The sequence below is a fragment of the Rhamphochromis longiceps genome, linkage group LG19 (genome assembly GCF_057381845.1).
Source record: "Rhamphochromis longiceps isolate RC_006_pf linkage group LG19, R_longiceps_female_GT1.1, whole genome shotgun sequence".
In the NCBI taxonomy this organism is placed as follows: domain Eukaryota; kingdom Metazoa; phylum Chordata; class Actinopteri; order Cichliformes; family Cichlidae; genus Rhamphochromis; species Rhamphochromis longiceps.
The window spans coordinates 31,221,972-31,495,746 of record NC_140575.1 but is presented as its reverse complement, the minus strand read 5'-3'; the positions used below and the strand labels follow the sequence as shown (position 1 = coordinate 31,495,746).

The 273,775-nt window shown below is 41.9% G+C and overlaps 14 protein-coding genes and 1 pseudogene across 32 annotated transcripts; 6 read left to right on the top strand and 9 right to left on the bottom strand.

The window, feature by feature from the left end:
* Positions 1 to 30,289: 30,289 nt before the first annotated feature.
* LOC146647141 (G patch domain-containing protein 2-like) lies at positions 30,290 to 55,957 on the bottom strand. Its single transcript, XM_085391268.1, has 10 exons — positions 55,893 to 55,957; positions 53,270 to 53,917; positions 47,936 to 47,997; positions 47,202 to 47,360; positions 46,806 to 46,885; positions 46,646 to 46,710; positions 46,515 to 46,554; positions 46,326 to 46,417; positions 41,098 to 41,183; positions 30,290 to 33,745 (listed from the first exon to the last, which is right to left on the bottom strand). Exons 2-10 carry the CDS (start codon positions 53,911 to 53,913, stop codon positions 33,600 to 33,602), a joined length of 1,374 nt encoding a protein of 457 aa, XP_085247394.1. The 5' UTR covers positions 53,914 to 53,917; positions 55,893 to 55,957; the 3' UTR covers positions 30,290 to 33,599.
* A 21,725-nt stretch (positions 55,958 to 77,682) lies between these two features.
* Positions 77,683 to 92,305, bottom strand: ift43 (intraflagellar transport 43 homolog (Chlamydomonas)). Of its 3 annotated transcripts, none has more exons than XM_085391189.1 (9): positions 92,173 to 92,305; positions 88,840 to 88,941; positions 86,135 to 86,205; positions 83,822 to 83,857; positions 82,983 to 83,029; positions 79,301 to 79,373; positions 78,403 to 78,478; positions 78,212 to 78,274; positions 77,683 to 77,975 (listed from the first exon to the last, which is right to left on the bottom strand). In XM_085391189.1, the coding sequence occupies exons 1-9, from the start codon at positions 92,215 to 92,217 to the stop codon at positions 77,877 to 77,879; spliced, it is 612 nt and encodes a 203-aa protein (XP_085247315.1). In that variant the 5' UTR covers positions 92,218 to 92,305; the 3' UTR covers positions 77,683 to 77,876. The 3 variants fall into 3 exon arrangements, with proteins under 3 accessions (XP_085247315.1, XP_085247317.1, XP_085247316.1); XM_085391191.1 differs by having other exon boundaries at positions 78,114 to 78,274; positions 92,173 to 92,236; XM_085391190.1 differs by lacking the exon at positions 92,173 to 92,305 and adding an exon at positions 89,383 to 89,429 and having other exon boundaries at positions 78,114 to 78,274.
* A 1,082-nt stretch (positions 92,306 to 93,387) lies between these two features.
* tgfb3 (transforming growth factor, beta 3) lies at positions 93,388 to 105,942 on the top strand. The gene is made up of 7 exons (XM_085391188.1): positions 93,388 to 94,181; positions 98,498 to 98,661; positions 99,882 to 100,011; positions 100,166 to 100,273; positions 103,447 to 103,603; positions 104,176 to 104,329; positions 104,419 to 105,942. The coding sequence occupies exons 1-7, from the start codon at positions 93,836 to 93,838 to the stop codon at positions 104,575 to 104,577; spliced, it is 1,218 nt and encodes a 405-aa protein (XP_085247314.1). The 5' UTR covers positions 93,388 to 93,835; the 3' UTR covers positions 104,578 to 105,942.
* A 1,210-nt stretch (positions 105,943 to 107,152) lies between these two features.
* ttll5 (tubulin tyrosine ligase-like family, member 5) lies at positions 107,153 to 163,996 on the bottom strand. Of its 8 annotated transcripts, none has more exons than XM_085391182.1 (32): positions 162,698 to 162,816; positions 161,965 to 162,104; positions 158,657 to 158,763; positions 158,468 to 158,550; positions 157,580 to 157,686; positions 157,236 to 157,366; positions 157,020 to 157,102; positions 154,468 to 154,537; positions 154,293 to 154,377; positions 152,310 to 152,411; positions 152,105 to 152,196; positions 151,875 to 151,982; positions 144,958 to 145,039; positions 144,555 to 144,616; positions 140,326 to 140,381; positions 139,732 to 139,773; positions 138,773 to 138,880; positions 138,556 to 138,647; positions 137,954 to 138,016; positions 137,296 to 137,444; positions 136,758 to 137,004; positions 135,720 to 135,837; positions 135,156 to 135,302; positions 134,929 to 135,020; positions 134,694 to 134,842; positions 133,853 to 134,416; positions 133,579 to 133,766; positions 131,567 to 131,694; positions 123,651 to 123,840; positions 119,963 to 120,165; positions 113,469 to 113,551; positions 107,153 to 107,487 (listed from the first exon to the last, which is right to left on the bottom strand). In XM_085391182.1, the coding sequence occupies exons 2-32, from the start codon at positions 162,021 to 162,023 to the stop codon at positions 107,435 to 107,437; spliced, it is 3,843 nt and encodes a 1,280-aa protein (XP_085247308.1). In that variant the 5' UTR covers positions 162,024 to 162,104; positions 162,698 to 162,816; the 3' UTR covers positions 107,153 to 107,434. The 8 variants fall into 8 exon arrangements, 6 of the variants coding, with proteins under 6 accessions (XP_085247308.1, XP_085247306.1, XP_085247304.1 ...); XM_085391180.1 differs by lacking the exons at positions 107,153 to 107,487; positions 162,698 to 162,816 and adding exons at positions 107,495 to 111,894; positions 163,873 to 163,996; XM_085391178.1 differs by lacking the exon at positions 107,153 to 107,487 and adding an exon at positions 107,495 to 111,894.
* Positions 163,568 to 167,062, top strand: erg28 (ergosterol biosynthesis 28 homolog). 2 transcript variants are annotated; one of them, XM_085391193.1, is made up of 5 exons: positions 163,568 to 163,672; positions 163,945 to 164,082; positions 165,642 to 165,732; positions 165,822 to 165,940; positions 166,057 to 167,062. In XM_085391193.1, exons 2-5 carry the CDS (start codon positions 163,950 to 163,952, stop codon positions 166,143 to 166,145), a joined length of 432 nt encoding a protein of 143 aa, XP_085247319.1. In that variant the 5' UTR covers positions 163,568 to 163,672; positions 163,945 to 163,949; the 3' UTR covers positions 166,146 to 167,062. The 2 variants fall into 2 exon arrangements, with proteins under 2 accessions (XP_085247319.1, XP_085247318.1); XM_085391192.1 differs by having other exon boundaries at positions 163,928 to 164,082.
* Positions 167,063 to 167,198: 136 nt separating this feature from the next.
* Positions 167,199 to 196,063, bottom strand: flvcr2a (FLVCR choline and putative heme transporter 2a). Of its 4 annotated transcripts, none has more exons than XM_085391184.1 (10): positions 194,985 to 196,063; positions 177,648 to 177,789; positions 175,703 to 175,843; positions 174,317 to 174,384; positions 173,941 to 174,044; positions 172,588 to 172,698; positions 171,432 to 171,537; positions 171,217 to 171,328; positions 170,232 to 170,296; positions 167,199 to 169,412 (listed from the first exon to the last, which is right to left on the bottom strand). In XM_085391184.1, exons 1-10 carry the CDS (start codon positions 195,546 to 195,548, stop codon positions 169,338 to 169,340), a joined length of 1,488 nt encoding a protein of 495 aa, XP_085247310.1. In that variant the 5' UTR covers positions 195,549 to 196,063; the 3' UTR covers positions 167,199 to 169,337. The 4 variants fall into 4 exon arrangements, with proteins under 4 accessions (XP_085247310.1, XP_085247311.1, XP_085247312.1 ...); XM_085391185.1 differs by having other exon boundaries at positions 167,199 to 168,983; XM_085391186.1 differs by lacking the exon at positions 194,985 to 196,063 and adding an exon at positions 186,535 to 193,185.
* Positions 196,064 to 196,320: 257 nt separating this feature from the next.
* Positions 196,321 to 201,171, bottom strand: LOC146647135 (jun dimerization protein 2-like). The gene is made up of 4 exons (XM_085390513.1): positions 200,941 to 201,171; positions 198,881 to 199,098; positions 197,928 to 198,032; positions 196,321 to 197,815 (listed from the first exon to the last, which is right to left on the bottom strand). Exons 1-4 carry the CDS (start codon positions 201,026 to 201,028, stop codon positions 197,630 to 197,632), a joined length of 597 nt encoding a protein of 198 aa, XP_085246639.1. The 5' UTR covers positions 201,029 to 201,171; the 3' UTR covers positions 196,321 to 197,629.
* A 253-nt stretch (positions 201,172 to 201,424) lies between these two features.
* fosaa (Fos proto-oncogene, AP-1 transcription factor subunit a) lies at positions 201,425 to 206,569 on the bottom strand. Of its 2 annotated transcripts, XM_085390512.1 has the most exons (5): positions 206,495 to 206,569; positions 204,228 to 204,328; positions 203,320 to 203,547; positions 202,884 to 202,991; positions 201,425 to 202,763 (listed from the first exon to the last, which is right to left on the bottom strand). In XM_085390512.1, the coding sequence occupies exons 1-5, from the start codon at positions 206,508 to 206,510 to the stop codon at positions 202,095 to 202,097; spliced, it is 1,122 nt and encodes a 373-aa protein (XP_085246638.1). In that variant the 5' UTR covers positions 206,511 to 206,569; the 3' UTR covers positions 201,425 to 202,094. The 2 variants fall into 2 exon arrangements, with proteins under 2 accessions (XP_085246638.1, XP_085246637.1); XM_085390511.1 differs by lacking the exon at positions 206,495 to 206,569 and having other exon boundaries at positions 204,228 to 204,588.
* On the bottom strand, positions 204,632 to 212,225 carry mlh3 (mutL homolog 3 (E. coli)). 2 transcript variants are annotated; one of them, XM_085390507.1, is made up of 12 exons: positions 209,226 to 212,225; positions 209,038 to 209,139; positions 208,854 to 208,933; positions 208,617 to 208,721; positions 208,437 to 208,521; positions 208,279 to 208,347; positions 208,055 to 208,163; positions 207,236 to 207,395; positions 207,123 to 207,146; positions 206,927 to 207,005; positions 206,672 to 206,823; positions 204,632 to 206,568 (listed from the first exon to the last, which is right to left on the bottom strand). In XM_085390507.1, exons 1-12 carry the CDS (start codon positions 211,717 to 211,719, stop codon positions 206,497 to 206,499), a joined length of 3,531 nt encoding a protein of 1,176 aa, XP_085246633.1. In that variant the 5' UTR covers positions 211,720 to 212,225; the 3' UTR covers positions 204,632 to 206,496. The 2 variants fall into 2 exon arrangements, with proteins under 2 accessions (XP_085246633.1, XP_085246634.1); XM_085390508.1 differs by lacking the exon at positions 209,038 to 209,139 and having other exon boundaries at positions 204,636 to 206,568.
* An 817-nt stretch (positions 212,226 to 213,042) lies between these two features.
* On the bottom strand, positions 213,043 to 213,901 carry acyp1 (acylphosphatase 1, erythrocyte (common) type). Of its 2 annotated transcripts, XM_085391375.1 has the most exons (3): positions 213,802 to 213,901; positions 213,558 to 213,645; positions 213,043 to 213,431 (listed from the first exon to the last, which is right to left on the bottom strand). In XM_085391375.1, exons 2-3 carry the CDS (start codon positions 213,636 to 213,638, stop codon positions 213,216 to 213,218), a joined length of 297 nt encoding a protein of 98 aa, XP_085247501.1. In that variant the 5' UTR covers positions 213,639 to 213,645; positions 213,802 to 213,901; the 3' UTR covers positions 213,043 to 213,215. The 2 variants fall into 2 exon arrangements, with proteins under 2 accessions (XP_085247501.1, XP_085247502.1); XM_085391376.1 differs by lacking the exon at positions 213,802 to 213,901 and having other exon boundaries at positions 213,558 to 213,795.
* Positions 213,902 to 213,933: 32 nt separating this feature from the next.
* Positions 213,934 to 218,626, top strand: LOC146647131 (uncharacterized; annotated as a pseudogene). The gene is made up of 3 exons (XR_014908702.1): positions 213,934 to 214,067; positions 215,395 to 216,645; positions 217,859 to 218,626. The product of XR_014908702.1 is annotated as an uncharacterized LOC146647131 (transcript).
* On the bottom strand, positions 218,464 to 226,658 carry nek9 (NIMA related kinase 9). The gene is made up of 23 exons (XM_085390509.1): positions 225,854 to 226,658; positions 225,336 to 225,513; positions 225,184 to 225,239; positions 225,023 to 225,093; positions 224,826 to 224,931; positions 224,247 to 224,378; positions 224,047 to 224,157; positions 223,862 to 223,926; positions 223,733 to 223,783; positions 223,442 to 223,634; positions 223,216 to 223,360; positions 222,225 to 222,425; positions 222,009 to 222,055; positions 221,745 to 221,906; positions 221,520 to 221,628; positions 221,271 to 221,432; positions 220,981 to 221,148; positions 220,836 to 220,895; positions 220,555 to 220,745; positions 220,303 to 220,461; positions 220,103 to 220,207; positions 219,957 to 220,010; positions 218,464 to 219,857 (listed from the first exon to the last, which is right to left on the bottom strand). Exons 1-23 carry the CDS (start codon positions 226,037 to 226,039, stop codon positions 219,678 to 219,680), a joined length of 2,892 nt encoding a protein of 963 aa, XP_085246635.1. The 5' UTR covers positions 226,040 to 226,658; the 3' UTR covers positions 218,464 to 219,677.
* A 6,554-nt stretch (positions 226,659 to 233,212) lies between these two features.
* On the top strand, positions 233,213 to 236,011 carry LOC146647129 (C-type lectin domain family 4 member G-like). The gene is made up of 6 exons (XM_085391995.1): positions 233,213 to 233,294; positions 233,755 to 233,844; positions 234,042 to 234,308; positions 234,389 to 234,555; positions 235,522 to 235,658; positions 235,735 to 236,011. The coding sequence occupies exons 1-6, from the start codon at positions 233,213 to 233,215 to the stop codon at positions 235,877 to 235,879; spliced, it is 888 nt and encodes a 295-aa protein (XP_085248121.1). The 3' UTR covers positions 235,880 to 236,011.
* Positions 236,012 to 241,613: 5,602 nt separating this feature from the next.
* Positions 241,614 to 244,414, top strand: LOC146647128 (uncharacterized). Its single transcript, XM_085391649.1, has 6 exons — positions 241,614 to 241,746; positions 242,533 to 242,640; positions 242,890 to 243,150; positions 243,238 to 243,398; positions 243,471 to 243,601; positions 243,753 to 244,414. Exons 1-6 carry the CDS (start codon positions 241,626 to 241,628, stop codon positions 243,901 to 243,903), a joined length of 933 nt encoding a protein of 310 aa, XP_085247775.1. The 5' UTR covers positions 241,614 to 241,625; the 3' UTR covers positions 243,904 to 244,414.
* Positions 244,415 to 247,888: 3,474 nt separating this feature from the next.
* LOC146647127 (hepatic lectin-like) lies at positions 247,889 to 256,019 on the top strand. Of its 2 annotated transcripts, XM_085391569.1 has the most exons (9): positions 247,889 to 248,099; positions 248,373 to 248,557; positions 248,948 to 249,037; positions 249,308 to 249,574; positions 251,662 to 251,751; positions 252,019 to 252,285; positions 252,364 to 252,530; positions 253,649 to 253,785; positions 255,279 to 256,017. In XM_085391569.1, the coding sequence occupies exons 2-9, from the start codon at positions 248,419 to 248,421 to the stop codon at positions 255,421 to 255,423; spliced, it is 1,302 nt and encodes a 433-aa protein (XP_085247695.1). In that variant the 5' UTR covers positions 247,889 to 248,099; positions 248,373 to 248,418; the 3' UTR covers positions 255,424 to 256,017. The 2 variants fall into 2 exon arrangements, with proteins under 2 accessions (XP_085247695.1, XP_085247696.1); XM_085391570.1 differs by lacking the exons at positions 247,889 to 248,099; positions 248,373 to 248,557; positions 248,948 to 249,037; positions 249,308 to 249,574 and adding an exon at positions 251,170 to 251,240 and having other exon boundaries at positions 255,279 to 256,019.
* The last annotated feature ends 17,756 nt before the right edge of the window (positions 256,020 to 273,775 follow it).

Below are 273,775 nucleotides of genomic sequence, written 5' to 3'. Positions count from 1 at the left end.
CTAGCAGAAAAAACTCCAGGTGAAAAGGCTGCACGCCGTGGCAGTCGGTTGGTTTCCACTGGTAATGAATAAATAACGGGACAAAAGCAGCGTCGCGTCTGTCGCACATATCACAGCTGCTGTATCAGGTAACCCAGGCGTCCACAAATTACACAAACTTGATTTGGCTTTTCAGCAGAATTACACACTTATTAGTGTGAACGCACTTATTGTAATTTGTTATGGAGCTTTGTGCAGGTGAATCAGCTGCACACCACAGCACTGAATGAACCCACGTGGACATATTTGGCCTTATTTTGACATTCACTGTAAGCCTTCTTCAAAAATTCGTTTTCCCTGGCGTTACACCTGACTTTTCACCCCTTCTGTCCTGACACGTGTGCTACATGTAATACAGAGATTTCCATTTCCCTTCTATATTTTCTGTCAATTGTTTTCCTCCTCTCATTTTGCATTCTCCATCGCTGACTGACTGCCTCAGCAGCAGACGAGAGGAGAAAGCTATCTGACAGCAGCAACCAACTCTATCATCTCCACTAGAGGGAGGGCTATCTCACAACAAGGCCACCAAGGAGCTGCATCTGAGGTACCCTTATTTATTTATTTATTTCTCCCAGGTTGATAGTGTAATTCATAAACTGAATGAATGACAGTCAGGACAGTGCCAGCAACTGGGAGCACAATGGAGACTCGAGTGCATTTGCCTCTGAGTACAAAAACCTATCCATTACAAACGTGTAATTATTGTCCCTAATAGATTAATTCATGCTGAAAGATAGAAATGGGTTCCAGGCTATTGATGTAATCATTTCACTGAGGAAATTAAGTGACATTAAAAGAATGATATTGTCACCGTGAAAGTATCATTGATTCTTTTCGAATGCAATTAACTGTATTTGAAAATGAGACCTGCACATTGAGCTGTGCAAGGAGCACTGAGGATCACTTCATTTGTGAGAGATATAAAGACCAAATTATCCCATCAAAGAGAAAATCTATAAATGTAATGGCACTGCGCTTCAGCACTAAGGAATGACAACAGCGGTCCTGTTCAGTTCCCAGTGTGTTAACTAGAGGTGAACGGCTCACAGATAGATTATCCACACTGTGCAGTAAAGGGAAATATCAGGCAACGGGTCACATGCAAATTAATATTATTATTTTTGTCCGACTAACATAAACAGTCGCTGGCTAACAGTTGGAGCTTCATCTTGTATCACAGGACGGTGGTTTTGTTAGATGAAACAACCATGAAAAATATAGTGAAAATTGCTATTTTAAATATCATGCGGGGAAAATAATTGGAGGATTAATCAGGAATGAAAAGCTGCAGCCAGAGTTCAAACGGACCCTGAAACCAGCGCTGGTGGTCTGTGCAGTGCTTTCTCTTGTATCCTCGCTCGCCTGTTTCTTTGATGGCTAAATGACCAGAGCACTGGAGTTGATCCACGGCACGGCTCGAGCTCAAACACTTTTTATATTTGAAAGAATGAAAGCTCACACGCATCTTTCCTCATTCCCGTTTTTGATGCCACAGGTTTGGAATCAATGTCACCACTTATGACCTCATTCCCAGAAAAGTTTGAACTGTGAATAAAATGCAGAACAGAATAATATACAGACCTTACAGTTGATTGTAAGGTCTGTATACTACACTTGTAGTTTTTTAAAATAAAATATGGTTTTTTTTTTATCAGCAATCCATTTTAAAATAAATAAAAAATTGAGAGAGGGGCACGTCTGGCCCTGTGTTCCCCTGTTGTAACACCTATTTTGAATGTACACTGTAAGCACTGACATGTACCAAATGCTTTCAATGGCTGACACGTCTCCACTGAATGCCACTGAATGCAGAAGAGAACCGTGCTGCTGTAATACATAACATTGAGATTATGGTTAGACATTATTTTGCTGAAATCAGCAAGAAAAAGATGCCGTCGGGATGGCAGCTGATAGCTCAGATTTAATGGTGCCCTCTCATATGTGCAACTTAGTCATGCAGTGTACACTTTGTTTGTTTTTTTTGGCTTTCATCAGACCACAAAGCTCTCCGCTACACCTCAGGCCCATCTGAAATGAGCCTGGTAGCATTTTAACTTGCATTTGTGTATGCAGTGATGGATTGGTTTTTGGAAGTGTTCCATTCAGTGATTTCCACTAAAGAGAGCACAGCCGCTGTGTATTCGTTTTGATTTCTTCTTCGGATTTCTTTAGATTCTGCGAATCTTTTATGATATTATGTGCAGAAGATAATGTAATCCTCAGAAATGTTAATCTTAAATTGTTGAACTATTTGACCACACAGTATTTCACAGTATTGTCCTATCTTTACTTCTGAAAGACTCAGAATTGCAAATCCGTGGGTTTTGTTTTTATTTATGTTTTACACAGTTGATCAGCTTTTCTTTTTCTTTTTTCCTTTTTTTTGAGGGGGGGGGGCAGTTATGCATACAGTTGGCTTTCAGTGTATGATTTTTGTGACACCAGTTTTGCGTGTGTTGTTTTCGTTGTGGAGGGAGTTTTGATGAATTCCAACAAAAGCATGTTTGTGCAGCGGTTGCTGGTCCACACAGCTCGCTAACTCAATTACACTGTTGGTAATCCAGTGAGAAGACAGAGAGGCAGACAGCAGAGAGAGAGAAAAACATGAACCGTATCAGACACAAGCACTGATATGATGTCCAAGCATCAGAGGAATCACGCATCAATCTCCAGTCCCGGTCAAAAATGCTGCATAATTCAAGTCCAAACATTTTTCTTTGCGAGATTCAAACCAAATCAGGGGGGTCCTGAGCCGCTCTCCCTCCACCTGCTGTCAGCCACCCTCCATCCTACCCTTCCCTAAATTTCATTTAGAAGACATCTTTCTCCCTTTCCCCCCTCGCTCTCATGCTCTACACATTGCTGCCTCTCCTCTCTCTTTGAATTCAGTGTGCTGTAGCCCTTAGACTTACTTGCTTAACAAATATGGACAGGGGACCTAAGTGGTTTTAGAAATCTTCGAATGGACTTTGGAGTGCCTGTGCTGTGTTGGGTGGCAACAGTTTCTCTCTCTCTCTGCCTCATCCATATGTGTGTGAGTGTGTGCAATTGTTTATCTGTCTGTGTGTTTATGTTTTTTCTGCGTGTGTGTGTGTGTGTGTGTATGCATGTATATAGCTTCCCCAAGCTCTCACTGACTCCCAGGCTGGGAGATGGTAGCGCTGGGTGGAGCGGCAGTCTGGAAATGAGATAAGGATGTCTGATTCATAGGATCTGACAGGAAATCTATATTCTGCAATGTTTATAATCCAGCCATTACTACACAGCCGAATGAAAGAACAATAATCCAATCATTTACTCCATATTTACCTGAGGCAGATTCTCGGCTTTAAAGGCAAAGTGCATCACGCGGTGGCGGAGGCTGTAAAACGACTGATATGGGTGATGTTGCGAGGAGAGCGTTTCTAGCTCGCAGAGAAGGACACCGAGGTAGGCGAGGATGGACCGTCCCCCGGGGAGATGTATGTCTACAGGAGACACGATGGCTCACCTGTGTGCACTCTGCAGGGTTAAAGGTCACCCATTACTCATCATTAAGACTCCATTGATTTATGAGTAAGTTACAGAAATGGGAGTAAGTACAGTTTATGAAACATGAGGTGAAGGGTTATAGAAATTTCCATAAATAAGACTGTGGAAAAACACAAGTGCTCGCTGGAAAACATCCTTCCACTATTCCAAAAGTTTGAAAGGGGAAGTATAATTTGGCTCCCTGACGGTGATCCTGTGGCAGGAAGGAGCCGGTATGGGTGAGAGAGGAATTTTCTGGTGGGGGTTTACTTATCATAGAGTCTTTCATGGACAGTATGAGCTGCTCTTCATTGTGTACAAGGGGGGAGGTTTATCTTATTTGGAAAAGTGAAGGGGGCCTGCCCTTATCTGTCAATAAACAGTAATTAGATTTTGTGGCCGATAGCGTCGATTGGTTTCTAATCTAGCTGTCGCCCTAGACGTGTGTAATTAAAATCCTGATTGATAAAGGGGCAGAAGCCCGCCCACGCCACCACTTTACCAGGCCCTACCCCCGACCCCTTCAAAACACAAACAAGAGAGATTTGAAAAAAAGGCCTGCGGAGAAAACTGCACTTCATATTGATCAGCTCTATCTGCCTTCCTATCAATGCCCTTTTCACACAATGGAGGAGCTAGTACAAAGGTTTCCCCCACGTAAAACTTAACAGCTAAGCTTCCTTCAGCAGACGTTATCGTCATACAATAATAAAAACAAAAACAACCGTCGAATTTGCTTAAAATTTGGCCACTTGTGATCATGCGTTTGTGCACAGATGCACACAAAAAAATGAGAAATTAATCAGGGAAATCAGGGAAAAGCTTCCTGTGACTGTAATGCAATCAAGGAAAAACACCCCTTAGGCAGTAGAGACATGAAAAGGGAGCGGTGCATTTTATCTATTTAGCAAATGGGACTGTGAACAGAATAAGAACCAGACAAACAGACAGGCGTGCACACAGGTGAATGTCAAATGTACGTCGTGCATTAGACAAATAAGGTAGTACCTTTAAGCCAGAGGACTCCCACAGAGCGGCTGGGGTAAAAGATGTTCAAAAACACTGCCTCCAGATTTCACTGTCATCGGGGTCCACGCAGACGAACGAGCTAGGAAGAAAGGCTACGTGCTGTTGAAATTCTAGAAAAAAGGGGGACAGCGAGGGAAGTGAAACAGTGAGAGAGAGACAGCAGGACAAGACAGAGAAAACGCATCAGCCAAAGAGGCATCCGGCCATAAAAGCTGGCATGTTTACCTGCACCAGCTAGTAAATATCTCATCCTGACCCAAACCTTAGAATGGTACCATGACAGCATGAGAGGAAGCTAATCTGTCTCACAGAGTCAGATTTTAACCTGCTTGTCTGCAGGATTTTTTTAAGCTCTATAAACTGCGAGAGACCGCACATTGCAGGCCTGTGACCTTCCCTGTCTTGACACTGGTCATCTGCTGATACGTGTGAGGGCTGACCCACAGCAGTGAATGATAGCTGCATACTCTGCTTCACCCCCCTCTGTGATTCAGGGACACACTGGCAAATCCACATGCATCCAAACATACATACTACAGTGGAAAGACTAAACCACTTCCTCTCACTCAACAACACACCAGTGCTTCTTCCATATTAAGTACACGTAAATTAGGAGTATGCGAGTCGGTGTGTTTTGAGGCGGTGGGCACTGGTCCGGTGCTTAATTTGATTCTTAATGGAAGGTAAAATTTCCAAAGGAAAACTTTCATTGGGCACAAAATGACCTTCCTCAGTTTTCACTTTCTTACGCTGGGAGAGAGATTGAGATGTGCAGTGCAGTGCCAGCCCATGCATGGTGTAGCTCATTTAACTGATTTGTGCAATTTCCTCACTAAACAGTGATTAATAATTGGCTACCTTAACAAAAGAAAAATAGACCACAGAATAAATATTGCTGAGCACGTTTTGATGAAATTCTTAACAGCATTTCAGAAAAATCGCTCGTCTTATAAACACGCCCTTGAAATCGGCACTGAATAGACTCATACTCTAACAGTGAGTGCATCAGACAAGAAAAAAAAAACTTTGGCCATGACTCGTTAGACATTTGTAAGATGCAGTATAATTATCTCATATACATTTCTGCAGTTTAACATGTGACATCATCATCTGCAGAGGCTGATCTGATTTGTGTGTTATTCACTCCATCACATTACAACCTAATAAGGGGTATGGTTCAGTTTAAAGGCATTCATTTGCCCTGGTCCAGGTGTCCCCTGAACGGTGAGATATAGGCTATGCACCTACCAAGCAAATGTTTTGTTGCTTGGTATCAGTCAGAGGTGTCACGTGTATAAATCACGCCACAATAGAAAAGCATTACAAAGTTAGCATAATGTAACAGGGTCCTTAGCCCACCACAGTTTCTATATCAAGGGCACATTTGTTACATTTATTTGGGGCTTAAAATAAACATATTTTTTTATGAATGAGTTTTTATTTAAACTGAACGTAAGCCTAAAGTGAGGCTGCTTTAATGGATTATGAGCTGTTATTTTCCTGCTATTGAATTCAAGCATAAACATAGGTATAGATTTATAAAACGCACATGGATCCGTGGTGATATCTTTATCACAGTGCCTTTAGTAATTTAACTAAACTCTTACCCTTGACAAAGTTAGAAGTAAAGCTCCTGGATATAGAAAACCTTGTGGTCTAATGTGGATAATATGTGATTGGAGATCAGATTCTCCTTTTGATTCTTCTTAAGATTGTCCTCTCTCCTGATAATAAGTCCAACTCTCCCTGTGGTGCCACAACAGTAGAGTGACCTTGTTACCAGGGTGCAGTGTGTCACAGTAGGGGAGCCCCAGAGGGAGAGGACGAGGTGAACAGATCATCTCCCTGCACGCTTGGTACCGGTGCCCTACCCTTAGTGCTCTCACCACAGGCCCAGCACCAGAGAGGCCAGTGTGGAGAAAGGAGCAGCTCCAAGCTCTAGAGAACATGACTCCAATTAAGCTGTAGAAGCCTCGCTCATGCTCCACTGCCTCTGCAGCCCAATTGTCCTAGGTGTGGAGACATAGTCAACCCAAGGAAATGAACTCTGTCAGCACAGTTGAGATAGGCACATTATGCTTTTCAAATAAATTTCATTGAATAAGCACTCGTGAGATTCATCTACTAAGTGTAGAATGAAACAGAGTATAAATGCATGATTGTTGCACAGCTCATAAATGCTCCGAGCATGTTTTCTTTTTCTGAGCAGCCCGGAGGAAAAAAAATGCTGCGAGTTAAGCACACAGTAATAGATGAGAGCGATTGAGAGGCCTCGTTTTCCCCTATGATTAAAAATGTATGTTGCCACATGCAGCCTTTGGTGTGGAACTCTCCTGGAAAAGGAGCTGGTTAATATTCAGGCCCATGTCTGGCTAATGTCTTAAAGTGATAAATAGGAGGGGGTTGCTGCCGTTTGATTGTTCTTCACAGGCAGTCTGGGAGCAGCAGCACAGGGGGATTTAAGGTGGAGGAATCCTCTCAAAGCTCCTCATTCATTCACTCTCAGACGCCCCATCATTAATTGGGCCTGTCGACATGACTCCTCTGTACCGAGGGCCACTGGCAGCTACTATGGTGGATGAGCTTTTTAAGACAGTTCAAAAGAGTCCTTGCCTCATGAAAGGCATTCAAATTACATGAAATTGCATTCATGTCAAGCCTTGCAGGCATATTCATACAGTACACTGGCATAATGTCTTGTTTCATGCACTTCATATCAGTGTGACTATATAATCGTTCTCTTGGGAAAAAATTGCACAATGAAGACTGTGGTTTACTAACTATAATGTATACATTTTCAAATGACGACATGCATATGTATAGTAAAAGCAGCAATGTAGTATCAATGGAAGGACAACTCACTTGCCTGTAATGTAAATATGGCAATTGTTTCAATTTATATTAGTTGCGTATTGAGCATAAAAGCAACTGATATTACTGAAGGAAAAAACATTTCCATTATAAATACGTTCAAAAATACAATGTCCTTCATTAAAACATAAACATGGACAGGGTGTGATTCGCATTATCAGTGCAAAGAAAGATTTCTGTTGTGTCTTGATCCATATATGTATTTATCCCAAGATAAGTAACTCTGTCACAATTTTGAGCTTAAATACATATTAGACGAAATAATAATGGGTAGCTGGACTGGTATGTAACAGCTATCCCTTTGGCACAGTTTCCACTTTCACTGCTATGTCCCTGCTCTGTGTAAGTATAGCTATGCAGGACAAGGTGAGTCCAGCCTTCAAAACTTTATGATTTCTACTGATATGGAGTTGGAAGGTGATAGCAGAAGGTGGCCAGATTTGGTTCACAATGTCAACCATGTGATACTTCAGTATTTATAACCATTAGAGGCGGTATATGTGTCATAAAGTAACCGTGGGTTCTTTTTCTGGGTGGCCATTGGCCTACTTCGCTTCCATCCTTGACATCCTTGATAAACCCTACTTCATGGGGACAGGTTAGATTGGCTGGCTTTAAGAAAAGCTGAGCTACTTCAAATTGGATTTGACATATATTTGGGGTTTAAAGGTAGTTTACGCGTGCACAATTAAGCCCTAGATGTAACACTTAAAGTGTGAAATGTAACTCAGTGGTTTGGTCACTGGTTTTGTGGCTCTCAAAGTAAACCTGTTAAAAGTTGAGCACATACTGGGCTAGGATTGAACGCCCCATACTGTATTTGCCTCCAAAGAGACCTCACACAGAGCTCTAAACTGAGGCCACTGGTGATTCCCGCTGCTTCTTTGTAGCCTACGTGCTAATGGTCCACGTCTTCCGTTGTCATTTTTAGGCGTTTCTTTACACTGGAGCTATTTGCAATCTTTCTCACTCACTGGCTTTTTTTTTTTTTTTTTTTTACATATTTCACTATCTTTTCCTGTTGTGCATATTTGGTATCTTCCCACTCCTTTCTCCCCTCCTCCTCTTCCCTGTCGTGGAAGTGGTTTCTGTTATGGCAGTGGGAAGGCTACCCGCAGCGGGAGAGATCCTAATTAACAGGCTATCCATTTGTGTGGAGCGGAGGGCTCCTGCTTTCTGAGCACTTGTTTTATGGTGGCGCTAGGGAGCCGTGTCCAGGGATTTGGAGGGGGATAATTGCCTTTGCCGCAGGCTGCAGTAATCTGGTCGGCTAATTCATTATTTTAATAAGTTAGCTTCTCCTCGGGGGTGTGCTAGCTGCGCTGCGCCTCAAACCTTGGTGGTGCACCTCGTTATTGTGGCGCTCTTTTACACCGCCGCCCGCACGGGGTTAATAACTGTTATTAGCCTCTCTCCTCAGCCTGCAATTTCTCGTTTAACTGGGGCGATTCAAACGAAACCTTTGCAAGCGTCTAATAATCAACCTCGCTGGAACCAGGGGTAATCCCTATGAAGGGGTCCATATAGTGGAGAGGGGTAATGGATGCAATCGCCTGAGTGCCTTTGCCTCCGCTCCTTTCATTATGGGTCCTGATGTTGTTTTTGTTGTTGATGCTGCTGTTGTTTTTACTCAGTTCCCCCAAAATCATTTGAGGGAAGAAATATTTGCCTTGAGCAAGGGAAATGGATCAGATTTATACATACAAATAAGATGATCATTAGGTTTGCGTAACTAATGGCTTCATTTAGCCCATAATCTTCCATCTCCCTAATAGGCTGTGCAGTCAGTAGGATGTATCTGCGTGGAGGCAGGCAGGTTTAATGGCTGCAGAGAATTCAGACATTTTGTGCATCGGCTGATTAAAAACCAGTCATTTCAACAGGAAGGAAATAAGGAGAGGGTTTCATAAAAGTATTTGAAAAATCCAATATTGTAGATGGTGACGGCTAGATTTTTGAAGGAGCCTGCTGTTAAAATCCCGTTATGAACGCAGAGCAAAGTGGTTAAGGGGTTTCGAATGTACCTATTATATACATTATTTCACTTTGTGATGAAAAGAGATATCCTAATTCACTTTTGAAAGAAAATACAATGTAGACAAGGCAATCCTATTATGTGTCCCTAGACATCCCTGCTTTGCATCTTCCAATGACAAATTCTATCACTGCAGCTGAAGAAGGCAAAACACAACCAGCAAACTGTCCTTATCAAAGGAGCGTGAAAGCTTTTGCTTGGATAAGGACACTTACACTTGAGACTTAAATGTCATTGCGATTAGCAGTCTTATGCGTATTTATTTTGACAGGCATACCAGAACACAACACAAACGCGTGCCTTCTCAGCTAATTGTATCTTTGTAACAATCCATCATGTAGTTGTTATCTTCTGTGCACTGCAGGACAGCGCAGGCCTCAGTCCGCATGCTCGGTGTGGCTTATCCTCTAGATTGGCTTGTTTAGCTGTCATCATGCTGTGACCTGCCAGCTACTGTGAAATGAGCTCCTGGATATTAAAGAGTCTATCTCTTCATCTATACTTAACCACAGGAGACTGACACATTCAATGACCCCGGGCCTTGTAAAGGAGAAGGACAATAACATCTTGGATGGAAAATGTTGAAATATTCCGCGGTCAGTCATATGACTGCAAGAAAAGCCTTTTCCACTAATATGCTTTCCCATCAAGCGAACAACAAGCTATTAAATCACCTGAAGAATTGCACAATGTTTATCCAAGAGTGTGACAGTCTCTAAATGGCTCATGTGATCATTTAGCACTTTTATCTCCATCTAAAAGTTAAACCTGTTCTTAGACCTGGCCCCTTCTGCACACGGGAGTGGCGGTTGTGGTCCATAAAGTATGCACATGATAGTAAATGGCCTGGTTCACTATTAACTATTATCCACTTAATGTCCTTCCTAGCTTGCCACGTGTGGAGCTTTGGCTGAGCACTGGCCTCTGGGGCTGCCTGCGGCTCGTTCAGGGCCATGGCTTTTCAAAGCCCGCACTACCATCTGCTAGTCCAGTGTCCCTGCTCTCCTTCTCGGGCTGACGTGGCTACAGCTGGGACAGCAAAGCCCTGTGACTGTCCCACACCCAGGTGTTACCACAGCTTCATGCATATGGATACAGAGTTTGTTGTAGATCTCTGTTAGCATATGTAGGGGGCTAACACACAAACAGTAAATCTATTTCTATATGGATACGGTTGCTACATGATTAGAGTTTGCTCTTAGGGGGGAGTTTGTGTATTGATGTTTTTTCCTCTCGTACATTTTTCTCATGTGACTCTGTACTGTGTGAGGCAGTATTGATCCATGATATTAGCTGATGTTTATTGAAGAACTGCTGGAGTGGCATAGCTCAGCCCAGCAGTGCTGCCCACCTTAAAGCCGCTCAGCTTAGCATGACTGGCTCCTAATGAGTGGTCCCTCCTCTCATCACCCAATCCCGAGTCCCTCCGTCCCGCATTCATCAATTCTCATTAGGGAAAATCATCATGTGGAATACCAACTTTTGGCCAATATTCATCACTGTCAGCCCTCATCCATAGCGGCGCAATGACAGAGGAGTGCCTAAGTAGCACTGACTTGGCTGTTTTATTCCCTAATCTCAGCCTCTGCGCTTGTGGAGCCCAAGTGACTCTGCAGTGCTCACTGCCTGACAGCAATTACTTTATGCAAAAAGAGTGGAGAAGTTCAGTGAATGGCGTGAGCAAGAAAAAGCCTCTTCTGAACTCTGCTGGCCTGATGCAGCATTCCAATAGGATCCATCTCGCTTCCCTTGGACACTAGAGGATTGCGAGAAGGGACGGAGGACAGCATTACTGCACTCTGTGGCAGGGACCTTGTTGTAGTATTGCCATCTAGATGTTGCACATACAATTCTGCCATATTTGGTTCCATGATTACATTAATTCTTGTGCATTACCCTCATACTGAATTGTTAGCCCTTGAAAAGTAAGTAATAAGTAATAAGCATTGCTTGCAAATGGTTCCATGTAAAGGAAAGGCTGAATATTTTATCCTGTTTTGGTTCCCTGCCTAGGCTCAGATGAGATTTATACCACTCGGATAGGTGTGTGTAAGAAATGACACTATCGCCAGCAGCCAGATAGCTTAGCCTAACACAAAAACTGAGTACAGATAGCTAGCTTGGCTCTGTCCAAAAGTATTGAAGTTTATTTAACCACACCCCTCAAGCTCATTAATTAGAAACGATGTAAAAGGTTGCAACAAACTAATTCAATCTTTATTTCTAAAAAAAACCCACCCCTGCCTATTCCTTTAAATCGCACCTGAATTATTTCCCCACCCACTGGGTCCATCTAGTCTTTAGGAGCTTATCTACGTCACAGACAGATTACCTTCGCCAGCAGAGTGTTCTCCCTCCTGTAAAAATAGCTTGTGTATGTCATTCTCATAACAGCAGCAGGATCAATACATTCATTCCCATTTTAGCGGCTCTGCCCCTTTGCTCACCCATGCCTGCGAATAGGACAGCTTGCAAAAATCCAGCCGCCATGTCAGCTAATCACATCCCTATTGCTTCAGTCATTCGTGCCCCATCGTTGGCCAACCCCGACTGCCTGCCTGCCCAGCACAGCTAGAGACTCTACCCAGAGGTCAGTGGGCTGGCCAGCTTGTCTCAGTCCAAACTTCCCTCCTGCCAGGTGGATCAGAGGGAGGCTAGCAGTTTGCCTCTCTGCCGAGAAAATGAGATCACACCATCGCAACAGGGGAGCTGCCTTTGGAAGACCTTCATAGCAGGCTACAAGATTTGCATCAGCCAAGGGAATATTATAATAAATCAATCACTGTGATAAATTCTTTAAATGCCTGGCACTCAGGTATCAGCTGGCACACAATCATTGTCATTTAACAGTAGGCACAGAGATAAATAAGTCTTCTCTGTTTTATAAATGTAAGCTAGCTGTATTTGCAACTGAAAACTTATAACATACAATATAATGAAATGAAATTATATGAGCTTGGCAGATGTGTGGAATTATTAAAATCACCAAAATTAAAAATTACTGTGTTCAGGTTGCAGTCTCATCTGGAGGCGTGGGTTCGAATCCCACTTCTGGCAGTGCTTATGTATGTATAAACAGTGTTTGGGGTTCATTCTCAAACATTATTTCTTATGACCAATGCATCAATAGCTACAAGGGCACTCAGAGTCCATCCTGCCTGTCCAACACCCTTACATGGATTGTTAGGGGGGGAAAAGTGACACACAGATGCAGATTGTACTGAGGAACCTTGGAGGGTAGCATATGATGGCCAGAGGCAGTGTCTCTGTGGTTGAGACATCAGTCACTTCCCTCAGGGCTGCCGGTGAAAACATAAATAAACAGCGTTCCTACCGTGCAGGTGGACATTCAAGAATTATTTTTTTTGTATAAAATGTTTGCAATAGTAATCAGCCTATACAGTGGGTGAGGAGAATTACCCTTACAACTGACAGGAAAGTTAAAATGATGCAAGTAATGAGAGAACAACAAACAAGAGTCCTCGTAGCATTGGTCTGATGCCATAGAAGCATTTAAACACAAGATTTAATATAATTTTAACAAAAAATGAACACATTTCATGTTCTTTAGTCATTTCTGCTTTTAATTTGTTTCCTCTTTACTTCCTGTTTGTCTCAGTCTTCCCATGATTGTCCTGATTGGCTTCACCTGTGTCTTGTTATCGGCCCTCTGTGTATAAATAGTCCTGTCGTCCCCTTTGTGTTTTTCACGTTGTGCTTCCTTTGTCTGTTATCTAGCTGCAGCCGGCTAATCTTTTGTTGTTTCAGTCTGCCTCCTACCTGCTGCATTGGGATCTTAGCCCCAAGACTCTGGATTTGTTGACAGTGACTAATGCAAAAGGACAGCAGTTTCATTAGAATATGTTACTGTGAAAAGCAAATGACGCTGGAAATTAAAGGAACAGTTCACCATACTAGGAAGTTCGTTGCCTTTGTTCCACAGTCATCACACAACTGATGATACTTATGCAGTGCATTTCTGCACGTACTAGTTCACTTTTTCTTTCCACACAGACTAAACAGAATTGATCCACAGAGTTTGGACTGCAAGCAGGCTAAATCAGATAGCTTTGGTAACAAAATTCTTGTCTCTTGCTCATAGATTAGACATGTTCATATACATATTGAGAAGCTGGCGTTTCCATCGGGAGATGCTCTGTTCAGTGAATCAGCCCACAAAGAAGACCTGGTTGGACCCCTTTTACCGCCAGAATTGCCTCATGTGTAGATATTTGTGTTAACAAGCAGTTGAACAGGGGTATCTAATGAAGTGCTCAGTGTGCACAGTATGTAGAATATATATGTAAAGATTATACATAGTTTTTTTATAATCTCATGCTATTCAGAGAAACTAGTGCACATGTGTAGGGGTACCTGCTGTATATACAGACACATATACACACCTGACTCAAGTCCTCCATCTGTCAGCGATATATAGAGCACCTGAACTTTTTCAGGGCGTGATAGATGGATGGCAGAGTATTCCTAAGGGACTGGTGATTAAACAGGAAGTATGGAGAGTCACTGAGCAGATCAGGAGCTGGCTGACCCTTCCTTCTCAGCCACTGACTGATCTGCTGCTACAGAGGCAAGAAGAGAGGAGGGGAAAGCATGAAAGGGAGCCATAGATTATCAATAAAGTCAATACGGCATTGTGTTACATCTGCCCTCTGACCTAAGCAGGGTTCCTAGCTCTGATATCCTTATCGTGATATCGGCATTCAAGGATCTAACCGGACTATCGGAAGCTTTTGTGCATTCGTCGTGGCATGCGTTTTGTGTTATAAATTGAAATATACACACAGATTAGTTTTTATAACGCATTTCGCGCCTCGTCTCATTTGGATGAAATTCTCGTATTAGCGTGCAGATTGTTCACAAAATGATCTTGCATTCACTTTATCAAAGCATTATCTCGTCATACCTAATTCAAATTCTAATCACAGTCACTGAAAGCCTTGTTTCAACATATACCATATCACCACTGCTTCTATACAGTAATGCTGCAGAGCTGAAATCTTTCTTCTTAGACCTGCTACTTTAATTCATTGGTAGCATTCCATGTTTAATTTTTAGTCTTGACTGCCCACAGGGACTTTAACCCTTTCTGCTATCTCATTTTAATCGGATGCTTTTTTGTTAAATGTTTAACTTAAATTGGGAGCCTCATAAATATTCCAAATCACTCGTCCTGTGTTTGATGAGGAAATGAGCCCCGTACCCGCCGTGATTCCCCAGGCAGGCAGGGAGGGAGGTGAAAACCACCCCCACCCTCCACCCTCCTACAACTTAACTCTCGGAACTAGACCTGTGCGGTGCTCTGACAGCCTACATTAGCAAGCAGCAAATTGTTTTAACAATGTGAGGGCCGCCTTTGTGTCGAGATAATGATGATATCTCTTTTCTGTGGCGCTACATGCTACTGAGGTAATCATAAAGGTCTCTACTGGCATCGCTGCCTGAGAGCACCTTTTATGGTCTAAAGGGACAACAGCTTGTGCTGCATACGAATCTCACCGCTTTATTATAGACTTCACATGGAGTGCGACGATCCCAGGTGTGGTTTTCATATCAGTTGAAGTGGATTACACAAAGAAATTACAATAATATTTATATTATTTTCAAAGACCAACGCTGGTGACAGAGCTCAGACAGTATAGTTAACATTGTAACTCCCCAGCAAAGGTCAAGTAGCTCTGACCTTTGAGTTAGTCAGATAGGCCAGCGTCTGTTTCAGAGTTACTCTTTTTCTGTCTGTCTTTCCTTCCCATGGCTCTGTGGTCATTAATCTTCCACACAGGTGCTAAGGACTCCTGACCCTCTGCTCCACTTCCTCTATTAGCACCATGACAGCTCCACTGTAAGGTTCATATACCCAACCATATTTCCATCCCTCTTCTCCCACACTGCTTCAACTGGTCTGGGAACTAAAACCCACTGTGTGCCCTTCCCTCCTCGAAAGTTCAATTACACTTGTTTAAGTGGATCTTTATCATCCAGTAACAGCAGCAGTGATTCTGAAATTCATATTCAGAAGAGTGTTTTTAGACATCGCAGGCTCACACTGCAGTCTCAGGTTTTAGAATCTAGCAGTCGGATTGATACGAGGAACTGAACGTGGCACATGGAGAAAAAACAGAAAACAATGCAAACATACTGTGTCTGCCTAAATGTAAGTTATAAAGTTCTGTGTACTCAGACCTCACACAAAGTTTATTGATTCAACAACAGGCATTCAGAACTCATAGTAAGTGCCTACATCCTTACTAAAAACAACCTGTAAGTCTACAGGATCAAATAGTGGAGAAAATACTGGTGGAGGCCAAACATATGTAGGAGTTACCAGTGCAATAGTGTAAAACCTTGTTACACGTTTATGTGTTGACAGTACACATTTGTAAGAATCATAGTTTCCAAGTTATGAAGCCTTTTGTTCATTTTTACCTAATAAACCGTTAAGTTGACCTTGAAGACCTTGGTGGATGTCAAGCAAATTTTAATGGATTGTTGACATGACTCCATTCTACACTCCTACAAAGTTTTATCAGAATTCATTCAAAAAAATTTGAGCTATCATGTTTGCCAGTAGACACACTCACATGCACACAAACACTATTAGTATTTGAATTTGCTCTGCACTGGTGAGCACAGAGATTGACTGTTAATGTTTAAGCTCAGATCTTCAATGTAGCATTGTTGTGATTTTTCTTTCAGTTATATTTGAGGGTTTTCTGTAAGGTTTTAGCTAACAATAGGTCATCGAGACTGAGATATTTGAAACAATTCACCACTCCCAGCCACTGTTCATTGATTTAAACTGTGTTCCTGTTGCTGTCCATGATGATGATGGTCACATTTACCTAGTGTCTGTAAATCCATCTTCTTAACAATTTATCCAGCTTGTGTCAATGAAGTGGGCGGAGCCTATCTCAGCTGAGTAGCAACAGGTGTGGTGCACTCTGGACATGTTGCAAGTCCATCGGGGAAATAACACAGAGAGATAAACACTCACATCAACACCTATGGCTAATTTAGAACCTCTAATTAACCTAACCTGTAAACGCCACACAGACAGGCCCCAGCCAACCAGGAGATTCAAACCCAGAACCTTCACCACCACTGATAACCATTTTGACGCCACCCTTCACTGATTCACATTTTAAGCCAATTTTAAGTGGGTAACTTTTATTAAAACAAATAATTTTGGCATCATGGTTTTGACAATGTGTTTGCATACTTTTTGAAGTAAAGCAATAGTGTAAAATGCAACACTGTAAAATGCAGAGTAATTGCACTTTCCATCACTGAGTGCATCCCTCCCAATCAAACAGCTTTGTCAGCGTCAAGGGCAATCAAATACAAACCCAAGTAACATTTTACTTATAGCTCTGATGCACAGCATGCTGCACTACAGTGGTGCAATGAGAATGTAATAAGACAGTAACAATATTTGTTAATTTGAGAATAATAAGTTAACTTTTTTAAGTTCTTTTTCCCCCCCAGAAGTGTTTAGATACCTCCTGCCCTGCACAGAGGCATCTACAGCATATACATATATATAAAACAGCTGGACTGGCACACATTCTCACATCACACGCAGACATCACCCTGCATCAACACATGCAGGAAGTCGTTTAACATATGCAGCATCTCTGTGCATCCTCTCTCAAGCTGCCATACGCCCAGGCCCAAGGCTAAGGAAAACACAAATGTCAGTCAGGATGGGGAAAGGTTACAAGAAAGGCAAGAGCTCAGTGCTGTTAATTTGCTCCCTGGGGTTCAAGGAGTGGGTCGGGTAACTCAGGAGATATATCCAAAATACCAACTCCTCCGGCAGTCTGCAGTCATCTATCATAAAGAACTTTGACCAAGAGCTTCATGACACAGTGAGGCAGCGGAGGAAAATCAAATTACTTAAAACTTTTTTTTGTGATTGAAAAAATGATATAGTTTTGATTTCAGTGGATTTATTTGATTGATTTATTTATTTTTCTTTTTGCAAGAGTCTCACACACACACAAACACACACTAATGCTTGAGACATTTTGGTGTAAATATATAAGAATCTTTTTTTTAAAATTGTATATCCTCAATGCTCCTCACTCCAGCCCATCCTCATGTTTACCATAGTTTACTATTCTTAACTTATTTCACTGCATCCTTTCATTATTCTTCAGTCTAATGCCATAAACTGCTTAAATATCCAGGCAACATGCCACAAAGTCATATGAATACTTCTCAAGCCAATGGCGAGTGCCCTTTTGGGGTTGGATATGGTACGAACATGGCGCGCAAGGTGTGTGGATATTCCTGGTGGTCCCATCCAGACGGTGTGTCTGACTTTCAACACGCCTCTCCTCCCCATCTCACCGAGGTCACCCCGGTGGTATCGCAAGCACAGCAGTCACATTGTGCTTCGGTGCAGACAGATTGCTTATAATAACCATTAGAGACCTTTCATTTTTCCCTGTCAGCAATTTGCAGGATAATTTTGGCACCCTTTAAGGATTCAGCTCCCCTAATAAGAGGATAAAAATAAACAAGCTAGTTGTTGAAGTACTATATTGGGATGGCGTAATCCCATTTACAAGTCTGTACGCACTCTGGCCAATAAAATCAAACTCCAGCAACATGGTTATATGTGGCAATTTTCACCATTTCTAAAACAAGAAATGACTGAGAGCCAGGCTTTTAGACTGCCAGGATTTACTAAATGGATGAAACGTCACTTTTCAAATTTCATTACTAAAGACCTACAGCGAAAAAATGCCTAGTCAATTCATGTACCATAAGAAAAATTAGGTACGTTTATTTTTGGTGCGGTTATTGGCCACTTTTTGCAGCAGATTACATTATGAGTCTATTTTAATTTACTATATAGCTGTTTAAAAACAAGTTTCAAATTCTGCAGAAGTGCAGCATATTGATTCCTGCAGTGAGCTGGAGGAGGGCGGGAGCTTTACTGTCAGCTGTATCCATCCATTGCGCCTTAGCTGATTTTGACCCAGCCTGACAACCATATCATATTTCTGTAGTGTCTGCTGGTACAATTCATCTGTTCTGTTCTTCTGATATTCATTTAAAGGTTTTTGCTGCAAAAAAAAGTAGACACTCAAAGACATTACACAGAGCGGAGAGATTAGGTAAATTAATCAAGTCATGAAAGTTTGAGAAGAGAATGGTACAGAAGAGGTGATGTATGAAAACAGAATGCAGAGTATTGCGGGGTGAGATAGGAAAGAGTCGAGTGAATTAATCAACAGAGGCTGAAGGACAGAGGTTGAAGGAGTAAACTAATGTCAGTTCTGCCTTGAGTGAGATGGACATTTAAAAAACATAGCCAGAGATCAATACACGCAAGGCTATCTCTGCTGATAAGATCTATCCATTACAGTCTTCTAAGTTGAACACGTTTAATTCTGCTTGCTTTGTGATTAGAATAACTCATCGCACAGCCAAGCATATCCTTAAAAATGCTGCAGAAAGGGAAAAAGCTGCCTTCTTTACCAGTGTGAATTACACAGTGTTACCAACACAATGTATGACCCACTGTAAGTGTTAATATATGCGAAGAGAGTACGTACAACGGTGACTGAAAAGCGGGTTCATCCCGGGGCACGGAGACTGGCGAAAGCGTGGCATTAATTCCAGACCTCTTTTTATCCTGTTTTTCTATACTCACTTTATGTATCTAATATTTCTAATTTACCACCGTCCAGGAAAAGTGACACAAGAAGCCATAAATTCCCTTCTAATTCCAAATAATTCCGATTACATGGACGAGTAGTTTTCAATCAGAAAGATAATCTGGATGATAGATGGCGGGATAATTGGCTGTCTCTGCCACGTAAATATTGTGTCGTTCTATTAATCTTGCCGAATGAAGTGTCAAGCTGTCACTCATTCGTCAAACTGAATTAGGAAATATAACGAATAAATAAATGCACGCGGGTGGCAGTGGAAATGTGCGCTTCTGTGTGCGTGTGAGTGAGGGAACGAGGGATGAGATGAGAGCAGGCAGCTGCAGAGGTCCCGAGTCACAGGAGGAGGTATGGATGGAAGAGCGTGGTGGGAGATGAGTGTGGTGATATTCATGTGCTTTTAGCGTGTGTACTTTTAAAAAGTCAGTGAAAGGCAGAGAGCGAGAGGAGGCGGTAAAACACAGAAATATTATATGTGTGCTGAGAGAGTCGAGGAAGGACAGTACTCTTCTAGTCCTGCCTCCCTTCAGCAAGTATAAAAATCATCTGGAGGATTACACATCTTAAAGCCTTGCTGTGTAACAATACTCTGTGCTTAATCTTGCCAAAGGCATTTTTATCAGGACGTATACCCTCAGAATTACATTGTCTTTTCCGTCCGAGAGTCTGTATCTGTCACTTGTCAAAAAACAGATCCAGTAGCTGAATGTTTTTGGTGAAAAGCTGTAGAGGATAGCTGCAAATAAACTGGTGAGGATACGACAGATATTTATTTGATATTTAAAAGCTAATGTATGAGAGAGCAAGTCAACTGGGAGTTTGGTGTACAGTGTATAATTAATGTGTAAAAGAGCATATTTTCCCCATCATCCGAGAGGTGATAAATATCTTATCTACTCTTTAACCTGTAGGACAGGAAGATAAAAAAAAAATCAAGCAGTGACATCCTCTTAATTAAATTTATAAAGATCATAATTAATGACCTGCAGGCTGCAGGAGACCCCATTTCAGACTGGAGTCAGAAAGGACCTCAGCTGTAAGAATAAAAATGAAGTTTTCATTGAATTCGGAATTAAATCTCAAATATCAGTAATTTCACAGAAAAGGTCAGCTCTAATGGAGTTCCTCCCTGCTTTTTAATATCGCACATCTCTCGTCTACCTGGCGTGACGTGGGCCGGCTAATTGTGGCCAGTTAATTAATGAAACCATCAGGTGTTTGCAAAGGCAAACAAAGAGCCGAGCTCCCCTAAATCATCGGTGCCCTTCGACACGGTTATTATCTGGCGGCGGGTGAACCCCAGCCTTGACGCATGACAGATTAGATCTTCTCGGAGGATGGGCTGTCCATTTATCTGCCTGATAAACTCAGAGCCTCTCTCCATTTTCAATCATCAGAAAGGAAATGAGATTAACAATCTAATGATGCCGGCGCTCCACACACTCGCTCACACATGCACGCACACACAGGTAAAACAGCGCTCATAAGAGAATGTCCATTGATTGTAGTTTGATGACGAGTACTGGACGAGGCTTTTTCGTTAATTTGTGATCAAATTATTTAGGATAAATCACAAAGCAGAGAGGGTTTTTTTTAAAAATTATTATTAAATTAAATTATTAAATGATTTATTTTATTGGATGCAGGAATCCCATTCTGTCCGCTCTGCTGTGTCCCTGTTAAATCACACAGTGCGGCGTGGGTCTGTTTCACGGAGGTCCTGGCCAGTCATTTCACAGCTTCCATTCCTCAGACCTAAATTTAGAGCGGAGGTCTTGTGTATCCCACTATACTCCCCCTTGTGGGTCAGCCCCTCCCCTGCCGTCCCTGACATGCATAGCAGGCAACCTGGCCCTCGTAAAGCTGACATCTTCACTAAACTATGCTAACAAGGCCGTGGTGATTTGTATATGCACAGCTTGGTGGTATGTGGAATTGGGGGCTGGGGTGGCTCGGAAGATCGTAGGGGAGGGAGAATCTACTCATGTGGCAGGGGCAGCGAACTGCAGGACCCTCGCAGTAAAGGTTCTAGCTTCCACAGCCGACATATATGCATAAACAAAAACACATATCTGAGGGTTCACGTGGTGTAAGGTGACAGAAAAGGCAACCCTGGAGTCCAGTGAGCATTTCAGCGCCCTCATTCCTCCCTGCACTGGGATTTATAGACTTCAGGCTGAATGGCTGGTGCAGGTGCAGAGCAGAGACAACTGCTCTGCTCTGCTGATGCAATATATTACTGAGCAACAAACATCAGCCGGGGTGTCAACACAAACAACTCGTATTATTTAGGGCTGTGTCTTTTAAAGGCGATGAGCTCGAATGGCTAGAGTGGTGCAGAGAGGTTGGGGGGATATGAATGTTGTTCACATTAATTTACGGGAACCGAGCAGTTGATGAACTGAATGGATTTGTTTCATCCTCCTCATATTGAGTAAGATTAACATTGTTACACTATATCCATAAACATACTGTAAAAAAGGGAAGTTTATAGCTCTGGAAAGTGAATTGCATACAGGTGCCTGCATTAGGTGTTTTTTCATGCTTTGTGTCTATTAATACCTGTAGTTGTGGGCTGGGGGACAGCGACCTGTCCACTGGTCGCCTGCTGGTGATTGAAGGCTCTCTGTACTCTTTTACAGCCTGACAGGTGAGGCTTATTTGAGGGCAGCAGCAGTCCAGTCGTGACCCGTCCACTGCTAATTTGAGAGACCCACAGTTAAAATTCTATTACACTTCATTAAAGCACACTGCTTTTTTATCTGTGTAGGAATGACATTCAGGAAGTGCTTGGGTAATAAGATCACTCTGATCCTCATCTTTGAAGTGGATGCTTAATTTGTGGCAAATCTCTGTGGAGCAAAGAGTTTGAGGGAATTGATGAATACAACAAGAATTTTCCTGATATATTTGCATCAGAGTCAGTGAGTTGCATTTTGGTTCATTTTCAAAATTTTAATTAATATTGAGAAAATCAAAAAACTGCTACTTCTCTGTACGCATCTCCATGATAGTTGTAGATTGGCCGATAAATGCTCTGTCAGACACTGGCCCTGAACACTGTCTTCTAAGACACTTTGTCACGAACCACATCACATCCAGACGGCCAAAACATGTGGCAGCAGCTCAATGCATTCAGGCGTGGAGACATGGTCAAGACGACCCGCTGAAGCTCAAACTGAGTATCAGAATGGGGAAAAGAGGTGGTTTGAGCAACGCTGCACATAGCGTGGCAGACTGGCTTGTCTGAATATTTAATCTACTAATATCGTCCCACCAGACCATCTCTACAAAGAATGGGTGAAAATGTTTTGTTGAACCCACAGACTACTTTAAGCTGATAGGAACGCAACAGCAGCTCAAACCACTGGTTATAACCGAGATAAGCAGAAGAGCATCTCTGAATACACAACAATGATAAAACATTGCAGAAATTGCTAATCTACTGGAACTATCCCACGTGACCATCTTTAGGGTTTACAGAGAATGACCTGAAAACAAGAAATTATCTAGTTCTTTGACTTAAAATGCTTTGTTGATAACAAATCGGAGGAGAATGGCCAGACTGCTTTAAGCTAATAGGAAGGCAACAGTAACTCAAATAACCACTTGTTAGGACCAAGGCATGCAGAAGAGCATCTCTGGATGACACTCCGCCTCAACTACTAGAAGAGCATAATGCTACTTACTACAGGGAGTGCAGAATTATTAGGCAAAGGAGTATTTTGTCCACATCATCCTCTTCATGCATGTTGTCTTACTCCAAGCTGTATAGGCTTGAAAGCCTACTACCAATTAAGCATATTAGGTGATGTGCATCTCTGTAATGAGAAGGGGTGTGGTCTAATGACAAAATAACTGCCCATGAACTGAGAAAAGTCAAGCGTGCAGCTTGTCTGCATCCTTCAAGAAAAACATGATTTCCATGCAGGACAATGCTCCATCACACGCGTCCAAGTACTCCACAGCGTGGCTGCAAGAAAGGGTATAAAAGAAGAAAAACTAATGACATGGCCTCCTTGTTCACCTGATCTGAACCCCATTGAGAACCTGTGGTCCATCATCAAATGTGAGATTTACAAGGAGGGAAAACAGTACACCTCTCTGAACAGTGTCTGGGAGGCTGTGGTTGCTGCTGCACGCAATGTTGATGGTGAACAGATCAAAACACTGACAGAATCCATGGATGGCAGGCTTTTGAGTGTCCTTGCAAAGAAAGGTGGCTATATTGGTCGCTGATTTGTTTTTGAATGTCAGAAATGTATATTTGTGAATGTGGAGATGTTATATTGGTTTCACTGGTAAAAATAAATCATTGAAATGGGTATATATTTGTTTTTTGTTAAGTTGCCTAATAATTATGCACAGTAATAGTCACCTGCACACACAGATATCCCCCTAAAATAGCTAAAACTAAAAACAAACTAAAAACTACTTCCAAAAACATTCAGCTTTGATATTAATGAGTTTTTTGGGTTCACTGAGAACATGGTTGTTGTTCAATAATAACATTATTCCTCAGAAATACGACTTGCCTAATAATTCTGCACTCCCTGTATTGTTGATGCTACTTATTATATTGTTAGTGCTATTGGTGGTTTTTAAACCATAAAAATAGTGACAATATTATTAAAAATCAACTGCAGATTTTGGTGAAGAAGCTACATTAAAATATAAGTGGAGTGCGCTTGACTGTCAGTTAAAAGGAAAACCATACATGACTTAAAATAATCTGTGTAACCGTGTTCTTCACAGCGCAGCCTCTCTCTCTCCCCAGGGTCAGCATGTGGTGAGTCAGTAGAAGAGAGCCAGCGAGCGCCTGATCTCCTCCGAGCGAGGCTTGTCAGCGTGGTCCTGAGTGGGCTGTGTGGAGCTTCTGTCAGAGAGTGTCACATTTCCACGGCCCACACTGTGGCTCCTCTGTCCTACTCATGGCTGCAGCTCAATGGGTCCTTTGATGGGCCAACCTGAGGCCTTTCATCGTGCATCTCGCACGGGGGGGGTTGTGCCTCACAACACCTGGCAGGTATGCAAAACCACGTGCCCGAGACAAAACAAAAGCCACTCTGTCAAACGTTTATTGGAAATTAATTTCCTCTCCCTGATTCTTTTTTTTGTGCCTGTAAATTGAAGAACGGAAAAGAACACGATGATGTGGGGCAGCGCTCAGACATGGGGCAGTCACAAGACTGTGTAAGTACTTCATCAAGTTGATTATAAGAAACTGTGAATGTTATATTAAAGTATGATGCAACCTTCAGATCCCAATCCTGAAAAAATATACTAGTTTTTTTTCTTGTTTGTTTGATAAATGTTTTAAAAGGTTGAGTAAATTGCATTGTGCACAGGAGAACATGCAAACTTGATCTCCTGACTGAGGTGGCTCAAAAACATTCCCATCTGAGCCAAATAATACTAAAAGTGCAGTGTAAATTGGGCTGTCGCATCTGTCTTGGGTCTTATCGTACTTGGCCCTCTCCAGTTCCCATACACCTGCCCCACGCTTCCCTTTGGCTGCACCCTTCTTCTCTTTTTGCCCCTGCCCCATATACAGCAGGTCTGTCCCTGGGATCATCCTCTTCCTCCCCTTATCTGCAGTTCAAAGTCTGTTGACTGAATTATCTCCGGACGGTAAGAGAGAAAGGAAACAACTGTCGTCAGCTCTCAGTCAGCCGGGGAGAAACTCGTCCCTGACAGCCGGTTGGTTAACCGGTCTTTACTGCCTAATCCTGTGGTGGAGGCATGGGAGCAGGGAGAGACAGCACAGCGTGAGGACACATCAGCGTCTGCGCACAGACAAATGGCCTCAGTGTTTGCTTTCAGGGAGAGCGGTGTCACGAGATAGTGGATCTTCGTAGCGAGAGCGGAAGCTGAAGTCTCAGGTTTGAGTGGCCGCAGAGAGCACGCGACTGAGGTGTTGAGAGGAAAGGTGTGGTGGCCGGGCCCTGCGGGAAGACAGAGGGGAAGAAAGAACAAGTGCTGCACAGCGGGATGAGTGGAGGCTATTGAACTCAGAACACCTGTGTTCACTGATCAAAGGGATTATTGGTGTCTTGGGGCTTTGTTGCACCAGCCATATTGTTTCCATAATCACAGTTGCGCTCAGAGTGTCGAAGTTGAGCAAAGCAAATCAGTTTTTAAATCGACATCACCGGTCAGCATGAACGTTTTTCTACCATGTGATCTGGGCCTAAATACGGTACGGCCTGATAGATAAAGGTGGTTTAAAGGCGCCCAAGTCCTCCACATTCACATAGATGTCCCCTCTGGCCTCGTCGTCTGTCTTGGCTCTCTGGCACACAAGGTCATCCCCTAGCCAGTCACGACACTCCAATTAAGGCAACTGATGGACGCAGCTAATTGCTAGGATTTATAACCTCCTTTTATTATGCTTTATGAGGAAGGCAAGTGGAGAGCATTACCATTTATTGGCCCCAGGCTCTGTGCTGGATCACTGTCATCCGCTAGTGTCCAGCCTGACAACAGAACATCGAACAAGCGTGGGAAGCTGGAGCTGAGATGTGTAGGTGTCTATTCAGCACTTTCAGTTTGGGCTTTTAATGTGATGTTTTGGTAGAAACAAAAAGTACGTGAAAAGGCAGAAAGATTAAAATGTAGTTTGAAAAGGGGAGTTAAAGACTGGGTGAAACAGAGAGAGGCTCCATGGAGCAGGCAGGAGGAGAAGGCAGGCAAGGCTCCCATAATGAGTGTGTGGTTATTGATTGTATTGTAAGGGTGGCTGACCAGGGTCCCGTGTGCTATGGGGCCCAGTCCATCTGTGGACAATGCAGTCAGTTACACCTCACTGCTTCGTCTAATAAAGAACAGGCAGATTGATGTCACCAGTATGGTTGAACTCTACCTAACACTCACCAGCACCACACACACACACACACACACATGCGAAGCAGTACTGCAGCATGGTCATGAAATAGGAAAATAATTTTTATTTAATTTTCTGGCACAGAAATTATATAAACTGTGATTTGAGTTGATACATATCCACATACATAACAGAGAGCTGCAACTAATGATTGTGGTCATTATGAGTTAATATGTCAGCTATCTGACAATTTCCTTATTCATTGTTTAGTCCAGGAGTGTCAAACATAAGGTCAGGGGCCAGAATTGGCCTGGCAAAGACTCCAGTCTGGTCCAGTGGACAGCTGATTGAGGTTATGAATGGATTTAGACTTGTAGCTGTAGCTTTGTAAGTTTTATAGATTTTTTTCTAATTGCAATTATTAATTTGCAGAAAGTTTATATTTCATAATTACAGGACATTTTGGGCAAGGGGGTGCTATAAGTTTAACACATTTATCCTGTAGTTTCACTGGCCTGGCACACTTAAGAACAAAGTGGGCTGTGTGGGGCCCATAATGTAAAATGAGTTTGACATCCCTGGCTTAGTCTTTAAAATCTCATAAAACATTGAAATGGTCTGACCGTGGTTGAAAATGACATCCAAAAATAATTTAAAGTTTTCAAACAGGTTACTTCACTTCCGCTTTTATGAAACAGGAGCTATGGAAAATCATACGATCAGTGTTTTTCATGTGAATTTCAACAAATATTCCCAGTAATTATTATACAGTATTTTTCTTAGTAAAAAGCAAAAAAAGAAGTATGCTCACCCAGTGTGGAAAAACTTAGCACACAGAATTCACTGCTTCCAGCATTTCCGTGCTGCTGGCATTCCCAGCTAATGGACTGGCAGCATATCAGGTCAGGACCCTTCTATAAATGCTAGAACAATTGCAGCCCTAATGAAGTCTGTGTTCTGCTGGTTAAAGTTGCCTCTTTTAGAGGAAGTCAGCGCTTCCACCTGAACATCTGGCTGCGCTCGAGCCCGCGTAGCCTCGGTGGCAGAAGCACGAGCGATTACCCCTGCGCAGCCAGCCAAAACACAAAAATCAATAAACAATCTCAACGTTTCTGAGGGCCTTTCGTCTGACTTAATAAATGTCTCAATCCACTCTTATGACTTCATTTTGCTTTAACGTCTTCTTCATGTGCATCTTTTGCTGATCAATTAGAGAATGGAGTGCCCCTTCTGTCTTGACACCTGCCACCTGCCCTCCATTCAATGCCACACACACACACACACACACACACACACACACACACACACACACACACACACACACACGTGTCACATGGCCACAAGGCACAAGGTGAACTGCTATTTTAATCCTTGAAATAAGATACCTTTTGAAAGCACTCTGTTAAATGGCTCATTAGAGGATAGGTCACGCACTTCTTCCAGGTTTTTCTATATACAGTATCATGTGTTCAGTAATTTTATCTTAACCTAAGAGTTTTTTCATCTATACATGCAGACTTTAGAAGCTCCAGCACATTTACTTCCCTTAAAGCATTGTGTTGCTTGAATCCGGCCCTTAATGAGACATATATGTAGTCCTAAGCGTGCGGGAGAGGCACCATTTCCAGGCTGTCAGGGACGATGATGACCGCAGCATCTTTCTCTCAGGATGCCTGTGCTGTCACAGGCCCTAATCCCGGAGCTGCAGGGATGACAGGTGACTGGTGCCAGAGCCCCCTGGTCTGTGACTAGAAACTCCTGGAGAATTTGACTCACACCCCCTTCTCTTGTCTCCCATTGATTCTGCCACTTCCCATTATTGTCAATCAGGGCAGCATCATCTCCATCGGGGGAGAGGTGCAAGTAGGCGATTGCCAGGGCAGTGGGGTGCGAAGAGGAGCGTGCAGCACGCCTGCAAGCTACTACGCCAGTGCAAGAGGGGTGGGGGATGCTTCTCAAGGGGCTGCCCGGGCAGTATGCCACGACTAAAACGGAGACCTTTTGCTCTACAGCACACAGTGCACACAATCGAGAAGCACAGAAGGGTGAAACCTCTGGAGCAGTTTAGCGTCGAGAAAAGGAGCAGCTGAGGCTCTGGCTGAAACGTTTCACAGGGCTGTCAGTGGGGAAAGCAATGCTTCTCTCTCAGATGTGACTGCCTTGTTAGAAAAATGACATAAAAACAATGACAGGAGTAATGGAAGAGAGGTGAAGCATTGTTTCCAGAGGGGTTCAAACGGGTTTTGGAAGGTAGCTGCTTTGTCAGTAAGCTTCCGGTGTGCCACCCCCACCCCCTCGTGGCTCCTGACCCTTAATAGGCCTCTATTGCCACGATGTGGAGGTGTTCTGGTCAGGTAAGGCAACCACGCCACCGCTATAACCCCTGAAGATTGATGGGAGTGGCGCCCTCCCTCCCTGCACTGTAAAAGATTATCCGCTCACCCGCTGGAAACAAAGCTGTGATGGAAATTCGTCTCGCATCATCAGCAACAAAATATCTACACGGCCAAGCGGGAGTCTCTCATTTTTCATGGGCTATATATTAAATAAAAAAGAGCATTAAAGAAAAAGGGAGGGAGGCGGTCTGAGTGATAGCACTAGTTAGTATTTTTTTTTTTTCGGTGGGCCACTTGAATCAAGGAGATTATAAGGTTTTTATTGGCTGTCAGGAAACACAACTTTCTGCGTACTTCACCCGCTGAAGCTCATAACGCTCTGATTAGAATGCCAGCCGAAATGAAAAGGGATGGTGCCGGTGTGAAAAACGTCCGGGGAGCAGCAGGACAAGCGCAGATGCCTTGGAATCTGCTCTCCCTCAAATACACGAGGGAATACAAGAGGACCAACACATGCACCAATAAAGCAGCGAGCGAACAGGCAGCACACGAGCTTCAGACAGAATTTATACTCCCAGTCTCACGGTCAGATCTGGTGTCAGAGACTGAGCCGTGCCCATTCTGAAGCGGATACATGAGACACATCAGGCAGAGTGTTATCTCTCGCTAAGTGAATATTGCATTCAGCTGATATGTGATATTTGAATTTCCCATTAGAGGAAGGGGGATAAGTGTCGAAGTGAAAAAGCTCAGTGATGTTTGCTCATTTCACTGAATGCAGTGAATGAAACCTTGCTTCACAGTTGCAGTGTGTCACAGTGATAAGGATGAAGTGATGGAGGTGGTCGGCGGGGGGGACTAGCAGGAAAACTGACTGCTGTTACTCAAAGGGTCACCTACACAGAAGCCTTCGGTTGGAAGACTAACAATCATTTACTTAAAAACTCAACCAGCTCAACCTGATCACTGTAATCTTCTCTAGTGGTTCAGAAGTGTTTTTAAAAGGCGTAACCGATACTTCACGAGTAAGGCGGCAGATTGAAATCATTCATTATATCAACTTGAGAGACTCCAGGTGTGTCAGTTCGCTCAAACTGAGCTTTCAATTTCCTGTAGTCGGAAGAAAGTAAGAGAGGGTAACATCAAACTCCAAAACATGACAGAGCTGGCTCCTTCTGACGGGAGGGAAGCCATTGATTTTTCCTCCATTTCACCATCAATCTGCTGGAGAAGAGGTGGGTATGGGTGTTCAGACACTTGATGATGTGATTTGTAACTATGGACCACCAGTGAGCAGAGAGAGAATTGCTTCGACTCTCAACACGTGGCAAAGTGACTACCCCGGTCTTCAGCATTCAGCTGGAAGATTAACAGTGGGGGATCTACCGATAATCTCCAGCGGCTGAGGGAGTATTTTCTCTGTCAGCCACACTGAAGCTACACTAACATTTGTATTCAACAAAGCCATTGACAAATCTTGGAGGGACTGTCAATCTGCAATGACAAGTATTCCAGAGCAGCCATTGAATGTTACTTTCATAACCAACTAAGCAGTTCATTATTTGACTGTATCACTTTATAGAGTATAAACTGTGAGGTCCTAAATCTCACAGCAAAAATATGTCAAATTTTGAATCATACAGCAAAAGGAAAGGCTTCTTATCTCTTCAGAGGCTAGCGCTAGCCACGCTAGTCACATGATTCTGCACGCTGTTTATTTTAAAACCTCATATCAAACTATTTAGCTTCAATTCTATTTTACTTATACAGCACCAAATCACAACAACAACAGTCGCCTTATATTGTAAGGTGGACCCTACAATAATACACACAGAGGCCTTTTGCTGGTTGTTTCCATCTTGCAGATTTTCTACATCAGTCGGTAAATATTTGCATATCAAGCAACCTTCATCTCAAATCTCAGGCCACAATTTTCACAAAAAAATCCCACAAAAAATGTTGATCACCAAGACGTATTTATTGCACACAAATTCAGTATTCAAAATGGATTTGATACTGACATGGAAGAATAAATATATCACATATATCACTTATGGCATAAAGGCAAGATGTCCTTAAAAATCCCACTATCACTTGAAAAATACACAAATTACATTAGTGGAATTACACCTTCCTAAAACATCCATCATCCTGATTAGTCTATGATGTTGTTACGCAAAGTTTCCTCCATTGCAGAGTGTTCCCAGCTGTTCCCAGAATGTACTTTAACACAAACACAGAGCTGCACTTCAGATTTGATTGAACTTTACTATTGTAATGTCTCTCTAAGATCTAGCGACATGGTGCAGGCTTTCTAAGGGTGGAGTAATCCTCTTCAGATCATTTGCAAAGCAATTAGGCATGCCCCCACTGCTATTAAACATAAAGATAACAGCCTATGAGATAAGATGCTATTTTCACTACGTATCAAATGTGGATAGCTGCCTTGGGCCCCTGATATCAGCTAGATATATTTAAATCCCTGTAAATGAAATTAAAAATGTGATAGTAAAAAAAAATAAAAAAATTAGAGAGACATATCTAGTGTACTATCTATCGAGAAATTGCATTTATGAATTAAATGTTCTTGCACCTAAATCCTTAATTAATGGAGCTATAATTATCACATCATAAGTACTACACATTTTATGCAGAGCAAATTTAAACGCATGGCTTCATGGATAATATCAACTCTGACATTCTACAAAACAAGGTAAATATCTTAATACTTTTTAGCTGCCAAGGGAACATACTGTAATGGTCAAATACGTCGATCGTTGCCACTGTGATCATCGCAGGACCACGCAAGGCCAGATTACGTCGCTAAAAGGGCGACCGGATCCAAAAGGATCGCTTTTGAAATCCAGAGTGAGCTGAACTACGTTGATTCGCAACATGCATTTGTCAGCAGGAACCAGAGGGCCTCTTTTGCATGTCTTTCTATCATCGGTGCACACAGCAAGAAGTAATGCTACCGACAAGCAAGGTGCGGAGGGGGGGGGAGAGAAAAAAAAGCAAATTCCCTGTTGACCTGTGACCCTCGACTCAAAGGGGCTGCCATGCATGCATACAGAGGAGGTTCAAACAGAGTTTATGACTGCATTATCTCTCCTCTTCCTCATCACCTCTCCACCCATCAGTGGACACTAGAAGCCACCACGCCGAAGCAGACAGACCAGGCATCACTCATTCATTCGCCTCCTAGGTGCCTTTGTCAGGTGATTGCTGGCGGAAAAAGGAAAACAGATCAATACATCTCCCATGGGTCTGACAGGTAATCTTTACCTGGGATGAAATATGAGTGGTACTAGCCTGCTGGATTCCTTAACTGTAACAGGACAATTGACTGGCTGCACGGATGCCATTCCACCATTTCCTAGCCATTGGAAATTCATTTCGTGGCATAAGGTCTGGCTGAGATGTCATTATAGTGACTGTTAATTGCCGTGGTGGCATGTAAGGTGTTCCTCCCTCCTACTAATGGAACTGTATCGGACCTGATGCATCTTCCTCCCCTGTCAGAGCCCTGGCACCAAAACACATACTGTTGGATAAAACAACAGCGCAAAGCTCTCCTTAAAACACTGCACGGTCAATACCTGTCAACAAGCTGAGGGGAAGAACACATCACGTTATTGTTTTTTTGGTCTAATTATTCTTATTCCTATTAATCAGACGTATACCGTAAGCACTCCCACCTGGCCTGGTTACAACTGGCAGACTGAAGCTGCAGAAGGAAAAGCAGCAGCAGTAGACGGGGAAAGGGGTGGGCTGGTCTCTGCACTTTGACTGATTTCTGTGGCAGGATGTCTTGTGTGAGGCATCCATTTAGACTAGTGTGCACACACAGCATTTATAAATGTCATCCCCCTCCAACATGATCACATAAAGCCTTCTCAGATGGATTATTGCAGACATATAACTCATGTTAATTGGCAAATCTCATTCTATTAAATGCGATTCTTCCCTTAAATAAGGCTTTAAAGTGCCGGAAAAAGACGCGTTATGAAGCTGATGATTATGCACTTCACTTTACTAAGAAGATATCTTGTAATCAGTAGAGAAAGTGCATACCTGGTAACTTCTTTAGATTCATTAAACTTTCCTTTAAAAAAACATTCAAAATAATATTTCAATTCAAGTGAGAATTTCCGTGTAAAATGCATTTTTAACACTATTAAATGGAGTCAGGCTGTATCTTTATGGTTTGTCATGTATCTCACAACATGCACAGTATTTTCTTTTTCTGAAAAATAAACTGGTTGTTTACCATCTTGGCTAGTATGAATATTTTTGATCTCTCTGTATGCTGCGATTGATCTTTTAATGCATCTGATGCTGCGGGAGGTGGGGGAATCCATATCCTAAGGGGAGGTGAAAATACAGCGCGCACGGATGTCCACTCCCGTCTCCTAGAGCTTCTCCACTTCTCTCCGTTCGCCTCTGCGCTCCTTCTAAACAGCTCCAAAAGCAGCCCATCCAGCACAGCTGAAAAACAGGCTGTTCAAACAGATCTGCAGCTGGCCTTGAACTTTAAATACATTTGGGCAAAATTTGAATATAGAAGGTAACCTGGAGAGAACAGAGGCGGCCCTCCGAGGACCGCTACTACACTCCCTCTGTGTTGTGCTAATGAGCACCTTTGTACCAACTGTAGCTTTTCAAATCCATGCTAATAGGAGGCCTGTACTTTGTGCGGCTCGCTACCGGTGGTCGCCTCTGTGAACCCTGTAGCAGCATGTGGTAGCTAAACATTGTGATGCTCGTCTGTCTCGGACAGCCACACTAGAATAGAGCAGACTGCCCCCCTCCCTTAGCCCACCCATCCTCACCTGACCATCCTTCCCAGGGTTCCTGCTGACAAATGCCGTGCAACTAGAGTGGACATAATTGTTGGATTGTGCGGTAGCAGGTGGCCTGGAAACTCTGTTTGGAAACAGGAGGAGCTGCCGAGTCTAGAGTGAAACGAGGAGCCTCTTGAAGCTGCCTTCTTCCTTGAAGAGATGGCAGAGGGCTTAACAAGGCTTGATTGCATTAACATTTGTCATGCTTAATATACTACCTGGAAGGACTGGATCTAGCAGTAACATGCTGATTTGAAGACTAATGATTTGCTTTGTATTTTTTTACTTCTTTGTTATAAAGTTTGTGCAGCAATAGGAGTTCAAGCCTTTTTCATTCCTTGGCACAATAGCTTCTTTTTGTCACTTTCCTCCAGACTTCAGATGGTACTTCTCGAGTCCCATTCAGTCCTACTGGAGCAAAGATAAACTCTCAGGCTGAGCACAAGTGGAGGATTGTGAAGCAGGTACGCTTGGTCCCACAGCTTCGAGGGCTGAGGTGTTACCGGGCCCTTGTGCCTCTTCTCTCTGGTGATCCAGGTAAAAAGGGTTGTAAGCTGCAGAGGAGGAGAGAGAAAAAAAAAGAAAAGCACATATCATATTCTGGACATGTAACCAAACACTGAGAGCAAACAAAAAGATAAATAAATCACATTGCCCTTCACTGTTTCAAGCCTCTCAAAAATGATTAAATTTAGTACATGACTCACAGATCGCTCCCTGGTTTAGGTAGATGGAAATAAAACTTTGAAGCAATCCTCTTCTAATAGGTTAAATATTAATTTTGGGTCACGTGAGGCAAACCCGCTTCACCCCCATATGACTGTAGACGTTATTAAAAAACGAAACCTATCTGTGCTTCTCTTATGGTGGTTTGATTGTGTTTCTGAACTCTTAATTCATCGCACTTCACATCTCACTGATGACCTTCCTTTTTAAAGGATCCCATTTTCTCTTGATCTCGTGCACCTTAAAAGCTTTTTTCTCGCCGCGAGTGAAGAGAAATATCAGAAAGAGAGCCGGGACCAATTTTCGTGGAAAACAGAGGAACTCTAAAACAATTGCACTCGCTAACATGCCTTCCTGCTTTTCCTACTTCACTTTGATAAATAAATCTCTCCTGATCTCCGCCCACCCTCCCCACCAAAAAAAAAAAAGTTAGCGGCGGTCACACAAGACATTTGCCAGGCAGTCCCATAACATAGGACAAGGGAACTAGAAGTGACATTGTGGCTCGGGGCTGTCTCAAAGGATTAGGCATTACAGCATTCACTGGTATGTGCTTTTGCTCGTTCTCCTTATATCTGCTTGTGGCTCTTTCCAGATGACTTCTTCTCCAAACTGATCCAGCAGCCAAGATAATTGATTAATATTTCTTGAGGGAATGATGACTAACTGTTGCTGAGGTTCAACACAAACATTCGGGTTAAACATAGTCAGAGGACTTGATCAAAATTCAGGGGATTTCTTACTGGACAAATAGGAAAAAACAGCAGGAAACACTTAAGTCTGAGTATGTTAAAATGCATAAGACACACCAGATACTAACTCAAAGTCAAGGTCATGTTTAGGTTAAGGTAAATGATTAATATTTCCTGAGGGAATGATGACTGATTGCTGCTGAGGAGTATGCACATTTGTATTTCCAATCAAATCAGCAAACATTTAAATAAATAAATATTTTTAAAACTACCATTTCATACGTTAATACTACTATTTTAAAATGCTTTAAAGTTGGAACATTCCTGCTGGTGGAATAATCAGTCTTCATGTTTCTCATATTCAGCCAATTACATTGAATGCAGTGGTGGAGGAAGTGCTCCGATCTTTAATATATGTGTGTTTTTATGTGGAAATCCTGAAATGTAAGTCCTGAATTCAAAGTTTTACTTCAGATTAAATGAGCTAGTCCATTAGATGGCATAAAAACTACAATATTTTTCTTCATATCAACTGATAAATTATCTTGCTTCCTTTTATAAATCACTGCTTTGGTAGGTTATAGATATAGTTTTAGATATAGAACAAAAATAAATACTGGGTAAAATTTAAAAACAAAATAGAATAAAGTGTTTTGCCAATTATTTAGTCTTTAACTGAAAATGCTACAAAAACAACATAATAAATGCTTACGCTGAAAAACTTTAGGTTCGTCTTCAGTTCAAACTCACAGTATGATTGTGTATAAATATTGATATGACAGCGTCACACAGCTGCTGCAGATTTGTCGACTGCACATCCATGATGCAAATCTCCCACTCCATCACATCCCAGAGGTGCACTCGATTGAGATCTGGTGACTGTTGAGGCCATTTGAGGACATGTTCAAGAAACCAGTTTGAGTTGATTTGAGGTTTTGTGACATTGTGCGTTACCCTGCAGGAAGCAAACATCAGACAATGGGTACACTGGGGTCAAGAAGGGATAGGCATGGTGAGCAGCAATACTCAGGTGGCCTGTGGCATTTAAACAATGCTCAACTGTTAATACAGGGCAGGATTGCGCCATGCTTTCATGTTGTTGTTTACACTAAATTCTGACCCTATCAGCTGAATGCTGCAGCAGAAATGGAGACTCATCAGATCAGGAAATGTTTTTCCAATCTCCTATTGTCCACTTTTGGTGAGCCTGTGCAAACTATTGCCTCAGTTTCCTGTTTTTAGCTGACAGGAGTAGCGCCCAGTGTAGCTTCAAGGTCCAGCGTTGTGCATTCAGAGATGCTTTTCTGCTACCTTGGTTGAACCAAGTGATTATTTGAGTTACTGGCACCTTCCTATTAGCTCAAAACAGTCTGCCATCGAGGAGGCATTTTCCCCCACTGACCTGGATATTTTCTCGTTTTTAACAATTCTCTGTGAACCATAGAGATGGATATGTGGGAACAAATATTTCTGAAATAGTCAAGCCAGCCTGACTCATGTCAAAAACCATACCACATTCAAAATCACTGAAATCACCTTTTTTCCCTATTCTGATGCTCGGTTTAAAGTTAACCAGGTCATCTCGATCACATTTTAATACCTAAATGCATTGAGTTGCAGCCATGTGATTGGCTGATTTGCATTTAAAATCATATTAACAACTATACCTATTAAAGTACTCAGTGAGAATACACAGGTTTAACACTATCTAAATCAACATGTTTACTAAGCCCTGCTTATTTCTACCAAAAAAATGCCAAATCCCATTTTGAATGTATTAACTCAACAGTAAAGAGCGCATGGTAAACTTTGCAACCCAGAGCTGTCACCACTGACAACATTTAGTGCATTTAGTGCACGATGGAGGTCCAAAACATGCTGACAACATGTCGTCTTTGTAGCAACTATACTTTTCATATAATAATATAAAAATAGCATCCAAAGTGTACCATGTGAAGAGATACAGGTTTAGCATCTTAGTGTATTAATGTGATTACAAGGTAATCTAAAAATGATGAATAAAAGATTACCACCTGCACTCAACTGGTTTTACGTCAAGGTCAATAAAGACATTACAATGCAAAGGTTTTCAGTCAATGGGAGAATTACAGTACATACATTTATTGTGGACGATAATGGGAAGTTGAATGGAACCATCTTACCATCTTAATAAGCTCTCATGTGATGCTCTCTAAAAACAATCATTGCAGGCCTTCCTGGAGCACTCCCCTTCCCCCCTTTATTAATCAGCTAATTACACATTGACAGTAATGGGCCTGCTGATTCCCACACTTAAATGAACAGGGCTGAATAGCTCTTTAATGATTAGCCTTTGTGTTTCTCTCTCTCTTCCGTGTACTAACACACACACACACACACACACACACTCTGCTCTTTTTGCAAAAGAAAATAAAAAATAAAAGGGACGTTCAAATCAGACCTCCTGGTGAGAAGGGTTGCACACAAACAAGAAGCACCTGACAGTCTAGCCGGGTAAATCTACCTCCAGAAGAATGAAAGAATACAAAAAAAGAAAAACAATCAGAGAGGTTTGTGGTTATAGCACATCAACTCATGTGGGTTTCAGTGTTAAGCTGGGCCTCCAGCAACAGTTGAAAAAAAGAAAAAAGCACGCCATGAAAGTTTGGTAGAGCCGTGCAGGCAGGTGCAGGTGGAGACGGAGGGGGGGTTGAAGGACAAGAGCAGGGTGTGGAGTGGAGCCGGAGAGGGCGAAATAGTGCGGTGGGCTGCATTTCTGTCAGCAGAAGTGATGGCTGAGTGGTAGCGTTATTTGTCTTGTGCTGCCATACGGCCCTCGCACCAGCCTGGGCATTAATGAGAGGGGGCCGGACCGGGCAGGAACACGGCGGGCCTCCAATGCAGGTGATCTGTCACGCAGCCGTCTCGCTCAGGCAAGGAGACACATGAAGACAGAGGGGGAGAGGAGAGGCAGCAAAGCTGACCGTGGGGCAGGCCTCCACATGGACACCCACATGTGGTACTTACCAACATATAAAGATAACAAGCGGTCTGACAAGGTTAAGCGCAAACTGACTTCAACCGCACTTATTTAGACAAAATCTTCCTGACGTCTAACACACTACAGAAATTAAGGCTTTTTTTTAAACTAGCATCGACTTTATAGAGATAAAGATGAAGGGCATTGTGCGAGACAGCAGGGGAGGAGTAAAATTGCAATAATTAATTAGTCTGTGTGTCAGGCCAGCCAAGGATATTAAATTCCATCAAGATCTTTACACTTCTTGATTCATCTCTTGACTCACAAATAATCCCCCAATTGTGTAGCGTGTACATGCTCTTCATACTAATTCACCATCAATGAGCGCCATGTGCTAAAATGCACAATTCGCTAATAAAAGCCAATGCAATTATTAATACATTTATAATTGCAAACTTTGATTTTGCATTTTTGTAATCACTTTTTTAAAAATACTTTTCAAATCCTATAGAGCAGAAATAAGGTTTTCTTTATTCCAAATCTAGTAGGGGCTCGGTTGGATTTCTGGGTGGATGGAGGTGGTGAGAAAAGTAGAAAATGGTCAATTTAAGGCTGAGAAATCGAGTGGTCATCTAATCCAAACAGATACCTGGCTTGATAAGTTGTTGTCTTTTTTTTTTTCCACAACAGGCTTCAAGCACTGCCGTGAAGGTGCTAAAAGGTTAAAGAAAGAAGACAAAGCAACAGCTGGGTACCACCTCAGTGATTCCCTATAGAGTCCTGGAGGATACCTTCAGTCGCAGACTATTTTCACTCCTGATTACAGAGTTTCAAATCAGCCACTAACACATACAGCAATCCACTTCCTCTGGCTAACTCGAAGACTCAGCTGTCGTGTTCACTAAACGCAACACGGCGAGCCGTGCTGCGCTTTTTACTGAATGCAGTAAACAATCTTTCCATGCAAACAAGATGTTTACCAGACAGCGCTTCTGCTCGATAAATCACCGAATCTATACGCGCTCGTGTCACAACGGCAGCAAACCAAAAATTTTTACACAGAGCGTGTGAAAGCTTGTCAGGGTGAATGTGCATCTCCTGGTGGGAGGTGAGATTACTGAGGAGAGACATGGTGCAGCAGGCTGCCAAAGTAAAGATTTATACAGAGCAGTTGCAGCTGCAGAAACTGACATTGGACGACATGGGATGCATGATAAATCATGGTGGACAGGGGGCACTAGACTCAAGAAGCAGGAAAACACTCTGAACAGGGCTGAGGGGGATGTGCATATCAGGGACTCTACTTCTGTCTTTTACATATAAGATGATAAATATATTTATTTAAGATGATAAATATATATATATATATTTTTAAAAAGCTTTATGATCATTTTTACACAAAGATTACATTACAATAACATATGAAGAATGACTACAGTAGACCGTGGGCCTGTTAACCTTTGACAAACAAGGTATGCCCCTCGTTCCGCATGCTGAGTATCAGAGGGCCTTAAGGGCCAGGGGTCCGTCCTTTTTTTTTTTTTAAACTTTTATGTGAAGCAGTTTAGCACTTGGGAGGTGAAGGACGGAGTCGCTGGCCCCTCCATCACTCGTTGCAATAAATGGATGCAATCTGTATCCATGTAAAGCAGTGGCTGTTTTTAAATTCCACCTCTTTTATCCAAATGAATGATGGACCCTGGTACAGTGCACTGTGGAGCAATATTAATATACATCAGAGGCCTGCACCCCTCACTAAATCAGAGAACCACCAGCATTTGTTATTTAAATGACAAACAGCAGCTGCAGGAGTGGAGCACACAGAGGGGACGCGAGAAGAAAAGGTGGACAAACCAATTCAGATTTCAATCCAGCAAAGACAAAAGGCCCCGAGCCATCAGTCTAATGAAAAAAGGCAGCTCCACTGGTCTAAGCACACACGCAACGCTGGCTGCTCGGAGTGTAAGGCAACTGTGACCATGGAAAACACAGCTCATGAGTACATAAGTAAATGCAGTCAAATATAAAAGGGGGTATAGATGTAGAGATGAGGAGAAAATTATTAGCCCCCCGCCACATTGAAATGAAAAGTTTGTCAAATGCTTTTCCTACAAGTGAGGGATTTTGGGGCAATTCTAAACATACTTTCCTTTAGAAACCATAAATAACACACAATAACAGAATTACTTCAGAAATAAAAGAACCAGGCTCAGTATTATTATCCCCCTGAAAATCTGACTCCTATGCAATGATGCACTTTTTAATGCTCTCACCTTGTAAAGTCACGTTAAAGCTGAAGCATTCAGAGGTTCTCTGCAAGCTCTACAAACTAACATGACTTTCAATTTTAAAGGACTGTTTTTAATGCATGGCTGAAAAGCTGCAGCAGACACTAACTGCCTGAAGTGTAGAAACCATAGACAGCACCAAATGCTGTTTCCTCCAATGAGATGTTCTGCTTTGCTTCTTGTTTGTGGGTCTCTCTGCATTCACATCTGTTTTTAAATCTCTGAGTTCTCACCTCTTACATGGAATCTTGTCACCGCACTTTCCTTGTAGTACCAAAAGTAATTTTGGCTGGTGCAACATGTTAGTAAATCTGACCCTTGGAATAAACCTCAGATCTTTTATCTACTTAAGATGTCATAAAAAAACAGAAGGGAACATGCCTCGTTTGGCCATGAAACAACTTGGTAATTGTACAAATAGTCTGAAAGCCTCTGAAAATGAGGGACTATGCATGAAAATAGATACCCATGGCATCAATTTCAAAATCCAGCATCATCTTGTTCTCAAGTGATCATATTCAGAAGATTTTTAGAAAATGTTACTGTGACCTTGAAGATTCAAAATCATCCAGAGTATTTAGTAAATGCACTTGTGGTATCAACTTGAAAATTCCAGAAATCTTGACCTCCAACCTTAAACTTGAGGCCAAGGTCACTGAGATTCAAACTGAGGTCTGACATTTTTAGGAGCTACGTCTATTGTATTTGGAGCTCCTATGTCACCTCATTCTCGAGGTATCGCATTTACAAACTTAGGTGTCCACACCCCCGACTCGCCCGCCCAGCAGCATGATGGCTATACCCCATCAGCCTTTTACAGCTGAGGGGTAAAAATGGCTCTAATTCCTATTAAAACGGACTTCAACCATATATGTTACATACTGACTGTATAAAAGAAAATCTACCATGGTTTTATACAGAGGCAAAACTTACAAACTAAAGGTGTTATAGAAAGGAAAATAGTTAAAAAATCACCTATCACCATTTTGAATGCTACATTTAACTCCTGAATCATTCACTAAATTTAAACAAATCTTTTTGGAACTGGAGGAAAAGTGAGGGCATCAATTAAGTAATTAGAGTTCATTATTGAGGTGCAGTGACATCGAAGTAGCTTTACTCGCAGCATGGCTAAAAAACAAACAAAACGCAAAGGTATAAAGTTTTTGCAATTCAAACATGATACTTTTACCTCATTCTCTGAGCTGCGTCACGTGCTAAACTGGGGTGGAGAGTGTTACCTGATGAAGTGATGGACACAGCTTCGGTTTCCCTCCGCTTCCTCACGTCTCCTGTGAACAGCAGTCCTGGAGTGAAACTAGTCTGTCTGAGTGAGACACAGAGAGGGAAAAAAACAACACATTACTCACAATATTATGATGCAGCTCCGACCTAGAATAAACACATAAACATGAAGAAATTTAATAGTTTCGCAAAAGTCGATAAATGCAACCGCTGCACATTTGCAAACGCTGCAGCTTCGCGTTTCACCTCAATACAACTTTGCCGTGTGTTAATTTTTCTTCATTAATGTATATTTTCACAAGAATAATGTGAGATGCTGGGGTGCGAGCGCCCGAGTCATCGCAGAGTTCACATAAACAAATTACACCTGCTCTGTGCCTCCTGTGTGTCATATGTCAGGGGCCCTGAAATAGGAAAAGCTCCCCCATGAGCTTAATAGCCCTGACTTCTGAGATGTAAAGTTAAGGTCAAGGTCTGTTCCATCACAAGGGGGTTGGCAGCAGCTGATGTGATCAGGGCAGTGCGAGTGTTTGTGTAGAGCAGAGAGAGGATGAGTGAACCCTGATAAGAGACGCTGACAGACTTAAATATTTGAGCTAATTTAGCACCATAAAGAATGATAAGCATCCTTTATGAAAATATGGATAAAAATGTAAAAATGAATTCATGGCAGCTCAACAACAAGGATGCATAAAAGATCTCTCTCTCTTTTTTAGCTGGTACAAACCAAGACTGTGGCTACCTAAAGCTCAACCCTAACAGGCACATGCTACAATGAGGCCCCGTCAGACCAGCCTTTTAACTGCGGCGTGTTCCATGACCTCAGCACCCATAAATCACATGACGGGTGTGCAGGCGCTGGGCGTTGAGAGCTGTGCGGAGCATGCTTTGAGCGAAGTCTCTATGTTGTATAATCAATAGATATAAAAATAAATGGCCTGACCGTTATTCTCTCCCTGCTACCCCTCTCTAATAAAATCCCAGTAATGCATATTTCATTTACTTTTATACTTATTGATTACCTGTACTCCAGTTAGTAAATCACGCGCCTATCGATCCCTCAATCGTACCTCTGTCGGACAGCACATAACCAGCCATTTGCGCCCCTGATAAAGAGCTCAGGCATTGAACTCCTCACAGTAAATCTTTGCAAACTAACTTTTTAATTCTAAAATCGATCCACATTTAAACGTCGCATTATTTCACAAGGCACGCCCGCGGTATTAAAAGTAATACCCTGATGCATTTGGTCTTAATGTGTGGTGGTCCATCCCTCCATCTCTTTTCTCCTCGCGCTGAGGCCGAGACATGTTGGCCCCCTCCTCAAGCGCCCGCCCGCCCACCCCGGCGTTACAGAGAGCTAAGATGCAGAGTCACTTCTAGTCCGCCAGGGGCCCAGTGAGCCACTCAGCACAATGCTAATCAAACATGAGAATACCATCAGCTGCCTCATTAACCAAGGAAAAACACTACCATTCATCTCAGAGCAGAAACCAAAGGCTTTGTATAAGCCTTTTACATGGCTCACTGCAAAACTGAGAGAAATGCTTAAAAAAAGCACAACAGTGTTATTATTTAACATCTGTTTCTTCATCAGCTTTAACAGCTTGACAGATGACGGCCTACATTTACTGAAACTGTAATGAGAAAGCAAAGATTGACTCAGAGGTAATGAGCAAAGAGAAAACAAGTACAAAGTAACAGAGATGGTCGGCAACTACTAAATTCTACCACAAGGACACTGAGGGGGAAAAAGTGTCCAAAATAGATTTTTTTCAGGTCACATGAGACACTTTTAAATGCAGTGCAGTCTCTAAGAGAGCGGGGTAAAACAGCACTGACACAGGGTCAATTGTAATTTTGGCGCCCACATCCAAAAGCAAATATATCAATTAAAAATAATAAATCAAAAGAGGAGTGAAAGGCCGCTGTTACAAAATGGCCATCTATTTTCATTAGGTTACATGGCGCTTCAGGTGTGAGCAGGATCTCAAGATTAATAGAGGCATTCAAATGAATCAGAAAGGATTAGGGTCTCCAGGGAACATAATCAATAGCTCCAAATCAATAATCAATAGGCCACTCACACCAATATACTAACTGCTGACACTGTGATCTCACAATTAAAAAGAAAACTGGGATAGGGATGGCATAAGACTATGATTTATCTCACAGCACAAGTGTCATTTAGGAATAAATAAGTCAATAGATAAAAGCTGCTGCCGCCTGGCTCAGGTGGGAGATGGTTGTGCATTTTAACGCGGCTCAGAGCATTACAGCCAAAATCCCACAAAGCATTGCGCCCATTCACGCGCAGATGCGAGGATAAATGGCATGCAACCTTACGCAGCCTTTATCACTTAATATCAAATGTGTGATTGCTGCTGTCGGCTTGCGTACAACAAAAATCACAATATCATCCCAACAATACAGCACAAGATTAAATGCTCAAACTCTGGCCACGGAGAATTCACTTTCTCTCAAGGGTGTCTAAACAAAGAAAAGTCACGCGTGCGGTATGGGGGCTGAGCGCTGGAAACTTATAACACAGGTGAGAGTTACAAAACAAATTATGCGAATCACAAACTGACGGTTTGTCTAAAGTTTGTCGAGAACGGCCACGAGCGACGGCTCTCGTTGTCATGCCGAACAACATTTCTAACTGTTTGTATGCAAGAGCATTGTGGAGAAAGTCTAAAGTACCCAAATGGGTGCAATGTGTGCAAAGCTGGGTCATCGGGACAAAGCTGCCATCTCGCTGGAGAGCGGAATTGAGCAGCTTGGGGAGATGGATTCAGCTCGTGCCGTCCAATGGGACACATCAGAAGCCCCTCTCGTCAATCCCCCTCTCCCTCATTCATTTGGGAGTATGATTTATACTTTTTGAAGTGAAGGGTCTTGAATCCCACTATAAAGGAATTAAGAGGTCTCCCCTGAGTCTGTCATTCAAATGAGAGCATGGCAGGGATATGAGGGCTTTTTAATAGAGAGAAATTAGTATTCACAATGCCTTAAACTAGAATCTGAAGGAACCTTTCAGGTGGAGAAGAAAGGGCCAGTTTAGAAAGAAAGCCTTAAGAAGTCGGGGGCTTTTCATAGCAGCCGTGTTTCTGCCCCTCATCAAGGAGCCACGGAGCGCTCTGTGAAATAACCCAAGAGAGCGGGAGGAAAGGAGTGCGTGTGAAACAAAATTAAGAATGCGCCATAAATAGGCAGAGTGAAAACAATACAATGAGGAGTCCCACAGTCTCGAAGCCAAGAGGGCTGCTCGGCTTCTCAGTAGTCCCCCATGCAGATCCAACAGTTTCTGGGATGACTGGGAGCGATGTGATGCTTTGACAAACATCTCCTGGATAAACCTTTTTAAATGTTTCCGTGCAGTCCCAGAAATGCCAGCATATTAATCTGCATTACAACTATGTCAACATGTAGCATTTCTCCATTTGCAAACGCTGACCTTGAAAACGATTTAAAGTGACGCAGAGCACCACCTGCATGTTATTGTAAGTTTAGCTCAGACTTTAGGCCAAAACAGGCAATGTTTTGTTTGGGATTAAACTTTAACATTATTTTCTCACCTTAATAGTTCATTACTTTTCCCTAATTTTATGAAAATCTTTTTTTTTTGGGGGGGTTGGGGGGCAGATTCCACATTTCTGAAGTTTACTGCATAGAACTGCACACCCCATCTGTTTGGGGTTTACACAGTACAACTCCTCCAAATACATTTCTCATACTTACGTCGGGTTTTTTATTTATATAAATCATCATCATCAAAATAGTATTAGTTACCAGAATTTCATTTCATTTGCCAAAAAGTTATCTGTTGCAAAGCGTAAAAGGAAAAAAGGCCCAGCTATATAGTAAGCAGGATTTCTCCAGGATTTCTGCTTTTTCACTCATTTTCAGTCCAGTCCTTGTACCCAACCATTTCCAAAGGAATGTTTTTTGCTAGTTAGGCCAAATAATACTGTCCTATGAATCATTCAAGCATAAAAATGCACCTATTTGAAAAGATGAACCAGTTTTTTGTCTACGCATAACAGACAACTTAGCAAAGAAACCATTTTAAATTGCTTCTTTAGGCACTTTGTTACAAGCAGCCTGTTGTAAAAACACAATTTTTCCTATTTCTGTAGCCAATTCTATGGAAATTGCCAAAGATAACACGGTTTGAAAGATATAAATTGTATTTTTGCACAAGATTCTTTCAGCCAAAACAAAACAGCATGATGTGCAGTGGGTCCTCCTTTTTTTGAGCCACCACACAGTGCCATCTGGAAAAGCATTTGATTGGCAACAGCTTAATTTTTCAGCTTGACAATGATTCCAAACACACTTAAATCCAGTTAAAGAATACCTGGATAGAAAAACTATCAGTCATGGATTGGCCTCCCCAGAGCCCAGACCTCAACATTATTGAGGTAGTGTGAGAACAAAAGGCAGCCAACATCCAAAGAAGAGCTTTGAATTTCCTTCAGGAAGCCTGGAGAACTACTCCTGAAGACTACTTAAAGTAGTCTTCAGAAAGCTGCCTAATAGAGTTCAGGCTGTGTTGAACACACACACATCAAAAATTGACTTTGAAGCTTGTTCGAATTGTACAGACTGTTTTTACCTTATATACTGTATTTTCATAATGTTTCAATAAATCTCTACACACATTTCCCATTTTCTAGAAAAATATAACAGAATGAGGAATGGCTCAAATGCATTACGTAGTAATATATTTGAAGAATATATGTAAACACAGTAGTTACAGTATGTGTACCTCTGAGTCCTACACGTCACTGCCAATAGTTTACATGAAGCATCGAATGACGATTAATTTCCTTCTAGAGTAGTTACAATGTGAATATTGCAGCTTTGAAGCATGAAATGAATTCAGTGAATTGTCAGGCACAAGAGGGAAAACAGTTGTTTCCTGACACACACACACACACACACGCACACACGCACACGCACACACACGCACGCACACACACACACGCACACACACACACGTGCACACGCACACACGCACACACACACACACGCACACACACGGTCATTTTAATAAGGAAGGAGAAGGTTAACACACAGAGTCTCATCTGAACAGAAATCACTCCAATTAACGCTCTGTAACTGATTCACTTAAGTGAGCTGGTCATTGACTCCCCCATCAATATATTGAGCTCTGATTAAAAGGACTGAATGGTGCAGGCGTGTGAACAGCATCAACTACCGGTTTCTGAAGACCGAGGAGGAACATCTGAGATTGGGGCTCTCTGGCACCATGTCAATAGGACACACTGGTAATGGGCACAAAGGGTTCATCTGTAAAAATGAAAGAATCAATAATATTTAGAATATGCAGTTTATTTAAAAAAAACAAACATAATAAAGCTAAAAAAAATGTGTTATTCTTGCACACCTGGCTTCGGTCTCGTTTTCCAACAGAAGGCAACCAAAAGCTAGAGGAGATAAAGAAAAAACGATCATGGAAACAAATACAGTTGATGTCTAAGAGTTATGTTTCTAAGATAGTTTTAAAAACTTTCGTACTCTCTTTGGTAAGGATCCTGGGAAAAGTGTCTCAGTCGCTCTACAAACACTGGCATGCTGCTGGCCTATGAAAAACGAATCAAAGATGTACAATAAGAAACAAAACACGAAAACTGTGCAACGGTAATTATTGAAGAGGGAAATTCAAGCTTTCTTTAACCTTGCTGGGAGGCCGCCTCCTATCCCTCCTGACGCAGCATGCAGCAGAGCCAGCCAGTCGTTTAAGACGTGAATGATACCCTGCAATGGCACAAAAAAAACAACACTTTATGGTTTAGCAAAAACATGAATAAAGGAAAAACTGAATTGGTTACACTAACAATATAATCAAAAATTCTGATTTTATAGCATTCTTCTTTTTTTAAACAAGCAAAAGAATTTATAGGACAACTCAAGTGTCTCCTGTAAGCCAAGGTAGTGATTTGCGGACCAACGCTACATACTGACGTGGTACCAGTCAAATATTCAACAGCGCTTTATTGCAGTGATAAAGATGCAGACTCGAGCGTTTCAAAATCTAATACTATATCTAGAAGACAGAATTGCTCTTTGCAACCTCGGTCAGAGAGTCGTGCAGGTTGCAGAAAGGCGGCTGAGGAATGGTTGTCCTCAAGGGGAAGCTGGCTGTCAGAGTCCCAGCTGGGCAGCAGGCCAGCCACACCCGTCCCAACTCCACAATCCCCCTCGAAGAACCAGTCACTCTGTTCGTCATCACCTGCACAGAGGGGAAGGGAAGATCTTCCATCAGTTAGCAAATCACTCTGACAATAATGAAGATTGTCAAGCAATTTGTTGAAAACATTAAGTAAATATTAGACATAAGCTACAATAACTCTCATTTAACGCTGTGTTGATGTCTGAGAGAAGCTAAGTCACTGCACATTTTTAGCATCCTACAAGCTGCGGGGTGAACTACTCCTTTAACTACGCATTACCAGACAGCACCGGGCTTTTCCCCAGACGGCGAGCTCTTCTCAGACCTGTCACTCAGCAAAGCGTACACAGGAACCATGCCTCTCACAGTCAAGGTGTAGTGACAACTGTTAAATCAGAGGCCGCCTGGCCCCACCACGGCTAATGAGATTAGCAAAGGCTTCGGCGCTCATTAACACGACATGACAACGTCTTATTAGAGTCGCCTGGGTGCCCAGCAACCGGCCCATTGTATCTAAACCGCCTTCTCTAGCCCCAGCATTCCCTCATAGCCGAGCAGGGTATTGTCCAAATATGACAGCTCGTCATCGTTCTAGTTTGAATCCATGTTAATAATACATATTTGTCTCTTAATACCTTGTCCTCCTTCATCATTGGTGAACAGACCAGGGTCGCTGCTGCATGTGCTGCTGGTTTCCCTGCAAAGAGAAAAAACATCACATGTGAATGATTCCCATTGAAACTCCTTCTTTAACGTCAATATCAATAAAAATCTGAGGATCGGGAACTGCACTTTGATTTGTCACCTCGTAGATTCTTTAGGTCAGGCAATGCTATAGCATCTGAAAAGTGAACAATGAAAATCCAAAAATGGCTATCTCCTGTAATGTCAGTATCTAACATGCAACATTCAATAATAGAAATAATGAAGAAGTCTGGATCTAGAGGTCGACATAAATGGAAATGACACAAAGAGACAGAGCGTGCTGTGATCTCCCTTGTTGTGATAGCAAACACAAAGGCATCAGGAGAGACTCTGATCGAAGCCACTGAGTGACATGAACAATCTAATTGAATATCCTCCGCTGTCAGCTCCAATCTAATCTGGCCTGCGTTGTGGAGGATGACAGGAGAGCGAAACGCATTCCCCTGTCCGCCCCTCCCTCTGGGTGTGCCCCACACGCGGATCGACCCACAGACGTGCCGCCTCGACAACTGGCCGACATCTGCTGCGTGGGCTGCCTCTGCACAGACCGCTCCGTTGCCGGTCCTCCCCACGTCCTCGGGGCAACCCCCGTTACGCTCCCTCCACACCCTCTGTGCCCCCTGCCCCTCACCCAAATAACTGTGGCTTTTCTTTCTTTTTCACATTTCATCCTCCTCAAACTGGGACCTCCAGACAGTTCAAGGTCAGAGGATAAGGAAGGAGCAGTAAGAGATGAAGAAAGAGGCCATTTTTTCTGCCGTTGTTTTTAAATACATGTAGCACATGGGTTTATTGATTAACTACACGCTGCATGTACTGTTCTGAATACCAGTAAGCCTGGGTGACTGGTTTCTAACACACACACACCAGTTTCCAACAGCCACAGTACTAATTGTTTTAATTAGCTTCTGTCTGACCACTTTTTTTAAAGGAAATATATATTTTGGCATATATTTGATATATCATCATCAGCTTGAGCGCCACACACTGGTTTATCCATTTAATTAGTCAAATTGGTATTCATGCAACTTTTTGAAAGAAACGGCGCTTAATTCTCTTGACCAGCTTGCATTTTGCTTCCTGTTTATCAACGCTGACCTTGCTTGTAGGAGAGAGCTGGAGGGTCGGATATGCGCTGATATGGTGCTTTGCCATATTGCAGAAGCCTGTCAGTGATGACAGGATCAGGAAAATGTCCATCCAGCCTGTCTGCCTCCCTAGCCAGATGGTCCTGCAGCTTCTTCCCTAACATCCACAGGAAGCAGATGTGAGAGGGAACAGGCCTCTCCAGAGAATCTGGAAGATGTCTGCCCTAACCCAGCAGTCCTAAACCGTCCCTCCCCTTCAACCTTCTCTCCTCACCGATTCCCCCGGCCTCTCCTCAGCTGTACCCCACCTCTGGACATATCAGCTGGCATCTGGAGCACACAACATCAGAGGAGGACACTGCCTAAAGCTCTACAACAGCCAACACCTGCATTCCCCCCCCACCCCCCTTTTATGCTCTGGTCTATTACCTTTCACAGGAATTTCTCAGGATGTTCTTTCCCATTTTCAAATAAGAAATCTGTTTTGCTTCATATTGTGGGATTTTGTGCAAAGTTTGAAAAAGAATCACAAGTATAAACAATTAATTAGAGACTCCCATTAAGTATTTATCCGTATTAAAGGTGTAATGTGATGTCGCTTGAAGCAGCATAGGGCCGATGTGAGACCGTTTCCATTAAGTACTCTAATTAATGTTATAAATAATTGAGGTCCCCATTTTTCTTGGGACCAAAAGAAACACCTCTTCTTTCTTCTTTGACCTTTGTTGAGAAAAGTTGACAAACGTTTTGAGCAAACTTGGTTTTGTCTCGCTGCATGCAGCAAGAAAATCCTTCCATGAAACTGCAGCTTATCTGATCAAATGTAACAATACTTTTCTGTAATAAATACCATAATTAGAATAAATATGCCCAGAAAAAACAAAGACAAGGGCAAAACGAAATTAAAAAACTGCATTCCAGCACTTAGAAATGGACTTAGCTTCCCTCACAGCTGTATTGTCTTATTACAATCCAAAGAGTTGAAGCAAAACACAGTATCCAGATGAGCACTAATCATTAGGCTATAATCCTCAGCTCCTGGGAGAGGCAGACCAGTTTGCACAGAGATTACAGGCAAGCCGCCATTTATTGAGCCTGGGCTCATTCTGCAGAGGAATAAAGAAGAGGCAGAGTCGGAGGGGGGCAAAGTGCTGATAACAATGGATCTGTGGGCTCTTCAAACAAGCCGCCCCAACCCAAATCCATGCCCTCTTCCATGGGTGTCTGATTATAAGGTTATCCCACCCTCCCTGAGCTGCAGTAATTGGATTAGTCTCAGAGATTTATGAAAATTAACTTCTGCAGATGCCGTGCTGCCCCCCCCCCCCCCCCCCCCCCCCCCCCCCAAAAAAAAGCCCTCCTCACTGAGTTTTTAAAATGTAAATGATATCAGTAAGAGAGAAGTGCCCACAGTAGATTTTGTTTGCTTTTGATGCCAGGGATGAAATCAACAACACCAGAAGCAGCACACAGCTGGAGACCAAGGCCGAGCCCGGGACAGCAACTACCCACAGGTGAGGCCTGCTTGCTGGGACAGCCTGGGTGCCAGGTGGCCTCACTGCCAGCAGGCTGAGCCACGTCTAATCAAGGATGTGGAGCCCAACTGGAGCTACCAACATCTGCTCTCCTTGCACTTGGGTGGCTGAAGGCAAAGCCCTGCTCGGTGTGCACACAAGCCGAGTGACCTTGAGATGAGGGAGATCTTAGAAGACCAGAGGCTCCAAATGAAAAAGGTTAAAGGAATGAATCAAAACTGAAAGAAGAAAAAAGTCCAAGTGACTCAAAAGACATTACAAGAATGTCATGAGTGTCTGACATCAAATGGACCGTACACTCTCAGAGCATAAATATAGCCGCTGTACCACTGTCAACCCCTCATCACCGCTGCCATTTGTTCATATCCTTTTGCCTCTGCCAGGACTTAACCATTAGATTGTTCAGCCCTCAGTACAGTGTGGCAGTCTACTGAGCAGCAATCAACAGTGGTGGCGTTGTGCAAGTGAGAAATGATTGACAGCGTGCCATGGTGCTCCCATTTATTTCTTCTCCGGAGCTGTTTTCTGTCAGAACGGCTATTGATTTTTCCATAAAGTAAGAAAACAAGTACCGTTTAGGGGCTAGGGAGGTCAGCACAAATTAAACCTGAAGATGTAAAGCCTTCTCTCCGTCCCATTATGGGTTCCCTCAAATGTCTTCTTCACACATGTTTTATGTGATCAACAGACAATGAGATCAGCAAAGGAAATATGTTATGAAAGTCCACTGGATGGCATTAGAAATGGTAAACAGGATGTACGACGCTTCAAAAAACCGACTCTGTTCCTGTGTATCTGACCAGCACTGAGAAGCATTTGTGTATTATAACTGTAACTGTATTGTAGCATTATATCCCTGACAACCCAATGACTATAATGTACAGAAATGGGATAGGGTGTGTGTATATCAGCTACTGCCTCCTGAGTCAAGGTCCGTGTCTGAATCTGCTTCCTGAATACTCTCTACTCTCTGCTATTGTATTCAAATGTTAAAATTCAGAAGTCCGAGCACGACATGGTGTACTCAAAAAACACTTCTATTATGACAAATAAATGCCACCGACATGCACCACTGCCTAGATACTGAAGACGTGCATCTATTAGAGTAAAAATCAGTCATTAAACAAACTAGGCTTTCATAGCCTTGTACCATTTTGTTTAGGGGTACTAAGAGACTATCTCATTTTAGCTATAATCACAAGCAGTTTTTCAGGTGTCACCTTGTTTAGTTTGTGCAACTATGATCTTCAAAGTAAAAAAAAAAAGCAACCTTGGGGCCTGAAAAGTGAAGCCACTTTGTAAGGACCTAAAACTGCAGTCCCCCTAGTGGCCACTAGAGGCTCAGTCCAAAAGCAAATCAATCCTTGCAGACTCGCATGTTAAAACCCAGTAAAAACAAACATGTTACACACTGGGCTTTTATAGCAGGGCATCTGCATGGGGATGCTTTCAGTTCTTAATGACCTACTCAGTTACATCTTATAAAGGCTTAGAGTTTGGATCATAAGTGGCACGACCTCTCTGAAAACGAACATGTTATATATGATATATGGATGTATAGTACCTACTACTGCAAGATAAATAACCATAATGTAATATGGAATTAAGTTGAAGCATATATAAAAATCTAATGCAAAGAAATTTACAGATGCATAGGTGCATTTATAGATACAAAAACTACCTCTGTACATGTTAACGCCTCTTAAATGTACAAAACAAGGAGAAATAATCTAATTGTTTTATTTACTTCTCAACACACAGTACTATTAAATGTGTATATTTAACAGAGAGCGGTGAATGAAACTTAAATTGAGGTCATTGGTAGTTTTTGGGCTTAAGCTAAAGCAACATATGGTAATGTTTTCTTTACTGTAGTAATATAATGTCCCTCTCTGCTGCCAGTTACAGCCACATTTAGTTTTGCTAAATAAAATGCGCACAAGACGGTGCACTCTGGGACTGTGGGACAGGCACAGCTTTAATTACCCAGCCCAAGACAGGAATTCATTTCAAAACAAATCAATACCACGCCAAGTCACTCATTTATTTGTGACAATATTTCTTGAAAGAAAATAATGAGCTGGCAGATGCCCGGAGGCATAACTATCAAAGATCCCTCCCTGATGATCATTTCAGCTATACGAGATGAGGATGAAGAGACTCTATCATTCATTTTTAATGTCAACTCAATACTTTAAAGCGGAGTGGCATGATTGTGATACATTTTTTTCGGTTTAGTTGAGGACATGCTGAATATTGACAACTGGCTAGATGGAGACAGGCATTATAGATCATCCTAAATGTCGCCTTGTTTAATTGCTTCTGTCTGATAGTAGTTATGCCCATGACTTTTATGTTATGGGTTTAACTGCCTTGGTAACTTTCAGTTTAAAGGGTAAAAGGGGCTTTTAGAGTTTTGAGCTTCTTTTTCAGCATGATTTAAATTGAGACTCTTTAAACAAGGGCAGGGTTAACATTTTGCTCGCTGCACAACTGTAAATTAAATGTTGGGTTCGAAAAGCTGAAAATGTTATTTTTCACAATTAATGAGTCCAAAGTGCTTAATACGACTCTTAATGTTGGGTTGAGGAGGCCAAAAGTTGGGTTTACCTCAAAGAAAGAAGAAAATGTAAAAAATTACCCATCAGACATGTTCTCGTCTGCAGCATCTCTGTGCTCTTTCTTTCTCTCCCAGCACTCCTTTCCCATCAGTCTGGCTCTTTCAGTCTTTCTGTCTGCTCCCATCCAACCACCAGACCGCTTCTTTGATCCTGACAGATGCCGCACCTTAGAAGGCCTATTCCTCTGTTTCCTGTCCAAGCCAGAACCTTTTAAAGTGGACTGCAGTCTGACGGTTACATTTGAGGTCATGCGTTTAACTTTCCTCCGCCTCCTGAGTGGACGTCCGGGGTTATTCTCAGTGAAGGAGTCGGACTCTGGCCAGGAGGACTGCCTCGCCCTGACTGAGCCTCTCATGAGGGACGGCCATCGGGTGGATGCGGTCATATCGTCAGAGTCACTGCAATTGGCCACAGAAGTAGTGATGTTCTCCCTGTATTCTTTAGCCTCGTCCAAGCTGGACTCGGATGCCTCGATCCAGCATCGCCTGTGCTCTATCGGGTAGAGGGTGGACTCGCGAAAACGCTTACGGCCTCTGCGACGGCGGATCTGACGGCGTTGCTGCAGAGGACTCAGTACCATTTCCTCCCACAGCTCTCCTAGCTTATTCTGTTCTGAGGTCTGCTCCAGTGCAGATACCAGGTCCTGCACCAGCTCATCCATCATGGTGCTGGAAAAGAATGGAAATGTTAGTGACCAGTTAAACTCTTTGGATGACTTGTCATGTTAAATTGCAGGTTTAAAGCGCAGGCTAGAGGTTTATATGAAACAACAGAAACGTCCGATGTACTTTTCTAATTGATTATCAGCATCTTCACTCGCTGGCCAGCAGGCACACATGCCAAACCTCTTGTTAATGCAAATATCTAATCAGCCAATCACACAGTACATTTAGGCATGTAGATGTATTCCTGTTGAAGTTTTAACTGAGCATCAGAAAGGGTAAGAAATGTGACTTCAGTGACTTTAAATGCAGTCACATCGACTGGTCCCAGTATTTCAGAAAGTGCTGATCTACTGGGATTTTCTCACAACCATCTCTAAGGAATGGGTTATGATGCCAGAGGAGAATGGGTAGACTGACTTTGAGCTGATAAAAAAGCAACAGAAACTTTAAATAACTACTCATTACAACCAAGATGTGTAGAAGAGCATCTCTGAATGAATCTGCAGAAACCACACTGGATGACACTGCTGTTAGCTAAGAACAGGATACTAAGACTACAGTTCATACAAGGTCACCAAAACTGAAAAGTAGAAAACTGGAAAAATGTTGTCTGGTCTCATGATTGCCCATTTTTCCTGCAACATTTGAAATCAAATCAAACACTTAGACCACTGCTGGTGGTGTAAAGGTGTGGAGGATTTTCTTGGCACACTTTGGGCCCCTCAGTAGCTTTTATTGTTTAAACACCACAGCACACCTGGGTGAACCTGTGCCATGAAAAATGAAGGCAGTTTTGAAAACAAAAGGGTGTCCAATCCAGGACTACCAAGATGTTCCTAATAAAGTGCCCGTGAGTGTAAATATTCAAGGTGTAAAGAAAACAACAAGTCAAACCATTCATTGGGAAAGTCTAATGGAAATAGTGTATTTGCAGGTTGTTACTTTGCTGGACTTGCCACTAAACGACACGCCATTGTTCCCTTTTTATTTCATATATTTCTACTCTTATAATTATGTAATCATTAGTGCAGCAGTGGGCATTCTGCTAGGACAGCTGGGGTCCACCTGTCCCTGCAAATCAATACAAAATTGCTTTCTTTCTTTATGGGCGGGTTCTCTTATGGTTTGAGGAAGACATAAATGATGTGCCAAACCCTGCAGTCACGAGAGCACCATTAAATTGCCAAATATGGAAGTATCTATTGAAAGAATGGTTTGTGGCTTCATTTGGAGAATGAGTTGCAAAGTGAAACCGCTCCGGAGGGACTTAATAATGCAGTTATATGTGTTTCTAGTAATTTGTTACCTGTTTGTGTATCAGCAGCATTATGAACTATACCTCCCCAACCATCTCAGGCATGATGACTGAGGTCCATTTCAGTAGACCCAAGTAGCAGTCATAACCACATTTTTAAAGACATGGGACAAAAAACACAAACAAAGACAGAAACCCACCACCTCCTCGCAACAATCACAAAGTAAATCCACAATAGCTTTAGCGCTATAAAACATCACTAGGTTGATTTCCCCCCCTTTAAGTCTAGCAGCATAAATTCGTGGTGGGCTCATCATCACCGGAATTGCTCCGTGTTTGATTGCAGCGGTGTAGAAAGCGCTGCATTTACGAGCATTTGCAGGTCATCATCGGCTTAAAAGAAAAGAAAAACGATTGACATCACGTTTTATTAGCAGTAAAGAAAAGCGACTGTGTAGCTGTGCAACATCAGTGCAGCACAACAACAGCTCAGGCTGGCTGTAGTATCCGCACGCTCGGCTCAGCCTGTGTTACATAACAACAGCTCACACGTGAGCTCAGCGCAAGGACAGCCACACATCTCTGTGTCCACTGCTGACAACAAAACAAGCGGTTTACACGCGCTGAACACAACGGCCGCCTCACGGACACGGTGTCCGCGGATCTATTCGGATGCTATTTAACGCCAGGGAGAAGACACCCCTCTGCGTTTCGAGCACTCACCAGTCGCAGCTTGTCTTGTTTTGTTTTCAGCACAGCTGGGACACCAGACGCACTTCCGCCCTGCAGTCCAGCCAATCGGGTGGCTCCGCCTCGCTGTGACTCCGCCAAACAAAAAAACAGTGCGCCACTGCACAGTGCTGCCGAAATACAGCCTGCAAGGCAGATAACACCAGCGTCTGGTCACTATGGCATCACTTCAGGAAACCGACGGAGTGCTGGTGTGGAAGATAATGTGCAATAATAAAATAATAATAAAATGTGCAAGTTTTCTTCCATCAGCGTTTACAAAAAGTTGTGGGGGTAGGAAAGGAGGTCTGTAGGGGAACTGCATGCTGACGGTCACAAGGGGCAATTAGAACGAGCTTATGCTTATTTAGTTAGTGAAGTACCTGAGAAAGTCCCATTCAGTTTAGATCATGTGTGTTTTTCATAGACTAAATGTAAAACTGCATCTTGTATGTTTTGTATATCTTTAAAGAAATAGCTCCATGTTAACGTCAGACCACCTCTCAGTGTTAGTAGGTTGACTCTACTCCTGTTTTGCTGGGATTTTTTTGCTGGGTAACTTTAGCTGGATACCTTTGCTTCCACTGTGTAGAATTCAGAGGTTTTAGAAACTATGGATTGTTATCTTTGCTAAACACTGCTAATGCACTGTTTTTCTATGTTGGTCAAAAATGAAACTTAAAATTGTGCACCCGTGAGTTGGAGATATAGTGCGAATGTCTTAAGATACCCTTATTTCTTTGTAATTTTCCTTGCAAGTAGCCAGACTTTCTTGCCATTTTTGAAGTGGTCTTAAAGATTTGTTCTTCAAGCTTTCAGAAGTTCTGTCAAAGTTCTTCTTTGGACATTGGCTGATTTTTCACTCGTTTTCAATCCAGTCCTTGTACCTGATAGTCTGATAGTATTTAATATGCACGAAGAAACAGAAAAAAAACCCAGCAGAGACCTGAAACAGGACCTGAAAGATGCATCTGGCCCTCAGGATGAAAGTGTCTGATTGGCAACAGCTTCATTTTGCAGCATGACAGTGATCCCAAACACACTTCCAATGCAGTAAAACCATAAGTAGATAGAAAAACACACAATTACAACACCATCAGTCATGGATTGGCCTCCACAGAGACTGGACCTTAACATTATTGGAAGCAGTGTGGGGTCAAGAACAGAACAAAAGACAGTCAACATCCAAAGAAGAGCTTTGAATGTCTTCAAGAAGCCTGGAGAACTATTCCTGAAGACTACCTAAAGAAATTACAAGAAAGCTGCCTAAGAGAGTTCAGACTATACTGAATAATAAAGGTGGTCATACCACACAGTGACTTTCAAGCTTAATAGAATTGTTCAAACTGTGTTTTTGCCTTATATACTGTATTTCCATTTATGCTTACACATTTTTCAATTAATCTCTTCACCCATTTCCCCAAATAAAGACACAAGGGATGGCTCATGACTTTTGCACAGCACTGTGTAATATTAGCATTAACCAAAGTCAACTTCATAAGTGTGTTACCTAAATCTGAAGTCAGCAATGCAAATACTCCAACAGTGAGGGCTGACTTTGACTGAATGAGGAGAAATATTGGATGCTATAGTAAACCGGGGGAAAAACATTTTTCGTCCTATTTTTTCATCTCGAAAGGTAAAAAATCCTACTAAAAAATGCCTGAAGGAGACTTTTTAAAGCATCCATCCATTTTCTTAACTGCTTGCCCAGCTTAGGTTTGCACTGGTGAGTGGGTAAGTGGGGGTGCTCAAGGCAGAAAGGCCCCAGCTGACGAAGCGGTTCAAACCAGGAATCTCCTTGCTGTTAGGTGACACTGCACCACTGTTCTGCTCTTTTCTCAAGCATATCTAACACTATGTGAAGGCTTGAGGTATTATTAGCAACAGGTTTGCACTGTGTTGTGAGTATGCAATTTACTCACTCTCTTTTTAAGGCACCGTTGTGTTGGATTGCACTGTTAGACCTCACAGTGCATTGCAGAGCAGTGTGTCATATAGCTGTTCAGTGGGAAATTATCTGTCACACAGTTTGAGTAAAAGCAAAATCAAAGAGCTTTCTATTTGCTGCATGGCTGTTGTTGAATTGCACAAGCTTCTATAGCTGCTCCCAGCTGTGTTCATCCATAAAATGACTGCATACATAGAAACATGCACATGCTGTGTACGTATCAATGTTACATTTTGTCCAATTTCTTCAAACCAAAATCCCAAACCATGTTAAATTTGTAATTACTGTAGTTCCAGATGTCAGATTACAGTAATTCTGTTGCAGCCACACTTTTTAAAACAATAGTAGACTAATAAGTGTTTTATGATTGAAGCTCACTGTAATGATGTTTTCTCAATGCTAGTGTTGTTGCTGAATGAAACAAAAAAAAGTAATTTACCATTTCTTTCATCTATCAGATGAAGGCAGCCCAAATAATAAAAAAGAAAAGTCAGTGAAAATGAGTACAAAAGCCATTTAATCGCTCTCATCTTCCTCTTAATAACTGCAAATTTCCCCTTGGGCCCATGGGAGAGGGCCTCTCTGTGCCGCTGCCACCTTATCTGTCGCCTCCATATTTCAGCATGCTGAGCGGCTCCCTCAGTACCCAGCCCCCGGCCTCCTCTCATTGGGCCTGTGGGGAAGCTGGGCTCCTGGGCCCGCCATTGTTCTGGCCTGGGAGGAAAGTCCGGAGAGAGCCCTGAAAGCTGGAGTGTGGGAATATTAAAAAAGAAAGAAAGGGGGAAAAAAACTTTAGCCACTGCTTCATTAAGTGGCAGCCTTTCACAAGCAAACATATCAGAAACAGCCCCCTTTCAGAGGTAGTAATTAGCAATTTGGAAACCGTACCCCCTCAGGATATACTGTTTCAATTTAGTCAGCAGCTTTGGATTCTTAGGCACTTAATATTCATTGTTTCTGCCTTCTTCCCAATTTCTCAACGTACATTGTCTAGTCTTTCACTGGTGATAAAGTGTTTTATCTGTCGTGTAATTCTTCTTTTGAATGAGCTCTCTGCAAGAGAAGTTAATATTTAGAAATAATTTTCTAAGGGATTTGCAGAGAATGTGAGGGATGCGATAGCAAAGTGCTCTTCACAAAGTGCCAAAGTGAATATCATATGGAGTTTGGAAGCTTCATTCAGTAAGTGTTGCAATAAATAATTGGACGAGGAAAGTTCCTGCAATTTCCTCTGATGAAGTTACATCTTTATGCGTCAACGTACGTGTTTGTGAAAACAAAAAAAATAAAGAAGCTCGCTACATCGGAAGCTCAACATGGACTCTGCGAGGAACAATGTGACACTAAAAGTACAGAATTATGAGCTGTTATTATTAATAAACTGCTCTGTGTTTGTATCAACCCTCTGCAAAGATTTAATAGCTAATGTTTTTGCAAACTGCTTATTAAGCCAAACCGCACATCACACCTCAGGGGTAGCAGACTGACACTTATCTTTGTCTCCGTGGAGCCTTTGTTTCAAAATGTTACCACTTCCATTCATTTTCAATCAGCATTGTCTAATAGAAATAATTGATTTTTTTTTTTTTTTGCCTCTTCTTGGCAAATGAAAAACGCTTGTGATTAAACACTTTGTCTCCAAATCTAAATTCCAAGATCGCCATCAACACTTGAGAAAAATAGGCAACTCATTAAAGCAAAAAAAAAAAAAGAAGAAGAAGAAGAAAGAAGTAGCTAAGATGTGAAAAGAGGAGACAGGGAATGAAATAATGAATGGAGTCCGAGCGAGCTATCTTTCCCAGGCAGAGCGTCACTAGGGATGCAAACTCTCAGCCACCAGAAATGAGCTACCTATCTGTGAAAAGAGTGACTGCTCCATCCTATTTGATTTGGCTCTCCTATCATCTCTTAAGAAGATGTCAGCCTTGCTTCTTCTATTGCTCTGAGCCTTTATCAACCCGGAGACGATTTCCCGGGGAGAAAAAAAGAAAGAAAAAAAGAAAGAGGGGAAGAGTAAGTAGGGGGAGAGACACATTTCAGTGCCTTTCAGGGAGCAACACTAAAGAATAAGTGTTATGCGATAAAAAGGGGGTTGTTAAATAGATCTGTCTATTTGTATGGTAATAATGATCGCTTAAAGACTCGAGTCTGCGTGACTTGTAGAACAAGGAAACAAATCTGTATTCAGGTATTGTGTTAACATGACTCTCCCAACGACCTTGTGAAACTTTCATACAGTAAAAAATGAGTTGGATTTGAGTTTTTTCCCCTTCTGTTTGTATCATTCTTTTCTCTGTCCTTTTAGAGAAGGGGAAGGGTTACAGAGCTGAGCGCCAGCTCTTTACATTTTAAATCATCTTTGTCAGAGCCGTTTTAGACCGATCTGGGAACGATTTGAAGAGTTCTCTGACAGATCTGTCTCTCTTTAAAAAACTAATCTTACGAGGGTGTCTGTTAATATGTTTCGATTATTGTTATGTGGCATCTTTTTCATCGCTCAAAAATATTTAACTGCAAGTAAAAGAAGACTTAAGTTACAGATGAGGACAGATGTATTGCTTCCACTATGATTTTTTTTTTGTCAAAAGCAATGAAGCAAAGGATTTTCAACATTTCTATATATACTAATTTTTATTTTTTAAAAAGAATAAATTAATTTAATCTAAACAAAATAACAGAATTATTCCAGAAAAAAAAAATACCATGGTCAAAATTATTAGCCCCCTGAAAAACTGATCTTTTAACTGCTTTAACTTTGTAATCCTCTAATCTTGGAAAATTAAGTTGAAACTCAGGTTACATTCGAATTTACGCACATTATAAAGACTTCAGCAATGGTTTGAGCTATCACTCAAGAAAGCATAGTGCCAAAAACAAAAATGAGTTTAGACTTGAGAAAAAAAATTACTGACGTTCACAAAGCAGGAGATGTTTATACAAAGTTATGACAGCATTTCCAAGGGTCAAGAGCTGAAGCCAGAAGCATTACTAAGAAATTCAAAGAGAGCCACATAGTAAAGAAAAAACCTGGCAAAGGTAAGAAGTCTGGAAAAAATACTATGAGATGTGTCTACAGACCCCAGAAAAACTGTCAAGACACGAGTGAACGACTTTTGAAAGTCGGGAATTGCAGAATTCTTCTGCAGAAGCGACACTTTTAAGCCACACTAAAATATGCTGAGGACAACCTGCAGAAACATTATGGATACTGGAAGCTCGATTTGGAGAAATAAGGGAGAGGCCTACAGCACGAAGGTTAAGCATCCCCACTGTGAAACACAGGGGAGGGAGTATTATACTGTGGGGATGCTTCGGAGTGTTTCTGGAGGGGAATCTCATCAGGGTGGAAGGAATCGTGAATAAATGTGAAGATTTAGTCTGATCTTCCAACATGATGACAACCTAAAAACATACGTCGCTCCAGCTGAAGAACTACTTCCAGAAGTCCTAAGTGAATGTGACTTACCAACCTGCTAACTCTTCATTCTGTCTTTAAGTGCTTTCTGTCATACACACCATAGTGGATGCACTGGGGGCAATTAGGTGTTCAGGCTCCATTTTCACTTTATAAAAGATTCTTGTGGGTGTGGCCACTTTAACTTTCAGGTGGAAGTTAAGGCAGGTGGCTGTAGCCAATAGCTGTCTCCTTGGCTTCACATCCATTAAGTGGAGTCACTGAACTGGACCCATCACCCATTTTTACGACACCGCTGCCTTTTGAGTATTTTTAATGCAATTATCAAGCCAATAATGTTGCAGTTAGATGCGCCAACAGTTTGTGGTACAGTTTTGGTAAGTGAACATCTAGTAACTTGTTTGTTTCACTGATTTATTTAGCACTAATTGGCAGGTATCCATGTCCATGTAATACACTCTAAATGCAGCTTGCTAACAACTCTTTCTAGCATTCGCTTGTAAATTAACAGCCACTCCAAATATGCTACATTCTGGCTCCATAAACAATAAATGGGTGACAGCACCGTTGTAGACCATCTGTAAGTGAATGTAATTTAATTATTAGAGCATAAACATTGTATACACTGTAAAACATTGCACATTTAAATTTTGCCTACCTTCTAGACTGGTTATAAACTCCCTAACATAAGCCTAGTTTAACCACATTGAAAGCACAGTGCAGAGGGCTGAATGTAAACGGTCTCTCATTAAGATTCAATGGCTCCAGTTTTCAATCCTCAAATGACATATGCCGTTAACAACACTATCTAAAAAGCTGGCCCACAAACCTCAGGAGCACAGTTTTGTTGACAAGCAAATCAAACACTCACAGTGTTTGTTGTGCTGCGTATCTGGAGACCCGTTTGTACATTGTCTGAACTGCATCAGTGCCACAGGTAGCCATGTCAGTCTGCTTTACATGTTTGACATTTCAATTTAGCAGGTGAAGCTGAGCCAATAAGTTGATCTTTTTTCACCTCCCGGGAAGGGATGAGGAAAATATTGAGCTCTTCTGATTTGTCTATTACAGACGCATTAGTAAAAATAATTAAAACTGGCAGTTCTGAAGATAAATCTAAACTTTCCTGAAGACTTTAACATTTCACTGATGCCATTTCTGTAAAAACAAAACAAAAAGACAATTCCGCTGATAGCCTTTTTACATGCTTAAGTATGCTTATATATATTATATAAGTGTGTCTGGTCAATTTCATATCAGTAAAACAAAAAAGCTAACACTACTATAAGCTAAATAAGGAGGTAACTGACTTATATTGTGAAAATAAAAAGTGCAATTTCTTTACTCATTTGCTTCTAATAAACCTCTTCATTTTTAATAAAAATTACAAACAAGACAATAAAATGTAACTGGGATGCACGTGCACTATTTAAGGGTTATAGAAAGAAGCCTTGAATTTCACACCAATTTACAAAATCACAACTGTGGGCCTTTTTGTGCTCATCCCTCACAAATGTATTGCTCTCCACGACGCCTGCCGCTGAACAGAGGAGTAAGAGAAGGAGGATTACTCAGACTACATGAAGCTCTCCAGGTCCAGTGCGGAAAGCACTAGCAGTCGATTGATTAGCCCATGCAGTTCGGCTGATTAATCAGGGCCTGTTAAGTGGAAACGAGCACCATTTATGGCTGATTATCTTCCCAGAAGGCAAAACCTTAAGGTGCAAACCACAGTGGAACTTTTTAACCTCCATTTAAGCCTTTAAGAATTTCTCTTTATTTCAGTAATCATAATCCTTGTTACATGCCTGGTTTCATTTAATTTCACATTTTTTGTGTGTGAATATAATACAGCTAGTCAAACTTTTTCCCCCCAGCTCCACAGGATACACAAGAGAAGCAACTTTTTTTCTTCCCTTCGTCACTTTAGTCCAAGAAAACTGAAGCTGTTCTGTATTTAATGTAATGTCACTGAGACGCAAAAGACTGAACAAGACTGCAGCTTAAAAACAACTAAAATGTTTACATATTTAAAGTCCAATTTATTTAGGTGAATGTAGCAAATAAGTAATATGTTTGCACAATATTTTTATTGTATTTCCTCTTTTCTGTTGCATTAAAAGGTAACTGTATTACTGATTTTGCAGCGGCCTTCTACATTGTGTGAAAACACCAAAGTTTCATCGTGTGCTCCAGCACAAACTGAAACACTTTAACTACTGCAGGCTGTGCTTCAGTAACAGTGAATGAACGACTTTATGTAAAGTGTCTATGACCTTTTACATTCAAGTGAGCTTGATATTATAGTAATGCTGACACTTCCAAATTGGAAAGTGAACACCTATCACCCAGAGGACAGTTGCAATCACCCTTTTCATCTTCTACAGTTCATTCTCAATGGAGCTAGACCACAGCATGTGACGCAGAACTTCCTACTCCCTCGCTATTGTAAGGTTTTCTAATGCAAACTGCATTAACGTGGGTGTTTCAGTCAAACATATCTGTGCTGCACCACAAGGAACATTTTCCCAGAGGTTTCTCTTCATAAACGCTGCAAAAGGACAAATGTGGCGGTGGCAGCATGCTCGTCTCAGAAGCCGAACCTTTAACGCTCGCGCCACACATCATGCTTCTGTCCAGGCTTGCAGCCCAGAGTGGCCTTCCCCAGCCTGGTCACCCGTTTCCATTTATCTGCTGGGATAACTATAAAAATCTGTCAGGAGGCAGGGTGGGTTTTTTCGCTCGGCTCAGCTCAGCCCGGCTGGCAGATTGAGAGCCCCCTGTAATGCACAAGTCTGTTTTTATTATTCTTGCTGAGGGAACACTATTTCATCAAGTGCATGATTCCACAGAAGAGAGGAGATAGCCCCGGCCCGGCTATATTTCTTCCAATCAAACATTCCAAGGGGAAAAATGAGTGGGTGCCATCAAATCCCAGAATAATGCTGCCAGATTTTATGTAAAAAGAAGGACTGATAGACAAATACAGGAAGGCAAGACAAGTTTAATGACGTGTGTTCAGGAGCTGAGATTGGAAAACTGACAGAGAAAAGCAGCCTCTTTGCTGGAATATAAATTGTTGTGTGCTGTAAAAAGGCTTTTATCTGGAGTGAATATGGGACGTAATACACAGGTCAGGGTTAAGTCATTTTCTCCGGCAAGTTAAGCGAATAATGAAGGCGAGCCCGCGCGGAGAGGAGCACTGCTACTGCCAGTTTGTCTTCATTTATTATGCCAAATCTCATGATTTTGGCGTTGGCGCGGTGAGTGCTCTGGCGCGCACCGGTGGACGACATATCGCTTAATTTACACAAGGTAATGAAAGCTGGGAATGGGAGGACAAAACAATTTACCTGCTGACACGGGAAGAAGTGATTTGCGAACATGGGGAGGGGGTGGGGGTGAGCGAAAGAGCAGGCAGAGGGCCAGGGCCAAGGGGTGGTAGGGGAGCGCAGATAGGGGACGATGGAAAAGCTGGAGGGGCGGGCGTGAAGAGTAAAAGGAGCGGAGTGTGTGGCGGGGGGGCAGGAAACCGTCAGGCAAGTCGGGGGTCGGCACCTGCTCGTCAGCTGATGATGATGATGCTGGCTTCGACGGGCGACGGTAAACTCTCCCACTTGGTCTCTCCCTCCCCCAGCATAACCGCCACAAAAATAGACGCAATCAGGGAGCGAAATTGACCTCAAATCTGGAGGGTCTGTGCTGACAAGGCCCTTGTTTTACTCCTCCTTTCTCCCCAATTGTAATCACTTATCAGAGAGCCACTTGTGAGGCAGGGACAGGGGGCTTCAGCGTCACTCTGGAGCTGCAACAGGTATCGTCACTCAAAGACCAAATTTCTGATGTCTGTCACTGAATTTGCAGACTAGACTTTGGCTAATTTATGTTTTCTTTTTATAAAGCATGTAAACGCAAAGCTCCTTAATTTAAAAACAAGAAAATTAAGAGAGGCTTACCTGCTCTGTAAAAACATAACCAATCAGCAATATTTACTCTCTATATAAATACTGCATATTATCCTTGGTGAAGTTACCACGGTTACGGTTCCTACACAATTACAGCCAACAGCGGTCTTAAAAGCGGACAACTGGCCACACATCTGATGGCCTTTCACACAAACACAAGAGACTGGACTAGACTCCCTGACAATATGGCTGGAGCAGCACTGTAATTTTCCAATCACTAGCCCTTCAGGCCAGGCCACTCCTTAGGGCAGTAAGATCAGATGAGCTTGAGCATTTTCTTTTGTAAGAGGCCAAACTCTATTTGTCTGCTCACAGGAACAAAAACAATCAGGGGAGCAGAGAGAGAGAGAGACCGGCTTTTTAGTCTCTCTGGAGATGGGCCAAAGACAGAGCAAGAGGAGGAAGAGGAGGGGGGACAGAGGCACATAGGGGGGAGGGACAGTGGGGTGACAGAGTTAACTGAGTCCCCCCCCCCCAACCCTGCCCGCTGTGGGTGGTTGGCTCTGGTGATGATGAACGGGGACGCGGCTCAGCACCAGGTCCCTGCTGTCAAGGCTCTCCGCAGGACGAGACAGAGAGAGGAAGTGTCACTCTCGGCGGGCCTGCTGGGCCAACCTGGACTCTGCTGAGTCCTGCTGCTCGAGTCTTCACAACAAATCAAACACCATAACACCCACCCCCTCCCCACACACACACACACACACACACACACACACACACACACACACACACACACACAAATCAGCTTCCGCCTCTGTCTGTAAAAATGTGTTAGAAACCACAGTCAGACTGTTCAGCGTCTATCTGAACATCCTCCTCTTATCCCCAATATGCATGCTGATATTTAGCAATCTTGAGCTTGAAGGAGAAGCCAGTCTTTGGGGCTGTGGTTGTAAGGGGGCCCCACTCTGTCCTCCACCCTCCCCCCTGGTGGCAGGCTCTCTCTCCACAGGCTTATTTCCCCTCACAATGAGAGGTGACAGTGAACAGTGGAACTCGTCAGTGTGAATAACACACAGTCACGGTTGGTGACACCCTCTGGTGGAGCACAACACACACACACACAGCCGCACAGTGACGCACACACCGAGGCTCAAGGGCCCGGTGGCAGGCGCGCTGTCAACCTCAGTGCGCTGCCTTCCATTACAGCTTAACTGGGGACAAATTGAGCAATCTGATGGGTTAAATTTGACACGTCTGACCTGTGTTTGTTGTACAGTACAGTCACTTTCAATAGTTTCCAGGGGTGAGAACAGCGAGTCACATGACTTATAGAAGATCCTAATGAACGTAATCAGCACATAGCATGCAACTGACGGCACAAATATGCCGTACCGTCGGGTCATTGTTGGTCGCGTGTCCGTCACTGATGCGCTGTACACTTAAGCCTTGCAGTGTCCTTCAGTGGCACCTTATAATAAGAGCAGCCCATAACACAACCAGTGGTCAGGCTTAATTTACCCACTTTCTCTGTCCACTGCCCCATCAGCATATAGTATCACATAACTGCTAATGGGCTAATGGGGGAAGAAGGGAGGGGGCGAGAATGAGGGGAAGACAGTGATAGGGAAATGGAGCTCAGGTTCATCCAAACATTTAATAACTTATCCAATCTGGAGTGTTCACCTCTTAGGTAGGCTAATTACATCATTTAACAAGCCCGGGCGAGTGGGCCAGCGTGGACGTTCCGTCTTACAATGTCATCACATAATTATGACTTATGCCGACGAGGCCTAGCAAGCTGGATGAAGTCAGCTTGCCATAAATTTTAATGATCACTTAGACAATACGAATGTTTGCAGGGCTTCCGCAGATTAGCAGGGAAATATGGACGCCATCAGAAGGTGCAAAAGTTGAAGTGTAGGAAATGTAGGAGGGGGAAAAAAAGAGGAGACGTACACAAAGTAAAAAGTAAAAAGTGTGTGTGTGAGAGAGAGAGAGAGAGAGAGAGACACCTTTGGGAACAGCGAGTTTAGACTGGGCTGACACAGTTGCTTGATTGTGTGAGATCAGGTTCTGTGGTCACTGGGGCTGCTAGGAGGCCGACGTCAGGCCTGTCAGAGGGCTAAACACCCGAGTATAGTCTGTTTCAATGGAAAAACAGCAGCTGACACTCAACGCTCGCGGGCCAACTGCTGACCTCATTCTAAGAATAAAACGTGGACGGAGAGGAAGAAAGCCTGACACATCTAATACGGAAAGTTGATGCTTTATTTCTCCATGCAGCAGAAGTTTCTAATAACTTCCAGAAGCTGAGGGGGGAAAAATAAAAAAGGCCATAATGTTGGAAAAATAGATGGCCCATAATGAAAAGGGCTGAGTTTCTTTTTTTTTTAAAATAGCTGTAAAATGGCTAATTAGCCCTCTATGATTGATCTTTGTGGGCACACGCATTGGGAGGTTTGAGTCTCCTGGGCTTTAATAGCTTTCTGGTAAAATAATTTTACATTTCTGGTGTAATTAAGGAAAGTTCTGTGACCTCAGTGACCTCTGAGTTTGGTAAGCAGGAGTATTTTTAGAAGACAGCTTTGGTTCCATTAATATTATATCAATAAAAATGGTCTCTGTATTAAAAAAAAAAAAAAGACAAAAAAGTAGCTTAGCATGAAAATTATGAGTGTAAACGTACACCGGTGAGTACGGAGTATTGATTTCAAGATGCATGTGACCTAACAATATTCTGCTCTTATGAAAAAAGGAGAAAGAAGAGCAGGTCAAAGAGAAGCTGATCTCCTTGGCACTTAATATTAATGTCTGTTTTGTGGCTATCCTGTTTCTGGAGGACCCAGCTTCTGCAGTGGAGCGATTGAATGACAGAGATTACCTATGTGGAAATCCCCATGAGACAGCTGATTCATAATGCAGGACACCACAAAAAACAAACAAAAAAAACAAACAAACATGTTTTTGTTTACCCACAGGTACAGGTTTGATCAAGGTTTCAGTTTCTTGTTTTTCCCTCCTTCAGAAACCTGGTTCACTAGACTGAAATGGATTGTGGAGAAAGTCATGGGTCAGGAGGTCTCAACCTAGAGTCGATTGTGGCGTCTGGCACCCATAAGGCACCTGTTCCTTCTCGACCGAGGCGGGGGGTCAGCCGCATCATATTCATCCCATTCAGTCTGCGTTGTCCTAGAGGGGATATAACATGAAGACATAATCTCACACCACCATTTCATTCCTTCAGCAGCATTATATTAGATTGAAACTTCCCTGCACACTTTCCTGGGGCTGTCAAATGAGCTGTCAGTCATGTGTCAGACCCAGCCCCTGCTCATCTGCTCTAATACATCACACAGCCTTTTATATGTATCAGTATGAGCGGGACTCTCTACACAAACGCCAGCTGCTCCTCTGAGACGTACAGTGATTGATAACATTTCCCCAGCTCTTCGCACTTCTGCCCATTTGTATAGTTGGTTGGAGTAGGGCCCTTGGTGTCCACTGACATGTACAGTGCCCATCATCGCCCCACGGAGAACATGACATCAGCCTTGGAAACACATCAGCTCGCTCTGATACATGCCAGGAATGAGCGGCTTTCCATTCATAAAGTGCAGCGTGACAGCCACTGACAAATGACTTGTAACAGATTCTGATATTTGTATTTTCAGGACAATAAAAGCAGGATTAAATCAACCATTTAACCCCCCCATTATCATAGCTGATAAATGTTTATCACTATATTAGCACGTAACTAAAGTTTATTGCCTCAGATACTGTCAGCTGCTGACTCTAGCTTGAGATTGCCGAGGGGAATCCTGAGCCTGTTTTTTGTATACACTCATATTGGCATCCTGGCCGAGCTAATGGCCACTTGGCACATAGACAGCTATCCATCCCAACCCCGGCTTCACTAATCCAATTGAGGCAACCTGCCTGGCATGAGCGAGACTCATCTGTCTTTACTGTTCATTAATGGGGACTCCTCCTCGAGCTCAGAGCCCATTCACATTCCTTCGGATCTGCTCGAAACCAAACCCTCTCGCTAAAACAAAAGATATGTGCTGGAGATTCAGCAGGGAGGGGATGGGGGGACAGATCCATAATCACTTATGAGATCCATAATCGCTGCTGTGTGGGGTAAAGTAGCAGGAAACATTAAACCTCCCGAAGGGATGAGTGTCACTTTTTTTCCCCCAGGCATTATAAACCCCCCCCCCCCCAAAAAAAAAAAACCCCACTTTTCTCTACAGGTGTGCAATCAGCTGAATGTTATGACAGCCATGCCACATTTCTATTGTTTTCTAAAGCCGGTCTCACTTAGTCCTGTCCCGAATAAAAAGCCTTCTTGAGACTTTTTTTTTCCTGTGCTTGAGCTTCATGTCTAGCGGTGGACTGATGATAATGTTTCTAATCTTGTTACATTGCACACAGAATTGTCTTCCATGTTAATGATAGGCCAGCGTCCCGTCTCCTGTTCCGCTGCGATGCTTACTTTCAATTTGTGTACTGTCATCTCCCTGCCACGCAGTTGAAATTGATGCACTCTCTTCCTTTTAATTAAATCAAAAACAGTTGGGGGGCCCATGCAGGTGGGAGGACCTGCTCCCATATGCAAGCCATCACAGCGACCGAACTCCAGGACAAATTAGGGTTGCTCCTCTTTACCTGTTTTCACGTGACCAGCAAAAGTATTTCTTACATTATAATCCAACTTAATGAGCTATAATTCTGCATTTTATCAGGAAAACAATTCCATTCTGGATTCCGCTGCAGTCTAACTTTCCTATACTGATTCCAGTGAAAATGGATGTGTTTCTTTTCTTAGAAAATAAATAAATAACAATCCCAGGAATCTTTCTCAGGTAGGTTTTGCCCTAAGGCACAACTCAAGCCAAAGCTTAAGAAATGAGAGCGTAAAATTCCCACACATTAGAAGACAGATAATTGGATTTCCTGTGTCCTGTACGGTGGGCGGTGTGGTTCCTGCAGCTGTGACATTATCAAGGTAACATAACCTGAAGGCTGTGGTGCAGCAGCACCAGGCCCCGCAAGGCCTGTCCTCCAGTTCCACATCACTGCCTGCTTGGCTATTCATCCTGTGGACCCTGCAAATGAAATTACGGGAGGAAGAGCAAAGGACATTCTTTGGGAATTAATCCCATTTATGCCTAAACCCACTTCAGATTTTTATAGTGAGGCCTTCTTTAGATGTAAGGTGCATTTACAATTAGACAAGGCCTTAGGAGGATTGAAAAATACTGTGTGCGTTTGTTTGTTTAGGCAGGTAATTTGTAGATACAGACTGAATACAAGGTGGCTCAGAGAATCATAAATTACACATTAAAACTGGGTGTGTAAGAAAAAAAGAGTTACACATTTTACATATTATAGACTCAGCATCAGGCATCTATGAGTCACTCAGTAAGTGTGTAAGTGCTGCATTAATATAATTATATTTTGGATCATAATAAACAGCAACCAGAGGTATAAATGGAAATTTAAAGATGAATTATAAATGTAAATACTTCTACACAGCAAACGAAGATTTGGCATGCATGTATATAACCTATTATAAAAAATGTAAGATTTCACAAAATAAAAACACACATTATAATCCCCATTTACCACCAACCCAAGTTGTTTTCTGTGTTTACAAAAAAGAAAACTTTGAGATATTTTATAATTTAATACTCTAACTGGATAAGTTTACTGGTAGCTAGTAGTCCGTTTAATAATATAAACGGGGAGGGGGAATTATTCAGAGAAACCTAAATCTGAACTTACAAACCCAATCCTCGTTAACATTAAACTAAAGGTGGGGAAGAAGAAGACACAGGCATAGTGAGGGGAATGTGTGGCGTGTTCTGGAGGTTTAATGACTTAAAAATAATAATAATGGCCTCGGTTTACGTTGAAGGTTTCTGCGCGCCAATCAAGAAAATGTTTCACTGTCAGCTGTGCGACAGGCCGCTTTTTAATTACTTACTTAAATAAAAGCTTTGTTTCCTTCTTACCTCACAGACACAAGCACAAACCGCATTCTTTTCTGGTATATTCTGCTTTCCATCTCTTTCTTAACAACACAACCAGAAGAAGCGCCTGACATCAATTAGTCCTGTCCGTGTGCTCTCGCGACGCACTGCAGATAAACACTGCCCCCTAGTGACAACATGTGAGCACAGCCGCTCAAAACTGAGATTAATGTCAGAGTTTTGGGGGTAGAAACAGGACAACGATCTGCTCGGCAAAGCCTTCCTTTCAATGAAATTATCGGCGAAAAACACTGTATGTAATTAATTCAATAAAATCAAATGACTGACCTACACACTTAAATACACTGGCCTTTTACATGCATTTAGTATATCTAGAAATACAAAGCCGGACACACATGTGCACTCAGAGACACACAAACACTGTATGAGCATTAGTACAAGGGCTGGGCTGATTACATCTCCTTCACTGTCCTCATCAGGACCAGTGCAGATGACAGTCAGAGACGAGAGGCCTCAAACACACACAGCCACACACACATACTGTCAATACAATCTGCCTTATTCACGTCGCACACTCATATACTGTACTCCTAAAGACAAACACAAACAAACATGCAGAAACACACACACACACACAGTGACAGGCTCCTCAGGCTGCCTCAGAGCACCGGCAGGTCCCTGCCATTATCCCGTCCTCTACCCTAAACACGCAGTTTTAATTTCAAAGCTCTGATTAGCTGATGATTGCATGACAGCCGCCGACCAGGTTCCCTTTTCGCCCGGCTCCCAGACTGCAACTCAATCATGCCCAATTAGTGGGTCCCCAAACACTCTCTCTTATTAGAGGACTCATAATCGACTCATTGTGTCCTGATTTGGCAAATAAATCACTCTGGAGGCTGCTGACTACCCCACCACCACTCCTCCCCTTTTTCTCTCTCCCCCACTTCTCCCACTCTGTCTTTCACTGCCCACTCCCCTTCTTTTCCTTGTCCAAGGGTTCAGTGACAATGTTTTCAGGCACGCTTTTCATTGGAGCTAACAGTTTGAACAACGCCGGACTCCTTTTTTTCCCTTTTTTTTTTTTATTCCCCCTGAAGAATGAAGAATAATTTAGCAGCTAAGGCAAGGCAGGCAGCATGCGGGTGTCCTTGTCCTACAAGGTTAAGAATCCATTCCATCTGAGCAAGAAAGGAGTGAATTAAAATAAATGATGGCCAGATATTTACTGCGAGTTTGCAGATGAAGCCAAGATCCTCTGTTGGACCAGCAGGGCCTGGGTTGCCAGTGGCTCAGTGTAGCTCGTGCGACCTCTCTACACTCTCCCTGCTTAACTGGGGAATAACGCTCAATGTCACATTATTCCTAGCCTGCAACTGATATAATTATATATAGGAATATAAATAAATATGCCTATGAAAGTGTATGCTTGGGACATTGGGGCAATTTAGACAGAGGGGCATATATATGAAACTACTGGGTTGTGAAAAATAATTATAATCTAATTGAATGTGGAGAAAACGGAGCTTTGGAGACATGGACAAGGAGATTCTAGGGAGACCGGATAGGAAGTATAGAGATACTAATGTCCTTCAGCCTGGAGAACCAACCATCACAGTATTCCTTGGCTGAATTCTTTGCTCCATGCAGTTCCACGCGATAGAAATCCAACAGGGGAGCTTTACAGACTCAGCGGGTGGACCTGTTGGAGCCCAGAGGCTTGCAGAGCACTGGGAGGCCTGTGATGCTGCGTGTAAGCAGGAAACTGCATGACTGTGATGTAGTGGACTTATAGTCAGCATCTGAGAGAAGCTTTAGCAATGTCCCACTGTGACACGAACCCCCTTGTTCTGCTGCTCTCCTTTAACGAAATCAAACCAAGTCTTTTCACCTACATAGTCTCACCCGCCTCCATTCCACCAAGGGATATTTATTCTATGTGTGTGTGTGTGTTGAGTGGTCATTAGTCTCTGTTTACAGGAGAGAAATCCTGGCCAGCTGGCATGTGACGCGTGATGTGCCGCATTGTGGTCTACCACTGTGAGACCCCCGTGGCAGAGTCGTGGAGGCTCGGCAACCCCCTTCCCCAGGCGGGCCGCGGAGACCGCAGCGAGCCCTCGGCAGATGGAGCCTCCAGCGTTTCTCGTCTCTCATCCACAAGCAGCGAAGAGGTGGAGCAAACGCTGGAGGTGGGACTGGGCCTGGCCCCCATCCCAGATGCCAGGAGAAGGCCGAGACTCTGACGAAGCCCTGCTGGGAGGGTGCTGGGCCGGAACAGGTGCAGCCTCAGCCCCCTCTATCCCCCCTCTGTCAGCACCTCAGTGGTGGAGCCCACACTCGTTTCCTGTCCTCACTCCTTCTCATTCACACACTCGAAAGGTGTTGTAGGACTACATCCAGCCCCTCCCTCCACCCTGCAACAAATCCAGACACCGAAAAAAAAAAATCATAACCAGACAGTTCAGCAATAAGACGACTTAAAATCTTGTCACCTTCTGTCTTCTCTTTCAGAGGAACTAAATTACAAAGTACCAAGTTCACAGGATAGCTGACCCTCAGGGGGCAGACTGCAGAGTCGTGTTGACTCAGGAGTTTTTCCTCTCCTGGCTATGATCAACTCTTCAGCTGACCTCGCCGTTGCCAGGGGGCCAACGCAACCGCTTTCCCATCAGCCACTGCTTTATCCCCAGCAGCTACAAGACAAAGAGGTTCTGCTTTGTACCTTCTGTAGCCGGCATCCTGCATGATAGGAAGAGTTTATGACTGGGGAGGCTGGGAAAGGGAGGGCGGATGGGGAGGCCCAACAGCCCACCTTGACCTGTCCCTGCTCAAAGAACCTCGGTGAACTTACTCCCATCGCCCCTAGCCCCCCTTCCCCACATCCACAATGACCTGGCCACTCCAACCATCCCTGAGTTATTATCATAATTCCCCGGAAAGGCACTGTAAGGCATCTGTGTTTTACAGAATGTTTTGTGTTTTATTGCCTTTAAGTCACTCGTAGGCCAGCAGAGAGGGCCCACAATGATAAGAAAACCAGTCATGTGAAAAATGAAGGACCTTGCCTACAGGTCTGAGAGGTGAGGAAGGGAAATAATAAAATACATGACAAATGTGGAGCCTGACTGTATTTCATGTTCAAACCCTTGTCCTGTCCTGCCTTTTCCAACCCGCAGCGGTTCCAAAACATATGAGGGGTAATAAGAAGGAAATAATAATAATAATAATAATAATAAATGAATTCAGCCGATCTCTTTGTAACGAAGAGAACAGAAGCTCAGTTTCGTTGTTTTTTCTTGGTTTAAAAAAAAAAAGAAAAAGAAAAAAGAAAAGAGACCATCCTAGCCTTCTCACTCCCCCTCCCAGGTCTTTTGACAACACCATGGCAGCAAGATACCCAGGGGCATTCCAAGCTGCCACCATCCCAGCCATTTCATGTCCGAGCCCACCTGGGGTAAACAAAAGAAAAGAAAAGAAAAGAAATTGGTACTTCGAACGATAGAACATTAAGTAAAAAAAGTTCAGCCGTCAAACTTTAGGTCTTAAAAAATACCACTCTCATTGTCTCTTCTGTGAAGTAATTCCCCCTCCCCTCCTTTCCCCCCAAACACACACACACGAACCCCCCCCCCCCCCCCCCCGCGCGGGCTTTTAAAGGTGCAGTATAACTAATGAAAAATAAAACATCTGTTTAATCTGGCCATTTCAAAGGCAAATCCCCCTTTTGATCAAAAAATGATATTGATCTGACTGCCTTAGTGGTGTGTTGAGGATCTCTCCTTTAAACTTGAAATATCATGGAGTCTTTGTTGCGAATCAATACCGAGGTTGCTTTTTGAGGTTTGATTCAAAGGGCACGAGCTCCATTTGAATATGCTTGCATTTGCATGTATTATTTCTGGCTTCAGAATTCAAATTGACCTTGCATATATTTTTTTTCTTTGTTATAAATTAATGAGTAAAACATGGCTTAAAAGCGGGGCATATCTTTCTGTTCTTGCTTTTTTTTCCTTTTAAACTGATAATCGTCCTCTTGTGGCTGGTTCGCGGCACCTGACTGATGCAGAGCTGGGCAGGTCACTGATAGGGAACCTGTTACAGGCACGCGGCCCCTGGTGGAATGAACCGGACCTAATATTGCTCTGAGCTTTAGCGTGTCTGTCCTCACCCCTCACTCTGTGTCTGAGGGGCCCCGGCATCGGGCTGAAGCTATCTCTACATCTCCCCATTTTCTTTAATTACACCTCAGCATATTGGATTTGAACCATATGGAAGGGAGATATTGAGAACAGATAAGATGTATAAACTCCTGTCAGCACCTTAGCATATTAGGTAGAGCTGGAAGGATATTATCTCTAGTCTATCCTTCCAATTAGTGCCCAATATCAAAATACATCAAGACAAGCCAGTCAACAGGGGCGGAGGGAAAAAACATTACATAAATGGACCTTTCTACTTTTTCTTCTTCTTTTAAAATACTGTTAAGCTTTTATTACTTCCTCTCATGTGTTTTCTTTGCCACAAAATGAAAAGTCGGTTCCAATGAGGGACCCAATAAAGACAAAGATAAATAGCCTACTTAAACCCAAAATAATTCACTGTGCTCAGCTGGGCCATGCTTGCCTTAAGGTTTCACAAACATTGCTGCTTTATAAATAAAGTTTAAAGTGAGAAAACTTCTTTTTTTACCCCATAAATTCTGGAAACCCTTTCCTCCAAAGTGTTTCCCATCAAATCAAAAATCATTACTGAGGCATTTCCAGTGAAATATCGGATTACGGAAGCACACGTCGGAGCAGTGTGGATGTTTTTTTGCAGCGGTAATGGCTCCATTATTTTAATAGAAAAATGTCAAGGGAAAAATAAATTGCACCCTAAACCCATGTGAGGCCTGTATCATCTGATCTGATATACACATAATCAACATGGCCTCAGACTCGGCTCACCTCCCGGCGACACCGTTTTCATCCAAAAGCCGCCACAAAGCTCTTAAAGAACACAATTGTCTTCCTCGCTGGAAATGATGCGTGCATTGCGCTTGTTTTGATGTGATTGAATCCACTGCACCCAGACAGTGAGAGGTCATCCTTAGCCTCGCTGCAGCATCAGGATATATACAGTATACACAGAGAGAGACATGGGGAGAATAAAGTAAGAGAGCAGCAGGATGAGGCAGTAGAGAGAGGTCACTTTGAGAAGCTGGATGCAAGCACATGCCAAACAGCAACTCTCTCTCTCCCTCTAATCCCCTCTCTGATCCACCGACGCCTGGGCCAATCATTTGAGGACGACCGCAACCCGTGATCACTGGGCCCTAATCTGAGTCCTCAGCCCGTCCGCGGTCCACCTCAGACAGCACCGGCTGGCTGCCAGCAGAGGAGTGGCAGGCTTAGCCTTCTCCAGAGAGACAGCTAGAGGTTGTCTCTACATGGATGGGCACTTCGCAGCTCGGCAGGGGCGGGAGGAAGGGGCAACGTAGCAGCTGCTCAGGGCATATGGGCAGAATTCATTAAGTCTGGCTAAATAAGCCAATTGTGGAGGCGGTAAAAAAGTGTGCATTTGTATATCTGATAGACAAAAAAGAGAGAGAGAGAAAGCACTCACAGAATTTGAGGGCCCCACTTAAAAATTCTGCCACACACAAATATTCTGAGCACAAATATCCCGCGTGATAGCCTCGTCCTGAGGTATTACTCCTGATGAAGTTGATTCAAGGCCCACCAAACGAAAAAGAATCTGGATCTATTTGTGATGGGCAGTGATTGAGCTGTTGGATGCGTAGATTGTGTGCCCTTGAGGACTTTTCTGTGCATCTCCAAATGTCACGAGACCGCTCTCTGCCTCAGAAATAAACCTAATCACAATCTGTAAATGTTACAGCCGTTTCCCTAATAGACCCGGCCTGACTTTGGAGGTCTGCATTTATATTCGCACACATGAACCAAAGGCAAAACTGAATGCTGATACACATGATCGCCACATGTTGAAGCCACACGTTACGCCAACTGTGATCCCATTAGAACACAATGCCATTTTAAATTCAGACATGGAGACATCTCCTTTCCATTGTCCTGGCCTTCTGGCTTTAAAGAAAACACACCTCACACTAGCAGCTGCCTTGTTCCTATCTCACATCTATTCCTCTTTATCCAGTAAAAAAGTATAATGTATGCTAATCCCCCAGGTGTCAATAGGAACTCTGTTCAATACATTTGAGATAATAGTGAAGAAGGGGTTGCTCCTATCGAAGAGCTGGAAGATAAAGTCAATGGCACAGTCAATAACAATAAGGTTGTAGGCTTTAATGAGGAATGTTAATTTGAACACAATCAAGTGGATTTCAGCTTAGCTGATTATCAACCTTGGACTTGTATGAAGGTGTTGATAATGCTGTTAGTAGAGTGGGGGAATTTTTATCTGTACCTGCTATTTTCACTTTGCCTTTTGGCTGTTTGAGTTAAAACTAACAAACTAAAAAAGTGAGCGAGTGAACTTAAAAAAGCAAAAGACAGGGTAAGGTAACACTGTACTGCTCCATGCACAGACAACTTTATTTATTTATAAAATTTACCAAATGCTGTACACACACTTTATACAAAATAACAGTAATTGAAGTTTGTAAGTTGATAGCCCTTCTCTGTAGTGGGATGTTCACTCCTACTAGAGCAACTTCATGTCTCAGTTCAAGCGTCCTCCTCGAGTTGCAGGCTACACAGCCAGCTCCTCACTCTCTCCTTGATCCCATTCCATCAGCAGCTCCGAGGACACCTCTGTAAACAGATGATCCCATTCCCAGCTCACATCATCCTGCAGAGCAAAAGAGAGACAGAAGAAAAGAAGAATTAGAGAGGCAGAGCGAGACATACCAAGAAAGTGAGTACGGGGAATAGAGAGTGGTGGGGGGGAGCAGAGGGTGTTAATGTACACATCATAAATCTTGATTACCTGAGAGACAGACAGCAACCTCCCCTGGTGCTCAAGAAACAGCTGGACAGGCCTTTCGTTGGGAGCTCACAAGCTATATTTACTAAAAATTCACTCACCTCCCTCACCTCCTGCTCGGGTGCTAAAACCTTGGTGAGTAGCTTCAAGTCGATCTCTCCATCCTGAGGAAACAGTGCAGTAAAATTCACTTAGCTTGCACAAACAGAGGTGATGAGAGTTGCCACCTTGAAGAGAAGGCGCAGGAGAACATTGAAGGTATTTTTAAAAAAATAAGGTGTCCTTGACTCACTAAGGTTTGGAATGCAGAATAATTCTTCAGATCATTGTCCAGATCTCTGTAGGTCATTACTCGGTTCACCTGAACACTAACAGAGTGACAGGAAGTCAGGCTTCTGATGCACTTATACTGTAAACAAACTTGTATTTCGGTGAAAACAGCATGTCACAGAGAAAATCCTGCTTTCAGAATACATGCAAAGCAAGACTGCAAAGTGGCTTAGATGAGCTTGAAGTTTTCACACACTTAAGCTCTAAGATTTCAAGCAAAGGCCAGAGAGAGCAGGAGATGGTTGCCAAGTGTTAAACACTTTAAATTGAAACCCAGCTGCTTATCTGTGGGTTGGAATTAAGTGGGGGGGCTCTCAAAGTGGCCGGGGCCTAGCAGTGCATGCCAGTCCTACTTACTGCACATTACACGCTACATTGCCCTCGCAATGAGTTCAATGTGGATATTATCTCGCACAGAGAGCAAGCCCCAGCCTAATAACCTCCACCGCTGTCATAGCCTTGCAACATATTCGACACATGTCGACGTGTCTCTCACTGCCCTGTAAATCAAAGGGCCCAGTTAGTAAGGACCCTGGCAAGAGAGTTGCATAAATCACACCCAACTGTTATTTCTCCATTTCAGCCTGATATAGCAAAGGCACTCTGCAACAGCATCAATGGAGGACAGTTAACATGAAAGACACTAGAATAGTCTACTGAGCCACTGCTCTGTGCATGGACAGAGGTTTAAGATCATAGAGTTGGGGCTCTGTAAGTCACACTCTGTGTGTGTGTGTGTGTGTGTGTGTGTGTGTGTGTGTGTGTGTGTGTGTGTGTGTGTGTGTGTGTGTGTGTGTGTGTGTGTGTGTCCAAAGTGATTAAGTGGTTTGAAAGTGTTTACAGTTTAAGGAATTAACTACCATGGTGGAGCTGCAATTTGCATGGTGAGATCTTCTTCTTGCACTTCATCCAGATCAGGAATCGTTGGGATGTCTAAATACACACAATAAAAAAAGCAGAGTCCATCTGATACATTTGTAGAAGTGGCACATTTAAGAACATCAAATAATCATCAAACGACCATTTAGTATTCTTACCAATACAAACACATTGTTTAAATTACTGTAAATTCCCTGTGGACGGCTGCTAGAAGGTTACGTGCCTGTAAGCGGCACTTCCTCCCCTCCCTCTTGTGTGCTACATCCACATAAGAGCTGCCCTGTCACAATAGCCATGCGGCCATGAATATTCAGAAGGCAAGGCAGCAGCTCATCCTGCTGTGAGAGGGGTGCTGGTCAGGGGCTCCCCAGAAAGCACCCCCTGCTACCTTAGCATTTGGGCCCTGTCAGTGCCGCCCACCCCCAGGACCTGCGGTGGCCGGTAGGCCGACCTCCATGTCCACTCTGCCACTCCGACTGGAGCGGTATCCAGCCATGTGCACGAGTATTTGCTTGCGGGCCCATCTGTGTGGGGTCGGAAGTCACAGTGCGGCCTGGCAGGGGCTGCGGTGCCAGGAGCCGCCAGCCCGCTGCTCAAACAGTGGGAACCCGCTTTAATTGGCAAAACGCAACAGGACAGAGGATGGCTTCACTCCCAAGAAGGAGAGGGCAAACTTTCACAGCATTTTTCAGATGGACATATCAAGGCAGGGAAATAAGAGAGGGATGGAGAGTAGTCTGGATAGCTGGACATAAGCAGTAAAGAGACAGAAAAGTCTCTCCAACGATTTTATAGTGAGTAAGTTGCCGCTTGTTGACAGAAAAGGTGCCTGTACAGATAACAAACAATATATATTTCAAAAAAAATAAAAAGTACAGTAGAGGCTTTACAGGTGTCCCAGCTTTGGGTGTGATGTGTCTTTCCTGAAAAGTATTTTTCTGGTGTGGCAGCAAAGTGCACATCCTTATTAGCTCTAGAGCAGAGTGTGGACAGTGACAGAGAAAGAAAGTGGGGGAGTGGAAGCGAGGGAAAAGAGACCTGACAGATAGCGAGAGAAAAAGAGAGAGCTGGACTGCATGAAGAGGGTTGTCAGTAATCTCTAACCACAGTACTGCACCCTGAGGGGAAAGTCAATAGAGGAGCTAAATAGAGGTGAGGAGATGGAAGTCTGCATCTGATGTGAGGAAATATCTTGGCATCTATGTCACCATTCCTTCAAAATAGCCCCTAAAAAAAAAGAATTCAAGCAAACATAAATTTAGATGTAAGAAGGAGAAAAATATTTTGATTCTGAACATTCTGAGATGGATAAATCCTAAAAAAAAAAAAAAGAGTAGACCGGTCAAAACCTTACCCCCCAAGTTTTGCTGAAGCCCAAAAGCCTCACACTCTGCCGATAACTTATTTCTTTCTCTTTTTTTAATTAAACCAAATTAAAAATGCCATGCTCGTTTAGCCGCTGACAAGATTCATCTGTGTTTCTGATATCCAAATAAATGCGGGCGCAGGTATTTCATATTCATGAGGCCCCGGTGACACTTTGTCCTCTCATTTACAAAGCACAGCGTTCAGCAGAATCCGTCCCCCCTGGACCCCCAATCAAATTTAATGGTCTTAGTGCAATGACATCAAAAAGCTTTGCCATCCAGCTCTGCAAACAGCTTCCTGTGTTGTCTATCTGTCCACACACACACTCTCTTTCTTTCCATTTCAGCGAGTAACGCACTAATAACACACTCCGTGAGAGTTCGACGTGAAGCACGGAAGCATATTCTGTCTATGTGCAAACTCTATTATTAAGAGAAAAAAAAGCAACAACATTTTTTAAAACGAGCTTCAAATCCAACCTATTACTAGAGGTCAAGTGGCCCATAAAAGCAGCTGCAAACAAGCCAATGTTTTCTTCCAACGCAAAGGGCAACTCCATCAGGACGAGCATATTTCCCTCAGCATGGCACGCATTATCCATGCTGGCTTCCTTCACTCAGCTGGACATGTATCAAGGTGGCTTTTGTCTGGCAGCGAGAGGCCACGCGTATTCTTATTACACGGCCACGTCCGGCTTCCTCGCTGAAGCATGTAAATATCAAAAGGGGATAATTTGCTGTGAATGTAGACATACTCCCGGCAGCACATGCCAGTCAGCGACTCTGGCAAACGGGCCGTGTCCTCGCCTTACTTCGGACCCCTATAATCTACGCAGGGGTCCAGTCGAATGATTACCCAGCCAGAGAATCCATTTGAAAGGCTTACAGGACAGCAACAGTCAACACGTCACAGTTTAAGTGGGAGACGGTGAGACATGAAATAGATGAGTGTCTTTGCGACACTGGTGCTATTTTATGTGACCAGCAGGAGGCTGTGGGGGCAGCTGATAGGGAGAAGGGAGCAGGGGACTGGGGCTAGCCTGGCCTTCTCTCCCTCTGTCTCTCTCTGTGCTTGTAGCCAGTGGACATAAGGGATAAGGGTAGGGGACATAATCAAGATCGGAGGGGCTATCTCACTAACCCTCAGCACTGTAATTTCCAATACCCCTGCCTCCAGCTCTGTATTAAGAGGTCTCCCTTCACAGAGTAATAATCTTTCCAGCGGCATTAACTGCAAGAGAACCAAACCTCTGGACCCTTCAATCAACTGTCCATTTTAGCCAGTGTGCCGACAATATCGAGTACAATCGTGTGTGTACAAACAATATAGAAGTACATTAATTACATGTATATAAAAAACAGTTTCTGAAATTGAAATTCAATAGTTATTATTGCCCTGTAACATCATTTGTATTTTGGAATAGATTTCTACTTTTTAAATTAAGCAAATAAAACACATCAGAAAAATACAACTGAGTGGAATTACCAAGAGTTATTAATAAATAATACAGTTTAAAATCTCTGCATGTCATTGTGACAACATTGGTACTCTTTAAACTCAGCAGATTCATGAACAAAGAATTAAACATGAATTCTCGTCATCTTCTCAAAAGTCACTCTACAGCGTACTAGGTATTTTTTTCATCTTCTTCTTATTAATCGTAGTAGTATTCTTATTTTATTTCCTAATAAAATGACAATATGGCTGTTTTAACAGAAAAGGTTTTCAATTTGTTCATGTGCACGTCTCTCAGCATGCATGCCAACTAATATTAACTTAGCCTATTTAACCCTGTTCCATTACTGCTTTGCACTGCAAAATGTTGCATTTATCTTCAGCAGCACCTTGCTGAAAATTCCTCCCTCAGTCCAAACATTGTTTGTGGTGCACACGAGCCCTCAGGTCACTTAGTCAATGCAGCAGTGTTACCACTGGATCTGTATTCAACAGCACCAGTCTGACACTTTGTGTCCATGTGTGTGCATTTTGTGATTAACTGTGTTGTTCTGGCTGATGGCTGGACAACCTCAACTCTCCATCAAATGAGCATATTCCCTCATCACGTTAATCAAAAGGACCGCGCTCATACTTTCAGTGGTCAAAGTCAGCGTTCTAACACACAAATCCATGCTATATTCAGGGAGAAATATGGTTTGAGCACCAGTGAAAAGCAATGATCTGACCGCCTGCTTATCTGCTCTACTTTCTGAGGATGAATGTGCCGGTGAGGCACTGGAGGGCTCCACTTTGCCCGTAAGGAGGCACAGAGAGTGAGGATTGCAAGGGTGCTCTTACCTCCTTCATCATCTGATCCCTGGGGAGTTTGTGGTCGCAGACGGCGGCTGTAGAAACAGGAAGTATGAGAGCATGAATTATTTAATGCTTTCAAACCCTATCTTAACAGTCATCATAGGGAGTGAGTGAGTTGGCTCCTAGACTTTTCTTTGATGATGGGCCTGTTTTTGTTCTTTCTTATGATAGGTAGGGTGCTTGTTCAGTTTCCTACAGTCTGAGTCAGACTTTAGAATAACAGCCTCTGACAAAGCTGCTATGAGACACACAGTTGTGCTGTCTGGGTTAACACAGCCTGACTGTCCTAGACAAGATCACCTCTAAGAATTAAAAAAAAAAAAACCCAGCTGGAGGCACAGTCTGAATAAGTATTGTTAAGACAAGACAATTGTGACAGAAGCAGAACCTAAGGGATTTTTCGGCAGAGTAACATCATCACTTTCACACAAAGCCTCTGTCTCACTATAGCCATCCAGGCACCAAGCTCCAGCTGCAATGATGAGTCAAACATACAGGACTATGTCCTCTACCTGCCTCTTCTCATGTGGATGCCTATTCTGGTCACACAATTGTGTGAGGGTGGGTGGAAGGGACTAGAATAACAGGGAAACAGCAGTAAAAGTGACGGCAACTCAGTCATGCTGGATTTTAATCATATTAAGTGATTGTTCTTGGAAAGGCGAGGATTAGTTACGACCAAGGACAACTGGGGAAGTAGAGTGCCATTTCCACTTTACTGCGAAAAGAACAAAAATTTAAACTGGCCTATTTTTATACAAAAAGTGCTGACAGTTATGAAAGTCATCTGACAGCTGAAAGAATAAAATATTGTTCCTACTTACTCTTCAAGGTCCTCAGCTGCAGGTCTTCTCGAAGATCTGTACGTCACCAGAGAAAAATAATTTTCACACAAATTTAATAACACACACATATTAAATTGTATTTCTTTCAAACTAACAGTAGGCATATCTTTTTCATCCGTGTTAGTGGAGTAGACAGTAGTTGTCTTCTGTTTTCTCAGCCTATAATACCAGTTTAACAGCCTCAGCAACTATTTACAGACTTCTCTCCATTTATTTTCCCTCAGTATGAAAAGATGCACGCTGGCATACCAAAAATGCAGCATTATTAATATGCAAAGCATATAATCACACAAATGCAGGAATAAAACAAAACATTGTAAGTTATGTGTATTTTTTAAAGCATACCCAAAAATTTTTTTCCAATATCATTTTTAATCTTCCTTCATAGAGCTAAATACATTTGTTGGTTCTCCTGGTTGAGTAGTGACCCCTAGTGGTTTTAAAGGTGATTCAATCAACCTTTTACTTCTTTTTTCTTTTAATTCTTTAGCATGTCCAAAACTCAAGAGCACAAGCAGCTATTATGTGCAGATCGATACAAAGCTCATACTTAAATCCATAAATAAATCCTTTTGTATTTTTATCAAGAACAAGTATTAAGAGGTTCTTATAAAAATAAATCTGTCCCAACATTGGGACAATAACGACAATGGCAACAAATAAGAACATTTATTCATAGCTTGTTTTTCAAAGGTGATATCTTATCACCATGAGGATTTCATTTCCTGTTGATCTGCCTGAGGTTAATTTATTTTTTTGGCAGGAGGGGGTGTTGGTATTAAAGGATGTTTTTCCTGGTTGAAGTTATGGGTCTAAGTTCATAGGATGATGTGGTATGATTTTTTTTAATCACAGATCACAAAACCTGCGAATCCAAAGTGAAGCTTTAACAACGTAATGAAATTGACTGGACTATAAGTTCAGGTAGTTCAGTCAAACTTTCAAGCACACGAAAATAAATCCATATCAAGTCCTATATCTTATATTATATTGTTATGAGTAGCGTTAATAATATTTTTTTCCAGTAAGAAAAATTATCTTAAACACTTCATCTTGCCAGTTCTCTGCTCATTTACTGCTTTGTCCATCTTTTGCACACTACCTGCGGCCAAACCAGCCGATCTGAAGCCAGCAGAGTCCAATCAGGAGAGCGAGAGAGGAGCTGAGGGAGCCTACCTGCCTGCCCTTGGATGGTGTCCTGTCTGTGGGGCGGGGGTGGCGACACTTAAGACACATTACAGGCCCCTTGATTAAGACTCATGTAAGGCAAAGCGATAGACATGGTAAAACTGTCTGGAAAAAGTTGTTAGGGATAAAATATATTGTGACAACCTGGTTTCAAAGGTTCATCAATAAACTGACAGATCATTTAGTGTCAATTAGAAGTGATAGATCGACAAATCCTGGGATTTCTGCGCTGGGATTAGTGGGAGGAGGGCGGTGGTGATTGAGCATGAGGGGTGACATTGAAGGGAAAAGTCCTTGCTGGTTCCAGGGGGAACCATTACTTACTTTGTTTCAGAGAGGATCAATGCACGTGCAAACCCCTTTTACACCTCCTGTATTTCAATCACTTTGAGACCGGGAATCAAGCGGGGGTTACGCAAAAGCGGAGAAGCGACACGCTGACCTTCTGCGAGAAAGGAAAGATCTATTGAGTTTGCCGTTCTCCCTGCTTGCACTAACGGTGCAGCAAACTACGCAAATAAATACAATTGACTCAGCCTGTTCACTTCAATGCATCTCCTGTGCTCCCACTTCCACTGACCGAGCAAAAGAAGCACAATGGCAGTTGGAAGAACAAACTGTTCTACAGTGTATTAAAACATCTCATATTGAGTCAGTGAAGGAGAATATTGCGATTTAGATGTGTTAGTCTGAGACGAAGCCTTTTGGCAAACACCTTCCATCTGTTCAACATATTTCATGAATTCTCCATGTTGTGATCCTTGTGTAAAGAGCAGACTGCAGTGGTAAGGGGTGATTAAGTGGCTTGAACCCCCATGATGAAGTGGCTAGCTGACTAACAGTGCCCTCCTGTGGCTGATGCATTAACCATGTCAATTACCGCCTTGCTCACAGATGAAGACGAATGGAGAGTTGCCTGCTCAGACAGGCTCCCTCTAACCTTGTTGATTCACAGCCCGAGTGCCAAATATGCACTGATAAATAAGCTCATTCAACAGCATGAGAGTTCATTAATAACACATAAAACAAGACCACGGCTTGGAGTCCCAGCTTAGTTTCATTATAGTCGCAAGAGATGGAGGGGGCGAACGTGAAAATACGTACTTGGCAGAACCAGATCCAGAGCTGTCCTCTGCCCAGCCGCCCTGTCGCCGGGCTGGTTTAGGAGGAGGGCCCTGGAAGGAGGAAGAACTTCAATAACAGCTTCACTGAATATCTACTCACCCACACTCACGATAAGTAAATACATATGAAAGCATTCAAACTCCTATGAGGCTTTAGTCTCGGAAAATATAGCACAGAAGCGGCATGTTTTCATTAGATGTTGGGGTAAACTTGATCAGAATCAGTGGCCTCATGTTAAACACACATTTCATAAATAGGTATTCCAAAATTGAAGCATTCATCCACAAATTGTTAAGAAAAAAAAAGAAAAAAGAAACTGTCTTGTTAAGGTATGCTGATCGAACCACCTGTGGAGTAAACAACATTCCTGATCTGCTGAGCAAAGGATCGTCTACTGCAGCGGTCCCCAACCTTTTTTGCGCCACGGACCGGTTTATGTCCAACAATATTTTCATGGACCGGCCATTAAGGTGTCGCGGATAAATACAACAAAATAAATCCAGAACCGGTACCAAAAAAGAAGATTTATACATAACACACGGAAAAAGACCCAGGGAAACTGAGTTAACAATAAAAACAATAAAAAATAAATAAAAAAACGCTAAAAGGCGAAACCATGAATTTCACACCCAAGGCCCGGTACCAAACGACTCACGGACCGATACCGGTTCATGGCCCAGGGTTGGGGACCGCTTGTCTACTGCATGTGCGCTAAATAGTTTAGTTTATTATAGTTTTCAGCAGTAACCATTTGAAGCATTAGAACGTATAGAGCAGAGTGTGGGAATTAAGTCTGACCCTAAAACTGAGCCAGAGGGGAAAAAAATGACCTCCCACTCTGTCTACTTCTTTGATTCTGAAAATAGTAAACGGAGTAAGAATCTTGATCCTGAGACCGGGACCCTGAGGCCAGCGTTTGAATGAATAAATTCCTCAGCGCGCACAAGGGTGGGCACTAGACAAATGAATTAGGGAAAAAGAGGGACAACATTTCTCATTACTAAATTGGGTCTGCAGAGGACAAAGTGTTCGTGAAGAATTTCTTTCATTTATGATGAAAGAGGAAATAATCTTTCATGGCTGGTTCCTTTACTGAAGCCATTTATAAATCTGAATGTCACCATTAAGCAGGGCAGAGGGAGGGGGAGCCCACTCTGCTCCACTGTATATTACCATTAATCGAGAGAGCTGAGGCTGAACGAGCTCCCTCAACTTTGTGCAATTAGTAACTGTCTCTTTAATAGGAACAAAAAAGGGATTACAATTATGGAGGCTTTTTTAGAGCAGCATTTAAACATTTTTTTCACATGATGTGAAATCTCTTTGATGTTTCATATGTGGCATTTCAACAATGGAGAATTTTCATAAGGGATGAGATAATAAGGTCAAGTGCATCCTGTGTGCAATAAATGTATCCTGTGGCAGTTATTTCACTCAACAAAAATGGGGAGGACCAAAATAGTCCTGAGAAACAAAACAAAAACTGCGAGCATCCAATTCCTCATGACCAAATATGAAGCTCACAGCTGTAGTAAAATAGTTATGGCTATTACGCCAATTAGCTTAGGCCTTAAGGTTTCTAATTTGGGATTCTATGACGGTCTCTAGGGCGAGGAACTTGTAGTGACCGAACTCTATGAGCCCATAAAAGCAATGAGTCTTTGTTTAAAAGGATGTCGGGAATGCGACCAATCAGTTGGGTATTTCGGGCAGAAGAGAACGGGTTTGATAAACGAAGACTGCAAAAACGCCACCCAGTCGCACGACACTCTGGAAAAATGTACTGCATGTGCACAGCAGGTCAGAGAGGGCGCGAGAATACCGGTTCATACATTAGGAAAGTTGGCCTAATTTGGGAAGATTAGCCTAAAGCAAGGGCATTGCTGGAATATTTGCTCTGGGAATGCTGGCTGGTTTACAGTTTGCCAATCCAGGAGATGTGACTGATCCTATAAATGCCAACGACAGTGAAGTGATTTGTTGTATTTCAACTGTCACTTATGATCTGATTTCTTATGATTACATGCAACATGATTCAAGGGCAACAAGAAGCAAACTTTACAATGAAAACTGTGCCATGACTTGAAGTGATTTGTGTAAAAAAGGCACTTGTAGAAAGAGAGGATTTATCAGTTGCTGGTGATACTAAATAAGCCAACTGAAGACAACTACAATGTTTTGTGACTCACAAGGTTAAAAGGATTTAGAGTTTATATGAAGTAACACTTCAAACCCTTAATGCAACACATAAGAGCCAACATATACAGGCCAACAAATAAAGAGCAGCTATTCTGAGTGTTTCGGAGCACTTTAAAACCTGCTAAAGTAGAAAAACAGCAACTCAAACATCTCATCACCTGCATTATGCACTCCAATCAAACTTTATACCATGTGTGTCAAGCTGGCTCTTCGAGGTGAGCTGTAATTTGAGTCCTATCAAATCTAATCAGATGAACTGAAGTAAAACACTTCATGATAAAAGAAATGTAAGATAACCGGAAATGGTATAAAGTTGATAAGCTGAGCATTAGGACTAGAAGCCATGCAAAGTCATCGCTTAATTTATGCTACCTACCTCATCATCATCCTGTAATTCATGTATGAGACAAGACCAAAATGCATATTTATGACCTTGTAAATGAATGTTATAACACGCAGAGGTTTATTATCACATGATTGCATACCTCTCCTGCTGAAGCAGAGGTGGAGGACTTCCTTATGTGACGAGTCTCTTCAAACGATGACTGGTGTGCCGCAGGGCGAGCTCTTCGTCCAGACTTGGCAACCTGGGAAATGTGTGTAATTTCAACATGTAAAACCACTGTATGTGACAGACATTAGCACAGTTATTTGGGGTTTATAAAATAATTTGTGGTTTTAATTTGCTTTAACTGTCACATTAAATGTTTTCTGAAAATGGGATGGGAATCAAGAACGGGTTCCAGTTAAAAGGAGGTTCCAAACGGTCTAATTCTCTGGAAACTTCTGCATCCAACCTTATCAATTCCTGGCATGTTTTCTTTTTTCCAACAGCTGCACATTGCTAAACAATGACGTCAAATTCATGGAAGTGGAGCTTTTGCACACCTGAGTCATTTGTTTTCCACTCATGCACACATGTACAGATTTTAAAGATTTGAAATGATGTCAAAAATCTGAAATAGCTGTTTGCTTTTTTTTCTCCACAATAACTTCAGAATATTTTACGAAGCCATGAAAACTTTTACCTCCATACTATGAAAACGTCCGGTGGGTCAGTGGTGTAGTGTTTTCAACATTCCCCTAACATCCTGGGAAAACCCATATGGAAAAGAAATAGTAAAAACTTACATGATTTACTCATGAAAGTGGCCACTTTCTCATTACTTTCATATATTGTTTTAGTAAGTATCCAAAACATACAAGTTTCATTATATAATTCTTCAAGGGATCTTATATCTGTTTTCACTCTTGTATGCTTTTCATACAAGTTTCACACAAGACAGATACAAACTTTATAAGATCTATATATATCTTTTCCATATGGGAAAACACAACCCAGCCTCAGACAGTCATAAGATAAGGATAAATTGGAGGGTTGTGTCAGAAAGGACCGTTTTTGTAAACTCTGTGCCATATCCCATATGTGGATCCATTTGCTGTAGTACCTACTGGGAATAACCGAGCAGCTAGAAGTACTACACCACTGTGAACATTTTACAGGTCCTAGGAGCAAGAAAGCAGCAGAAGGTCAAAATTTGGTGCTTTTTGATTTGGTTTATTCAGCCCTCATCACTTCTTAAGTACAAGAGATGCACAAGAAATTGTCTGGAATAAAAGAAAATAAAGGTACAGTGAGTAATTTTTTGAGGTTACAGAAAAAAGACAATGTAGTACTATAAATATACACTGAATAGTGTTTATCTGTGTCTTCCAACAAATTGATGTGTTTTCATAAACTAAAATAATTAGGTTTTTGGAAGTTCCCACATTGCCCCGCCATCTTGAATAAAGTGGCCGAGACGGACATCGTACTTCTGCCTAATTGCTTTTTATGTATGTTGCAGAAGACTGGCCAAAATGAAAACACCATATAAGACACTTTTAATTTAAAGATCAAAAATAGATGTTTCAAATTATATGTGGCCATTTAACACTTTCACATGTAGATTTTTCATATCTTTCTCATTATGTCCTTCCCTGCCATCAGTGCAGTCTCTTCTCCCTTATTTCCCCTTCTTCCTCCTCACCTCAATCCTGATCCTCTAACACATGAAAACATGCTAATTTATTCCTAATATTGTCGCAATTACTTACTATCAGAAGATTAGACATGGGACCCTCCCATCTCCAGACAAGTGACAGTAGAAAACTGTTTTCTATTGTCATTGCTCCAGACAGCTGACAACAAGCCGGCTAAACAACAACAACAGCTGGATATAAGCTAACATTATGCCAGCTAATGTTAGGCTCAAGTGTCCTTAAACAAATCACACCTTCCTTCTTGACAGCAGATTATGTACCAATTTGCAATCTACTAATATCTCATGGTGAGATTTTAAAACACTGTACCTTTAAGCAGTTTTAAAAACAGCGCCCACTCCAAATATTACAATCTGAAACCAAAATGTTATTTTGGTTCAGCATGACATTTTCTACAACTTTGAGGATCAATATCTTTCCACAGATCATTGTTCAAATAGCAAAACTGTATCAAAGTAATGTCTATGATGTAAAGTAACAGAAACAAAGATACATTTTTACCTACATTCTGATACCAGGCTCATCTTCTAGCCATGATTCTTTCGGTTTCAACATAATCACTTCTTACCACTCCCATTTAATCTGTTCAAGGAATTAAAACCATGACAATACTGAGTGAAAGACAACTATGAATGGGTGTGGTTTGCATAGCCGCAAAACAAAAACAAGATTTTGGTTTTAGATTGTGAAACTTGGAGTGGGTACAAGTGATGTGGCTGCAGTTTTTAAAACTGTTTTTCAGCCATGAAAATCGTAAGTGCCTAGCTTCAGTATATGTAACAGAGTATGATGGCACAAACTGCCAGAAAAAAAATTAGGAAATAAAAAAGCGTCAAATCTCAACCCACCCCTTTTTTACTTCAAGGACCTGTAACTTGGAAAACATTTATAGCATATAGGCAGAATTTTGTATGGCTTCAATATATAAGCTAAATATAATATAAACTAAAGTTATTAAAACAAAACATCTGATTCTGAGGGGTTCAGGTGGGAGGCACCCATTTTCCATGGAGTGACCCGTGAAGCTTACATGTTGGAGGAATAAAAAAAGTAGATTCACAAAGAATATCACCTATATGATTAATTTAAAAAAATTGGATTTACTATCAATAAAAACGTATCAATATTTACATTAGTCCAAAGACACATAGTATAATTCAAATGAAACATTGTCTTTTTGTCAACTAAAAGTGGTTGGTCTTATTTCAGATTTGAAGTCATGTTTTCTGTGTAGTTTATAGAAATGTGAACGTGTGTGAACCACAAGCACCAACAAAAAGAGATGAGTGTATCCCCGAAACATTATCAGGACAGCAGGCATTCTTGCCTTTTATGGAGAAAACCGGTAGCAGTGGGAACACAGTATGCATGCTCCCTGTACGTTTTCTGAGGGAGTAATGCCAGACACAGAACCAGGTCAGAGTTTACACGGAGCTACCAAAACACTGAGCTATGCTTGTGGGGGAAATTTCAGCTAGCATCATCTGTGGCTAACCCCGAAGTTAAAGTTAGCTGAATACGCAGACAAACCTTCCCGCTGCCAGTGCTCAAAAACAGTGAATGATGATGATTCTGAGCAGGTAACTGACAGGTTAAACTGGCATATCATTTACTGACTGGCTATTACTGATGCTCGCATTAGCGAAACAGAAAGCTAATTAGCTAACTAGCATCGCTGCACCGTCATACAGTGCCCACAACTCAGCTCAGAATGAATGCTACTTTCCTCCCATTACCTTGCTATGTGCATTTTAATGATATAAGACCCTACTTACATTTCTTGCCGTTCCACCATCTTCTTGTTGGAAATTATCGTCCATTTTTTTCCTCCTACCAGCTAGTTCACCTTCTTCCTGGATACCACCAGGCGTCACACAGCAACGCTCTCCATGGTAACGCAAATCAGGAGGAAAGTGCCTTTGGACCGCCCCAAATATCGTTAGTAAGTAAACAAACAAACAAACAAACAAACAAACAAACAAATAGATGCGTGTATTGATATTGATAGGGAATCTGCTATAATGCCCCTACTGCTCGTTTGTATGTGAGAACGTATATAAAGTAATGATAACAATGTTTCCTTGTACTACTGGAGCTCCCCAGACATTACTGTTGAATAAATAAGACGCCTACTCCGAATATATGCCCCATTTTTCTCTCTGATTTAATGGTGAGTCAACAGATAATTATGGTGTGTCCAAAAAATAAAAAATAATTTTAAAAAAAATCCTTGGATAATTACGTCCGGAAATACAAACAAACAAGCAAATATATATATATTTAAAACTCATAATATGAATTCATTTTTAAGAGTAAAAATTACATCACTAAAGAAAAACAGGAGGTATTGTTGTCGCTTTTTATTTTTATATTTATTTTGTTTGTTTCTTTGTTTTGTTGTTGTTGTTTTCTAAATGGATAAAGTGATACTCTTGTCCTCAGTGCAAAATATCTCATTTGAGGACGCAGGCAAAAAATAAAGATGAAATCAAATTGTACCTTCAATTCCCCGCGTGGTCCGCGAGATGTCGCTGTCTCCTTTCATTATGATACTGGGGAGGCGCTGAACGGTAGCAGCCTGCAGAGGACCGCAGCTCCCTTGCGCACCCTCAGTTCTGCATGTTAACTCTGAACTTTACTTCATTGGCACTTTATTTTGCCCACGATTAAAAATATTAAGCACGTAAACCTCCTCAGGTTTAGATTTTTGAACTGCTGTGAGCGCGCGTGGGGCACACAACAGAACGTGACTTAATTTCAGCCACATCCATAAAATGCTGCTATTCACTTGACAAATGAATGCAACCCTTCTCTCTTGCGAAATCTCATTGCCCAATATTACGCTGCGTATGATTCAAACACTGTTTGGCAGCATGAAATTCAAAGTCTTATTTATCTTACTACGGAGTGGGACTGAGCACATTGTCCGCACTCGGTCTATAGCTCGCGGCCCCTCCCTCAGAAACGTCACCGATGGTGGGTATAAAGTATGAGTGAGCGTGGAAAGCGTCTTTAGTGTGTTTGAGGTTGGACTGCAAGAAGACAACAAAGACGCACTGACTCCATATATATATTTGCACAAGTGGATGGAAAGACCCCAAATGCAATGGAGCAACTAAACGGCGGTGGAGAGATCGGGTCCCTGTAAACTACAAAGAAAGGAGAGGGGAAGAGGTGCCTGAATGAGACAAGGGGGAATGAAGAGTGTAATTAAGAGTTTTGTTGAAGAGTCGAGACCTTTTTGCACAATTGCGCGGATTCGCTCCCATGGAAATGCGCATTTGGCAAAGATGACATAGCACTCGAGAAAATGGGATTCCTCCAGGAACAGTACTCACTCGCGACTTCAATGAAAAGATAAAAAGGGATATTTTTTTCTTCTCCTTCTTCTAATATTACTTGACAAGGCTTCGGCTGTGAGCGAACGCAGATTAAAATATGAATCTGGGCAAAGCACTTGTGTTTTTCCTCCTCTCAAACTGTGTGACAGTGACTTTCTTGCTATCCACTTGCACCACAGTGGACATCAAACACATAAAGAAAAAGAGAGTGGAGGCCGTCCGGGGACAGATTCTCAGTAAACTCCGAATGACCAGTCCGCCTCAAACAACAGGTCCAAGTCAAGTACCGTTTCAGGTTCTGGCACTTTATAACAGCACCAAGGAGCTCATTGAGGAGCTGGGGAGAGACCGGCAGCAGAGTTGCGGACAGGATAACACGGAGACAGAGTACTACGCCAAAGAGATTTACAAGTTCAACATGATCAATGGGCCACAAGAAAACAGTGAGTGTACTGTTTTGGGGTTATGAATGTTCCAATTTTTCCTTTATAAGCCAATAAAGTAGAAACTCCTCCTGTTCTAGGTGTAGATGCACACGCAATCCCAAATCATTCCAGTTACTTGCGCAAACGCTTTTTATCTTTGTCACGATGTCCAACCTAATTATTACGCGAGGTTACAAGGGGGGGGGGGGGGGGGGGGGGGGGGGTGAAAGACAAATATTTTTTTCCGGTTGGTGTGAAAGTCCATTCTTCTCTGTGCGGCTTTTTACGCGCAGACGCTCCGTGGCGTCGCGCAGAGGAAAGGGCAAAGTAAACAGTCTAATTGGAATGAGCACAATTCCTCATGCATACCTCACACCAAATCCATGGGAACCCCAGCCTTAGTCTGACACATTCCTAAGCGAGGAAAATTCTCAGGCTGTTAAATCTGCTATTTATTGCCAACTCCAATACCTCATTTCCATTTTTCTGGCCGTGAGATCCCCAATATTTTTTCTTCCACTGTCACTCACTTCTATTTCCCCCCCACTATTTCCTTCAAGTAGCTCCGCGTTATGATCTAATTCCCTCGTTCATCCATATTGGTATTTCCTGTATAAACTATGGCCCATTGATTGTTCCAGAAAGCAGAAGCAGAAGCCCGCTGAGCTGCAGATTCTCCAGAGAAAGCCTAAGTGGAGCAATTGGATTGGTGCCCACTCACGGTCAGAGGCCGGTTAGCGCACGGTGTAGTGATTCTGAAATCAACAGGTGTTTGTGCAATGCTGTGACGCTGAGCAGAACCTCTGCCGGTTCCAGCAGAAGCCCTGAATCAAATCCATTTCACAGGTCCCACAAAGTGCTTCTGACATTCAAAATACACAGCTCCGGGTTTATCCACTGGTCAGAGGTAGTCAGAGCTCCCAAAACAAACAGAGGTCTAAGGAGTGGGATCAGTGATGGCCAGGTGCCCAGGACACATCACTGGTCTCACACCGTGGGCCATAATGTAGGTGATAATACAAGACATGAACACACTGGCAGCACTTTCTTCCCAAACAGCTTACTAGAGTCACAGATTGTTTAAATTAACAGAAGGTGCCACATGCATTAATTAGCAGTCTTCTCTTCCTTTCCATTATGTAATTTTAAGGAGAGCTGGGCATGTTGCAGTATGCAGAAACATAATGTCTGTCACCTTGGTATTTCTGCTGTGTAGTTCATTTTCATTCCTGCTGAATCTAATGAGTTTTGCATTCGCTGCTTTTTGGAAGGTGGGAGTGTTTAGGGAAAAAAGTCAAGTTTGGCTTTTTTCGTGCTTAGTTAGGAAGTTAAACAGAAACCTTTCACACACTCTTTAATGCGACGCTTGCACCCAGACTGCTTTGCTAGACACGACTGCGAATGCAATGCGATGCAATTCAAAGCTTTGGCCATTTATGAGCAGATGAAACAAAACTGAGTGAGAACAGGAATTTGGAGCTTCCTTTCCTTTTCTTTTTCCTGGTGCATCACAAAGCCGGTGGGGATAGTGCTGCTGAGGAAATTAGATAAAGACATATTTGAACTGAGGGGCGACCTGCAACACAATAACAGTTTAAGAGTCTGCTGACTGGCCTTGACTAGCTCATTGGAGCCTGCAGCCTCAGTGAAATTTCAAGTCAATCACTGCCTCAGTGTTGGGTCAGTAGAGAAAAAATGAGGACCAACTCTGAGGACAGCAGAGTGTCTGATATATGGGATAGTAGAAAGATGATGTCATCTGTACAAACAGAGACAGAGGTCTTTGGTCTGCTTCCAAAGAAACAGCATGGCTCCATCAAACTCCCACGCCTTTACCATTTTTGCTTCCTCATCTTCAATCCAGTAGGAGGAGAGTGGGGGGGGGGTCGTCACTCATTGCATTGTTTCCTCCACACTGCCATAGCTGATATCTGCAGTCCGATGTAGGAATGGACTTATTTCTGATGAAAAGCAACGTTTGAATTTGGTACATTAAACCCTCGGCTAACTGGGGAGGGGAAATCAAACTTTTCCATTAGAGCATGATGCAAATTCACATCCCAGATGCAGCAATTTCAGGAAAATAATAAGAGAACTCCAGCTAATGCAATTTCTGTTCTGCTTTATGAGATCTAGACACCACAGCAGCTGGCTAGCACCTGCTGACTTGTGCTTTCTGTTTCCTTTGTTTACATCCACAAAGCTGTGGAGAGACTGACATCACAAGTATCCTTTGGGCAAAAGAGCAAAGAGAGGTGATTCCTTTGAGCTTCGTTCCGGGAGATTCCGTGTCATGGAGAGAATCCCAGACACCGGAGGCTGAACGCGTGTCAGGAGCTGAGGTGTGGTCGATAGCGTCTGGGCGAGGCAGCAGCAACTATTCAAATGTCTGTCTTCGGGCATTTTGGACAACTTTACTCCCTAATCCATCCTTTGAAACCCATATGTTCAAATTAATTGGGTGATAATGCGAGAATGGAGTCAGGCGGGCATCATTTTGTTATCCAGGTTTTTTTAAAAGTGTGACTATAAATATACTTTTGCAGATGTGTTAATGACAGCCTCTCCCAATAAAACTCAAAATAAGCATGCTCTGACCTTAGAGCAGTGTGCTATTTTACAGCGTTTTTAGAAATAACATGAGAAGTTGTTTTAATTACTTATACAGTGTTTAAAATATAGAGTGTTGCTTTGTTTGGCATGGAAAACTATACACCTTGATTTTTTTTACTAGTAGAAATTAAACTCTGGAGAAGCTTATTGACATAACCTGTGCCGTGTCAAACAGTTAATACATTAAGCTTGTGTCAGCATCCTGATACTCAGCCTTAAACTCTATCATCTAAAAATGGACGGGGGAGTCGGGAGTGGTGGTCAAATCAATTTGTGACTGTATCTCACTTTAATTATACAAGCAATCCCCTTCCACTCACCAACATGGAACAAATTACCTTTCAGACCCTTGGCAAAAATAAGCCATAATGTGAAATCCACCTAAAACCATTGCAATGGGAAAAATGAGGTCATCCAAAAAGGAAACCAAAGACTTGATTAGAATTTCAAATCTCCCCTCGAAGTGGGGCTTTCCACCTTCTGTGGGGGAGACGGAGCAGTGAGTGAGTGAGGGGAGGAAAAGGGCTACTGAGGTTTCCTCCTTATAGATTGTGTGGAAACGCTGGACAGATATCTGGCTGGGGACAAATGCTGAAAGGTCAAACTATAAATAGGGAAAGCTGAAATAAAATCAAAAAGAAAAAAAAACTTTGTGGAAATATCAGATAATGACTGGGAGGACACTGAAATAGGATTATGGGTCAAATGAAGTACAGATACTCGGAGATGTGCAAGTTCCTTTTGCATGACACAGAAAACGGCCTCACTTCTGAGTTTCCATTTGTCCCAAATCTGCTCGAGGTGCAAATCAGCTAAAGGTGCAGTGCCCCTTTCAACCATCAGCAAATCCGAGGCTTTGGTAATAAAGCTTAAGCTTGAAGTAATAAATTAGCCATGGCTTGGCTGTAAGTGACTGTTTCCACTTGGCTCATAAAAAGTTTGCTATGCGCTTGTTTTGCTCAACAGTGCATGTGCTGGGCCTGTTAAAATAATAAACTGCTCTATGGTATTATGGTATAAAAAGGAGAAAGGCTTCAATGCAGCAGGAAGTTTTTTCAGATGGGATCGCGGTTTGGCCATTCATTAGGCCGATTGTGCTAAAGGTCAGTGTTCAGTCATAAACACACACATGCACCATGTTACAGTGTCCAGTGAGTTATTGCTTCTCCCTGGTGTGGTGGAGTCTCTCTCTCTCCTCGGTGCCTGCTCAGGTGCTGTTCTCCTCCAGCACGTGAGCCCGCATGTTCCCAGCTAAACCTCTGAGTTCCAGGGAATACTTGGCTTCTGGCTGAGCCCTCGGAGCACCTGTTGGGTTCAAGTGCTGGTGGGAGGAGGAGCACGCTGCTGTCCCACTGTAGCCTGCTCCACTAACACATGGGACATTTGGTTTTCATTTCATGACTTCAACTTGTTGCTAACTCGGACCGCACAAAGCATAAGCAGATGGTTTGCAGTAATGGCTCCCTTGATAGACTAGAAATTGTTTTTTTTTCTTTTAAAAAAATAGAACTTTTGCTTTTATCTTTAAACTATTCAAATTTGTAGAAAGGGAATCCTCGGCAAAAGGTTTATCAATTATCGGCTCAATAAACATGTCCACCCCTGTGAGGATGTCACTGTGAAAATATGCTTTTCACAGTGAAGTAGGAGCTTAAGGGAATACAGAAAAAAACCAAAAACAAATCAGATCTTTTATGTCATTCTTTCCATTTTACCTGCAGATGACCTCCCCAACTGCCCCAGGGGCATCACCCCCAAGATATTCCGCTTCAATGTGTCGATCATGGAGAAGAACGCCACCAACTTATTCCGGGCTGAGTTTCGAGCCCTGCGGATCCCCAACCCCAGCGCCAGGAGAAACGAGCAGAGGATTGAGCTCTACCAGGTGTGTGAACTGGCCGTTCATTTCCACTATTAGCAGAGTCCAGAGGTGGGGTGGGGTGAAGAGGGGGAGAGCTGAATTTCTCTCAGAAGGCCTGTGTGGGTCAGTGAGAAAGATGAAAACATTTATATTAGGGTGTCCGGCTCCCTCAACCTCTCTTTTCAAGTGCTGATCATTATTCCGTGTGGTTAAAATCAAATGGATTCTACATCAGGACAGATTTAAGAGCTTGTGCAGCCGTCTTTAAGAAACCCTAGATTACCATTCAGCAGTTTCTTCTTTCACAGCTGTCAATCAAAGCAGCTGTCCATCCATGTAGGATTAAGCACGGAGTATATATATATAAATCTCTGTGATCTTAAGCATTTTAGAAGCGTGTTAATGCATACATCTGGTATAGGCTCGTGTGGGGTGGCAGGAATAGATTTTTTTCTTTTTCTGTTTCCTCATTAATCTCCCATGAGAGACTAGAAGTAATGATCAGGTTCCAACATTTCCTGCCAGGGAGACAAGCGTCTCCGGACTGCATACCGCCTCTGAGGCAAGGCTCTGGCCAGTGCTGAATACAGACTGTCAGGGCTTCAGATTGTTTCCAGGAGCCTAGGAGGAGATAGAGGCAGGGTCGCCCACTGGGGGGAGTAAATGGAGCCACTCACTCGCCCCCACATTTTTTAGACTGGAACTGACTGGCAGAGGGCTGACACTGGCAGCCCTGCCGCCCCTCGTTCCCACAGGAAGACAGATTAGATGCTGACATTGTTCAGAAACCTGGTTATCCATAGCACCGCTCATACCCACCACCCAAACACATTTCTCCCTACAGATAAACACCTTTGTTCAAATACATGCTGGTGCAGATACAAACTATATTTTCCGCTGTCAGTCTTTGCCCAGTGGGAGCGTCGACATTCTAACAGAGCGGCAGCTTTAAATGCCCTCAGAGATACTTTCTGACACTGTGTGTGAAGGATAAGTCAAAGTTTAAACGGCTGACTCGAAGGACGGCCAGGTTCCCACTGGCAAGAGGGTAAGACACAGGCATTAACTTGCAAAATGGGGATATCAACACACGGAGTCACTTTTTCCATGAAGAGTAGACATTTGGCCCAAAGGCATCCTGGAGAGTCTGGCTCAGACAGACAGTCTCGATTCTGTGCGCGCATGTGTGTGTAAAAATAAAAAGAGTTTATGCAGCTGGGTCACATTTTCATCTTTCCTCGCAGATCCTCCAGAAAGATGACCCCAAAGCCAAACAGCGCTACATTGGGGGCAAGAACGTCCTGACCAAGGGAACGCCTGAGTGGGTCTCCTTTGATGTTACGGAGACGGTGAGAGAGTGGCTGATGAATCGACGTGAGTGGGACACCACATTTTCCTCGCATCACACCTTATTACATGTCCTGCCAAATAATAACCGGCTCGTGTGAAACAAATGAGAACGGCCTCAGGGCTGAAAATGTCTGCTCCTTACTTCTCTCTGCTCTTGTTCCTCTCCCCCCACCCTCAGGGACCAATCTCGGCCTGGAGATCAGTGTGCATTGCCCCTGCCACACCTTCAGGCCTAATGGCGATATAATTGAGAATGCCCATGAGGTACTAGAGGTCAAGTTCAAAGGTGAGATTGCATTTGATACCCAACTTGTGATGGATTTCACAGAGTTATGAACGTTGTGCTTTTAACAAGGCTTTAAACTGTGATCAGGTAAATAAATCAAGAAGAGTGTTTTCAGGTAAAATTAGGAAAACAAGTGAAGAACTAAATGAGGAGAACGAGGCTTCTCTCTTCTCTCCACAATGAATATGAAGCAGTGTAACTTAACGTCGCAAGCACTATGACTGGAAGCAAGAAAAATACACAATCGTTCTCCTCGGCTGTCTAACTGAAAACCTTCCACTGCAACACTTTCACTGTTGTTGCTTTCATTCACTGTGAAATCAGAAATCTAACAAATAGCTCCAGGAATTCAGTCTCAGACTCGGCCTCTTTCTATAGGTTTCCGAGACTCGTGTGTTGTCCCAACTCCCTGGCCCAGACTGTGGTCTCTGAGTCTGTGTTTGGTCAGGATTTTTCTCTGCTTTTGATCTTTCAGTCTCTTGAGATGTTGTATTAATGATTACGAGCCAGATAGCGCTTCAGTTTGTTTGGCTTTTGTTTGATTTGTCGAGCGTTGAAGATAGGCATCTATTTTTCTGTTGAAAAATTCCATTTATTCTCATTAGTGCTGCAGAGGCACAGGTGGTTTTTCGGATGATTTACATTAGGGGGTCTCAGGACTAGCTGATTCAGTGGTGGTGCTCTTTTATGTCTTTTTGCTCATTAGTTATCAGCGGATCTTGACACACGCTTGTCTCTACAGGGAGTGCAGAATTATTAGGCAAGTCGTATTTCTGAGGAATAATGTTATTATTGAACAACAACCATGTTCTCAATGAACCCAAAAAACTCATTAATATCAAAGCTGAATGTTTTTGGAAGTAGTTTTTAGTTTGTTTGTAGTTTGAGCTATTTTAGGGGGATATCTGTGTGTGCAGGTGACTATTACTGTGCATAATTATTAGGCAACTTAACAAAAAACAAATATATACCCATTTCAATGATTTATTTTTACCAGTGAAACCAATATAACATCTCCACATTCACAAATATACATTTCTGACATTCAAAAACAAAACAAAAACAAATCAGCGACCAATATAGCCACCTTTCTTTGCAAGGACACTCAAAAGCCTGCCATCCATGGATTCTGTCAGTGTTTTGATCTGTTCACCATCAACATTGCGTGCAGCAGCAACCACAGCCTCCCAGACACTGTTCAGAGAGGTGTACTGTTTTCCCTCCTTGTAAATCTCACATTTGATGATGGACCACAGGTTCTCAATGGGGTTCAGATCAGGTGAACAAGGAGGCCATGTCATTAGTTTTTCTTCTTTTATACCCTTTCTTGCAGCCACGCTGTGGAGTACTTGGACGCGTGTGATGGAGCATTGTCCTGCATGAAAATCATGTTTTTCTTGAAGGATGCAGACTTCTTCCTGGACCACTGCTTGAAGAAGGTGTCTTCCAGAAACTGGCAGTAGGACTGGGAGTTGAGCTTGACTCCATCCTCAACCCGAAAAGGCCCCACAAGCTCATCTTTGATGATACCAGCCCAAACCAGTACTCCACCTCCACCTTGCTGGCGTCTGAGTCGGACTGGAGCTCTCTGCCCTTTACCAATCCAGCCACGGGCCCATCCATCTGGCCCATCAAGACTCACTCTCATTTCATCAGTCCATAAAACCTTAGAAAAACCAGTCTTGAGATGTTTCTTGGCCCAGTCTTGACGTTTCAGCTTGTGTGTCTTGTTCAGTGGTGGTCGTCTTTCAGCCTTTCTTACCTTGGCCATGTCTCTGAGTATTGCACACCTTGTGCTTTTGGGCACTCCAGTGATGTTGCAGCTCTGAAATATGGCCAAACTGGTGGCAAGTGGCATCTTGGCAGCTGCACGCTTGACTTTTCTCAGTTCATGGGCAGTTATTTTGCGCCTTGGTTTTTCCACACGCTTCTTGCGACCCTGTTGACTATTTTGAATGAAACGCTCGATTGTTCGATGATCACGCTTCAGAAGCTTTGCAATTTTGAGACTGCTGCACCCCTCTGCAAGATATCTCACTATTTTTGACTTTTCTGAGCCTGTCAAGTCCTTCTTTTGACCCATTTTGCCAAAGGAAAGGACGTTGCCTAATAATTATGCACACCTGATATAGGGTGTTGATGTCATTAGACCACACCCCTTCTCATTACAGAGATGCACATCACCTAATATGCTTAATTGGTAGTAGGCTTTCGAGCCTATACAGCTTGGAGTAAGACAACATGCATGAAGAGGATGATGTGGACAAAATACTCATTTGCCTAATAATTCTGCACTCCCTGTATTAATGTTGAATAACAGCTATAAATCTTTTGCTCTGTTTGCTGATGCTGTGTCGAGTTGGCAGAGAGATACTTGTACAAAAGGAGGTAGACTGGAAATTTCTGGATTTTTGGCCTACATTTCAAAAAGAAATCTTTTGTTTTAGTGCATTTACTGCCTCAATTAAAGTTGCCTGAAGCACTGATGAGGAGTCCTCGTGTGCTCTACAAAAATGTTTCTCATGGTGAATTAGGATGCATTTGTCGTAAAATATCACTCACAATACTTTTATTATTATGCAACCGGTCTATAAAAGTACTTTCCAGTCCAGTCATCAACATGTTCCTCTAGCAGCAAAACTCACTGAGGTCTTTTTGTTAAGATAATGGGTTTCCTTTCTAAGAGGAAGAGAGAGAGGCACAGAGCATGGGAATACAATCGATCTGGTATCTCACTTAGCGCTGGGGCCCCCAGGCCCTCGGTCCTGGGAACGCTCTTGACTGGCTTGGCCACAAGGAATGTGCTGCCACGGCGCTCAGACGTTTGGCCCCAAATTAAAGAGGGCCGTACATATCCACCAGCAGCATCTCTCCTGAGATATCCACTGCTTTAGCTATCAGGGATAGAGTGGATGAGCAGACACTGGCCCAGGGGGAGAATGGAGGGGAAGAAAGGAAGTTAGAGGGACCAGTGTGAAATCCAGGAAGGGAAGAAAAGTGAGACAGAAGTGAATGAAGTTGGGCCTGGAGAGTATTCATATGTAAGAGTTACAACTGATTATGCTGACTGAAACTAAATCTTACTTTCACTAACATCAGCTGTTGAAGAGTCTTTAAAAAAAATGTGTAGTTTTTTTCCCCTTGATATCTTTAAAAAAACCCTCCTCCTGCAGGGATGGAAGCAGAGTATGACGAGCAGAGCCGTGTGAAAAGCCAAAAGGAGCAGCTGTACCCCCACCTCATCCTCATGATGCTCCCTCCCCACAGGCTGGATGCCCAGGCTTCCTCCCGAAGGCGCAAGCGGGCACTTGACACCAATTACTGCTTCAAGTAAGCCTCATTCGCTCCCCCTGGAAAATGTAATGCACTACTTAGACTATTGCTCATCATCTTAAAATAAATTCTCCCAAAACCGTTTCTCTCTGGCTGCACCTGCGCTGACAATTTAAGACATTTGCCTACTGGGCTAATATTCCAGGGACACTTGAATAAAGCACCCGCATCCAATTAAAATATCAGCTGTCACGTTTCAAAAAACATGACAGGGAAGACGTGTAAATAAGCGCAGAACACACAAAGAATACATGCAATAAACTTGTTAATCACCCAGATGAGCATGGCGGAGGTACTAGATTATACAAGTCAGGATCTGTCTCGGTACTAGCAAACACTACCGCCTCTTACACACCGTCTCCTCAACTCTGGATTTCCTATGACAGGCAGTACCAAAGACACCTGGGCTGACTCCAAGAGGGAAAAAAAAGGGCACACCTAAGACTGGAATTTCTGAACTTGAGTCTCATCTCTGACTGAGGCCACGGGGCGGAAAATGTATACTTAAATTTGCGTGTTATCCTCCAAATCAAGAGGGTAATCATTGTCTCCCCCTTTCATTTCTGCAGCAATTACGAGGAGAACTGCTGCGTGCGACAACTATATATTAATTTCCGTGAGGATCTGGGATGGAGGTGGATACACCAGCCCGAAGGGTACTATGCCAACTTCTGCTCTGGTCCCTGTCCTTACCTACGCAGTGCAGACACCACCCACAGCTCGGTGAGAAAAAGTGCCACTTCTCGAATCCGTTTTGGTGTTTGGAAATGTGCTTGCCAACCCTCATCTCTTTTGTCATCTTCCTTTCACAGCTGCTGAGCCTGTACAACACCTTGAACCCCGAAGCGTCCGCCTCTCCCTGCTGTGTTCCTCAGGACTTGGAGCCCCTAACCATCCTCTACTACGTGGGTCGCTCCCCGAAAGTCGAGCAGCTTTCAAACATGGTCGTCAAGTCCTGCAAGTGCAGCTAAACTTCAAGGTCTTCGAGGGAGGGAAGGGGGGTGGGGGGTGCCCTGTGAGAAGCAAGGCATGGGATTTGATCACTCCCAGCACTGCCCGAAGCGGGTATGAGGAATTAAAGCGGGCAATGTACAGTTTGGCCTCCATGAGTACCTCTTTCCCATGCTTTAGCTTTGCCCAAGCTCTTAAAAAACAAACGAAAAAAGAGATGGAGTCCACTACAGCTATACTTAGAAGACCTGTCATACACCACTTCACCAACAGCGCTCTCAAACCCATCAGACCTCTTGGTAGTTAATTACTTTTTGACATCAGTGTTTCTCATATTTTTTTGTTTTTCCAGCATTTTGTACCTCATGTCCACGACTATTGGTAATCAAAGGCCATTTTCAGTGAAAGAGAAACAGAACAATAAATGACTGATCCATTCTCAAGGATGCATTAAAAAGAGAGAGAGGGAGAGACAGAGAAGGACTCAGAATGCAGACTAAACTCAGCATACGCCAAAAGAGAGCAAACACATCACACGGGACACATTCAAAAAGTCCGAGCTGGAAACTGACGCTGTGCGCGCCGCGGCTCCCTACACTGTTTGTTTAGGATTAAATGCTGTCGATTAAAAATGATCTAAATGAAAAGACAACATGCTGGAAACCGATCGTTATTTCAAAGTAGTATTTCCATGGTTATGTTTACCTCTATAATGCAACAGGACTGGTGATTCCAGGGATTGTTTTGTTTTTAAATGAAGCCTTTTCTGTTGTATGAGATGATGTAATGTCACTAAGTGAACTTTAATAGATCACAAACTGTAAATGTTTTTCTTATTACTCTTGGAAACACTTTTTTTTTTAATTAAAAATGTTGGACAGTTCGTTTTTTTCTCCTTTACTGTTGTGGTATTTATGTTTTAGTTTACACATGTTTTAGGGTGTTTTTATTTCAAAAGGTCAGGGGCTGAATTTCAAGTGTTCGAACAAAATGAACAAAAGTGGTTAGAGTCACAGTCATCGTGTTTTTTAATGCTTTCCAAGTATTCATTTCAATTTTGTTTGCTACAAACAGCCTCACTGGTCCCAAAAATACTACATTTCCATGCATATTGTAAACAGTCAAAGAGATTATAACATGGTACAGCCCATATGGAAAATAAACAAAGAAAAAACACCTGTAGTAAATGTTTATGTTTTCTAAGCATGTCTCAAAAACTCACATCCCATACAGTGATTTACTCATCCTAGTGGCCTCTTTGTATTTTTCTTAATATGGGAATTGAATAGGAGAGACATTAGCTATAAAGGGAAAATCCAAGAGGGGACACCTGTATGAGCAAATTACTGTTAAATGTATTAATAAAACATAAATATTTACTATTAGAGGAAAGGAGTTGTTTTTCGTCTCAGTTTTCTTTTCTTTACATTGTAAACAACGCTGTCACCACATTACATTACACACACTGATTTGGATCTTGCTTTTGGGAGTTCTGGCTTTAATAGGTCGGACTTCACAACATGACGTCAAAGAGCACATGTTACAAAAACATTCACCGTCAAGTTACATGTTAAAACAGTTGACCTGTTGTACTGCATTGAAAACTACAATCTGTGCACACTCACCCAGGTGATAGTCATCAGCTGATGTGAGAAAATCATGCACAAAATTCAAGTATTTCAGCCAAAGTTATTATAAACACATGGTAAAACTGCTGACCACTACCTCACATCTTCTTTTTTTTAAATAAACACACCCCTGAGTGAACTCACTATATGGTCCCAAGCCACAGAATATCTGTGAGGATACTGGTCTCCTGGTGCAGCATCGACCTTCATTATAGATCTTTTCCTTTTTATTTTAGGCTTTGAGCTACAGAAATGGGCCAAAAAGGTTACGCTGGACAATGTACAGTAAATAAATACTGATGTAATGACAATAATTTATTTATTTTTTAATCAAAAATAATGAATTTGGTCCATCCAGAAAAACAATATCAGCATCTCAACAGTTTACAGGAATAATCACAAGCCGACTGCATTCTTTACATGAAACCTGAACATCCCTGTTGGGTCATCTTTGTAGATACAAACAAGGGAACAACAACATTAATACAATCACATTTTATTATCAGGCCCACAAGAAAAAGGGTGCTATGCTTAACATGTCCTCAGGGCGAAAAGGCAGAGGAGTCAGATTTGGCAACTGTGTGGCTTCCAGCGAGGAGTGGGAGTCAGGAGTGTCTAACGCTGGAAAGCCACACATGAAAAGAACTTCTCTGCACACTTATCATTCATGACTGTAAAATGAGAAGTTGCTCATGCGGGCTGAACAATGCTTGTCAAAAACTTAACAGAGGTCTCTCATTACCAAAACCCGCATATCACCTGTGTTTAAAAAAAGAAAAGAAAAAGAGAAAAGAAGAAAAATGTGCACGCATGGTTGTGGTGGACATGCTACTGCCTGAGCACAGAATAAAACAACGAATCCTGTAGTTAAAATACCAACAGGGCTTGAAGAACCATCTGCTGAAGGCTATCTGTCAGTGAAATCTTCCTGTGGCATCAACAGCATGGAGAGAATGAGGGCGGGCACTGTGGGATACGGACTGATTGTAGCCAAGGGCGATGAGGGGAGGGGGTGGAGCTGCGCAACAAAATCCCGACCTGCGTCAAAGCCGGGCATTTTTGGCCTGGCACACTATCCTCTTGCATGTCTGTGGCTGTATCATTGAGAAATTAATAGGACCCTGTTCGATGTGTGGCATACTTTTATCTGTTGTCCCGTCCCAGAATAAACCTCTGTGAGATGCAGTTACATGCAGAGACACCTGTCAGGCCTGCAGAGTGGCAGGACGTGCCTCTGGTCGCCTTCGTGTCATCTGTGAGTGGGCTCCTGATCCTGGAACAGCTTGCGGTATGCAGAAAGACCTTTTTTTTTTTTTTTAAAAGAACAAAAAAAAGAAGAAGAAATAACAAGAGTGAGAAAGGCAGTCAAAGGTCTACCCCTCATGTGTACAGAAACAGAAGCCCAAAAGAGTTTTTCTTCAGAAGAGTTTGCTAAACCGTTGTGGAGTCCACCTCTTCAATTATTCATGGTCAAGGTGGATACCAGCTGATCTCGTCAGTCAGCTCAGTTGTTCGTGTTCAACCCCTTCACCCCCTGATCCTATCGGCTGGCGTGCAGCCAGGTATCCGGTAGAAAAAGACATTCCAAGTACAGTTGGAGCTGCTGTGTTTGTGCTCCCAAACAGTATTCCCTTTCATTCCCTCTCTGCACAGTTTGTTTTGGTGCTTTTTTACACTGCGAGGACTGACTGACTGAGCTGGAAAACGAAAAACATCTCCCTCGCTTCCAACCCGATGACAGGGCTGCTGGAAGTGGCTTCCTCTAGCTCAGCAAAAGAAAGATAAAGGGACAATATTCTCTGCTTTATAGCCCACTGAATGAAACTGAAACGAGAAGGAGAAATCAAGGGATCGTCAAGCAAGCTAAACTTAAAAGGTTGAAACGGTAACTAACAACAACTTCAGTCAAACGCTGCACAGTGGTGTGAAAAAGTGTTTTCCCCCTTCCTGATTTTCTAGTGTTTTGCATATTTGTCACACTTGCATGTTTCAAATCATCAAACTAATTTTAATATTAGACAAAGATAACCTGAGTAAATAGGAAATGCAGTTTTTAAATGATGATTGATTATGATCATTGATTATAGGAGAAAGGTTATACAAGCCTACTTTTTCACACAGGACCAGGTAATTGCCCCTCTTGTTAAATCATGAATTACCTGTGATTAATCACATTTTTTGGAAAGCCGTGCTCAGCTTCACTAAAAACAAAAACAATTACTGGAAGACCTGATAAATCAAGAAATCACTCAAATAGAAGCTGTCTGACAAAGTGAACCTGGCAGTACATCATGTCACAATCTGAAGAAAGACCTGAGAAACAAAGTCAGTCTGGAAAGGGTCTCAAAGAATGGCCTTGGGACCAGTGTTGGACAAGTTACTTGAAAATAGTTATTAATTACTAATTACTGATTACTTCTCCAAGAAGGCAATCCAGTTACTTTACATTAAAGTTACTGATTACTTATTTTCAAAAGTAATTCAAAAGCAATAGACCTTAAAGCCCAATTCTATTTTTCTGCATATTTCATGATATAAAATTGAATCAAATGAAAAAGTCTCCTTTAAATTTTTTTTTTTAGTTTTAATCTGTTAACTTTATGCACATTGCAACCCCTAACCCCTTTCCCTGTGAATTTCACACTCTCGTGGCAGCGTGCTAGGTACTTGCTCAGATTTGAAGTTTAATTTTTCGCTGCAGAAAGAAGTTTTCTTCCCATGTAGATTGTACTGTGGACGCTAATGTTTTTATCACTTTTTACGCAATCAAACTTAAAGTAATGTCAGTACTTCCAAGCTTTAAACACTGCACGGTCGTGCTCTCTCCCGGACTCCATATTATCCATTGTTGATCTACACACATCTGTTGCTGCCATGGACGTCACACACTTGTACGTCATTGTCATGAGACACTCTCACAAACTAAATCACAGTTTAGTAACGCAGTACAGCAGCATGCTTACGGGAAAGTAACAGTAATCTAATTACATTACTTGAAAAAAGTAATCGGATTACAGTAACGCGTTACTGCCCAGCTCTGTTTGAGACTCAAGTGAACCACTGTGAGAGCCGTTGTAGAAGTAGGAGAAAACTTGGAACAATGGTGAAGCCAAAATTACTCCAAGAGCATTTCAACGACTCATCCAGGAGGTTACGGAAGAACCCAAAACAACATTAAAGAACCACAGGCTTCACATCTCTCAGTTAAGGTCAGAGTTCATGATTCAACAGTAAGAAAGATTGACAACACGAAAGCTTGTCTCACATTTGCCAAAAACATCCTGATGATCCCCAAGATTTGGGGAAGAATATTCTGCGGACTGATGAGACAAAAGGTGAACTTTTTTGAAGGTTTCAGTCAAGTTACATCTGGAACAAAACTAACAGAGCATTTCAGAAAAGGAACATCATACCAACAGTAAACTATGGCAGTGGTAGTGTAATATCCTGGGGCTTTTTTTGCTGCCTCAGGACCTGGAAGACTTACTCTGCTACATGGAACTGTGAATTCTGCAATCTACAAAAACATCCTGAAGGAGAATATCCGGCCATCTGTTCATGACCTCAAGTTGAAGTGCACTTGAGTTTTGCAGCAGGACAAAGACCCAAAACACACCAGCAAGTCCACTTCTGAATGCCTTAAGAAAAACACAAAAAAAGACTTTTCGAGTTGTCTAGTCAAAATCCTGACCTGAATCTGATTGAGATGCTGTGGCATGACCTTAAAAAGGTGGTTCATGCTTGAAAACCCTCCAGTGTGGCTGAATTACAACAATTCTGCAACGATGAGTGGGCCAAATTCCTCCACAGCGATGTAAAAGACTCAATGCCACTTATCCCAAATGCTTGAGTGCAGTTGTTGATACTAAGGGTGGCCCAACCACTTATTGGGTTTAGGGGGCAATCACTTTTTCACGCAGGCCCATGCAGGTTTGGATTTTTTCCCCACTTAATAATAAACACCTTCATCAAAAAACTGGATTTTGTGTTTATTTGTGTTATCTTTGTGTAATATTTAAATTTATTTGACAATCTGAACCATTTAAGTGTGACAAACATACAAAAAATAGGAAATCAGGACAGGGGCAAACATTTTTTTCACACCACTGTATTACATACCCTACACTAAATCTTAATCTACCAATAAAATGCCTACTCACATACATAGTTCAGTAGAGTGAGTCAATTACAAATCCATCTGGTAAATTAAATCCAGTAACTTACATAATATATCTGAAAACAGGGATGGCAGCCAAAAACTACCTTCCTATCCTAACAATACACCACACAGTCTTATTTTGATAGAGAGAGGCCTAAGCCATCTGTCCTGACATGATCAGACTTCCATTAAATTGACCCAAGTTCAGCATTCATTTCCTTCTCAAACTCAAGCAATAAATCTCCTCACAGTCACCGACTGTGGAGCACTGAGAGCTTCAAGGAAACTTCAAGGGAAGCACTCTGAAACACATGTGGCCGATACGATCTCGTCTTGTTAGCTCCGGTTGGTCTTCATCAAAATCCCGCCCTCGTGTCATGTCAAAAATCAACACAGAAGAAGTGGGGAAAAGGGCGAGGCGGGGGTTAGTGAGCAGAAAAGGTTTGCAGAGGATAAAGGGAGGGTTTCAGGAGCAAAGAGAGGAAGATATTATGAGAGAGCACAAGAGAGAGATAAAGGGAGAGTGTGATTAATGACGGCTGACAGCTGATCAGAGAGAATGCTCTCCATTTGGACTCGCTCTAACTGCCTGTCAGAGTCGATCAGGGGAGCTCAGTCATCTCATAACAGAGGTACACCGGGCAGGCAGAAAGACCTGATGCACTCTGAAGCTCCACAAAGGCTGTGTCCCTTTCAATAACCCCTCCCTCTGCCAAAACACCACACAGAGTCTCCGTTTTACCCTCAGCCTCATTTAAAAACGCATGGTTAAACCTGCACCACTAAGTGGTTTAACTCTCCACACACACACACACGTATGTATGTATGTATATATATATATATATATTAGTGATATGTTTTAATTCATGAGTGAAGCACCCTTTGCACCCTGAACAGTGGAAAAAAATGCATTCATTAAATGCAGAAGTTGCTCCCAAAGGATCCAGTTACAGTAATTGATGAGTTTGTAAGATGTTTGTTAACCTTAGCCAGGTTTCATAGTTTGGGAAGAGGAGGAAAATGGAGAACTAAAAAAATATTTTGTGTGTGTGTGTGTGTTTTAGTGTGGATAGGAGTTGTAGGGATGACAGGTCGATGCACAGCTACTGCGTTTTTCCAACAAGCTGATCTCGCTTGACTGCGACACTGACATGATGTGAAGAATGGTGTGATTTTCTAATGCTAATGTATAGTAGTGCTGTGGAAAAAGCCCGTGATCAGGCAAACAGATGTGTGCATAAGCGCAAACTGCTTAATATCACTGCAATAAGCTCAACACTTCTCTCAGGATGGAAAGAGCTGTGGAAATAAGGCAAGATGACAGAAGCACACACGTGAGTGCACGAACCCACAAAGTCTGAGTTGCATTTGTCATTCTCTTGAGAGGTGTTATTTATTCGGTACAGCATTTGGCAAATGGACAGTAATTACAACTGCATGGCAATGGCCAACAGATGGAAATGCCCCAAATGTTCCCATCCGTTGATCTCAAAAAAAGATGTCTTCACTGCTGTGCCTTTTAATCCCAGAGTGGTGTCGTTCCTCTGGATCTGAACACATGCAGAACACACAGTACTGTGTAAAAGCTTTGAGCCACCCCTCATTTTCAGACATAAAATAGTATTTTTTTTTTGCTATTAACCAAAACGTGGCATATGTGAGCGCTGCATGTACAGCATCTTTAAAAAAGTTGAGGAGACTGAACAAGAGGAGGCCAAAAGAAGAAGTGGCAGGCTTAAAAAAACTATCCACAGTAGATGAACAGTTTGTGAAAGTCAAGTCCTTAAGAAATAAGAAAAAAGTCAGAGCAAAGACCTGACACAAGACCTGAGAGCTGCATCTGGCAACAAATCGGATGAAGTGACGAATCCAAATTTCAATTTCTTTTGTACAAAGGACAGAGGTACAACAGTGAGTATTCACAGCCATCTGTAAAACATGGCGGAGGCTCTGTCATGGTCATGGTGTCAGCACTAATACAAAAATGCAAACACATGAAAGTACCATGAGATTTTGATTCACTAGTAATACCACAGGGAAAATATCTGTTTGGCAACAGCTTCATTTTTCAGCATGGCAATGATCCTAAACACACTGCCAAAGCAGTAAAAGCATACCTGGATAGAAAAACACATAATGAAACACTATCATGGATTGACCTCCCCAAAGCCTGGACCTCGACATTATAAACACTGTGGGGTCATCTTAACAGAGAACAGAACCAGCCAACATACAAATAGAGTATGTATGTTTGCACAGGTTTCAAAAAACGACATTTTCCTGGAAAAATAGAAAGAAATGAAGGGTGATGCAAGACTTTTGCACAGGACTGTACAACTACAGAGGACCTTTTATGCTTTACCTTATCTTCTGTTATACACTGTCACACAGAAAAAGTTTCAAATAATGACATTATAGTATTTACTAAACACGTAAGAGAAAAGTATTCTGGTTGTGTTTTATGTCTTGACTTGTCCTGTGAATAAATTTGATTTGATTTTGATTCAATTTAAAGGGACAGCGGCCTTTAAGGCGGAGGAGCTAAATCAGCTTGTTTCAGATGGAGCATGAACTCAGGGCCTGCACCAAGACCCAGTATAAGATAAATAAGAACTATTTTGAACAGTTACTGGTGCAAAACTTCTCTAGTAAAGCACAAGAAGCAAAAAACATGGAGCTGGCAAACGGCATGCTAGGTCTTCTTCAAACAGAAAATGACTGCAATGGAAATTTTGCTTTTGCTCTTCCAGCTCTGGCTGCTTTAACTCTTTTTGGCACAAACCCTTAATGGGGCACAAATCACTGTAAGACCTAATTAATAGAGCCTCACTCCTCTAACAGGGTTGTAATTAATTAATCACTTAACAATGCCTTTATGTATGTATGTATCTATTTATTTACTTTCTTACAGTGTGTCGAAAACATTTACGGATCCTGCACACGACTGAACGAGCAGGAGGTGGGTAAAAATATCATGTGGTGTTAGTCAGACCTCCATGGGGAATGTCCACTATGCCTAGCTGTAATCACTAACACTGGCATAGAGTGGGCATAACTTCACTCCTGCCTGAGGACTACAGCAGAGCACTAAGCATAATATGTGGAACTGCAACATTAAACCCACCTGTTTTACTGCAGATGGCCTCGTAGACCACCTGCTTGCTGCTGGCAACGGTTCCACTGGCTGAACTCTCTGAGGACATCTGCCTGTTAATCAGACACAGGACAAAAATCCGTGAAGACCAAAAATTATCATTCCCAGAGGAGTTATGCAAAGATGAACTGCACTGCAAAGGCCAAATTCGTCTCTGCAGCGCTCATCCAAGCTGTGGTACACATCACATGTCTCATGCCAATGTTCTGCTTTTAGCAAAATATCAAACTAAATATATAAAGAAAACTGGTTTTCAGCGTGTGTGATTGTTTCCAGCTGCAATACTGTAGCATGTTTGGTTTTCACCCTGTGTGTGTCCTGGAGACACCCTCTGTATCTACGACTATTACAGAGAAAGTTTTTTTATACATTTTGCCATTGCAAAAGAGTTTTCTTTCCCCCCCCCAACTTTTATTCAAAATATTATCATTTTGCAACTGTTCAAGACAGAGGCCCTGTGCTTCGTACGTCGCTTACTACATCCAAGATCAAATGAAACATCCAAGATCAAATCATCGCGCTAACCGTGAGCGCGCTAATCCGGTTCCCCGAACACACCTGCTGTTGACGATTAGTACAGCTGGATGAAGTAATGTGCGATCACTGGGTGCCGTAAAAGGGGATACGCATCGATAGCAGAAACAGTGATCGGCAACCCGCTGATTGGTTGGCGAAAATGGCGAAGGAGCGCGCTCGGTATTTTTCGGCAGCAGAGCAAGAACTCTTGAGTGAGGGATTTCAGGAGTTTCAGAGTTTAATTAAAACGCAAGGGAACACTGCAAAGGCTGCAAAAGCAAGGCGAGAGGGCTGGCAGAAAGTTGCTGACAAATCAAACTCGTAAGTAATCCAATAATAACAATAATAATGGAGTGGATTTATATAGCGCTTTTCAAGGCACCCAAAGCGCTTTACAATGCCACTATTCATTCACTCTCACATTCACACACTGGTGGAGGCAAGCTACGGTTGTAGCCACAGCTGCCCTGGGGCAGACTGACAGAAGCGAGGCTGCCATATCGCGCCATCGGCCCCTCTGGCCATCACCAGTAGGCGGTAGGGTAGATTTATCATATCACACCATATTATCCAATATTATATTACATTATATTATATTATAATATGTTATATTATATCCCCTTTCACATTAGAGCCACGACAGGACCCACTAGAACATGGGAACAAGTAAAAGTGAAATATAAGAATATTCTACAGAATGGTAATATTTATCACTTATATTGCTTGTCGTCTCTTGGAAAGAGACCCTGGAATAATCTGTTTGTTTATAACAGCAACCAAGAAAAGGGCAGAGCAAACAAAGACAGGTGGTGGTCCTGCACCCCCTCGTCAACAAGTTGGTTAAGTGAATAATACCCTCACGGGAAAATCGATATCTCTCTATGAGCACACTGTCGCGCTGAGCTAAAGGATCCTGTCTGTCCCGCAATATACGCTGAATTCTGAGGACTCTCCTTATCAATCTTGCACCTTCCGCAATGGGTGGCTCGCGTAAACGGACAGGACATGGCTGCGACAGACTTCCCAAATCCACCTTCGCTTTTATAGCCGTGGTCTCTCATCTTGATTACACGAAGTAATTTACAATTACTACTCTGAAATATGAATTACATCTGTAATAATCACATACATGTAATAGAATGTTAATAGTACATTTCCCTTTTTTAGGGAATGACCTGTATGTATCTGTATGACATCAATGAAAGGATCAAGTACTGCATTGTCTTTAGTTACATTGATGTTATTTATTTATGGTGAAACAGTGGTGGAATATCGCTGTTGCTTTCGTATGAATGACGCGGACATACCTGCGTGGCCGCGATCTAATCCTGTTTACATAAAGTAAACCTGCTCCCCAGCAGGTTTACGCTTACGGCTCTGTTGCTATGACAACAAGTCCCGGATGGGCTTCGGGGAACCGAACGATCCAGGATCACGCGAAATCGTCAACAATCTAATCCAGCTAACTCACTTAGCGCGGTACGAAGCACAGGCCCCAGAGTCACAAAGCTATAAAGGTGTGTTAAGCCAGAGCTCAAAAATGTGTGCTGCAAAAGCTGTGAGTACTGAATGAAAGAGTGCTGGAAGCAGGAGTACCAAAGGATCGCTGACAATTCCTTCCCTAAAGCTAAAAGACCTTTTCCCATCGTAGTTCATCTAGAGTTCATCCAAATCAATCTACTTCATGGATCACGCACAGCCCAATCTCATTAACATAGCAGCGTTATTTATTATTTAAACAATTTTTAAAGATCTAGAAATGCCCTTAATGTTGCACAGATTTTCACTGCTGTGTAGTAAACCGTGGATTTCATTGATATTAAAGCCTTCCAGTGGGGCGAATGGGACCCTTTAATGGGCCGGTTATAGCCCACGGGCTGTATGTTTGCCACCACAAATCCAGGTATAATGTGGACTGCAGTGCTATCCACAGGGACAAAATCTGTCCTCTTAAAGAGACGCACATATACATGTACACACATGCCAAAGTACTCCAAACAGCCTTTGTGGTAATTCAAATTGTGCCAAGAAGATAAATGCCAACACTGAAATATTTTGGAGCAGAACCTGGTGGAGTGTGGTATTTTTCTATAGTAGTTTAATAACTGATACCGATATTTGGAGATTCGACATATGAGCTGATATTTTTCTTTCTTTTAAACACATGAAACAAAAAACAGATGCCCTTAAATGTTTTAAGTGTAATTATTTGTGTACTCATTTATGATCTGCCAGGCTCTGCTCAGATCAGCTGGTTGTGTTGTGGCATTCCAAGCAGTGCGTTTCCAACAAGGAAGCTGCAGATTGCAAGCTATGCAATGCCAACATTTATAATATAGTTGAAGGGTGTTTCTCCTGTCTCCTCTTTACTTTTTTAACCATCATTTATTGGTTATTAGAAAAGCAGATACCAATAGATTGCAAATCGTTAATATCGCTTGATACTATACTATAAATGAAAGAAAATGTCATAATAACTACAGTATCACTTGGGTAATTAGTATCTATTGGTCAGAGAGGCTACATGTTCTGATCCTCGCAGCTCATGTCATCCTAACCAAGACACTTTTCTGCTTTTTAAGACTCATTTGTGTATAAAATGCCTGACAAGCCACCTTCTGTCATAAGAAAAGTGAAGTCAGCATCTAACAGTTGCTCTTTGTGTGCAGTCACTGGAGAGTGACTGCACACAGTGTTGGTGAGGCTGTTTACTGTGTTTACTGAGTGCCTCACAGGAGCTATTGTGACACGAAGGGGAGAAATTCCTTCTCCTTGTCCTTGGTGATGTGATTGTCACACTGGCAAGAACACTGTAGTGATTAGGGACTATGTCGACTATGAGCAAAGATTACAGAGAGAAAAGGAACACGGAGGCAGAGCCCAGAATTCTTACAATGCGTCATACATACAGTCTGACGACCGTAAACAAGGAATTGCACTGCCCTTTTCACATAATCCGGCTGCAAACATAACATTTTCAAACAGAAAATCATTATAAGAGCTACTGAAGCATAAAGCAGGAGCAGACGTGTCTGCAACCTTATACATTAAATCTGCTAACCATTTTTTAGAGGGAACAATAAATAAAGCTTAGCTGGCATTAACCTCTCGCCCCAGGACAGCAGCTTGCCAAAAGAGCATTAATAAGGTAATGAGGGTACACACTGCCTCCTTGTAAGGGGCTGCACAGCTGTTCTTTCATACCATTACACAACCACAAATAGAACTGGCCCACTTTAAGCGAGGCATAACTCAACAGGAAGAAACCCCTTTCATATTCAGGGGGGCGAAAAAAAAAAAAACTTGACCTCTGGGTTCTTCACATCACTTTCTTTGTCAACAGTCTCACTCTGTCACTTCAAGAGTCAGACAGCAGCCAGAAACACTGCTGGTGAGAACCGACTCTGAACTTGCAGTGTGCGCACATGACACATGACCCAGTGCCGAAAATTTCGCGCTATTCTCACAGAGCTGAAGTTCTTATGTAAACACAGCAGATGTGCGGCTTTACTTTTCGGTGCGCTCAGGTAGTTAGCGTGACTTAATGTTACTCAAACTGACCAAAGGGGATAAAGTTTAACCATAAACACACGTTTGGCAGCTTCTGTGTGTATACAGTATCCCGTGAAAATAACTACTGTTGTGGCTGATTAATAGGGAGTGAAAGCAGCAGCTAGGCTGACATTAATGGTGCTGCTGTAATTGTCACCCTATTAGTAATGCCACACGACAGCCTGGGTTTCCGTAGTTACAGCTGCGACTAACCAAACCTTGCAAACAAAATACCAAACAGGCTCATTTATTTGTGTTACAAATTGCTCCTTTCAAAGCCTTCACTGAAGTCATACCACTTTGAGCTCTTGCAGCCCCTCGAGTTGGCAGCTGTGGTATGTTGATAGAGCAGACAGAGCCCTGCCCTGTTGAGTGTGATACCAACAAGCTGCACATTTGCTTCAAGTGTGTTAGCTGAGCTTAAAATCAAAGGCACTGTCATTCATGAGAGTGCACCAGTCTCCGTTCAGCTTTACTTAAAAGTGACTTTACACAGTCACCTTGCCCGCTCGGTGGATAACATTTCCAACTTTGGGACCAAAAAAACAACCCCAATAAACTTTTACTTGAAGGAAACTATTTGGTTGGATCAAATTGGATCACAAATGTTCAAAAATGCAAATCTCATTCTGATCAATAGATTTAACTAAAAGCTGTCGATGATCATCAGCGGTGGGGAAACCAGCCAAAGCCAGTGCTGGTGTATTTATATCGAACAACAGTTTTACAGTTGGCTGGAGGAAGGTGTTCAAGGTGGATAACCTTGAACTGCTTGAACACATCCAGCACAGTGATACTATTATAAGCTGGAGGGGCTTAAGCCTATACTGGGATGTGTTTCAGATGTGCCTCAATAACAGGGGTATTAAGTTGCCCCTAAAATGTGGGCTGGAAATAAAGGGAAGCAACTTATTATCCCACCGTTTTCTGCAAACAATCATCTCCGTTCTCCTGGACAGAGTTAACCTTTTTTTTTTCTCTTCTGTCATTCTTTCTTTTCTCCTCTCTTTATTCTTTCTCTTCATTGTTTCCATCAGCGCATTTTTGGTCCTGAAGCTTCCGTTTTTCCCACACTCTCCACTGTCACACTAGTCGACCGCAAAAATGCAGGACAGAGAAGAGTGTGAGGGGGCTCAGGAATTCCACATGCAGAGGGTAAACACAACCACTGCCAGGAAGACACACATGCACACACACGAGCAAACACGGCACCTACATGGCCTCGCTAACCTATTCTATACAACCCCTACACCACGGCACTGCCCTCTTAACTATTTTCTTGCCAGGTACAGTTTGTCCAGTCCAGTCAGATGACTGGATGTAACACGTCAGCAGAGCCAGGGCTCTGCTCGGTTGCGGCATCAGCAGGCCTGCAAACTTGCAATGAATGAATTAAGTCAAACAGAGAAATGCACTGTTGGGACTCTGGGGTAATTCACACACTGTAAGGGCTTACCCGGAATACTACAAAAACAGCCCGTGTTCCAGTCCAGCGGTATCCTTTCCTCTTAAACATTAAATAAGTGTGAAGAGCAGTTCACCGCTGCAACAACCTACTTTAAACAAACAGTCAGCGCCGATCACAAAGGTTTGCTGTTGTTGGGTAATTTTGCCAGATGTTGCAGTAATAAAGTCATAAAATAAGTGAGGAAAATAGCTGGCAGTTCAGCCCGGCTTCACTGCTTTCCTTTTATTTTTCCTTATGCAGTCTTCAGCTTATCTCCAAACCAAACAGGATTTAAACGGCGCTCCGAGTCCAGGCCCTTTCACTGAACCACGTTTTGTTTACGGTTCAGGCAGAAATCAGGCCTGTGATGAGGTTGTTTACTGAACGGGTAGATACACCCTGCGGCCAAAAGACTGGGAGCACTCCACTACACGCATATTCGAACTCTCATTAGCATTAGCCATGTCCTGTTGAGCTCACCAATCCCATGAACGCTGTCTCATTCCACAAGCGGGGGGGTGGTGGAGGGCCTGCCACCACACTGCACTATGTCTGCGATAAATTAAATGAGCAGTTTTCACATATGAACTATGGGAAGTGTAATAGGGCGAAGGAGGCTGGGACGTTGTCCGATCTTGCCCTTTCTCACGTGTAGCAAAAAAATGGAGATAGTCCGCTTCACTCTTCTTCATTGCTGTTAAATACTGCACTTAGTTTCTGTGAAGAAGCTTTCTGAGCAGAGCGGACAGTAGGCAGGACCACTGACACCCACTCGCTCGATCATTTAATGACCAGTCCAGCTGTGACGTACCTTCACATTCAGACATTTACCTCTGTCGGGTGATGTCAGTAGAGGTTCAGATGACCTTGGCTTCATTTAACTTAACAATGCTCTATAACTGTCATATGGTTAATAAACAGAGTGATCCAGAGCCAACATTTGTCTTACTTGACGAGACGCTTTGCAGTCGTTCTCCTGACTTGTCCCTCTCGGGCACCGCTGGGTGGCTTTGGAGCAAGAGCTGGGCTAACACAGGTCTGGACATGGCTTAGGCCATGGCTTTGATTGGGCAGAGTGTGAAAGCTGGAAGGAGGGCAGCTGGATGATTTTGTGAGAGCCTGGCTATGTGGTGTCTGGTCTGGAAATTGAGCCTGTGAAACCAAAAAGAAAACAAAAGTCGGTTACTTATGGGCAATATCAAACTACTACAATAATCAAGCTACTTTGAAACTTAACCAACAAAGCAAAGAGGTTTGAGACCTTTAATTTAAACTTTGGGCAGAGTACAGTACAATAAGAGCAACTACAAAGGATGACTACTCACTGGTAAATCTAGTGATATTATAGTTTGCTTTAAGGAATTCAAAGGATTTTCAATAACTAGCTGAGAGAGGTTAACATGGAGCATACAGTTGTGGCTTCAATGGTTTAAAATGATACTGGACCAGTGATGGTGGCTGTGGAGTGATTACTAACCCTAAAAACGAGCAAGCTTTTGTAAAACTCAGCTTTTGAGAGAACATAAACATGTTACAAAGATCTTAACTGAAATATAAATCCAGTTTCAAAGTTTCAAATTTGATGTGTAATTTGAAACATACTTGGTCAAGACATTAACTGTGTACAACCGCAGGCTGTATACAAAGCTGCAAAAGAAACAAAACATATACAGTATGTTCCCTCATGTACTGAGCCACCTCTCATTTGAAACTGAGAAATGGGTGCAGTGATTTATTGAAACATGTGTAAACTTACATGTTATACACATATATAATATAATGTATAATGTAAAAACAGACTTGGTTCAATTCTAACAAGCTTGAACATCAATATTTGGTAAGACTGCCTTCATTCTTTAACATGTTTAAATGTAGTCCTTGTAGTCAGTTTTGACAAAATCTCCAACACCAATGGGTGTAATGGAGCCACAAAACCAAGACAGAGCCTCTGCTGTGTTTTACAGACGGCTATAGACAATCACTGTAGTACATCTCTCCTGACCTCAAATCCTCATTCCATCATTCATCAGACGTGTTGCCGCTGATGTTCAGTCCACCTCTTGTGTAATTTAAAATATCTCAGCCTTTTCTCCCTGTTTATTTTAACCTTAATAAACGTTTCATTTTAATTGTTTGGCATCATGTAGCGGTAGATCACTGTTGGGCCATTTGCTTCATCACAAAATTCAAAAGGCCAAGTAAAAGAAAAACAACTCTCCCTCGGTTGGTTAAATGTGCCACAGACTGACATGCGGATTGTTCCTCACATGTGTGTAGTGAACTGTTTAGGACAAAATAAAAATCAAACTCCCTCCCAAAAAAGGCCTAAGGAAGTTGGAGCAAATTTGGAATGGGTGAGTCATGGAAAAAAATGTGGCCTTTGGTCATTAAGGTGAAATATCAAAGTGCCTGACATAAATTAGTGCAGATATTAATGAAATGCCATCCGGTATCAAAACAAGCTCGACATTTTTTCGCAGCTGGCTCCAGTGAAAAGCAAATTCTTCACATTATTCATTTGTTTATACAAGATCTCTTCAAAGGCTTGTGAAGAGGGAAAATGCTGTTGTCTTTCTGACATAATATTTTAGAGCCACATTTCATTCTGTCCTTGCAATGCCGGGGAATGCTCGCATACATTCCTTCCACATCTCACGTCCACGCTATTTTCTCTGCAGCTTTATACGGCTATCTAACGAGCTAATGGTTTTCCAGTTTCACAGTGTGGCCGTTCAAAGGGCCGACAGGGAATATCTGATGTAATTTCTGTGTTGATAAATGAGAAGCTAAGTTTCCTGGTTGCAAGGCCTATGGCCACAATTCAGCTTGAGCGGGGCCAGGAAGGGCACCTTTCTTTGGCTGCCAGGTGGCCCCGGGCCAATCCTGTGGAGGAGCCGTGCAGTCTGCACCCAGTAACTGGAACGTGGACTGGAGTGCCGGAACAGACCCCTGTCTCTTTCTCTCACACTGAAGAACGTGTATGCACACGAGCACCCACATTCGACTAAGAACATCCTTTTGTGTATTTATATTATCAAAAAGTATCGGTAACTTTCTCCCAAGGCCAGGAAATCCAAGAATTTGAGATAAAATACATTTGTATCAAAAAGATCAAAACCCCTATCTAATGGCACTAAAGAATGAAATCAAGTCACTGACAAATTCCTTGGCAGATTAAGGTCTATACCATGCAAAACGATTTTGCCTAAGAGCTAAGCAGTGGCACACATTGCCATGACAGCTGGGGAGAAGGGAATGAATGGGGTGGGATAGCCAAGATTTTAGGGAGGGTTGCCTGACTTGATGGTGAGACAACCATATCTAGAGTCAGCCCTCCTATTACCTCAGTTTAAGAGGGTGAACAACAAAAAAGCTCTGTCTTCTGACTCTTTGTACTGCTCTGTACACATAAAGTCCTTAAAGGCACAAGGGATTTGAAATTGTAAGACATATTCATGCCGCTATATGGCTGAATTATGGTGGAGCATGTCACAGATAAGACAAACGTGGTTAAATGTGTTTAAAGTACGAGAAGAGATGAACGGAACAGAGAAGGAATCATAAAGTGCCTTACGTAAGGCTGCCGACCAAGCCAAAAGAAATATCACCTCAATTGCATTAATTAAGTTCCAACCAAGATGAGAAACAATGACGTGAGGCCAACTCCAGTACTCGGAAAAAATTGGGCGCATCCAGTCATTCCAGCCTTTAAGCTGTCCCATGGCACTGTCCTGTCTCCATTTCTCTCAATCCATAGATTCAGTCCACCAAATCCTCTGGAAAATGGAAACATACATCCTCCTTCTTGGTGAGATCTCCTTTCAAAGTCACTGCGCTAAAAGCGAGAGCCACTCTTTTTTAGTCTAAACATTAAAAAAAAACAAACAAAGAAAAACAAAAAACTCCTACGCTAAGGCCTTTCTAACTTTCTAATCTCCCTGTAAAAACAGCCAAATCACATCTGTCACGGCTTGTTAGCCATAACTAAAAGGTTTTTTGCCGCTACATTTCTACTGCTAAGAAAATCATATTCCGAATTTATTTGTCTTAAAATAGATAAACTAATGGAGCTATTTGAAAAGTCAAGATTTGCTGGTACCCTCAAGAGTAGAATTTCTTGTCTACTCACCTTCCCATATGCCTAGTAGAGTCATTCACTCAAATGATGTGATATTGGAGAGAGTTGTTCCATTTTGGTCTTTAGAATTAAGCTACTGTCTCCACCAAACACTGTTTTATTAGACAGTTTGGAAGGCGAACCTCTAAATAGCTCTCCAGAGGCTAACATGGAATCTCTTCTCTTAACGTGGGTGCATTTTGCACTATTTTGCAAAGTGCAGAGCTTAGGTAAGGACATAAATTATACAGACACAAATATTGAGGTTTTTATGGGTTAAAAGTTCTTAAGGTTAAGTTCTACATGGTGCCATTACTGAAAACCAACAAAGAAAAGAATCTGAAAAATAATCTTATTGTGTTAACAGACAAGTGTCTGTGCTATTTTTATTTAAAAAAAAGAAAGAAGAAAAAATAGAAATGCAAATACTACCAATGGAAAAATGAGCAGTGCACTTGTTTAGCATCCAAGATGCTAAATGAAAACAAACATTCTTTACTAAGAAAATGATACATCTTACCTGATGTCCGCAGCGGGTCTGGTCCAGAAATTGATGATGAGCCTTAAGTCTCTGTTGCTGCAACTGCTGAATAGCAAACTGAAGCTGGTAGCTCCCTTGGGTGGGCTGGTAGTGCTGCTTGGGTGTCACCCCTCTCACCAGGCTGTAGTCATTGTGCATCTGCCAGTCCTCTTCCTTTAGCGGCCTGTGGCTTAGAGAGAAGTGACACAGATACACAGGGTGAAAAAGTAATATACTTCAAACCAACAAAAAAACAAAGTCACTCTTTCTTCTGAATTGCATATCAGTGACATTTGCACCCCAAAAAGTGTTCTTTAAAGACATTTTCTGGCAAGAATACAAACAAACAGTTTTAGCTTCGCTCTCTTTAGATCAACTTTCGACTGGCTGGCTACCCCTTGTAAACAGCAGATGGGTGGGGCTGTCGTGCTCACGGCTAGAGCTTTCTGTCTATGACATCCAGTCTCTTTGACAGCGTGCAGATCCAAGACAGGAAACACTCTTTGATACCAAGGATTTAGAGTAGCCTGAATCCTGACATTTTGACTCACAGGGGTTACCTATGCATACACTGACATCATTATTTGAAACTTTGACCATGTCCAGGCCTCAGTTTCACAGGCCTAGAGACCTGTTGGTGACCCCCTAGTAACCGCTGATTGCTAGAGTAAAATATTATTCCCTAACTGGTCACCAGGTGAGATCAGATGCAGTCTAGAAGATCTAGAAGGTTTCTACGGTTGCCTGTAGTTTGCAAGGAAGATGACAACTTGTCTGCAAACACTCACCATTTACTCTCTTTACTAACCATTAACCGTCAAAACTGAAATGTGAAAAGGTGCAATGCCAACAACAAACAGAGAACACTCACCTTCAAAATAAAAGTAATGCCTTCCCAACCAATTATTCATTTGAAGGCAGTCGATCGGTGTTTCTGTTTTATGTCACAATGTTTACATTTTTACAGCTGCTTGGCAAGCAGTTTGAGGGGCCACCATGGCTACCAGCTAGCAACCAAACCAATTACAAGGTATTTTATTAGTGCAGCACTGTATATAACTTTGCAACCAATTTCACCCTAGCAATTGCATGCCATTTGAAGAACACACATTCAAGCCTTGGTGTGATTCAAGCCATCCACTGTTGTTTAATATATATGACAGAAAATAAGGAAATGCTTGCTTGAAACACAGATGTTACTACTCTACTATAACTCATGCTTTGTTACACAACAACAAAGGATGAGTCCACAAATAGCTTAATATATTTACTCACTGCTACCTCGTCAGTTATTTTACCATGCATTCCAGGCAGATGTGACAATAGCTATAAACTCCATGTTGAGATGCAAGACCACCAGTAAAAAGTGAAACAACAAGACATCTCACAACATCCTAACCAGTGGCCGCTGTGCCCACAGAGCCTCAAATCAAAGTGTGCAAATCAGAGTGAAAGCAGAGGGCAAGCCTGTGGCAAACACAGGCTGAACTAAAAACTTTTCCTCCTCGCTTCACGTTCCATCCACATCACAAAACCACAACCTGGAAAGCAAACCTTTTGACGAGCTCCACAAGTTTGTAACTGGATTATCTGTCATTAGGCCTAAGCCTGTTTCAGTTTTTTTTTTTTTCAACCATTTTTGACCACTGTTAAAGCAATGAAGTGACCAGCCTCAGCCTTCAGACATGCTTAAATCGAGTCTGTGGAGTCTGGTGTGCTGTTGTATATATACACCACCTCAGCCAAAAATAATGCCATAAAAGAGCACTATTGGGAGCTGCGAGGAAAAATATAAAAGGGGAAAAAAGAGAAAGAGATACGCGTACTGCTAAAGAAATGGGATCCCTGGAGGTCTTAATGACAAAAAAGCTCTTGGAAATTCCTCCCACATGCAATAACATTTGTCTATTGGTCTACAGTTAAAGAAAACACTGCACACTTAGATTCACAATAGCTACAATATTTTTAGGACCAAACTATGATAAGTGCTAAAATTAGAATTCAATTAATCTTGAACAACAATGCATAGTGTGGGATAATAATCTTGTGTTGCTAAAATGTAAAAGAAAAAAATAAATTCCTTCCCTGTGTGGCCAAGACACAAGGGATCTTAAACTCATGTGAACATGTTATCCGCCCATGCATTTCTCAGTTCACATAATAGCACATATATTGCAAAAACAACTGCTGTGACCAAAGGCCAATACATTTTTATTTTTTTTTTGCTTCTGGAAACAAAGGCTCGTCTGTGAACTTTGCAAAGCCAGAGATTCTACATCACCAGGAGACAAAACAAGAACTTGTTCTTTGTTTACAGCAGCGATTTCCTTTGACTTGGCTGCAGTTTGCAGACTGGACCGCGGGGACCTTCAGTGCTACCATTTTATTACCATATGGTCTAAAATGGACTGTCTCAGGTCAAAAGCACAGGCTTTCCTTGAGTACAATGTCGCTATAAAACCTCACAAGGGAGGGGGGTGACGGGGGGAAACTTGTCAACACAACACCACACAAAAAAACTACTACAGATGACCATGAATTTTAAAAACAGGAGGAAGCACTTTTGTCCAAAACAGCAACCAATAAAATCTGATTTTTATTTTTTCTTAAATGAGTGAGCGGAATAGTTTTACATCTGAGTTTCTCATCACAGCACATGTGCGGAGCTTCAGCTATCTGGGACTTCCCTCACTGCCGGACCTCTGCTCGTGGGTGTCAGCTTACTCCCCGCTGTGCTTGCCATCCTTTAATATGCTGATATAACTTACTGTAGAACAACACAGCCGTGCGAGTTGAGCACATGTGCGGCATCAATCTAACTCAGTGTGAATGTGGGAAAATGTACCGTCTGAGATGACATCATGCCAGATTATCTCAAAGCCCTGCCTGGTCAGTGTAAACATTAGCAGCCTCAAGAGTGTAGGGGTATTTCCAACCATTAATCAGTGTTTGTTTATCGTGTTTTATTGCAAAAACATGACACCAAGTAGGTCTGTTCTTAAAATACAATTTGTTGAGTTCAGCAGTGCCGGGGATGATGAGGCTTACATTAGGGCAGTGGTGAGCAATGTGGGGTACTGAAAACTACAAGTGCTTTCTTCCAAGTAGGATGATAGGTTACTTTTTAAACACTTCTGTTTTAAACTCACACAACTTCACTTGAAAATCCAAAAAAGGAAAGCTATAAAACAGTTCTGGATAAGTAAAATCAATGGATTAAAAAAACAAACAAATGAAAAAACAAAACAAAACAGGGATTATAACCATTTACACTAAAGGCTGAGTCAAATTCAATCAATTTTATAGCGCCAAATCATAACAACGGTTACCTCAAAGTGCTTTATATTATAAGGTCAAGCCCCATGATACTCCAGCCCCCAGCAGCTTATGCCTATTGTAGTGTAACTAAGGGAGGTTAAGGGTCACCTGAATTACTGAAAACAATATAACAGAAATTGATGTAAAAAAAAAAATGAAATCCATCTCGTCTTGTATCAGTGGTTTAAGCTGCTGGTGGTGATGGTGTAATACGGTGGAGGATAGGTTCTGAACCCCTTTGGAGCAATTGAGAATTTTCTAAAACTCCACAGCCCACCTGGGTGTTGTTGCTGACCGTTTCCATCCCTTTATGACCACATTGGACCCATCCTCTAATGGTCCTTTCCACCAGGATAACACGGCATGTCACAAAACTTAAATAATCTCAAAATGAGTTCCTGAACATGACAGTGTTCACTGGTCTTAAAAGTGCTCCACAGTCACCAGATCTCAGTCCAATAGAGCATCTTTGGGATATGGTGAAATGGAAGATTCACATCATGGATGTGCAGCCAACTGCTATCATACACCCAAATCTCTGAGGAATGTTTCCAGCAGCTTGTAAAATCTGTGCCATGAAGAAATCTGAAGACAAAAGGCAAACTGTAACTAAAGTGGTTGATGGCAGCATACATATGATGGCCAAGATACCACAACATATTACCTGATGGAAATAGTATGCTCCTGTTTCATAATAACCAAAAATACTATCATGATGAATTTCCCTGCATATTTTGTAATGAATACATTTATTATTTTTATTTTATAAATAAAAAAACATATGATTTTGTCTTAACAGTAATCCAAAAACTTAAGACCTTCAGATTACTATGATTGATAACAAAGAGAAGCAGCCAATTGATTCTCTTTGTAAAGTCGAGTTCAGAGAGTTGTTTTCTAACGACAAAGGAATTTCTGCTGTAATCAATAATAAAATTACATGCTTTTTACAATGCATCGATGGATATTAACATTTCCTGCACACGCAACAAAGATTTTTCCCTGCATGTCTAATGTAAAACAAACTAACACATACATCTAGAAATTACTACTAGTTTATTTGTTTTTAGTGACTCAGTAGCGTAGTTTACAGATTCCCTTGGCAAGCAAAATGTCACTGGTTGAATTCCAGCCTGAGACACAAATCCCCTCTGGAGTTATGTCAGGAAGGGCCAAATCAAACATGTGGAACCACCTGCTACAGCAAGTCCTTGTGACAAGGGAAGGGACACACACAAACATTCAAACACATATATGTTATTTAGAAATTATATTAAAACTCAGTGCTCTGTATTGCATGTCCTGTTTACATTGTTGACAGTAGTTCTAAGAATATGAAGTATTTACCAGCTTTAAAGGTTAAATTTTGAGCAGTAACTTCATACTTGTTAGTGATCCTAAGACGAATAGTAAGGGCTTTCCACACAAACCTGCAATGGATTTAAAAATAGCTGGTGCAACCCAACCCTAATTCACGGTCACACATTTGTCAGTTCCATAAAGCAGATTATATACAGTACATATAACCATATTGCACACTGTGGGAATGAAAACTGCTTTAAAGGTGCATGTTTCTGCTGAATGACTAAATCTGTTCCCTGGAATTTCACTTGTTCTTACCTTAAGGGTTTGCCTTCCCATTGCCACATCTGGTTTCAATCAACGTGAATAAAAACATCTCTCCTTTTAAATTCAAAGGAAGAGAGACATCAGACCAATTTTGTGGGAATCTGTCCCCCATCAAAGAATTTTTACATTTTCACCAGCGTTTTTCTGATTACTCGAGCTGTTGGTTTAGAAAATGGACCGCCTTAAAACCCTTTGGAATCATTCGCCTCTAGAAAATTCAACCAAGTAAAACACCAATCTAACAAAGTATTGAACAGGACTAAAAATACCTTGTGTAAGCAGGGTTGTGGCATTTCTCAAAACACAAAGCTGGTATGAACGTAGAGGGGAAGAAAACAGAGAGGAACGTTTGCGGCTCTGGTAATAAGACAGCAATAACTATTCACATAACAAACACAAATGGTGAGAACCAACCATGACCAGCTGCTGACTTAATAATAATACATGACCACATGGAGGTCCAGTGCAAACTCAGACCACAAGCGGTATTAGCAAACTTAAGTAACAGAAAATACTTTTAAACAAAGTAAAAGGTGTCAAGTATTTCAAAGTAATCCAACACCTCAATTTATAGGTACACTGAATGGAAATGATCATAAATGTACCAGGAGGTCCGACACCGGAAGAGATCACCAACTTACCCCATAAGTATATGAAGATGGGCCGTATGGGTTCAAAGCCCCCTGACTGTCAGCACACTGAATTTAGGCAGGAGCTCTAAGAGTGCTGATGCAGCATACCTGGCAGATCCTGGCAGCAGCACTTCAAAGAGCCATGCTACACTTTGAAACCCATCATACTTCACCCCTGTGGTTGCTTTAAGAGCCAGTGCGCTTAACAGTTTCAGTATGTTTGGCACAAGCCATGAGCCCGAACGTAGGGGGAGGGGGCTCAGGAAATTCTGTGTTTTAAGAAACAGAGTCGGGATGAAATCAAGACATTTTATCCTAATATCTTATTAAAGACATTTCATGTAGATAATTCCTAACCAAGGGCTCGGTGTTCCGGGGCCCTCAAGAGCTTTTTGTATTGCAAGAAAACGCTAATTTATATTCTCTCTTTAGATTTGTGAAAGTGTAATTCTGAAATGTGAATAGCTGAAAGGCAAACCTGAACAAACATTTTTAAATCTTAGAATCTCTTTTGCAAGAGCATCGTGGGCCAGTTTATTTTCTGATGAATGAAGTGTTTAAACATGATATGGAAAAGCAAATGCAATGTCTGAAATCACACTGTAACTCTGATCCGTCAGAGGACTGCATCGCTCAAAGCGTGATTTCTGTTGTGAATCTATCTGTAAAAATGATATAAGCTATTAATAGTCTCTTTTTAGTTTGTGGGAATAAAAACATTTTTAAAAGGGAAAAGGCCAGACATTCCAGGAATTCCCTGACAGCTCCATACATAAGGAAGGGCAGGACTGGAAAAACAGAGTCCAAAATCAGGGCCAAGCAGTCTGAGACACTGCCACTCACACATAAGCAAATAAAAGAAGAAGATGACACACTTAAGGTTTCCCCTCTTTGCCTATAGGTTTATAATCCTGGTCTGGTGCCATAAGCCATGATGATGCGATCATTTTCCTTCTCTTTCCTTCCTCCTATTCTCAGCGCAGTGAGCCGGGGTGAAGAAGGAGGAATTTCAGTGGGTACTGAGGCGAGAGCCTTGAGTAGACAGACTTTGTGGGTGTTGACATTGTACCACTGCCTCCAGCACCGCTCCAACAGAACGCTTTCAGCTGCCAGCGTGCTCCACATAACGCCGACACTCAGCAGCCAATTCTACAACTACTTATGTCCACGGAGCACAGCTAAAAAGGGGAACAAAAGACCCAATTCCCTGCCTGCAGATAAACTAGCCTGCCCAAAGGGGTGTTGGAAATTCTCATTCCCTTTCCAGAGACAAACTTCTTTAATCTAATAAATTGTCAGAAGCCTTTAAAAAGTCTTTAGAATGTAATGAGCCTCACCAAACAGGCTTTATACTTACTGTATATACTACACTAAAGCACAGTACTTATAGTAATTATAGCATAAAAGTGATTATGCAGACAATCCCCAAGACAGTAGTTTAGCCAAAGGAGTCACACTGAACAGCTTTTCTGAAGCTTTTACAAACATTAATCTTGAGAATAGCAAAGAATATTCATGAAAGTTAAACATTAATTTGAATGCTTCAGGCATTCTTAGATTCTGTGTGTCCTGACTCCAACATCTGTGCACATCTCAAACTTAAGTCTGTCAAAGGAAGGACACGCTGTTTACCTTGGCAGTGAACCCCACTGAGACTGTAATGCACTAATCTGTGTCTGCTGCCTCAGGGGAGAGCAAATAAATAGTACACATGAGCACAATGGTGAAACTTGACCAGAAGCAGCACTGAAGCTTTTGCAAAGTAGCAGAGACACCATATGTGCTAAATGCAAAAGCGAGCTAACAGAGGCATCTGTGAACCAATTCTGAAGAGTAAATGTAAATAAAGTGTGCTTTCCAGTGCATCTATATCCAACAAATGCAATTTTCAGATGTGGCTAAACCAATTTTTCTTTTAAAGAACAGAGTCGTATTAAAATGAAATTCCAGTCGCTGTGCACCAAAGGTTTGGCCTTCAGCTTTGGGAGCCCATCAGCCTTTCGTTCTTCCTCCTGTTCCTTCACCTCCTCTTCTGCTTCACTGTCAGGGTTTTGGTTAATGTTACTTTACTTACATGTTTGACGCTGTCTCAAGTGTTTTATGCCCAAAGTTGAAACCATACAGCTGTCCATCTACTGGTCGTCTTAAATTAGCTTGAGGCCTTTGCTGTACTGGGACTTTATTTATGCTTACATTCTGTGCATATACAGACTTTACAATGCAGTAGAAAGCATCTTGGATATCTGGATTTTAAGAGTTCTTTGTTGAGAACTCATGTTGGATCCAAACCATTATTCCAAGGGGAGATTATTGTAAGTTATACTTCCTTGGACTCACCCAGTGCTGTTCGGTAGATCTGTTTCAGGGTGAACAGCTCTCACTGGTCCTTGGATTGTAGCAGCTTTAGGGTTCAGTGTGAAGCTCTCTCTGCTCAGCATCTTGTTCGCCAGGTTCAGGTTGGTCAACTGTGGGCAGAGAGGAAGGCTTAAAAACTTGAAGGGAGGATTCATCTTGATTGCATTTTACAAGCATAATGTACTTGTAACCGCACTTTCTGTATAAGTACAAACAAACATCTCGCTAATAGTGATCCCATGTCTAAATACAGAGAAGTGATGAATAAGATTAGGTGGAACATTGTGTTTCTTCATACGCCAATCACCTCCATCTTTCGTATCTGGGGGCTGTGTGAAATGTACACACAGCACATGGCGCAGCCAGTCTCCGCTCAGCACTAAATCTAAGCGGTCCCCTCCCCCTCCTGCATCCTCAACAGAATCAGCTATCATGACTTTCCAGGCCAACAGTGTTTGCAACCACATCAGCACTTGTGTGGCAAAAGCGCCCCAGTACTGCTCTGTGCTAGCCTGGGAATGATGCTCGATGAAATCTGGTGGGAGAATTAAACATAACGCTGCGGTGCTTTATTTACTTTATTTCCTTCTGTGCACTAAAGGACCAATGGGAAAAAAACTGAAGCTGCTGGGCCTTGCATGGCATTAATAAAGAGAGTGTTGGCGTTTTGTTACATAGCTACAGCTCTGGTTTATTGGGGTTTATTAAGGTAGACTGGTCATATTTTTTTATAAAGTGTTTAATATAATCTGCAGAAATTAAAACAACCTTTGGAGAACATGTAATATAACATGTCAAGAGACCAAAATGGGAGTATAGATCTGTCAAAAGAAATCTTTTCACTCAAGGCACAAGCTGTGTATGCACATATATGCCCATCAATATATCACAGCCCAGGAGTATATTCACTTCATTGATGTTCAGCATGTCTGGCTTTACTCAATTTCAGTTTCTGTTTTGTATATGTGCCCTAGCATGAGAGTGAGTAATTACGGAGTCAACTGTGCAACAGGGTGTTGTTCATGTTTACAAAGTTCTCCATTTAGTCCAGCAAGTGATTTAATGACTTCAAATCTCAGTCCTGGAAAAAAAAGCAAAAAGCAAATGTACTCTAAGCCTTTAAGTGCAAAACACTGAACTACTTTACTCTGAAAAATAAGCTGCTGCCATGTTGAGGATTAACTACCGACAGGAAATACAGCAAACACCTTTCAGATAGACAGAATAATATACAGTCATAAGGAAGCCATAAAACTGCCGCCTGTGTGGTCTGGTGCCATCGCAAAAATCTCTGACTGAAAATAAATAAATAAATAATCCAGCGATGCAGAAGAGGAGGTGAAGGAACAGGAGGAAGAATGAAAGGTTGATGGGCTCCCAAAGCTGAAGGGCAAACCTTTGGGAAATATGCGACAAGGTGGTGATAGAGACAACCAAGTTGCCACTCCCCTGCTTGGTGCCAATTTGCCACATTCCTTGATTTATAAGCATCAATTACCACAAAAAAAGAAGAAAAAAAAGGTGGCTGCTTGTTAAGTATCAACAGAAATCACTCCCCCATGGTGCTTCTGATAATGAGACCTCACACAGAGCTGAGGGGCTGACGCTGCTCACCACTGTTTGGGCCGGCCAGCTTCAAACTCCAGTTCCTAGACCCACCCCCATACCAACCCCAGCCCGCAGACTGCAGGCGAGCTGAAGGCTGAAGAAGGAAGGTGCAGACCCTCGGGCTCCAACAGGTCTGCTGAATGAATAAGCAGTTAGATGCCGCCGATCAGCGTGGGGCCTGAGCCAGGTTTACACATCAACAAAGAGAAATATCAAAGACCTCACAGTGAGAGGACTACTGCAGAGAGGCCAGATTCTTCTTCCTTACATGAACCATTACACAGATCAGTTTACAGTTGCTTAATAACTCAACATAGTTTCTTACTCAAAGTAGTTGTAGCTGTTGAGTCACAGGGCTGCAGAAGCTGAGAGCATAATAAACTTACATGTTGTGTCAGCAGGTTGATGTGACTGGAGCTGGCATAGTGGTGAGCAACCTGCTTGTCTGCCAGTTTCTGCAGGGCTGAGATGAAGGCCTGCTGGTTGGACTGGGCCTGGGCGGTCAGAGTGCTCAACTCCCTGAAAGCTCCCACTGAGTTTGACTTGAGCTTACTGGAAGTGCTCCTCCTGATCACTGAGAAAGAAAAACAAAAAGGAAAAGGTGAGAACATCTTTGTGAATTTGATTTGAAACACCAGCACGCCGTGCAGGAAAGATTACCTTGGCCTGCAGATGTGGGTCTAGAGAGCTTCTGGCTATAGATGTGTGTGGCACTTGGAACGGACGAGGCCGCTGCAGAGCCAGCCATGGATGAGGTAAAGGACTGAATTCTTCTGAGCACCTGTGTCGATGGCCCTGTAGTCGCCGCATTTGAGCCTGTGGGCGCAGCCGTCCACAGGACCCTTGGAGGTTGTGTGACCACATGGGCAGAGGTGTATGCGGGAGGGTCAGAAATACTCTCAGAATGGCAGAGGTGAGACTTTGCCAAGGACTGTCCATAAGATGGTGGCTGAGGAGGTGGAGGCGGCGGTGGACAGTGAAGAGGCAGGGATGCAGGAGAGCAGTGCTGCACATGATTGTGCACGCAGTCCAAGGTCACAGGAAAACTGGAGCGGTGTTGAGACGACTGGACTTCTGGCTGGGTTTTAACCATTCTTACTTCAGCCCGTATGTCTTCAGGCAGCAAACAAAAAGAAGGCTGACCATCAGTGGCCTTATTGTCTGAGTCGGAGCTGACTTTCCCTGTTAGGAGCGACAACTCTGAATCCGCTTCCACGGCCAAAGCTGTTCAAAGGAGGAAATAAGCCAGAGCTCCTTTATCATCAGTTACTCATTCCTCAGCTCTGACACACATTTGTTTTCCCGCAGTAAGTTCTAATCATTTGAAGCTGACCTTTTCTTCACCCCAGATGACTCAATCTTTTCTCCTTTCACTGTTCTAGATTCACAAATCTAAACAGTTCCTGTTTACTATGCTTGAATGATAAAAAATTAAAACATGAACCAGATGTACAGTAGAAAAAACAAAAAGCATACATGGGAAAAGAAACAAGAAACTCACATTTAGAATTATCACAGTTTCCTGAATCTCTTGAGGCATTTGCTTCACGAACATCTTTCTTAATGCCTCTGACTTTTGTTCCTAGGAAGACGGTGGCCGATTTATTTTTCTGCGTGTAGAATGTCAGTACTTCCTCCAGGTCGTTTTCACTGTTAGTTCAAGAAGAAAAAAAAGACATGAAATAAATGTGTGTAACAGAAAACTTGGCTCAAAAAAGTTGAGCCAAATCACTAACCTGGCTGCACTGATGTACTCTTGAAACACTTTAGGATTAACACAACGCTCCTCTTTACTAATCTCCTGTTTTTTCACCATATGTTCAGTTTCCTGGGAACATAGAGAAAAGAACAGAACTGCAGATGTACTTTGACTGTTGGAAATAAACAGCTCAATGTCCTTTGTGTTTCAAGCACCTCTCTGAATTGTAATTCTGCAATGACTCTACAGTCTGGGAAGGGGTACCTTGTTGTAACAGTGGATAAACTCCCCTAACTGATGGGACAGGATGCGTCTGCGGTCTTGGAGTGGTAACTGCCGACTGGGCAAGACTACCTTTATGTTTTGTTGAAGGTTACTGGCTGCTTTTCTCAGAAAGCAAATCACGAGCTCCTGTAAAGACAAAGAAAAAAAACTTTTATCATCAGTTTCCCGAATCACTGATTCATTGAGCCGTCTCTGTCGTCTTAACTCTGGGTCTGACTCACTTTAAAACACTTTTGAATTTAAAGATCAGAGATAGGCACGATTTTACACTGATTTTCCTCAGGTTTTTTAAGGTTGCTGATGATGATGATGATGTATGCCATTACAATGCAAACTTTCCAAACAGACTCTCTTTTACAGAGTCCACGTTTTCCTTCTATGTGGCTACAAATGCCACGTGCAGATTTCCACGGTGCAGATGAGTAACAGAGGAATAATAAGGGAAACTGACATGCACACATACATACAGAGAAAACAAAGTTACAGAGTGTTCGATTGCTTTCATTTTTTACAAGGAGTTAAAAAAAAATGCTATAGCTGTACCATTTGATCGTTGCCATTGTCGGGCCAAGCTGAGATGGTGTTGTCTCTGCTTTCTGCTAACAGTCTTTGCTGGACTCGCTGCAGGTAAGAGGAGAAAGCAATACGAGCCTGCACTTTGCTGAAGAGGAGAGGTAAAAGCAGAAAAGAGAGAGGAAAAAGCATCAAAGGCAAAGCAAATATAAAGCAATGAAAAATAGAAATATGCAACAATAGCTGATAACAGAATGCTGTTGGAACACAGTGCATCTTGTCTGTATCTTGTCCTGTATCAGTATCAAAATGACAAACTGTCTTCGTGGCCCAGGTGAACCTGGAGAGAGTACTGCCAGAACATTGTAGCTGTCAAACACAAACAAAGACATGCTATACTATAATTTCCCAGCTTCGTGCACAGTCCTGGCAAGCACTAAGGAATTTCTACAAACTCAGACTTGTTATCGTAATTCTTCCTGAAATTATAATTTCAGGCACACGTTTGAAATGACAGGAGACTGCAGCCTTTGTTGAGTCTAAGTACAGTGGTGAAAGCATATTGTATCTGCGTGTCTTTATTTAAAGAAAAGTGAGTGTCTTGATCCTCAGCAAATTTTGAACCCTTTACATCTGCTTTTATACCATTTTCAAACAATGACTGTTTACTTGTAGCTCAGGAAAAGGAAAGCTACTGCCTGTGCTAATAAACCAACGTTTATTTACTAGACGGTCACAAACTACTTAAATTGCGGGACCTTCTGCAGACCCATCATGAACCTTAACACTTTTTCATGCCCCCTTTTACTGAAGTGCCATGTGCTTCAATCTAAGTTAAAACTGTGTTTTCATCAAAGCAGAAAAAGTTAAAAAGTAAACTATTATGTCTGGACTCAATGGCGTACAAGAATAACACTGACTTTCGTTGAGGCCCAGCCAGTCAGAGGTAGTGAGAGGAATTAAAACATCAACACGTGTAAATGTTCGTCCTCGTTTCTACCTGCAACTTCACAGTACTCCTTACTCAATGAGGACGAATGGGAGCAGCAGCCCAGAATGCAAACTGACCTGAGTTCCCAGCCCTGTTGAAGGATGTTGAGCAGGTTGACTGTAGGGCTGGCATTGTGCACGGCTGCCTCTGAGCTGGACTGAGCCTTACTGTGGCATCGCTCCAGTGGTGTGGCCACTTGTTTTCTTTGCTCTGCTACCAAAGCCTTGTGTGAAACTGGCTCAAGAGCTTGTTTCACCCCCTCCTGAGCACACTCCTCTCCCTCCTGACTGCTGTTCTCAGTCAGGGAGGCCTTGGATTCCTTCCCTGAGGTATGCAACACAGCAAGAAAAGACAAATGTCAGTTGCATCACTGACATTTGGGATAAAATACACACATGCACTCAAAATAGGCTTTTTATTGTTGCTGCAATGAAATGAACTCATACAGAGTCATATTTGGCCAACCTTACCGTGACACAGGGGAGTTATTTATTGGAACCAAAAGTGCATTAGCGTGAGATGTTGTTCTACTTAGCTACACTCTTCCTAGTTTTGGAAAAAAAAAAGTTATTTCAAACTGAAGGAAAAAAAAAAGAAAGAACACATTGAGTTTACCCGATTTTTTCTTCCTTGCAGCAGAGCCATGAGTCAGGTGGCGCTGTCTCCTCTTTCGTGCCTCCAGAGACAGCAGCTTCCTCTCATACTGGACAACGTGACAGCCATGGACCACGTCCACCTGCAGCTGCACATTCCCATTCACATTCCTGCGAGGCAGAGCAAGACGTGTCAACGCAATGATAATAACAACAAGAATAATGATTTATATGGATATTATCAACAAGTATAAAGCAGAGAAACAGCTGTAAATTTCAACTTTAAGTTAGGTACTGCAGCAGCAACCATCTCCCTGAACTCACTACCTAATGAATATGGAAAATCTTAGCTTAGTCGGGGGACAAATCTCCAGTCAATACAGTCAAACCTGTGGTTAAATTTTGAAAGCCTGCGCAGATTCAAATAACCTAAATGAACGTTGTACTACAATAACAAAAATGCGGTTCAATAAAACGGCACAATTCATCTGTGACTATCTTTCCCTTCCTGCCCCCGAATCGATGCCACAATGCCACATAGACACAGGCGCGCGCTGGAAAAGCTGTTCGTCTCACCTATCCAGTCAAAAGACCAAACAAATGCCACGTTACAATCCCACCATTTCCACAAACTGATGGAGAGATTTATTTCCCATCCCGACCACAGTGGAAATGCTTACCTTCCATGGAAAAGTCTGTTTGCCAACACGAAGTTCATTGATGTCTTGGACTCAAGATATCCTCTGAGAGAAGAAGATAATAAGCAAATTACAATAATCATAAAGGCAGGGGCCCCAGTGAGCTCCAGCGTCTTTATTTGTGGCAAATGTGTTAAAAAGGAGACTTCTGTGATCCTGTGGAAGGAACGGGTATTAACTGCACCAATAGCTCCCCAGACCGCTCAATAAAACGCTTTTAAAAATGCCACAAAATACCCTGCTGCTAACGGAGGTTTAATCATGCAACTAATCCTCATATAGGAATATAAATTTTAAGCACAATGATGGATTTCCTCTCTTAATAGGAGTTTAATAGCATTTTAATATAAAGTCACTGTGGGATCATTTTTTTTGGAACATAGACTCCAACAAGTTTCCAGTGACTCTGGAGCTATATCGTAGTTTGGTGGTTAAATTAGCAAATGCAAACAGGAGTCGCTTAGTCTGGCTTTAAGCTAAATGTCCTGCTTATCTGAGCACAGTATCAGTAATGAGTAACATTACAGACAAACTTCCCTTGCGGCCTACAAGGGATCTGTCTGTTCTTTCCTGGCTCAGATTACCCATAGAGCTCCCATGTATCCGCGGTGGGGAAGATCCTAATGAAACCTCCTCGTCTTTCATACTCTTCCTTTATCCTCCGCAGCACTCTGATCTATATTAGTGAAGGAAAGTAAAATACCATCTATTAAAAAAAAGAAGCAATGTTTATACAGAAAAAATACAGTTACACAGCCTATACTAAAAGTACTTTACACAACATCTTTATTAAGACCTTACCTCCTCAACAGTTAGGTTCAGAGTGCTGTCTCCTTGGCCATGCTTAGCTCCTCGCTTGTCCTTAAGATCCTCGGTTTCTGAGATGTTGGTTGACGTCGGCCTCTGTCGCTACAAGAAGCGGAGACGATGCAAACAGTTTTTGATAAAAACGGTGTAATATGTTTCCTCTTTTCAATCCAGTTTTGTTAAAGCAAATCAGGTGCTTCATAATCAGGATGAACAAAAGGCCGTAAGGTTAATCCACAAAAATCTATTTGTATGTTAAGTTGAAAATGTAGAAGCTACATCACAGATAACCAAAACCCCGTTCTCCTCTTTTGTCTTCGCCACAGAAATAGAGTGCTTTTGTTAAGCAGTGGCATTTCTGGTTGTCTCCCTGCTGCATGCACTACTAGGCTGTGACTGACAGCTTTGGCATGCAGTTTTGGAACTCGGGCCAGATAGAGGGGCACAACCCTGCATGATCACATATAAAATTTGTCATCTGAATAGCAGGGGGATTATATTTAATTACCCTGACACGGATAGTGGGGATACAAAGGCAGCCAAAAAGTGACAAGGCTTAATCCCTCAGAAAAGGTCTCAACTGTTGCCCCTGATCAGAGTGAAGGGATAGGACAGGTTCTCTATGGGCCCCTGAAGTTCTTCAACAGCTAGTGTTTGGCTTGATTTAGGTGTGCCTGAAGCATCGGGAAGAAAGTTTTTCGACTCATTACGCAAAGTAGCGCATTGCGGCTTGTTAAGTGCTTTTGCTAAAGAAGCTTTGACTAAAAATGCAGCATTAAGGATTTATATAAGCCATCTGTCTGTCCCTGTGAAAAATTGCTTTAGCCACATAATCAAATAAGCAAAAAGCAGCAAGCGATTTCTTACCGGTAATGAAACAGGCATCAGGGAATTGCAAAGGGACAAAGCAAAGGAAGATTAATACGTCTGAGTCAACAAAAAAAAAAGCTTACCACTCTGCTGTGTGTAGTGGCTGGATGTGCAGAAAAAAGTTTCTAAGAGGAAATGGGTGAACACACTGCATCAGCATTGAGCCTGTATCAAGGCACATACAGACAACATCCAAACCACATCAACATACAACAATGAAACATTGTTACTTTATGTCTAAACAGGCCTTTTACACAATATAAGGTGGAGCAGAAATCTGTCTGATTTAGTAATATCCCTCCAGCAGGTCCTTTGCCAGATCTTAGTGCAGTAGTCGAGTGGAGGTAGCCAAGTGTATTAGCTGTTGTGGCATCATTAGGCAACAAGGCCTAGAGAGAGCATTAGTCACTTGATTAGAAATGATAAAACAATAAGCCACTGAGAGTGTAGCACTTACAAACTGAGGTCACTCAAACACTGTAATTGCATTAGCAGTTGTTTTGCATTACAGTGAGTTTTCCATTAGGGTAAGAGAAGAGCTCAGTGGCAGTGGCAGGAATGTAGTGTAACTACAGAGACATGAAGACAAGAATGGGAATGTTTCACAAGGAAGGGTGAATGAGTGCAATGCTTGGCTTGACGGTTGTGTTCGCGTGTGTGCTGGTGTCCACCACTACCTGTGTTCTTTGGTCAGAGCGAGGCTGTCTCGACAGGGGGTCCTGACACACAAAGCCTGCAGGGATACAGAAGAGCCATAAAGGGGCATGTTTATGACGTCAGGTCTTAAATATGTTACATTCCCATGACCTTCATGTATTGCATCAACTTCTTAATGTTTGTGCAAGAAACCAACGTGGAGCATAGAGCGACAGAAAGGCAATAAATTAAACAATATCATGCTATATCAAATACATGAATTTTTAAAAAATACATTTAGGTCAGAAAGAAGTGTTTCAAAATAGGGACCCACTGCAGCATAATGCAACCCAGGCCCCTGATGCTGAATGGGTTTGTTTCTTAAGCTACAGTCACACTATAGAAAACAGTAGTTGGAGATCACTGTACAACTAAAATTACTGCGACTATATGCAAGGAACTTGCAATATTGTTGCCTTTGAAATGCCTGCTTTGAAGATGGGGAGTTGGTCTGTGACTACTCGCAGACAGTTGAAAACTTTGGTGCATCAAGATGAGTTAGAAGAGTTAGTCCCTTATGACTTTACAACTGAACAGGGTTAGGTTGACAATTGCATGCAATGTGTTTGGGATAAATTGGTAATTAAATGTGAGGAATTAGGAAAAATCAGCTATTTAACAGCAAATTGGCAAAGATGCTCAGCTGCCTTGCTTTTACATAGGAATATAACTACTTTAAAAAAAGTTGGCAACAAGTTGAGCCAAGTCTCCTGCAGATGAATTCTGCTCATCAGTGCAGACTGATTCATAGTGATCGCAAGAACTGGCATTCAGTCTGTTTTTGTTTATAAATTAAACATTATTATTTTCAAACCTTTGCGACTCTGTGCGAGACTGATTCTAACCCTGCCTGGTACAAGGTTACTGGGGCCACACCCTTGAGGCCCCAGTAACCTTGGGGCCACACCCTTGAGGAAGCATGGAAGTGCTTGGTGGCTAAACTTTAGTCCATTCGGCCCATTCGGACAAAGCCCAAAGAGGCAACATGTGCCCACCTTCTTTTGGGTTCACCACCTGCAGAAGGCACTACAGGGTTCAGGTGCAATGTATGGTGGGTGGGTGACTTTCAAGGGTGGAGGCCTCGGCAGTCTGATCTCTAGCTGGTGAAATAAGCTCTTTGGACATGGAACGCCACCTCTCTGATGGGGAAAGAGCCTGAGCTAATGTGTGAAGTTGAAAGATACCCACTAGATATAATTGGGCTCACCTGAACACACATATTGAGTTCTAGAACCCATCTATGGGACTCTGCTCCAATCTGGAGTTTCCCTCGAGGAGAGGCAGCAGGTAGGGGCACTAGTATCCCCCCAGGTCCCTGCCTATATGCTGGGGTTTTCCCTGGTGGACAAAACAGTTACTTTCCACCATGTGTTTAGGTTAAGGATAGGAAACTGAATGTCATTTACACTTCTTGCAGATAATGGGTGTGGTGCTCAAGGGTGGGGACTCCATTTTCCTCCTGGGAGAATGTGGCTGTATTGGCTTCATCAGGTGGTGGCCTCTAGATTGCACTGGAGTAGGTTGGAGCTGAGTGTGAAGCGGCAGAAATGTGAATTGGCACCCCAAGTCTGAATCCACGGTTCTCAGCAGGAAAAGGGTGGTGTGCCAACTCCAGGTCAAGAACAAGATGCTGCCCCAAATGGAGGAGTTTAATACCTTTGGATCTTGTTCACGAGTGATGGGAAAGAGACGTGACAGTAAAGGGACCAAAAGAAAAAGACCGTGGATACAACAGTGTAAATGAGCTTCTGGCTAAAGATGAATGGGCTCTACCTTAGTGAATTCAGTCATTTACTGTAGGAGGGATTCAGAGTAGAGCCATTACTCCTCCACATCGAAAGGAGGTTCGGACATCTGTTCGGACAGGCACCCCTTGGGCGCCTCCTGTGCAAGGTCTTCTGGGCATGTACTACCATGAGGAGCCCCAGTCTTAGCAAGACGTTCCCACCCTGTCTAAAAGATTTAAATCTAGAATCTTTTGTTTATTGATTCCCACATTCCTTCATAGCTAACTAGTTGTCACAGTGACCTTTTAAATAAATAGGTTTATGTTCTATCTTGCTCTCACACTTTGGGTGAATTAAATCTATTGACAGCTTAGAGCTCTGGGCTATTTATTCTACCTCATCCAAGCCGTCAGGTAAGTTTCAGGCCCCCACCATGCTCTTGCCTAAACACGGCAATTATTACAAACACTGGTGACAGAGAACTGACAGCTACACGCAAGCAGAAAATTAATGCAAATGGAATGCTGTCATTATTTACAGGTCTGGGAGGCAGCCCAAGTGTTATCAGCCAACAGCGACTTAGTTTGTTTGGTACATAATAGATGTGCTATGTTTTACATGCCACCGCTTATTTTCCCCAGACGCGCAGTAACGTCTCCGTCCAAAGATAACTGGCAATTTATGATTCTACCCTTTCATTTAATGAGCCAGTGGAGAGGGTTTCAAGCCACAGTATGGCCTAGGGTTAAGACGCACATGCACATGTGTGCACACATTCACTCACATGGGCGTAATCACCACTCCTTTAATATCATTAGGCTGTGACCACAGATAGACTTAATGGTTCGGTGCCATTTTAGATGGACGCCTGCTAATCAGTATGCTCTGTGTAAAATATAACTGGTAACAAGGATAAAGAAGAGTATTAAGTAAAGTTAAATAATCAAGATCTTTTTCCCCACGTATACGGATTTATTTTGTATCTACAAAGAAAAGGATAAAGTCTAAAACTATGTGGGCTCCTATAGTTTCATATCTGAAGTCTTCATCTACATGAGAATTTATAATTAAGAAGGGAGGAAACATAACAAAGACACAGTATCTCTCTTTCCCTGCAGCAAACATTAAAAAACAATGTTGATCTCTGCCTTGGGCCAGGCTTAATGACCACAAAAAGTAGGCTTACGTTAACGTTTTTTGTCTGCAAGTCATTTAATGTCAATTAATGAAAGCTACGATTTGTTCTTTCAACAGTGGAGCGCTCATTAGGAAGCCATACAGCTATTTTTGGCACTTTGCAAAACTCAACTCGTGGAATGCAGGAAAACATTAAGCATTAAACAATAGTCGACTGTCTCCACTTAAAACCTGCTGGTTAAAAGAAGCAACTAGCAGTTATGGCTTTTAGTGACACTAGCACAGAAAAAAAGCATACTTGCAGCACTTTTCGTTTCATGTTAGCCTCGCCAAAATAATGTCTTTTCCCCAAATATATACTTGTGCAATAAATGCTCACTGAATGATCTCTTAATTGTGCCTAAGTATTTTTCCATCCAGAGCTTAAGCATGAGTAATGCAAAATTTAACCTTAAAGAACATCTAAATCTTCAGTTCAATTTGTTTATAGGCTCTGACTCCTTGTTACTCAACAGTTAATCTAGCTTCATTCTGCGTTGCGATTTGTATATTGATGGCTTACTGTAGGTGTGGAACGTCAGCGTTATAGTATTTTTAAGATTCATACTGATACGATATTTGGTGATTTAAAAATTCAATACATTGAAAGATATGTTTTTTTCTTTTAGAGACATAAAACATCAACAGACTTCGCTAATATTTTATGTGTAGTTATTTATAAGTCCTTATTAGGATAATATGAAAAGGCAATAAAAAAATAATCTTGTTTTGTTGTCACAAGTTGTGAATTATAACAACTATTCTTTTTGACTTTAGTCAGATCGATGCCTACAAAGTTCCAAAAAGGCTCCCGTAATTGCCCTTTTAACATTGTTAACATGTACCAATGCAACTGTTTGCTTTAAACCTGACATCTGTTAATGTTTACTTTTTCCCCATAACTTTTAATGTCGATATTCTCCCAAGATTTGTCCTTTGATTTTTATTTAGTGGCTGATAATATGGAGATACAGACATGTAAATGGACTGGTACTTATATAGCTCTTTTCTATTTAAGCACTCAAAGTGTTTTCTCACTACAAGCCCCATTCACCAATACCTGTACACATTCTTACAAGGGCTTTTATCTATGCCTAAGCCTAAGCACTTGCTTCCTAATAGTCAAACACCAATGTGTGAGGTATCAGGGCCTGAGGCTACTTTAATTCACCAGCATTTCCTATGCAAGTCTACATCAAGCTCAAAGTGCACATTTTAAATGAAGTGATTGTCTATAAAGTCCACCCACTTGTGCAAAACTGTGGAATTAAATATAAGCTGCATTCATTCCTGCCGGATGCACTCACCCACAAGTGAAAACATGTCTGCAATCATGCTGGCCTTTATCTTTAAATCCAAGGGAGCATCACTGTAAATAAGCAGATTTCACAAACAAAAACATTATTGGCATATAATGTCAGACTAAAATGCTCATCAGTTGAGTGCCTTCAACATGGCACTGAAATTAGGAACATTTTACAACCTTGAGATGATTAAAAAAAAAACACCTACAGCTTTACATTTTACATGGAGAACTACTGCTCAAGAGCACTTTAAAATAATAAAAGAAAGGCTGGCTCCTTTGAAGCAAACTATAATAAAGAAATGAGGGGTGTCTCAATACTTTTGCAAAGTACTGCGTGTTTTGGAAAAGAGATCCTCCTGAAATAACAAATGACAACAATTTAATACAGTAATTGAGTCACTCACCAGGCTAGGGAGGGAGAAAGGTTCACCTCTAACAACCAGGGTTTGAGGTTGGAGTCAATGAGCACATCAAAACCATACAGTTCTATAGAGGGAAGCACAAAATGAATCAAAAGGTTTTACTGCAGACAAAGAAGTCAGCAGAAACAGGATTACTAAAAAAAAAAAGAAAAAATCTCCCAGATCTGCTCAGTTAAAGGATGAAGGATATCAAAGTCAGAAGCACTTCCAGAGTTCTGTCATAACCTCATTATGTGGCATCTGGCAACATGGCCCATGACTTTCTGCTATTGATTACACGCATGTTATATACCCAATCATTCAAGAAAGAAACATTTACCAGTGCCTGCTACTGAGGGACTGGCTCAAATGCTTTAACCAAGCATATATATATACACATCTCTCATGAAGATTCTTACATAAGATGGTGGCTCAAAAACAAACTGTCCAGCAAATAATTTTGGTTGAGAAGGTTAAAGTCAAATGTACATAGTTTCATTAGATATTACCTAGAAGGACACTGCCCTAATGGTCACCAGAAAGAGTTCCAGCACCATCATAAGTTAGTATCTTTTTAACTTGGAAAATAAATTCAGATACTAAACTGGGACCATGACTTACAGTGGCAAAATCTAGGGAATTAGAAAGCCTTAGACAATATATTATTATAGTATATATTTCACCCCAGTTATAGCTGAGCACTGAGTGACACAATAAAAAAGTGGTCAGGCAGTTCCCCATGTAAAAATTAATCCACTCTACTCCAATTTTCTCTCCTGTTTCACTGACTGATATATGGCTCACAGTGGCAGAGTTGCCCTATGTGCCATATGAAAGCCCTCACACTGTTCTGGGGAGTGTCACCCAATAAGCCAACGAGCCATCGGCCCCAGCAGCAGCGTGCAGGGAAACCGCAGTATTTTACAGGGATAGTGTGAAGCCCAGCCAAAGAGGCAGAGAAAAAATCCCTCTAATGGCACTTCAAAAGAACAGGCTATGTTGAGAATAGGCCTGGGTGGCTGGAGGTTTCAAAGCTGCTGTAAGCAGCACTGTTTGTTCTAACATCTCAGGTCAATGCCAGTGTTAAGCACACAAAAGCCAGCATGACAGCCACCAGTGGCCCCAGCTTTACACTCAGTATCACATTGATAAAACAGAGCAGATCAAGTTTAAAAGGATGAGTAAATGTAATTATGTGATGTTGTATATAATTAAAAACTCATGAAGTTAACCATTAAACAAACCATGAGTTGTATGAGATGTGTATAGTATGTACACTGGAGCATGTCTAAATAACTTGCAGATGTTGGAACAAAAAATAAAATCCTGGAGGCAGATGTCAAGTAAAACTGCTTGATATTCATCAGAAATGGTCAAGAAGTTTTGTTCATTTTGGTAAAAAATGCGGGTCTCCATTTATTACTTTCAATTCATTTTAGAATGAAATGCATTTTGTATCTGAGGACAGATGTTACATTTCCTTTCTGTGAGTGACAAATGGGTTATAGGAGCATATGCTTATAAAAGGTTATATGGATTTCGTTATATGGCGAAAACATGACTCATACAAACATGTCTGTTTGGTGTATGTAATTTATAGGCTATCCGCATGCAATGTAAAGCTGTCTGCTCATTCGTGTTTGAATGAATAAACTGTTTCTGTTGAAAAGAAATGCAACAGCCATGCAGTTTTTGTAAGAAACAAATCTGCTCTGGACCAACAGAGAAAATATGTTGAACTGAAATTGTGGCATAGGGTTCTTGTTTGCTGTAAATAAAATTATTTTCAACATTAAAGGAACAGTGTTTAAAATCGCTCCACTAGGTGTTAATAGATTTCAGATTGCAGTCAACTGAATACTGAATTCTCTTTTATTATGGTGCGTTGCTGAATAAGTCGGAAGTTCCCATTCAGAGATTTTTTGTGAAACGCCCCCTCAACTCGGACTGAAACTTGAAAAATCAGAACAAATCGACATACCCCAACTTAGTAATCCAAGAAGGTGGTGCTGAATTTAAATGTTTGTAAAATTGTGAATTTTTAATCTGTACTTCCACTGCTAAATAAGCCATACACAGAACTGATCAGGCTCGATACATGAATGTGTTTTTTAAGTGCAAAAAATAAGTATGCTGTATTTCTAGTGATACCTAAATGACTCTTCCTTGCCAAGAACCAAAACAAATCCTGTTTCTCCTAGCTTTTTCTGGAAGATCCTAACTTGGGAGTGTTCCGAGGTATCTGGAACGCGGCATTACCTGTCTTATTTCAATTCATAATCCCAGATATAGTGGCTGTTGTAGGACAAACAACTCTGGCTGTTGTTCATGTGTAGTGAGTATAGGCGGTCAGTCCTCTGTTTACCTCAGCTGTCTACATGCTTTGTGTCCACATCGATCAACACTGGAGAAGGCTGAAAAGGTCTGATAGAACTCGATGAGTCAGTAAAGCTCACTTCTGTCTACTGACAGGGATACTATAAGTTGTTGAGAATATCCTGAATAGCTAGTGACTGATCTCTCGCCACATAAATAAAATTTGATTAGACGGAACATCGATGTCCATCTCAGCCACTTTATTCGAGATGATGGGCAACATGTTGAAATCCACACACTGGCACCTGCTCCTATATATTTTTAGTGGATTAATTCTTTACATTCATGAGAATGTATCAGTTTGCTAGAAGATTTAGTTGCACATTAATCTATGTATATTAATGAGTCCAACATTCTTTTTTCTATTAAATAACAAAGAATGACTTACTGTACCTTTGAATGAGTTTGTTAAATGTAATTTTTTCAGGACACACCTTGAGAACATTTCTTTACATCAGGGAAGCACAATATCACTGGGTCACTGTATATCACATGCACTGAGAGCTGAACTTATGGTAGTGTCATAGGGTCCAAATTGGTGAAAGTGCAAACACTATTTTCGTGATGGAAATGAGCAAAGTCTGCCTTACGCCCACAAGCCAAAAGCTGCAACATAAGCTGCCACTGCCATCTTTACCTTCTTTAACTTCTGCGGATGGACGGGACCCCCACTGCTAAGCAGTGCTCACTTAGCAAAGCATTTTATTTTCCACTTGCTAGCTTTATACCATTCAATCCATTTTATAGGAAGATGGGGAGAGAGTGTGTGTATCATAAAGCTTATAGACAAGAGCGCTGGAATAAAATGGCTTAGCTTACGCTCTCACTTCAGTGGCACCACAACAACAAAAGAAAAAAAACAGGAGGTGTTACACCACCTCACCGTCCCCCCCGACATGCAGGCTCCATGTGTCACAAATTTTCCCCCAATTAGTAGCAGACGCCATTCCTTCCCTGTGAGCCTGTCGAAGCGCTCACTGTTAGGCACGTTTGTTCTGCGGCTCGACCGCTGCCAGGGGAACACTTTTAAATGTGCCCACAGAGAGCCCACAACAAGCATCACAGACAAGCAGACGAGAGGCAGCGAACATCCACATCACACCCATTAAAGAGGGAGGGAGAGAATAAATATGACAGAGAAAAGGGATGATGAAGAGTTTTTTGAGGGTTTTTTTTGGTGTGCTTTCTTTTTTGTTATTGGATGGGCGCTGCTGGAAAATTCACCACAACAGACAAATGCCCAAAAACAATGATCTCCCCCACCCTGCCCATGCAGCTTGTTGGTCCACAATAACAACATCAACATAAAGTATTTCCTTCATGTGTGTTCTTTTCACAGCAAGGACAATTAAATTCAGAAATAAATTAATGGCGCTGAACTGTTTCACTGCTGTCGCAAGGAGCTTAACAGGCACGCCTCAGAGCCACAATCGAGAAAACACTCCCAGGACAACAAATTAAGTCGCTGTTAACACTCTATAGCGTTATTGTGATAGTGGGACCCAAAACCATTAATCATTCTCGAAAACACTCAGTTACACAGCAGCTGCACTGTCATCATAGGAACACAAACACTGTGCCGCAGTGAAGTGTGGGAGTATCTGACAAATGTAAGACAGGCAGAGTGGTTCGCAGACGGGAGATCCAACCACACTCAGCACTTAATGAGGGACGTTCAGTGAAACATAGGACCAGTAAGTGGAATGTTTTGTGTGTAATAAAATAGGCCTTTGGCTTGGCTAATCAGATCTTAGTCAAAACATCTCATAATCAGCATCTCTCAGCAAAAAACCCTGTCCATTAATCACACAGCAGCGGTAAAGAGCTGCATGGGTGGCATTTTCTCTCCACGGACACACACTCACACACACACACACTTACACCCACTCCTTACAATGTAAAACGAAAAAACTGCTGTTTTTATTTCTTCCCACATGAGACATTACGGAGCTATAAAAAGATTTTGTTACAGTATGTGCATTTAGACACACCGTGCAATTCAAGCAAAGGGAAGAAATCCAATTGGAAAACAATAAACATTGTATTAAAGCCATTAATGGACATTAAAATGGCAGGGAACAATTTGCAGTAAATTAAGATTATAATGTGCTTTATGGTCTCGCATGGCTCCCTTCCAGACAAGCAACAGACTGTATTAAAACTCTAAACAATGGCTGCTTTTATCAGCACGTTCATTGAGCTAACACACATGCATTTGTTGCCACGCATTCTGACGCTTTACCTGTTTACTATTACAGGCATGCCAGGAAGAAGGCTGAGGATAGTGGTGGCTGTGAAGTGGGAAAATATAGTAAGGATAAGTGAAAGAGGAGAAGCAAAGGAGCTGACAGTGGCTGAGTGAACATGACTCCCAGGTGGTTAGGGTGGGTTTTTATTTCAGGGACAAGAAAAAGAAGCCCACAAAGATATCGGACTGGACTGCCTGAAGCTTAGACAGCTTTAAGCTTGTATGTTTGGAAAACACATGGTTTATACTGGTTTCTACATGTTCCTGTGTTCATAATGTATGCACATACACACAGAGAGCAACATGACCACACTGGGAGAGACAGATCAACAGAGAAAGGATGAGGGTGGTCTACTGTCTATCTTTGGAAATATAATCCTGTAAATAGACTATGAATGATGTAATTAACTTGCTTGAGGCCATCTAAGACAACAAAACTGCACTAAATTCAACAGTAAACTGATACGGATGAAGTACGATAATGGCCATGCTCACAACAGACTCCAGAGTATTATGGGTCCTAATCAAAAGGTGCAGTACCTAATTGTTATTGTTCAGTCCAGCTACTGTATACATGAAGCAGACTTGGGTTTCTGCAATATTAATGTAAACACCTCTTACCACTTGTTCACCTTTAGTTCAGTTTCAAAGCAGGCTATGAACAAAACAATATAAAACAGGAACACATTCTTACTCGTCTACAGGTTGGTGCAAGATCAGATTCAGTTGCTAGTGTGCTGTTTGCATGCATCTGTGGAGCATTTTTGTGAATGCATTTAAAAAAACAAAACAATGGTAAATGGCCTGTATTTATATAGCGCTTTACTAGTCCCTAAGGACCCCAAAGCGCTTTACATATCCAGTCATTCACCCATTCACACACTGGTGATGGCAGCTACATTGTAGCCACAGCCACCCTGGGGCGCACTGACAGAGGCGAGGCTGCCGGACACTGGCGCCACCGGGCCCTCTGACCACCACCAGTAGGCAACGGGTGAAGTGTCTTGCCCAAGGACACAACGACCGAGACTGTCCAAGCCGGGGCTCGAACCGGCAACCTTCCGATTACAAGGCGAACGCCCAACTCTTGAGCCACGATTGCCCGGTAAAACAAAACAAAACACAAAAACAGAATACAAGCACTGACAAAAATAATGAATGAGAACAGGAGCAAACCTGTTTATCCATTCTTGTTTTTCACCCCCTCTCTCCAAAAATATGTCATCGCGTTGTATACAGTGTCTCTCAGGTATGTATGAAAGCCAGGTTGAGGCTTGGTAAGTAAATACCTGCATGGTCACCTTTTACACCCTGGGTTAATGTGTGTTTTCTCAACCTTGCAGTGATGCTCAGGGTGCAGATAGCATCTTTATGCAGGCGAATGTCTGATGGTTATATTTTGCTGATATGCATCCAGTACAGCCCAAACAACCGCCCATCGTAGGACTATTACGTCTAAGAGGCCTGTCACAACTGTGGAGTCCTTTATTTTTCTAACGTCTGAGAGGTGAGGAGAATGTGAGCATGAAAGGGCGAATTATAAACATAACGCGGCAGAAGAAACAGCAAGAGAAAAGGGGGGGAGAGAGTGAAAAAGAGGCAGTGGTGCTGAGAGAAGCTAGGCCAGCGTACTCGCTTTCAAACCCAAAATCTCAGAAAGGCTGCCAGACACGAAGAAAGAGCGCAGACAATTAGTGCCAACACTAACATGGGTAATGGCTCCAAAATGGAGTTCACACGAGCCCACTGCAAGGCAAGACTAGCCAAGAAAACAGTCAGTCTAAATCAGGCTGAATGGCAACAGAGGAGAGGAAGCAAATTCCTGCTTCAGTCAACAGGCCGTCCACGACCCGGCAGCCAGTCAGAGGGCAGCAAACATGCAGGAAGGTTCCACACTGAGGAATGAATGTCTACAACTTCAGCACGGTTCAGTGGACAAATAGTATGGAGGAGCTGCTGGACAATGAATCTGAAGCTGAAGAGAAATGTGAGGGGTGTGGTAATATGTATGACTAAGTATGTGTGAGTGCTTCTGCACCGTGAGCAAAAAGAGAGATTTTCTTTCCCCCCGGAGTTCAAATTTCATTCAAAAGAAATTCTTGAGGAGCCACATTTGTGCTGATGGCCTTCACATTCAGACTAGTCTTTCAGAATTTTAGCAAATTCTTTTGGAAACGCAGCTGGATCCCATAATTCACAGTGGCTGTAGCAGGTGTAAGCATATTTTGGGGGACTAGATTGTTTTAACTGTGGCTGGGGAAAAAAGATAGTTTTAAGAAGAATAGGAAATGATTACCAAAGCAGTTTGTCTTGTGAGGAACAAATGTCTTGCAGGCAGTGGCTATCTGTAGCTCAGCGCTCAGTACAGCTTTGACGATGAGGTCCTCAACTTGCTTCATCAGCGCTGCGACAGAAACATCAAAGGAAAATAAGATATTTTAAAAAAGAAAACAGATTGAAAAGTTACTTCTGTCGTCATTGCATGGATATTAAAAATGAAAAGAACAAGGTGAAGGTCTAACTCACATGTGGTGTCCTTCCCCTCCTGCTTCAAATACCTCAGCACTGCACTCATACTCCATTTGTTCCCATAATCCTCAACTTCGGGGTCATCGCAACTGAAAAGAAAGAAATGAGCTTCAAACACTCCAGCCGTAATAAATGGATGAGTCAGAGGGGGAGCCTTCCCGTAACAGCACCGCGTTGTATTTTGATCACTGAAGGGACTTACCTGACATAATCGCTGCTCTTTTTGTTCACGCTGTAGTTGGTGAGGTGCATGAATGTGTTCTTGATGTTCTTTGAAGTCCTGTCATACTTAACTGTGGCAAATCTGTGAAGGAGCAGGGTTTATTTACACAAGAGGAAAAAGGGGGGGGAAAAATCCTTCTACGTAATCCAACTATTCCCCTACATATCCATGTGCCGTAACATCCACATTTGTAAGACACTTGACTATAAATAATAAGGAAAGAGATTAGTTTCTGGCAGTGTTTGAGAGGAGTGGATGCCACATGTGCAATAATGAGAATTCCTTTGGCACACACCATGTACCTGAATACCAACACATGTGAAGGAATGTCAGGAGATAAAAGTGGGATTCAAGATTCGGCCATGATTTACTGAAAACAGTTGATAATGAAGCCAGCAAATAAGAGGGAAGTGGCACTGTGTTTCCAGCATGAGCACGCACCTCTATCAGAGCAAGGTGAGGAGCCAGTCATTCTATAAATCATCAACCCTCTCCTGACCCAACCGTGTCTGACAATAGCCTTTCTTTGTTAAAGAAATTATTATTGCTCTGAACACCCAGGCCTAATAACTCGAGCGCAATTACATAAAGTCGTGATAGATATGAGCTTTGAACAATGTCACAATCAGCAAACATTTGATTAGCACATCCTACAAGTGAAACAATAGAGCGCTTTGTTTTAAAGTGGCCAAAGCCACACGCTCCACACAGGCAGTCTGCAAAGTTTAGGATGCCCTCTTGTGGGTGCTAAAGGAAGATGAATGTAGTGTTTCACAAAGTCCCGCTGGATCCATAATAATAAACAAGACTTTCCTTAACAACACGCAACGTGGCACAAAAACCTAATATAACGTGACACATATAAACAGGAAGTTTCATGTTGGTTAACCACTTATCTAAATTAGGGGAGCCTATTCAAACTGTCAGAAGCCAAGAGGACAGCTCGCTAGTCCTTCACAGGGCTGACAGAGTGAGAGGCAAGGACAATCTCACATCACTGAATTTTAAATTGATAACTGGTGGTTTTAGAAGAGAGAAAGAACTTATATTTAGTAAAAGAATGTGTTGAGTGGACATGAAGATGATGGTGACTTATTGTTCTATCTATGCCATCCAGCCAGAACTGACCAACTAGAAAGTCAAATACAACCCTATGGATGACTCTGAGAAGTGTGTGAACTGCAGTTGAAGTGTGTCAATCAAATGCATCGTGATGTGGCGACGCCAGCAACAGCAAACAACACAGAGTGGAAATGTAGGTGTTGAATCATAAAGACGTAACATACTGTTATTTTTCAGTTGCAAAAAAATAAAAGTGAAGACTTTGATCATCATCTCATCAAGTTAAGGTGACTTCTACATAAGAAGCATTGTGAGTGCCTCCTAAGTGAGGTGTCTTGGGGTATACCGGTAGGAGAACCTGGGGCAGACCCAGGACACACTTAAAAGAATTTGTCTCTCAGCTAAATCAGGAACACTTTGGTAACACAGCCCAGAAGAGCTGAGGAAGTGGCTGGAGAAAGGGAAGTCTATATATATTTGTTTAATATATTTGTTTAAATTAAGATAAGATAAGATAAGATAAGATAGAACTTTATTAATCCCTCGGGTGGGTTCCTCTGGGAAATTCGACTTCCAAAAAAAAGCACAGCAACGACCGAAGTTACAGTTACAGAATTGTTATATATATATATATATATATACACATATACACACACACACACACATATATAAATACAGAGACAAATATAAATAAAATATACAAAGGGGATAAATAGAATAAATAGGAATAAAAAATAAAAAATAAAATTACCGTCTCTATCAGCTAAAAGCAGATAAACAGCAAGATGTATGGCTGTATGGATGGATGGATACCAAAAAGACAACATAAAATCTTATGTAAAAGCACCAGGAGATAGCTTCTATTGTATTAGTCACCATTTCAAAGGTAAAAACACTCACCTAGCCAAGCCTTCCTCATACACATAGATGAGGAGAGGATCGTAAGACGTTACCAACACGTACAAACGAACGTCAAACTTGAACCCTGTAAAAACAACAATTAGATTAAGTCATAAAATTGTTCAGTGCAAATCTGTCAAAAGAAAATAGCAAAAATATAACTGTAACAACTCACCATCAATGAGTAGCGGGTTATTAATATAGCGAGACACCAAAATGTTTTCAGTCATGGAAATCTGATTTGGCTGTAGATGAGAAGCAGGACGCACAAAAGAAGATATGATGAACACAGAAGAAAATGCGGGCAGTATTTTATCACAAGTTTAAAGCTACAACACCACGAATGATTCATATAGAACTGCATTAAATACTCAAGTTCATTGGGCTGACGAGACGCTGCAGTGAACCATAAACATCAAAGGATAATAAGATGAAGAAAAGTTTCAGTGACGCTGGTCATAGCGGGTCAAGCTTCAATAACAGCCTATAAAAACACAATCTGGTGGTGGGAGATGGGTCATTTATGAGGTTGAAATGTGTTGCAGGTGGTGAAGTTGAGAAGAGATGGGGTAAAGGGCGGGGGGGGTAGGAGTTGGAGTAACCTCAGCGCTGGCTACAGTTCAGAGAAAAAGCAAAGCAAAAAAGATGAACGTATTTCTTTCTTTTCTCCAAATATCGCTCTGACATTCTTTCCACTGTTTCATAAAAATGCCTGAGAAGAAGAAGAATCGTGCACATGTTTTCCAAGGGTGAGAACCTTGTTGAGCTCCTCCAAGAGCCCGGGGCCTTGAAAGTGTGTGATTTACTCCGCGAAGCTTATTAATGTCTGAAACGCTGGTTGATACTTACTTCGAAGACAGCTGTATCAGTGCAACCCCCACACTTAGATAACATCTGGCCAAGTGACTGTTTGAGTTCACATGGTACTTTTTTATGTCAGTGTGCTTATAGTTAACTCCCACTAAGGTTTTACCCTTAATGCGAATTCATGCTTGCACATGGTTTATTCTCACACACACACACACACACAACAGAAGAGCTGACTGACAGTCAGTATTATTGTTTTGAGCTTTGCTTGGCATTAAGATTAGCTGTTTTCTTCTCCCCGTTTCTCAGTCCGTGTTAACCTATTCTTAAACTCTGCTGGCTTTAGCTTTGTAGTTACTATTAAACACTAGTCCCAGTGCTGGAGTCCCCATTAACAAAGAAAGATTCAGTTAATTGTGTTCAGTGTTGTTTTATCTTTCATACTTTACAAATATGCCAACACTATTTTTATTTTTTTGAAAAGGCTATTTTGGGGAGAAGAACTGTGCATTTCAGATTAGGTCAGAAATCAGGATTTCTGAGTCCCTGGTCCGAAATTTAATCTCGAATGCCCCCTTCAACTCATATTTCCTATTCGGAAAGTCAGAGAAGCCCCACCAACCTCCAGTTAACAGTCTGCAATGGTGGCAATGAATGTAAAGTGTACTACTGTAAACAGTAGTACAACTTGAACTGTAAAATCTCCATAGCCAATGTTGTATGTTTGTGACTTGATAAAAAAAGCTATACACAAAGCACTGACCAGGCTCTACCCAAGAATGTGCCCCAATGCTGGTTTTAAGTATGTAAATGGACTGATTCTTATATAGTGCTTTTCTGTTCTCCTGGAGCACTCAAAGCACTTTTTTCACCCATTCACACACAGACTCTTTTCTATGCTTTTCAGTGCTTTCTAACTAACATTCATACTCTAATAGATACAAACCGGGGAAGCCAGGGATCGAACAACCAACCTTCTGATCAGCAGACAATCAGCAGATGACCTACTCTACCTCCTGAGCTACAGCCACCCCACATAAAAAACAAGTATTATGTTGTATTGCTTGTGATACCTGGATGGCTTTATCTCGCTAAGAATCAAAACAAATCCTGTTTTTGTTCTCGCTTTTCCAACTTTAGCACTGGAATGCACTAACTCTGGAGTGACATCACTTCCGAGTTCCAACATCCGACACTAGTCCGACATAAAAGCGATGTGGAATAACTTTCCCCATCTTTGCAAACACACGCCAGTGCAGTCACACCAAGCTCAAACACAGGTGGGAAAGAAGTAATAGTTGACATCCTCCAAACTTGGGGATCAGCAGTACCAAGTATACCAAGACTAAACTACACAGGGAATTAAGGAAGAAAGAAAAATACCTATAACCGTGACTCAAAATTACTTTACTTAAAGGTTAAGGTTTACTCTTAACCTTTCAAAAACACTAGGTTGGCAGCATACTTGCAACACAAAGTCCACTAATTTGCTTTCTTTTTTCCTCGATGACCACCCAGGTTTGTAGCCACAAAGCTCCAGGAACAAACAACGAGGTGGAATTTGTAGAAGTATTTTTCTGTCAAATTATATTTATTATATCACTGAAGTCCTCTGAAGGTTTTGACAACTGAAGTTTAGAATTAAAAAATGTAATTAGACTCAGAGCCATTTAAAACAGTGTAATAGCCACAGTACACATTATATGTTAAGGAAAAGACTAAAACACTACAGACAGAAGGCCAGGGAGCCAATTATCTGCTATGAACAAGCACTTGGCAGCCATGACAGCAGACTCAGGGGAGGGTGGCCATCTGGTGTGACCGGTTGGGGAGAGGGGAAAATGAAAGGAGAGAAAAGTGTGAAGTGTTCACATTTTAAGGATCAAAAGGCACAGAAGTCTAAGAATAAAATAAACTCACATTGCTAACCAAGTAGATACCTCGTCCTCTTGAAGATGCTACTGGTTTAATTATCCACGGGCCCTTGTCCTTGGCAAAGCAATCTGAGGAAAAGAAAGAAAAGAAGAAGAGGAAAGCAGGAAACGCAGAGAACTGCAGTCATTCAAAATGACTGTAAACATGTCATAAATATAGCCCTGCTAAGACGAACAGGATTATGTGTGGGTGGTATCTTACTGCAGAATTCCTGGTACTCGGCGGGAAGCACAAAGGTCTGAGGAACAATGTGGAAGTTTTTGAAGCCATGAGTCTGTTGCATTCGCTGGATGTTTTTATAGAGACGGTCTTTGCGTGTCAGTTCGTGCGATCTGGACGTGTGGAAGAACAAATATAGGAACACATAACGGCTACAGAACACCCTGGGCCTGACGGTATGATTCACTTCATGCTTCATAAAGACATCGGTCCCAAATAAATCGCACGTTGCAAGCGAAAGCCAACAAACACATTGCCTCATACGGCGATATTTATAACAGAGGAAACAGTGGAAACACACTCTATATTTGAAACCTCTATTATACCTGGGAAAGTGGTTGACCTTCTGGAAGTCTTGAAGGCTGCGTAGTACGTAAGGCTTGAGGTGAGACCCTGTCCACATGAGGTTGAAGTCATTGCTGTTTGGGTGAACCTGAAAAATAGCAAGACTGAACTGAGCAGACAAGCCAGATGAAATGATTTTGATTTAGCGCACAAAAAGTAAAATACACCAGCAAAGGGATCATTAAAAGGGTAAGCTCTCAAGAGTTTCCAGCCACCAACAGAAGCATCGTATTCTGACGTCCATCACGTTTGATTGCTCGGCTGAATCTAAGAAACAGACTCCAGCATCACCACCATTACCCCATCACTAACCCCACGAACTACTGTACGACTTACGCTTTTGACACGATCTCAAAAGGGAAGGCCAGTTCACAGATTTCCATCACTGTCATGTTATTTTATCTCTTTATTTGTGTATTTTTCCAACAATTTGTTAGGAGGCGGGATTCACATGGCCATTCTGTCCGCGTCCCGTGGAGAGCCAGATGTTCGCAATAAAGGCTTATTAAAGTTTGGCTCTGTCCGGGCTGCGGTAGACACTCGTCTGCCTTTTGATGATGGGTTAGCAGCAGTCGAGAAGCATTGAAATGAAATAAAAAGGGAATTAATTGTAGCTGCTTGGAGAGAGCAATAACGGGGATTGTGTGCCCTCGTGAAACCAGATTAATGCTTTTTGAGGTCATTTTGTTTTTTTCCATGGGTGCATTCCCGGGCTTTGTCACCAGCAGTCAAATGAAGATTAACAGACCTACAGTAAAGTGTATCCTACAATTGCATGTGCCGCAAAAAAAAAAGAAAGAAAAAAAGAAAAACAATGTATTTTTACAAGATTATCTGTTAAAGTTGTACGATTTAAGTGAGAACATTACCTCATGGAATCCGTGATTGGTGAGTATTTCTCGTACCAGGCGGCTCTCTGTGCGCACAATCTTGAAGGCCATATTATATCGTTCTGTGCAAAAAGCACAACAAGATATTCTTAGCATTGAACTTTTATAGGCTCCAAAATGACATTTTTATTCCCCCCAAAATGTCATTTTTATTACTCTGCACTGTACCTCCAACAGAAGATATGCTTCCATCTTTTGAAACAACAGCTTCAGGGAAAAACAGGAGAATCGGGATGGTCTTGCTAAGGCTGCCCCATGAGATGCAGGGATGGTCTCTAGTGGGTGACAAATTATACAGACACTTAATAAAAATAACAGGAGCAAAGTTTCAGAGATGCACTTTGGGGTGAATTTCAGTGCCCAAAATCTTCCAGGATGACATGAACTGACCTATATGGGCATCTTACCTAAGGCTGCGGGAATGCCTCGTGACGTGGTGTTTATTTCAGTCAAGCAGATAGAGGCAGAACCACACAGAGCTTTGTGAGGTGCTGGGCAATAACAAACCCATGTACAGTACTCCAAATACCCTTGTAAAAGTCGAGAATGTCTAACAGTACCAGACACAGCCTGCTTATCAGGGGGTCAAAATAAGATAAGGTGACATGATGATGGAGTAGAAGTCAATCAGGTATGACCAGCCTTGACAAGTGGGAGAGGTGGGGCATGCAAGCAACTGCTGCCCTTAGCTCAAGTATCCAGGTATGTGAGACAATATCGCAGATTATCGCACTGACACGGCTGGGTTGCTCACTGTTAAGAGGAGTCTTTTGATAGTATTTAAGCTTGTTGTTTATCATGAGCATAAGCCATCACCGAGACTACCCAGACACCTGCATACACACAAGATGTTAAGATCTTATACAGAAGAATGTGTTAACATCACCACCATCATCTCTGAATATGATCGTGCAATATTAGTACTTTTAAAGCATTGTTGATATTTGTAACAGTAAAATTCAAAGAGGAACTGACATTTCTTTCTATTACATTTTGGTTCCAGTCCCACGTCTACTGCATTATTGTACTTTATCTAAACTTGTTATAGGTTGTCTTTAATGTTTTGGCACATGGGCTAAATGAAGTATATCTTATCTTATTTTAAATAGAACGGCTTATTGGACAGATATCTATCAGCATGTGCAGGGTGCATTTTGTAAAACATTTATTCTCATGATTATGATTTTTCTGTTTTTATTAAATTCAACAAAACGTTGAAATAAAGGCCTGTGCTGTAGACTTGTGTTTCTGCCATGGTAGGTTTCCAATGGATGGTTTCGCCTTTATGTGTGCTGTGCATCTTTTGTGACAGCCTGTAATGTTATACCATGTAGCCATCCCATGTGGCATGAAGGTCCGCATACACTGTAATTAAGGCAAAGAGTGCAACCTTACTTACCAGAAGTGAAACTGTGCATACTCCTGTTATTTTGTCCATTTTAAACTGAACTTAAGAAAAACTGGTACACAATTTCTTTTGCATTTTGCTCACTATAATACAAGCAAGCATTAAAAGGCACCAAACTCAAGGCGTGAACCAGTGTTGTTTCCAAAGAGCTATTAGCTGAACTGTTTGTGTAGCGAGATGCGCAGTGTGTCCTTAAAAGGGAAACTGGACAAGTTAAAGAAGAAAAAGATGTGGCAAGTCTAAAAAAACTATCTACAGCAGATGAAATGTTCATTAAGGAATAGGACAAGTACAAATCTGACACACGACCTGAGAGATGCATCTGGCTCTTCAGTTGATCTGCTACTCTAAACCAAGCCCTCATTAGCAATGGTTTAAGTGGAAGGGTGGCTGTCAAAAAGCCAGTCTTAAGGAAGAGAAACAGGGAGAAAGGACAGAAAAATGCCAAAATTCAAAAGAACTGCACAGCAACAGGCCTTACGGAGTGGTGAATCCAGAATTTGTCTTTAGCCATCTGTAAAACACACTGAAGGCTCTGTCAGGGTTTGGGGCTACATTTCAGCCAGTGATGTTGTGGATTATTTATATAATTATAAACAAAGAAAAGTGGTTTCACATTTTCTTCTACAATGCAACACTATCTGAAAAGCATCTCATTGCAAACAGTTTCATTTTTAAGCATGACAATGATTCCGCATACAATGCCAAGGCAGTACAAGTATACCTGGATTAAAAAACCCACAGTGGAACACTATCAGTCTCACCAGAGCCTGGACCTCAACATTATTGAAGCAGTGTGGGATCATCTTGACAGAGAACAGAACAGAAGGCATCCAAAGAAGAGCTTTGAAAGTCCTTCAAGATGCCCGGAACTTGCCCAAGAGAGTTCAGGCTGTGCTGAAGAATAAAGGCGGTCAAACAAAATATGACTTTCAAGCTCTTTAGAATTGTAAAAACTTTGTTTTTGCTTTATATACTATATTACCTTGTGTGTTTGCTGTTTCAGTAAACCGCGGCACCTATTTCTCATTTTCGCACCAAAACAGTACTGTCCTTTTATCACAGTCATGGTGACTTTCCTTTTGTGTTTTTGAGGAAGGTCAACACTTCTTTCATGGTGTCAAGACTTTTTGTGTGCAAGTAAAAAATTGCAGACAGCAGTTGTTTAAAAAAAACTACTGCAATATTACTCTTGCAATGGAACTGAGATGTGTTTATGGGGTAGATATTTTTGAACAACCATGTTGTAGCATCTCAATGTATAATTACTGCCATGTCAATAAATGCAGCGTTGGTAGCCTGAAGGTTAAATGCTAACTCTAAGCAATCCAAACTAATTTAGGAGATGGAGCCTAAAAGCAGATACAGAGGAACCCAGAAAGGTATGACTAAGCATGGCTTAAGAGGGAATTATTAGACCGAGACAAGAAAGCAAAGACCAGCTGGTGCATCCACAGCAGAGGGATATATACTCATTTGTCTAAATGACAGTCATCAATTATACAGAATGAAAGACACCTGAAGGTGTCATTTTGTTTGCATGTATCTTGACATAAATGATTAAACAGAGCTCAGGACATCTTCTGTAATCCCTCACCGATTACATTTCACCTTAAATTGATTTGGTAACTTGCAATGAGAGAGAAAATGAACAATGCTTTTAGTTCACCATAATGTCATATTACAAGATGTATTATTTGGAAATCTTATGCAGTATGCCAAGAGGATCAGTAGGCTAAGAAGTTAACTGACTTGCCAAGTCCCACAGGGATTGCAGGGACTGTGAGCAATATCCTACTCTTCTCCAGTGTGTCTGCAAACAAGCAACAGTAGCTCCTCTTGAAGGACAAAATACTCAAAACAAAGGCACCAATAGCATTGATTGAGAGAGTTGTTGCTTTTTTCTTTAAATGAGAAAAGACAGATTTGAGGCAGCTTGTTTTATTTGTGATATAAAGCAGATAATCCCAGGTGCTTCTATAACCTCTGACCTTGACTCTGTTTAGATCACAGGCTGTCCTTTATTCTGCAGCAGACATATTAATATGAACTGCTAACTTGTACTTACTCTTGCTCGTCTTCTGAGGAGGATTCAGAGTCCTCTTTATCACGGATCACGGCTGGCATTTTCACTGCAAAGGGGGGTACGATCTGCCCGGAGAAATCTTCGTGGGACCAAGTACCGGTATCTAGTGTTTACCCTGGCATCTGCAACATCCAAGGGAAAACACAACAGTCACTTCTAAGATGATCTCATAAAAACGCCGATGTATTAATAACACTCTGCTCCACGACAGCTTAACACGAAGACTGCAACACTAACAGCGTCCTACAGTGATTTACAGTTAGCATGCTCTCACCTGAGAACCGCTGCTGCTTTCTAAGTCTGCCTGCTGTGGCAGTGAAATCATCTTAACACGTTATAGACAGTCTATGGTTAAGACAAAACCAAACTGCTAAATAAAGCGTTACTTTTATGCCTGCACGCGTTGTCAACTACGCAAAGTCTGCTTAATTTGACACCACTGAGGTTTTTATAATGAAGTACAAATACATACAGCAACAGAAAGAAGGTACTTTCGCCTGCTCGCTTATTTCCCAAGGGATCGCCACAGCAAATAGATCCGCGTATTTTGACTATTACGCGCGGATGCCCTTCCTTTGGGCTGGGACCAGCACTTGAGAGTACATTAGCTTATAACACTCTGAGGGTGGGTTTGTTTCCTCCCGGAAACGAACCGGGAACCTTTCACATGCAAGGCAAATGAGTTAACCACTATACCCGGACCACAAAAACTTGCCTTGAATTTCTGTGGAGGCTGCTAACAGTAAGCTAGTTGGTATCGCCAAGTCCAGCAATCGCCGTTAATCTTCCTGTAACTACAACAAGTGGATAGCAACAGAGAAAGGCGCATGCGCGCGACAATATTGATCCACGTGACGAAACTTTGAACTGCCCGTACATTTAAAATAAATAGGCAAAAACATTTCAATAGAAATATTACAAAGAGCGATTTCCTTCATATGTTCTTTATATTTTGATATTGTTGTGTTGCTTCAGTTGCTGCACAGTGAGCTGGTGTGCCTTAATGTTTAATAACATTTATAATATTTTATAACTTTTTTAAAGCATTTTCCAAAATACTGGGACCCCTCAAATCTACATCTATTTTTATATAAAAGAAATGCATGGCTTTCAAAGAGTATTGAATTAAGATTGTGAGAGAATGTATATATACTTCCAGTGGATAAATGCTTGTTAAAATCGCATTTTAGACCGTGTTTAGTCGTAGATTAGTTGAGTCAAAATTCGAACGTCTTTTGCATTATTTCATAGGTCTTTCTATAGATGCAGTTTTTCATGTTCACAATTACCTAATAATATAATTAATTGGGATTTAGATTCGGAATAAGTGCTCGGAAACGTTACAAAGGTGGCTGCCAAGTGGCAAGCCTTGCTCGTAGAGGCACGTCACCTGCATAATTCTCTTGCTCTACAGCTACTCTTTGTTTGGACGCAGTCTAGCACTGTCCACACGCGACAGGATTGCTATATGTAGATTGGTTAGAGGGGAAAATAGGCGGAACCCTAACGCCTGAAATCACCAATCACAATCATGGTACGATTAACAGGAGCCATTTTAAGCGCTCTTATTGGTTAACCCCACGAGCCAAGATTGAAAGACTCGCCACTCGGTTGGCTTAAGTCCCACTTTTTCTAGCGCCAGTATACTCCTGTTTTGTCGGGAATATGATAGTTTGACAGGCGCAGTCAGGTAAATACATGACGTACTCGTGATGTTTTAAAGTATAATAGGCTAGCTAATTGTATAAACCTGCTTAATCCAGGGTTAGCTTGTTATGTCATATGAGTTACTGATGTATTGCCAGCTAATGTCTTATGTTAGACATGAAATAGAAATACATCTATTCTTCCGTCCAATGCTAATGTTATATAACCGGGGTTTGTACTGACCTGTAGTTCGGAGTGGTGTGTCCTGCAGTGAACCGGCAGTTTTCCTCTCTGATAGGTGCTTCTTCCACACAGAAGAGATGAGTCGCTTTCTGAACGTCCTGCGGAGCTGGCTGGTGATGGTGTCCGTCATCGCGATGGGAAACACCGTGCAGAGTTTCAGAGATCACAGTTTTCTGTCCGAAAAGCTCTACACAGGCATGCCAGAGTTTGGTGAGAAAACTGGATTTTGTTTTCTGACAGAAGTCAAGTCAAGTCAAGTTTATTTATAGAGCACATTTAAAAACAACCAAGGCTGACCAAAGTGCTGTACAGTAAATACAGATAAAAATAGAAGTGGAATGTGCAACCTGACAACCTTAAAAGTAACGTGATTATTAGTTTGTGACTCTAGTATTAGTATAAATTAGGCAAACACCACACGCTTCGAATACCAAGCAACACTTTATGTTAAAATGCACGTGATGATCATCAACTAATTACCTATTAGCCTGCATATCACTGGCGTGCAGAGTCTATATAGAGCACGTATAAATGTTTTATTAATCATAATCAGAATATACAAGGCCATTTCTCCCTAATAGGAGCCAAACCAATAGTAGTAGTTATTAGCAAGACTTCACTTTAGATTGGAAAATATATACTTAGTTTGAAAGCATTCATTTATAATAATTATTAGCCCTTGTAGCCTTTGTAGTATTATGTTGCCTTTTATAAGCTGCTGTTAGCTGCTGTTATTCCCATTGATCTGGACTGCAACAATAATTCTAATCCTGTGAAATCACAATATTGAATTTCTTTTCTTACTTTGTATTAAAAACTTGAATAAACCATAGTAATTTAGGGCATTAAAATCTTGTTTTTTTTATAATCTTCACCATAGTAAGTAGTATTGCAGAAAACTTCTGTACTGCGGCACATTTCCAGAAAAATGCACTTACAGGTGGCATAACAAACCAGACACCGCTCTACGTTCACTGGACGCTTTATTAGGTATACCTGTTCAACTGCTATCTCACCACCTAAACATGTGGCAACAACTCAGTACAATATGTGGACCCTTGAAGCAGCAAAAGACTGCAGCAGATGCTACCACTGCCAGCTAAGAACAGGAAACTGAGGTAACAAGGGATCAGCTAAAATGGACAACTGAAGACCAGAAAAATGTTTGGTGGTCTCATTTTCTACTTTGACATTCAAATGATAGGGTCAGAATTTGTTGTAAAACAACATCAAAGTATAAATCCATCCAAAATCCAAATTTTCAGGCTTGTGGCGATGGTGTAATGATGTGGGGTATTTTGGGGGGGACACTCTGAGCCCCTTAGCACTAACTGAGTGCTAAATTCCACGACCTGACTGAGTATTGTTGTGGCCATGATTACATAAGTGTACCCATCTACTGGATATGTTCAGATCATCTCAAACTGGTCTCAAACATGTCAGTGAGTTCACTGAGCTCAAATGGCCTCTGTAGTCACCAGAAGTCAATCCAATAAAACACGTTTGGGATGCTGTGAAAGAATTACGGCAGTTCTGAAAACGTAACAAGGTCCAACCTGGTACAAGCATGGTGTAACTAATAAAGTGTCTGGTTAGTGTATAGGATCTTAGAATTAGATAATAAATCAATGTCCTCAGCTAAACCTGCTCAAAAGGTTAAAAAGAAAGAAAGAAAGAAATGCTCCAAGAAACCCTCCTGCATTGTTCTCAACTAATAATGGATGCTCTCTATCATAATATATTGTATCTGTATTTATTTAATTTCTCAGTAAATGGTCTCCAAGCTCGAACCTTTGGTATTTGGACGCTGCTGTCATCGATCATTCGCTGTGCCTGTGCCATTGATATCCAGAATAGAACGTAAGCCATCGTGTTGTTTCCTGCACCATAAAAACTCATTTCTGGTGGAAGTCTATGGGTTATTCACTGTGTAACCCTGGCTCTTGCAGGCTGTATCACATCACCTTATGGACGTTTGTCCTGGCATTGGGCCACTTCCTATCTGAGGCTTTTATCTATAAAACTGCACCGCTGACTATCGGAGTCATGGCCCCTCTCATTGTGGCTAGTGAGTAATGAATAATAGTGATAATAACCTCTGTTGGACTCCCCATCAGGACGTCTTAAGTTAAATCACAACACACTGGAATACACAGTTAAAAGTACATCACTGTGTTTTTGCAGGTTTTTCCATCATAGGAATGCTCATTGGATTCCAGTGTTTTCCAGAAACACAGGAGGAAGTTGGAGCGCGACAGAAAAAGCATAACTGAGTCCCAGCAATCTGGAGTTTCCTGTTGTTGAACTGAATCCACCTCCACCAGCCTTCTGTGAACTGGTCCTCGTGTGCTGCTTCTTGCCTTGAAGAACAGGATATACTGATGTAAATTCACTTTCTACTGTGACATTATTTACATTTACACAGATCAGCCATGACATTAAAACCCCTCACAGGTCAAATAAATAACATTATCTTGTGAAACTGCAATATTCTGCTGGGAAACGTCGGGACCTGGGATTCCTGGTCCACGACTGCAGTTGATGATGTGCTCAAACACAGGAAGACGCTAGTAGTCCCTAATCCAAATGAGCCTTTGTAGGATGTGCCCCAGCAAGGCTGATCTTTGGGGACAACTGCTGCTGTCATGCTCCCAATCAGCACATCCTCAAAGACCCTGCCTTCATGAGGAATCAGAGCTGTTTTAGCAGCACAAGAGGAACACAGCAGATTAGGCAGGTGGTTTTAATGTTGTGATCGATTGGTGTATATCTTACAATACAGTGGTCAATGTGTGCTGCTTTAGAATTTGTAATAATTTCATATTTAAAGGAGCAATATCTGGAGTTTTATGTTGTCTTAACAGCACAGATAGCGTATTCTTTCTCAGTCTCGGTTTTGCTATGGTGCCGCTGACTGACCGTAGAAACAGAACCACAGTACACATTTTCTCGTCACCATGATTGTTTTATTGCACCAGAGCATAGAAAGTACAGTTTTCTAGTCTTTCAATCAAAGCAAGCCCAGATGTACCAAAGATGTCGGAAGGCTACGCAGAAGAAAACCACGCACCTCATTAGAAAAATCATACAGCAGAGGTTGGTTTGATGTTTGTTGTGTGCTGTGAAAGATTTGTACATCCTGGAAATTTATGCACAAATAACTTTGTATAAAACTTAATTTTTAAAAATATCTTGATTTTTTATGCTTTTTATTGCTGTAATAATTGTGGCAATAGTATTTTGTAGTCTTGTAGTCCTTTGTTTGAAGTGTCCTTCAAGGTGTAATTGTGTTTTTGCACGGTTTGTGCTAAAGACTGAAATCCCAGTTTTGTTCTGTTCTCATATTTGGGTTAAAGAAAGCATAAATCTCCTGATTTAAACATGGCCACATTGTGGTGAAATACAAAAATACACAGACACATTTAGCTAGGGCTTATTTATCTATAAATATATAGATTTGTTCTTAATTTAGTTTCTGTTTTTGGTACAGTGTTCAAAATCCCATAGTTTGTATTGCAGTTTCATTTTTTCCTTATTGACTGGATCAACTACACATCATGCCAAAATAGCAAAAACTCTAAGGGTGTGGAAAATTCACAGCACTTTAAAGTGCCTAAGACTAAGATTAACTAGAACCTCTCACAGACACATAAAAGTCCTAATTAAATATCAACATTTCGAGACAACTTCCTAAAAATACCTGAAGTAAAAATTTGTACAACTACTGGTTACACAGCATAAAATACACACAGGCAACAAAACGAAGGAAAACACTAAACCACTTGAGCCTTTGACCCTGGGCTCTAACAGGTGGAGGGCATTTGATTGGCACTGTTTAGGTCCACTCAGGATCGGTGCACAACTGTGCAAAGTGGTGCTCAGATCAGGCCACATCTGTTGGACACTTGGGACACTTAATGACTATAAAAAATAAGATGTGTTAAGCCTTTAAAGTCATCAGAATTTAACCACATTGACCATAAAGAGGAGATTTTGGCCATCTTATGTTTGCTTGCCACTACAATTATTCACACAAAATTAGGTAATATTTTCCACAAGAACTGAGCTGCATTACTCCGACTCTGGCATGTATTGGCCCAACACCCAAGACATATTTCTGATGGATTTCCCTTCGATTTGTCGCCTGTTTGTATAATTCTACAGTACCAAAAGTAAAAAGTACACATAAAAAGTGTGCAAAATGACAAGGGCAGTAGATCTGATTAGTCGCAATCTCCCATTGTGTTGTTCTTATTTTCCGCTGTGCTGACATCCTTTACGTTCCGGACATTCTCGCCTCTTGTGTCTTTTTAAAGAAGTCAATCACAGTAAAATGGGGCCAATATTGACCGCCCCCCCCCCAAAGCGAACTCAGATACATTGCATCAGCAGTATTCACAAGTAATACTGTCATCCTGAACGGCAGACGACAGATACGAAAGCCTCAATTAGGCGAAAGGTGACTTGGCTGCCTGACAGGTAAACACGTCGTAGTCCTTAATCTGCATTGAATACACATATTCTAAACACAGAACACTAACATGAGACACCTTCATCAATGTAAAGAGAGAGTTCAATTACACACAATGTTGGTCATATATTAGAAAACTTTCAATATTGCCAGTCAAATGCATAAAACACTACATTAACACCAGTCAGAAGAAAACTAGGAAAGGCATTCAGTTAGATTGAAGGTTGGAGTCACTAAAGTGGCAGATACATTATACCTAACAAGACATGTAAAATGCCATCATCCCATGATGTAAAAACCTTGAAAGTGCATTCCCCCATGGTGGTTTGGGGTGTAATACCAATGTGGATTTCTGCATCACAGAGTCCAAACAGAACTCCGTAAAGCAACACTGTTCTCTGTGATTCAGCCTCCATGTTCTTACAGTTCACAGCTTTCAGCTCCTCAGTCGTTTGTGCATGATTGTGCGTCTCGATATGTCAGTTTTTGTTGTTGTTTTTTAATGTGTCTTATTTGTTTTTAATCTGTACACGGTGATATTCTGAGATCTTGGACAGAGAAATATCTGTCTTCCTCACAACCTCACCTCTTTCAAGATTTCAGGTGGAGAGATTCCTCTTTCCAGATCAGCAGTAATTGTCTGCAAAGGACAGACGTGATGCAGTAAAATGAGTGAAGTGGCAGCAGAGTTCAACATCAATATTATATCAGCAACAAACATCTCTTCACATTCAGTACACCTCATCACGTGTCTTTTCACAATGAACTTCAGATGAGTTGCAATCACCGGATAAACGTTTAATTCCACAATGACACCGAGTCTGTTTGTGCGATTTAAAGGGCTGATTGTGCAGTCGAGTACAATACGCTGCAGTTTAACCGGTAACACCTTCAAGTAAATGCAAACATGATTGTGTGCACAATCGTTAAAACCCTTTTTTCACCCTACCTTGGCAGGTGTGTGTTTTGGTGTTTGTGAGCTTGTGGGTTAATGTCAAGACTGCCGTTGCCAGGGGCTGCCGCACGACGTGGCCCCGTAGTCCTGCACCGATGACAGGGAGCCTGCAGGCTGGAATGATAGCTTTGGGGTCACACCTCTGAGGGGCCCTAAGGGGTCCCCCTCATCTTCCACCTTCTCATTCATAACACACCACCAGTGCATCCAGAGACACCTGCACACCCAGCTATACCACAGCCTTTGATCAGGAAACTGCATGTATCGTTAGTTCTGCTTTGTTTATTATTTAGATACATCTCTTGTTCTTTTTTCTTTTCTTTTCTTTTTTAAATCTACTGCACTACTATCACTTTGACTTCCACTGGTGTGCAGGATTACTGGTGTTTAAGCTGCGTTTGTAGTGTTAAAACTGGAATATCAGAAGGACAAAAAGGCCAAAGAAAGAAAGCAAGAGGTCCCGAGCCTGACGTAAAGCAAGGCGACAGGTGAGCATGAACATCTCCGAAGTTACAAAAGTCACCACATATTTAGTTTTAATACTTGGTTTTAATATAAGTTTTTTTAGCTGAAAATATTTATTTGACAGCTCTCAACTGCACCCGTTGTAAGCATTAAACCAAAGCAACGCTTTTCAAAGCAAAGAATAAGCAAACGTGTTTTTAATGAGAGCGAGCCAGAGAGCTGTTAGACGAAGCATAGCTGAGAGAAAACGACATTTTTAGCAGCTTGCGGAGAAAGCTGCAACCAGGGCAGCGGGACGACCGCCTGCATTCGCTTTGCATCCAAGCCTGCCGCAGCAGACTGCAATGTAAGTGACTGCAGAGAAGCCACCAGCAGAAAACCACTCAGAGCGCATTCAATCCAGAGCCAGGGTGGGCTCTAACACACATCCCACCTCTAACTTCATGTAACACACACAGTCGTACTTACACTCACTGTCTGCACCTCAACCTGTTGGTTGGCCTTCTGCCGTCGGAGGTCGGATTTGATAAATCCTGCAATAATAATAATAATATTATGAAACACATTAAATTACTGATGATTAATTTTGTGCAAAATAAAGTTACATTTAAATAGAACAGCATACTGGTGTGGAAGTTTTAAAATTGCTACTCCCATGTTATCTTCTTGTATTTTATATAACATGTTTTCTTCAAAACTAATTTTCTGGGTCAGCATGCAGAATATCCTTTGGTGCTCAGAGATTATTGAATCAAAGATATCCCCCTTCCTGTGACAACTCAGAGAGGATGGAGGAAGGATATCGAAGGATATGCACAGTTAGACAGTAAGACCTTAACAAGCATGGTTGTGGTAAAAAGAAGGTACTCCTGCCATTAAGGTTTTACATGTCAGAACATAACAAAAAGGTCTTAAGGAAAAAAGACCTACTATTCAAATAAGTTCAGTGCATTTAGAGGCATTTCCAACAAGACAAAACCTCCTGCTGCAGACGCCTCTAAACATGTGGTTTCTGCTCTTAGCTCTGTATGATGTCAGTGACAGTGTATATCCTTACCTTTGTCACTTTAGGCATGCAGAGCACATAAACAGAAAAAAGCTGACTTAAAAGGAAGGGTCAGATTGTTTCAGACTCGGAGTAGGCCGCACCAAGGCTTACAATGAGGCATACGAGTTATTTTTAGCTGTGAATCATGCAAAGCTACTCTAGTAGAGAGCAACGATAAAAATGTAGCGCTAAAAAATAGGTATTTTTGGTCCTCTTTAACTACAACTTTAATATAGTGTGAAAAGTAATTTAGCCACTAGGAGGCAGCATACGCCTATGAAAGAGACGAGTCTTTGCAAGTCCAAGTATTACACAAAATGGTTTCACATAAGTTGGTCTGAGTATCACACACAGACATGGGAAAGAAAACAGCCCATATCTACAGAGATGAGGTTAACATCTCACCTGTCACCACTGTTCCTATTAGCAGAAAGATGCACAAGAATATGTTGCCAGCTAAAGTTCCCCAGTAATCCATGATCTTTCCCTGAGCTATGGTGAAAATGATTCCAAAGATCTGAAATGAGAGTGAGAAGCTCTTTAAAGGCCCAAACAACATGACATGTTATGATATGTTATTTGTTTGTTCTCTGCAGTCATACGTGCTGAACGTTACCGACCTGAGCTGAACAGTTAAGCAGTCCGGACGAGGTCCCCTCCGATTCTGGGTAGGTGAGCTCTACTGCATACTCGAAACCCAGAGGCAGGTATCCTGTCATAAAGAAACTGGAGAAAGACAGAAAATATAGGTGAACTAAAATATAAAACCAAGTGTCTGATCTGTTCAGCGTAGAATTTTGTGACTCAACTATTTTTAACTGTCCAAAAACCAGCAGAAAAAATGCTCCACAAATGTAAAAGTAGGACAAGTATATTGAGGTTTAATACATCCTCTCTGGGTGAAAAGCAGACAAAGGAATTGCTATGGAAACCAGATATGGGCATAATCAGCTTACCATAAATAGCAATTATTGACAAAGCCTGTGGACTGTGGAACACTAAGTTTTGCTCAAAAAGCAGCATTCCTGCTACAAAGAAACTGAACAACACAGAGCTTCATCAGTATCGAGCGGGACTCTAAACGTGACCAATATGATTCAACATTACCCCGAGGTTAAAACTAGTGTCAATGCTATGCCAACCCGCATGGGCCAATAAAGCTTCTGTTTAGCTAAGCAGTTTTCTAAACACTTCCAATAAATGGATTTCCAGCTCCACGGAAACCCTTTAGCTTCAGAAACAGCTGGCAGCCCCTCAGCATTTCTCACTTTGCTGACGCTTGCCGAAATGTTTTCTTTAAATAAATAAAAGTATGAGAAACATCTTTTTTTTCCTCCATCACATTTGCATGACAGAATATAAGAGATCATTCACAGCTCTGTTACCTGTTGGCTGCTAGAGCCTACTGTGATGTTTATGGCCATGGTGGCCATAAACACCATCAGGGCGATCGTGGCTCAAGAGTTGGGAGTTTGCCTTGTAATCGGAAGGTTGCCGGTTCGAGCCCCGGCTCGGACGGTCTCGGTCGTTGTGTCCTTGGGCAAGACACTTCACCCATTGCCTACTGGTGGTGGTCAGAGGGCCCGGTGGCGCCAGTGTCCGGCAGCCTCGCCTCTGTCAGTGCGCCCCAGGGTGGCTGTGGCTACAATGTAGCTGCCATCACCAGTGTGTGAATGGGTGGATGACTGGATGTGTAAAGCGCTTTGGGGTCCTTAGGGACTAGTAAAGCGCTATATAAATACAGGCCATTTACCATATTCTTTAATGGTTACCTACCCTAAAACTCCAGCTGTAACGAACACCACCCACAGGTGACCCAAGTTGAGGGTGAAGGTGTAGGCCAGCATCCCAGTTAGAGAAAGGATATACACGGCCAAGGTGGTCTGTCTGTGGAGACAGGAGCATAACAATAAAGTTTAAGACATTAAGCCATGTATCATAGCACATGTTATGACGGGCACAATAAGGACTAACGCAAGCGATAATGTTCAACCCCCCCCCCCCCCCCCAAAAAAAATGAATGCCATTATTTTGTGACAACAACGCCAATCTGCAAAAACAAATTCACTCTGTTGAAGCTGCTTCTTGTACAACCACGCGTAAAACAAGCAGCAAAACATTTTTGTTAATATTGCACAGTCCTCCGGCTCACTCTGGATCCACATTCTAAATCTGGGCTTAACTGCTCTGACAGATAACCATCCTAATGGCATGTGAGGAATCTGTGGACTGAGGATCTTCCTCTAATCATAAACATTTTTATGCCACATTAATGAAGGCAGTTTATCAACACTAAATCACTAACTTGCAGAATAAAGCAAGTGGTCATTTTGTAGAAAGAAGTAATGTATGATTACTGTTTTTCCATCATATGCAGTGGCAAAAGGCTTGAGAAGCTACTTTGAAGTACCAGTAAAGTACAGCCTGCCAGTTCAGATAAGCAGAGAGCAACACCACACAGAAAACTCGGCTATGTTGTATCCTAATACGTGCCTCTTTTAATCAAATGGTCTAATTCACTTGGACATCTCTCTGTGAATGGATGAGTGACTTAAAGGACATTCATGCAAGGAGTCGATGTTTTAAAGTACAGCTAACATTGCAGAGAAGAAGTGAGAATGCTGATCCTGAGGACTGAAAATTACATTGCCTTTCAGAAGAGCATCTTTTTACATGTGCACATGAAGCTCCATCAGAATCTGACTGTAGAAAACAATGACATTAGTTTATTTGAATGCCATGGTTTACCACTCCCTTCAGCTAACGGCAGGAATCTTAAACTACATGGGCTCACCACCATTGGACAATAGAAGACTGTAAAAGTGTCGCCTGGTCAGATGACTCTCAATCTCTGCTGTGACATTCGGATGGTAGGGTCAAAAGTTAAAATAAATAACATGAAATCATGTATTCATCTTGCCTTGTATCAATGGTTTAAGCTGTTGATGGTGCAATGGTGTGAAGTTCATTTTATACTCAGCCTTTTATGATCACAGTGTAGCCATGTTCTGATGGACATGGTGTATATTTAGGATTTGACTCAAATGTAGGTTCTTGTTAGAAAACACAGCTCTGTGTTTGATCTTAGTCCACATCACTGAAAAACGGGGTTTAAAAGAAATACACTACTTGTAGGTTTTGGTCTTGTCCAGCCATATGCCACATATGAGAGAGCCCGCCATGCCAGCAATGACAATGGTCAGACCGATTCTCCCAGCATTCACCTCTTCACCCTGAAAGAGAAAATGTTGGCATTTGCACCTGTGAAGTCACAATATGCAGTCATTTCCTAGAAGCACTGAGCCGTAACAATCATACTCCTGTTATCTGTGTCAGGACCATATCTTTGGATGCTTTATAGCTCAGTGTTAAATGCGGTCAGACAGTGTCTACCTGCTGGGCCTATTCAATCTGAGCATAAGCCACAAGGAAGACTAGAGAAGGTAAGACAGAAAATATAAAGTTGACAAACATGAAAAAAAAAAAGGCTATAATAGGGACTTACAGGATAGTGCTCAATGATCATCCGGTTCAACAGTGTGGAAATAGCATAGAAGCAGCCAACATTCAAGCCTGTAGACCACAAACAGAAAACAGTTTATTCTGAGACAATCTGCACAGAAAGGTGGTCTCATGTGGGGACCAGATGGGTCCTGGTGCTTCTACCTAAAAACTCTTGAGAGCTTCACACAATATAAGAGACATTATAATCAGATTATTTGGGCATTTTTAGGGTGTATACTCCCCCTACTCAAAAACTTTCTCCTTTTTTGAAAGCTTTAAACTGAAAGATGAACATTTCTGTTTCCCAGCAGCTTATCATGTTAGCATTCCAACTGACTACACGTGAATCAATAAGATAAGATAAGATAACCTTTATTAGTCCCACACGTGGGAAATTTGTTTTGTCACAGCAGGAAGTGGACAGTGCAAAAGTTATGACGCAAAAATTAGAATACAATAAGAATAAATACAGTACACAACTGTACAGAATAGAATAAAATAATATACTATATACAGTAGAATAAAATAGAATAAAAATATACAATAAGATAAAAATAGAATACGAATGCTATATACAACTGAGTAAAAATACAACGATGCCAGAAAAGATTATTGCACTTAGTGTTATTGCACATGTGTGGATGTGTGTGTTTGTTCAGTTAAAGTCTTTGTTGTGGAGTCTGACAGCAGTGGGGAGGAAAGACCTGCGAAATCTCTCCGTCCCACACCGTGGGTGCCGCAGTCTCCCACTGAAGGAGCTGCTCAGTGCTGTCACAGTCTGCTGCATGGGGTGGGAGACGTTGTCCAACAGGGATGACAGCTTAGCCGCCGTTCTCCTGTCACTCACCACCTCCACTGGGTCCAGAGGGCATCCTAGAACAGAGCTGGCCCACACACACCCATAAATGTGTGTGTGTGGGTATTAGTAAAACAACTGCCTTGTGAAACTCAGCACAGGATTCTTCTTATAATAACTGAAGGTAGACAATTGGCAAAAACTAAAGATGGAGGAGAGGAAATGGATTTTAAAAGGATTAGAAAGAAAGCAAGAAGTCTATAGTCTGAGAAACAGCTGCTAACACACTCAAACAGCCCTTTAACATGAACAACTTTGGTCTGTCTTTCCTATGTTGTCACTAATTAGTGACCTTTGAGCCAAAAAATGCTATCACCAAAAACAATCAGATCAGTGCTACACAAACTCTATTCGTTTTAATGACTCGCTCATATATGTGCTCAGAGGCCGATAAGGACTGTGAACGAGAGTTACATAGACCATAATGCACAGTATCCTTAACTCTTGCCAGGGTAAAAGTTTAGTCCTAGAAATGGTGGGGCTGACTGCTACAGTTTGCATGTTTAGTACGGGTAAGAGGGAGGAACCCACCATAGCTGACCACCAGGAGCATGAAGGGCTTGTTGCGCAGCAGACTCAAGATGGAGGCTGTGTAGGAGTACTCATCAGGCTGCATGTTCCTGGCCTGTGCCTGGGCCTGGCTGGGTGGGATCTCAGGTTTCTCCTGAAACACTGAAAAGCAACACAAACAAACGCAGCATTTCTGGAGGTTACTTTAGTTTTTAAGATATAAGATTTAGTAGGACAGCACCGGAAAAACACCGGACTGGGGCAAAGAGCAAAGTTCAGTGTGATGCTGAGGTAAGAGCAAAAGTGGACTCCAAACATGAGTAAACATGCTTATAAAGATAAGATATCAGTCTCCGAAGCAGGTTTTAACACACGTACAGCAGCCCTGAACATCTTTAGACATTGTCCAACAGAGTTACATGTGAGAATTTGGAATAATCTTTAACCTGCCAGCTCTCCAGTACAAGGTCCATGTGATGCTCGACTGAGCCTTTCTAAGAAAATGCAGGTAAGTGTCTAACACAGCGGGTGACATCTGACCTGCCCCCTGGACATCAAGTCAGCCACCAAATTTAACCAAATATAGGTGGCTATTGTTATTACTTTTCTCCTCCTATCATAAGTCGTAGATTAACAGGTTTTATTGAATAACAGGTTGACATTTTCAGTATTTCTTCTATTTATTGATTCCGTAACACTTTCTGTATTGTTATTGCATTTAATCTTTCACTATTGAGTTTAGTGAGTTACCAAATATGATGCATGTTCCTGACAGCATAAATATACATTATGTGTAGTTAGAATTGGCAGTGTGTGCTTCACATGTGATTATATATTTTTTTAAATAAGTAAAACCTGCTTGATTGGGACAAGCAGATATATCTGCGCAGTATGTAAAGTGAAACACAGATGTTCTCCGCACGTGACACGACAATCAGCAAAAGCTGGAATCACAAACCTTTGACCTCAAAGGTCACAGTCACAGGTGATTGTGTCCCAAGGATTTGCTTTGAGTTATTTAGTCAGCATATCCAAGTAATCAAGGGACTGGTTCTCCACCACTGTTTCTCTGACTTTCTCTGACTTTTAGTCCTTGGTGGAGGTGAAGAGAGAATTTAACAGAGCTGGGGGCTGAGGTGGGGGGGTGATTTTATAAAACTCTGCTATGACTCCCTGAGCCCCTGCCTGTATTTCACGTCGTGTCAAAACTCATCTCATCAAAATGTGGACAATTACACCAATTACCGCAGCTGCTCATCTGGTGGAGTTGAAGGGATGTTGAGTTTTTCGCTAGAAAGCACACCTCGGGCAGGCTCAGTTTCCCAGCGGAGCTGGCTGAGGAGCAGACATCTCTGTGTAAAGCTCTGCCATACACAAGTCTGGATGTTCATATCGAGAACTTTGCAGCAAAGATGATTTCAAAGACTCTTTTGTGTTCTCATTTAAAACAGCAGTGTAATTCTTCTAGTGGACAAAGGAGTCAAGGTGAGGTAACACTGGAAACTACAAATTGTCAAGATGATGCTTTGCTTCATATATTTTCACACCAATAGCTGTGGGCGCTGAGTGACACTTAAGGTGACTTGCAGTGGGCGATTGCTGCATGAGTGAGTAAAGAGCTCTGACAAGGACTCTAACCCATTAGCTCTTTTACACAAACGTGAGGCTCAATCAAGACTTGGATCCATGCGTCTCCAAGGCCAGAAAGGGCAGTACAAGATCACATCAATGCTGGCTGGAAGCTGCAAACAGTGGCGTCAGTGTCTACAGGAGACCAATGCATAAAATTCACTGATGATTCTGTGCTCACAGATTTTCTGTTCTTTTCCTGATTTTCTTCCCCTTAAAATTCTCCAGGTTCTTCAACACGATTTTAGGTTTCAAACAGAAATGGTCAAAATGGTTCTACAAAGGCTCCAGCCATAACTGACATGTATAAACACTCATCTTCCCTTTAAACACTTACCGATGACCACAAGGACCAAGATGGCGGTGGCCATGCCTGCGCTAATGTAGAACATGATACTGATATGATGTGCCAGCTCGTCCATGTCATCCACGTTAGGCACGAGGATGGGTGGAACCAGGAACCCAATGGCAATACCCAACTGTAAGCGAGAGACACATAATTAACTATGGACTGATGTGATGCCTGCGCACAGACACATATGTCCAAATTTTTAAAAAGCTATAACGCAAAACACGTCACTGAAGACATAAAGAAGGGTAAAGTTTGCACTTTGATATGATGCCCTGTAAAAAGCAAGAAACACCCCAAAAACATAAACAAAAAATGAAATAAGTAATTGATGCAGAAAATGTCAATGCCTGTTTGGCATCTGACTGACTGCTGCAATCAGTGTGAGTGATGGTACACCTCTTATTATAAAACATAAAATATATGCATATTTGCCATTTGTGGCAAAATAAACCCGTCTGTAGTTTTTTGTTTAACAGAGACAGGTAACACCGTAAGTCACCATTCTTTTGTAAACTGCCTGACATGAAGATTACATGTCACTAAATTTAACTTTTAAAACCCCAGCCAACCTCAGTGAAAAGCAACACTTCTAGTGGATCTTGGGTAAATGGGAAGGGAGTGGGGGTAAACGTTCCAAATTTGAATACCACAGCAGCAGTGCCAACATCCTCGGCTTCCTACTGTCACAAGAACATTCCAGAAGGGACACCGGTGGTGGTCCCTCCACTCTAGGGGAAAGGTGAGAGAAGGAAAGGTGACGCGACACATTCCCGATTGTGAGTAACAAACCTGTGAAGTGTTTGACGAGTGGAAACACAGAAATATGTACGATCCCTTCAGTCGTCTGAGAATGTTACACCCACTGTTACACTTGTTGCCTTCTACAGCCTTCAGACAGATTAGAACCTTCGCTATAATGTTTACCTTGTTGCCAGTGTACTAGAAAAAGCTCTAGAAAACATTCACAGCAGACAGTCACACATTTGAACCAAACTAAAGACTTTTTATAACCTCGTCAAAACTATGCAAAACAGGCTCATTGTTCATTGGCTCCAAATTACAGTGACCTCGCTTGAAGTTTGATGTCTGTTTGATCTTCAAAGCGTCACAGGCTTTTCTGGAACCCTTACCTAATTTTTTGCTAATGTGAACTGTTTCTAAATGTCCAAGGTATTACATAAAACGACTTCAGCCTGAAAACTTGGAAGCATCCAGTGTTAGGGACCGCAGCCAAAGCAATTAAGCCATGGTGAGCAAGTAAACATCGACAGCAGCGCGTCCTTTTCATCTTCATCGGCAGGGAGCGGGTTTAAAGCACAAAACAAGAACATTCATGACAAGCGCCGGTGTTTGGTCTAATGATGGAGGGAGAGGACATGGTTCAGCTTTGGAGGTTAAAGGGCACCACAGCGTGCTCAGAGCGGTCAATAAGATGAGAAAAGTGTTAGAGACTGTGGAGAGATCACAAAGCACTGATATGTAGCCAAGTACACCACATTTGCTCTGTTTATTTTCTCTTTACTTTAGATATGACTTAAAATTGCATAAAACTATCACTCTCCATGTTTCGTGGGTAAATTTAAGGTAAATTAGATTTCAGTTGATGCGTGTTGACATTTCCTGTGACCTTTTTTGGAATTTTCAGATGATTTTGTCTGTCTAATGCCGTTCTCGGGATTTTTAAAAGGAAAGCAAAAGCAGTGAAACACACCCGCCCCAGCAGACCTGACTACCTTGCCATGCACACAGCATTCTTAGTGCAATCTCACTGTATAGTTAATTTACCCAAGGTGAGGAAACTTGCACAGAAGCAGGCAGCTCAAGCGGTGGAAGTCACCCGCCATCCCCAGCAATTTTCCCCTGGCTAGAAAGAACAAACCAAACACACATACAGACACAGAGGAAGTCACTTTGACCACTTAGACAATACCGGTATCCCTGTTTTTACTGGAAAGATCTATACTCTGTTCACTTCTCTCCCTCTACCCTCCTCACAGTTTGGAAGTCTCTGTCAGACAATGGTTCCCTATCATATATTTTCTTCTAGTTTCTATCGGCAGATTTAAAAATGAAGAATTTATGACTTCATATTTTGATACTGGTAATCCAAGTAATGTTTAAACAGTAAAAATGCTCAGTGTAATGTAAACCATGCCCTTCTACTTCCCATATACTGCTTGCCTGGTATGTGAAGTACTTTAATAGAACTAAAATGGTTCAGCATCCAGCATGCTAACATGTACTGCATGCTGGGTTCATCGTTTCTTTAAGAACCTTTACTCTGAAGGGATTACTAGCCATTAGTTTTCACCAGTGGCAAAGAAGGTGACTGGCTTTGTTAAACCTGCGGACTCTGGAAGAAGGTTGGAAAGAAGAATCCACAGGAGGAGAGACACTCAATCACAAATCAAGATAGCTTGACCTAACAGAAACATGCTATTTTTTTAATATACTGCACAAAGAGTTAAAGATGACAGAGCTCTCATTCACTCTCGCCCACTTTAAAGAAGAAAAGTGAATAACACCATACACACATTTTTTTTAACCCAGCAGGTAAACAAAGACACACCTGGTTTCCCAGAACCCCAATGGAACAGGCGGTGGACACTTCCTGCTGCCCGAACCACAGAGATGCAAGTCTGGAAGGGATGCCCAGGATATAAACCGTGGCCACCGAGCACACGAACTGTCCAAAGAAGGTCAAAGCAAACATGCTGGGGTCCGCCGAGCCCGTCTTGATCCAGGCCCCGATGCAGTTGTAGGCGGACCCCACCACCACAACATCTCTGATGCCTCGATTGTCGAGGAGCCACATGACGGGTAGGATGAGAGGGATGTAGGTGAGAAAGTAGATCATGGAGAGCCAGTCAATGGCCAGGGTGCCGATGCTGTAGAAGCGCATGAAGATGTTGCTGATGATGCCGTACTGCAGCCACATGAAGGCGTTGCTCATGGAGTAGGCGCTGAAGATGAAGAGCATCACCCACCGCCGTTTGTACAGCCTGGTCTCCATGAGCGGAAAGAGCCGCGCGGTGTCGATGGCTGATGGCTCCAAGGTGTCATCACCATCTCCCAGAGGCAGGCAGTGCGCGTATTCTCGCAAGCTGTTTCTTTCTTTCCCCGTTGGGGTGCAATCATTGACCCTGGCCTTGTCGAGGCTGTCCGCCCACTCATGAGAAAGTTCATCCTGAGAATTCATGTTGCTCCCAGTGAAACTCTTCCCTCTTCCTTCAGGCTTGTGTGGCTCTCAACAGCTGAAGGGAAGAGCAAACAATTCTTCTTGTGTGTGCACTCTCTTAACACCATGGCAGCTTACCTGACTAGGCCCTCCCACCCAGCAGGAACTTCCTAAATGGTGATCATAACCAAGCTCACCCGCTGATCCTAAACTGGAGATTACTTCCTATTACTGCTGGCTGATTTACCAGAGGTGAATCTGGGGTGCAGTTTAAATATAATGAGCAGTATATGAGTAGGCTCTGATTTCAGTCAACAATTACATACCCAGCTGCAAATGTCGGGGTTCGGCCTTCTTCTCTAGTGGTTTTAACACCAAGGATGCGTTTTACTTTTCATTTAAAACTCCTACTTCCATGTGAGATCGCATAAAAGCATAGCATGTAAATGTAAGGACGAACTACAAGAGCAACTTGGTTTTATTGCTAAGTATAGGCACATGACACTCACAGATACATAAATGCGTCAGACAAGTTAAAGTTCATTGAGAGGAATACTGAATGTGCACAGCTGCCATGCTGTGACACAGAGGGGAAGTGTCCCTGAGCACTGAAACATGAAGTGACGGTAACACACTGCTTGTTGACCAGTTATTAAGGTTGAGTGTTTCTGGTTCCTAAATTGGATTTACCAATGTGCAATCACTTTGTATTATGTCATCTGTCTCTGGCATTACAATACTGGCAGACCTGAGGATGGTCAGTTTACACAGTGCAGTCAGGAGGGATTAGCACAGTGGCACATTTATGTTGTGTTAAGTCACATGCCAGTGCACTGCTGGTATGAGATTCAGCTTTAATTTGAAGATGTTTATATCCACATTTCTTTGAGCATGGGCTACTATTATTTTTCCTGTTTCTTTATTACACAGAAAATTTGAAAAAATAAAAAAGTCGTTTCAATTAAAGAGCTTGTACATACTGGTGGATTAACCATTACAGAAAGATAGCAGAACAAGCAAGCTTCCAAACTGTAACCTGTATAGAGATAAAATTAAATGCTTACATTTAGATTTGATATTCTGGTTTTATTTTGGTGAAGTGTATCTTAAATGTGTAGTTAGCCGAGATGGTAAGTCAAATTTTCAGGTATCTGTACTTTAGTCGAATATGTATTTTTGTGACAACTTTTTACTTTTATTCCCTACATTTTTAGACAAGTATCTGTACTTTCTGCACCTTACATTTACAAAAATGGCTCGTTACTTTTGGTAACGAGCCATTTTTGGCTAAATGGATAAATGGAGGAAACAGTTACACACAATAGAAATTACTGTGAACCATGATCATTTTTGCCCACACTTGAGACACTCAGACTCTTAGAGAACCCCACCTACTGAATGCCACTTTAATGTAAAGCCAAGTGTCTCATACTTCATAGATGAGTTTTTCATGAGTTTTTTTCTGACTGTACTCACGTGGATGCACGACAAGGTGACACTAATGACCTTCCAGTGTGTGCAATGAGTCCTTGAATCTATATAAGCGCTATATAAAAACTACTGCTCTTTGTCTTTGTCAACAATAGAGCACAAAAACAACTGATCAAAGCCAGCGATCATATTGTTTCTAAGTTCTTCGATCCTTGTCATAAGGTGGTGTTACTGACAAATTTTTTTACCCTGCATTCAGACACAAGGACAGTAGTTCAGTCAGCCGTGATTAATTCTGATCATATTAGTCTTATTTTCAACATAAGGCATAATATACTGTTTGCTAAGCAAATCAAACACTAATACTTGCATTAATCAAAGTAATCAAATATTAAAATGTACTATATTATTAAAAAGTGTTGCTGAACGGAATGTAATTCGTAACAACAAAGTAATAACAATACAGTAGTGAAATCCAGTCCTCATACTGATGGATGCTCTGTGTTAATGAGTAATATAGTCCAACATCCAGCTCTAAGCCTGGCTTTTCTTACAGTGAGTCTTTAAACACGCTGGAAATTTCCAGGCTCCATCTACACCACCTCTCTGTGAAATCCACGGAAGGATCGAAGGGAAGTAAAGAACAGTCAAAAACTCATTCAGGATATTGAAACTACAACCACAAACGCGCGCCACCGTGGCTGCCGACAAGCGTCTTTTGGGAAAACACTGTCATGTGAAATTGTAAACTGACAATGTCTGAATGAAAGACGAAACAGTAGTTGCGGAAATACCAGGTTTGCTTTGTTGGCAGTGCTATCGTCTTATTTTCATACAATCAGAGCAATAAAACGGTAAAACACTACTGATAAGCCGATTGTAAAATAATTTCAGGAATATCCTGCTCCATAACGGAAAGATCTTTTTTTTTTGGCATTTATGGATCACGATTAGGGTTGCCAACTCCCTGAAAAATAAATAAGGGACACCTCGTGGCCAAGGCCGGGCAACCCAGTTGTCTTCACCCTTCCCAGTGTGGTAGCTCTTTTGTGTGTGAAATTTTTTAACCATTTGACTTGAATTTGATTTAAGCAGATATTCTTTGTGATATGACCATATGGGAAACAAATGATCATTTAGCCATTTATTTTTAGCTCAAAATGACAACATTAACACAGTAAAACAGGTCTCTTTCTTAAACAGAAGCCTGTCGTGCTTAACTTTTGAGAATATAAGTAAATCTTTCTTTAAAAAAAAAAAAAAACTGTCCTGCTTAACTTAAAATAATAGAACAAAAATATTCTTGTAATTGTGCACATTTAGTGCATTTAGTACAATTGGCTTCAGCTGAGGTATTATTTCAGCTTTTCTAATGCTAATCAGCTGCTCCTGTTTGTAAACCCACTTGTTCCCATGATTACACATCTTAACTCATCATCATTCTTCATCTATGTATTACTTTTATGTATTAGTCCTCTATTTGTTGTAATCATCTATCCTTGCAGTTGTTTATTACACAAAATAAATGATATTATCACACTTCTGGCCACATAGCGCTGATATTCACTGCACATGCCCATATTGTCAGGGCTCTGTGTGCGGGCAGGCAGAGATGAGGATCCAAATGCAGGACTCGAACACAGAATTGAAACTCAAAAAACCTCAGCTTTATTGCTGGCAGAAAAACAAACATGGAGTGAGGATGGAACACTGAGACCAAGGACACACAGGCATAATTCTGAGGGTACGACGCGACACTGAGCATGGGAAAACACAGGGCTTATATACACAGGGTAGTAACGGGGGAAATCGGCAACAGGAGGGAGACACAGCTGGGAGAGATCAGGGCTAACGAGACGGGGGAGCTAAGCTGCACACACTAACATAAGACAGACTTTCACAATAAAACAGGAAACATGAATTACAAAACAAGCATGCAGACTTTACACTGAGAGACAGACAGAATGACACATGGAATCTGAACTAAACTAAACGTGAGATATAACTGAGAACAAATCCTTAAGCACGGATAAACAGAAACAAGAAATAATAATCATCATCATCACTACGAGAAGAAAACAATCCATGAAGCAGAAATAAACCAAAACATAATAAACTCAAAATACTGGGTCCAACGGACCCAGAACCGTGACAGTACCCCCCCCTCTAAGGGCTGGCTCCCGACAGCCCCAAACAAAAAAAAGCACAAGCACCAGGCCAGGCCCAAGCAAAAAAAAAAAAAAAAAAAAAAAAAAAAAAAAAAACAAAAAAAACAAAAAAAAAAAACAAGGAGCACCAGAGTCCAAAAAACGCAGGAAAGCATATCAAAAACAAAACGAAACCAGAGCTCACCAAGAGTCTACAAAAAAGTCCAGGGGGCCGACCGTGCACACGGCAACGGTGGCGACGTGCGAACAGTTCTGGAGGCCGACCGTGCGGACGGCAACGGCGGCGAGGAAGCAGTTCTGGGGGCCGACCGTGCGGATGGCAACGGCGGCGGGAATGCAAGCCTGGAGGCCGGCCACGCGGAAGGCAGTGGCGGCAACAGAAGTCCGGAGGGCGGCCACGGTGGTGATGATGCCCAACAAGCGGCCTGGCAGATGACCGACAATGTGGAGGTGGTAGGAGGGGACCCGAAGGCTGCGTGGCCCCTGCAGCCCCAGGCGAAGCGGAGGTTGGATCAGATGAGGCAGAGGCTGAAGCCGAAGCTGGGCCAGGCGACGCTGAAGCGAATGCGGAGGCTGAACCAGGTGAGGCTGATGCAGAGGCGGGGCCAAACGAAGCTGGTGATGCGGGAGCCGGACCAGGCGTGGGTGATGCTGAAGCCGGAGCCGGACCAGGCGACGGCGTGGGTGGAGACACGGAGGCTGGACCAGACGAGGATGAGGATGCTGACGCGGAGGCTGGGCCAGGCGAAGCAGCTGATGAGGATGCTGATGATGAGACCGCAGCGGGCGAGGATGATGAGACCGCAGCGGGCGAGGATGATGAGACCGCAGCGGGCGAGGATGATGAGACCGCAGCGGGCGAGGATGATGAGACCGCAGCTGAAGGCTGGACGGGCTCCTCGGGCCCTCCAGCTGACGAGGCAGAAGGCTGGACGGGCTCCTCGGGCCCTCCAGCGAGAACAGTCTCAGGACCAGTGGGCACAGGGGCCCCTGGAACACACAGGACAAAACCAGCAGGCGCACGGGCCTCTGGCAGGGACAGAACAGGACCAGCAGGCGCACGGGCCTCTGGCAGGGACAGAACAGGACCAGCAGGCGCACGGGCCTCTGGCAAACACATAGCAGACTTCAGCCGCCCAGAGCATTGACTCTGCTCAGGCAGTGACAGCCGGGTGCAGTCCTCAGCTGGGTTCCTAGCCTCCAGGGGTCCAGAGTAGGCTGAGGGCTGAAACTCAGCCTCTGGGGAGGCCCTGGAGCACGTCACAGTCTCTGAACTGGCCAGCTTTTTAGGAATGATTACATCATCATGAGGTTTGTTGCTCTGCTTAGAACAAACTGATGAAACACAGTTCCTTTTAGATTGATTTGACTGAGCTTGTTGTACCGGGGTAGCAAGTGACACAGGGTGCAGGGCTAGTGGCTGCTGAACAGGAGGCTGAACTGAGGGTGACTGAAACAATGGTTGGGATGACGACGGTGGTGGAATTGGAGACTGAGCTTGAGGCCGGGCGGCTAACTGAGCTTGAGGCCGGGCGGCTAACTGAGCTTGAGGCCGGGCGGCTAACTGAGCTTGAGGCCGGGCGGCTAACTGAGCTTGAGGCCGGGCGGCTAACTGAGCTTGAGGCCGGGCGGCTAACTGAGCTTGAGGCCGGGCGGCTAACTGAGCTTGAGGCCGGGCGGCTAACTGAGCTTGAGGCCGGGCGGCTAACTGAGCTTGAGGCGAAAATGGTGGTGGTGGAGTTGGTGTCTGGGCTACAGGCGGCTTCTGAGCAGGAAACACAGGACACTGAGCTACAGGTGGCTGCTGAGCAGGGGACTGAGCTGAAAGCGGACGGGCAGCTGACTGAATAAACATAGCTCCAGAATAAACAGATCCAGACGGAACAGTCTTAACTCCTGGATCTGAAAAAACATCAGGCGCACAGTCTTCTGAACCAATGGGAAAATAGTCATTCTTAAAACGAAAACTCTTATTTTCCCGAACCGGAGAAACACGAGCTGTAGTGTTCATGTAGCTGGCGTTCGCAGCTTTGGGGGAAACAGTCTGTCTATCCCTTGACAAAAAAGGCGAATGAAGGGAGACTCTGTCACTCACCCTAGGCGGTTGTTTGAGCTGAATCCCAGGCTCCTGCTGGAGCTGTGAGTGCTGGCTGCGTGTTCGCTGCCTCCCTGTTGAAGAGGGAGCGGCGCTGGCGGAATGTGACGAGGGAGGACTCTGCTGTGGCTGCTCCTGCTGTGATGTGGAAATGCTGGGTGAGTCAGGCGGCACGATAATAATCCCTAACATCTTGTAAAAGGCTTGTGCAGGCGTGAGCTGATTGCTTGCAGGCTCGTAGTAATCCTCCCGGGACCGGCTGGAGCGTTTTCTGCGAGACCTGGGCGTCCGCGGGGGGGAAGCAGACGAGTGGGCCGAAGGGTAGGCTGCCAGCGAGGAACGGCAGCACGGAGGCCCTCCAAGCGCTAGCCGAGTCCCGTCAAAACGGGAGCTGCGCTTCCACGGTGAGTCCGCTGGATCCATTACTGGTCGCGTCGTTCTGTCAGGGCTCTGTGTGCGGGCAGGCAGAGATGAGGATCCAAATGCAGGACTCAAACACAGAATTGAAACTCAAAAAACCTCAGCTTTATTGCTGGCAGAAAAACAAACATGGAGTGAGGATGGAACACTGAGACCAAGGACACACAGGCATAATTCTGAGGGTACGACGCGACACTGAGCATGGGAAAACACAGGGCTTATATACACAGGGTAGTAACGGGGGAATCGGCAACAGGAGGGAGACACAGCTGGGAGAGATCAGGGCTAACGAGACGGGGGAGCTAAGCTGCACACACTAACATAAGACAGACTTTCACAATAAAACAGGAAACATGAATTACAAAACAAGCATGCAGACTTTACACTGAGAGACAGACAGAATGACACATGGAATCTGAACTAAACTAAACGTGAGATATAACTGAGAACAAATCCTTAAGCACGGATAAACAGAAACAAGAAATAATAATCATCATCATCACTACGAGAAGAAAACAATCCATGAAGCAGAAATAAACCAAAACATAATAAACTCAAAATACTGGGTCCAACGGACCCAGAACCGTGACACATATTAACCTTAACCAGAGGGTTTTAAAAAAACAAACCAGTGTTTACATACCATATCTGCTTCTGCCATGGCCTGGTGGACAAGAAATTGGTTAAGGGTTCCCCGAGCTTTCACGCCCCTCATGTTCTTCATGTGCCACCACTAGAAGCATGCCTATGGAAAAAGTGCGCCAGCACACAGTGCAGTGCGCTTTAAAGGTGTTATCGTGCATTTTCCCAGCCAGGTGTTTTCCTTTTCCCATTCCTCCCAGTACTTTTGCAGCCTATTTTTCTTTCTCTGAAGGGAACAAACATTGCTGCTCTAATGCTGGGCTTATACTGTGTGATTTTTGGCCCATTTTGAGACGATTTTTGAGTCGTGCGACCGATTTGGTGATCGGCCCGATTTTGGCCTTCATCGTGCATCGTTTAGTATACGTGGGGTAACGAGAAGCACACTGCTCACGCGCAAACACGTAAACGTCGGTGAAAAAGACTGCGCAGCACGGCAGTGCAGCGTGTGATCTGGACACAAGCGATGGAGGCACAACTTGTAGAACTTTGGAAAGCTCATCCGAGCCTTTTCGATGTGGCATCACAAAATTATCACGACCACAACAACCGTGAAAATAGTTGGATTTACACTGCTGCTCAATCACAGCTGCCTGATCATGTTTTTCATTAGCAATTTAGCAAAGTTGATGGTGGTGGTGTGTGTCTGTGTGAGTGAAAGACAGAGAGGGGGAGCGACAGATTTTCTGTTATAACCTTCATTTTAAGGAGGCACAGTGTGAGCACTCAGGTCGCATCAGAGCATCGGGTGAGACCCTGCATCGTGACCTACCAACTTCTAACCCCTGCGAGTCAATCGTGCAGTTTGAAAATCGCACAGTGTAGGGCTGCACGATTAATCGTTAGAAAATCGCGATCTCAATTCATGCTTATGTGCGATCTCATTTCCAAATGACAACGATTTAAAAAAAAAAAAAAAGACGACGATTTTACCGCATTTTGATCCGGGACGTACTCTGCTGTGCCGTGTGATGCTAAAATTAGCAGGGAAAAAACAACGGAGAGCACTTCAGGGATGACGAGAAAGTGACAGGAGAAAATCCGTCCCGGTCAACCACCCAAACATCAATAACGGGAACCTTATACAGCGCTACAGTGTGTGAATGGGTGGATGACTGGTTGAGTAAAGCGCTTTGGGGTCCTTAGGGACTAGTAAAGCGCTATACAAATACAGGTCATTTACCATTCCCTATACACGTCGAACTCCCGCAGGCACAAAGAAATTACGGAGGCTATCACTTATCACCTGACCAAAGATATGGCTCCCATCAACACTGTGCAAAACGAGGGATTTAGGAAAATGATCAACACCCTAGACAAACGCTACACAGTGCCGTCCCGCAACTATTTTTCTATTGTTGCACTACCTGCTCTATACACGCAGCGTCGAGCAACGGTGGAGACGGAATTTCAAGCAGTACAACATTTTGCGGCAACAACAAAACGTGAGACATTTGTTGTTTTTATGTTTATTTATTGTTTTTATGTTCAGTCTTAACTGTTACGAAGTTGATGTGCAGTTAATAAGTGCAATAAATATTTATACTGGAAAAGAAAATCGTGAGAGAATCGTGATCTCAATTCTAAGCCAAAAAATCGTGATTCTCATTTTATGCAAAATCGTGCAGCCCTAGCACAGTGTCTGCCCAGCTTTAGGTTTACTGTCATCCGAGACTTGCACCGCAGTGTCGGCGTTTGTTTCCCTGTTGGCCATGCTTCTTGTTGTGGTCATCTGTTGTCTTCCAGTATTTTCTCTGTAAGCGACCTTTCCTCGACCAATGAGATGAGCGGTAATCTGAATTGTCATACTCGAATTGTCATAAGTGTGCTGTCAGCTCATTGGTCACAAAGCAGGAGAGGGGCTGGGAATTATGTTTTCAAACAAAGCGTTAATTCCATTAACATTTATAGACTACTTTTGATTTTCACTGTATTACGGAACAAAGTGCGTCCCTTATCAGCTCAATACGGGACGATTCCGTATTTTAAGGGACGGTTGGCAACCCTAATCACAATAAGACTTTATTGTACTTCCTGGAACAATATGATGCGTTATGAGCTGTGTAAAAATAGATATACGAAAACATTTAGTTAATTTAATGTAAGTTTTGCACATTAGAGTGTAAACAAATCACTCAAAAAACAAAACTGGGAGATTATGATACCTGGGAAAGACTGCGTGGAAGTAAATACACTGACCCAGCAAAAGATGGCGACAGTGGTCACGTCATTTCCCATTTGGATGCCTCGTTCAAAACCAGCCCGGTCTCCCAGCAAACAAACATGAAATAGTTGGCGTTTGTGTTCGTGGGTAGGGAGCTTCAAGTGTTTTTCGTGACAAGCAGCACAACTTTGTGACTTACGTATTTCAACAGGAAGTATACATTTGTCCAGGCAAGCGGGGCAACCAAGAAAACAGCAAAGGGTTGGATTTCAGCGCAAGCGGTGATATTTTTCTAAACCTGACACATTTTTTTAATTGGCTAAATCTAACAAAATCGTTTTTACGTTAGGTAAATGTTTTATTACAACTTTCCTGATGTAGCTTTGATGTCTACAACACTGGGAGTCATCTCATTTCAACAATATCTGTTTTTTTATTGTAATCCCTTTACTGACTTTTACTTGCATATGCTTTCCATACAGAACTTACTACAAAAAACAAAACAGAAAAACCAACACTGAAACGAATGCAAACGAATATTAATCATTAAAAAAACAAACCTAAACTGAAATGAGGAAGTCCACTCTGGAAACTAACAGAAACTAAACTGAAACAAAAGTCTAAGTGAAATAAAAATAAATGGTAAATAGCCTGTATTTATATAGCGCTTTACTAGTCCCTAAGGACCCCAAAGCGCTTTACATATCCAGTCATCCACCCATTCACACACACATTCACACACTGGTGATGGCAAGCTACATTGTAGCCACAGCCACCCTGGGGCGCACTGACAGAGGCGAGGCTGCCGGACACTGGCGCCACCGGGCCCTCTGACCACCACCAGTAGGCAACGGGTGAAGTGTCTTGCCCAAGGACACAACGACCAAGACTGTCCAAGCCGGGGCTCGAACCGGCAACCTTCCGATTACAAGGCGAACGCCCAACTCTTGAGCCACGATCGCTAACTAATGTCCCGCTCCAGTTCACATACAGAGCTATTAGATCAACTGAAGACACCATTGTCTGAGGTTCAGAGGCTGTCGGATTGGTGTGCAGACAACAACCTGGACCTCAATACCACCAAGACAAAAGAGCTGGTAGTCGACTTCAGAAGGAGGAAGTCTGAGCTGCAGCCTGTCAGCATCAACAGGGAGCGTGTGGAAAGGGTCTCCAGTTTTAAGTTCCTGGGTGTGCATATAGACAGACCTCCAATGGAGCTCAAACACCTCGGCGGTTTTAAAGAAGGCCCAACAGTGTCTCCACTTTCTGAGAACCGTCAGAAAAATGGACCTGAAGAAGGAGCTGCTAATCGTCTTCTACCGTTGCTCCACTGAAAGTCTGTTGACATACTGCATCTGTGTATGGTTCTTCAGCTGCACCATGGCACACAAAAAGGCACTTCAGAGGGTCATTAATATGGCCCAAAAATCACTGGACATCCTCACCCTTATCTGAAGGACCTGCACAGCATTTGCTGTCTCAAGAGGGCACGCAGCATCCGCAGGGTGTTTAAGCTGCTGCCGTCGGGCAGGAGATTCAGGCTGCTGAGGTCGCGGACAAACAGACTCAAGGACAGCTTTTACAACAGGGCAATAGCCCTAATCAGTGCTAACAGTTGACCTGATTGGCTACCTCCCTGGACTTTTTGGGGGGCCCATAACATAATAATAATAATAACAATGTGAAATAAAAACATAGACTCATTCTTTTTATTCATACAGTCATTCTTTTTATTTCTTTTTATTTATTAAGTTAAGTTACTGTGTTGTCTTGTTTTTGTTGTGTTGTGTTGTGCGTAATGCCGAGTGGGACAGTTTCCAATTTTGTTGTACTATTGTACTAGACTGAGGAATGACAATAAAGAGTTATCTCTTATCTCGTTACCTCTAATTGGAAACCTGACTTTACAGTTGCCCCACCTGTCAAATCTCACGCTCGGGGGGATTTTTTAAAAATATATTTCTATCCTCCCAGCAATTCATCCTTGTCCTCTGAGGCGAGCATAATCTCTACGTTAAGTACAATTTATGCAATCTATATGAATCCTACTGTCAAGAGCACAAGCAAGGCTTTCTAATGACGCAACATTTAAGGGAGGACTCCTAACAGACAACATGTACTTTTCCAAATGTTGCATTTGAACAAACCACAAAATTACTGGAATAATATCTTTTGGACAGACAAGCCAAAATTGGAGCTATTTGACTGTGATGCGCAGTGTAAACCAAACATAGCACAACAGCACAAACACCTTATAGCAACTGTCAAGTTCAGTGGTGGCAGGTTGTTGATTCGGGCTTGTTTTGCTGGCACAGGACTTTGCACTTGCAGTCAATGAGTCAACTATGAACCACTCTCTATGCTAAAGTATGCAAACATGAGACCATTTGTCTGACTGAAAGCTTGGCCAAAATTGATTTATGAAACAAGACAATCATCCCAAAATAAGCACAGCAGCAAATTCACAACAAAATAGCAGAAAAATTTAAGAATCGAGGTGTTGCAATGACCCGGTTAAAGTCCAGACCTCAGTCTGATCGTGGGACCTTGCAGAAATGAATGTCCTCAAACCCCAATGAACTGAAGCAATGCTGTAAAAAAGAGTGGAAATTCCTTCAGAGTGATACGAGACTGATAAAATTCCATAGCAACTGATTACATCAACCTATCACTGCTAAAGGTGGTTCTATAAACTATTTAATCATCGAGTGTACTCCGATTTTGACAAGGCTGCATCGAGTGCAGTGAAAAGTTTACTATTTAAGTTTAGAATTCTTTTTTTATATTATACTCTTCAGAAGGCGACTTGAGGCGACTTCTGTTGTGATTTGGCGCTATATAAATAAAACTGAATTGAATAGAATTGATAATTTTTCTTCACAAATCCCTCAAACTACACTGTAAAAAGGTACTTAAACATTGGTGGGTCTGTGTTACTGTCACATATGAAAACACTATCCTGTATATCAGTAAGTAAACTAGTTCTCTGCAGCTTGCAAGGATTCTGGGTACAGGACTTGTATTAAGTGACTTGTAAGGATGTGAAGTGATCATCAGCTTGTGCAAAGTAAACAAGAATAAAATTCAGTGGAGATGTAGCCACAGAGCGGGCAGATCATCTTAAAAGAACCGGTTAAACATCCTGTGTGCACAGTGTCATTTCACATGTTTGCAAACACATGTAGGGGAGACTGGCTGTTTGCTTTAGCATCTGTAACTCAATTAATTTTTGCACTAGTTTTCAGACTTTTACATAAAATGCCGACATTTGTTTTCTGCTCCCTTTGGGGTCTATTTTCAGAAAACAAATATCCTTTCACTGCTACGCAGACGACTGCCAAATGTATTTGCCTTTAGCACCAAATGGCCCAGGCTCCATCCAATTTTTTTGAACTACCTTGAAGATGTCAAAGCTTGGATGGCTCTGAACTTTTTGAGTTTCAATGAGAGTAAAACGGAGGTGATTGTATTTAGACCTAATAATATTTCATGCAACCCGCTTGGGAATTGTGGTTGGCTAGGGTATTATATCAAATAGCATGTGACAAATTTGGGAGTCATTATGGACGCAGATTTTAAATTGGACAAACATATTAGTTCTGTGTTGCAAAAAAGCTTTTTCCAGTTGACGCAAATAGCAAAGCTGAAGCCAGTTTTGTCAAGACGTGACATGGAGAAGGTAATACATGCCTATATTTCAACTCGGCTTGACTACTGTAATGCACTTTATGTTGGAGTCAGCCAAGGATCTGTTGCACGTCTTCAGCTCGTTCAAAATGCTGCTGCCCGCCTCTTGACTGGTACCCACAGGCACCAATCCTGTCTTCTCTTCATTGGCTTCCTGTTCATGACAGAATTGATTTCAAAGCGCTGATTTATAAATGCCTTAATGGTCTTGCTCCCCCATACCTTTCTGAGTTACTTCAGCCTTAGATTCCTTCGCGGACCCTCAGATCAGCTGACCAGCTGCTGTTGGTTGTCCCAAAATCAATCTAGGCTAAAATGTAGAGGAGAACGAGCCTTTTCAATTATGGCCCCCAAACTTTGGAATACGCTGCCTTTAAATATTAGACAGGGATCTTCATTTTGAAAACACACCTTTTTTCAATAGCGTTCAGACTGGTGTGAGTTGATATGTTTATCATGTGTATTATTATGTTTTTATGTGAGTGCAGTGGTTTTATCTTGTGTTTTATCCTTTTGTTTCTGTACAGCACTTTGGGCAAACTTTCTGTTTTTAAATGTGCTACATAAATACACTGAATTTGGTTTTGGGATTTGGATAATAAACAAAGTTTAGTGCTGGTCAAAACAATTACTTTTGTACTCTCCCCCCCCAATAAAAATCTACACGCAGTTGTTTCCTGCCATGTCAATCATCATATGAAATCAGGAATGGAAGTGGGTAGACACCGAAGTGACCATATGAGTCCTATCTCATCTCTGATTGGTGGGATTGGCGGTGCTACAACTCTCTTAATTTTACAAATATACCCAGTCTCCCCCATTTGGTTTGCCAATTAAGGACAACACGCCCAAATAGAAATAACCACTGCAATGGCAATTCATTGATATTGACGGTGCAGTTTAAATATAACTGGTGTAGTGGGTGTATCCATCACTCACACTGTTTTCGAACAATCAAAAACAAATTCCTTCAGTTTTTACAGATCAGATTTAGTCAGGGCCTCTTTGCCTGGTGGACAAAGAAGTATACCAGGTGGCACAGAGGGACCCCCCAAAACCCACAGTTCACTGCCTGCAGAAAGTGAAGAAAACACACCTGATATTTATCACAGCGCAAATTAATGCCCCCCCCCCCCCAAAAAAAAAACAACAACAACAACAACAACAAAACAAAAACAAAAAAACAACAGGAACCAGGCACCAGGAAAAACATAGCCAAAGAAGCAGAATATCATTATTGGCACATTTCTATCATTATTTACAAGCTTTATCAAAACGTCTAGTTTTATACAGCCTAACATTTGCATTTGATTAAATCCATAACTTATTGTTCTATAAAGTTGGAAGGATAAGATTAAGTCAGCTGGGCCCAAATGGAAATATTTAAATTGATTCCACTCTAAGATGTTCATTGAGCCAGTCTACTCCAAGTTACTAATGTCTATAAATGTACCAGATATTAGGCATTATTTTTCATGGGTTTTACGCAACAAACAGAAATTGAGGTCTGTTTAACCGACTCCCTGTGTTAACTCACCTGGTTGCCAAAAACTCCAATGGAGCAGGCGGTGGAAACCTCATTCGCTCCGAACCACACCGACGCCAGGCGGGAGGGCATCCCGAGGATGAAAACCTGGGCAAAGGAACTCATAAACTGTCCAAGCATGGTGACCCAGAATAGGCTCGGTTTGGCACTGGCCACCTTTATCCACGTCCCGGCGCAGTTGAGCGCATTCGCAATCAGCGCTGTGACCCGCAGTCCCTTAATATCCAGGAGCCAGGTGACTGGGAAAATGAAGGGGATGTATGTGAGCATGTAGACCATAGACAGCCAGTCCACCGCGAAGGCTTCCACCTTGTAGAACTTCATAATTATGTTGCTGATGATCGCATATTGGATCCATTGGTAAGCGTTGATCAGAGAGTAAGAGCTGAAGAGGAACACTATCATCCATCGCCTCCTGTATAGACGCGTAGTGACCCCCAAGTCGCTCTCCCTGTTTATGATCCCGCTGTGTTCAATGGGGTCCGCGGCAGCTGGACCTATTACTCCCATGTGTGGACCATTCTCCGTCGTATCCGGAGCGCACCTGTCCCCCATTATCTGCTCCAGAAATGAACTGAACTGAACTGAAGCACAGCCACCGCGACACTAACCTACTTAAGATGTCCTTTAATAAAGAAAAAAGAAAAGAAAAAAAACGAAAATAGGAGGGAAAAAACCCAAGTATCACTTTCGTTCCACGTGACACTGCCAAAAACCATTCAGCTGTCGGACTTCCTCTGTGCCTCGAACCCCTTTAGACTGATCAGCCTTTAATTGAGATGTCTAACCGGCTCCTGAGTATATACACTTGAGCTTTCTGAGAAATTCCCTTTGAAGAACGTGTTGACACCGACTTTTACTCCACCCAGCTGTTGAGATAAGAAATGACAGTGGCTGTTCCTCGGGAGCTCTGAGAGAAACCCTCAACATGACAGAGCAGAGATAACCTCTGAAGACGACACAGTGCAGTCTGTCTGAGCTGCTCATGTCAGTACTGTTGCATGTTTCGACTTCATCCCCTGTTGCAACACAGCAAATTATCACTATGCCGCAAAAAATACCCACTCGGAGCTCAGCTAACTTACAGTAACGTTGCTGTCAGCCTACTTCTCTCCTGAAGCTTTAGTTCCTTTTGCCTCAGCCACTGCGGTTTTAATCTGCGTGTTAAATCTCCTCTGATAACAACAACGGGCGTCTTTGTGCTTATTTGTTCGTGCATGCTGAGAATTTGGTGTTTTTCTTATTTCAATAATTTAAAAAATGATTTACATGTCTAAACCAAACGATGGTCCACATTTAATCTAAAGTAGTATTTTATTATTATTGCACATTAGTTACTACTGGACCTACAAAGAATCCATCATGACTAAAAAAGGTGGAGAGGTATGGAGCAATATATTATAGTTAATACATTTTAAGTAGTTTAAAGATATTTAAGTGTGCCTCTTGGCATAGGCACACTTAATAAAGCAGGAAGGTTAATGAGCTGTGCTGCAGCTCACCACAAGATGTCAGGGTTTACCAGAAACTTTGCTCCTGAAACTTTTTTTTTTGTGCACAAAATATTATTATAAAACGTCTTCCATTTTGCAAGACTCAAAAAAATATTATTCAATAATTTTAAAAAAAGAAACTAGACATTTATTTCTTAAGGAAATACAAAATGGGATTTTGTGATAGCTTATATGCTTATATAACACCATATACAAAAGAATAAAAACATAAACATAATTGCTAGTAACAATATGGTAACAGAAAATAAAGTACAATGTAAACACTTGTATATATATATATGTATGTGCATACATGACGCCTGCGCCAAAAAACAATGGAATAAAGAAAAAATGTTCAGCTGCTGTGCCAACAAATGAAAAATGCTTGAGGTTATTTATGCGATACAAAGGCTTCTTTGACTGTGGGTTTATACAGAAATAAAAAAAATCATCTGCATGTGATGGTTAATGTATTCCAGTAGTTATTTTTTTATACATATATAACTATTTCCCCACAGATTTCAATGATATTTCTACAATTCCCTGCATGTATTTTAACAATTGAAGGACAGTCAAGGTCACATCATGCTGCAAAGATGTCTATTTGTAGCCTGATAACTTACAAACACTGTCTCTTTGGGGTATCGCCTCTTCCCTGCATGGAAACAGTGACTTAGTTTCATCCCACACAGCAACAAATAATCATCTGTGCAGCTGACTGATCGAATGCAGTTCTGTTTTAGGGTTAACTACAAAAAAACAAAACAAAAAGCATTAAAACACAGGTGTAATTACTGGAAATATATCAAAGTAATGCCTCGTGTGTGGCTTGTAATTCTACCAAAAGTTGTGCTGTGTTTTTTTCTTTACTTTCACACTAATTGTGGCTGGACCTGTGAAGACGAAAATGAAGAATAAATGAAAAAGCAAGAAGGAACAATAAAAAACAAAAACAAAACAAAACAAAGACTATGAAAGAAGATTGATTTAACTGCCAAAACAGTGTCTAAGCACAGTGGATCCACATTTTGTGGTGTAGCGCTCAGTGGCTGGTTCTCCTCCACGACCGAGGCCCCAAACGTAAGTGCTGCTAGTTTGTTGCTTCTTCCCAATCGTAAACTGTAGGAACTCGCACTACAACCTTCACTTGGCCTCCAGCTGCTGCAGCAGGGGGCTCACCTCACCCTCCGGAGTTTTGACACTGTCTGTCCTGACAATACACGTGGGGCGGTGGCGGTTGAGCATGAGGATCAGCTGCTGTCGTTCAAGCTTCAGCTCCTCGATCTGGGCTTTAAGGTCGGAATTTAACATCTCTAGCCTTTCCGACTCCTGCCATGGGATTGGAAGGAAGACAAAGTAATAATTGTGGAAAGAGTGAGACACAAGTTGAGTATGTGAGAGTGTGCAATCATGCAAAGGAGGCTCCTTAGATGTGCCTCACCTTTTGTAGATAATCTGTCCTCTCCTTCTTTTTGTTTCGACAGCGAGCTGCAGCCACTTTGTTTTTCTCCCGCCTTCGTTTTCTCCTCTCTTCCTCCTCGTCTCTCTAGAGACAGGCACAAGAGTTTTAAACACACCTTCAGGCACAATTAATCTGCCATACAATAGCAGGCAGTCCATGAACAGAGTAAGGATGGGAATGTGTATGTGTTAATATTAGTATTTAACCTACTGGGTTCTTCTTTGCTATCACTGTAAACAAGTCAAAGTGACATTTCCCCAAACTAAAGACCTTTTGGTTTGTTTTTCCCTCTACATTAGCGTGCAAGTCCTTCTGTTTCAGTCATGGTATGCATAAAAATAGAAAAAAAGCATTTTTTAACCTGGCACAGTCTGGCATGCCTAAGCATCCTTGAACGCCAGGTAATTGATGAACCCGACGTGTTTTTTTTAAGGCAGGAGAAGTCAAATCTCCCCAAGAAAACCTGTGCAAGTGTATGGAGGACGTGATTTCTCACGGACATCTGACACAGCGGGAAAGTTCCTATAAAAAGCCATTTCTTCTCATTGTTTTATATATGTAGGGTGTTGTTGTTTTTAACTCTATTTGTAAACACTACTTTGGGACAGCATTAAAAAAACTACCTGTACTTCTGCCACTATTACTAATCTACCTGCTCTATAAACTACATGTCCCTTTGTGTCCACTAGATGGTCCTGTTGAATAAAATATAAACAGCAAACATATTTCTTTAGGATACAGAAGCGAGATTTTAAACACAGTTAGCAGACAATTTCCATGCCTTTTTTTTAACAGCAGATACATTAAAAGCACACCTTGGAGCCACTTTTTAGAAATGAACGTTTAAAAAGAACATGTAAGCTGAGTAAAAACTTAAAACGTGGCCTTAGTTTAAAGGATAACGGTTATCAACTGATTAGTGTGTCCTATACCTCAGTTTTGATTATTAGAGGCCTCTTCCCCAGACTATCCAGGAAATGCAGAGGTGATAGCATTGTCCCAAACTCCTGGAGGTCGCCAAATTTGAGCTTGTCAGTCAGCGTGGTGGCTGTGATCCCAGCCAGTGGGCCCAGGCTGGGCAGGGAGCCTGCTGTGACAGAGGGATCTGGGATTTGTCCTGGCATCGTGTCAGACTCGGTCGTGACCACAGCTAGGCGGGAGAGGGAGAAAACGGGAGATATACTCAGACAACAAACCAAGTCAGATTAAGGAAAACACATAAAAAACTGAATACATTACAGGAATGCTTTACATTTATGAGTTGATAACAAATATAAGTGCATTATGTACCATCTGTTAGAGGGCTTCAATGAATCATTTGCAAAAGGTGGACTGATGTTGTTTTTATTCAATTTTGCAATATTTTCTAAAAAACAATTTCTAAAACTTCAGGGATCATGGCAAGAAAGTACATCATCTAATGCTACAAGGCCAAAAAGAGAGGTGAACAACACTGCAAAGACTAGACTCAAACAAATTCTACTTTATTCCAAGGGGCGCTAAAGGTAGCAGTTGCCAAGAAATAGTTACAGGGTGACTGTGATTTCCTGAATATGAGACATATCGAGGGGGGAGAGCCAAAATTGAGGATAAAGACGTGAAATTATGCAGCCAAAATATAGCATAATGCAGTAACGTTTAAGAAAATAGTTTGCTTTCTTTAGCTGAAAAACAAAGTTAACTGTGTGAACACATTACCACAGTTTTGCACAGGCAAATATGTAGACAAGGACACTTCAGCATATACAAAGACGGTGAGAGCCACCCAACATACAGGAAGTTACTACAGCAGCTCAGCGGATGTCCAAGTCACATGAAATCCCCCCAAAAAACTTCTGATGTACCTTTATCCCACATCACAAAAACAACCAAGGCAAATTCTAATTAAAATATATAACCACAAGAAACAGCAATCTGGCTTTGTGTTCTTTGTGTAGACTAATGTTTATTAAAGAGGGGGGTCAAATCGCAGTGGCTCTCCTCAGAACATGAACTCACAGGCTACATAATAATCTCACATGGGAATAACTTTTAGTTTTGCAACTTCCTCAAAGTTCAGGTTATAAAGACCAAGAGGAAGTAGAGAGGCCATAAAAAAAACAAAACTCTGCTTGCAATTAAAGCATAACAGCCATGATAAAACGGAGAAATAATGTGTGAGCAGTTTAGCTTGAAATGAAAGCAAAAACACTTAAAGCCAAATGTAACTTTTGCTTATCATTTTTTCTATCCTCAAAATAAAACCCCAAACACACATTATGAGCCAGTGACTGCCATCTGAATGTTGATGCAGGGGCCCCGAAGGTGGTTTTAAACTTTCTCTACTAATAGTCACTTTATTAATGGCTAATCCTGAATGTCCCATAGAAACAACTCGCTTGGTCATGGTTTATTATCACCAGACTATTTGTTTACAATGCTGAAACCCCCAGGCTATGCATGAAAGCACATTTAGAGCCGTTTAATAATGTAATCGCTTGACCAGTTATATAGTGGTGTAGCTGAATTGGTCAACTTGAAAGCGGAAGTTTTTTTTTTCTACAGTGCGGCATTAAGCCCATCTTACGTAACTTTGTGTTTCCATCAGAGACCTGCAGTGATAAAATGTTACAGCTTTCCGTCCACAGCCGCTCGGATAACCCGCATTTTGAGAATCAGTGCGAGGCACTAATGTAAACGGCGGACTAGACAAAACAAGAACATTTTGTTCTGAATTGTGCACGCCGTGATTCATGAAAAGGGAGCATGCAAACAAAAGAAAATGACCTTTCTGCAGCACGATCACTAAAGATGTCAGGTTTGCTTTGACAGAGAAATTCAGAGAATGCATCGATCGCACCGTATAATCGAAAACATCAGACCTGCCCGCTGCCTCTTCGCAAACTATGCTCGTTATGACCTATGTGTGGCGCGCCAATAAGCTATTCAGCATGTACCAAAAATAAATAAATTAAATATGCAACTCTCGACTTCTGAAGTTTTGTATACCGACCTGACTTTGATCCCAGGTGCAACAAATGTCCTTTCTTCTGGTCAGCCGAGGGTCGAGAGTATATTTTAAAAAGTGGAAATCGTTGCATCAGCCCGATTTTAAACGTGATCCCAATCTGGGAGGATTTGGGAATGCGGAAATTAGGCTATGCCAGTCAAACGTAAGCAGGGATGTTAGAAAAAAAAGTAGCCTACATAGTGGGGGCAGAAGTGGGGAAGTCGCACCGCTCCTCCCATAAAGAAACAGGGAGGCTGCATACTGCTGCTGCCGCTGCAACCACAATAATACGACTCAGATGCAGGCCTGCGCTGGAAAAACAGTACGGCCACTGATCTACAGTGAACTCCCACCTCCGCTTCTTCAACAGCAAATATCTAAAGGGTACTACAAATAAAATAAAAATATTTGTATTTGAAATATTTTAAAGGAATTTTACTTTAAGTTTCTTTGGAGGAAAAACCCCCTCATAATTCAAAGTCCACAAAGTGATCAGCACCGAGCACCACTGTGAACGCAGATTTATTGTAGTTATTCAGCAGCATAGTTAAGCAATATATGCCCATTTTACTTGTTTGTTTGTTTTTAAATTTAAACAAATAAGTCAAAGTCTGAAAGGTAAAAAAATAAATCATAAGTTACATCTTGATAAGATATATATATCTATATATATAATAGTATATAGCACTGAATGTTTTCATGGAAAACTTTCAACATTTTAACAATGAGGTCAAACCACACTTGATGAGGTACGCAGGTACTTAGATGGATATGTAAAGACATTTACATCAATCAGTACACTACTGACACCAAAAAACACAAAACCATACTGTTACATTAAATTCCATGTTACAGCTTAGATCTAGTAACAGATCAGATATGAGCTTTGAAAATTATTTGGAATTTTTCAGCATGCGTTTAAAATCAAAACTTACTTCAGTCCTTTCGGTTAAATTAAAAGCCATGCTTTTAGCTACATCACTCTGTTGACTATGTATCTGAAGAGAGTTTATATGTTTGCTTAGTCATGTACAAGACTTTTCATGAATGTGTTCCTTGAAGCATTACAGCATACGTTGTTCATATCATTTCAACGTCGGGAACCTGCAAACAGAGAGACCAGAAAGAGATCAAACAGATCAGCGCCTCTTTGCATTTTATAAGGCTAGGAGAGTCGGAGAGTTGAGGATGTCGACAGAATCGCCCTTGCTTCCTCCACCTTTGTGGCTGTCTAGTCCCTCTGTGAGAGAGTCCAGCTCAGGGCACGCAAATGTGAACACAGACAGGTAGCTGCTGCAGGTAGGGGTGGAGGTGACCACGGGAGTGCTGAGAGGCTCCAGGTCGCTGGAAACCGACTTATACAGAGTCTCCCAGTCCGAGACCCCGAGAGAGCTACTCAGATCTATGTCTGGCACGGATCGAGCTGTCTCCATGGGAGTCTTCTCCTCCAGCGTGGGTAAAATATTGTCCAGTAGCCCCTCCTTAAGGTCCAGGGAGGGCTCGAGATCACAGATGTTGATTTCAGCACTTGCACACAGCAAAATATTCGAGTTCCCAGAGATGGCTGTGGACGGATCGCTGGGGTCGTCCATGTCTTGGAGTGATGGAGCTTCTTGCGTGCCATCCTCTGGAAGCCTGTCCTCGTCTGGACTGGGCGGTAGGCCTGGAGACCCTGTGGACTCTTGGAAAATGGATTCAAGCTCTTCTGACACCTGGCACACCGGCTTATGTGTAGCAAGAATAAATTCGAGCCGTTCTTTCTCTTTGATTAGGTTGGCTATTTCGGTCTCCAGGGCAGCCTTTTCCTCCTCCAGCTTGTCTGTCTCCTTTAAACAGATCGACACCAAAAAATCATCCATGTGGAAAATCAAACAAACAAACAAAAAGCAAAACACACCGCAGTAGGTGTAAATGACAGCTGAGCAAATTAATCACTGTTTACTTACAGCTTGCAGTGTATCTGTGAGCTCCCTCCTTCTGTTGCGACACTTTGCTGCAGCCATTTTATTCCTCTCCCTTCTTATCCTCTTCTTCTCCTCCTCCTCAGGAGACAGCTGGGATGTAAGGGAAATAATTCAGTCATTACCACGAAGAATCCAGCCATTTCTTCCCCTAATCCACAACACCCGCTCCCAGTTCGCCCTCTGAAGAGTGGCAAAAGCATGTTTCACTGCAATGCGTCTAAAAATAGACTATTGTTGCAGACTTGCTGTGACCTGAATATAAATTGACTGCCTAAGGAAGGCACACAGCCCGCACACGGCACCAGAGGAGCATGCACAATAGCTCGGCTGCACACAAGGAATTCAGATTGGCATATGCAAATTGACACTATTGACTGTTCTGTCCAATAGCAGGTAGACTTCATCAGAGCTAACCTACCTGCTCTGTTTTCCCCTTTCTGGCAGCATTTTTTCCCTTACTCCCGCCCGCTTTGGGTGTTGCCTGGTGAGAGCTTCGCGGTTCATTGGCTTGCTTGCTACCCAGAGACGGGGAGACAGATGTAATAATCGTAGGCTGGACCATCCACTGGAAATCTGGGGTAGAGGAAATTGCTGTAACCGTTGGAACAAATGGAGTGTCTTCAGTGCTCATGTCTTGGCAGACCTCCTGAAAAAGCAGAGATAGTACTGACAATGAGGACTACAGTTACATTTATTCATTTATACCAGAGGTTTCACGTGGCTCTGATTGTGATGCTGAAAATCAATAAAAGCCTCTTAATCATTTGTTTATAGTCTAAAACAGAGGACACCCTGCATGTGGTGTCTCTTCTTGAAATATACCCGACCAGAAATAGCCTTCTCCCAGATCAATATTTGACTTTATCATTGTTTCTGACGTCAACACTGACGCAGAGATGCTGTGGAGTCTCCTGAATGGATTTATTTTTCTCAATGAACCGCTGCATCGACACGCTTGCATTTTGGTCCCAGGACGTCGGAATCATAACAACCGACCTACAGGGCTATTTTGTCACATTTCCACATGCACAGATTTCCGATGTCTCACGTCTTATAGGCATATATGTATATATAAATATGATGCTTTAAAATTAACCGCATCCAGTTAATTTAAATCTTATCAATCAGTTCCCCCTCCCCCCCACCACAGAGATGAAAGCATTTGAGCATCCAGTCTGTGGCTCACTTTAAAAAAAGAAGAGAGAGAGAGAGAGAGAGAGAGCGAGAGCGAGAGAGAGAGAGAGAAAATGGTGATCTTTAATCTGTTTTAAACGGGGTGCCTCCTGGGTAGCGTGTTAAATAAATGATCAACAAAGCCATTCATACCTTTGCATTGCTCTCTGTGGAGGACGCTGGAGAGCTCGCCTCCTCTGGCGTCTTCTGGCAGAGTGTCCCGACAGGAGACTCTGCCCGGCAGGTGGGGGAGACTGAATCCATGTCAGGCGTCAGGTTGTTTTGATACATCACGAGGAGAAAAAAAAAGAAAAAAAAAAGAAAGAAAAGCAAAATCACACACACGCACACGCACGAGTCCTGATTAATGACAAATATGACTGTGGCCTTCCGCTGGGGAAGAGCAGCTCGGGTCTTTTCTCCAGGTATAGTCTACCTGGTAACTGGACGACTAGAATGCAAGCCCCTCCTTTTATGCTCTGCTAGAATTTTATGAATGAACCAAGACTGTACCATCCGCGGAGGGGGGGGGGGGGGGGGGGGGTCAGACTGACAGCCACATAGGCATATTTTGGAGTAAAAGGCCATCCTGTTGACATTTATCCACCATTATATGCACTCCATGAGCGATATCTGACACTTTATCCCTTTTGGTTTGTTTTTATTTACGCCAGTTAGGCACCGCAAGATGACCAGACCCCCCCTCCCCTCCCCCCCTCTCTCCCATTCACAAAAATGGCTATCGGCCTCTTATTAATGCAATATGGGATGAAAAACGCGAGTCTATTTATAAATATGCCTATGTAACCATTTCCTGGGCGATAAAAACTTAACGCCGTGCTGTATCAATTTAGTCAAAGGTTAAATAGAGCCGTGGTGGAAACTGCTCCTCTTCAATAAAACCTCATTTGATTCCAAGGTCAAGTGGACATGTTTTGCTCGACCATTTTAAAATACACACTGCAGCTCGCATTTATATTTAGCTCCATAATTTATCCGAATCCAAAAACCCATCTCATCTCCATTCGCCATTTCACATTGATAAAATGCGGACTATGCTGGGAGGTTTTAGCTGTGTGACAGGCATCTGTTGTCGAGCTCAGGCTTTTTTTCCCACCGATGATAAGAATCAGGGATTGTTCACAGACATAATGAAATGATGCTGAATTGTTTACTTGGGAGGGACATGTGGGGGCGGGCAAGTCACGTGGCATGACCCGGAACTGTGGGGGAAGAAGGGGTCTGCAACACAGCTGCTCAATACTCCAATCACAACAAAGGAGCAGCGCTGCGTCGATGCTGTGCGCCTACTGTACCCGACAGCGCTCTCGCTTCAAGTCTCTCTGCCGCCCAACTCTAGAACATGTCTGCAAGAATGTGCTGCTGCAAGGCGCGGAGGCCTGCAAAGACAGCCAAAAGCTGCTATACATTTTAAGACAATTAAACATAGCTCTCCAATTATTATTAATTCACTTTGTACCCCTTTGCTCCAACTGGGAATTATTTAAATGGCACAGCCTACCAGAGTACGGTTACTGATTATGATCATCCCTTTATGACCACAGTGCACCATCTCCTGGTGGCTGATTCAAGCACGTTAATGCACCATGTCACAAAGCTTAAATCATATCAAACTGGTTTCTTGAACATGACACTCGTGTCCCCATACTCAAATGACCTGTGTAATGCTATCATATCACTATGGTCAACAATCTTGAATGTTTCCAGCACCTTGTTGAGTCTGCCAAAAAGAATTAATTATAAGAATTTCTTATAGTAATATCTATTATTTTAAATAAATCATATCTCAATGAGCTATCAGCAATTTTTTTGTGAAGTAACATAATAGGCAAAAAATGTTTGTGGGAACTGAAAACTCCCAGAATAAAGTTGTTAAACTGAACATGATGCGCATGTGGAAGCAAAGATGTGAAGGATTTTCATAGCACTGACATTTATAACATTATGAGCGCCACACGATAAAATCCAAACTACTACAGCTAACAAAACTTACTGTTACTCAAATCATGTTACATACGTTATACTTACAGTCCTTTTTATATGTGGCCAGAGAGGTTTGGATAGCTTCCCCCCCCCTCAACATATAAAGTAATTAATTGAAAACAGCATTTTATATTTAGTTGGATTATCTTTGTCTAATATTAAAATTAGTTTGATGATCTGAAACATTAAGTGTGATAAATATGCAAAAAACTAAGTAGTGTGTAAGAGGGCAAACAGGCTTTCACAGTGCTGTATATATCTTACTATGACTTTCTGTTGCTTTAGATTACAAGAAAAAAGCTTGAGCCATAGAATTTGGGCAAAGAAACAGGAATATCTGAACCATTTAATAAGTTATGAATCTTTTTTTTTTCTTCTTAGAAACAAAACAACACATTTAAAAACAAAATACACACCCTTAAGCATTCCCATATAGCTTCCATGCTTTATACATTCTTCTCAACTTTCGGAGATTGGGTTTCTGGACTTCCTGCAAGGACAACAATACTTAGTCATCATCACAATATTGCACTGGACATTTCCTTGAATCTGACTTTTAGTCCAGAGTTCAAATGTGCAATGTGTTCTGGTACCGTGTGGTCTTTGTCCAAATGAAGGACGTCTACGAGGGGAACAATAGATGGACGGCCATGAGCACACTGGAAGGGCAGCTGGCAGGCAGACAAGGATGCCACCAAGCTGTGGCATTCATCTCTACTTAGGGTGTCGTTGAATTTGATGGCACCTGTTCAATGCAAGCATGTATAAAAATAACAAGCATAAAGATTTCAGGCTCAGAATCACAGAAAAAATATATTCAAGGCCTGAGAGAAGCTGATTGTCTTTACCGTGGCATGCCAGTGAGGCGAGCACTTTCAGAACAGTGAGAGGCAAAGTTCCTCTCACTCTACCTGTTGAGCGGAGTAGCTGGGGAATGAAAAAAGACCAAACCAAACCAAATATATTACTCCAAAGCAAATAGTACATACCATTGTGCATCACAGAACTTTAGTACATAGGAAAACAGACAAAAAACTAGCTTACCTCAATCTGCTCTTGAAGATACTCCTGTCAGATAAAATTAAGCGGTACATATCAGAGAACAGCTTTGTAAAAGCCTCACTTAGCAAAAACAGTGAAACAGTAAACAGTTTTACCTCAGCAATTGGCTTTATAACAGATGGTCTTCCTCGCCTCAGCTCATTACTCTCTTTTTCCATAAAACACAATGGCACTTTCCCGACAAACACTTTTAGATCTGCTGCCCGTGAAAAATGAACTTCCAGGCCCAAACTCCTTAGATGTGGCTGACAGGACCTGTAGGAAAATACAAGAACAGTCTATGAGTACTAACTAAATAACATCTGAACACAAACTCTATGTACTACTGCTAGTCTACAAAGCTTAAGCATGTGGTGCAAAAAATACAATAAAGTAGTATACTTGACCATTTATTAAATTGTATCTCTAGGCACTTTGTTTTTCAGAATGACAATGACTCCAAACACACTGCCAATACAGTAAAAACATGCCTGGATAGAAAAAATATATATGCTGGAACACTATCATTCATGGACCGGCCTCCCTAGAGGACTACAACATTACTGAAGCAGTGTGGGACCATCTTGACAGAGAACAGAACAAAAGGCAGCCAACATCCAAAGAACGTCCTTCAATAAGTCTGGAAAATCCTTCCTGAAGACTACTTAAAGAAAGAAAAGCTTGCTTAAAAGACTTCAGGCCATTCTTAAGGATAAAAGTGGTCACCAAATATTATCACAACTTTACAAACTCTGTTTTTGCCTCATATACTCCATTTCCATGAACATTTTCAATAAACAACTGCACCCATTTCCCATTTTCCTAACAAAATATGAAGAAATGAGGGGTGTTGGAAGATATTTACTATATGTATTCTGTCTTTGCAGGCTTTCCCTCTTTGCTTGTTGCCCAATACACCCAATAGATTTCCATACCTAAGCAGCCTTATCTCCTCTTCTGTTAGACTGATCCCAAGAGGTGGCAAAATGGTTGAAGTACACAGGCATCTCTCTCCTGGGACATCTGGGTCATCTGCATATGAATCTGTGACAGCACAAACAGCTATGACTGCAGAATTACAATAAGCACCTATTAACAGCATTATCAGTGTTTCAATAACAAAACTAAACTACTGTTCACTTCTTCTTCTTTTTTTTACCTGCAATTAAATTTTCAAGTCGCACTCTTTCATGTGCAGCATGTTGATCTACCAGCACCAACAGGTTTCCTGTTTTGTAATTGAAAATGTACAAATAAATAAATAAACATGTCTCAAGAAAACAATAAATGACAAAGATTTAATGTTTCTAACTTCACCTTTAGTTTCAGTGTGTTCCACCAGCTCGTCATCCTTAGTACTAATAAGGCACGCAAGAAACTTTTTATCCACCTGATGAATAACCTATAGGAGAATTGCATCACAGCTTTATGACAGCGTTTTACTGAAATTTGTAAAACTGCTAATAAAAAGTGGTAACAGCTGAGAGATTAATTTGCCTTCATGGAGTGAATCATGGACTTAGAGAAGCGGTATGGAAAAAGGACGTTGTGGATCTTTACGGCCAGTCCGTCAGCTTGTCCACTGGAAATATCCACACCGACCTGTGGAGGGATGATGTAGTATCAAAAACAAAACCACCGAAGTGAAATCTGACTTTGTGTTTTGCTATGAGCCAATCAGTTCGAGTCATTACTAAATCGAGTTAATACAAAGTAAAAATGTGTTTTCATTACCATTGGAGGGCGGACAAACACGGGATTATTCCATTTTGAGTACAATGAAAAAAGCGAGTTTGAGCTTTCACCAACATCACCTGTAAAGACGAGATAATAAAAGGCTGCAAATTATCAACTGCATTTTGTACATTATCTGAGGTCATGACCTTACAGCCTACACGCTTATAAATCTGTGAGGTACCTCTACAATCAGGCCCTGATCTAATCACCCTTTCTGGTCTGGATTTAGGCAGGAATGGCAACACTAGATCCACCTGAAATGGGTAACACCTGTATTCCATCCCTACATGGACATGACGGCATGCATTAAAACAGTAAACAAATTATCTGTATTAATGTGCATATGTGCAATTTTGTGTGCTAACTTACCCATTTCAGAAATGACACTAACTGCTATATTGGTGACATCAGACGTGCAGCGCACTTGAGTTTCCTCCATAGCTGGGTCCTCATATTTGCTGAGCCCGGTCACTCTGTTCACATAAACCGTCTTTCCGACAGATGCGTCGTACTGCTGGAGCCAGTCGCTCGATGTGATAGCCTCTTCATTCATAGCAAGTTCAGGGTTTAAAATGCAACCTGAGGCTGGCCTCATATTGAACTCAGGGTCACAGGGAATCTCATTGCTATCTTGGTTACTGTCAATTCCAGTACTGACACAGATAGTATCCTTTGAGATGCTTCTGGAAAAATCCAATGATACCTCTGAATCATCTGTCCCATGTTGTTTCAAATGACGGAGTTTAGCTGCCAAAGATTTTTTACCTTGGTTCTGTGCTGATTCTGGTTTTATCTTAGTGAAAATAGAGAGAGTTGGCGGGCTTTGGAGGCTGTTCTTTGCCTCATCTTTGTCCTGCATCTCATCTTCTTGTTGAACTTCCTGGAAAATTGATGTATTCAAAACAACGCGGTCTGTCTGAGGAGTGTCGTTCTTCAAATGAGCCTTGGGTAACTGTGATTCGAGTTCACCAGATTTAACACACGTTCGTCGAAACTTGTCAAGAGATCCAGACAATTTATGGCATGAAATTATCTTGGAAATCTTTGAGGGGACAACAGAGGAAGAGTCTCTGTATTGTTTCTGAGAAGATCTGCTTGTGTCTAGTGAGATTTTGCGTTTCGCAACAGAAGCTTTTTCTTCAGATTTTACTGTTAAACTTTCCTCCTGAAATACTGGCCTATTGTTTTGCAAAAGGTCCCAACTCTGCAGACGCTCTTGAATATATTGATCAGACAATCTGATCTTTCTCTTACTTACTAAAGTCTGTGCATGGCAGCTTGTATCCTGACAGTCAGGTACTATTCTCTCAGTGTAGTTTAAAGCAGGCTGGGCTTGTTGAATGAAGCTGTCATCTCCTTCTTTTAAAAGTAGCTCTCTTGAAATATGCAAAATATTAGAACCTTCCCCAGCTTCACTATATGCGGGCTCCACTTCTTTATTAATTTTATAAGATAAAGGTTCCACTGTAGCCAGATCAGACATCAGCTCATCGCTACATGCATTGTTTAAACATTTTTCACTGTGTACATTTTGCAACTCATTTGTACTTATCTTTTGCTGGCCTGGTTGTTCACTTTTATCCGATCTAGCCTCCAGGCAAACACCATCTTTAGAAACACTGTCACCTGTGTGATTACGATGAACAGATTCAGATGCCAGTCTCGTGCCAACGCTACAGTCCATTGTAGAAATAGTGGTAGCTGTTTGGCCACCTTTGTCACCATTCTCTTCTGGTTCTGTTTTGCCAGTTCCAAACACTCTTGGAGATGCATAGTCCAAGTCGTCTTGAGTAATGACAGCCACCAAGTTATCCCTCCTCAGGAAAGCTTTCACTGCTTCTTCAACACAGAGCAAAATGCCATCCCAGTCTTTGAACTCTATTAGAGTTTTGGCAGGCTCGAGGGAAATGTCATACTCCGAGTAAGAGCATTTAATATTGATGATATACACTCCATACAGATCTTGGCTTCGCTTGTGCTTTGGACTTCTGATGACAGACTGCCCATCCGGACTGTCATTCTTCTGGTTCGAACTGGTCAGTCGGCGCAGGAGAACATTCAGCAGCTTGTGAATACGTGTTTTCAACAGCAGTCTTTCATTCACATACAGGAACTGTAAGCTGTTGTTGTAGTGGCCCTCTCTGCCAATGTAACCCATCACTTCAAACTGTTTGTATGTGTGGCTGATTTCTCCCAGCTTCTCTGCTCGCCCGAGATTATGTATCTGAACAAACCTGTGATAAGTGTTTCTTGCTTTCGGGAGCTGCACCATCATGGCTCCTGTGCAGTCATTCTTCAGGGTGAAGGAAACAGAGGGGTGCATCAGGGAAATAGCTTCCACTCTGTGCCTGATCCTCTCACCCTCCAGGACGGCATCAACCCTCTTCCTTCGGACAGGCATGTTGTGGAAGAAGTTACAAATGATGACAGTTGTGCCCGCTGAGGGTCGAGCAGCCTCTGCTTCAAAGACCTCCAAGCCCTTCCCCTCCTTGAATATTTTAACGTGTGTTTTTACAGATGATCTGGTCCGGGAGGAGATTTCAACAAGTGTGGCTAAAGAAACTAAACTCGCCAAGGCTTCCCCTCTGAAACCATACCACCTGAGGTTGTCCAGGTCCGCCACAGAAGTGCATTTACTTGTGTGGTATCTATTCCCAACACAGGCCATGTCCTCGGCGCTCATCCCAGCACCGTTATCGATCACCTGAATTTTAAATGCCTCCATGTCCATTCGGACTCCCACACAGGTCGCCCCGGCATCGATGCTGTTTAAAATCAGCTCCTCCACACACTGCTGAAGCGAGGGGATAGCGACACCGGAGCGAAGCTTCCCCTGAACCTCTTTGGGTAAACACTTAATCATAATGGGAATTAAATTCAGTTCTCTTTGTATCTGTGGTCTATCACCTGTACCGGCGACCGCAAAGTAAGAAGTTAGTTAACCGTTGCTAAGTAGTTAATGCTAGCTAATTCCAAAGGGGACTTTTTGACATTTTGAAGTAAAACCTCTTTCATATTTCATTAAATATGATAAAATATTTAGCATAATAAAACCATGCCCTCAAATACCTCAGCTGTTGTGTACAGTCAACGTGAAACAAAAACACAGGCCAAAACCGCTTAAAACTGGCTAATATTATAATACTGCCACCTTCTGGTGTGGTTGAATTTACTGCTGCGTTCGCGTCGACTCGGAAACTTCTATGCGTATGACTTAATGACTTCAGCTATATACAATGCTAATATTAATGTCTACAGTTTGTCATAGTCACCCCTTTCGATTGCTTACACTTGCGTCTTTGTAGCTGGGAATTCGGAGCTTTACTGGAAAATTTCGATGACCGCGTTGACTTGAATGTGCCATGTTTACCAGACATCTTCTTTCGTAAGTTAGCCTGCTTTTACTGCATACCGCCACCTCCTGTACGGAGTGTGCTGTTCAATGTGCTTATACACCCAGTCAGTTTTCCTTTCTGCAGTTAAGAAGTCAACAAAACAATTTCAGTCACATCTCCCTCAGTTAGCTTGCCCACTGTATACCTCGATATGGATAAAACTCAAGCAAACTCAAGAGTGGCCAGGCCTGCAACATCATCCTAACATGTCTCGATACATCAAGTTACAGTGGAAAAACACATTTTATTAATAACTTTAAATGCCCCGTTTGTGTACAAGTGTGCCAGTAAGTCTGCACAGACACATCAGATACACCTGTGTTTTTCATACCAACATGAAGTCAAATTATTTGCTGACCTACCCACTTTATTGGCATGTGTGGCGTTTACCTGTTATCTTAAACCAGAAGACCCAACAATATCAGGGTGTTTGTCCTTGGAATAACTGAGCTTGTATCAGTATCTTGATAATTTAGCAAAATAGTTTATGTTACCTTATGCGTAAATAGTCTTTAAGAGCTTTTGATGAACCCTGAAAAGGTGTTATTATTACAGCTTTCTTTTGAAAACAGGCAAGCACACACATGTGCCTGTTTGCATGACCATGAGAACAAATATAATTTTGTTAAAGGCTTCTAAAAAATAAAAAAAAATTGAACAATGTAGCCACCTCCGCTAACCACTTTAAATGCAGAGTATAGGTCCTTCACAACCAGGCATGTTAAAGCTGACTGAGTTGAATATTCCTTCACTGCTGTTATTGCAATAAAATCAGACAATGTGAGTCCCAATGAAGGAAGTTCCCATTTATTAATGTTGTTACATATTCCGTGAACATTTAGGAGATCAAACGAATGCAGTACACCTCTTCCTCCCATTCAGTTTAAATGTTAAATTCCAACCAGTAAAAACAAAAAAGACTAAATAAATAAAACATCTGCATAAGTTAATATTAAAGGCACAGTTATTTTACTACGTTGAAAGATGAATGTTCTAGGCTGTCAACTTCTTTCTCATTCTTGAACTCTGCCTTGGTTATTTGTGACTTGGGGCTCCCAGTGGATCTCAGCCATTCTTGCATTTCCTCCACCTTTTTGCGTGGGCCTTGTAGCTGCCCTTGCACTGTTCCTGCTGGTGTGTTTTGGACCCAGCCAACAAGGCCAAGTTTCTTCCCTTCTGCCTGAAAGAAAAAAAAAAAAGCAAAAGGGATTATTATTATTATTATTGAGATCGTGGAGGGCAAAAGAGATGTCATAATAGTAAGAAAATGGTAATCATAGGAATACAGGGACAATGTCAAACTCACCTGCGTGTATTTCCGAAAAAATACACCTTGCACTCTGCCAAAAATCTCATAATCCACTGAAATTAGGTCTTCATCGGCCATAACGGATCTTAAAAAAAAAGAAAAAAAAGGCAGTCCTTTAATGCTTAAAGGTGATTTGTAATCACAGGTGACTGAAGCTATGCCAACATAAATAATACATAGCGCACCTAGCTTAGTATTACTGCTACTTTACTGCGCAAAAACTCGCTATCATTTAATTTACCTGAATTTTATCCAGAAGCCGTGAAACACCGACCCAGTTCCGAATTACAGCAAATTCAAAACATACGAGACGCCACTTCTTCTTCCTCTTCTTCTTTGAGTTCCTAATTGCATTATCGCCACCTACTGGGCTGGAACAGAGGATTACAGGAAGTGGTGTTTGTTTACCGGACCAATCAGAAAACAACCGAGAAGCTTTGTATCTAGGCAACAAATGTAAACGCTGGAAGGACAGGATTTTTAAGGAAAATATACATCGGTATGCTGGTAAGTAGATAGCAGATTATATTTATGAGAGTTTTCTGAAACTGGATTCTATTTTTTATCTAATAAATGTTATTGCAGACAAAGACATGAACATATCGGTATTTTTTGAATTATTAGTCGAGCGCACATTTATGGTCTTTGTTGTTAAAAAGTTAACAAAACCTATCTTGTGCCGTTAAAAACACTTTAATAAAAATAAATAAATAAACATGCTTGTCTCTTTCTGAAGCATTTGACCATCTCACCATGCGCCAAATTAAGCCTAAATATCTGTTGATAAACTGAACTGTAACACAGATATTTTTAAAGCAGTGCGTTAATTACCTTTGTACTTGAGTTTTTTTCCCCCTGCATTTATAGCCTGTTTTACAAGCATGGATTAAACCTAGTCCTAGACTAAAAGAAACATTTAATAAAGGTGATGGCAGAAACATTTCTTTAGAGCTGCTGAAATTTTGGGAGAGGCTGGCCGTCATCCCATTCTTCACTCGTTTAAGATTTCATTTGGTGAAAGGTCCAAGCTGCAGGCAGACCAGTTTGGCAGCTCGTGGATGCAGTACTGCTGTACTAGATGCAGTATGTGGTTTAGCATCATCTTTTGGAAATATGCAAGGCCTTCCTTCCAAAAGAACCACATGGAGAAGCATACATTGCTATAAAGCCTGTATGTACCTTTCAGGGTTGAGCATGGAGCCTTTTCAAATGTGCAAGCTGCCAATTGCATAGGCATAAATGTACCCCCATGCCCTCAGAGCTGAAAGCTTTTAAAATTTGGAATTGATAACAAGCGTAATGGTCCCTCTATTTTTTCCCCAGATTTCCCCCAAATTCTCTGCATCTTTTGATGATAATATGTACTGTATATGATATGATATTGAAAGGTTTCAAATGCAGACACAGTTTCTTTCCAGATTGGTGAACCTCTGCCCACCGCTACTTCTGAGAAAGCCTGCCTCTCTAAAATCTTTTTATACCCAGTGGTGTTACTGAGCTTTTGCAGATAAATCTAATGAACTAAAAAATGTTTTTCAAGAATTTCTTTTTTACTTACTTTTCCGACTTTTTGTTGCCTCATCCCAACTTTTTCAGAAATGCGAAAATATTTTTTTATGAAACAGTAAAACTGCTATTTGATAACATTATCTCAGTTCAAACATGTCATATGCTTTCTATGATCTGTTGTGACTAAAATGTGGGTTTATGAGATTTTCAGATAATTACTACATCCTGTTTTTAAATAAGCTTTTATACATCAACTTTTTTGGAATTGGGGCAGTGATATTGTACAAGCCTTACCCTTTCCCTTTTCTGCTTGCTTTTTGCACAGAAATTATACAATAAAAGGACCCCATATAGTGGATTCAGGTATCTTTGAATCTGTGGAACAACAGCTTATGATCTGTAACAACAGATGAAGTCATGAACACACATAGAAGAAGAGACACTCCTCAGGGGCACCACAACTTTGCAGGGGAAAGATGTGGCGTGCCTAATAGGAAAGCAGATGCAGTAAATCATCCATTTCCAAACAAGCCTGTGAGCCATAGAAGACCTAGCAGGCCTCAGGTTTCACTCGATTTGGATGATTTTGAAAACATCACAGTTTCTACTCAACCAGTAGCCCCTTTGTTACCCCAGGAGCATCATTCACATGACATCACAGAGACCACCGTAGCCTCACTGTCAGACAGACTGCCCAGTGAAGAGCTGCAGATGACCAAAGCAATCCATGCAAAACAGCTCATGCTGCAGGAGAAGCTCTTGAAAGTTGAATTAAAAATAAGACAAAAGCTCCAGAGGGCCAGCGCTGACTATGCTGGAGGTAATGAGAAAACGAGTAGGGAGGAGGGACACAACAGAGGACGAGCTCAGGTGCGAGAAGCTCAAACTAATACCAGAATGTCTGAGCTCCAGTTTAGAGAGCTAGCACGAGGCACAGATAAAGTGATGGAGGACAGAAGGTATGATGATTTTAAGCAAGTTAGGCTCAAACAAGATCAGAGGACTGAGGACAGAATGAGGACTACAAAGGAAGAACAGCAGGACGATTCAGAAACTATTCAGCCTAACAGGAAAGGAAATAAAGGCACTTATAAGGTCATATCCAGCAAACAAGAAGTGAGTGGAGAACTGAACAAATCAAGATGGCACAATGTGAAAGAGCATACCAGAGGAAAACGAGGAGATGGGACAGATTGTGGTACTGGTGGAGAAATAGAAAAAATAAAGTACAGTGATGTGCCTCAGGTGAATCTGCAGAAAACTCCTTATACAGGAAACCACAGAGGGGCAGGAGGAAATCAGCTCTGGGATTCGACTCTTCCATCTAGACCTTCACAATGGAGTGGACCACAACAGGGAGAGCTCGTGCTCATGGAGAGCACAGAAGTCAGCCTCCAGCTTTTTCCTTGCAAAGTCTGCAACAGAAAGTTTGCGAGTGAAAGATTAGAGAAGCACGTCCGAATATGTGAGAAGGTGAATTTTTCATGCCGGCAAGTCTTCAACTCGTACGCTAACAGGACCAAAGGATCCCAGATAGAGCAGTTCCTGAAAACACACTAGAAACAACAGTCCAGAGGTAAGACACTAACATGATCACTCACCGAACACTTTGTCAGCTACACTGCTCAGCTGCTCATTAATGCAAATATATGATCAGCCAGTCATGATGGCAGCAGCTCATGGGCAGGAAAACCTGTAGATGTTCAAACTGAGCATCAGATTTGGGAACGTGGGTGGTCTGAGTATTTTAGAAACTGCTGGTCTGCTGGGATATGCAATCTTTAAGGTTTACAGAGAATAGTGATAAAACCTGAGCGGCAGTTGTTGATGCTAAAGCTCAAGGAACAAGCCAGACTGCCTCAAGCTGACAGGAAGGTAACAGTGACTCAAAAATCTGCTTGTTACCACCAAGGTATGCAGAAGAGCCTCTGAAAACGATAAGCCTTGAGGCAGATGGGCTAAAGAAAACCACATCCTGTGCCACTCGTGTCTGCTAAGAACAGGAAACTGAGGCTACAAATTGCACAGTCACCGAAATTTGACAATAATTTATCTAAAAAAAAGAAAACATGCAAAATCAGTCAATTTATATTGTTACATTCACTTGGTAGGGTCAGGATTTTGCATCAACAAAAGGAAAAAAAATCTTGGCACACTTTGGGCCTCTTTGTACCAACTATCATTAAAATGCCACAGCCTGTCTGAATATTGTTGCTAACTGTGTCCATCCCTTTATGACTACAGTGTACCCGCATTTTCTGATGGCTATTTGCAGCAGGATAATGCACCATGTTCTGTGTGATGCTATCATGTTAACATGGACCAAATATGCTCCTAGCACCTTGTTAAATCCATGCAATGAAGACTTAAGGCAGTTCTGTTGGCAAAAAAGGGGGGTTCAACATGGTAGTAGTCAGGTATAACTAAGGTATAACGAAGTTTAAGTCGTTTTCTTTTTTCAGCTGCTCCCTTTAGGGGTCACCACAGCAGATTATCTGTCTCCATTTCACCCTATCTCTAGCATCTATAGCATCCTCTATCACACCAACCCTCTGCATGTCCTCCTTCACTCTATACATGAACATCCTCTGTGGTGTTCTTCTTTTCCCTTCTATTCAACATCCTTTTTTCAGTATATCCAATTTTCTTTCTGCACATGTCCTAACCATCTCAGTCTTTCTTCTCTAACTTTGTCTCCAAACTACTAAACCTAAGCTCTCCCCCTCGATATACTCATGACTTGTTATGAGTACTGGATTTTATTTTGAACTGTATTTGTTTTTGTCCAGGTTTTAAATAAAAAGAACAGATCACAAAACTGCCAGGGAAACCTAAGCAGTCTGCCTCAGGCTCGTCTCCAAGCTGGCACATCGCAGCCAAAACGGATCAAGAAATCCTCCCCTGACAGCGAGCCTGAGATCTGTGAGCGTCAGCACATCAAAAGTCACCTTGTTATGATGATGGTGTCACTTATTAGATCGGCCACTTTGGAGAATTTATTCATCTGCTGCCATTTCAATATTTCCCTCATTATTGTCTAATATAATTCATGTTCTTAAAGCAGAAATGTTGACATCAATAAATAGTAACACAATAAAGTGTGGTAACTGCTGACTGTACACTCAGAATGAAAGATAACAGTTTTATTTATGGCTTGTACACAAAGCATAGACAGAGTGACTGGGCGAGATGCAGTTTTTTTTTGTTTGTTTTTTTTTACAACCGTTGCATCCCAGCAGTATTTAGTAAACTATTTAAAGAAAAACAAAAGTAAACCGTATTTTTAAAAACTGAACACACAACAACAACAAAAAACAAAACAATTTAAGGCACAGCAGTCATATATGCACAAATTCAAGATTTAATAGCTTAAGGCACTCTGTAATGTATGATGTTTTTCCCCCAACATTAAAAAAAAAAAATACTCTGGAGTTACACAGTTGATATTTGAAGCATGTGAGCGCGCACACACACACACACACACACACACACACACACACACACACACACACACACACACACACACACACACACACACACACACACACACACACACACACACACACACAGCTCATAACATGAGAATAAATGGATTCAACAGAGCTACAAAAAAAGAAAAATGAAATATAAACTTTTTTGTTTTCACAAATGACAAAATTGCAAACAAAAAATGAGGAAATTTCAAAAAGCATCAGAGACAAAACAGTTACAAAGAAAGAAAAATGTTATAGCTTCATGTTCAACTACAGAATAAATGTTTGAAAGACCACAATTGTTTTTACGCAAACTGTTCAAGTGTTCAGTGTCACAAAGAAAACAGGAAAACTAACTCGTATTTAAAAAAAAGAAAAAGAAAAAAAGAATCAGTAGTTTTTTTGCTTCACACAAGTGCTCTTAATACAACAATAAAACATGCAATTTAAGCTGTATGTATATGTTTGCATGAATTAATTCGAATAAGTTTGCAATCGCTAAAATGTGCGATAAATACCAAAAGAGGTTTAGAGGCTGAGTTCTGTTTAGCGCTTTCACCTTTTAGGAATATCAGAAGAAATGAAAATGTAAAAAGTGGAACAAAACATGATGTACATGTTATGTTTTTACTTTGGAAGAAGCTGCCAGCATACAGACTGACAACCCTTTGCATATACATACACTTTGGATACATTTGCATAAGCTAGCCTTACCTGGTATTTGATAAATACTAACTTCTGAGGCACTAAAGGACTGAAGCGTCACCAAAACGGAACAAAACCACCACCAAATGTGCAGACTTGCCGTCTGCTGCACGTGGCAGTGTAACACTATGACCAGATTGTCTCTCCCAGGCGTTAAGGTCTGATGCTTCTTGTTGAATCCAGCCAACATTTCCTGTCTGGAGGATCAGGCTGGCTTGCACTGAGCGTGTGCGATGCATCTTTACATTATTACACCTATGCAATAAAATGTAATCGTGAAACTTAGCACTGTGCTAACATCTGTCATGTAACCTCTGAGTGGAAATGAGGATGACGTCTCTGCTGCCCGTCCACCTCCCGTTGCTCAACTAGGTATGTGCTAGGAGGGTTTGACATTTCACCCATGGCCAGGACATCTGCGCGTTAAGCCTCACACGCTGGCCCCAGCAGATCGGCCTCCGTGATTTGTGAGCCCGCCTCTTCTTCTTCCTCCATCCATGGGCGTACGAGCGGAGGGATGGTTTCCATTACTGTCGCATACTGCTCCCTGCAGCGCAGAACGATTGATGGCCGCCCAGAGCCTCTCATTCTCCAGCCGCTGCTCACTGATCTACAGGCAGCAGAGATGTGTGCTTGGTGTTATTTAAACACAACAATCAAAGTGAGCTCAGAGGTCACTGGATTTGAAACATAAACCAAAAACAATCACCTGTTTCTCAAGCATTTGGATTCTCATCTCTTGACGGGCGACTGTCTCTCGCAGCTGCAAAAAACCACAACAAAAGGGTTTACTGTCATCGAAGCACTGCGGTGAATGCCGCATTTACTCACGCTTCGGATTCTTGAGTATGTTACCTGTGTCAGCTCACTACTTGAATTGCAACACCCATAAGACTCTCCTTTTGCCAAGCCATCAGTCTCCTCCAGTCCGTTCACCTTATCACAGCTCACTCGTTTTGTCTGTAAAGCCAACACAGAGAATTTAAAGTGAATATAGCCACTTTATTAAGAGTGCTTAGTGGAAATCGTATATAAACAGCAGCTGATTGCTTTACCGGTAGGTCCTTCATGCTGCCGACTGCTGCTGCAGCTGCTTTAAGCTCTTTCAGTTCTTCATACGGTAAAGTAACACTCTTAGAGAAGGAAGAGAGCTGGCCTGGAGTGAGAGGCTCCGAGTTGTCTGGTATCGGGATGACCTCTGCATCTTCGAGCTCCTGTTGGAAGAGAACATCACAAAATTAAGATAAAAAAATAAATAAATAAAAATCAAGATTTCCTTATTTATTTGTGCTTCCACAGTAACAAACCTTTCTCAGCCACAGAGGGCAGGAGCTGTCCCCGGTCTGATTCGCCATCAACATCATTGGAGTTTCCAGGAAGCAATCCTCTGTATTAACCTCCATTGTACCCCCAAGACCCCTGTCGCGACACTCCGTCTCGGCACCAAGTTCGATGTCCAGATCCATGGACGTGGATGGAGATTCCTCATGGGCCAGCCCTGACACACACACACGCACACACACACACACGAATTAACTTTCAAGAAAACAAAATTAATCAGAACACAAATGTCAACAAACGTATTTACCCCTATCGGTCGACAGTCCACTGCTGTTTGAGCGGATGGTTTTTGAGTTGAGTACTTTTTCTACAAATTAGAAAAAACGGGCATTAATTAGCTGTTTTATGAAATAACTTCTGTTGGTGTCTGTGCAGTGATTTTCTAGACAGACCCATTATGATGATGGTGTGCCAACCACGGCAAGAAAGGTCTGGGACGTGGTGGAGGGAACCAAATATTGGCCTCGGCATGGCGGGGCAAACCTCAGAGCCGAATCCTTTATCAGCAGGCATCCCGAGTCTCCCATTTCCTGCGTTTCCCCAGGCAAAGATCTGATTGTCTACAAGAAAAAAAATTATGTCATACTGTTCTGAGGAGGAAAAAAAACAAACAAACAAATACTTGATATAAATATCATAATAGTTAGCAATACATGAACCACAGTAGTGCACATGCTCTTACCCTCTGTGGCTGCAATGGTGAATCCATCTCCACAAGACACTTTGGTCACTATCTTCCCTCCAAACGGGCCAACAAGGACCTGGACACATTGGTGTTTCTTAAAGTCCTTCACGCCTAACTGCCCATACTTGTTGCAGCCAAAGGTGATCAGACGACCACGTTCTGCAAAGACAAAAATCATATGAACGAAACCTCTTTGACACAGTTATTTTTTAGAAGAGAAATGATAATAACTATTTTTTGTTGTACCATCAATGGCAGCTGTGTGTGTCTTCCCTGGAGCTATGGTCCGGATCTTGAAGTGAGACAGCTGCTTTACCAAGGTCAGTGTGGTGATGTACGGGATCCCCTGGTAACTCTGGATTGCCAAACATGAGAGAAAGAAAAAGAAAGAAAAAGGCATTTATAAGCACAGCTGCACAAAGCGGTGCGCAAGACTGTTATTATTATAGTACTTTAAATACAGCTAACTACCTCTCCGGGGTGGTTTTTGATTCCAGAGAATCCTTGAGTCAGCCCCAGCTTGTTGAAGTCATTGTTTCCACATGCCAAGACTTTGCCCATCTCGGTCAAAAAGAAAGTCCCATCACTGCTACACGACACTGATGAGATAGTTGCACCTTTAGGAATCTCCACCTGAAAACAAACAAACAAACAAACAGCAGATGTAACATTAAATTCATTTGTATTTAACCAGCTCCTGAGAGGCCTCTGCCAAGACACTGAAGTAAGTCTTACTTGCATAGGAGAATTAAAATCATCCTCACACTCCAGGCCAAGACGTCCTGCCATGTGAAAAAAATAAATAAAAAGAGATTAAAGATGAGATGCAATCTTAAAATGCAGTACATTTAAGTGACACTTTTTCCACCTACTGGCTACAATTATGAAAGTCAAAGAAGGAAATCTGGTAGATGCTTACAAACATCAGCTAAAAACAGCAACCCTATGTACCATACTCTCCTACGCCCCACGAGTAGATGTCGCCATTCTGAGTCAGCACCACCACGTGGTTGTCTCCACAGGAAACCTGGCGCACCGGTCGCTCCTCAAAAAACTCCAGAAGAACTGGCTCCAGAATCTCCACGCCCAGCTCGCCCTCGATTCCAATGCAGCCATAATAGTCCGACCCGAACATGTACATCTGGTCTTCATCTGCAAAAGAGGCAGAGGAATTTTCGATGGCTTTACAGACCCTGTTTTCTTTTTTCAGCTTCATTTGTAGTGCTGTGCTGAACCTTTGCAGAGCCTACATTGTGGTGGGTAACACCACACGCTACATTTATACTCTATGTGCTGATGTGTCTGCATTTAACTGTTTAACAACACTAACTTTTACTGAAATGCATTAAAACAAAAGACTTCACAACATACTCCAGGCACTGTCCTTGTGCTAATTGATATACAGACACTGCAGTCTGCATTACTCAAGTGGCAACCCGGGTGGCAGGCTGAAAAACCAGGCCAACATGGAGGTGCAGTTTCTCAAACAGCCAGATATGGACATTACTCTTCGTTTTATTGCACAAAGGGATAAGAGTGTGATGGTAAAGTGGAAACTGCATGCAGGACAGAAACATCTTTGACTCTTTGCAAGCATCTTCACAGACAGCATGCTGAAGGAGTTTCTGTGTCCTCAAAATTAATCATAATTAAATAATGTACTGCATTACTTTTAAATAAAAGTAACAAGTAACGTGTAACACATTATTTATCTTGTGTAATGACCCCAACACTGCCAGCTGCAGGACAGCTTGTTTGCAGACTTCACAAACCAGTGAGTGACATTAAGGTACCTACATCACTGTGACATGTAGTTTTGGTAAACTGCATATCAGGATACAGCTTCAGTTAGGGTGCAGTGTTATATGGCTATGCTACAGCTACTGCAAACATTTACCACAGCACTATAAATCAGGCCTTAGCAGGAATCCTCTTCACTTACCAGTGACACAGGCAGTGAAGTCAGCCCCACATGCCACCTGTCGGATAGCCTTCCCTATCAGCTTCTCCACCTTCTTTGGTTGCCGATACGAGGCCTGGTCTCCGTGCCCTAGCTGGCCCACCATCTTAGCCCCGCCTTGTACATTCTGAGGGTGGAAAAAGTTCCCTGTAGTGCAGCAAAAACCAGATCAAATATGTCTTCCACAGAACGATGGATTAATACTTACAGCCCAGGTATACAGCTCCTTTTCCACTGACACAACCGCAAAGTGGTTCTCTCCTGCACACACATACTGGGCACTGCTGCCTGCTTTGAACGTGTCTAGTTTCTGAGGAGTGAACTTCCCTCCACCCCAGTAATACACATCCCTCGAGCGTTGAGTAACCACCGCGACAGGACTCTCGCTCACTGTGCTCAGCCTATTGCACAAGCACAACAAATCATTTAAATCATGTTGGAAAGATGTCGAGCCTGCTTCTATGATGGTGAACACACAGCTGAGGAATCATGAACTCACTTTGGTTTCTTCATGGCTGAATTTAGCAGGCAAACTCGCTCTTCAAGCTCCCTGTTAAACAGTGAAGCTGTCAATGAGTGGCAGATTTTTATTATAATGAGGCAATATGAGGATTCGAAGCGTTCTTACTGTCGGCAGGAGGAAATTAATGGCTGGCCGAGAATCTGCTCAGCGGTGGGCCTCTTTGCAGGATCCTGAAAGATCACAAGGGTTAGTGATATCAATCAGCTCTTTACTTAACCACAGTGTTATCTCTGGGGTCAGACGTTTGTTTTTAAACTCGAAACAACACTCTGATTGTTCTTCTCACTTACTTGATCGAGACACTCATGCACAAGTTTCACTATTGCAGATGAATAAATATCCGAGTTCAACTCCATAGTCCAGTTGCCCTGGACAATTTTCACACAGAGATTCAGAGGGTTCTGAAAAGAAAGAAAAACATTATGATAAACTCATTCTCGAGTCAAAAATCCAGAATTTACGCTCGCTACCAGAAAGCCTGAAAACCTACCGTAGCATCAAATGTCCTTGTAAGTGTCAGGAGTTCAAAAAGTACACAACCCATGGCCCAAATGTCGGATTTGAAGTTGTACTTTGCTCCCTGGCACAATTCAGGTGACATGTAATATGGAGTTCCCACACACTGGACATACAAAGGAAGGAAATGGTGCATTAAGATCATTAGTGAAACATGTTATCTCAACTTGATTCATAAACTATACCACCCTGGCATGTATCTGCAAAGCAAACTCTCAGTAAACACTTGCATTTAGTGCAGAGTCTCATTAGTAAACAGCAGCAAGGTGGCTAATGAATGCTAAACATATACACCTACTCGCTTCCATTTACAGTATGTGTGCTATTTTTGCTAAGATAATCTAAACTCAGCTATGCCTCAGCTACAAAGCTACAGAACAAGTTTATCTTTGGAATCTATGTTTAAGTAATCTATGTAAAACAGGCACAAATCTAAGAACCACACTCCCGCTACACCAAGTGTAAATAGAGTGAACGGATGATTAACAACTGTTGAGATTTCCTTAATCGTAGCCTCCAGTTTAGAGATGTCGGGGAGGGAGCCACAACTTACACTCTCCGCCATGGAAAATTCGGAGCCTAGCTTCTTTGCGAGGCCGTAGTCGCCCAGCTTAATAAGGTCAGTCTTTGTCAGGAAAATGTTGAGAGTTTTGATATCTCTGCCATTTACAAAAAGAGAGAAAAAAAAAAATTGTTTCATCTGCGAAAATCATCTGCCGGATACATTCAGTCAGAGCACGAACATCCTACCTGTGTAAGATCCCAGCCTTGTGAATGTGGGCCACTGCTGAAGTAATCTGGTACAGGTACCATATGACCACCTGAAGAAAACATGTTCAAGATTCACATAGAACAGCAAAGAACATAACAATTTTGTTTAAAATAAACAGCCTGTCATAGTCCATTCATACCTTCTCGCTGAACAGTGTCCCCTTTTGCTGGACGATTTTATCATACAGATTTCCGCCTGCAATGACAGGACAATTTATCACCCGGTCACAGATGAGCAACACCCAAACTAACCTCAATCAGATCATCAGAGGTTAGCAGTGCACTGGCTTACCATTGCAATACTCCAACTCAATGAGCAGAGTGTTTTTATCCATGAAATGGTTGAAGTAGGCTATGATGTTTTTGTGCTCCAGGATGGAGAGGATGCTTATTTCATTCATGACATCTCTGCGCTCCTTATCTGAAAGTGAGTTCAGGTCGACCTCCTTCCATACCACCAGAGAGTTATCCTATAGGGAAACAAACCAAATAAATAAGAGCCTCAATTAGAGAGGTCTCAAGATGTTATTAGAATAGCAGCTAATCTTGCAGATACATATTACAAAGGGACTAACAGGCAATGCATGAGAGAGTCATTCATCTTGTTTTCACCCAAGAATTTCTCAGAGCCACAGTGAGAAATACCAAGGATGTGCACAGAGGAGAACAGTGAGGCATTCAATTTTAATAGAAGACACTTGCAGGTCATAATATATTAGCAAGGCATTTCCTCACATAGCATTAGGTATGAAGAAAACCATGCCAATAAATCACGAGAACAAAATCAGGCTATGCTGATACCCTGCTTACCTCTGTCCTTCTGTACAGAGTCGCTTCACCAAACGCCCCCCTCCCCAGGATCCGGATAGGAATGTAATGCAACTTCTCCTCTTCGCCATTAAAATGGGCTAAAGCTGATCGCTCACTGACCACAGACCCGCTGCTCAAATCCGAGCTTATCGAGTCCAGATGTCTCTCATAGCCCTCCAGTGACATTTCTCTTTAGAAACTTGTTAGCCAATGGCAGTGATGGAAATAACCTGAACAGGCCCGACGACAACTCTTTCTGGAAGACTCCTAGAAAGCCGCACACGCGTCTAACATGTTACAGCTGTCGGCTAATGAAAAAAAAAAACCCGTCAAATTTCGGGTGAAGTCAGATTTCTCAAAGCTACTTATAGAATATAACGACTGTTATAGACAACGTAGCTAAACGCGTGCAACTACAGTAGTTGCACTAGTGTCAAGCACGACACAACAAAAATGAGAACGTTCAGTCAAATTTTCTGTGAATTTTCAAAATAAACGATCTAACTTCTGTCGTGTCGCTGTGCGTTTTATATTGAAGGTCACGACGCTTATTTCCGGGAACATTACTGGTGTGTTTTGTCAGTTAGCTTGACTTGGCTAATAAGTTAGCAAAACGAGATTACAGACCGGCCGACAGAGTCAAATACTAAATTGCTGAGTACATGATACTCTGATAAAATAGTTTCGGGAGGTCTTCTTAAGAAATACAGAAGTTACGAGCGTTTAAAATGAGCTGACCTCGCACACACAAACAACAACAACACCGACAACTCGCCCATCCTTTCCTCGCGCTCAGACCCGGAAACTGTCAAGCGCGGTCTGTCTCTTGGTTGAAACATCAACACTTCTCGGCCTTCTCGAGTCTTGCATATGTATTACTATTTTTATTTATTCATTTTGACCCCTATGCCTACAGTTGTAGCTACTATACACTAACACACGTACCATAAAATATGCATCAGGACAAGCAAGACATGTATACTAGTTTTGTTTTTGTTTTTTATGAAAAATTAAAAAGATTAATTTTTGTTGTCATAGCACAGATACTGTACGGCGAAATTTCAGAGTGCTACATCTGAAGACATGTTAAGACATGTAAAACACAATGAAACAGACAATATAGAAGCAACAACGTAATAAAACAGCTCAGATGGGGAGGCCATAAACAGCAATAAATTGACAAGATACTAAAGTCACATATATATCAAGTTATTGCACTGGGCAATTAAACTGAGTATTGCCGGTGTTAGAAACCTGCATTAATGTCCTTCCAACCAAGAAAAGAAGTGGTTTCCTGAGGTATTTGCTCTGCTTTTGATGCTTCTGCACCCTTTGCACTCTTTTCTTGTCAGCCACTGTATAGGCAGCCTACCACACAGTTATGACATATGTCAACACACTCTCAACTGTAGTGCAGTAAAAGGTCACCAGGAGTCTCTAATATTGATTAAAGGTGATACCATAAAAGGTGATTGACTGATTTTAATTATTGCATGTGTTGCTGGACTATCAGATTAATAAATTACTCTGACAGACTAATAATTTTATAGCTTTGTCAACTATCACTGTATTTTAAGGCAGCACATGCATTACAACAATCTGTTAAATCATCCTCTGGTTCTGGGAGTCTATGAGGCTTTTCTTTTTGTTTGAGTCAGCTTCAAGTGGGCATTAGTGGAACTGCACTTTTTAGCTCTTCCACGTTGGCTGTTTTTAAGGCCTGCAGGGGGAGCCAAAATAACATCCATGTGAATTGCAGGTCTCAGTATTTCTCAGCAGAACATTGCAGTGTTATGATATGATCAGCGTCTTCTTTCACTGTAGCTGTCCATTCTGTGGTTTTAATGTTATGTGGCTAATCAGTGTATACGTGAGCAGCATACAAGTCACTGCACAGTCCCAGATGCACTGTGCAATACAACAGAGAAAAAAGTGATTCTTCCTTGCCCCATAAGGGGTCACTTAGAGACTGTAATAGCAAAGTATGGGAGTCAGCATGAGTCAGTATGGCAAGAGAAAAGTACATTAAATTAGCCTGTCATTGGGAGGATATGGAAATATGTGACTTTAAGTAATAGCCTTCTTTTAACAGCTCTGACAAGGCTAAGTAGATAATTTTAAGTTGGTTTTAATTTTAATTCTGTTTAACTAGGTTTTTTGGGGGCGAATACTTACATAAACCAAAAAAGACCACGACACCCTGTAGGACGGATCGGGTTTACAAATATTTAAGCTAAAAGCACAAGGGTGTGAAGAATTTTGGACCAATATCATTATTTACATTAATGATTTGAAAATTAATTAATTTTGTTTGTGTCGTTATATAAGCCCTCTTTTGTACAAGGAAAAGGAACTTCATTAATACCATAGCACCTTTATTTATAATGTCAGTGCGCCCCAGGGTGGCTGTGGCTATAATGTAGCTGCCATCACCAGTGTGTGAATGTGTGCGTGAATGACTGGATGACAGGTTGTGTAAAGCGCTTTGGGGTCCTTAGTGGCTAGTAAAAGCGCTATACAAATACAGGCCATTTACCATAATGCACTTCAACATAAAACCTGGGTTCACAATATGCTGTGCATATACAAATAGCATAAACCATAATACTACTACTACTACTAATAATAATAATTATATAACAAAACAAAACAAATACTTATCAGTTTTAAAGTCTCTCAGCTCACCATTTTTAAATTCGCACATCCCGGGTATCTATAATATAAGTTCAGAGCATTCATCACTCATCCGTATGCCTATATGAGGCCACCGGGTGGCTTGTGAAGACGTAAAACAACTCCTTTGGGGAGGGGGGTTAAAGAGGAAGATACTCATGTTATATTGGGTATAATATACCTAGCTCTGTCAGTAATGTGTAAAACACTGTGTGCCAAATAAGTGGCTGAAGGGCGTCAGTTTCACATTCCTTCTTTGCAGGAGGCAAGGGAAGATTCATATGACATTTAAACGAAAGCATATTTTCAATAAAACACCCAAGTGGAAATAATATATGGGAATTGGAATATCTTGAAAGCATGACAGGACTTCAATAATGTTTAAATAATTTAGTGACTGAGTCACTCCTGTCTGTGTGTGAAGTTGTACTTTTATGATCCACAGATCAGATGGGCCACAATACTTTCAGATATACAAACCTGTAAGTGCATAGCAACCAAGACACGTTCGGTGTAGTTTTCAATATTTTGACCGCAAATTCAAAGTGACTTGAGGTTGTGACAACAGTGACTGCTGTTGTGATTTGGCACTATATAAATAAAACTGAACTGAATTGATTTTCTGTTATCAGGGATTCCAGTTTACGTTTAATGGACTGGCACAGACACAGAGCGTTAGTGATGAACAGGAATGCCAGAGAAGAAATGAGAACTGAGAAATTGGAACATTTTTATGTCCATTTTTTGCAGATTGATCATCAGGAGTGCTGAATGCTAATAACCCCTGTTGTTACTGCACTTGTTATTGTTTGACACCAGAAGTTTCATTTCCCTCTTTTTGGGTCAAATGTTAACTATATAAGTTGCTGAACATGCACTTAGAGAATTAAGATTATTTCAACATCTGTCAGAACCACTGCATAAAAAAGAAAGGAGTACATTTCGTACATGCACAGTATTAAGCTTTTTCACAGCTAGTAATAAAAAAATCTTTTCACTTGTGTAACATAAAAAAACATCCATATTGAAATTAGTCTTAATAAATTATGTAAGAGCACAGTATAATTTGCAATATTTGTTTGGTTATTCAATGGCTCAAAAATGTCTTTCCAAGTTTGTCCTGAACATATTCTAATATTTACGATGACTGCACAAATTGGCAGTAGGCATCCACATTCACTGGTTACTTTCTATCACTGGTCACTGGTACACCTGTTCAACTGCTTGTTAAAGCAAATACCTAATTAGCCAATCATACGGCCGCAGCTCAAGAGATTTAGCCAAGCAGACATGCTCAATATGACCTGCTGAAGCATCAAATGATGAAATAGGAAAAAAGAGAAGATTTCAGTGACTTTGGATGTGTTATGGTTGCTGGTGCATGACAGGCTGGTCTGAGTATCTTAGAAACTGCTGATTTACTGTGATTTTTCCACGCAACCATCTCTTGTATTTACAGAGAGTGGTGTAAAATGAGAAAATATCCAGTGAGTGGGGGTCCAGGCACACCCAATAAAGCCACTCTGAATTTTACACATGCGCTTGACATATAAGTTACACTGATTTGTGTATTTTGGTAATGAAAAAGTTCAAAACCACATCACTAATAAGTTATTGCAGTACAAGCTCAAATTAATTATGCAGTTCACAGTAGTTTAGTGGTTTTGCAGCAATTATGGTAACCAGTGGGACTGAGGGGGATGCTGAGAAGACAGGCCCAGGCACGTCAGGCTTCGGGACCAAAAAAGAGCTCATTCCTCAGCTTCTGAAGCTAGCTTGAAAGCATGAGCCTACATGAAAATTGCAACAGAAATGGAAATGTGTTATGGATGTTGTGCAATCAGACTCAGCTGTCGTAGTGTGTGGGGAGTTCACTGGTCAACTTACAAGCCTCCTATTTGTCGCCTGGTGCAGAAGGTTTTGCACTTTTATAGCTGTGGATGCTTTTTTCTATTAGTGGACTATACATAGAGTATATAGTTGTAAACATACATATTGACTTGAACAACCACGAACAACTGATATGAACCAGTTCTGACTCTAGAAATGCCTTGTTCATATCAGAAGTCAGACATGAACGAGGTAGGATAACGCGCCATGTCCCAAAGCTCAAATCATCTCAAACTGGTTTTCTTGAACATAATGAGTTCATTGTACTCAAATGGCCTCCACAGTAACCAGTAGAGCACCCGTGGGATGTGGTGAAATGACAGATTTGCATCACTGATGTGTAGCCAACATATTTGTAGTAGCTGCTATCATGTCAGCACAGGCCAAAATCTCTGAGAAATGTTTCCAGCACCTTGTTCAATCTCTGTCATGAAGACGTCAATCAGTTTTGAAGGCAAAAGTCCAGCAAGGTGTACCTAATAAAGTGTCTAGTAAGTGTAATTGTTTGATTTTTTGTTCTTATGCACACCATCTTTTAAAAACAGGTTATCATTCTTGATTGAAGTTGTTAGTTGGAGACAATTTGGAAATTATGTTCTTAACAGGTAATTTAAGTTCTTTATGTAAACAGTCATACACTGTGTGCACAATTATTAGGCAAGTGGGTATTTTGGCCATATCATATTTTTTACGCATATTTTCCAACTTCAAGATGAATAAACTTGAGTGCTTATTGGATTTAAGTGTATCAGGTGATCTGTATTTGCATAATGAGTGAGGGTGTGGCCTAAGTAGATCAACACTCTATATAAAGGTGTGCATAATTATTAGGCAGCTTCTCTCCCTCAGGCAAAATGGGCAAAAAAAAGTGATTTAAATGGACTCTGAAAAGTCAAAAATTGTAAAAAGTCTTTCAGAAGGATGCTGCACTCTTGAAATTGCAAAGATATTGGGGCGTGACCACAGAACCATCAAACGTTTTGTTGCAAATAGCCAACAGGGTTGCAAGAAACGCATTGAGCATAAAAGATGCAAGTTAACTGCCAAAGATTTGAGAACAATCAAACGTGAAGCTACCAGGAACCCATTAAGATAAGATAAGATAAGATAAGATAAGATAACCTTTATTAGTCCCACACGTGGGAAATTTGTTTTGTCACAGCAGGAAGTGGACAGTGCAAAAGTTATGACGCAAAAATTAGAATACAATAAGAATAAATACAGTACACAGCTGTACAGAATAGAATAAAATAATATACTATATACAGTAGAATAAAATAGAATAAAAATATACAATAAGATAAAAATAGAATACGAATGCTATATACAACTGAGTAAAAATACAACGATGCCAGAAAAGATTATTGCACTTAGTGTTATTGCACATGTGTGGATGTGTGTGTTTGTTCAGTTAAAGTCTTTGTTGTGGAGTCTGACAGCAGTGGGGAGGAAAGACCTGCGAAATCTCTCCGTCCCACACCGTGGGTGCCGCAGTCTCCCACTGAAGGAGCTGCTCAGTGCTGTCACAGTCTGCTGCATGGGGTGGGAGATGTTGTCCATCAGGGATGACAGCTTAGCCGCCGTTCTCCTGTCACTCACCACCTCCACTGGGTCCAGAGGGCATCCTCCAGTGCTGCCATGCTCCTGAACTGCAACCTACCCAGAGTGTCCAGAAGGTGTTCAGTTCTTAGAGACATGGCCAAGGTAAGGAAGGCTGAAACCCGACCACCACTGAACAAAACACACAAGTTGAAACGTCAAGACTGGGCCAAGAAATATCTGAACAGACATTTTTCAAAGGTTTTATGGACTCATGAGATGAGAGTGACTCTTGATGGACCAGATGGATGGGCCAGTGGCTGGATCAGTAACAGACACAGAGCTCCACTTCGACTTAAACGCCAGCAAGGTGGAGGTGGGGCAATGGTATGGGCTGGTATTATTAAAGATGAGCTGGTTGGACCTCTTCAGGTTGAAGATGGCCTGAAAATCAACTCCAAAACCTACTGTTAGTTTTTAGAAGCAGTCGCACAGGAAAAAGTCTGCATCTTTTAAGAAGACCATGATTTTTATGCAGGACAATGCTCCATCACGTGCATCAAAGTACTCCACTGCATGGCTAGCCAGTAAAGGCCTTAAGGATGAAAAGAAACAGTACACCTCTCTGAAAAGTGTCTGGGAGGCTGTGGTTGCTGCTGCACAAAAAGTTAACTGACAGACTCCATGAATAGAAGGCTTGTGACAGTGATTGAAAAGAAGGATGGCTATATTAGTCACTGATTTTTTAAAAAAAATTTTTTTATTTTGACACATTTTACATTTTCAAAATTACACAGTGTACATTTTGAGTTGTTTTATTATTCTCACTGTAACATTTGCAAATAAACTAGTGAGATGGGAAAATGTTCATTTTTTTCATTTAGTTGCCTAATAATTCTGCACATATATATATAAATATTCTCTTAAAGACAAAACCTCACTTTTACATTCTTAAACATTTGGGTTTAGATTAATTAACATTTTGGATTGACCAAGAGCACTGTCCTTGATCCATAATGAAAATTAATCCTCAAAAATACAACTTGGTTAATAATTGTGCACACAGTGTATTTGATGGGGACTTTATATATTTATTTTTTATCTATTAATCCAAAATGTTTAGGGAGAGTTTTCATATTAATTAGTCTATGACAAAATGATAAAGGCTTCATGAGGCATGTGAGTCCATGAGACATGCCTTGTGTCTGTATATAAGGAGGGGAAAGCAGCTCAGTGGGCAGAACCTGCAGCATTGCAATGGAGACTTCACAGAGGACAAGATCAGTTAGGCCAACGTTTCCTCCAGTTTTCTTCAAAAGCTACAACATATCCGGACAAGGTATGGCACTGAATTCCTATTTGATTTTTATTTTGTGCATTTCTACAGTTTTCCCACTCTTTTCCTTCATAAATGCAGATCAGCCTGTGATTTTATGTATTCACATTTTTTTGGTAGTTGTATAATTTTTAACAAATGAAGAATTTGTGGTATTATGCCCAAATAACTGTAGTTTTAAAGTGATATTTATTATAATTATTATTCATTATGCTACCTACACATTAGTAAAGCCGTAGGGAGAATAATAGATGGCCCAAAGGATGGGAATAAAACGTCTAATAGTTTAAATTTGATAGTTTTATAATATATTTTTCCGAGTTACTTCAGTCTAATTTCTAGCTTTTTACTTATTTGCTGCATTTCTGAATCATCTTCAAGTGTCAACAACCAGATTTAAATGAAAAGTGTTTATCTGAAAATCTTTTTTTTGTTTTCAAAATTTGTATGTTTGACCATGCAGGTGGAGATGGATTTAATCGATGGGTTTTACTGTGCTTGGGACTCTTGAATGCTGTGCTGCTGATAGTCGCTGTTGTTTTTGCGATTAAGTGTGAGTGTAACAGCTCATGTGATGATACGGTTTACTTGTGCTTGGTTGTGTAACAATATTGGTTAGCCAATACAATAATTGTTGAACTCTCAGCAACCACACAAGGGGAAATGCACATTTTCCATATTTCAAAACACTAATCATTTCATAATGATGAACTAATTATATTAATATATCTGTCTCTCTTACCTGTGTAGGTGCCAAAGTCAAAGAGGGCTCCTTGCACATTTCCAACCCAGCTGTAACACAGCTCTTCAATGAGCTCGACTATCTCCGAAGCAACCACAGCGATGTGATCGAAGCTGAAGAGGAGGCCAAGAAGGCGTTAGAGAGCGCGATCAACAACCACAAAGAAGTAAAGGTGAAAATTGAGCAGCTGAAGACCGTCAGTGATGGTTATGAGAAACAGATGGGAGCCCTGCGAATAGAGAAGACAAACCTAAAGTCCAACATATCAGTTTTAGGTGAGAAGTTTTGTTTTAATCTGTGAACTCTGAATACATTAAAGTACCTGAAATGACAAGAAATCCTTTGTTTCTCTCAGAGAACTCTTGTGATAAATGCGCTCCTGGATGGATTCTTTTCAACTCGTCCTGCTATTTCTTCTCTTCCACCGAGTCCTCTGCTGTCAAAAGGAACTGGCATGAGAGCAGAGTGGACTGTGTTAGTCGTGGCTCTGACCTTGTTGTGATTGATAACCAACAGGAGCAGGTGGGTTGAAAATAAGAGAGAAGAAGCTTGAAAACAGATAAGTTATCTACATACATCGTCCACAGACATACAATAGTCACTGAATATGTCTGTGAAGGTTCTCAGTCATCCAGGTCATCGTAGTCAAAGGAGCTTGCAAAGAAAAGCGTCTGGACTTCTTTAAGTTGCTTGAAGACGTTTCACCTCTCATCCGAGAAGCTTCTTCAGTTCTAAGGTCAAATGGTGGAGAGTCCCAGATATAAACCTAGTGGGAGTTTCCCCCCACAGAGGGACAAAAGGACCCCCTGATGATCCTCTAATCGCCTGAGCCAAGGTGGGAAACTGGGTGTGGGTCCCAATCAGCCAGAGTTTCGGGTGTGTTCATTGTGAAACCTGGCCCCACCTTATCATGCGATTTCCTGAGGTCAGATGGCCCAGCATGTGAGTGGGCGTTAAGGCGTCTGGGAAGGATCTCAAAACTGGATTAAAGATGGCAGAGAGTTGGTGTCGTAAACCCCCGCCTCTGTTCAAAGATGGTCGCTCACAGTGGACATAGATGCTTCTTTCACTCCTCTTTCAAACCATCTGTCCTCTCTGTCCAAAATGTGAACATTGGCATCCTCGAAAGAGTGTCCTTTATCCTTAAGATGCAGATGGAGTGCTGAGTCTTGTCCTGTGGAGGTGGCTCTTCTGTGTTGTGCCATGCGCTTGTGAAGTGGCTAACTGAAGAAGCTTCTCGGATGAGAGGTGAAACGTCTTCAAGCAACTTAAAGAAGTCCAGACACTTTTCTTTGCAAGCTCCTTTGACAATAGTCACTGAAAGTGATTAGCAAAGATTTTTAAATGTAGCCTTAAGGCTGTTTAGGAGTTTCTGTGTTGGCATAATTTGCATCCCACAGGCAATCGTGGCCAGTTTTGTAAGTAGGCAATTTACAATTTTTATTGACTAAATTTTAAATGTGTTTTTCTCTTTTTTTGCTCACATAGGCATTCGTGAGTAACACCATCAAACTTCTAAAAAACAATCCTCATCAGTGGGTGAACGGATTCTGGGTTGGTCTTACTGACATAGCGACAGTGGGGACATGGGTGTGGCTTAATAATGTCACAGAGGTGGAACAAAGGTAAGAAAAGACAGATTATTAATTATAGATTTTTATAGATCATTTCCACTTAATTATCTGTCTCGCCTTTTCTCAGGTACTGGATGGATGGAGAACCAAATGTTGAGGAGGAAAATTGTGTGATTATCATTTACTCCTCCTCTAATCCCTGGAAGACCCGCTATGATGGAAACTGCAATGGGCATAACTTAGACTGGATATGTGAAGTACCATCAAGATAGTCTTGATTCACTCCAGAAACCTGGAATGATTCATATGTTTTATGTTTGGGGCATTTTTAAACTTGTATCATTCAAACTGTATTAAAGTCAATGAAAAGTGTATTACAGTTCAGTAAACAATATTAAAATGTTTTGGAAATTTCTATATCTTACATGGACACATGAGTTTTATAATCCGCTTACATCCAATAGAAAGATTTGCTGTGCTGGAGTTCGTACATCTACCAAGTTAAATCATTATGATCATTAGTACCACATTAGCATCAGTGTACTGGAGTCACAGGAGCCCCAGTTTCATTGTGTTTGGCAGTGTAGAGAGATCAAAATATTGTGTGGAGAGATCAGAGTGATGTCAGAACAAAGTTAACTAGGTTTACACACAAAGAAACCCATATGGAAAAGAAAAAACTTATAAAAGACTTGCATAAGATGTGGCCTACTTCATATAGTGAATCATATAAGGCTTATATGATTTACTCATGAAAGTGGCCACTTTCTCATTACTTTCATATATTGTTTTAGGAAGTATCCAAAACATAAGTTTCATTTATATAATTTTTCAAGGGATTTTATATCTGTTTTCACTCTTGTATGCTTTTCATACAAGTTTCACACAAGACGGATACAAACTTTGTAAGATTTATATATATCTTTTCCATATGGGAAGCACTCATAGAAAAATCAAGAAACATTAATGAATCTCCATCTTTAAGTTCCAAAATACTACAAACATTGATTGCATTGGGGGGGGGGAATTCATTTCTTAGATCACATGCTAAGAAGTGACAAAGTCTCCAACATTCAGTGAAAAACAAAACAAAACAAAAAACAGAAAAAAGACTACACATCAAAAGTGACAGTGCAATTGTAAAAAAGGCAGCACAGCATAGGTTTCACATATCTATCTAAAGGATAATGTAGATGTTTGTCCAAAATGTACTCGCCACGTTTAGTAACAACCAAATACAGCAAACCAACCCAACACAAACACCTCATACCAACTGTAAAGCACAGTGGTGGAGAGGTGATGATTTGGGCTTCTTTTACAGTGACAGAACCTGGACACCTTGCAATCACTGTCGAGTTGACTGTAAACTCCTCTGTGTACCAAATCGTTCTGGGGTCAAAAGAGAGGTCTGACAGCTAAAGCTTGTGCCAGACTGAGTCGTGATAGAACAGGAGTGGCCAAATCCAGGCCTCAAGAGCCGGTGTCCTGCAGGTTTTAGATGTGTGCTTGATCCATCACAGCTGATTTAAATGGCTAAATTACCTCCTCAACATTTCAAGTTCTCCAGAGGCCTGGAACTAATCATTTGATTCAGGTGTGTTGACTCAGGATGTTATCTAAAACCTGCATGAGACCGGCTCTCGAGGCCTGGAGTTGGCCACCCCTGTGATATAACAATGATCTCAAACACAGGAGCAGATCTACAACATAATGACTAAATAAAGAAAATAATCAAGGTGTTACCTACTTGAAATGCTGTTGACCTTGACAGGCCTGGGAGCTTGAGGGTCCTGCGCAGTATCTTAGCTGTTCCCAGGACTGCGCTCTTCTGGACAGAGATCTCCGATGTTATTCCCGGGATCTGCTGGAGCCACTCGCCTAGCTTGGGAGTCACCGCACCTAGTGCTCCGATTACCACGGGGACCACCGTTACCTTCACCCTCCACATCCTCTCGAGCTCTTCTCTGAGCCCTTGGTATTTCTCCAGCTTCTCGTGTTCCTTCTTCCTGATATTGCTGTCATTCGGAACCGCTACATCGATCACTACGGCCCTCTTCTTCTGTTTGTCTACCACCACTATGTCCGGTTGGTTAGCCACCACCATTTTGTCCGTCTGTATCTGGAAGTCCCACAGGATCTTAGCTCGGTCATTCTCCACCACCCTTGGGGGCATCTCCCATTTTGACCTCGGGACTTCCAGGTTATACTCGGCACAGATGTTCCTGTACACTATGCCGGCCACTTGGTTATGGCGTTCCATGTATGCCTTGCCTGCTAGCATCTTGCACCCTGCTGTTATGTGCTGGATTGTCTCTGGGGCATCTTTACACAGCCTGCACCTGGGGTCTTGCCTGGTGTGATAGACCCCAGCCTCTATGGATCTTGTGCTCAGAGCTTGTTCTTGTGCTGCCATGATTAGTGCCTCTGTGCTGTCTTTCAGTCCAGCTTTGTCCAGCCACTGGTAGGATTTCTGGATATCAGCCACCTCCTCTATCTGCCGGTGGTACATACCGTGCAGGGGCCTGTCCTTCCATGATGGTTCCTCGTCTCCCTCCTCTTTCTTGGGTTTCTGCTGCCTGAGGTATTCACTGAGCATTATATATATATATATATATATATATATATATATATATATATATATATATATATATATATATATATATATATATATATATATATATATATATATATATATATGTTCTTCCTCTTACGCCCCCCCCCCAATTTTTGCACATGTTGAGGAGCGTGTCAGGTTACATTTCACTGTGTGTTATACTTGTATAACTATGCATGTGACAAATAAAGAACCTTGAACCCCCCCTTTACGCTACACCTACACGGGTATTTTTGAGAACGCAGCTGTTTCTGTCACGGTTCTGGGTCCGTTGGACCCGGTATTTTGAGTTTATTATGTTTTGGTTTATTTTTGCATTATGGATTGTTTTCTGATGTTCTGGTGCTTTGTTTATTATCATTATAGATCTGTTTCTGTTATTCTTGGTGAGGGATCAGTTCTTAGGTTTTGGGTTCTCATGTGTGTTGCAGTTTCTGTTCAGTGTCATGTCTGCATCTGGTTTAGTAATTCTTGTTTCCTGTCTTATTGTGAAAGTCTTTGTCTTATGTTAGTGTGTGCAGCTTAGCTCCCCCGTCTCGTTAGCCCTGATCTCCCCCAGCTGTGTCTCCCTTCTGTTGCCCATTCCCTCATTACTACCCTGTGTATTTAAGCCCTGTGTTTTCCCATGCTTGGTGTCGCGTTGTACCCTCAGACCCTGCCTGTGTGTTCCTGCTTGGTTTCTGTTTTTGTTTCATGCCAGCAATAAAAGCTGTGGTTTTAGTTACATTTCGTCTCGGAGTCCTGCATTTGGATCCACATTTCTGCCTGTCCGCACACAGAGCCCTGACAGAACGACGCGACCAGTATGGATCCAGCGGACTCACTTTTCACCTCTGAGGGAGAGAATCTCGCGCACCTATGGGATTACTGTTGGAGGATAATCCACGCTGTGAGCCCCTACAAGAGGCAGCTGGAGGTAGTGTTTTTTGATAATTTTTTGTCGTCCACTGCCTCCACCGTCAGTTTTCTGAACATAAATGGACTTAAGCAAATAATAACAGCTCTAAGAGCGAGGCTAGCCTTCGAACTGTTTGGCATGAGCGGTCCAGGAATGGACGATTCAGCTACCCTCCTGGAGGCCCTCACCACGTGGTGTTCTCGACGTCAGCGGCAGTTTTTGCCAAGATTTGTCGCCAAATTGTTTGATCCATCCTTAAAGAAGAAATGCAACCCTAGCCATCACCACCCAACCACACTTCCCTTTTCTCCTGTAGTACGGACTGGTGCAGTTTTCATTTCCACTCCGCAGCAGTGTTTCTCCATGTCACCTTTTGCCAGCCCTGATCCCATTTCAACTGGCAAGTGGCGGATGCGCCGCCAGCATTCAGTCCCAGCAGGAGTCTGGGATTTTGTCTGAACAGCCGGCTAGGAATGTTCTGGATGATTGTCATGCTTCAAAACCTGTCAAGCATGTAGAGACCGCTGTTCGTCCTCAACTCAACACATCTGTGAGCGCAAACAACATGTGTGTCATCCCAGATATTCATAAGCCCCAGCCAGGTAACTCAGGAGTAGTTAATTCAGAAGTTGTTGTGCCTACTCCTGTGCCCATGTTTAAAAATGAACAGTGTGTTTCCCGGCCTTCAGTTCAGTTAGCTGCCCAGCAGCCACCTTCAGCTCGGTCAGCTGATCAGCAGCCACCTTCAGCTCGGTCAGCTGATCAGCAGCCACCTTCAGCCCGGTCAGCTGATCAACAACCACCTTCAGTTCAGTCAGCTGATCAGCAACCACCTTCAGTTCAGTCAGCTGCCCAGCAGCCACCTTCAGCTCAGTCAGCTGATCAGCAGCCACCTTCAGCCCGGTCAGCTGATCGAGGGGCCCGCCCAGCCTCATGCCACGTCTGCTGGAGGGTCCGAATCGCCCGTCCAGCCTCCTTTCTCACCAGCTGGAGGGCCTGAGTCGCCCGTCCAGCCTCATGCCTCGTCTGCTGGAGGGTCCGAGGGGCCCGTCCAGCATCACTCCTCGTTAACTGAGGGTCCCGGAGGACCCAGCCAGCACATCCTCACATCTGCTGATGGTCCGGGGAAATCGGTTCAGCCGTCACCTGCTGAATCATCCCCCGCGACTTTCACATCACCGCCTGCAGCATCATCACCTGCAGCCGACCACTTGGCTGCAGGTGATGATGCTGCAGGTGATGATGCCGTCAGGTTCCGCAGCCGTCCCTTCATCCACGCCTGGTCCAGCCTCCGTGTCTTCATCCACGCCTGGTCCGGCCTCGCCTGGTCCGGCCTTGTCTGGTCCTGCGGTTGCTACACCACCGCCAGAGCCAGCTCGACCCGTTCCGCCTCGCCTCTGCTGGCTGTTTTCCGGGCCTCTAAGTTGGCATCATGGCCTTCGGGGACGGCCTCCGGAAAGATTTCGGCGCCGCCGCTGGCATCGCGGCCGACCTGCTCAGTGGCTGCCACTACCTTCCAAGTGGTCGGCCGCCTGATTGGTTTTGCCTCCGCCGCTGTTGCCGTGTGCACGGTCGACCTCCAGAACTGTTTGCCCGTCGCCGCCATTGCCATGTGCACGGTCGGCCCCCTGAACTTTTCATGGACTCTTGTTGGGTTCTGATTTGGTTTTGTTTTTGATCTGTTTTCCTGTGTTCTTGGACTGTTTTCTTGTGTGTTTGGACTCTTGTGCTCCTTTTTGTTTCGATTGAGATTTTTAAAAACTCAGTTTTTTTTTTTTTTTTTTTTTTTTTTTTGTGCAAAATGGGTTCAAAAACACAAACAACTGTGGGATACTATTTGTCCGTGATTTGAACAGAGGGAAAAAATTGTGGCAGGATCAGCCTGATATTATTTGGATCCCACTGTAACTTTAGAACTAACATCTCCGGAGTAGTTAGTCATTAAAGGAAGTGTTTGTTCTGTGATTTGGAGAGCCCAGCGCCTGCTCCAAACACAGGGATAACCAAGAGTTGCCTCAGCCTCCCCTACACACACACACACACACACACACACACACACACACACACACACACACACACACACACGGGGTGGGCCCCACACTTTGGGAACCTCTGTGTATGTTGTGTTGTCCTTTGTCTCAGGTTGTGTTTAAATAATTTCAGAACCTGGCATTCTTGTTAAAAAATTAATGTGTGTGTGTGTATGTTGCGGGTGGGGGGTTACTCATGGACAGTGCAGAAAACATTATTACTGTCCAGCATCTAAGACGGTTAATTCGGCTATAAGAGTCAGCACATTCAAATCCTCTATGTTTGAAAAGTGAATGCTGCAGCAAAATGAATAACAACTATTTCACTTCTCCTTTTTTCCCCCCACACATTCCACATTTTACTGGAATTGATTGTGTTCAATAATTTTTGATGAAATCAGCAAGTTCAGGTTGCGTTATCTCAGGCCAGTTGTTATTCAAATGCACATATGACCGATGTTGACTGAACAGTGAGAATGGAGGAGAGGAGAGAACCCACGGGTGGTAATTTTAATGGTGGATTTAAGGAATTCATTTGTGAAGAAGACTTCTACGATGAAGAGCATCCTCATCATCATCAGTCTAACAGGCACCAAGGTATAATAAATTAAATTTGTGTTTAATGGGCTTCCGTAGTCTGATTCGGGTGTCTGTTGGTTATTTTGACCAAGTTTGAACATACCACTGCTAAAATAAGTTGAAATAAGTTGAATACTTAATTCTCACAATTAAGTATTCAAAACTTTCAGGCACCAAGCAGTTCTTGATAGTATAGTATTTGTAGAGTTTGAGTGGTTTATTCTAGTCTGATGTTTGATCTTTATTTAAATTCACTTTCCTATTTTGGAGTATTTGTGTTTTGTTCCTTTATTACTTTCTCTCTTACTTCCCCCTTGTCTCGTCCTGTGTTTATGTGCCCTTGTTTCCTTGTTCTGGTCATTCTTTCTTGTTTTGTATTTTAGGTTCGTTTTGCTTCCCTCCCTTCATTCCTAGACTGTTAATTAGTTTCACCTGCATCTCATGCCTCACCTGTTTCCCATCCTCATTGAGTTCTGTTTTGTTCTGATTCTCCGTTTCTTTGTTGTTGCAGTATATTTCATATTTGGAAACATGTCTGTTTCCTGTGTGCAGCGCTGCTTGGCTCTCGTGTTCTTATTTATCATTTCTGCACTTTTAACACTTTTTTTAAATTGGGCTTTGTATTAATATTAAAGACTCACTGTTTTGGACTGCTTCTTTTGGGCCTGTCACTACACATAATTTAAGTTCAGCAAGTAGTAAAAAGATACATTAAGTTGCCTTTATAACATGTACTTCAAGCAAGTGTTGGTCACGAAAGATTTGTCATTGTCATTAAGCTGAAAATTCTTCTTCTCTGTATAGTGTCCATGTTCACTATGAGTCCTGGGAGATGTCACAGACTGGCTGCAGTGAGCCTGGCCCTACTCGCTGCTGTTTTGCTGATAGTTGATATTGGCCTGGGAGTCCATTGTAAGTCAGTCTGAGGACGTGCAATGCACAGAATCATTCTTATTATCAAACAGATACTGAATTTTGTTAACAATCCAGAACAAAAACAAAAAAATGTTAATAAATAAAAAATGGCTAAAATTATTTGTACTATGTACTAAAATATGATTGTTGTTTGTCAGTGTCAGTAAATAATGTTATTTACGAATAAGAAAAACGGTAAAAAGAACTAACCCTATTGTGTAGTAACACTGTCTTGTTATCTTGCAGATAACAAACTCACAGATTCTCACCTCACCCTCGATGATACCGAACGCATCAGCAAAGAGCTCATCAACCTCCAGGATACTTACAAGACTGCAGTGGAAACCATGAAGGATGCCAGCAAGCAGCTGGACAGTGAGATGAGCCGTCAGACACAAACCAACTGGGAGCTTGAACACCAGACAAAACGAAGCAATGACTATAAAAGTCAGATGGAAAAAATCACAAAGGAAATTGAAACTTCAAGATCACGCTTCTCAATGCATAGTAAAACGTGTTTTATTATTTCTGTATATAATAAAAATGATTTGTTTCATAATTTTCTATAATAGTGGCATTATCTTTTGGAAACAGGCGATGGCTGCAAACGCTGTCCTGTGGGATGGATTTTAATGAACTCTGTATGTTACTACTTCTCCTTGAAATCAAATGAAATGAAAACATGGAAGGAATCCAGAGATTTCTGTCAGCTGCAGGGAGGAGATCTTATAATCATAGACAGCCAAGACAAAGAGGTTTGTTAGTATTTCTGTGGAGACCATTCATATTGATTTTTTTAAATTAATTTTAATCTTTTTTTTTGTTAGAACTCGACAGTAAATTTCCTAATAAATCATCAAGATGCCTCCCAGCTCTCGACAGACTTCTGGATCGGACTGAGTGATTCCAAGGAGGAAGGGACTTGGAAATGGTTGGATGGAAGATTTCTTGTTCAAGGGTAAGAGTTCAGTATGCTACACACAGTGAAACTGCCACTTACAAAAAATGAACTTCTCCTCAATAATATATGTGGCTGAGAGGGAAGATGAAAAAGTGGATGGATTGAAAGAAAATGTTAGCTCTGTAAAGTAAAGTGTCTTTTACTTCAGGTACTGGAACGATGGAGAGCCGAACAATCTCAATGATGAAGACTGTGCAGCCGTGTATCCCAGAGTAAACTTCTTCAAAGCTTGGAATGATGTTAGATGTGGAGTCAGAAGGAAATGGATTTGTGAAAAAGCACCAGAATCCATGAGCTAAAATGTCTAATAAGGCATACAGTCTTAGATATGTAAACTATCACATATTCTTTAAATCATAACATGCATAAGGTGGTTTCACTTTGTCTTCACTTTGTTTTCTGTACCTCTCACTGTCTCTATCGCTCTCTCTCAGCGTGTCCACCCTTTATGTCATGAGCACAGTTGTTGTCTGGCTGTGGTTGCAGCTATAACTGGTAATATGACGACTCTTTACTGCTCCTAATACTCCTATTATCATTAGCCACAGAAATAATCATGACAGGAGTATACTGGCTGACAGTGTAACTGTGTCCCATCACTTACTGCGAAAGGAAACTTGGCTGCCTGTAATAACATGTAATAACTATAGAAGATGCATCCTTCTATGTGTTTTGCATTGGGATGCTGGCCTTCAACTCTCTGCAAAGTCAATTAGTTACAAACCCTAGTAAACCATGTTTCATCATCATCATCAACTTTATTTATAAAGCACTTTAAAACAACCACAGCTGACACAAAGTGCTGTACATTGGAACTGTAAAATAAAATTACATGAAATATAAATAAAAACCAAATAAATGAAGAGTGAAATCATTAATTAAATAACTACTTCAATTAAAAGAGAAACTGAGTCTCACTGAGGTTAAAAGCCAAGGAATAAAAGTGGGTTTTAAGACGCGATTTAAAAGTGGACAGTGAAAGGGCCTCTCTAACGTGCATGGGCAAATTATTCCATAATTTAGGAGCCACGATAGAGAAGGCCCCGCCCCCTCTGAGCTTCCTCCTGGATCTCGGTACCTCCAGGAGCAGCTGGTCAGCTGACCTGAGAGACCGACAGGGTATGTGGGGATGAAGAAGCTCAGAGAGGTAAGGCGGGGCAAGACTGTGAAGGCATTTAAAAACAAACATGAGAATTTTAAAACGAACTCTAAAAGACACAGGCAGCCAGTGCAGAGAGGCTAGCACGGGGGTTATATGCTCTCTTTTTCGAGTTCCTGTTAGGAGTCGTGCAGCCGCATTTTGAACCAACTGCAGACGTGAGAGCAACGACTGACTGACCCCCACATAAAGTGAGTTACAGTCCAGGCGGGAAGAAATAAAAGCATGTATCACTGTGTCAAGGTGCTGCCTCGAAAGACAAGATTTTACTCTTGCCAGTCGCCTGAAATGATAAAAACTGGATTTCACTGCTCTGATTTGGTTGTCCAATTTAAAATCACTGTCCAACTTAAAACCAAGGTCAGTAACAACAGGTTTAAAATAGACTTCCAGGGATCCTAAAACAACAGAGGAGGACTCACAGGGACCACTGGGTCCAAACACCAACACTTCTGTTTTCTTTTTGTTAAAATTTACAAAGTTTAGAGCCAACCAAGCTTTAATGTCATCTAGACATGTCAAGAGAGGTTTTATGGAGATACCATCCTTGTGCTTTAGTGGCAAATAAATTTGTCAGTCATCGGCATAACAATGAAATGAGATCCCATGCCTTCTAAGGATAGAACCCAGAGGCAATAGATACAGTAAAAAGAGCAGTGGCCCTAAATTGAGCCCTGTGGGACGAGGAGCAGAAGATGATTCGGAACCGAGAAGGCTGACAGAGAAAGTTCTATCTGACAATCGCCTGTATTTGTATAGCGCTTTTCTAGTCCCTGAGAACACAATCAGTCATCCACCCATTCACACACTGGTGATGGCAGCTACATTGTAGCCACAGACGGAGGCGAGGCTGCCGAACACTGGCGCCACCGGGCCCTCTGACCACCACCAGTAGGCATTGGGTGAAGTGCTCCGAGCCGGGGCTCGAACTGGCAACCGTCCAATTACATGACGAACTTCCAACTCTTGAGCCACAATAATAATAATAATAATGTGTATGTGTTAGTCCCCGTAGGGAAATTACTCCTCTGCATTTAACCCATTCACCCAGTGAAGCAGTGGGCAGCCACCAATGCAGGGGGAGCCCGGGGAGCAGTGTGTAGGGATGGTACCTTGCTCGGGTGCCTCAGGGTAGCTGTTCAGTGGAGTCGAACCCCCGACCTTCCGATCATGGGGCAACCACTCTACCTACTGAGCTATCCCTGCACCAATCTGACAGATAAGACCTAAACCAATTAAGTCCAGTGCCACCAATACCCACTACATCATTTAATTGAGAAATTAAAATATTGTGGTCTACTGTGTCAGTGGCAGCAGTTAGGTCAAGCAAGACCAGAACAACATGGTTACCAGAATCACATGCCAGAAGGATGTTATTAAAAACCCTTAATAATGCAGATTCTGTGCTATGAAGGGTTTTAAAACCTGACTGAAAAACCTCAAAGATTCCATTTTCATCTAGAAAATCTTTCAGTTGACTAAAAACAATTTTCTCTAAAACCTTGGAGACTAAAGGCAGCTTGGAAATAGGCCTATAGTTCGCTAAAACTGTGTGATCAAGGCCAGGTTTCTTAAGCAGTGGCTGCACTACTGCATGTTTGAAATTTGCAGGAACCACACCAGAAGACAGACTGCTTTTAATAATGTCAAGGACATACTGTCATATACTAGGAAAAATTTCTTTAAAGAATTGTGGAGGGACAGGATCCCGAGTGGAACCTGTGGGCTTAATATGGCGAACCACATCCTCTAAAGTGGAGAGCGTCACAAGCTCAAACTGAGTGAAAACAACAGCGTAAGGGACAGAGACTGAGGGGTCAGAGTCAGGAGCTGTGATAAGAGCCCTGCTGGTGATGACCTTAAATAAAAAAGTTCAGAAAATCAGTTCAAATCTCAGGAGAAACTTCCAAACAGACATTCAATGGAGTATTGAGAACAGTGTCAATGGTCCTAAATAACACACGTGGGTTATGACAGTTGGAAGAAATAATATTTGCAAAATATTCCCTTTTTGCCTCTTTAACAGTGTTCTGGTAGCGATGCCAGCAGTCTTTGAGAATTTGAAATGATACATGCAGTTTATCCTTTTTCCACCTCCGTTCTGCTCGACGACATTCCCTCTTAACAGCACGACTGCTCTCATTAAACCAAGGCTCAGGTTTGGCCTTGGGCTGCCTGGTTTTTAAAGGAGCCACAGAGTCCAAGACGGTTTGACAGCAAGAATAAAACCAGGAATTAAGCTCTTCTGTGTCAGAGGAGACCAAGTCAGAAGGGCCACCGAGCTGATTAAAAGCAGCAGAAAACTGCGCGGCAGTGGCGGGGTTAATAACCCCACAGCTCCGAGTAGCAGCACCAGATTTAACTACAGTATGTGTAAAACCAACATTGAATAACACAGGCATATGATCTGAGAGTGCACAGTCACAAATCTCCAAGTTAGTGACAGGCAGACCATATGACAGAACAAGGTCCAGTGTGTGTCCGTGCTCATGTGTAGGGCCACGTACGGACTGTACCAGGCTAAAAGAGTCAATAAGGCTTAAAAAGTCCTTTACCAGTGGCTTATCAGGACAACATACATGTATATTGAAATCTCCAACAATAAGAACACTATCATAGTTGGGTATAATCCCAGCTAAAAAAATATCAGAGAAATCACTTATGAAGTTCTTATTGTATTTCGGGGGACGATAGATGACAGCGCAGAAAACCGGGTTTGTACGACTCACCTCAAACGAGGTAAGTAAGTCCGAAGCTGGAGAATGAAGGCTGTAGAAAACACTGCTTACATTTGTAATCCTATTTGTAAACGGTCGCTGTGCCTCCACCTCAAAAGTTTGTGTGACTTCTTTAGTCTCCTCCCAACTTGTAAGAGATAAACTCGTCATGTGCAAACGTACCCATATCCATACTTTACAAGTGAAACATGACCTCTTTAAGTAATTGTTAAATGCCAAAAGAATGATTTATATGATGGGCCTGAGAGGTGAAATGCATTGCAACTTAAACACCACACCATAAGTGATTTTGGGAGACATTATGAAAGAGCTGCAGAAGTGACAGAAATGGAAACACCAAGGATTACACTAAGACATGCTTAAAAGAAGAGGAGGATTCATCCGTGTTGTGAGGGAGAAAAAAGGTACAAGGTAATGTGTGTTCTAACTGAATGTGTCACTGTAGAAGCTCTTCATGAGCTTCTACAGTGTTTTTTTCTGCTTCTGCTATGGTTTCTGTGCTTTTGCAGCAGCAAACCTTTTTTCTTGAACACAGGTTGCTATTGAAACTGTATCTGACAGCATGGCAAATCTGCAAGCACCACTATTGGACCAACTGGTAAGTATTTGCACATTCTTTCTAATTAAAGGGTTTCCAGGTAAGCTGACAACAGTTTTTAACTAAAAACATCAAATAATAATAAATAGATCACACACACATACACATTTAATTTTTTATTAATAGTTGCTCTGTGCAAAAAAAAAAAACAAAAAACAAAAACTGAGCTTCAAGGGTTAGAGTTTCAATTTTTTTTTTACAGTGCAAACTATGTCATCGTACAAACAGAACTGGTTTGGTTGATCTTGTATCACATTTGGATTTTCTTTCTAGGCTATGAAAAAATAAACTAATAAAAGCTTCATAGGACACCGAGGAAATGAGACTATGGGACATGCCCACACGTGTATTTAAGGCAGAAGAAAGCAGAGCAGTGCACAAAACCTGCAGCAGTGCAATGGAGACACAGAGGAAGACAGGATCAGTTTCCTTCAACAACTATAAAATATTTAGAAACGGTATGGTCTTAAAATTATATGTTGCCTTCTATTATACTTTCTGTTGAATTTATCAGTGTTTAGATTTTCATGATTGAAGAATCCTTACTAATAAGAAACAAGGAAAGTAGTTCAGGTTCATCATCATGATCATCAAATATGACATTTTATATATTTAAAAGTGTGCAACTCAAAATGAGCTAAAATACCTTCTGAGTTACGTCATCCGAATTTCTGGTTTTTCATTTATTTGCTGCACCCTTGAGCTGTCGGCTGCTGTCAACAACAACCTGATTAAAAATGAATTCAGATTGTTTTATTTATCTAAAACCTTTCCTCCCAAAAAGCAATATTGTCTGAATTCAGACACATTTTGTCTTTTTAAAATGTATGTGTGACCCTGTATTATAGGTGGAGATGGATTTAACCAGTGGGTTATTCTGTGTCTGGGACTCTTGAATGCAGTTCTGCTGATAGTCGCTGTTGTTCTTGGGATTAACTGTGAGTATTAGAGTTTGTGTGACCTTACAATTTTATTTTCTCTATTGTGTAGAATTTCACAATGCACGTCGACCCTGAGTAATCCCATAAGGAGAATTGATACCTTTTTTTTTTCTTGATTGCAAAATACTTAGAAATGTAATTTGACCCCATCCATTTCAACATGACAATCATTTTTAAACAGTTTTGCTATAATATCCAACATTTAGTTGATCTTTACATGCCTTACATAATCTAATCTAATATAAAATGCAATGTTTCCCTGTTTAGGTGCCAAAGTCAAAGAGGGCTCCTTGCACATTTCCAACCCAGCTGTAACACAGCTCTTCAATGAGCTCGACTATCTCCGAAGCAACCACAGCGATGTGATCGAAGCTGAAGAGGAGGCCAAGAAGGCGTTAGAGAGCGCGATCAACAACCACAAAGAAGTAAAGGTGAAAATTGAGCAGCTGAAGACCGTCAATGATGGTTATCAGAAACAGATGCAAGCACTGCAAGTGGAGAAGGCAAACCTGAAGTCCAATGTATCCGCTTTAGGTGAGAAACTTTTATCCTTATTTATGTTTTCTTGTGTTAACTTGAGAAGATGAGATATCCTTTGTTTCTCTCAGAGGGATCTTGTGGCGGATGCCTCCCTGGTTGGGCTCTTTTCAACTCGTCCTGCTATTTCTTCTCCTACACCGAGTCCTCTACTGTCAAAAAGAACTGGCATGAGAGCAGAGAGTTTAAACTTTTAGAAGCATCAGGATAACTGATTTATGAGAAAATGTCATTTCAAGCAAGTCCCTAGACCAGGGTTCACCAACCTTCAACATCAACAGGGACATTTTAGCCCCTCCGACCATATTCTGGGACAAAAACAGACACATGCGCACTCGTGCTTATGTGTCTGTAGTGCAGCCGGGGGGGGGGGTGAATAGTCCGTTTATACCTAATACAAGAATAATAAGATTTCTTAATAAGATGAAGAGCTTTTTACTTTCAAGAACTGTTTTATAGATGCTATGAAGAGGAGGGAAAAAAATTGGAAATTGGAAAATTCATCAAATAGAAAATAGTCCACTTTCAAATAAATAAAACGCAGCAGTGGCCGAATAGTTTTAAAGTAAAAAGAATAATCGTGATAACTATTTGTCTGTAATTATCACTTCAGTTCATTTTAATGTGCTGTCATCTTCTGTTTTTCATCAAGCCGCAGGCAGCAATCAACCGTCCAGCCCTGGGCGTAAAAAAAATACAAAAGCTGATGGTGGAAAATATACATAGATAGTTATTGAAAAACACCAGAATATTCTGTAACAATCCAGCTCACAAAACCTTAAATACATGTGGACAAATCACCGGATACACACAGCTAGCGTTGCATGCCCACGTGATGTTTCGATGCACATTTAAGGCTGCCAGCTTCGCACCGATCCACAAAAGTCCTAGTATGAAACAAGTATGTGCAAATCTTTGCTTGTGGGTCATATCGTAATGGCAGATTTAGTGCAGAGAACTCTGGGAAATGTGCTCTGAGTTTGGCTCGTAGGTGGTAACTAGCTGTCTGGTCTGGGTCAACTTATCGCAAAGTGGATAGATGGAGAGAGGCATCGGAGGGTTGCACCAGCAGAACTTTATTCCTGGATGCGCTAAACACAGTTTGCAGATTATTGCTAACATTTCGCTCACAACTGGGCCGGTTAGACTCTTTTGGCTGCAGTAGCTCCAACTATAAACATACTTTTCTCACTCTTTAAACTTCGTGCTGCAGATGTAACTCGCACTCACTTGTGCACAGAGAGGCCGTCTCTGTTTTCCCCACAACATTCAACCTGTGGCACGGAATACATTACCATCAGACTGTTTTCTTAAAGCAGGCTATCCCTGTAACATGCAAATTTTTCTTACTTTTATTTTTTCCGCCCAAAACTTGAGGGAGCCACAGCTGAGGACGAAAGAGCCACATGTGGCTGCCGACCTCCATCCTAAATCAAATTACTGGTTTTCACAGAAACACGAACAGATGTCAATGGCCCAGAATTCAAGGCAGAACTGATACACCCACAGCAAGCATTACGTATTCAAAGTCAGTTTTTTGAGGCTATAAAAGAGAAGTCAGACAGATCAGTAGGCATTACAACCAACACTGCAGTCATGGATAATCCACAGAGAAGGCCAAACGAGAACAATGACACACCGTCCAATGATATATTTAGGCAAGGTACGAGTTTCTTCCACAATGACTCGTTTAGCCATCACTTTTTCTCCTCTTTTCTTTCCATTTCATCTTTTTTTTCCAGGTAGTTTCCTGAAGTCAGTGTTGCCTATTTTAGTGGAAGAACATTAGTTGAAATCATTCTTAAATATTTGCTAAACCTGTGTGCTTTTGTAGGATGCTTGCATATGAAGTTGTATTTGTATGAGGTCAGATAAACCTAAATATAGCTACAGTAAATAAGATGTGTTTTCTAATGTAGCTGGTTTGTGGCTTGACCGCAAACTCATTGCAGCTGTGAGGATATACAGTTCACTTGTTCAAGCATGCCTACAAAGCAGAAGAAGCTAAGAAGGAAAATGTAAGTCAATTGTGTTTTCTGCCAAACATTGAAACATTACAATATTTTTATGTTTATTTACTAAAGGTGGATCAACAAAGTACCCACCGATTATACCGTTCCTTGGATTGCTGAACGCTGTGCTGTTGATAACGGCTGTTGTTATTGGAGTTAACTGTGAGTGTGAAAATTCACATTAAGTTTCGTTTCCCACTTTTTTTAATTTGGAAACTTACTGATAAACTGCTGATAACACACTTTCACTATAAGATTTTAGAGTAATCATGTTAACACAAGCAGTAACACATCTTTTAAATAGAAAATGTTCTAGTTTGTTGATTAAAAAACTATTTTAGTTCCTTCTAAACAAAACTGTGTCAAGATTATTTTCCAGTACTTTGAAATGTGATTCAACTATTGATATTTTGACACAAACATTTTCAGGTGCCAAAGTCAAAGAGGGCTCCTTGCACATTTCCAACCCAGCTGTAACACAGCTCTTCAGTGAGCTCGACTATCTCCGAAGCAACCACAGCGATGTGATCGAAGCTGAAGAGGAGGCCAAGAAGGCGTTAAAGAGCGCGATCAACAACCACAAAGAAGTAAAGGTGAAAATTGAGCAGCTGAAGACCGTCAATGATGGTTATCAGAAACAGATGCAAGCACTGCAAGTGGAGAAGGCAAACCTGAAGTCCAATGTATCCGCTTTAGGTGAGAAACTTTTATCCTTATTTATGTTTTCCTGAAATGTGTTAACTGGAAAAGACGATAACTCTTTGTTTCTCTCAGAGGGATCTTGTGGCGGATGCCTCCCTGGTTGGGCTCTTTTCAACTCGTCCTGCTATTTCTTCTCCTACACCGAGTCCTCTACTGTCAAAAAGAACTGGCATGAGAGCAGAGAGGACTGTGTTAGTCGTGGCTCTGACCTGGTTGTGATCGATAACCAGGAAGAGCAGGTGGGTTTAAAACAAACAAGGATGACTGTAAAAAATAGGTGAGATAGACAGAAAGTCTACATGCCTAAGAGACCACAGAGAGTGATTAACATGGATTTAAATTCTGCTAATCGTAGAGCTGATTATAAAGTTCATATCGAGTATGTTTATCTTCATTTAGATGTTATTACCCAAGAACCAGCTGTTCTTTCTGGGTCACCTTTTAACAGAATAGACATCCAAAACTCAAACTACATGCAGTCAACAAATAAATTTAAAGAGAAATATATGTTATTAAAAAATCAAGTAAACAATTAGCAAAAAACAGCAAACAGTCATGTCAACATGCTATAATCTGCTTCCTGTTAATAAACATAAGGTACAGGTGATGGAAAAATTAAAAAATGTTATGTAGTTTAGTTTATTTATTTATATAGCACATTTAATTACAACAGTGGTGTTGACCAAAGTGCTGTACAAACATACAAATTACACAATAAAATAATGAATATCAATTAACATCAATGCCAAATAACAAATAAATAAGTAAATAACTCTCATGCAGCATTAAAAGCCAATGAGTAGAGCTGTGTTTTAAGATAGCATTTAAAAAGATTGAGGGTAGGAGCCTGTCTGATGTGGAGAGGCAAATTTAGGCAATTTAGGCACTGAAACCTCCCGAGAACAGGGTGACTGTATAGAAATTGCAGCTGAAAAAATACATTATTTTCTAAAATTATTGACAGAAAGGGAAGCTTTGAAAGAGGCCTGAAGCTTGCAAGAACAGAGGAATCGAGATTAGTTTCTTTAATCACAGGCTGCACAACACCTGAGTTAAGACTGCTATTAAAACTGACCACCTTGAGAATCTTTTTTAAGAAATGTGTTGGAACAACATCATTTGGACAAGATGATGTCTTTATGTCATTACAAAGTTTTTCCACCTGATCAAATCACACAGGCTCGAACTGCTCAAAAACAGTAGAGCAGGTGAATGTAATGTAGCCACAAACTGGCACTGTACAAGTCAAGGTCGTGCCCTGAAAATGAGTTAATTTCTATATTGGTTGTTATAATTAGGTCATTTGAAAACTTTATTTTAGGTGTTAACTGATTCTTTTTTTCTTTTTTTTCTTTAGAAATATGTGAGTAACATAATCCAAAATATGAAAACCAGTAATAGTAAGTGGGAGAATGGATTCTGGATTGGACTCACTGACATGGAGAACGAGGGGAACTGGACATGGATTAATAATGTCACAGAGGTGCAACAAAGGTGAGAACAGCACCAATCATTTCTTCATACTTTTATGTTAAATAAATTAATTATATTATATATATTATCAATCAAAAGCTTTAGACCATGTCATGGTACTGGGTTGGTGACCCAGCACCATGTTGTTATTCTTCTTGTTGTGGTTATTATCTGACGATTTGATGTTTTTTATGTATTCTAGTTGAGAGGTTTTCTTCCTGTGCTTCCTTTGCTGTGTGCCTAGTTATCTGTCAGTGTGCTCCATCTGTGCTCTGTTTCATTTCCCTGAGTCTGTGTCATGTCCCTATGTCTGTGTCTGTAGTCCAGCCTGTGGGTTCCGGTTTTACTTTTAGGGTCTGTGTCTCTTGTCTCCTCATGTTAATTAGGATCAGCTGTGCCTCCTGTTTGCCATTCCTTGTTGTTCCTCTGTGTGTGTACTTATAGTGTGAGGTTGCCTTTGCTCGTTGTCGGTCCGTCTGCGTTAGTTGCTGTTTCTCAGCATGTCTCTGCTCAACATTCTCCTTGTCATCCCTGCCTGTCTCGCCCCATGTTCCCGTGCCTTTTGTCTCCTCATGCTTCCAGGTATCCCAGTGTTTAACGTTTTGTGTTTCAGTTTGGGTTTGTATGAGGTTAGTTTTCCCAGTTTAGGTTTTGGAGCCCCCCGTTCCATTTTTCCTGTTTTTGTCACTTTGCCATCACTGTAAATAAACGATCACTCGCATCACAGCCTTTGCCTGCATTTTGGGTCCTTCCTTCACAAACACCACATGACTGCCGTAGCAGCCATTTTTTTATTGAAAATTATACAGTTTCATGTGTCATTGCACTCTGAAATGAAAGCATAGTATAAATAAGCCTATCACACAAGCTGTTAACTCTGAGAAACATGTCCTCTGATTCAGTTGTGGCTTTGAGTCTGCCAGACCTCTTCCTGTCAGAGTTTTCCTCAGTTTCTTGCCTTTTGATGGTGAAGCAAACTGTACTCACTGACACCTTGACTTTCTTTGCAGTTTCTCGTTGGGAAAGACCTACATTTTTAAATGTTATGATGATCTGTTTCTCTTCCATTGTTAATTGCCCTTTTCTCACCATTTTTGGAGCAACACACTAATTTCTCCAATACAGTACTGTTCAACTGATGCTCACGAGGTAATGATACCACAATGTGATCCAACACTGCTTTTATGCAGACAGAGGTGGTTGTAAGTAATCCAGAAAAGTTGGAACACCTGTAGGAATTAGTAGCACCAGCTTCCAAGGCTTCATCAACCTCTGTTTTGGGTTCCCTGATAAAGGCCTTTCTGTATAATTCTAAAATGTACATTGGGTAACCTTTTTTTCTTTTTTTTTACCTCCGACAGTTCACCTGATGTGAACCTTTGTACCAATCCAAGCTATTCATTGGACTTGAATGACTTGAATTGCAATAAATAACTGAAAATATTGGGTGTTTTAAAACTTTTGACCGGTAGTGTGTGGTTTGAAGTTAACAATACATGATGCAATTTTCTTAGGTACTGGATGGATGGAGAACCAAACAACGGCGGAGATTTTGGAGAACATTGTGGGGTTGCAGTTCACTCCGCCTTTAATCCCTGGAAGACCCGCTATGATGGAAATTGTGACTTGAAGCAGTTGCACTGGATGTGTGAAATGTAAATAAGAAAAACTCTTTTCACTCCTGATATGATGCTAAAAAAGCATTTTTAACAAGAAATATTTTATCAGTTTTTGGGTTATTTTTCATATTCAGAGTCTACAACAGTGCAGTTAACATTCTAATTACTTTAGAGGTCTGTGTGAAAATTATTTGTTATTAAAAGAAATTCCACTAAACCTAAAGCCAGCCTGGTTAGTATCAAGAAAAAAACTATTATAATAACAATTAACATTATTTTGGAAATAAAAGCATATAGAGTAAATGCTATGCAATAGACAAGTTGACATTAAACTGTAACACGTATACCATATGTTTTTTATGTGGATCTACTTTTTTTGCTATGGTAATTGTTTGATATGCTTGTTCTTGTGTCTTTTAATCGTGTATTTCTGTTATTTTTCTAAATAAATAAGGACAAATGTGGAAACATAAATATGGATGGTTAGGTTCATTGGAATTTGTAGGCAGCACAGAAAACATCTGTGAACTAAATCTGATTTTGCTAAAAAACTTGGAAAGTTGCTCTGAAGTCATGGCAAAGGCAAAAAAGAGAGACTGTTATTAAATGAATTTGATACAATCAATGTACACCCTTCACAAGTTTCCAGTCCATAACTGACATAAAGAGAGAAACAACCCTTCACACTCTGCTGATCTAAACCAGAGTACCTGCAGAACAGGGACCGCTGCACTGTGCTGTACCCAAAGTGGACTATGTATGATCATTGTATTTTATTATAATTATACAGCACAGAAGAAGGATCCTTCCACCATGAAAATGGCCTAGGATTTTATCAAAACTAGGCCACACAGCCATGGCAGCAAGACAGGTGCAGATAGAAATGCTAATTAAGAAAAAGTTTATTAAAGAAACATGAAGAAGAAACTCAAACTCACAATGTAACTGTCAGTGGTGCATGAAGAGTTGGTGGATGCAGTGTTAGGTGCACAAGAGCAAACCAAACAGCAACCAAACTGCAGATGTTGCTCAGGGAGGAGAGAAAACTTAGCGCACGTTTGAATTCATGGCACATGCCAACAATTCATTTTTACATGAACATAATGTACTAACCAGTGCTGAACGTGGGCTTCATTTCTTTTGGACTTACTACATCTTATCTGTAGAAAGTACATTTCGTTTATGCAAAGATATTTTGACTTCTTCCTTTAAAAAATTCTAACTAAAATTTAACTAAAAAGGAATTTATCATTCAGCTCAGCAGTAGTGCCTTATTTTAACTCAGGGAACTTTGTCAAGGTCACTAGAACTCTTGCACTATCTCACCATAAACGTCCTGTTTCCATGAAGATTCATCCCATTTTCTGTATGTCACACTTAAAATCTTTCAAGTGCAGCTGACTGTTAAATCTTAAAAAGCGCAGAGCACTGAGTTTACAGAAGAAGTTTCAAGGCACACAAATAGCCTTTAAATCTAATCATGTATGATAATTATTTTAAATGACTGATCATTGATTATGCAGCACTATAGAATTGACTAGACTTTCAGCACATTCCTTGATTTCTTATAGAAAGTCAGCATATTACGATCTTGTGTATCATCAAATTAAAGGTTACACCAGAGATTACTTTACTTTTATTTTTGATTCACTTTTGTCACTGATAAAAGTTTGAACTGGAATTCAGTGATTAAGAATTAATCAGCAGTGAGTTGTGTCGACACAGCAAAGTGTCTTGCCAGATATGCATGTGACTGATATCAACTACTGGTTGTAATTTTAATGGTGGATTTGATTCACTCTTTTATCAAGAAGATGTGTGTGCCATCCTCCTTACCTCTTTTTAAAGCCATTGTTGAAAATTTATGGCAGTTACATAAGAACACAATTAAAACCCATCTAATAACATTCATATATTTGACGGTCTGAGGTGTAACCCGGAGCGGTCCTCAGCAGGAAAAGGGTGGAATGCCCACTCCTGGTCAGGAACAAGTCAAAGATCCTCGTCACCTCCAAAGCCCACCAGCGGAGCCTCTGCTTCACGACAGCAGCTGTTATTTTTAATTTTTAATATAATTGTTCTGTCCTGTTTCAAATTAAACATTTTATATGGAGATATTACACTCTGGCTTTTCTTCACCCTATACTTCATTCTGCTCAATAAAATGTTAATATTGTCTTAAACAGTAATGATTTTATTTTTTATACTATAAAATAAAGCTATTATCTCTATATGAATACATATTAGCATCATGAAGAGAGCTGTGCTGTGCAACCGATTGAAAGCAGAAAATGTAATGCTAGGTGGTTGTTGTCAGTGTGCCCTCACTCGATGATCTTGTTCTGTATTTAATGATGCGTTTGGCACCAAACTCAGGATGTTGATCCAACCGTCAGTAAAAGTGTTTTCACTTGTTCCCAGCAGAGGGCAGTGCAAGACAGTCAGAGTTTATGTGCCTCTTTTCTCTGTTCCCTTGACTATGATGCTTTAATGCAGATCTTCCCAAAGTGTGGGGCGCAGAGCCATTGCAGGGGGGGAATGAAATCACGGACAAACAGTATCCCACAGTTGTTTATGTTGTTGTTTATGTTTTTAAGCCCATTTTTCACAGAGAGGTATTTTTTGAAAAATGTATTGACATTGACATTTGCCGTGTTGTGGCGTTAACGTCATTTCAACGAGATTAACGCTGACAGCACTAGTGGGAACACAACGAATATGACTGCACATTTACACCGACATCATCCTAGTGCAAAGACAGGTGGAAGCAGACAAAAACAACAAGCATGCTACAAACTTTACCCGAGTCATTTAGACAGCCGTTAGCACATGATTCTCCTTATGGGGACCTGATATGTTTAATATTGTGGCGAGCTCAGACAAGGAGGAGACGGAGGTATCGTTTGGTCTTGCTTCCCGTGAGCTAGCCAGGGAGCACAGCCGTTTATTGACATCTGCAGAAGAACACTGCCGCTAGCTAACTGCTCAGCGCGGCAACCGCACAGCAACAACAACACACAGAGCGCCCTCTGACCCCGGAAGGACACACCGTCTCAGCGAGAAGGCGTCACCTGTCACTATGGCAACATAAACAAAACATAACTGTACAAACAGAACCCCGAACAGCCTTGACCCGCTACATAGCCCCCACCTAAGGGGTCAGTCGTCCCCGACGACCCCATTACCCCACACAAAGTCCTGCAAATGTCCAGGTGCCTTCTTTTGGCGCACCGGCCGGGGTCACTCGGGTCAGAACATGGGGTGCCACCATCATCCCACTTCTGACACCAATGTGGCGAGCTCAGACAACGAGGAGACGGAGGTGTCGTTTGGTCTTGCTTCCCGTGAGCTAGCCAGGGAGCACAGCCGTTTATTGACATCTGCAGAAGAACACTGCCGCTAGCTAACTGCTCAGCGCGGCAACCGCACAGCAACAACAACAACACACAAGGCGCCCTCTGACCCCGGAAGGACACACCGTCGCAGCGAGAGGGCGTCACCCGTCACTATGGCAACATAAACAAAACATAACTGTACAAACAGAACCCCGAACAGCCCTGACCCGCTACAATATGCTGCTGAGAATATAGCCCAGAAGAAGCGTATAGTATAGCTTTTATTTAGGAAAGAGCCATTTCTCTGTAATAAACTCTCTTTTCCAAAGATGAGTGATTCCTCAATCAGATACAGGTGTTACCGCGCCAGATCCGCGGCCCCGAACCGTAGTAAGAAAACCTCTGGCAGTTACTTGAAGGTTCCGTAACTGACTCGTAGCCGGCAACAGCTTACTATACAGGTCAACTCCGCTAGCAAAAAGATCGAAGGAGGCGTAGGAAACTGCTTCACCGAACTTTATTTCTTCTCTAAGGCACGAACACCGCGTACAGTGGGCTGAAACAGTTTACTCACAGCGAGCATCGCCGACACAACTCTGGCTGTCGAGGGAGTTATTATATTCCTTTTATTTATTTTCTTTTCGTCTCTTCTGTAGCTAACCGTTACTTTTTCCCCTTCTCCGCTCTCTCTCTTCACACACACACCAGGCAGTCCCGCTACACACATCGCGAATACATTTCCCATCAGGCTTCATCCTTAAAGGGCCATGCCTGTAACACAGGGCTTGCAAAATCGCTAGCCCGACGTCCCGGGGCTAGCGATTTTTCCAGTCGTACTACCAAAATCTATCTCTGCCCTGCCCGTCGGGCTATTGTAGGAAGGAAAAATATATGTCAATGCTTTTGCATTCTTTCAGAAATGTAGCTGGGTAATTATGTCATTGGCATCGGTGAGCCACTGTCAATATGTGACATATTGAAATCGCGTTTGAATTTGCGCTTGTTTTTTGCTTCCACTTTGCAAATGTCCAGGTGCCTTCCTGGTTAGCGCCATTAGCGGCTAACGTTAGCGCTACCGCACGGCTGAAGAAAAACCTTTCTCCAAGCACCGGACCTGAAATCTGACGGACTAAAGACAAGCTTGTGAGTACCCACAATGGAGATAGAAGCCCGACGAGATAAGATCACCGCCACACTCTGCCAGCTAAGTCGTGATCAGCTCATAGAAGTGGGTTATAAGGTGAAAGGCTTTGCTACACCGCTAAATGAGCCTACAAAAGACACTTCCAGACGCCAACTGATGAAAGTTATAGAACATAAACTGGACGAGGTGGAAAACAGTTATACACCAGACGATGCTGTACAGTTTGTGAAAGAACTTTTATCGTTTTTGGGCGAATATAAAGCTAAAGACAATACGGCCGAGAGTGATTTTTCCCGCCCTTCAGACGCAAGAGACAAGTATGACGAGCTGCAGGAAGAAATTAGAGCGATAGGGCAGAAACTCAAGATGGCGGACGCTGCCCCGAACCTGCTGTCTTCTAAAGTACCAGAGGTGACAATTCGCAGGGAGTTTCGCATCTGTGGCCAAATAGGTGAGGGAGGGCAGCGCGATCGGCTGTCCTATACCAACCTGCTGCATCAGATGGAAAATGGACTCCGCAAAGGCCACAGTGAGTCAGAAGTTATTGAAGCAGTGATAAGAGCCATCAATCCAGGTCTCAAACTGCGTGATATGCTTGAAATAAAGACTGATTTGACACTCACACAGTTAAAGACAATATTAAAAGGACATTACCGAGAAGATGACACATCTGATTTGTACCAAAAACTGATAAATATTTCCCAAGATCCAAAAGAGTCAGCTCAAGACTTTTTATTCAGAGCCATTGAGCTTAAAGATCGCCTCCTGTACGCATCCAAGGACAAAGAAGCAGAACACTACAGTCGGGACCTGGTAAAAAGGAAGTTTTTGAGATCAGTGGGTACTGGGCTGCAAAATGACAACATAAAGTTCCAGATTAAAGCCCTTCTTGACAACCCAGATGTGACTGATGAAATGCTGATTGAGAAACTAAATGAAGCTGCCAATCTCGAGACAGAAAGACTGAACAAGTTAAAGAGGAACAATACAAAACCACCAAGAATCAATGAGCTACATACTAGGGATGAACCACGCAGCAGCTCACAGATCCCCGCCACCAAGGAAGACAAGAAAAATCATCCTCCACCCGAAATGCACGACCTGGTGAAAGAGCTGAGGAACGAGGTTGCAGAGGTGAGGCAGATGGTTCTTGCTTCCCTGAACGCTGGCAAGTCGCAGACTACAAAGAGGACATCAGATGCTGCCGCGGGTACCTGGAGGAAGAAAGGCTGCAGGACCTGCCAGAGCAACGGAGAGGGAGACAACTGCACCCACTGCTTTAAGTGTGGCCAGCCTGGCCACATCTCCAGAGGATGCCGAGCTCCACTTCAGCTGCAGGGAAACGCCAGAGGGCCACTGCCACGGGACCAGCAGTGACCCCACCGCCACATCAGGAGTCCCGCCGCTGTGGTTGCTGCCACCAGAGAGAGTCGGTCAGCACCCCACTCCAGAGGTGTGCAGGCTGCTCATCTGTCAGTTACTGTTCTAAAGCCTGTCAGGGACAACACTGGCACCATCACAAACATGTATGTAAAGCGGTGAGGCTAGTTGAACAACATTTGAGGGAAAGAGAGAAAAAGGGGTGGTTGTCATACATGGGATATTCTGACCTTCTATCAGATAAGCAAGGACAAAAATTAGTGAAGCTGATTGGTAGACGAAAAATGGTGAGATGCACCTTTGACAATGTACCAGTCACCGCATTGTGGGACACGGGTGCACAGGCTACCGTAATAAATGAGAACTGGAGAGTCGAGCACTTACCTCACACCACTATCAGGGGGATAGATGAACTCTTAGGTTCAGAACCATTAAATGGGCTCGCAGCTAATCAGACAGAGATACCATTTATGGGGTGGGTCCCTGTAGAGTTTAGACTGACGGGGGTGGAGACGACCAGCTCGAGTCTCCTAGTGCCCGTATTGGTCTCTAGTGACCCAAATGTAGCTCAGGATCCCATTATTGGATACAATGTTATAGAAGAAATCATCAACGAGCAACTTAAACAACAGGGTGTTAAAAACAGTGACTGTGCTGCAAATATTGTGAGTAGTGCTTTTGGTATTGACGTCGGATCTGCTAAGACTTTTATCCAGTTGATAGAGACACATCGAACAGCTGCGGAAGAGATCCAAGTCAAGACAGGGCGGAGTAAAGTTGTTTTAGGCCCTAGTGAAGCTACTACCATTCGCTGTCGCACACGCATACAGGCTGACGAGGACACTGTAATGTTATTTTGTCCTGTTCTGAACCCCAGCCTGCCTGAGGGGCTTCATTTGCAGGAAGTATTGTTTAAAGTAAAAAGGGGCAACTCAGCCATGGTCCCAGTATCTGTCACAAATACCACATGCCATAATATTACTGTAGATCCGCGTGTGGTCCTGGGGCACATTGAGGGCGTAAAAGCAATATACCCAGCTGCCCTAAAACCTGTAGAAACTCCAACAACTAAAACAGCAGACGATGCAGGTGTCGAAGTCCCATTAGCCCCCACAGGTGAGACAAGTGGTGTTTGGGATCCCCCTGTAGTTCTAGACCATCTAACGAGTGGCCAACAGTCGGCGGTGAGGATGATGCTTAGGGAGGAATGCAAAGCTTTTGCAAAAGACGAAAATGATGTAGGCTGCATTCCTAGCCTTCGGATGCACATCACCCTCAACGACCAAACACCAGTTCAAAAGACTTACAACAGTGTGCCTAAACCTCTGCATCAGGAAGTAAAAGCTTACCTGCAAGACTTGATCAATAGGGGGTGGGTTACAAAATCCAAGTCGCCTTATTCGTCACCGATAGTCTGTGTTAGGAAAAAGTCCGGTGACCTCAGACTTTGTGTGGATTATCGAGAACTTAATCGCAAATCGGTGCCTGACAGACATCCTATTCCCAGGATACAGGACATGTTGGACAGCCTCACTGGTAGCTCCTGGTTTACAGTACTAGACCAGGGAAAGGCTTATCATCAAGGATTCCTAGACGAAGACAGTCAGCCACTCACTGCATTCATCACCCCCTGGGGTTTATACCAGTGGGTTAGAATCCCATTTGGACTCAGCTCCGCCCCAGCAGAGTTCCAGAGGAGCATGGAGGAGTGTCTTTGGGGTCTGCGTGATGATATCTGTCTACCGTACCTTGATGACAATTTGGTCCACAGTAAATCTTTTGAGGACCATGTTGAGCATGTAAGAGCCGTGCTACAAAGGTATCAGAGACATGGGGTCAAACTTACTGCTAAGAAATGTGAACTGTTCAAGCCTAAGGTCAGGTTTTTGGGTAGAGTGGTGTCAAAAGATGGCCATAGTATGGATCCAGCAGAAGTCGCCTCCGTGATGTCACTTAAAGAGAAACACCCTAGTACAGTGGGGGAAGTGAGACAGATTTTGGGCTTCCTATCTTATTATAGAGCCTATATACAGGACTTTTCACGTATCGCCAAACCTTTGTATGAACTGCTAGCAGCCCAAACAAATGCTAAAAGTAGCCCACAGGACTTAAAAACACAGAACAAGAGAAGGAAGGAGAAAAACAAACAGGCTAAAGGACAGTTGCCTTCATCAGCCCCTGTGAAATGGACAGAGTCACACCATCAGGTTTTGTCTTACTTAGTCAATAAACTGGCCAGTCCTCCGATCCTAGGCTACCCTGATCTAGACCAACCATTTGTGCTTCATACTGATGCTTCTCAAGCAGGGTTAGGAGCAGTGCTCTACCAGCGCAGTAATGGCAAGTTAAGAGTCATAGCTTATGGATCTAGAACGTTAACGCCGCCAGAAAAAAATTACCATATGCATGCTGGCAAACTGGAGTTTTTAGCTCTCAAATGGGCTGTCTGTGAGCGCTTCAGAGATTATTTGCTGCATGCGCCATCGTTTGTGGTTTATACAGATAATAATCCACTCACCTATGTGTTAACGACAGCAAAGTTGAATGCATCAGGTCAGCGTTGGGTGGCTGAGCTCGCAGATTTCAACTTTACGATAAAATACAGGCCAGGAAAAACAAATGCAGATGCAGATTTTTTATCCAGGATGCCCCTCGATTTTGAGGACTATATGAACTGCTGTACACAGACGGTTAGCCAGGACGTGGTTGTAGCCTCACAGCAGGGCATATTAGTGCAGCAAACAGAAGCTCTAATGTTTAACGCTGTCTCCTTCCACACCCTTCAGCATCAAACACAAGCAGAGGAACTGCTGGACATGATTCAGCCAATACCGAGAGAGGAAATCTGTGCAGCACAGCGGCAAGACCCCGTGATAGGTAAAATGTACGAGTCTGTAGTGCAAAACAAAAGGCCCACCACACAGGAAATTAAGACTGAGAGCACTGAGTTTAAAGCATTGGCTAGAGAGTGGAGCAAACTGAAAATCAGAGAGGATGGAACTATGTTCAGAGAGACTCGACACAAAAAACAACTAGTTCTCCCCTCAGTTTACCACCCACTAGTGCTCAAAGAACTACACCAACAGATGGGCCACTTGGGATCAGAAAGGACCCTAAATTTAATTAGGGATCGTTTCTTCTGGCCTAAGATGCAAAGAGACATTGAACACTTTGTCAGTAATGTTTGTGAGTGTCTCAAACAGAGGAAGCCAAACAGACAGGCACGGGCACCTATGTTGAGCATAGAGACCACTCATCCATTTCAGTTGGTTTCAGTTGACTTTTTGCACCTGGAGCAATGCAAGGGGGGGTGTGAATACATACTTGTAGTTATGGACCACTACACCCGCTTCGCTCAGGCCTACGCAACTACAAATAAGACAGCTAAGACTGTAGCAGAAAAACTATTCAATGATTATTGTCTCAGGTTTGGTTTTCCAGAAAAACTACACCACGATTTGGGGCGAGAGTTTGAGAATAGACTATTGCACCATTTAAAAGAACTGGCTGGTGTTAAAGGGTCACACACTACTCCTTATCACCCACAAGGAAATGGGCAGACCGAAAGATTCAACAGGACCTTGCTCTCGATGTTAAGAACACTAACAGAGGAACAGAAAAGAGACTGGAAAAGCCACCTCCATAAAGTTGTACATGCCTACAATTGTACTGTTAATGAGGCCACTGGCTACCCTCCTTTTCTCCTAATGTTTGGTAGGTCACCACGGTTACCAGTTGACCTTCTCTTTGGCATTGAGCAGGAGGACAGTTCAGGCTCCTACCAGGACTATGTGGACAGATGGAGAAGGAGAATGGCTGAAGCTTACACTGTCGCCTCCAAAAATGCAGCTAAGTCAGCTGACCGAGGTAAAAGGCAGTACAACAAAAGTGTGCATGGTCCACCACTTCAAATAGGGAGTCGTGTCCTTGTTAGAAATGTTGTGGAGAGGGGTGGGCCAGGTAAAATCCGCTCCTATTGGGAAGACAACATCTACATCATTAAAAGACAAAAGGGAGAGGACAGTCCTGTGTTTGAGTTAGAGCCAGAGAATGGTAAAGGCAGGACAAGGATTTTGCACAGGAATATGTTGTTGCCTTGCGATTTTCTTCCGCTCCCAGCAGATAAGGAGGCAACTGTAACTAGTACTAAAACAAGGAAAAGACATTATAACAAACGGAAACAAACATGCATGACTCCGACACAAGTGGGGAGTGAGGAGGAGGAGGACACAGATGAGTTTTCTGATGCGGTTTTCACCTGGCCTTATCCTGAGCCTCAGTGTTCACCTACATTGGACCCCACAGCGGCAGAGTTTATGCCACTAAGGGACGGGGGTGAGCCAGATGAGCTTCCTCACATGTCAGGAGATGGCCAGGGGGACCCCAGCCAAGCTGATGAGGAGAAAATGGACAATAGGGAACCAGAGGATGTGGCTATTGTGGGGGCAGGGGAGGTGGACAGCAGCTCTGATGTCGAAAAGGCTTTGGAAACAGACCAGCCAAGTCCATACCCAAAGAGAGAAAGGAGGAGACCACAGACTTTGACCTATAGTAAACTTGGACAACCAAGTCTTGAAGAAAGAATAGTGGCCACCAAATGTGTGAATATTCAAGGTTACTGGCGACCTTGGTAAAAGGGGAAGATATAATGTTTACACTTGGTACCACTATTTCAGATTGTAACAAATGTACCTATGTTGATTGAAATATTGTGACACATGGATTGCAGGCCGAACATGTGTATGAGTAAAGGGAAGATGCTTAGTGTTCAGATGAGATGTGGACAAAGTTAATGCCTTTACAGGAGAGTACAAATAGCATGGTAATTTGATAGATTGAATTGTGGACAAAAAAAAAAAAAAAAAAAAAAAAAAAAGCTGAACTGATTATATCAGGAGTATACACAACTACAGTGCACGGTAGTTTGGGTAACTTAAAAAAAAAAAAAAAGGGTGTAATGTAACCTGGTACATAGTCCATGCCATTCTATTGTTCTCTATGGATTGTCGATTATAAGGTACATTTATGTCGGGACGACATTTCTCGAGTGGGGGAGAGTGTGAGAGATACACATATCGACGGGGCCGGGTTATGTTAAAAAGTATAAATGGTTATACTTTGTTCATTGGTTCAAAGGTACCCCACACTTCTTTTTTGGTTGCTTGTTTGTTCTGGTATATTTTTCATTTGAACTGTTATTCTGCCAGAGTACTCATATTAACCAGATGGCATTGAACGCCCCATTGGTGTGTTAGGAAAACTCTTTTGTACATATGTTCCTTGAAGGGGTTTTGGAGTGGTTCTTTTTCCACCGCAGAAAAGGGCTAGGAGTCGGAGAGGAGCTGCTGTATGTTTTTGTTATGATCGGATTGTGAAATAAAGCAGATACAGTGAGAAAGCAACTCCAGGAGTCATCCCTGCCTTAAAGCTGCAACACGTATACCATATGTTTTTTATGTGGATCTACTTTTTTTGCTATGGTAATTGTTTGATATGCTTGTTCTTGTGTCTTTTAATCGTGTATTTCTGTTATTTTTCTAAATAAATAAGGACAAATGTGGAAACATAAATATGGATGGTTAGGTTCATTGGAATTTGTAGGCAGCACAGAAAACATCTGTGAACTAAATCTGATTTTGCTAAAAAACTTGGAAAGTTGCTCTGAAGTCATGGCAAAGGCAAAAAAGAGAGACTGTTATTAAATGAATTTGATACAATCAATGTACACCCTTCACAAGTTTCCAGTCCATAACTGACATAAAGAGAGAAACAACCCTTCACACTCTGCTGATCTAAACCAGAGTACCTGCAGAACAGGGACCGCTGCACTGTGCTGTACCCAAAGTGGACTATGTATGATCATTGTATTTTATTATAATTATACAGCACAGAAGAAGGATCCTTCCACCATGAAAATGGCCTAGGATTTTATCAAAACTAGGCCACACAGCCATGGCAGCAAGACAGGTGCAGATAGAAATGCTAATTAAGAAAAAGTTTATTAAAGAAACATGAAGAAGAAACTCAAACTCACAATGTAACTGTCAGTGGTGCATGAAGAGTTGGTGGATGCAGTGTTAGGTGCACAAGAGCAAACCAAACAGCAACCAAACTGCAGATGTTGCTCAGGGAGGAGAGAAAACTTAGCGCACGTTTGAATTCATGGCACATGCCAACAATTCATTTTTACATGAACATAATGTACTAACCAGTGCTGAACGTGGGCTTCATTTCTTTTGGACTTACTACATCTTATCTATAGAAAGTACATTTCGTTTATGCAAAGATATTTTGACTTCTTCCTTTAAAAAATTCTAACTAAAATTTAACTAAAAAGGAATTTATCATTCAGCTCAGCAGTAGTGCCTTATTTTAACTCAGGGAACTTTGTCAAGGTCACTAGAACTCTTGCACTATCTCACCATAAACGTCCTGTTTCCATGAAGATTCATCCCATTTTCTGTATGTCACACTTAAAATCTTTCAAGTGCAGCTGACTGTTAAATCTTAAAAAGCGCAGAGCACTGAGTTTACAGAAGAAGTTTCAAGGCACACAAATAGCCTTTAAATCTAATCATGTATGATAATTATTTTAAATGACTGATCATTGATTATGCAGCACTATAGAATTGACTAGACTTTCAGCACATTCCTTGATTTCTTATAGAAAGTCAGCATATTACGATCTTGTGTATCATCAAATTAAAGGTTACACCAGAGATTACTTTACTTTTATTTTTGATTCACTTTTGTCACTGATAAAAGTTTGAACTGGAATTCAGTGATTAAGAATTAATCAGCAGTGAGTTGTGTCGACACAGCAAAGTGTCTTGCCAGATATGCATGTGACTGATATCAACTACTGGTTGTAATTTTAATGGTGGATTTGATTCACTCTTTTATCAAGAAGATGTGTGTGCCATCCTCCTTACCTCTTTTTAAAGCCATTGTTGAAAATTTATGGCAGTTACATAAGAACACAATTAAAATCCATCTAATAACATTCATATATTTGACGGTCTGAGGTGTAACCCGGAGCGGTCCTCAGCAGGAAAAGGGTGGAATGCCCACTCCTGGTCAGGAACAAGTCAAAGATCCTCGTCACCTCCAAAGCCCACCAGCGGAGCCTCTGCTTCACAACAGCAGCTGTTATTTTTAATTTTTAATATAATTGTTCTGTCCTGTTTCAAATTAAACATTTTATATGGAGATATTACACTCTGGCTTTTCTTCACCCTATACTTCATTCTGCTCAATAAAATGTTAATATTGTCTTAAACAGTAATGATTTTATTTTTTATACTATAAAATAAAGCTATTATCTCTATATGAATACATATTAGCATCATGAAGAGAGCTGTGCTGTGCAACCGATTGAAAGCAGAAAATGTAATGCTAGGTGACACGGCCATCATGGGGTGTATCTGGGATGATCAGGAAGAGGAGTACAGAAGTCTGGTGAGGAACTTTGTCGCATGGAGTCACACAAACCACCTGCAACTCAACACCTCAAAGACTAAGGAACTGGTTGTGGACTTCGGGAGGTCCAGAGAAGGTCCACTGCCGGTTCAGATAGAGGGGGAGGAGGTGGAGGTGGTCAACAAGTACAAGTACCTCGGGCTGTGGGTGGACAATAAACTGGACTGGTCATGCAACACAGAGCACCTGTATAAAAAAGCCCAAAGCCGACTGTACTTCCTCAGGAGGCTGAGGTCTTTTAACATCTGCAGGAAGCTCCTGAGGATGTTTTACCAGTCGGTGGTTGCTGGAGTACTTTTCTATGCTGTGGTGTGCTGGGGGAGCAGCACAGCAAAGAAGGACTCATCCAGGCTGGAGAAACTGATCAGGAAGGCTAGCTCTGTGGTCGGCATGAAGCTGGACACTCTGGTGACAGTGGCAGAGAAAAGGACATTAAAGAAACTGCTGGACATTATGAACAATGCTGGGCATCCTCTGCACACGGCCATAAACAATCAGAAGAGTCTGTTCAGTGACAGGTTGCTTCTCCCCAAGACAAGAACTAACAGACTTAAAAACTCCTTTGTCCCACACGCCATCAAACTGTTTAACTCCTCCCTGGAGGGGAGAGGGAGGGGAAACAGGAGGACAAAGGAGGGGGGAACAACTAAGCTGTAGTGCCTCTTCACCTCACTGTACAATACCTTGTGCAATACTTTTTGTAAATAGTCAACAGTGCAATAGACTCAATACTTGAAATGTGCAATTCACTTGTATTTTTATTTTTTTTATTCCTATTTATTCTATTTATCCCCTTTGTATATTTTATTTATATTTGTCTCTGTATTTATATATGTGTGTGTGTGTGTGTGTGTGTGTGTGTGTGTGTGTGTGTGTGTGTGTGTGTGTGTATATGTATATATATATATATATATATATATATATATATATATATATATATATATACACATACATACACACACATACATATATATATATATGTATGTGTGTGTATGTATGTGTGTATGTATATATATATATATATATATATATATATATATATATATATATATATATATATATATATATATAAAACAATTCTTTTTGTAACTGTAACTTCGGTCGTTGCTGTGCTTTTCTTTGGAAGTCGAATTTCCCAGAGGAACCCACCCGAGGGATTAATAAAGTTCTATCTTATCTTATCTTAGGTGGTTGTTGTCAGTGTGCCCTCACTCGATGATCTTGTTCTGTATTTAATGATGCGTTTGGCACCAAACTCAGGATGTTGATCCAACCGTCAGTAAAAGTGTTTTCACTTGTTCCCAGCAGAGGGCAGTGCAAGACAGTCAGAGTTTATGTGCCTCTTTTCTCTGTTCCCTTGACTATGATGCTTTAATGCAGATCTTCCCAAAGTGTGGGGCGCAGAGCCATTGCAGGGGGGGAATGAAATCACGGACAAACAGTATCCCACAGTTGTTTATGTTGTTGTTTATGTTTTTAAGCCCATTTTTCACAGAGAGGTATTTTTTGAAAAATGTATTGACATTGACATTTGCCGTGTTGTGGCGTTAACGTCATTTCAACGAGATTAACGCTGACAGCACTAGTGGGAACACAACGAATATGACTGCACATTTACACCGACATCATCCTAGTGCAAAGACAGGTGGAAGCAGACAAAAACAACAAGCATGCATGCTACAAACTTTACCCGAGTCATTTAGACAGCCGTTAGCATATGATTCTCCTTATGGGGACCTGATATGTTTAATATTGTGGCGAGCTCAGACAAGGAGGAGACGGAGGTGTCGTTTGGTCTTGCTTCCCGTGAGCTAGCCAGGGAGCACAGCCGTTTATTGACATCTGCAGAAGAACACTGCCGCTAGCTAACTGCTCAGCGCGGCAACCGCACAGCAACAACAACAACAACACACAAGGCGCCCTCTGACCCCGGAAGGACACACCGTCGCAGCGAGAGGGCGTCACCTGTCACTATGGCAACATAAACAAAACATAACTGTACAAACAGAACCCCGAACAGCCCTGACCCGCTACAATATGCTGCTGAGAATATAGCCCAGAAGAAGCGTATAGTATAGCTTTTATTTTGGAAAGAGCCATTTCTCTGTAATAAACTCTCTTTTCCAAAGATGAGTGATTCCTCAATCAGATACAGGGCTTGCAAAATCGCTAGAGAGCGACAGCACTGATTGGTGAGTGATGATAATTTGTGCACCAATTCCTCTGACATCGTCTTATCAATCGTTAGCTTACTATGCAAACATGACAAGTGAAATCTCCCGCAGCAAGCTTAAACATAGGAGAGGTTGATCGCGCAGAGAATCGCTGACCGTTGTGTGTGTGTGTGTGTGTGTGTGTGTGTGTGTGTGTGTGTGTGTGTGTGTGTGTGTGTGTGTGTGTGTGTGTGTGTGTGTGTGTGTGTGTGTGTGTGTGTGTAAAAGCAGCAGGATATATATTTTAGTTCTGCTGAGCCAAATAAGACAGGTCAGGGTGAAGAAGTGACAGCCAAAGAAAAGCTTACCACAAAACGGAAAAGTTATGACAAATCAGACTATAAGGCAAAAAGAAAGTGCAGCTTTATGGTTTCATGGACAAAAGAATTTCTGTGGCTGCAATATGACGAGCTATATAACCGGGGCTGCACATAAGTGGTCCGCAGGTGCGCATTCGCTGTCCAAAAAAAAAAAACAAAAAAAAAAAAAACGCGCACAAGATATGAAGTTGCAACGCGTGTTTGCATACATAAGATTTTCTGGAGGAGGACAGACTCTTAAAGTTTAGAACTCTTAAAGATGTCGAAGAAGCTCCTTTAAGCAATTACTTTGGTGTTCCTCCACCTCCAAAGAAATGTCAGAAGGAGTCCGAACCACAAAAGAAGCGCGTATTCTCGGAAAAGTGGTTGCAGGAGGTGAGCTGGCTTCAAACAAATGATGAACGCACAGAGATGTGGTGTGGAATGTGCCGTGAAAATCCCACTCTAGCGGACAAAAACACTGCTTTTTATATGGACGCAAACGCGCGTTGCAACTTCTTATCTGGTGCGTCTTTTATTTTGACAGCGAATGCGCACATGCGGACCACTTATGTGCACCCGTGTAAATAACATAATGTTCTGCCTGGTGTGTTGTTGGTTTTCTCTCGATTTCTGAGTCGACAAGCGCCTTTGTTACTGGGACCAGTCACATTAGAACCCATGAGAAATGCATTATTGCTCAGTCTGCAATATCTTTCCCAGAACAAACACCAATTGCAAATAACATACTAAAAATAAACCTGAAAAATCTGTTTAGAACAGCTACTATGTTGCAAAGAGTGAACTACCACTGGCAAAATTTAGCAGTCTTTGCAAACTTCAAAAAGCAAACGGCCTCGATCTTGGTTCCACTTGTCTCTTACCCGTGACTTCAGTGGAAATGTCAGATTCAGGATCTGACACAGACTGATTCATGTCCTACACAGTTCTTACAAGTTCATAGAAATTTCTGTTCAATTAGAACCAAGTATTTGAGTTGATGATTGTAATTTTTATACAATGTTGTAATTTGTGTTTCAACAATTTTTTGATTAATGTTTTGTTTCCTTTACAATATTATACTTTAATGTATAATATTGTAAAGGAAACAAAACATCAATCAAAAAATTGCTCTCTTTTTTATTCGGGCTACTTACATTTATTTTGGGCTACCAAAAACTGAAGAGTCCCTGCCCGAAGGGCTACCAGGGATTTTGAAATTTTGAGAGCCCTGAGATATATTTATTTTTTTAATTACTTTTGTTTCAGCAACATTAAATTTAAAAACTGTACTTTTGAGTTAAAATATATATTTATAATTTTAATAAATGACAAATTAAAAAGGCATGAACATTTTTTTTGTATCGAAAAAACATCGAACCGCGACACCAAAGTATCAAACCGAACCGTGAATTTTGTGTATCGTTGCACCCCTAGTAGTTACATATGGTTAAAATGATTCAAATGCAGTAAGTATACACGTTTTTCATATAAATAAAGTCTATAACTTAATTATTGTCTGTAGCCCACATAATTCAACACTTTAGTTACATAAAACATGTGAGTTTTGATGCTATGTACTGTATAGCCTGTATGATAAAATAAATATGTAGCCCAATAAGTATAAAATCCAGAAAGCTACACAACCCTGGAGCACTTCTGTTGTGTTTTGTACGTGCTTCTGAGTTTTTACGTGTTTTGGAGTTTGTACATGCTTTGTCTGTAGGGGCCACATAAATATACTTTTATTTATTCACTCCACATAAAATGTAATAAATAAATCATATAATACAAAAACTAACTATTCACAGTTCAACTTTTAACTATTTAATTTTTCTGCTTTTTCCTTTTAAACAAATTTAAAGTGAAACTACACAAAACACTGCAAACCACAACACAATTAAATATAAATTAAAATATGAAGATGATGCACATTCTCTGTCATATGGACCTGCATGAATAAACTTTCTGAATCCTTTATCATCCTCAACTGAAAATAGTTGTGGATGATTACTGTACCTTTCTAATGAGACTCTCTTTCTCTCTCTCTCTCTCTCTCTCCCTCCCGCTCTGTTCCTGTGCTACTGCCAGTGTAACTACCGCCCCTCCCCCCTCTTCCCAGTGCAAAGCACAAGGCTGTGGCTAATATTTTTCAATTTCATCCCTAATTTCTTTAATTTCTGAAAGCAGTGAAGGGTCTTGTGTGGTCTTGTGTTGTTGTTCGGTTAAAAAAAGGTTCTCCTTCTCTTTTTTGTACACCTCCTCTCTGTTGTTGTTTTTTTTAATTTACTAAACTTCTTTAGTTCCTCCATATTGGACTTATTATTTAATATTCCCATATTTAGCCTCCATAATGTATTTTTCTCCTGTCCTTTCAAATTAACTATAAGGTGGATTGCACAGTGGTCAGATACATCTGCTTGTTGAATTTCAAACTCTTTTACCCTATTTAAATCATTATTATTCATGAAGAAGTAATCGATTCTAGCATAACTATTGTGGGGGGGGGGGGGGGGGGGGGGGGGAGAGAATAGTGTGTATA

Bases quoted from the DNA above. Each gene is read 5' to 3' on its own strand.
- erg28 (XM_085391193.1), top strand. From the start codon at position 163,950: ATGAGTCGCTTTCTGAACGTCCTGCGGAGCTGGCTGGTGATGGTGTCC. The intron at 165,733-165,821 runs GTAAGCCATCGT...TGGCTCTTGCAG, and splicing joins ATTGATATCCAGAATAGAAC to GCTGTATCACATCACCTTAT. The intron at 165,941-166,056 runs GTGAGTAATGAA...GTGTTTTTGCAG, and splicing joins GGCCCCTCTCATTGTGGCTA to GTTTTTCCATCATAGGAATG.
- ttll5 (XM_085391180.1), bottom strand. From the start codon at position 162,023: ATGCCAGCCGTGATCCGTGATAAAGAGGACTCTGAATCCTCCTCAGAA. The intron at 157,687-158,467 runs GTAATGTTCTCA...GCTATTTTTCAG, and splicing joins CCAATCACGGATTCCATGAG to GTTCACCCAAACAGCAATGA. The intron at 138,648-138,772 runs GTAAGGTCTTAA...TCACTAATATAG, and splicing joins TGAACCTAACTGTTGAGGAG to ATCAGAGTGCTGCGGAGGAT.
- LOC146647128 (XM_085391649.1), top strand. From the start codon at position 241,626: ATGGAGGAGAGGAGAGAACCCACGGGTGGTAATTTTAATGGTGGATTT. The intron at 241,747-242,532 runs GTATAATAAATT...TTCTCTGTATAG, and splicing joins TCAGTCTAACAGGCACCAAG to TGTCCATGTTCACTATGAGT. The intron at 243,151-243,237 runs GTAAAACGTGTT...TTTTGGAAACAG, and splicing joins ATCACGCTTCTCAATGCATA to GCGATGGCTGCAAACGCTGT.
- fosaa (XM_085390511.1), bottom strand. From the start codon at position 204,365: ATGTATCAAAACAACCTGACGCCTGACATGGATTCAGTCTCCCCCACC. The intron at 203,548-204,227 runs GTATGAATGGCT...CTGCTTTTTCAG, and splicing joins CCACAGAGAGCAATGCAAAG to GAGGTCTGCCAAGACATGAG. The intron at 202,764-202,883 runs GTAAGTAAACAG...ATCTGTTTAAAG, and splicing joins TCACAGATACACTGCAAGCT to GAGACAGACAAGCTGGAGGA.
- nek9 (XM_085390509.1), bottom strand. From the start codon at position 226,039: ATGTCACTGGAGGGCTATGAGAGACATCTGGACTCGATAAGCTCGGAT. The intron at 220,208-220,302 runs GTAAAGCAATCA...TTGGCTTTACAG, and splicing joins GCAGCATGAAGGACCTACCG to ACAAAACGAGTGAGCTGTGA. The intron at 220,011-220,102 runs GTAACATACTCA...GGTTTTTTGCAG, and splicing joins CAAGTAGTGAGCTGACACAG to CTGCGAGAGACAGTCGCCCG.
- LOC146647135 (XM_085390513.1), bottom strand. From the start codon at position 201,028: ATGCAACGATTTCCACTTTTTAAAATATACTCTCGACCCTCGGCTGAC. The intron at 198,033-198,880 runs GTATAGGACACA...GCCTGTCTCTAG, and splicing joins CTCTAATAATCAAAACTGAG to AGAGACGAGGAGGAAGAGAG. The intron at 197,816-197,927 runs GTGAGGCACATC...ATCCCATGGCAG, and splicing joins GGACAGATTATCTACAAAAG to GAGTCGGAAAGGCTAGAGAT.
- ift43 (XM_085391191.1), bottom strand. From the start codon at position 92,217: ATGGACGATAATTTCCAACAAGAAGATGGTGGAACGGCAAGAAAT. The intron at 83,030-83,821 runs GTAAGTAGGAAC...CTGTTTCTACAG, and splicing joins GCAGCTGAGGACCTTGAAGA to CCGCCGTCTGCGACCACAAA. The intron at 79,374-82,982 runs GTAAGAGCACCC...GTGTGTATTTAG, and splicing joins GGGATCAGATGATGAAGGAG to ACATCCCAACGATTCCTGAT.
- tgfb3 (XM_085391188.1), top strand. From the start codon at position 93,836: ATGAATCTGGGCAAAGCACTTGTGTTTTTCCTCCTCTCAAACTGTGTG. The intron at 100,012-100,165 runs GTGAGTGGGACA...CCCCACCCTCAG, and splicing joins AGAGTGGCTGATGAATCGAC to GGACCAATCTCGGCCTGGAG. The intron at 103,604-104,175 runs GTAAGCCTCATT...TCATTTCTGCAG, and splicing joins GACACCAATTACTGCTTCAA to CAATTACGAGGAGAACTGCT.
- LOC146647141 (XM_085391268.1), bottom strand. From the start codon at position 53,913: ATGATGGATGAGCTGGTGCAGGACCTGGTATCTGCACTGGAGCAGACC. The intron at 46,886-47,201 runs GTTGCAAAGAGC...GTGCCATTGCAG, and splicing joins TGCACGACTCTCTGACCGAG to GGTATCATTCACGTCTTAAA. The intron at 41,184-46,325 runs GTAGTTGATGCT...TGTCTCACTCAG, and splicing joins TCCTCGGTCTTCAGAAACCG to ACAGACTAGTTTCACTCCAG.
- LOC146647127 (XM_085391569.1), top strand. From the start codon at position 248,419: ATGAGACTATGGGACATGCCCACACGTGTATTTAAGGCAGAAGAAAGC. The intron at 249,575-251,661 runs GTGAGAAACTTT...TATTTACTAAAG, and splicing joins GTCCAATGTATCCGCTTTAG to GTGGATCAACAAAGTACCCA. The intron at 252,286-252,363 runs GTGAGAAACTTT...TGTTTCTCTCAG, and splicing joins GTCCAATGTATCCGCTTTAG to AGGGATCTTGTGGCGGATGC.
- mlh3 (XM_085390507.1), bottom strand. From the start codon at position 211,719: ATGATTAAGTGTTTACCCAAAGAGGTTCAGGGGAAGCTTCGCTCCGGT. The intron at 208,348-208,436 runs GTGAAGTTAGAA...ATTACAAAACAG, and splicing joins GGAACACACTGAAACTAAAG to GAAACCTGTTGGTGCTGGTA. The intron at 206,824-206,926 runs GTAAAGACAATC...TGCATTGAACAG, and splicing joins CGCCTCACTGGCATGCCACG to GTGCCATCAAATTCAACGAC.
- acyp1 (XM_085391375.1), bottom strand. From the start codon at position 213,638: ATGGCCGATGAAGACCTAATTTCAGTGGATTATGAGATTTTTGGCAGA. The intron at 213,432-213,557 runs GTGAGTTTGACA...TTTTTCTTTCAG, and splicing joins TTTTTCGGAAATACACGCAG to GCAGAAGGGAAGAAACTTGG.
- flvcr2a (XM_085391187.1), bottom strand. From the start codon at position 180,861: ATGAATTCTCAGGATGAACTTTCTCATGAGTGGGCGGACAGCCTCGAC. The intron at 174,385-175,702 runs GTGGGTTCCTCC...TGTGGTCTACAG, and splicing joins GCTCCTGGTGGTCAGCTATG to GCTTGAATGTTGGCTGCTTC. The intron at 171,329-171,431 runs GTCGGTAACGTT...CTCTCATTTCAG, and splicing joins TGCTTAACTGTTCAGCTCAG to ATCTTTGGAATCATTTTCAC.
- LOC146647129 (XM_085391995.1), top strand. From the start codon at position 233,213: ATGGAGACTTCACAGAGGACAAGATCAGTTAGGCCAACGTTTCCTCCA. The intron at 234,309-234,388 runs GTGAGAAGTTTT...TGTTTCTCTCAG, and splicing joins GTCCAACATATCAGTTTTAG to AGAACTCTTGTGATAAATGC. The intron at 234,556-235,521 runs GTGGGTTGAAAA...TTGCTCACATAG, and splicing joins TTGATAACCAACAGGAGCAG to GCATTCGTGAGTAACACCAT.